We start from the raw sequence: 288,358 nt of genomic DNA, 5'->3' as shown, positions 1-288,358 counted from the left end.
ATATATATATATATATATATATATATATATATTGGTGGGTGCTAGGGTATATACCCTAGCACCCACCAATAAAATAAATACACTTTCAACAGAGAATGTGGCTGATTATGCTTAATAATACTTCAGTCAAAGCAATCTGAATACAAAAATGTTTGCAACAGTGCTCTCATAAAGATTGGCTGTTTCACCGTATACTCAAATACGTTATTGAGAACAGTTCGCGCAATACTATTCTCTTAATGAAAAGTCTCGGGGCAAAATTAAGAAATTTCCATAAATAGTCCGTCAATATCCCTGCAATCAACTTTTTATTATATGCTGTATCAATACTCTCAGCTGGACTCTAACCAATCAAACAGTCTGTATCTATCAAACAAAATCAATTAGCCGTTCCATTGAACATACAGTTGTTTTAATGTTGTCCAATCCTTGAACAAAAAGCCAAAGATTTTCTTTTAATTTCTTCATGAAAATGTTTTCAAGCATTTTTGAATTTTCTGTCAATAATGTATAATTATGATCAGGATTGTTGTTTTCCTATATGAAACATTTATGGAGGATGTCAGTAAAATAATATTGTGTTTTTATCTAGTCTTCACAAAGATCATTTGGCTCACCTGTACATCCAACTCTCAGAATCGGCATACTAGTAGTAAATATCTAAGGGAAGTGAGACAGTATAAGTTGTTATCCATACAAATTTTACTTGGAAATATTCCTTCACGTTACGTGTCTGTCTATTTATAGACCAACAGGCGTTATTGTAACAATGGCAAAATTGTTATCGTGTTTTCTCAATACACTGCCAGTAACTCTTGACTTAAATGTTATTGTAACGAGGGCATAGCTGGGTGTCTGTAACCTTGACCTTGTCACTTCGAGCAGTTTTACGCACGTGTTGTGCTTGTGTTGATTAATTAAGTTTGCAAACAATATCGTATTGCAAACAAACTATTTACTTTTTATTTCACCGCAAAATTAAATTATATTACAAAAATGCTGTTTAACTCCCTATAGATGTCAATTTCTATTGTTATTTTTAGCATTAACTTGGAACTATAGACACCGTCTGAGGAGGAATGCATGTTACATTATCAGATCTGTTTACATTTGTACATTGAATAGGCTTAAAACTACTCAAATTTTATTCATGTTCATATTCTCCAACCTTGGCATAGAATGTATATACGAAACTGAAAAATGATTAAGTGAATGGATGCTTTAGATATTGGTAAAACAAGCAAGAGAAAATGTTGAGTTTTTTTAGTATTTCAAAAGCGCTGTAACGGTTTCCCTCTTCTGCACAATATGTTGGGTATTTATAACGATTGCATGCAAAATTCATTACGTCTATAAATTTGTACCATTGGTCGCACTTACATTGACTTTAAGAGATTTTTCCCCGGAACTGTGTGAACGACTGTGTACCTCAGGATATGGACAATCTCCTGTGAGATGGAATTATTAGTGACGGAATATTATTCTTCCATTACAGACAATACAATGTGGTAAATGGTCATTCTCTTTATACCATTTTTTTCTGAAGATACAGTATCAGTTGGGCTATAAAGTTATTAATTCGTAAAAGTATATTACCCACGAGGAGCATAACCAGCACGTATTATTGAAATAATATGTGTTTAAAACAGCCGGGAAATAAGGAATAATTATATTTGCTAAAAATGATTCTAAAATTATTCTAAAATGCCAGCAGCAGGATTTATACTGTCCTTCCTATCGAGTCTAATGTTTTAATAAGCCTTAGTAATGAGGTTTTCTCCATTTGCTGTTTTCCCTTCTCATACACTGAGCTGCTTGGAGATTTACGTATGTATAAACTGATAGCAACAACTGAATGATAGGCAACGTTACAGTTTGTTGCAATTCTATTAGGTCCTTTCTAATACATAACTTTTACATGGTTTATGATCGACATTTTTTTCAGTATACCTTATGACAGGAAGTACTGTCGTTGAGGTACACGAATAAAAGTTTTCGCGATAAATGACATAAGAGGCATTAAGATAAACAGCGATATTAAGCAAACCTAACTTAAAAAAGGGGGCCGTAATACCTTTGTTTGTTACATAGTTGTCACATTTTTGTTGAGGACATCAAATATATTAATGCCAAAGTTACTATATAGTAACGACGAAAACGAAGCTGTTTTGGCGACAGTACGAGCCACGTGGAGCGATGATGATTTTAAGGTGATGATGACGTTTTAAGGTGACGTTATGTAAGGAAAAACTTAAAATGACCACCATGTTGAATATCATTAGTAGTGATTTTGCGTTGCTGTCAGCCATTTGCTAAGAAATATATCACTCATTAACAGTAAAACAGTTTCCTACCTTAATTCTATCCCTCTGTCATGCCCATCTCATGATGACGTAGTTTATATGACGACACTTATTTACATAATTGTTACATGATAAAATCGATTTGATAAAATTCATGCCTTATGGCCATTATAAACTTCTTGGGCAATTATTTCGTAATCGCACCAGGCAATCAAGTATTAACCTTCAATTAATTTCTTTAGATTATTGTTTAACATACTATTAGGAGAAAGTATTATCTGTTCAATTGTTTTTCAATACCTCCTTTAATGACTTTAAGTTCAGGCGCGATATTAAAAGCAATTTTGCATACCATCTATTAGAACAGCTGCTTTATCTCTTTAAACACAAACTTAAAAGCCGTGTGAAATTTTAGGTATGATGCATGTAACAGAACAGTATTGTGTCGTGATAATTCTTCATCATTAACAACTCGAAACTACATAATTAACGATAAAGGCGAAACAACAAGCTCAAACACGCACTCTGGATCAACAAAAGTTTATTTATTCTCTATTTGCAACTCACTAGGAGTTCATTCTTGTGTATATTTGCGTTGAAAATCTCATTTTCTTTGTATTTCTATCTATTTGCACCAATTTATGTGGTAACAGTTTAAAGTCATTTCATTCAACAGTATTTCTGACTACCATTTTTCTTGGATTTGATATCAGTACCTACTTAATAGTTTTCTGTAACTGAAATCTTCTTCACATAAACCAAAGGTGGAGACATCATATGATTTCAGATGCCTGACAAATCATAACTGAGAAACGTTATTCAACCTGAGGATCAAACTTGAATCCTTTACATTGGTAGGTTTGATAGCTCTCTCTCTCTCTCTCTCTCTCTCTCTCTCTCTCTCTCTCTCTCTCATTTAAGATATAAAGATAGTGTTCACTTTCCTCACCGGACAAAGCTTCTAGCACATTGAGGCAAAGTTCACAGTTATATTACTAGTTCCAAATTATTGCGATAATGGTGCCGTATCTAAGATATTATGGTACGTCGGCGTTTGGTTACTTAATAAGCATTGATATCTACTTTCATCATTATCGTTTCCATGGAAACTTCACGTCATTTTGTACAGAAACATCAAACATTTGATGGACGCAAGTTTTGCGTAACTGATGGTAATGATGAGCCAAACAAGGTGATATTATGAATACAATCTGTAAGAAGATTAAATCTGCGTTCATGTGCTGATACGTAATAAAAACTGTTCCATTTCTTCTCTTTCATATTTTATAAATAGAAAGTAAGACTGAATAATTTCCTTCATTATATTTTGTTCTGCTACTAAAGCCTAGAGCAGTAGAAAATCATGTGATTAGCTAATGAATCAAACATCTATTACTAGATGTATTTTAGTAGATAATGGTAGTTTTCTGTGCTTGCTAATTGCCTCAAATCTACTTTGCAATATATCAAATACTTCAGATTTCACCGAACCCATTTACGTACATTTGTAATTAACCGATATTTAACCAGTAGGTACACAAAAAGGGAGACAATACAGGAACAAAGTCCTATGCACTTTACAGAAATAGACAATTACCTAGGCAAAGCTACTGACTTAAATATTATTGAAGTTTAGATCAAATGTTAAACTCCATAGCTGAAAATTGACACAAAATTACTACATGTGGATTAACACTATTTACTACATGATCTTTTAACTTATTGCTTTATCTAATTATACAGGTGGAGTTCTACCCGTTTGATAACTTGTTAAAAGCTATTACAGAGGCTGTGATCAAAGGTTATAATCTTTATTCCAAAATATAAAATTTGTTTATTACAGAAGATTCAACTTCACGACAAATTATTTCCCTGGAAGTGATAAATTTTGGGGATCGTGGTCGACTGTACTTTTCCATGTAATTGTGAAGATTGATTGCTGTTTCTTGCTCTTTTTTATCCTTTCAATTTTAAAGCTTTTAAATTGCCAATATCTCAAAACCCCTAACGATAAAAAAGCGAAATGAAAGGCACTACATACACTGAAAGTAAACTCCTGAATTCTTCATTTTGACTTATGTTACTTTTTGGTAAGAAAAACAAATTCTCGCTCACAGCTCGAAACAGACGATCTTGAGTGGTTTTATCACACATCTTTCATGTAAAAACATTTTACAAAATATGATTAGAACTATCAATCAAAACTAGATTTCAATTTATTATCAAAATGACACGATTTATAATGGTACTTTACAAACAATTAATTGAAACAAGACTATTGCCGTGCAATCAAAGCACCCACGATGTAACGAAAAGGGATATTCTCAATTTTGTCCTTTTTAACAATAGACCTGCATATTCTCCAATCTGCCCACCTTCTTTGAATTAGATTGCATGACTTTTAATGTTGCAGCAGTAACGTAAACAGAGACAGATAGACAGATGGTCGAAAGGCTGTCATATGGACAACATGATATGAGGTATCATTTTTTATTTTATATACCAGCCTTCATAAAAAGATCTTGTCTACTTCAAAACTTATCTAAAATGCATCTTTTGTGACTGAACGGGAGAATAAAAAAGCAGTAAAATTGACAAAATGAAACGACATGCATAAATTCTATATTACTTCAAAGTACAATGTGCATGAAATAATCTTCTGTATTTTTGAGGTATCAAAGAATCCATTTTTTTTGTAAAGATTTTAGTTGTTTGTTGCTGAAACAACCGGAATACGAGTAAATAGAAATACAATAAAAGAACGTGCACCACTTCTTTATTACGCTTTATCAGCATGCCAATTTTGCGGACGGACGGACTGACGGGCGAGGGGCAAACCTATAATACCCCTGTTTTCCACCGGTAGTTGACGGCTAATAACATAACAACAGCAAAGAAAATGCAAGACTTTGGTGTTGTTTGTAGTTCTGGTAGTTCTGACATGAACAGAGAAAGAAATATCCTTCAGTATTCAGTATTCAGTACCTGTAACAACTTCACCCGGAATACTGCAGTTAGAACTATAACTAAGATGAAGACGTAAATTTCACTAAGGAGAGAGACATATGAGCCGTGCCATGAGAAAACCAACATAGTGGCTTTGCGACCAGCATGGATCCAGACCAGCCTGCGCATCCGCGCAGTCTGGTCAGGATCCATGCTGTTCGCTAACAGTTTCTCCAATTCCAATAGGCTTTAAAAGCGAACAGCATGGAGCCTGACCAGACTGCGTGGATGCGCAGGCTGGTCTGGATCCATGCTGGTCGCAAACCCACTATGTTGGTTTTCTCATGGCACGGCTCATATATAACATATATTCCTTTTTAAAATATCTTATTGTGAAAATGTTAACAAGAATACAATGTCTTCTGCTACCTTAACTGTGTAAAAGATTCAGCGGCAGAAATTAAATCCTAAAACTTTAGAACATGGTTGGGACTATGTGTGAGGTTTAAACTACCCAATGGTGTTCATCCCGGTGCCATATGGTGTATTCCTTATTTGTTTGTTGTATCTTTATTGTATATGAGATATACTTCACCTATGCATTTTTGTGCACATTTTTGTGCCGTACAGATCCGTACAATATATACACAGCTTTAACTGGAACGTGACTGTTTCTGTTGGTTCTTTGTTGAGTATACAAACAGTGAGTGTAATGATAATGCATCTTTGGAAACCTGACTTTCCCAGGTCACACACAAAATATAAACAGTTAATTACTTTCTATTTCCGTGCATAATAGATTTAACTGAACAGAAACAAGACATCTCACTAATTATCAATTAGTTTACTTCCTTCTAACCATTTCGTACTTCATGTTACAGTCTTTAATGGAATGACTGTTTTAAATTGTTCTTTCAGGAAAGAATCTTCAGTATTCCAAATCAAATCGCACACTTTCCACGGCTTTAGAATTTTGTAAGAGAAGTTTTAGAAACCTGAAAAAAGTCTTATTGGTACAGTGACGATTAGTTCAGATTAGTCAAAATATGTTAACAATTATATTAAGAGTTAGGTCCATGTAACGGAGAAAAAAGTTTGAACATCACCAAATCAAAGAAAGAAAGCACTGTTTTACATGAAAATTTATTAGCATATAAAACATGTATATTTTCTACATAACCATTGTCAATTTACGAGTCATATATGTAGTGAATTACGGAAAGGGACTGCATGAAGGGGCCACACTTCTGGACAGTTCAGCGCCTTTAAAAGCTCATCATTTTTTAAAAGCTGTTACATATCTTCGTTTAAACGCATTTGCAACAATGTACCAGTGTTTAAACTTAACATTACTAGGTAAAACATCGTTTTTGACAATTGCTTACATTTTACAAATGGCATTCTTTTTTAAAGGGGGACAACTCCTTTAGAATATGGGACAGTATAACATGTATTGGACAGATAAGTTGTTTGTCAAGATGTTGTTCGTTTACTAATAGTTTCTGTTGTTTTGTGATATACTGCTAAACCTTATTTGACGTTTTAGTGCTGACATAGGTGTTGCTATGAAAATATAGTTGCCTACCAATTACATGAACACGTTTTCATGAACTGTTACCATTTATTTACTCAGATTAAAAGAGTGCGGTATTTAATTTTGAAGCTGTGATTTACCTCCTGTGTTTATAGTTCATAAGAAACAGTTTAAATGTGTTCCGGCTACTTATTCTGTTTCTGTACTATTGGATACCACAAATATCTAGTTTATCTGGTTGTGTGTGTTCTATTTAACAACAAAGCAAATTTGCTCAATATTGAGGTTACTCATCATATCCAAAACAGGGAGTTGACTATGGTCTCCTGTAAGCTTCGTGCAACAAATCAACCACAAAACGCGCTTCCTTAGGCTTGAGATAAATAACCGTGATTAGACCGTGATGGCATAAATGAATATCGGCACCAAACAATGAATCAGTAATAAAAATAAAACAAATCTGAAAATTTAGCAAAGCTGTGGCAATTTTGCTTGTTATATTTGCTACAGTTGTTGCTATTTCTTTAAGTGTTACATTCGAAACTTTTGTCATAGTCATCCTTTCTTTCTATTACGCACTTTGAAATATGACTTATTTCTGCTAGTGGCACTAGAAATGCAGTTGTCACCACACAAGAGACGATTTCAAGGAAGTAGGATAGGATAAAAAGATGATGATACTCTTCGTCTATCGAATTGTGAAGACGATAAATAATGAATAATCCGTAATTAGAACTCATAATTTGTAGCAAAATGTAACGTCAGGCGTTGTATTACAAACTTAAAATAGGAAAATTCATAAATCTTAACGTGAAGGTGTAAATCATACAAAATATTTCAATTAAGACCGCTAAGAATATATTTTCGTAAGATCTCTGAAGAATTCAGTTTCTGAGAATAGCGCAACGTGTTAACTTGCTCAATGTAAAATATCAATCTGAGACAATCCTTGTTGTTTAATTGTTTAAACAAATACCCAAGTTGTTTTCTAGTTTCTGCTCAATGATTTTAAAATCTGTGACAAATTCGTCAAAATGTGCACCTTGCGTTTTGCTTTTTTTTATTCAGAGTCATTACATTCGGAATCAATTTTTGGTTGCGGGTTTATCCCACAAACAAAGTTAAGTGTATTTCTGACAGTCATGTATCATTTTTATTTGATTCCAAATCACAACTAAAGGAATTTGTTCATGTGCTACACAAAGTAGTCCCATTCATGAACAGTGCGGATGAATTATCAATGATCAAGCATTTCTTATTCATCCTCTATCCATTCACATTGGCCATTTAGATTATATAAGATTTGTCAATGATTAGGTATTCCAGCCTATGGTTACATCACTGACTTCCAGCTGTTCATGTAAGGTCAGGCAGAGTTTGTCTTAGATCAAGGCATATTAATATTTGTTTCTTATACATGCATATTTATAGATTGGCATTTAAAATGAAAATAAACCTAGCAAAACCCGCAACCACCAGACATCTCAAGCTTTGATTCCTGTAGGCACGGCAAGAATATAAAAACAACAAAATTTGATACCAGTAAGACCAATATAGTCTTTTAACTATAAACTATTTACTACTATTTCGGAAAATTATCCAATCTTTTCAATGTTTTAGACTGACAAAAAAGAAATATGGCATTTGAAATCCAAACAGTCAATAAAATCTGAAAGAATATCCTTTGGAACCATAGAATGCAACCAAGCAAAATAATGGCAGACTCGGTTTAATTGAATCTGTTCATGCGAGGTAGTGGAAAGTGCAACACCCGTCACGCACCCCCCCCCCCCCTCCTCGCACCCCCTAGCGCCGGCTTAAGCGCTATTATCCATGAACATTGAGTGGACTCCATGACCCCAAAGGACCAGAAAATATAACAACACTGGTAAATTTTTGAGACGCTATTCTCTTCTTCAGTTCCATGTACACTTATAATATTTGTTCCAGTTCCAACGTCAGTTTTACTGAGACTTTTACTTCAGACTCTTACTCGCAGCGCTGCTGATTACATCATATTAACATATATCTTATATTTTGTAGATGATGTTTTCCACAAGTTAAGATACTTGTCTTTTTCCTTTCAATCTCCTTCAATTTGTTGCTTTATAATTTCTTCAGTAAAGAAATATTCTTCCGCGTCGGACTCTAGGTTCATACTTAATCACTGAGATGGAAATGTGTATATTTTCTTCTAGCAATAGAAGAAAAACATTAAAGAAAGTAAATATTGTGAATCAAAGTAGATAGCTTTAACATTGCATATGAAAATATTATCACCAGAAAATACAGAATTCTTTTCCGAAGCACAAAATCAAACATTGGAGATATTACAACTGGTATCTTAAGATGGCAATATTTTTGAATGCAAAATTTGTTGATGACGTCTGCAATCTATCCTCAAGCTCCAGAACTGCTTGACTCTTGTAACCACTTCCTGTATAAAGAAAAATGTAACAAATACAAATATTTTTTAAAAATTCATACCAGAGCTCCTAAGATAAACTTAACACGAGACAAGATCAAATTGAAATATTGTAACTCCTGTTCGAGACCTACAGAGAAGAGATTACGCGAAGAATGCTCAATAGGACCACTAGAACAGATTCAAAGGGGTTTATTGTAATTCGTATAAGAGAATAAAGTGCATTCTTGTTATTCATTCCTTGATGAGGAAGATTCCCATCGAGTTACAGATAACTGAATAATTCATGTCATTAAACCATTAAAGGTTTTGCCAGATTAGCAACCTTGCTGATCATACTCCTGCAAAAGTATTTGTTCAATTTAAGTTTAAACTATCACGGGAACATCCTTGTATCACAGAACTCTGAGGTCCTACAGTTCTTCTGGCAGTTCTCTTGCATCTGAGACAGAGCAATTCTCTAAAACACCAGCATTCAGTCTTGGAGGAATGACATTAAATCTGTAATTGGAATTAGTCTCTCCTTTTTAATTTACCTTTTTTTTGGAGAGGGTGGGGTTGGGCGTGCGACAATAAAGCTAAAAAGATATTCGAAACAGCTTCTTCTCAAGGACCCCTCGATGGATCTTCATAAAGCTTTGTTTGTAGCATCAATATAAAGTCTTTGCCCAATTTACTTTTTCAAATGAGGGAGCTTGGCAATTTAAGGGTTCGCTAGAGCTGAAAAAAGAAATATCTTCATACGACTTCTTCTCATGAGCCGCTTGATGGATCTCATCAAACTAAGTATGTATCATTTTTGTACGTTCCTCCCACAATTTTGTTTAAATGGGGGCGATTGGCCCCTTTTTACGACCACAAAGAGCTAAAAATAGAAATATCTTTAAACGACTTCTTCAAGTGAATCTTCATCAAACCCAATCTACAGCATCATTATACATTCTCCAGATTATGTAAAAATAGGGCGCTTAGCCCCTTTTTAGGACCACTTCAGCTTTAAATAGAAATGTTTTCTCATGAACCGTTTGATATATCTTAATCAAACTTGGTCTGTAGCACCATTGTCAGGCCTTCTCCCAAATTCATTCAGATGGAGGCGTTTGTTTCCTTTTAGGGGCCGCTATAAGGTCTTTTCTTAACCTAATTCAAATGGGGGCGAATGGCTACTTTTCGGGGTCGTTCGAGCTAAAACTAAAAAACATAAATGACGTCTACTCAAGAACTACCTGGTGAATTTTCATGAAACTTGATCTGTAGCATCAATGTTAGAGATTTTCTCCCAAATTTGTTCAAGGGCTACTAATTTATACTAAACAAAGTTGTTACCATTTATGATTCAATGTGTCATACCTGTATTCAATGTAAAACAGTCAAGGGCAGGTCAGCGACTTAGGGTCACTACGGCCTTCTTGTAACTCATTCTACTTCCGAATATAAATATCTGATCGAGCGTTACTCAAGCCATTATCACAATAATGTCGAATGAAGATTATCCTGCCAGAATGTCCTGTCGCATTTGGATATGAATTGTGTCTGAAATCAACGAGTTACGACGTTTATGTACAATACATGGTCAGTCCCATATTCGACTCTTCTATTTCCAGCTAGCTATTTGTTTGTACTTTGACATGGAGTGATTGTTGCTGCATGCTTATTGTATCCTTTAATCTTGCCTTTTAATAGCTTTTAAATGCAAATTATATGTTCAAAAAGGAAATATTTTTCAGATATCGTTTTTAAAGAAATACATTGAACGAAAACATTCGTAAGAATCCAGTCAATACCTTCAGGTTTAATGAAGCTAACAGGTAATCAGATAAAATCAGTTTTAATTTAACGATCCTCTGTTTCAAGAACTTGATTGCGTTGATTGCATATGTATAATCCATTACAAATTTTCGAACACGTAATTAAGCACCTCATCTGGAACTATAAATGATCAGAAATATTTTGAAGAATGCGTGTGTCTGTTTCAACGCAGCATAAGTACTTATAACTTTGCTTAAACTTCATGTATTCCAAGTTATTTGTTTGTTTTGGGTTTCGCACCACTTTTAAACAGTATTCCAGTTATGTAACGGCGGGTAATTTACAGAATGTGTTATACAATTCTGTACCAGTACTAACCTGTTGCTGCCAACTTAAGTTAGAGATTGAGGAGGACGAATGACTTCATAATGTCTTCCATCAAATCATCACGGGGAACGTTCTCACTTAAATATCGAACTCACGACGCCGTGATCTATAAATCTACGTTCTTACGACTGAGCCAACTGAGCGGGCTTAAGTTGATAGAGTTAAATTATGGCCTAACACTCAACCAAAGGCATTTAAAATAATTGTATTCCTATCAAATTTTATCTATATTGCACAAATGGTATGTTACTATTGGTGCTTAAACAAAAGTTGAAGGCTTATAAAATTTCTCATCTGGAAGATTCTTTACACCATTACATGCTGCTTATTTGATTCCAAAATCCCCAGGGCCCGTAACTTTGCCTAAAACAATTAAAGTTGAAAAGGTCTAAAATTATCATTCACATAAAAAGCCTATTTAGGAACTAAGCTGGAGTTCTTCGTACTATGTACAAACCCGCCTTCCGTAATGTTGATGAAATAACAGCCACGTCCCCCATCTGTATAGTTAAATCGTTACCAAACCTGCAATAGAAAGAGGCATTCACAAACTCCAATTTACACTCACCTAACATCCACTCTCGTGCTGTAAATGACGTATAACGAACTACTGCTATATAGTATATTCGTGCACTAATTATTGTTTTATACGTAATGCGGGATAAAAAGGAATTCTTTGATAGTTTCTCTTTGTTCTTTATAATATACATAACGTTGTCGGACTCAACAAATGTTATTTTACGTCAGGAACTACCATTTCACTGCAGATGACAAAACAAAACTGGAACTAGACTTTTTTTGTGATTTTTTATCTTTGGTTCATCATTCAGTATTCGTGATTAAGTATTCGTGATTAAGGACATAAATTCCTCGCGCTCTGTTTAATATGCTACGGTAAGAATAAAGTGCTATAATAAAGTTTTTCGTTTGATTTTCTGTTTAATATTGTGTCACGACCTGTAGATCTGTGTTCTCCCTATTACTGAGCCGAGCTGAAAGAATGCCTATATTTCTTAAGGTAAATGGTAATACTAAAACACTTTCTTGTACACCAGACTGGCCTTTCTGATGATTTGCCCATGCCAGCAAAACTCATTTAATAACCCCATCTCATGCTGTTAATCATGCATTGATTATATTTTGTTTATATAAAAATATCGGGGGGAAACGAATAGATGGAGTGTTGCGCCTTTCTCCTTACAGTGTATTTGCAGTTTTAAAGAAAGTTTTTTTTCTCAAAACAAGAGGACCATGATGGTCCTGAATCGCTCACCTCTTCCCACATGACCCAGTTTTGAGTATGACGTCGTTTTTTCTATCATTTGACATAGTGACCTAGTTTTGAACTTGACCTAGGTATTATCAAGATAAAAATTCTGACCAATTTTCATGAAGATCCATTGAAAAATATGGTCTCTAGAGAGGTCACAAGGTTTTTCTATTATTTGACCTATTGACCTAGTTTTCGAAGGTACGTGACCCTGTTTTGAACTTTACCTAGATATCATCAAGGTGAACATTCTCACTAATTTTCATGAAGATCTCATGAAAAATATGGCCTCTAGAGAGGTCACAAGGTTTTTCTATTTTTATACCTACTGGCCTAGTTTTTGACCGCACGTGACCCAGTTTCAAAATTGACCTAGATATCATCAAGGTAGACATTCAGATCAATTTTCATGAAGATCCATTGAAAAATATGGCCTCTAGAGAGGTCAAAAGATTTTAATAATTTTAGACCTACTGACCTAGTTTTTGACTGCAGTTGACCCAGTTTCAAACTTGACCTAGATATCATCAAGATGAACTATCAGACCAACTTTCATACAGATCCCATGAAAAGTATGGCCTCTAGAGAGGTCACTAGGTTTTTTTTATTATTTGACCTACTGACCTAGTTTTTTAAGGCACGTAACCCAGTTTCAAATCTGACTTAGATATCATCAAGGTGAACATTCTGACCAACTTTTATGGAGATCCATTCACAAATATGGCCTCTAGATAGGTCACAAGGTTTTTCTATTTTTAGACCTACTGACCTAGTTTTTGACCGCAAATGATCCTGTTTCAAACTTGACCTAGATATTATCAAGATGAACATTCAGACCAATTTTCATATAGATCCCATGAAAAATATGGCCTTTAGAGAGGTCACAAGGTTTTTCTATTATTTGACCTACTGACCTAGTTTTTGAGGGCACGTGACCCACTTTCAAATTTGATCTAGATATCATCAAGATGAACATTCAGACCAACTTTCATACAGATCCCATGAAAAATATGGCCTCTAGAGAGGTCACAAGGTTTTTCTATTATTTGACCTACTGACCTAGTTTTTGATGGCATATAACCCAGTTTCGAACTTGACCTAGATATCATCAAGATAAACATTCTGACCAATTTTCATGAAGATCTCATGAAATATTTGGCCTCTAGAGAGGTCACAAGGTTTTTCTATTTTTAGACCTGCTGACCTAGTTTTTGACCGCACGTGACCCAGTTTCGAATTTAATCTAGATATCATCAAGATAAACACTCAGACTAACTTTCATACAGATCCCATGAAAAATATGGCCTTTAGAGAGGTCACAAGGTTTTTCTATTATTTGATCTACTGACCTAGTTTTTGATGGCACGTGACCCAGTTTTTAACTTGACCTAGATATCATCAAGGTGAACGTTCTGACCAATTTTCATGAAGATCTTGTGAAATATATGGCCTCTAAAGAGGTCACAAGGTTTATCTATTTTTAGACCTAATGACCTTGTTTTTGACGCCACGTAAACCAGTTTCGAACTTGACCTAGATATCATCAAGGTCAACATTCTGACCAATTTTCATGAAGATCTTGTGAAATATATGGCCTCTAGAGAGGTCACAAGGTTTTTCTATTTTTAGACCTACTGACCTAGTTTTAGAAAGGCACGTGACTCAGTTTCGAACTTGACCTAGATATCATCAAGATGAACATTCTGACCAACTTTCATAAAGATCCCATGAAAAATGTGACCTCTAGAGTGGTCACAAGCAAAAGTTTACGGACGCATGCACGCACGCACGCACGGACGACGGACGACGGACACCGCGTGATCACAAAAGCTCACCTTGTCACTTTGTGACAGGTGAGCTAAAAAAAAACGTAACGTTACGCTACAAATGATGATTTTAATTTTCCTATTGTGCGTCTTTGAAACGTCATAATGTTTTCGGGCGTTGGTTCGTCGCGCTTTGTTTTAATAAGCAACAATCCAAAGGATTGCTACAAAGAAAGAATTTTGTTTTGCTTTGTTTATTCTATAATATTTAGAATACGGTATGTAAGAACAATAATCCTTCGAAACTGATATTCTCATCTGCATCTGAAGTCCAGTGACAGCTTACTAGTAAAATAATCTGAAATCACCAGAAAAATATAAATTATATCTCAATTATTTGGTTTAAACATATTTTATTTTGCAATATTTTTACAACATGATTACAAATATACAATAAAGGATTGGACAGGAAGCTTTATAAGATTAAGGTTGTCCTCTGCCTTTTACAACAATGTGCATATATAGTTCATGGCAATAGAAACCTTCAAATGCATGGAAAAAATTACAAACGTTTACTAAAGAATATAAGACATGTGTAAAGTAACTATTTATAAAGTTATCCGTAGTAGGAGATACTGGTATAAAAAAGAAAGAAAAAGGAACAGAAATAGTAAGAAATTGACAACAAAACTAGTGGCAATTACATGGTGGAGTTACTATCACTTAACACAGTTAAAAGGGTTTGATATGCTATTTTCCATGTAAGCTATTTCTGATATGTTTACTTCTTGTAGATCAAAATCGTTTGGATTTAACAATGTAACACTGAACAGCAGTAAATATTTCTACGTTGGAATCATCTGATAGGGCAGGACTACCTTGTAAGATAACATTTAATGTTGGAGTACAAAACTGGGATATGATATTGAACAATTGTATTCTTAAGTGAGAATACCTCGGGCATATGAGAAAATAGTGATAAGGCGTTTCTACATCCCCGCAGTCACAATTTGGAGACTCAATAATGTTTTTAGCATAGAGCTCAGAAGATAGAGAGCTGCATTGCGTACGTAGTCTTGTATGAAGTATTTGAGATTTTCTTACTCCTGTCAGAAAGTACTTTGGAACAGTAGGAATGTCATTATTTAACATACGCTTAAAGGATGCTAGAGAACAAGCATTACGGATTTCGTCTGGAAGAGCGTTGAAGTCCCGTATGTCTGATGGAAGGAAGGAATTGTAGTAAAATGCAGTATGTGTGAATATAGTCTGAATATTTTCAGCATTTCTAAGAGGGTATCTGTGGTCTCTTCCTAGATTAGATGGAACAAGGTCTGAAAGATAGGACGGTGTGAGGTTATTGTTCATTTTATAAAACAGCACTAACTTATGTTTTTTCCTTCTGTTTGCAAGGGTTTCCCAGCCAACTTCAGATAAAAGTTTGTCAATAGAAACGAGTTTCGTTGTTCCAGTTACTATTCCTGCTGCTTCATGCTGAATTTTTTCAAGTTCCTGTTTTTCATTTTGAGTGCAATTGTCAAAAAGTACGTCACCATATTCAAGAATAGGTCTAATGAATGATTTGTAGATTACCTCAAGAGAATTTCTGTCTAGCTGAAATTTTAACTTTTTCATGACAATTATCCGCAGCCAGGCTTTCTTTGTTATGTACTCAATTTGTGTAGTCCACCTAAGATCATTTGATAGAAAAATACCTAAATGTTTATGGACTTTGTTTATTTGCTGACCCTGCATTAATAGTGGAGGATGATAGACGCTATTTTGTTTGCGGGATATCAATAACGACTCAGGTTTAGAAGGGTTAAAGTTCACTAGCCACCTTGATGCCCAGTTTGAAATTTTATCAGCATTGGCCAACATCTCCATAATCGTTTACCAAGGCGTGAGTACTGATCAGACATGATCGAGTGTAGTTTCATGCAATGCAAGAACTTTCATAACAACCAATTAAAAATGAATTAAAATCAAAATAAATTTGTGGACATTGTTGGAGAAGACATTTTTAAATTACATTTGTATATAAAATTATATAAAATCATACCTACAAGTAGGGAGAAAAAAATCCGGAGAAAAAATATAAATATAAAACACTGACAAAAATAGTTGATGAGGGTGAAACTATATTATTGTAATAAATTGTCTCGGCCGTGCATACTATTTAGTTTTTCATTTGTAATGGAAAAAAAATGCTTAACCTTTAGCCTGCTGGCGGCAAGTGGTTTTGCCTTTGCGACCACTGAAGACCAAGATCCGTGCAGGCTGATCATGGTCTGCACTGTTCGCTATTCAGTCAGTAAATTTTCAGTGAACACCCCTTCAAATAATAAATGGTATTGTCCAAATTGAATGATGGACGAGTCCATTCTTTAAATTTAGCAAGAACTTTACTAAATATTTTTAATGAAGCGTCTGATTCAGTTTAGAAATGTGCACGAATGATCAAGCCCCTTAAATGTATGTCTGTATTCCTTATTTAAATATTCTGTACATCATAATATTATACTATACACATAACTCTTCATCGTATAAACGATTATGGATTGTCATAATTAAACAACTTTAATTAGGGCAGGGTATGAGAATGCCAATGAAAACGAAATCAGTTACTGACATTATAAAACATCCACGGAATTGTTTACATGGAGATCGAAGTATAAATATAATAATGGATCATATAAATATTGATATAATTGTTTGATTTGAAATAAATCTTGTCGTGACGTACTATATATTTTCTCGTTTCTCCCAGATGGAAAAGTAAGGTAACGAATATTGCATATACACGGTCAGTGCTTTTCGACTGAGTAAACTGATTCTTTTCCACATCTCTTTCAATATCACATAATTCAGCTGGGATTTGTGGTCCCATATACCATAAGTAAATCCTTCAAACTACAATATATGTGCATAAATCTTTATTCTGTCCACACGAGGACACAGCGTTCCGGAAATAGTGCTTTAATGCGTTTTTGTAGCAAAACAATTTTAGAAAGAACGACAATACCGGTATTTATATTCAATTACCAACGTAATTAACACTTTACGGCACGATATATCATGCAGACGATATCCCGGCGGAAATGACGTTAATGATTATACAAAATAACATATATCAATAGTTTGTGAAAACTACTTCTGAGAAATATAAAATGCTAAACCAAACATTCGGTATGATCCTAAAATGAGTAGATTCCGGGTCACATAAGTGGGGGTCTGTTTTCTTTTATACACTGGTTTGTCCACAGAAGCAGCCCTCCGGAAGTCTACAAGTTAAATCTTACTTAATTAATCTGTAATAAAATCTATAAGAAGATTCTATAGAATGCAACCAAGCAAAATAAAAGCACACTCAGTTTGAGTCTGTTCATGCAATGTTATGATAAGTGCGACACCCCTGACACCCCCTAGCACCGGCTGCTACATAGATGTTGAATGGACTTCATGATCCTAAAGGACCAGAAAATATTATAACATCATTTAATCCAAGTACGGAAAAAAAATCACAGGCTGCCACACGGTACTTAAAATTGTTGTTGTGATAGTTAATACAATCTGTAAGAAGATCCTTTGAAAGGATATAATGCAACCAAGCAAAACAAGAGATTGTTTTCCACGAAAACCTTATGTCTCCCACCACTTACCATGCAGAAATTGTAAAATGCCACAAATTAAGGGCCATAACACTAGGGAAAATCAGTGAACCATAACTTTCCAACTATTATTACAACAAGATTTTGCAGTGGTAACTCCTGTGAAGATTGGCGGAAATATGGCTAATGGTGTGATAGATACCTGAATAAAACTCAACCGGAATATACCGCCAATATGCATGATAAGACAAGCAATGATAAATAAGAAATCCGCCCTATTATGTGAGAAGTGACTAAAACATTATAAAATTTGACGAATAGAAGGCCATAGCTGAAGAAAAACACTGAACCGGAACATGCCCATGATATGCACAACTAAGCTTGGCAATGATCACTTTTGTGAAGTTTGGTGTCATTCCTCCTGATGGTTTCAGAGCAGTTGCCCGGACAAGGTAAAATAAAACAAATCAAGGGTCATAACTTAACTAAAAATCACTGAAGCGAACCATACCGACAATATGCACAATGAGGATTGGCTCCAATAATACAAGAGAAGTGGAAAAACGTCATAAAATTTATTTGATGTATCAAGGGCAATTACTCTGCTGAAAATCAACAAACCGGAAAATGCCGATAAAATGCACAATGAGGCTTTGATGTTTTTAATTTTAGTATTGTAAATTTGCCGCATTTGGATGGAGATGTACCTCAGGCTACATCTTATGAGGTATATATTTCTCAATTAATTCGGTTTGCCAGAGCCTGTAGTCATGTTGAGGATTTCAATGAATGTAATCAATATATCACAAGTAAACTTCTTCAGCAAGGCTACCGTTATTATAAATTGCGTAAATATTTTGCTTAATTTTACTATCCTAATTCTGAATTGGTTTTAAAATTCAATAGTAATTTAAAGACACTTCTGCGAGAAGGTATTTCAAAACCCGTTTTTCATGGGGATGTGGTTTACAAACTTCGCAAGGCCTTGGGTCATGGTAATTTTTCTAACTGTATTTGGTAAAATTATAAAACGTTTTATTAAAAGAGGTTACGACCCAACTGTTTTGAGACATACCGCATGCTTAGTATTCAACCCGTTTACAGTGGGACACTACACTTCCCTCTTTGATTGTGTCTGACGGAAGAGGGGGAGGACTCTATGATGAGCAGTTTTTAAATACCACCAGGACTGAACTGTTTTGATTTCTGTCTTCTGGCCTGTTCCATCGAGTACTTAAGGGTGTTTCTCTTGATGCTCTGTCTTCTGCAAAGGCATTGAGTACATACGTTTTTGGTTCTTAAGGTTTGCTTTTAATATAATTATACAGGAGCATTTTTGTGTTTTACATGCCATGCATTTTTGTTTCCATTGCGTGTGTTAGAGATTCACCTGGCGGGGATTGCTTTTATTTACACAGTCCCGTGTCTTTGGGACATGGTGGGGGTAAGAGTGAGGTTGGGTGCGCACCATAAACCGGTTTAAGCTCCCCAGTGGTGTTTTTGCCAATGACCGTTCCAAGGCAGTGCCCCACTGTGTTCCTTTATTTGTTCGTTTTGTCCTCGTGTGTTTGCTTTATATGCGAGTGTGTGTGTGTGTGTTGGTAGTGTGCACATCTGTGTGCTGTGAGTTTTGTTTTGGGGAGGCTGCGTTTTTTTGGAACGTGCCATTCCCTGTTTGACATTTATCCTTGATTTTTGGCAATAATCACGCCTGTAACATTTGATGGAAACATGCCCAAAATATTAGAAAACATTAGATCAAGGGCCATAACTCCGCTGAAAATTTTGAAAATACCGATGATATGCACAACTAGGCTTGTTAATGATCACTCTTAAGATGTTTAGTGTAAATCCGTCCAGTGGTGTCGGCGTTACGTGGACAAACTTTTTGACAAACAGACGGACGTTCTTACGGTTCAGTAATTATGTGGCTAGAATCCTTGAGGCTTATACTGAGACGATTTTAGTGTTTGGTGTCACAATCCAAAGCATTCAGATTTTTTAATAAATGTAGATGAACTGGTTCACAAAAACTAGTACATTGTATTTTTCTGTGCAAGATTTGTCAGTATTGCGAGAACATTCTCACAATAATATCATAGTAGATCTATTGTCAGAGTATTGTCAAAAAATTGTAATAATATTACCAGAGTATTGTCAGAGCGTTTGCATATTAATGCTGTCAGAGAGTTGCCTTATTAATGCTAAACTCATTTTTTCTTTGACTATAGCCAATATTGCATTGTAGCCAACCTTATTCTAAAAGGTCAAACATAATTTCTATGTAAACACAATTAATAAAGCCAATGACCTAAGTGACATTGCTTCAGCTTGATTGTCAGTCAGTCACATATTTCACAGAATTTTCCATTTGGTCTAGGAGAAACTGTGGATTTACACGGACAATTCAATGCTCAATACTAAATCAAATCAACCTTGTGAAATAAGTCTACATCATCTCTTACATTTGATTACGTTTTTCCCTTGCAACACATGTTTTCTAGAATACGATCATTGATTACGTGAAAGATCAATCAACATTCATCACAGATTCGCATTATCTCACAGATAGGGGCAACATCACTGGGGGAAATTTTCTCTTTTAGATGGAAAAATATGACGTAAAATAAACATTGCGCTATTTAACACAGAGTGGCGCAATTTCACTATCTGCAAATAGTTAAATCTGACGAAAGTTGTCGTAACTTCATCCCTCCGAATATTATTTTGTTTTGTTCGGTTTAACGTCGCACCGATTGAGGTCATATGGCGACTTTCCAGCTTTAATGGTGGAGGAAGACCCCAGGTGCCCCTCCATGCATTATTTCATCACGGGCGGGCACCTGGGTAGAACCATCGACCTTCAGTAAAATAGAAAAAGTGGAAACTCCACAGATCGTTCAACACGACAAAAATGAAAATGTTGCAGGCTCGGTTTGATTGAGCCTGTTCATGGACGATAGTGGAAATGCATGCTACCGTCCACGCCCTCTAGCCCCGGGTTGAGCAGAACTCAACATTTACACATGCTAAAAGTACAAAAAGCAATTTAGAGACATCCGCAGATGTATTCATACGGCGGTGCACATGGAACCTTCAATGATACACGTGTTGTTGCGTGCAATTCCATGAAAAGCGGCGTATGGTCCCCAGATAAAATAATGGGTTTGCCCCAAACGAGAAAATAATGGGCAGAACTAAACAAACTGGAATTTAGAAGGGGGATCTGATGTTATAGCCAACTGAATGGCTTCCTCGCATGAAGAATTCAACGCCCCGAGTGAGGTTCGACTCCACATCGGTGAGGAGAAAGTTACCATTTGGCCACGGAGTCACCCCCCCCCCCCCCCCCCTCCGAATGTTAAATCATAAACAAAGGGATAATTCAATACATACCGTCTACTGTATACTGTATGTCATTAATATAAACAAACTATGTAAATCTCTACTGAGCAACTATTGTCAATTTGCTTTTTTCAAGAATTTACCATAATCTTTTGTCTGCACAATGCCAGACCAATAATGGCCAATTAATAAGATGATAAACAAGTTTTATAGAGGCCAAACTGTATACATTAAGTGCATTCAAAATGCGGTTTGGTTGCTTAATGTCTGACAATTTATTTGCTATTTTCAGACTCTCCTACTTATAAACCGAATGAAGAATGTTGCTGATACGCTTTCCTTATACCGAAGCAGACTTTTATTGCATAATCACTATGAAGAATCACATAATCAAAATAATCTCAAACCAAAATAAATTTATGAATAAAATAGGATAATATTCAAGCAAGTTTTGCTGTAAATCTTAAATAAAACCTATCTTATGGCAACATAGATGAATTCTAAAACTACATAGATTTCAATTACAATTACATTCTGATTATCTGGAACACTTCTTCTTATTTTCCAGAGTGTTTGTAATTACGGGAAATCTGTCATCATTGTTAACTACATAATTATCTACAACTTTCATTAGTCATATGATAGGCTATGTTTAAATGTCAAATCTTATCATAGTGGGAATGTTATTCATGTTCTTCAAAATATAATTTTGGTTTAGAGATTATTTTGATCATGTGGTTCCCCACACTGATAAAATTCATGACAATACTTACAGTATAATTTAAAAGAAAAACAGTTGTCGTTTATATTGGCTATAAAAGCATGTCTCTAGTATACTGATTCCCGTAGCAATGGTGGTTACGGAGAAAAGTATCGTCTATAACAAGACTAGATCAACTTAGTACAAGTTGTACTAGTTTCAGTTTTAATATTTTTCAGACATGTCAATCTAACCAAACAACTTGATTACGAAGAAAATGCTGAATTATTATTTTGTCCAAATATCATAAGGTCGTTGGTTTGAAAGTGTGACAAAAAGTAAATCAAGAAAGAAGTTTTAAGTGCCGTGTGGCGGCTGTAAAAAGTCTCCCCGTACTTGGATTCAGTGTTGTTATATTTTCTGGTCCTTTGGGATCATGGAGCCCATTCAACATATGTGTAATAGAGTTTCGCTTAAACCGGTGCTAGGGGGCGTGAGAGGTGTTGCACATTTCATTACCTCTCATGAACAGACTCAATCAAACCGAGTCTGCTATTATTCTTTTTGGTTGTATTCTTTGCTTCCAAAGGATCTTTTTACAGATTTTATTTATAAAACCTCTGCTGTCTTCATATCATTACAGTGGGCTGGTCATCTGGAGCTGTCGCTGAAATACTTGTTTGAAGCAGCTTTTGCTTTTATTGTAAGTACTGCTTAAAATTATCTTCCATGTAGTAAAAGGTATTGTTTTTAAGTCGTTCACCTCACCTTAACGTCAATGTTTCGTGAATATCCAGCTATGGTCTATGATACTGCACTCAAGTTTGGTGAAGATCCTTCATGCGTTTCATGACAATAAATCGTTAAAAATTTATTTCCACTGGACTTCAGTGCATTAAAGCAGAACCATTTAAATAACGTCAGAAAGGTCAATTCAGGGATGTTACTGACCAGTTATAGTGAAGATCCATCGAGCAGTTTATGATAGGAAGTAATTAATGATTGTTTCTATTTCAGTTCCGGTGACTCCAAGTGCAGTCAAATAGAACTAATTAAAAGTGTTTATCCATTGATATTATCAGCCGTGTTTTGTGAAGATCCATCTAGCAATTCATGTGGAGAAGTTGTTTCTGTTTTAAGCTCATGTGGCCCATAAATGTAGTCAATTTTTAACCATTCAAACACTATTAAGATGGTTACATACAAAGATACGTCAGACCATGATGTAATTGATGAGGGGTTGTCTATAAGTTTTCATATTGAGTATACATATACACAGTAACAAAACCAGACTTTATGTTTAAAGACAATAAGTGATAATTATACTGTACACTGTCAACTTATTAAGAGAGGGCATTGTCAATCGTGTGTTACTAATAGCGCTCGTAACGCATACTCCTTTTGTAGGATTTTTACCACTTCCGGGTCTCTAAAAACAATATTAGAAAAATAATTTATAATAAGTAATAAAATCTATAAGAAGATGAATAAAGCCAAAAATGTAATAGCCAAAGTAACAGCAGACTCCGTTTGATTGAGAGGTAATGAAATGTGCAACACCCCTCACGCCCCCTTTTACCGGCTTATGCAGAATACTTTTAAATGGGTATTGAATGGACTCCAGAATCCCTAATGACCAGAAAATATAACAATATGTAATCCATGAATTATCTGTCACTGAGGTTTAAACTAATCCATTTTGGTTTGGATAGTTATGAAAAGACATCTGCAATATTATGTTATCTTACCTGATCCCAAGATAGGATGTAATTTTCTTATGTTTTATGAATATATTCATCCAACTATGACTGCAATTTTATATGTATCTTCAAATTGTAACAAGACTTCAAATCAGTTTATTTGTGAGTTCATCACTGTTTAATGCATGACAATGATAAAATGCATGGCGGAGCATATCTTTACTGTTGTTTCAGTTACACTTATTGGTCAGTTATCCAGTAAAAATATAAGAATGTTTAGGTTTTGGAAGATACGTTGCCCTGGTGCTTTTATATGTTAAGCACCCATACGAGGTACTCTTATCAGGAAGATTGTACATACTATGTCATATCTGAAACAAAGAGTCCTTCCAAACGAGGACTGCAATGTGAAATATCATTCCTGTTACCTGACAACCTGAAGTTAAATGTACGTAGCATGGCAACAGCCTATTGTCTCTTGTGAGCAGACTGATTGAATATTATTCTCGCAGGTTTACTAACAACGTACAGCGATGAATTACTACACTGTTTATGGCAATCCAATGTATCTGTTGGGCTAAAACATTTTATTGTAGAATTCACGTATACATTGCCCACCAACAATAATAATGTGACAATTTAACTACATTTTATTTTGTTTTAAAACCATATATTATTGTATTTTGTTCTGGAAACAGCTCAGAAGCTATTAACAATTATACTTTAATGGAACATTTCTTTGCTAAAATCCATTCTAAAATGCTAGAGAAAGGATTGGACTCTTCACATTTAGTCTGGTTACAGTCAACAACGTCAATGCAGATGTTATTGATAATGTAATAAAACTGATTAGATTGGTAATAACTCCACCTGAAATCGTGTGTCAAATGGCAACTCCCACTTCACTCTTAGCATTCCCTTTGAGAGTATTAAGGTATCGCAACCTGTTACTTTGCACTAGGGAAATATCGTGACAATAAACTTTCCGAATTATAATTGAAGAACATAAAGACCGCCAATTAGCATGGTAGGCTAAAACAATAATTTAAGCAATTAAGCATAATGTACCACATAACAAGATTATACCATTAGAATACTCCATCGTTAATTGTACGAAACGATGCAACAACATGTCGATCTCAAACACGATTTCTACGTCATCAAAGAATTATTTATTGTCTATTTCAGCTATCCAGGGTGTACAGATCCTTCTCAAACTTTTGATATATAGGTAAATATCCCTATGTTGGCTAAACTATGATAACAGCGACGGTGACTTATTATTCTTTTATTTGCATTAGAGTATACAGTAGTAAATAAATTTGTTGAATGTTCTATACAAAATTAACAATCTTCTGAGAGCTGTAACAGTTAGCCCAGCCCATTTCAAAAAAGGATTACTAGCCATATGTTTTTAAATGACCCATAAACCACAAAATGATATATAAACAACAAATAAACACCATAAAAAGCGGTGGTCATGTATCTTCTAAGAGAGATTTTTTTTGTCTTGAAAGTCAAGGCTTTAGAATATCTTCCAAACTGACATCTAAAATGTGAATATGAACACATGTGTAATATATAATAAGGTTTGTTTACCTTTCTATAAACGCAAACAATCTCATTGAAAATACTATCAGAATGCCATATATACGTCCACAATTGATGAATTAAAAACAGGAACTTGCTTACAAAAAAACAACATGAAAATGCCACTTTAACTCGGAAAAACAGGAGGATTTTTCTTTCTGCCATTATCCGACTAGCCCGGGATTGCTGCACGATTACCTATTTCGTACTATTATACCTTTAGAGAGAAGTTTTAAAATAGCCAGTATTTAATTTGAGTTATCGGTCCTTACTTTTAAATCAGAAACATAAGAATTTAGATAGCAGAAAGCGTCATTTTGCTTATGACTGATATAAATCTGATGGAAACCAAGTATATTTATTAGTGAATCCTATAAAAAATGATTGAACAATCAATTTTCCTCCTATATCAAAATATGAGTGTTGCAAAGGTAAAATCGTTTTGCTTCTCAACAAAGGAAAAATCGTCCCCAAGTGCTAAGTACATGCAATAATCCGCTCAACACTTCGCTGGAATTTCTCAAAGTTTTCTCAAAGGATTTTTTATAACTTTTTTTGCACTGGTATCAGCGCAGACTTGTGGATTTTTCAAATTTACTGTCCCTTGGCCCCATAAGTGAAATCGGCCAAAATGAAATTTCGAAAGAACTCTTAATTTTGTGCGGTTTTACATAATTTAAGACCTCTTGTTTGATATTTAAAACTTTCTGGGGACTTAAAACGCTAATCTTTTTATAACTTTTTTTGCACTGGTATCAGCGCAGACTTGTGGATTTTTCAAATTTACTGTCCCTTGGCCCCATAAGTGAAATCGGCCAAAATGAAATTTCGAAAGAACTTTTAATTTTGTGCGGTTTTACATAATTTAAGACCTCTTGTTTGATATTTAAAACTTTCTGGGGACTTAAAACGCTAATTGACGTCACAGCAGCTCAAAAATGTTACGGTGAGGACACATCAAAGGCATGAAAGTCAATAAACACTAGGGATGGGAACGAATACTGAAATCAATATTCGAATATTCGGTTTGCCATATCGAATATATTCGAATATTCGGTTTGTTTTAATGGAAGCTTTAAATTCTTATTAAGTGATTGGCACAACGTATTCATTTGTTTAAAGCGTGGATCATCGTACGTAATAAGGCTAAAAAATGTTTGTTTCGGGTAACCCGATCCTACCTAGCAAAACCCGCCGATCCCAGCGTTTGTCAGTATAATCATGAACAGATTTAACTAATTCAGTGTTTAAGCTTCAAAATGATACAAAAAATTAAAACGATTATAACTAAGACCGTCGCAATTTTATCTAAAAATAGCAGGTCGTCCCATTTAAACATGTGACGCACTGTTGTATTACCGCCGCCATTTTGAAAATTTTCAATCGGCGTGTAAAAATCGTCGTGTAAAAAGCAAGTAAGGCAGACTTAAACCTCCTTCAACATGAACTTATGCATCAATCATATGTTATATCTTGATTTTATTATAAAGTACTTCAAAATTTAATTCAAATACGGCCGATGGCGGATGAAAACCGATTCTGTGGATGGTCTGAAACGTCGTACAAAATATTGTGAAAAGATCGACAATATCTACATGTTTGGTATTGTTTTCTAAAAAAAAAATTCTACAACTTTTTACATAAAACAGGCGCCAATAAAAATGAACAAAAGATAAAAAGATATCACATTTACGCCTAATACAAACTGTTAATCCGTAGCGATGACCTCAGGTAATTACATTGCCTACCTTAAGAAGTTAATCCAGTTGTTGACATTCTCAGCACTACTTTTACCTGTTTTAACTCTACAGTCTAAATATAGCAACGTAAAAATCACTTTTTCTGTTTTTTGCGTGCATATGTAAATGTGTCCTCATTCACAGACCTAATTACATTTGTCATTCGTCTACTCCGCGCAAGAAATAGTTACCCATATTATAGTAAAATAACTTTGCTTATTAGTGCATTGTATACATGTGTTTATAATTAAATATGTGTGTTAATGAACCAGAAATGATCAGATATAATCTTGAATAGAAAGATTACAAGTAATTTGCACTTATGTAAATGAGTTATGAGATACAATTCTATGAGTTCCCCCTTGACACTTATGTATACTGCTAATTTAATAGGTCATATTTTATATTCTGTTGACTGCTACCGGAACAAACAATACGTTGTTAAAAAAACAAAAACAAACATATTGCATATCCTCATGTTGTATATCATATACCTTGGGTGAATAAAGTATCTGTCTGTCTGTCTGTCTGTCTGTCTAACTATGCATTGCAATTTTCTTGTTAACTGGACATCTTTTGACATGCATCTGACACATTGACGCCTGTTGCAAACTGTTAATCCGTAACGATGGCCCCTGCCAATTGTGCATTGCTATTTTCTTGTTAATTGGACATCTTTTGATACGCGATAAACAAACGTGACTTGGTTTTATTCTGTAGAATTAGCATGCTCTTGTTGCCCAAAATCAATGATACTTATTTTGAAAAAAAATAATACAATAATTTACGAATATTCGAATTTGATTTTCATATTCGAATATTCGACCGATTTTCGAATATTCGAATATTCGTTCCCATCCCTAATAAACACACATACGATATTTTTAAATTCTACCACCGTTAACAGTGTTTTAGTACCGTAAACGCATCTTTTTCATTATTTTTAACCCACGTGGCGCATATTTAGCCCAACAGCTATGAATTTCGTCAATGTTTGGTGGGTGATGACCCCATGAAATAGGCAAAAAGGGGGTAGGGGTATTTTATTTTTGCAAAATGATGCAAAATTGCCCTTATACCATTCCTAATAACGGAATGTTTTAAATTACGCAAGAAAATGATAAAAATGATATTTTTGTCTCGTAGCGACAAAATGTAAATTTTGATTCATTTTGTGCGTGAGGGAGTGGGCAAGTTTAGACGCTCACATACAGACTTCTTTTCATGCTATTGAAACCATTTTATCTGATTTAATTTGCGAAAGATATATAAAAGTTCAGAATCAGTAAAACCCGCTTTTGTTCAAAAATTGAAAAATCTTAAAGTGGCAGGGGCCAGTTTCGTATTGTGGCCCTGATACGTTTTTTCAATAAAATAGGTAGACGACTTTAAAGACATTTATATTCAACTGATTATTTGTGAAGTTTATAAAACTAAGAATTCCTGCAAGTGTAAAATGAATATATGCCTGAATCGATTTTCCTAGCTCCGGTCTAAAATCTTACCTGAGGTAACGAAAGTCAGATGAAATGGAGACGGTCATCCATCCATCCAGATTCAGCTTAAATTTGCGGTGTGCGGCCCATTTATGACTCAAAATTTAATGTCCTGAAACCGGAGTTTTACTCATTTTTATCATTAAAACAACGGAATCGGCATGCTGAAAACATCACATGATGAAGTGCTATGTATATGCAATACATCTGTTCAGTACTGCCCCGGAAGTTATACAAATTGGATTTTTTATGATTTTTTTTCGCACTGATATCAGCGCAGATTTGTGGAATTTTCAAATTTACTGTTCCTTGCCCCCATTAGAAGAATAATTTTATTTAAAGAAGATAACATATTTGGCTATAGCCAGTCTAACATATGGTTCTCTAACACTCTTCCTAAGTATGTAACATAGACAGTGAAGTGAAAGACATGAATCAAAATAACGTATTATGAACAAATTATTTCTTAGTGGCATAAACAGTATGTAGTTCAAAGAACAGAGATTAAAATGTTTGACGTTGTTCAATGCTCGTGACGTTGGAAGGTAAACACGGTATAATTACATAAATCCCATATATAAGACATGGAATGAAAGAAGTCATGTTTGTTTCAGTGAAGATCGAAATTTCTCACTTATCGGACAGAAAAATCTCTACTTTTAGAAGTGCTGGAAAATCTTATCTGACATGGGTCATCCCACACTCCTGTGACGGACTACTTCATGCGCTGAATATACATATTATTTATGTAAAATAATTAAAAATCAGGTACCTTCATCTTTTCTCTCCGTTCCTTATAGTGTATTTCTCGATCCAAAATTCATTACTTTATGATAAGAACGTACCGTTACGTTACAAACGATAAAACTAAAGCGGAACTTTGTTATTGTGCGTCACTGAAATATCACGACGTCACTTCTGCTTACGGACGCCAATTTCCCGCGTTTTAAGTAGTTTCATATTTTTATGCTTGTTTTTATTGTTTCTGTTGTGGTAAGTGAGAAATAGAATCCATCATTGGTGTTCCGTGAAGATCGGAAATCCCAACCCTCGGGCGCACCGCTCAAGTCTTAAACTCGGCTCAGCCTCGTTTAAGACTTGAGCGGTGCGCCCTCGGGTTGGGATTTTCTGATCTTAACCAAAGACCAATGATGGATTCTCTATATCTTTCACTCGTGAACACCAGATTTTAATTTTTCGCTTGTGGCTGCGCCTCACATTTAGTATTGCATCTGATGTTTTTGGGGTTTTTTAATGTTTGGTTTAACGTCACACCAACAGAATTATGGGTCATATGGCGACTTTCCAGCATTTGTTGGCGGCGGAAGACCCTGGTTACCCTAAGTGCATTATTTAATCACAGGCGAGCATCTTTGTAGAACCACCGACATGGTGCATTTGATGTTCACCCGATGAATATATATGATACAAAATATTGACATCAGTCTAACTAAGACCTACCTTTCGTCACAGTAGAATTTATCTACGCTAACTTTCCGCGAATTCCCCATTACAGTTTTAATTTACCGAACTCATGTCAGTGAAGGCATAATTAGAATATACATAATAAAACCACCTTAGAAAAAGCCCCCTGGAAGACTGTCATTAGATGTATCTAATATTAATTCTATATGGCACTGATATGTCGTGAATGCATTTACAACTTGAAATGGTAAAGCTGTTTTGGAGTTCTGGATTAACGCCAGAATCGGCAAGAAAATAGTAATCTAACCTCTTATAAATGCTTCTGAATTTATTCTTAGAAAGAAATTGAAAAATATCGGAACGAATTTCTACATAGAGAGACTGCGTAAATCTTGTCCTTTCATTTCTATATGCATCACTCAGCATATAATATATGTCTGTTTATATCGACACCCGGAATAAGTTCTTACAAAGTGCTCATTAAACCGTATAAAAACAGCACTTAAAGTAAGGATAACTTCACTGTTGGTATTTGAGAAATGGTGTGACCGATTCATGCATTGCTATAAATCACCCTGTTTCTTCAGTTCTTGTTTATTTTAATTGCCTTTTCAATTTTTGTTTTAAGTTTGTTTTCCATGTGTATTTGTCTGGAAACTTGCATCTCGCACGTAGTTGATAATAAAACGAAACATTTCATGTTTCATTATTATTATTTTACCTCACATAAATGCCCAGTGCAAATTTCCCATTAGTTTAACTTGATTTAATATCTCATGCACAAAATCGTTATTTTGGTTTTCTGCGCATGTGATGATATCAGTAATTTAATATCACATGCGCAACAATGCTTTTTTTTTTGCGCATGTGATATTACTTTTCGTATCTCCCGTTGAGTGAGATTGAGTCAAAGACTGCAACGATCAAAGTACATGAATGTGTAAACCCTGTAGAATTGCCTTATTTAATGATTTGTTCTCAGTGTTAAAAATTTCGAAAACAATTCTTTAAATCAAATTTTGAATCGAAACCTAATCATTGGATAGGAGGTGATCTAACGAAGAAAATGAGTGCTCACACTGTAATTGCTATTGGTTTCGGCTTTGACGCTATGCTGAAATACACGCATTAACAAAACATGACAAACAAGGTGTTAATCGAAATGTTAACGTCTCGGCTAAACCAGTCAAATTGCTACAGCAAACTCGCCACAATTTTCAAGTGTTCTCTAGTTAAGACTCCCATTGCCTTTATTTTGTCATGTATTGATAACCTATTTCTAATGATTATTTCAATAAATCATTTCATTCATTATGTTGATTTTGTAGGAAATTGTTTCACCTATATATGCTTTCGGTATAATAAAATAAATGTTGGCGCCGAGGTCTATATCCATATTTCGAAGGGTGAACAGTTTTCATATCACTCTCAGGAATGCAATATTTATATAGTATTTTGCATACTTCAGGAACGAAGACGTGCTGAGTTTTGTAGACTTTCATAGCAAACACGTTTAGCCTTAAGTTAAAAATTCAAATGAAGGTACCGCGGTCTGCTAGGTGTACGCCAAGTGATTGGCTGAATATTCATTGTTTACTATAGAGGACTAACATGTGCCAGTTTACCTTATCATCTTTCCACTGAGCTTTCCAAGCCTCTACTGTGTTCCATTATTCTATGCGCTATATTTCGGCTACATGGTTTTTATTATATTTCTTTGTACACATACATATATAAGGTACTGACTGCTGTAGTGTTTCGGTTAGTGGATTTGTGTCTTTGTTATTTTTAAATTTTCATTACTCACACATAGAAGTTTCTATGAACGAGGGAAATATTCGTATCTAAACACCGTTGAAAAAGAAACGACCGCTAGTAATTGTGCAATATGCATCATAGTCGCATTCTTACATACCAAAATGCGTCCAACAGATAGGATAGGATGAAAAAGAGCAAGAATACATTTTACGTTTTACATCGCCTTAATAAGCATTGCGTTCAAATGATGCGAAATCATATTTTTATCATTTTCGTTTCTATGGAGACATCACGTCAATTAGGTACACTAAATGCTTGATGGACGCACGTTTTACGTAATAGTCAGTAATGATGATTTAAGCGATGTGACATATTGAACATTAAATCTGCGCAAATGTATTGATTCTTACTAAAGAAGTTAATAGACAATAAGAATAACAAATTTCCTTCACGTTAAACTTCGCTTAAATTAAAAAAAAGTTCTGTGAGAGTTTCAGTCTATTGCTAGGTAATATGCAAACAGTAAACGTTATGAATGCAAACATTATCATTCCATCAGCTGTGTGAAATGGTATCCAAATATACAGCGATATCAGTAGAAAGTTACATAGGAAAGATGTTATAATAAAAGTAAAAGCAGAAATTTGATTTTTAGTCACATATTTTACTGTAAAATACCTTAAGGGGAGCGGTGGTCTAGTTGTTTAGGTGTCGGCCGCTCAGCCCGGAGGTCTTGGGTTCGAGCCCCACTAGTACTTGGGTCACGGCCACGTCTTCTTATATGACACCAGTACTGGCATTTCCAGGAAGCGGACTCCAGAGTGGTTCAAACAAGCTTTCATGAAGCTTTCATTACAATCGAACTAAAATAACATGCTAAAAACTAAAATTTCTTACTGTCGCGTATTTTGAATGGCCCTCGTACAAATACGTCAAATGAGAAAATTTTTAACTAATCACGATGTTATCTATCGTATCTGCATCCCTCCAAATGTTAAATATTCATAAACAAAAGGATAATTCAATACATACCGTCTACTGTTTGTCATTAATATAAACAATCTATGAAAATCTCTACTGAGCAACTATTGTCAATTTGCCTTTTTTCGGAATTTCCCATACTCTTTTGTCTGCGCAATGCTAGACCAATAATGGCCAATTAATAAGATGATAAACCAGTCTTATAGTGGCCAATCTGTATACAATAAGTGCATTCAAAATATAAATGTCTGATAATATGTTTGCTATTTTCAGACTCTCCTACTTATAAACCGAATGAAGAATGTTTCTGATATTCTCTCCTTATTATTACATAATACACCATAGAAAAATTCATGACAATACTTACAGTGTAATATGAAAGAAATAAAAGTTGTAGTTTAGATTGGCTATCAAAGCATGTCCCTAATATACTGATTCCCATAACAATGGTGGTTCGAGAAAATTATTGTCTGTAACAAGACTAGATCAACTTAATACAATTTGTACTAGTTTCAGTTTAATCATTTTTCAGACATGTCATGATAATCTAAGCAAACAACTTAATTATTAAGAAAATGATGAATTATTATTTTGTCCAAATATCATAAGATCATTGGTTTGAAAGTGTGATAAAAAGTAGTTTTTATTTTTATAAAACCTCTGCTGTCTTCATACCATTACATTGGACTGGACATCTGGAGCTGTCGCTGAAATGCTTGTTCGAAACAGCTTTTGCCTTTATTGTAAGTACTGCTTAAAATTATCTTCCATGTAGTCAAGGGTATTGTAAGAGGATACGAAGCTTTCAGTCGTTCACCTGACCTTAACCTTCTTGCTTTTTGCCAATGTTTCGTGACTATCCAGCCAGGGTCTAACAAGTCATATATATATCTGTTTTAGCTCTCCTAAGTTCAGTCTCTAGACTAGCAGAAACTTTTGAGAACACTTGTGAAAGCTCCATTCAGTGATACTACACTCAAGTTTGGTGAAGATCGTTAAAACTTTATTTCTATTGGACTTCAGTGCATTCAAGCAGAACCATTTCAATAACGTCAGAAAAGGTCAATTCAGGGATGTTACTGACCAATTACAGTGAAGATCCATCGAGCAGTTTATGATGGGAAGTAATTAATGATTGTTTCTATTTCAGTTCCGGTGACTCCAAGTGCAGTCAAATATAGCTAGTTAAAAGTGTTTATCCATTGACGTTATCAACCGTGTTTTGTGAAGATCCATCTATCAGTTTATGTGGAGAAGTTGTTTCTGTTTTAAGCTCATGTGGCCCATAAATGTAGTCAATTTTTAACCATTTAAACACTATTAAGATGCTATAGTTCTCACTCAGTTTTATTAACGTTTCGGCCATAAGGCCTTTATCAAAATGACAAATTCCGAGAATTACTCTACATCATGGCGTCTCATAATATAACAACATTTGAAATACAAAACCGGAACTGACGTAACGTTATTAAACGTCAACGTCAAATCCCGCTAAAAATCGATACACATTTATGATGCACAAGGACTGTCTCCTGGCCTAACGAAGTTATGATTAAAAAATAAAAGACTTAATGTGCAGAAACTTAGATGCTTACATAGAAGAAGTAAAAAATGCAATTGTCAATGGCATTCATGACAAATGCACATCGAACCTATCCAAGTCAGAAAGGAAAGCGATGAAAGCACCCCTAAATGACAACAATATAATTATAAGACCGGCGGACAAGGGGTCAGGTATTGTAATAGTGGATGCAGAAGATTATATAAAAAATTTAGAAAAGGAAGTGAAGGACAATGCTTCTTATATGAAAACTGATGGCGGAGCACAATATAGAGCGGAAAAAGAAGTAAAGAAGATTACCAACAAGATGTGTAGAGATGGTCTTATTTCCAAGAAGTTGAAAGATTATTTAATACAGAAACATCCAGTTACCGGCAAATTGAAGGGAAATCCCAAAATTCACAAGCGTGAGAATCCATACAGAACGATTGTTAGTGGAATGGAACTGCAACAGAGCGCATGGCAGAAGTAGCGGAGAAGGAACTTAATGAATATGTTGAAAATAGTCCCAGCTACTTAAAAGATACCACAGATTTCTTAAACAAACTGAAACTGATTCCCCTACCTATCCCAGAAGGAGTGATTTTGTTTTGTTTTGACGTAGTCAAGTTGTACCCATCTATACCCAGACGAGAAGGTTTAACAGCTTGTGAAGAAGCTCTCCAATGCAGAACTAACCCAAATGTCACAACAGAAGCCGTTATGAAAATGATAAATACAGTACTAACGAACAATGTTTTTTCATTCAATAATAGCGAGTATGTCCAGAAGGAAGGAGTGGCGATAGGGTCAAAGCTAGGTCGTAATTTTGCTTGTTGCTACATGCGCAAATGGGACGAGAAGTTGTTGGAGAATGAAAAAGTACCAATGTTTTACAAGCGTTACATTGATGACGGATTTGGGCTGTGGCAACATGGACTAGACGATCTGTTAAAATTCAGAGATTTTGCGAATCAGATACACCCGAACATAAAAGTGGAATTAAGGTGGCATACAACAAGAATAAAATTTCTGGACACGACAGTCAGAATTGAAAAAAATAATGAAATTACAACAGTCTTATATTCGAAACCGACGGACAAACACTTATATTTAAACTGGAAATCAGACCACCCTCAAAACGTAAAAAAGGCAATTCCGTATGGATTAGGAGTAAGATTAAAAAAGGATTTGCTCGACGGAAGCAGACTACGCCAAACACAGACAGGAACTAAGAGGCCAGCTAAGGAGGAGGGGTTACAGCGGAAAGTTTATTGAAAATCAGCTGGATAGAGTAGACAAGATAGATAGGGCTAAACTATTAACACCGCAGAAACTGAAAAAAGAGAAAATGAAGAGGGTACCTGTAGTAGTGACTTACTCCAGACATCTCCCGAATTTACATAATATTGTACGTAAACATATGAACACTTTACACAAATCAGAACGAATGAAACATATATTCAGTGACACCCCAATTGTAGCTTACCGCAGGGACACGAATATTTCTGACCTTTTGGTACATGGAAAGACAAACAAGGTTATGAAGCAATACCAAACGGGCGATTTGAAACCAAGATGTAACGGAAAGTGCGTGGTATGTGAAATGATTGACAAAGGGAGGCACAATAATGACAAGGCTATAGCGGCACGGATAGAGCGAACTCAAACCTGCCAGGCATGGAACCTCGTATATGGGATAAACTGTATCCAGTGTGATAAAATTGTGTATATTGGTGAAACGTCAAGATCGCTGAAGGAGAGATTGCGAGAACATGAAGCGGACATACGGCTGAAACGTACGAAACCAGTGGCAGAACATTTCAATACGCCTGGTCATAGCATAGGTGATGTCGGGGTGTCGGTGTTAGAACACATGAAGGAAAACAGTAGATACTACCGACAGATCAAGGAGCTTGAGTGGATCCACGAGTTGCAGACAGAGGCGCCAAATGGACTTTACACTAAAGCGAAACTTGGGGTTCTTTGGAGAGAATATAAATAAACTCAATCAAATTGATACTTAAGTAACATTTAATATCCGGAGGTATTTTGGTTTTAAGTAAGCGTTTTTGTATTAATTTTGGTTGTTTGTCGTTGCGACCCATTAATATATTCTCAATATGTATTTCTTTCATGTATTATGTCCTTTTATCTGCCTTTAACGCACATTTGTGTGAGTTTCGGATACATACTTGTCATATTTTACTGGTTCCAATACTTATATAGATTTTTTTTTATAATTACTTCCCTTTATACGTAAAATTTGCCTATTTTTTATAGTTTTTATTTTGTCTGATGATAAACTATTCGTTTTTAAATTTATTTTTGTTCATTTTAGTAATGATCTCATGGTTAAGTGCAAAGTTTTATGAGTATCTTTGTTTGTTTTAGCTTTTTGTTTGTCATATATCCATGGTATATAAACTTTCATTGTCCTACCAACGCATTGACTAGTATATAATTTTATCTCCCATGATAGCAATGGGAGTTCACTAGGTTGTAGTGTTTCTGCACATTAAGTCTTTTATTTTTTAATCATAACTTCGGTAGTCCAGGAGACAGTCCTTGTGCATCATAAATGTGTATCGATTTTTAGCGGGATTTGACGTTGACGTTTAATAACGTTACGTCAGTTCCGGTTTTGTATTTCAAATGTTGTTATATTATGAGACGCCATGATGTAGAGTAATTCTCGGAATTTGTCATTTTGATAAAGGCCTTATGGCCGAAACGTTAATAAAACTGAGTGAGAACTATAGAGTCTTTAAACATTTGGTACCCCTTAGGGTAAATACTATTAAGATGGTTCCATACAAAGATACGTCAGACCATCATGTAGTTGATGAGAGGCTGTCTATAATTTTAGCTCTGGGGATGCCCAAATTCAGTTAAACGGAACCATTTGCAAAAGCCCCGAGACAACTATATCTGTTTCAGCGATAAAGCCGTATTAATCAATGTTAATATTTGTACTATTTTCTTGCATTATATATGTGTTTTGTATTTGTGTCAAATATCACGTGATTTATATTATGTTTTTCATGTATTGCCAAAGGAAATGATTTATCATAAACTTGCAATAAAACTTGAACCTACTAATAGATTTTTTATGGACTAACCTGTGCCATAATGACAAACTGTGATAATGTGTTTCCATTACACTGCCATTAACACTTGACTGGAACGGTTCTTGTGTCAAGAGAATTTTTGGTATCCCTGGAGACATGTAATATGGAATTTAAATGTTAACTATAGTCGTACAAACGATAGCTTAATACTACTAATACTACTTGTAGCCTATTATATCCATGCATTTCCGGGCTTATAACGATATACAGTTGACCAACCACTTCCATACCTTTTTATCAGTCCTATATCTGATTCTTTGCAAATATCATGTAATTTCTCATATTGTTTCAAACCAGTTTTAAACAAGAAGGGGCCTTAAAGCAAATATATGGGGAAAAAAACATTTTCTTTCCAAATACTCTGGCTATGACCTTTTTATTTCATGCTAAGTACGCCACATTATTTTATATTGAGTATACCATATACACAGTAGCAAAACCAGACTTTATGTTTAAAGACAATCAATGACAATTTAAAAAATTAAATGAGACTTACCTTGGTTAAGTCCAAGTTTGATTTCAATTCTTTGAGTAAGAATTGAGTGAGGGCTTAACGGAGATTCGGTTGCGCATGCGCAAGTCACTCTTAAAAACGTGCTTTTTCCCATTAGTTAATAAAGCACTGGCAGCAATTAATTTCTGATCCACAACACTCTGTCGGGTGGGAGGGCGGCAGTTAAGCCTTCACTCAATTCTTACTCAATGAATTGAAATCAAACTTCTACTTAACCAAGGTAGGTCTAGTTTACTTTTTTAAAATTCTTTTTCGTCTAAGAATTTCTTTCAGGATTACCTGAGACTTTGAAGCCTAATGTGAAACAACACCTAGTGCCGCAACACACCTTCCTGAAAGTGATCTCTTCCTGTAATAATTTTCCTATCGTAAAAACGTGCAAATGTACTTTCTGCAGACCAACCAGCTTTCTCTAATATTGTCCCAATAGGTACCCCCGAAGCCTTTGCTTTTGATGTTGATGCTGCTCTCACACTATGACAGCCATATACTTTAATGTCTATCCCAGATCTACACATAACAGTGTTGATCCATCTGGGAATGGTGTCTCTTGTAACATTATATGTAACATATATGGTTTAACATAACTGAGTAACAGTCTTTTAGAATTACTGCCATTCCTAATGACATGCGTGCGTGCTAAATATTCCTTTAACACAGTATAAATACAAAGCCTCCTATCTGGAGGATATGACGTAAAAGAAATAAAAACTATATTACATCCTGACCTGTTCTGTTTCACCATATCATCAAACTTGAACACAAACACTGTTTTTAACTTTTGTAACTGTTATAACTAATCAATTGTAACGTCTGTACGCGTACAGCCTGAGTCAGGGCCATGAGCATCACCAGCTTAAGTGTAAGGTGTTTTAATGAAAGATGTTTTACCGGTGAAACTTTCTTTAAATAAATCAATACTTTATTCACATCCCAAACTACAGCATAACGTGGTTGCCATGTCTTGCTGCAAATACACCTTTCATGTATCTAGTGACCAATGGGTGGTTACAACCCGAAAACCTTCAAAATTAATTCCCAAGGCAGAAAGTGCTCCTCGTGCTGTATTAAGACTTTCATAGCCAAGACCTTAATTATACTGTTCTGTGAGGAATTCAATTACCGTTTCCAAAGCTGGCGAAATTGGAGAAATTTTCCTTTAAGTACAGTAGCAAAACCACTTGCTAATGTGTATGTTACACTGTTTTTTTGTTCCTGATTTTCAGGACAGCATGAAAATTTTGGTAGAGTTTTCTGAAAATCCACGATGTCTGAAACTGTTCCTGACATTTTGCAAACAATCAGTCTCAATTTTCCTTCCAGTAAATGTGGTGCATCTTGATGCGGCAGTTTTAGTAGACCTTTTTTTCTTTCGAATAATAACTGGTGTCTCCACCAATATTTCCATATGTCTCGGAAACCAAAGCTGAGTCGGCCACAGTTGAGCTATGAGGATGCCCTTGACGATGTCTCTTCGTTTTCTGCACGCATCTCCCTAATAAACTGAAAGGAGGTAAACATACACATTATCCACAATTTTCCAATCAATGATAAATGCATCTAGGTAACTGCAATCTGAGTCAGGTTTCCAAGAACAATAATTTGTTAACTGTGCATTCAGCCTAGAAGCAAAACCATCTAAACCTGGGACACCCAACATATCACATATTTTACTAAAAATATTTTCATACAGTTTCCATTTAAGGTTGTCCTTAAACTTTCTTGAGGCTTCATCAGTCTCTAAATTATGCTATCCTGCAATGTGTGCACCAGTTAACCAGATGTCATGAGTTATGCACCATGTCAAAATGTCAACAGCAATCTTATTACACTGCAGAGAAATAGTTCCACCCATATTATTAATATAACTGACAGCAGTTGTATTATCTGACATTATTTTCACATGTGTGGAAACAAACTTCTGAAATGACGGTAATGCATAAAAAATTGTCCGTAATTCTAAAACATTTATGTTTGAGTGACTTTCTTCAAAAGTCCACCTACCTCCTATTTGTTTGGTTTTGATAGTTTGCCCCCAGCCGAGCAAGGACGCGTCTCTTTCAATAACGTTACTTGGATTTGACCTGTCAATTACTCTTGACTTTTGCCTAAAATTATAAATCCACCAAGTTAACTCAATTTTCATTATGTCTGTAACTGGCATAACTGCATCATAATTCCCAACATTTTGCTTCAGAGAAATAGTTTTTGCTAGTTCTATATCTCTATAATTGTAAGTGTTCTGTCCAGCATGATAAGCGTTAAATAGGTATTGAATGGACTCCAGAATCCCTAATGACCAGAAAATATAACAACATTGAATCCAAGAATTATCTGTCACTGAGGTTTAAAACTAATCCCTTTTGGTTTGGATATTTATAAAAAGGCATTTGCAATATTATGTTATCTTATCTGATCCCAATTTAGGATGTAATTTTCTTATTTTTATAAATATATTCATCCAATTTGAAATATGACTGCAGTTATATATATATCTTCAAATTTTAAAGGTTTCCAAATCAGAAAAAACAAAATTCTAAATTTTGTAAAGCCATAACAAGATTTCAGATCAGTTTATTTGTGAGTTCATCCCTGTCTAATGTATGACAATTATAAAACGCATGGCTGTGTATACCTTTATTGTTGTTTCAGTTACACTTATTGGTCAGTTATCCAGAAAAAAATACAAGAATGTTTAGGTTTGGAATGTACGATGCCCTGGTTCTTTCATATGTTAAGCACCCATACGAGGTACTCTTTTCAGGAAGATTGTACATACTATGTCCCCAGATTCTCTCCTAACGAGGACTGCAAGGTGATTTATCATTCCTTTTACCTGACAACAGAAGTTAAATGTGTACACGTACCATGGAAACAGCCTATTGTCTCTTGTGAGCAGACTAATTGAATATTATTCTCGCATGTTTATTAACAATGCACAATGATGAATTACTACTCTGTTTATAGCAATCTAATGTATCTGTTGGGCTAAAACATTTTATTGTAGAACTTACGTATATATTGCCAACCAATAATAATAATAATAGGATAAATAATGTATTTTGTTTATACACTATATATCATAGTATTCTGTTCCGAAAACAGCCAGAATGTTATTAACAATTATAAATCAATCAAAAATTTCTTTGCTAAAAATTCGTTCCCAAATGCTTGTGAAAGGATTGGATTCTTCCCATTTAGTCTGACTAACATTTGGAGAAAACATCAATGTAGACGTTACTGATGAAATAATAAAACTGATTAAATTGGTAATAACTCCACCTGAAATCATGCGTCAAATGGCAACTCCTACTTCACTCTTAGCATTCCCCTTGAGAGAATTAAGGTATCGCAGCTAGGCCAATATCGTGACAATGAACTTTCCGAATTGTAATTGAAGAACATAAAGACCGCCAATTAACATGATGGGCTAAAACATTAATTTAAGCAATTAAGCATAATGTGTGACAGAACAAGATCAAAAGAGCATACGACAAAGCAAAAAAATCAAATAACCCACAACACTGGCAAACATACAACCAAATCAGAAATAAAACAACAACTCTACTAAGAAACGCCAAACATAACTTAACTGTGAAACTCGCAGACAAGCTAAAAACAGAGGGTTTAACTCCAACAGACTTCTGGAAAACACTCAAACAGTTTACATCAAAATCAACAAAAAACACTGGCATACAAATACTTAATGACAACGGGACATATGTAACTTCAGACACAGACAAAGCAAATTTATTGAACAACTTCTTTCACTCGCAGACAGAACTTAATGATAACAATAAACCCCTTCCAAACGCAAATAGAAATATAGACACACCACAGCTAAACAACATTGAAATAACACCACAAGAAGTAGCATCAGTACTAAAATCACTATCTACTGGTAAGGCATCGGGTCCAGACTCAATAAACAACAGAATATTAAAAGAACTTTCGCAAGAACTAGCACATCCTCTCAGTCATCTCTTCAACAAATCATTACAAACTGGAAAAGTACCTTCCCAGTGGAAACTAGCACACGTCTGTGCAGTCTTCAAGAAAAACGACCCTACCATAGTTTCAAACTACAGACCAATTTCTCTTCTAAGCACTATCAGTAAAACTCTTGAACGAATTATACACAAACATGTTTTCAACTTCTATATTGCTAACAACACTATTACATCTCTTCAATCTGGCTTTGTTCCCAATGATTCCACTACAAATCAGCTCATCTCCATCTATAATACATTCTGTCAGGCTCTAGATGAAGGAAAGGAGGTACGCGCAGTCTTCTGTGACATCTCTAAAGCCTTTGACCGCGTCTGGCATCGCGGTCTCCTTCATAAATTGGAAGCCACAGGTATATCTGGCCCCTTATTGAATTGGTTCTTAGACTATCTCTCTGGGAGAAAGCAAAGAGTGGTCCTCTCTGGTGTCTTTTCTGATATTCTACCTGTAAACGCTGGTGTCCCTCAAGGCTCGATTCTTGGTCCTCTACTCTTCCTTGTATATATCAATGACATTGTCCATGATATTAACTCTACTATCCGCCTCTTTGCAGACGATACCAGTCTTTACATCATCGTTGACAACCCATATAACTCTGCAGTCACACTAAACTCTGATCTTGACAAAATTTCCAACTGGGCGAGTACCTGGCTTGTAGATTTCAACCCGTCTAAAACAGAATCTCTATTACTATCTCGTAAAGCTAACAAACCTTTTCATCCACCACTTACCATGAATGACGTTCCAATTCAAGAGGTACAATCTCATAAACACCTTGGTGTCACTTTTGCGAACGATGGATCCTGGCATGAGCATATAGAAAACATCAAGATAAAGGCATGGCAAAGGGTAAACATCATGAGAAGCTTTAAATTTGTTCTGGATAGAAAATCACTGGAAACAATCTATACTGCTTTCATTAGACCCCTTCTCGAGTACTCAAATGTTGTCTGGGACAACATAACTACATAAGATGAATTCGAGCTAGAAAAGATACAACTGGAAGCCCTTCGAATCATATCAGGGACCACCAAATTAGTCTCCATCCACAATCTGTACAAAGAGACTTGCTTCCAACCTTTAAAAGAACGAAGAAGGAAACAAAGGCTGACTCTTTTCTATAAAATGATAAACAATCTCACTCCATCTTATCTATCGTTATTAGTACCTAATCTCGTTGGGAACACGACTGCTTACAACCTTAGAAATGCTCAGGACCTTAGACCTATACATTGTAACACACAACTCTATTCTAATTCATTTTTGCCTCAAACAATATCTGACTGGAACCAATTATCCAATGAACATACAGAAGCTTCCAGTCTCAATAGCTTTAAAGGTAAACTTAATACGGATGTCAAAAAGGTACCATGTCATTACTTCTTGGGTGATCGAAAATCCCAAATTCTCAATACCAGATTAAGGACACACTGTAGCTCATTAAATGAGCACCTCTTTTCAAAAAACATTATTGACAGCTCTCTTTGCCTATGCGGGGAGGTTGAAACGATGCACCATTACTTTCTCAAATGCCCTCGATACCACAGGCAGCGAACACAGTTACAAGATAAAATTAGTCCTATCACAAACTTTACATTACCACTCCTCCTATTTGGTGATGCAAATAGTCCCCAAATCAATACATCTGTCTTCACTCACGTTCAAGAATACATACATCAAACCAGGAGATTCATTTAAGACCTACATACACCAAGCCTAGAAATCCCACAAGTAACCCAATCCCAAAAGCAACCAAACATCCTCTCTCTCTCTCTCTCTCTCTCTCTCTCTCTCTCTCTGTTCATATAGTTTTAACATTCATCGGCTATTTCCCAATAGTCCTAACGCATTACATTTAGAAGTACCACTTTTTCTATTTCATGTCGACAATCGACTAGTATATAGTTAACTTTAAATTTAGAACTATTAAAATATTTAAAACTTGAAAAGAATTGTCTGCAAGCATGCATGAATTTTACATTGAATTGTTGTCACTGTAACTTAATATATACATGTTTTCGGGAAAGAGTTTCTAAAAAAGCTTATCAGCTTTCTACTCGATCCCTAGTTTTTGTAAATATGTATTGTAATTATATGCTATTTGATTAATAAATATTGTTTAAACCAATAAGATCTTACAGTAGTGGTCATGTATCTTCTAAGAGAGATTTTTTTTGTCTTGAAAGTCAGGGCTTTAGAATATCTTCCAAACTGACATCTAAAATGTGAATATGAACACATGTGTAATAAGGTTTGTTTACCTATCTATAAACGCAAAAAATCTCATTGAAAATACTACCAGAATGTCATATATACGTCCACAATTGATGAATTAAAAACAGGAACTTGCTTACAAAAACATGAAAATGCCACTTTAACTCGGAAAAAACATGAGGATTTTTTCCTTTCTGCCATTATCCGACTAGCCCGGGAGTGCTGCTCGATTACCTATTTCGTACTATTATACCTTCAGAGAGAATGTTTTAAAATGGCAAGTATTTATTTCGAGTTATCGGTCCTTATTTTTAAATCAGAAACATAAGAATTTAGATAGCAGAGAACATGATTTGTTTATGACTGATACAAATCTGATATAAACCAAGTATATTTATCAGTGAATCATGTCATAAAAGATTGAACAAACAATTTTCCTGCTACCTCAATATATGAGTGTACCGTAAAACCGTTTTGCTTCTCAACAACGTTTAAAGTTATGATTTGACATAACTGTGATGTCTGGTTGAACATAGTACAAAACATTTCAAACTGAAGAATTTTCTTTTATCAAACTATCTCGAAACTTGTTTTCTGTTCTTTGCAAAATTGAATTTCCTAATCATGATTGGAATATTTATGGAAAACGTGAATTATTTTCTTGTCGATCAAAACAAAATCTACATCATAGATCTACTTCACATTTTTCCAAATATGAACATTGTGACGTAATGTTATTGCGTATGACGTTGCTCAATAATTGTGACAACTCCATTTATGAGACTTAAAAAAAAAAACATGTTTGTTTCGGTGAAGATCGAAATATTCTTCACTCGTGAACACCTGACTTTTTAATTTTTTGCTTCAGGCTCCGCCTCACAGTCAGTATTGCATATGATTTTTTTTGTTTTGTTGCTTTTATTGTTGTTGTTGTTGGTGGTGGTGGTTTTAACGTCACACCAAGAAGTATAGGTCATACGGCGACTTCCCAGCATTTGGTTTAAACAATATTTTATTCATGTACTAGTATATACATTTACGACATGAAACGCTACATATAATTAAAGCAGCTATAAGCTTATTTGAAACTCTTTCCTTCCCAGCATTTGATGGTGGAGGAAGTCCCCTTGTTTTTCTAAGTGCATTATTCAGTCTCAGGCGGCGAGCATATGTGTAGAACCACCAACTTGGTGCATTTGATATTCTCTCGGGGAATTAGACCTACCTTTCGACACATCTATGCTAGCTTTCCGCGTATTCCCCATTATAGTTTTAATTTACCGAATTCCTGTCAGTGAATGCATAATTAGGATATACATAATAAAACTGCATGTATTCTAGTCATCTTAGAAAAAGTCCCCAAGGAGGCTGGCATTGGATGTATCTAAGATTATTTCTATATTGCATTGATATGTCGTGAATACTTTTACAACATAAAATGGTGAATCTCTTTTGGAGTTCTGGATTAACGCCAGAATCGGCGAACAAATAGTAATCTAACCTCTTATAAATGCTTCTGAATTTATTCTTAGAAAGAAATTATAAATATTGGAATCAGTTTCTACATAGTCTTGGTCTTACATATCTATATGCATCATTCAGCATATTTATGTCTGTTTATATCGACACTTGTTACATGAATAGGTTCTCACAAAGTGCTGATTTAACAGTATTTTCACAGATAATTTCACTGTTGGTATTTGAGAAATAGCGAAGTTTTTATCCCTGTTGGTTCAGTTTTTTGTTTATTTTTATCATTTTCCCATTTATTCTTTCTTTTCGTCTGTATTGTTCTATGCGCTATATTTTGTCTACATGTTTCTTTTTTATTTATTCACATAAAATGCTGATTTCTGTAGTGTTTCGTTCAGAGGGGTGCCTATTTACGGTGGTATGTTTAGGACATTATTTATTTTTTTAAGATTAAATCATCTCGAGCGCACGACATCTCTCGAGCGCTCGACACCCTATCTCTTGCGCACGACATCTTATTTCGAGCGCCCGAAATCTTATTTCGTGCGCAGGACACATGCATGACGCTCAAGGTAAGACGTCGTGCGCTCGAGATAAGATGTCGTGCACATGAGATAAGATGTCGTGCCCAGGAGATAAGATGTCGAGAGATCGAGATAAGATGTCGTGTACACGAGAGAAGATGTTGAGTGCACGAGATAAGATGTCGTGCGCACGAGATAATTTAATCTGCATGTCTTAAACATATCACCGTACCTATTGGATTTATGTCCTTGTTTTGTTTAAAGTTTTCATTACTCACATATAAAAGTTTCTACAAACGAGGGAAAACTCGTATCTTAACACCGTGTAGAAAGGAACGACCGATAATTGTGCAATATCCATCATCATAATCGCATTCTAAGCTACCAGAGCGCGTCAGACAGATGAAAAAGTGCAAGAATACATTTTACGTTTTACACCGCCTTAATAAGCATTGCGTTCAAATGATGCGAAATCATATTTTTATCATTTTCGTTTCTATGGAGACATCGCGTCAATTAGGTACACTAAATGCTTGATGGACGCACGTTTTACGTGATAGTCAGTAACGATAATTTAAGCGATGTGACATATTGAAGAATACATCTGCGCAAAATTAATGTATTGATTCTTACTATGGAAGTTAATAGACAAATAAGAATAACAAATTTCCTTCACGTTAACTTCGCTTAAATTCAAACAAAGTTCTTTGAGAGTATAGTCTATTGCTAGGAAATATGCAAGAAGTGAACTTTATGATTGTGAAATGATATCCAAACATAAAGCATTATCAGTAGAATTTACATAGAAAAGATGTCATAATAAAATCAAAAGCAGGGTTTGCACAAATGCAGAAATTTGATTCTGTGTCACATATTTTGCTGTAAAATACCTTAATGGGAGCGGTGGTCTACTGGTTTAGGTGTCGGCCGTTTAACCCGGAGGTCATGGGTTCGAGCCCCACTTGGGTCACGATCACGCCTTCTCAAATGACACAAGAACTGGCTTTTCCGGGAAGCGCGACTTCAAAGCTTTTTCATCCACGAATTTTGGGCCCCACTAACGAAAAATAACTATCGATTTATTTCACATTCACTCAAAATAATCTTCAATAAACATGGGAAAGGGTTTCTAAAAAAATTTTAATGTTCTTGACAACCAAGCATTATTAATGTATCTCAAAGCATATGTATTGGTTGATTATTACATCTCAAAACTATGTTTTTGTGTCATGTACATCTCTCAAATACAGATGTTGTGTGCCATGTATAGAAAGCATATGTTCTGTTCTGTACAGTCTCAAAATGAATCTTCGTTTCATATGACAGTCGTCAAGATGATTCTTGTGTAATGTACATCTTCAAAGCATGAAGTTGTTGTGTTGTCATATACAGTCGCTCAAAGAATGATGTTGTTGTGTTGTCATGAACAATCTTTCAAAGCATAAAGTTGTTGTGTTGTCATATACAGTCTCTCAAATCATGATGTTGTTGTGTTGCCATGTACAATCTTTCAAAGCATGAAGTTGTTGTGTTGTCATATACAGTCGTTCAGAGCATAATGTTGCTGTGTTGTCATGTACAGTCTCTCAAAGCATGAAGTTGTGTTGTCATATACAGTCTCTCAAAGCATGATGTTGTTGTGTTGCCATGTGCAATCTTTCAAAGCATGAAGTTGTTGTGTTGTCATATACAGTCTCTCAAAGCATGATGTTGCTGTGTTGTCATGTACAATCTTTCAAAGCATGAAGTTGTTGTGTTGTCATATACAGTCTCTCAAAGCACGATGTTGTTTTGCTGTCATGTACAATCTTTCAAAGCATGGTGTTGTTGTGTTGTCATGTACAGACTTTCAAAGCATGAAGTTGTTGTGTTGTCATATACAGTCTCTCAAAGCATGATGTTGTTGTGTTGCATGTACAATCTCTTCAAAGCATGAGTTGATGTGTTGTCATTACAGTCATTCAAAGCATGTAGTTGTTGTGTTGTCATATACAATCTTCCAAAGCATGATGTTGTTGTGTTGTCTATTACAGTCTCTCAAAGCACGATGTTGTTTTGTGTCATGAAATATCTCAGCAAAGGAAACATTGGGTGTTGTTGTGTTTGTCATGTACAACTTTCAAAGCATGAAGTTGTTGTGTTGTCATATACAGTCTCTCAAAGCATGATGTTGTTGTGTTGCTATGTACAGTCTCTCTCAAAGCATGATGTTGTTGTGTTGTCATGTACAGTCTTTCAAAGCATGAAGTTGTTGTGTTGTCATATACAGTCTCTAAAAGCATGATGTTGTTGTGTTGTCATGTACAGTCTCTCAAAGCATGATGTTGCTTGTGTTGTCATGTAAAATCTCTCAAAGATTAATTTGTCGTTGTCATATACAGTTTCTCAAAGCAGATGTTGTTTTGTCATGTACAATCTTCAAAGCTTTGGTTGTTGTGTTGCATGTACAGTCTTCAAAGCATGAAGTTTTTGTGTTGTCATATACAGTCTCTCAAAGCATGATGTTGTTGTGTTGTCATGTACAGTCTTCAAAGCATGATGTTTTGTGTTGTCTTTAAGTCTTTCAAAGCATGAAGTTGTTGTGTTGTCATGTACAGTCTCTCAAAGCATGAATGTTTGTGTTGCATGTACAGTCTTCAAAGCATGATGTTGTTGTGTTGTCATGTACAGTCTCTCAAAGCATGAATTTGTTCGTTTGTCATATACAGTCTCTCAAAGCATGATGTTGTTTGTGTGTCATGTACAATCTTTCAAAGCATTAGTTGTTGTGTTGTCATATACAGTCTCTCAAAGCATGAGTTGTTGTTTGCTATACAGTCTCTAAAGCATGATGTTTTGTGTTGTCATGTACAGTCTTCAAAGCATGAAGTTTTTGTGTTGTCATATACAGTCTCTGAAAGCATGATGTTGTTGTTGTCATTACAGTCTCTCAAAACGTAATTTGTGTTGTCATATACAGTCGTTCAAAGCATGATGTTGTTGTGTTGTCATGTACATCTTCAAAGCATTAAGTTGTTGTGTTGTCATATACAGTCTCTCAAAGCATGATGTTTGTGTTGCTAGTACAGTCGTCTCAAAGAATGATGTTGTGTGTTGTCATGTACAGTCTTTCAGAGCATTAAATTGTTGTGTTGTCATATACAGTCTCTCAAAGCATGATGTTGTTGTGTTGCTATGTACAGTCTCTCAAAGCATGATGTTGTTGTGTTGTCATGTACAGTCTTTCAAAGCATGAAGTTGTTGTGTTGTCATGTACAGTCATTCAAAGCATGAAGTTGTTGTGTTGTCATATACAGTCTCCAAAGCATGATGTTGTTGTGTTGCTATGTACAGTCTCTCAAAGCATGATGTTGTTGTTTGTTTAAGTTGTATTTGCATAATCTTTCAAAGCATGAAGTTGTTGTGTTGTCATATACAGTCTCTCAAAGCATGATGTTGTTGTGTTGCTATGTACAGTCTCTCAAAGCATGATGTTGTTGTGTTGTCATGTACAGTCTTTCAAAGCATGAAGTTGTTGTGTTGTCATATACAGTCTCTCAAAGCATGATGTTGTTGTGTTGTCATGTACAGTCTCTCAAAACATGAATTTGTCGTTGTCATATACAGTCGTTCAAAGCATGATGTTGCTGTGTTGTCATGTACAATCTTTCATAGCATTAAGTTGTTGTGTTTTCATATACAATCTCTCAAAGCACGATGTTGTTTTGCTGTCATGTACATTCTTCAAACATGATGTTTTGTGTTGTCGTATACAGACTGTTCAAAGCATGATGTTTGTTTTGTTGTAAAATATTTCAAAGCATTAATGGTTGTGTTTGCATATACAGTCTCTCAAAGCATGATGTTGTTGTGGTGTCATGTACAGTCTTGAAAGCATGAAGTTGTTGTGTTGTCATTACAGTCTTCAAAGCATGATGTTGTTGTGTTGTCCATGTGCAGTCGTTCACCCATGATCTTTGTTTGTGACATTCATCTCCAAAGGCTTGAATTTTAGTTGCCTAATAATGTTTCGCGCAGTTCTTTTCGTCAAGACAAACTTAAACTGCCGTAAGTTGTCGTATTAGATTTCCATATAGCGTCTTCATCCATGCAGTTTGTTTGTTGTTAATCAAATACATAGTATATATTAGTTCTCTCAAAACATGAATTTGTCGTTGTCATATACAGTCGTTCAAAGCATGATGTTGCTGTGTTGTCATGTACAATCTTTCAAAGCATTAAGTTGTTGTGTTGTCATATACAGTCTCTCAAAGCATGATGTTGTTGTGTTGTCATGTACAGTCTCTCAAAACATGAATTTGTCGTTGTCATATACAGTCGTTCAAAGCATGATGTTGCTGTTTTGTCATGTACAATCGTTCAAAGCATTAAGTTGTTGTGTTGTCATATACAGTCTCTCAAAGCATGATGTTGTTGTGTTGTCATGTACTGTCTCTGAAAGCATGATGTTGTTGTGTTGTCATGTACAGTCTCTCAAAGCATGATGTTGATTTGTTGTCATGTGCAGTCGTTTCAGCCATGATACCATTAACATTTTAGACATTTTTTCCTATCCTGGCTTTGACATCTAATATTGCCCTTGCAATAAATGTTTTGTCGCCCAGTTTTTTCCGATCAAGACAAACTTACCAGCCGTAGTGTTGTCGTAATTAAGGACCTTTCCAAGTTAGGCGTCTTTGTCATTCCATGCAGTCTTTTTACGCATAATGTTATAATCAAATACATAGTATGATAGATATAGTTCTGCTGCATGATGTTATATTGCAAATACATATTTTCTTCTTTCTTCTTTAGGGAACTACTTTAATACATCGCTGACAGCAATAGAAACCCACGCGATTAGCTAACGAATCAGACATCGTTTTAAGAGATGTCTTACAATAGATAATAACTGATTTTTTGTGTTTTCTGATTGTATCAAATCTTCTTTGGAAAACATCAATCACTTAAAATTTCAACGAATCCACATTTTAACCAAATTAAAGAGTTCATGATTTTTTTTTTGCATAAAGCAAGACAATATAGGGGCTATTTGAAAATGTAGAAAACATGACTGCCTTGAATATCTTTCATAGACATCATAAACAACTTTACAGCATTTATCACGTGATCTTTTAGAGATCAAGTTGTCTTTACTGTATTTATCACGTGATCATTTAGAGATCAAGTTGTCTTTACAGTATTTATCACGTGATCATTTAAAGATCAAGTTGTTTTTACGCATTTATCACGTGATCATTTAGAGATCAAGTTGTCTTTACCGCATTTATCACGTGATCATTTAGAGATCAAGTCGTCTTAATGCAATCCCTAATTATATTGATCATTTGTTATCTGTTATTATAGAAGCCAAGACCAAAGCTTGAATGTTATATTCCCGACGACAAGATAATAAATTCTGTGAAAAATCAAAATTCTCTGCTACACAAGCATTCCAATTTAAAACATAATTTCACTGAGAGTGATGAACGGTTGAGTGTTTTTTTGTATAATCAGCAGTATTTTTCCAGCACTCGGGGAATCACGTAAATATCTCATTAGTCCAAGAGCTGTAACAGCCACGAGTGACTGTACTTTTTCTGGTAATTGGGAAGATTGGCCGCTGTTTCTTGTTCTTTTTTGTCTTTCAATGAGAGGGTTATTTCTCTCACAAATTTGAAAGCTTTCAACACTCGCCAACTTCCCAAAACCTTAACAATAAAAAACAGAAGATCTAAATAACTGCAACTCAGCACGCTTAAAGTACTTCCGGACTTTTTTATTTTTGAAGTTACATTACTTTTTGCGTATCTGTACAGGTTATGCTTTGAATATGCCATAAATTAGATGTTATGACTTGGCAATATTCGTTGCATCATGATGTGTCTAAGATCACTGTTCATTACGACTACGTATAATTATATAAATTGGCTTCTTAACTGGTATACTGTCGGTAAAACACGCATGTCCCCAGTCACGGTCTGTAAGAGAAAAAAAGTGGGACAATTAACTACAGATCCAACCATTCTCTGACTATTTCAGGGAAAGTTTTAGTATCCATCTCAGCTTGACCTTGATCTATGACCTTCAGACATTACTATCAAGCGGGGTCATATACTCTGTTGAATTTTAAAAACAAGCGTCTGTCTGTCTGTCTGTCTGTCTGTCAATGATCAGAACAGTTTTCAAACCAGCTGTCATGGTGACTGATCATTGCCCCCTACAGAGAGAACGAAATACACCATCTACTGCCAACAGGAAAAGTGTCCGAGATATAAAAAAAAAACAACATCTTATGCATTATGTTGCTGATCTTGAAGGTTAGAGTTAAAAGATAATATATTGTAACGGGGGACTATTGCAGTAATAGGAAACTACTTTTGCTCAAACACATTATTCATTTTAAAATATGCACTTTTCATAATATTCTATCATAAAGTATTTTAACAGGAGAGAAAACGTGTGTTAAGGGGACGCAGACTTTGAAATTAGAAAAAAAATGGGTGGGGTATGATAAAATTTATCTGCAAAACAGTACAAGGTTTCGGTACATGAAACGGATACTGTTTCAACAGTTATTAGTACACAAAGGAATGTTCACTAAAATAAAGATAAAATACGACTCATTGTAAACATTCAAAGTCAACAATTAATAATTTTTTTGTGTGAAAATAATAGCACTTTACCTTGTCCAAACATTTATCAATATCCTCCAGATTCTAATTTATAGAAAAAAATGAAATAATTTCACTATCTTTATTTTCATTTTGTATACCGTAAGCGAAAACACAGTATTTAGTTTGTTTACAAAGTAGTGCATATGAAAAGATATGGTGGTCAAGGAAGGCCACATTCCAAAAACTAAAAGAGTATATTCCCCTTAATACATTAAACGATTATGGTTACAGAAGTCGAGTTGCTTACAATAAGGGTCTAGAAATGATTCAATTATTAATTTTCAACTTGGTCTTAACGAAATACAATGCACTTAAATATCAAAACACATTCAACACACTTCTGAAAATGTATTTTCTTAAAAATCTTTAGAATATGGTATTGAAATTTGGTTGAGAGGTCGAATCAATGTGAATACGTGCAAAACAACTTTTAAATCTCATTCACAAAAAAACTTACTAATACACAACAGGAATGTCAATGATCAAAACTCGACAAAAAAAAAATTATCTTCACTTTCATGTCATTTAAAATGTGTCCTCAAGTTCTCAACCATACATTTCATTACTCTGTTTCCACGTGTTGCACGAGACTGCTGTCATTAACGTAAAAATTCGGGGTCAGACAAGTTGTAAATGCAAATTAATTGATAATGCAGTTCAAGGAAAACTTTATCTCATAATGTAATGAACAAGTAGAATGTTGTATTAACAGCTACACTTACACTGATCTGAGTAGCAGTCGGTTTATATGTGACTTTATTAATTCAATTTGTATTTGTTATTGTTGTCAAAAAGTATAACGGAAGTGCCTCACAACTGAAAGCGGAAATGACTTCGATTCGGAAAATAGTCCATCGTAAGTAATATTTTTTGATAAAGGTCCTTAGAAATTAATGATTTCCAGATATAGAAGACACAATTTCGGAATATGATTCAATATTTGATAAAAATATAAACATCGACAGTTTTTTTTAATTATACACGTGCTGACACCTATGTTACAAGCGTCCGAAACAGTTTTCATTATTGCGAATTTCTTCTATTCTAATTCTGCTTTGTTCTGTTCGCATCTCTGAACTATGGTGTTGTGTTATTTTTTTTAAAGATAATGTATTTCTCACCGCTTTGCATGTGCATGTGATGTATTCATCTAAACAATCGTTTTATATATTTTTGTTTGTTTGTTGTTAAAAGATGCGAAACGTAAAGTTCACAGAGTTGTGACATATATTCGTACGGTTTTGTGAACTATTCTCATGAATTCCTCACACCTGTGAAGAATAAGTTCCTTTGAAAATATACGTAACTTTAAAATTAAATATATAGGCTCAGATGATAGATACAATACAAAACAATAACTTTAACGTTACCGAAGGTGTCTTTTTGAGTTTAAACATATATTTAGATAAATGTTGTTTTAATATATAACATATAAAAATTTCGGAGATTTAAACTTTTAAAAAGTCACAGATTGTGTTTTTTTAGAAAACGAATGAATATCATTTATGAGAAAACTATGGTGTAGATTTTGATTTTTCCGGCGAAAGGTTTAATATCGCACTGATGTCATGTGCTCCTTTTCAGTAGGCCACGATAAAGACTTCATACATAACTTTTATCGTTGAAGTTCATGTATGCGATAGAATAGTTTTTGTTGAAATTTTCACACATTAACGTCCTTTTGTTCTGAGTATATGCTAGATTTCAAAATATTATTTCATTTTTTAAATATGTGCAATTAGCTGTTTGTCCTCACTGATAGTTCAACACATTATTGCAATGAGAGATTTCACATTATGTAAGCGGATTAAGTCATAAATAAGCTGTTTTAGTGTTCTAACCAATGTCATTGAGGTATTGCGAATCAGTAACCATGAGGTATTGCGAATCAGTAATCATTAGTAACCATGTGGCATTGCCAACCAGTAACCATGTGGTATTGCGAACCAGTAACCATGAGTAACCATGAGGTATTGCGAATCAGTAATCATCAGTAACCATGTGGCATTGCGAACCAGTAACCATGTGGTATTGCGAACCAGTAACCATGAGGTATTGCGAATCAGTAACCACGAGAACTAGTAACCATGAGGCATTGCGAATCAGTAACCATGTGGTATTGCGAACCAGTAAGCATGAGGCATTGCTAACCAGTAACCATGTGGTATTGCAAACCAGTAACCACGAGGCACTGCCAACCAGTAACCATGTAGCTTTGAGAACCAGTAACCTAGAGGCATTGCAAACCAGTGACCATGAGATATTGCGAACCAGAAGCTTTGAAGGAAAAGACTGTGGTATTGCCAACCAGTAACCATGTGGTATTGCCAACCAATAACCATTGCGAACCAGTAACAATGAGGCATTGCGACCATGTGGTATTGCAAACCAATAACCATGAGGCATTGCCAACCAGTAACCATGTGGTATTGCCAACCAGTAACCATGTGGCTTTGCGAATCAGTAACTTAGAGGCATTGCAAACCAGTGACCATGAGATATTGTGAACCAGAAGCTTTGAAGGAAAAGATTTCCTTAAATTTAGTTTTATCACATGCATATATATTCGGTTATTTCTCAAGACTTAAGATTTCAATACTGATAGGTTTTGTGCTTATTGGCGTCAATTATGAGTGTATTGAGTGATTATATTGTCATTTGCATTACAATTAACTTTACAAACTTCTCATCCTATCGCACCTGTCGGAACTTCTTGATTCGCACAAGAAGAAAACACATAATTATTTAGTTTTATATAGCTTTACTATCCTGCAAAAAATAACTAAAACAAGCAGGTCAACGGATGTTTAGTCATTTGGATCTATTACACATCTGCCAAGTATTACGACATACAAAAAGAATTAATTCAGCTTCTATCATTTTTATTAATTTCCACCTGCGCCCTATTGTGAAAACACATTTATCACAAATCTAATTTTTTACAAAAAAAAAATGTGATTTCATAACCATTTATGACATAGAACAATAGTCTAAAGAAAGTGCCTCGAAACTGAATAAATGCGCATACTTGTAGAGCAATGTAAATAGTGTCACATTAGTCCATAAGACATTTTTGTTTATTCTGGTAAATATCCAGTTTGAAAACAAACAGATCTACAAACAGAAAGAAATCGCCAGTAAATATGTCATTTTCACAATTATTTTGACGAAAATGGCGGACTGTGATGAAAATATGTTCAGACATAAAATATAATGAACTTCTGACTGGAATTTTCTACCCCGTCATTTCATAGTTGATTTGTCTGTTGCCATTTAACAGCATAGACATGCATTACTTGTTGTTTAAAGATCACGAAATTGTACTCACTAAAATATTCAAAGGTCTGTATCTTTTTTACTATAAAGTATAAAAGCCTAGACATCTCTGTATTATTTTCCTTGTGACTACGGATCTTACATGCCTGCCTGTGTATACCAGAGAAATAGTGTGGAATGAAAAACTGAGGTTAGGCCATACCATATTGATTCATAGTTCTTCGGAAAATTTTCAAAAAAAATGGCCGCGAGCGAGCGAATATTCTTTCTTTTTTCTCTCGATTTTGATTTTTTCAGAGGCGGGTAGCTTTTACATGGAGCGAGCGGGTATTTTCTTTTTTTTTTGCAGTTATGATTATACATGAAATTAACATTTCTTTAAGAATAACACAGAACTTAACATTTACAGTGTGACTAACACAGTAGATAGCTTTTCTATATGTTTTAAAGACTATATGAATGGTTTTGCAAATAAATTCTTGCTAAAACTCACTGAATCACTTTGTTTTTATTTTGTATTTATAATTACTAACGGATGAGTGTCTTATTTTTATTTTTGATTGTTCTACATTAATCTGAAGGCGTGCCCATTTAAAGGCAGAGGATGAGGAATATTTAAGACAAAACGGGCACCCAAGTGGAAAAACATATCTTCTGAAACCCAGTTAGATGGCTTCGACACATGAGCAACTTTGTGCCCCTAGTGAAACTCCAAGCAGTAGAGGTGAGGGGAAAGTAATAAATCACTTGACCAATGAGACCAAACGGAGTTGGGCACACAATTAAATGCTTCGACATTGCTCGAATCCCATTGGAATAATTTCTTAACAGATCAGACTAGCTTAAGTTTTTTTGGTAGAGGTTCATTTCAGTCAAAAATGATCCCAATATGGCCACTCTTAAAAGGGTTATTTGTTGTGCTTTGACTGACCAAGAAATTTTGAGTTGGGAAGGTCTGTTTTTTTTCAGATTTTTTCTTTCAATCAATTCACAGCAAATTAAGGTGACGCATATTGCTATGTTCACAGTTCATACAGAAATGAGGAAGGGGTGCATATTCAAGAAATCGATGGTGGGAAGATAAAAAACATATTCCTAAACTGATATAATACTGATGGACACCTGTAATATTCAGTACTTTGTGGATAAGGATGTGGTACTATGAATGTAATAGGAAAACAGAGGTCTTGGTGAAAGTACATTCAACAAAAAATATTAAGCTTTTGTATAACGAAAAAACAGCTTTTTTACAATACCAGTGCTTCAAATAATGTTAAAGGGATGAAATTTTCTTTCTAACACACAAGGTTTGCTTAAACATGTAAAAATTTAACGCCACGTCATTTCAGCTCGGGATGGACGCCATATTTTTCATTGATAAAAAATGTAAACAAAAAAATCAGAGTGGGATTAGCATTGCAAGGGCATAACATGACATTCTACGAATACCTTAGAACAGATATCTAAGATGCTACACAGGTCAGGTGGGTTAAATGCATAACGTCGATCAATTGGAATTGATCTTGAAAAAAGTGGTTAATTTTAGTTTATTTACATGGTTTTTAATTTTCCCACGACTTCTCGGCGATTCACTGCAAAAAGTATTACTGCGCCGGACGAAAGGTAACTCTAATAAACAACGGGAGAAAACTTAGGTGTCAGCACGTGTATGATTTTTAAAAAAAACATGTCAATGATTATAATTTCTTATCAAATAACGAATCCTATTCAGAGATTCGTCTTTAATATCAGAAAATAATTAATTTCTATGGACATTAATCAAAAATATTACTTACAATGGACTACTTTGCGCATCAAACTGGTTTCCGCTTCAGTTGTGAGGCACTTCCGTTATACTTTTTGACAACAATAACAAAACAATAAAGTCACTTATAAACCGACTGCTACTTAGATCAGTTTAAGTATAGTTGTTACAACATTATACTTGTTCATTACGTTATGAGATAAAGTTTTTCTTGAACTGCATAATCGATTAATTACGTTTAGACGATATTGCATTTACAACTTATCTGACCCCGTTTTTTACGTGAATGACAGCATTTTCGTGCATTTCGTGCAAACAGAGTTATGAAAAGTATGGTGGAGTATCAGAACAAATTATAAATGACATTAAAGTGAGGATAACTGTATATTCGTTCAGTTTTGATCATTGACATTCCTGCTGTGTATTAGTAAGTTTTGTGAACAAGATTAGAATGTTAAAGTTTGCACATATACACATTGATTGGACCTCTCAACCAAATTTCATACCTTATTTTAGGGTTTTTTAAGACAATACATTTTCAAAAGTTTGTTCAATGTGTTTTGATATTTAAGTGCATTGTAGTTCATGAATAACAAGTTGAAAATTAATAATGGAAACATTTCTAAGCCCTTATTGTAAGTCACTCGACTTCTGTAACGATAAATGTTTAATGTAGTAAGGGGAATATACTCTTTTAGTTTTGGAATGTGGCATTCCTTGACCACCATATCTTTTCTTATGCACTACTTTGTAAACAAACTAAATAATGTGTTTTAGCTTACATATGCAAAAGGAAAAGCAAGACAGTGAACTTATTTCACTTTTTTTCTTTAAATTAGAATCTGTAGGAGATTGATAAATGTTTGGACAAGGTAAAGCACTATAATTTTCGCACAAAAAAAAAAATTAAATGTTGACTTTAATAGCTTTCTTGTTTCAGTTTTTCTCATTTTTATTTTAGTGAGCAATCCTTTGTGTACTTAACAGTTGAAACAGTATTCATTTCATGTACCAAAACTTTGTACTTTTTTGCAGGTAAATTTTATCATACCCCACGCACATTTTTCTAATTTCAAAGTATGCGTCCCCTTAATATACAAACAGAGAAAATTGGGGTTACAATACGACAGAAATTATTTTTTATATCTAACTACTTATTTGAAAACTAAACATTTTTTAATTGTATATATGATTTGTATAGATATCTGACGCAGTACTAGAGTTCGTTCAAATGATTTTGTGACTGTGAACAAACTTTTTTTAAGAAGCACTGCTTTGCTCTAGATCTGAAATACTTGAACTAAACAACTGATAACATGGTTTGAAAACTTAATCTCAACACATTCTATGTAATCAATTTTTAACTAATCCGTGACTTTACAGGCCGCCTTGTTCTTTCACGTATTGACAATCGAGAACTGCCTACTTCATCCTACGCACATCGAGGCATGTTTAGGCACTAGCACAGACACTCCTTTAAAACAATATGACAACATCATAATTTTGACTTTTGAGTTTGAGTCATAAAATAATACTTTTACAGTCGGTTCAAAAGCTCACATGAAACTTATTTGTACTTGTTCATGTTTGCCGACTTTAAATAAACTTATCTATCTTAGAACGCATGATTCCGATCAATGCACATTGACGCATTAAAATAGCGTTAAACCTTTGCCTACATTCCCGACCGGCTAGCAGATTTTTTTCGTTATTTTTATGTACTGCGGCGTGATTTTTTCTTTCTCGGGAATAAATCATTGATCGGTATATTCCACGAAAGAACAAATCATTGAGCCTTATGAGGTTTTATCACTTCCCAGTTTGAAAACAATTGTCTTACAATCAACATTAAAATTTTTCTTGCCTAGATCTACAGATATCAAATAGATCGGAGACAAAATTAATAGATAATAAAATATTATTATATAGTTTATGACGTCATAATAGTGCCAGTAAGTTTCTATGTGATGTCACGGAAGTGCCCTAGGAAAAGACAGGGCTCGTGCTCGGACAAATGTATATTTTCCTCGCTGGGTAGGCAAGAAATGTCAGTAAAGGGAATATTATCGATTCTGTAATCATGTGTAAGATATTACAAGTGTCTTTTCATACTGAATTTATTAATCAAGTTGAATAAATTCAATGTGGAAAGACACAAATATAGATCTTATACATTTTTGTAGTTCTTTCGTTCTTTTTATCACATGTAGGCCCTAAGCTTTTTCCTGCTGAAACATCAAAATTTCTTCTTTCTTTCCCTTTTAAAACCAAGCGAATTCGACCAAAGTCTGCCATACTAAAACGACGTCAACGTCAAAGCTTTATTACAATCATGTAGATTATAATGGCTTTATTTCACTCCCGCAACATCAAACATATAATAAATAGATCTAGCTTATAAATAGACAAAAAAGATACAAATTACACGACCGTATGTCAATCCTAAATGATTACAGTTTAGATAATTCAGCAGTTTCCACTCAGTTATTCATTTCGGGGGCACTGTCCTTTTCGCAACAAAAATAGAGCTAGCACACCTGCATAAGTTAGAAATCTGAAACATTGCTTTAATTTATTTAATTTGTTTTGTTTCTTGTTGGGTTTAGAATCACACCAACACTATTTAGGTCATACGGCATTATTTCCAGCTTTCGATGATCGAGGTGGATCTCAAGTGGTACTCAACGTATTATTTCTCTGGTAAAGGCAAGAACCAACGTAGAACCAGCTGGATGCTTCCTCAATGAATTACTCGACCTGTTTAACCAAAATTGGTGAGGGGCAACTTATTCGTATCTAACCATAACCGCACAGTCAAGGAGTAAGTTTTTACTTCATGAAACTGGAAAATGATGGTTCCCACATCTACTATTTCATTAGTCTTTAACTTCGAAAATCAGACTGAACTAGACATGCAAATGACGCACGTGCTCATACATTTAACAAATAATCAAGGCCTTTGAGTGGTTTAATGTCTAAATTACCACGTCCCAGAGTTCAGATGCATAGGAAATGAACCACGAGGGCGTTAGGCCGAGTGGTTAAATACTGAAGCATCTGAACGATGAACCGTGGTAAGTTAGACGATAAATCACAAGAAGGCATTGATTGTTTTCATTCTGACATGCTCATGACATATTTTAATATTATGCTGGACCTCATTTACCCCAGGAGTAATTTATCGGGCGTCATGCTGCAATTTTACGTCATACTGCTTTCTTACCGGTCCGTGCGTCAACCGTTGTTTATCGCAGAATATACAGAGCTTGATTTCCTTCTTTGTTTAACTGGAAATCAAATCGAGCCATGTTAGAATTTATAATCGCTGGAAAATGGAATCAAACATGCGAGTGTCTGAGGAAAACGTTTACTGATAAAAAATGTTGACCTTAACGTTGAAATATTGCCGTCTTAGTGTAGCTGCATGTGTACCCCTGTATCCCCGTAAGTTTGTCGACTTATTACCTGCAGGTATATTGGAATACAACAAGTAGTGTAGCACATTTTGACTGGGTGATTTCACGCGACTTTTTACCGATATGAGATTGGCTTAATCGCATTTATGGAATGCCGTTTTTGCAATATAGCTTGCACTCTATACGATATATAGAGAAATGTTTGTGACCTGAATTCCTCATTTATTAGTTCATATAATTTATTCAAACTTTCAGCAATGATCAATATTTGTAACCTAGGTATGCGTAAGGGTTTTTGTCTTAATCACATTTGTGAAAGCTCTAGTAAAGTATTTCAATATAGTCAAGGAATGTGACCAGTTGAGCTAAAAGTTATGTTATACATGAAAGGGAAATATAGTGTTTTTTTTTTTTGCTCAAAACAATAACTTTCAGAATTAAGAAATACATATTTCATAGATCTACTTACAACATCAAAGACGTCTGATCTGGTGGTGTACAAGTGCACAACTTTACAAGCCTTATAACAATCCTTTGATGCTACACGACTCTAGCTTTTACAGATATACACAACACAAACGGACAGATATCCGTATGGATGAAAGGATGGTCAAACGGACAGACATAAAGAGAGCGGCAAATCTATGTGGCCCATAAACATTGTGTGCAATTACTAACAATGAAACTTAGACTGTTATAGACAACACAACCATTGACTAAATAACATTTTTACGAGTTATATGTTCACATTTACTTGAGGAGTAATTAAAGAATTAATATGCAATGTACAAAACAAACACAAATATGCTTTAAATTTTATTATACAACACAGGAAGCATGGAAATAATTTCTCATTCTAACAGTTATGTTACACATAAATCTTTCATTCAGTATAATACTTACTTCACTAATGGTTTTATTGTGGAAAATAAGACAAAACAGAAAGTCCTATAGGGAAAACGAAACATGCAGTTTTCTTGGAGGACTTCAATCCTGATTGCTGGGACTATATAGTATGCTAGATAACTTGTATCTCTTAAACTTATGTGATGACAACTTGTCTCCAGATCAGTTATTTCTAACAATGCCATAGCAGCGGAGAAGTTGGTCACCATCTATAGATATACCATAAACGGCATGTTTTACCTCACAACTGTTCGGAAATTTTTAAGAACCAGTTGCAGGTTAAAACTAACATCTTTCAGCTTCTGTAATTTCTCTATTACCAAGCAAAAGCATTATTAAATCATATCTATTTTGCTTCTTTCAGTGTTGTGCTGAGGTGACTTCTCGCATTAAAGCAGACATATTCTTTCACTTGAACCCATTGAATACATATAAATGTTACGAATTGAAAAACATAATGTACTGTATACTGAAAAATGTTTGATAAACCCATATACATAATTTCTACTCTTTACACAAAAATATATTTCCATTACATAAAGGAATGATCAATACTGCTCAATGATGTCTGCAAAAGATAAAATGTCATCTGATTCAATGTTTTTGCATTAAAGGCGATAAAGAAGAGATTTTGCTGTATTTCAATACGCTTGGTTAGTAAATTCTCATATAGCTGTCAAGAGCAGTGGCATGAATATTTAAAATCATTCCTTTATCTTGGCAATTTCATTTCAAAATGAAGCAATGTCAAATCTTTAATCAAGTTTTTGGGACATACAAGAACTTAAAATCAATACAAGCGATGCAAAAAAACCCACTAAGAATAATGGGTTAGTAGATTTCTTTTGATCATTTCTCTAGTTATTAGTAAGGAAGTGTTTTTCATTTCAACAGTATAAGATATACTTCAGTTCCCCATGTTATACACATTTAGTAACTTAATGGCCAAAAATAGTAGCATCCTCCAGTCAGTAAATGGCAATAGTTTCTATGAACTTGTCTACTGAACAGACAGCCAAGAAATCAAGTGGTATTCAAGTCCTCTCACTTTACAAGATCAAAGATGTTGTAAACAAGGATATCTGCCAATCAACACCTGTAGGACAGGTGGGTGATAAAGGATCCAGACAATGATATTGCTACACAGGATTTTGTAATGATGAAACCCACTCCTACTGAAGGCTACATCTAAAGAACCTACACCAAAAGCAGCTACATGTATATGTTAATCCTGAAATGTTAGAGCAAAACTGGTCTATCTGCTTCTATTTCTATATAAAGATAGACCAGTTTCGCTCTAAGCCCTAACATGATTGAAGTGTTCATGATGTAAATTACTTTATAAAACTGCCGGCTACAATTTCTTTAATAATTTCGTGGAAATACCGCACCTGCAATATGCAATTACACTTGTTTTGCCTATAATTAAAGATCACTATTACATTCTGAATATGTGATGTTTTTGCGTTTTGCACTTCTATAACTGTCTGAAAGCAGAGTTGAATTGTCCCTCAAACCAGACATGAGATGTATCAATCCTGGTGATATACATAAATCCTGACATCTAGCGCTGGCAGAACTTCTTCTTGTATTTAAGATCTATGAACGATGTCTGCACTCTTTTCTCAAGCTTTGCTAGCTCCATCACTGCCGGGGCAAGAGAATCAACATGTCCCTTGTAGCCACTTCCTGTATGAAGAAAAAACAAGAAAGCCAATGATAACACTCTGTTGAGATTTTAGTGTAATTATTCTTCAAACCTTTGGGCCAGGTCTAAGCTAAGTTATACAAGCAAAGAACATTATTTAGATCTTTCAACAGTAGATACAATTCCTTACCACCAAGTCTCCTCTTCTGACCATAGGTGACTTTACCATCAAACTCATTGACTGGAACTTTCATATCTGGTTCAACCTGGTCTATGGTGATATCCAAATGCTCTTCTACATCAGCTAACAACTGAAAACAGTATTCAACTGTATACATTTTGCTAACCTATGTCTTACATAACAGCACTGGAATAACAGCAACTGAGAAACATAACATCTACACAGAGAGAGCACATATACAGTATATGAGCAGCACCATGAGAAAACCAACATTTGCGACCAGCATGAATCCAGACTGGCCTGCGCATCTGCACATTCTGGCCAGGATCCATACTGTTCGCTAACGGTTTCTCTAATTGCAATAGGCTTTGAAAGCGAACAGCATGGATCCTGACCAGACTGCACAGATGCACAGGCTGGTCTGGATCCATGATGGTCGCAAACGCACTATGTTGGTTTTCTCATGGTGCGGCTCATATACACATTTCATGTGAGTTAAGCCATATTTCTTCCTCTACTGGTTGGGAACCAGTTTCCAGACACATGTAATATCCACTTTATTCCGTTGTTATTCACGTAATTGTTTCTTATCCTGTCACTTGCAGTATTTTCGACCCGATATCAGGGTGCCGTATATCTTTCTTGATATACCGTCAGTTGACACGTGACCAGTGATATACGGTCAGTTGATCATGTGACCTTATGATCGATATTGTTGTCATAAGAAATTTTGCATGGAAACCATCACCATTGTGTTGGAAATGTCCGAACTAAGAAAATGAGTGGTCAAATAATGAGTTTTTATTCAAAAATGAAGAAGTTATTGCGATTTTTAATTGTAACCATATTACTGTGTCGGTGATTACGTCATTATATAAGTGACGTCATTAAAACGGTTGTCGCACACTTATTTTTGTAAAAATAAATTGCCAAATATCGGAAAATGAAGTAATAACAAGATAAATAGAATAATAGGTTATTGCCTAAGATAAAGAAAGTTTATCTGGCTCGGCTCCGGACGTTATCAGGTTCGCCTTCGGCTCACCCGATAACCTCCTCCACCTCGCCAGATAATCTTTCTCATCTACGGCACTAACCTATTATTCTCTATATCTAGATCATTTAGATGTTTGTTCTTTATGTGTACAACAAGCCACTATATTACAAGGCTGTATAATGTTAGGTTTTATTATGATACCTCGCATGTGTTTACAAAACAACTTTCTGTCTTAACGGGGCATGAAGATAGCATTGCGCATGCGCAGTAATTTACACTTGCCGAGGTATCAAGTGGGGAAGAAATAATTAAACTACATATTGATTGTCTGCTGATAACATGTGCTACTTTTGTTATGGTATAGTTACATAAAATGCAGGGCTGTCGATTTTTGCACTAATTTTATTCTATATCTATTGGAATTATCAAGAATTCGTGTTAGACGTAATTCGAGCTTTTATCTTCAACTTCGGTTTGCTTTCGTAGCTGCTATTGAATGTCGGATTATGTTTCATGTGCACTTTTTGAAGAGATTAAAGGTAAAGAAATGTGTAAAAATAGTTTAATTACATATTTCGATATCAAAATAACAGCAAAACATGGTCAAAATATTTTTGGCCAGCTACTGGTTTACCTCACGGGGGAAATTACTTCTTTTCGTGACCCCATTTGAGGCCTCATGGAACCCATATTTTACGTCACAACGCAATGTTGATTACATCTGATGCAGAAGGAGCTGAAGTTTGTGCAGTGTAGGCTTCATTTATGTCAAATATTTTTTTAGGGACTAATGGAGCCGAAATATGACAATGTGTCCGGAAAATGGTTCCCAACCAGTATACTCATTTACTTTTACTTGATCATGAAGAAAGCTTAAACAATTTATGATCATTGGTTGTATTTTATTTAAACTGTCTATACTAAGAGCTTTTTTCTAGGCAAAGCTCATTATGTAAAATAGCAAAAAATGATGTACCAGACAAAATGTCACATTGATAAAATTCTACAAAACACATGCAAGGCTACTGGGGCAAATTACTTGAAACTGGAAGCCTTAACCACAGAGGTAACTAGAAAATGCTTTTGTAAAAAAGCGCATGTCTCCCCCAATGCAAAGTCCTATAGGCAAGAAGTCAATAGGGGTCAGGAGCAAAAGTCAAAGAGACACTGATGGTTGGCTGCAGTAGGGATCATCTACTTGGCATGTCCAATCATCCCGCTAAATTTCAACACTCTTGGCCTAGTAGTTCTCAAGTCACTGTTCAGGCTTCTGTGACCTTGACCTTTGATCAAGTGACCTCAAAATAAATAGGGGTCATCTACTCTGCAAGTCCTATCATCCTATTAAGTTTCAACATTGTAGGTCAAGTGGTTCTCAAGTTATTTCCAAAAAATGATTTTACATGAACAGGCCACTGTGGCCTTGACCTTTAATAGACTGACCCCAAAATCAATAGGGGTCATCTACTCTGCATGTTCAATCATCCTATGAAGTTTCAACATTCTGGGTCAAGTGGTTCTCAAGTTATTGATCGGAACTGGTTATCAATGTTCAGGCCCCTGTGACCTTGACCTTTAACCGAGTGACCCCAAAAACAATAGGGGTCATTTACTGTGCATGAACAATCATCATATGAAGTTTCAACATTCTGGGTTGAGAGGTTCTCAAGTTATTGATTGGAAATGGTTTTGCATGTTCAGGCCCCTGTGGCCTTGACCTTTAACAGAGTGACCCTAAAATCATTAGGGGTCATCTACTCTGTATGACCAATCATCCTATGAAATTTCATCATTCTGGGTCAAGTGGTTCTCAAGTTACTGACCGGAAATGGTTTTCAATGTTCAGGCCCCTGTGACCTTGACCTTTCACAGAGTGACCCCAAAATCATTAGGGGTCATCTACTCTGCATGACTAATCATCCTATTAAGTTTCAACATTCTGGGTCAAGTGGTTCTCAAGTTATTGATCGGAAATGGTTTTCAATGTTCAGGCCTCTGTGACCTTGACCTTTAATGGAGTGACCCCAAAATCGATAGGGGTCATCTACTTTGCATGTACAATCATCCTATGAAGTTTCAACATTCTGGGTCAAGTGGTTCTCTAGTTATTGATCGGAAATGGTTTTCCATGTTCAGGCCCCTGTGACCTTGACCTTTCACAGAGTGACCCCAAAATCAATAGGGGTCATCTACTCTTCAAGACCAATCATCCTATGAAGTTTCAACAGTCTGGGTCAAGTGGTTCTCAAGTTACTGACTGGAAATGGTTTTCAATGTTCAGGCCCCTGTGACCTTGACCTTTAATGGAGTGACCCCAAAATCGATAGGGGTCATCTACTCTGCATGTACAATCATCCTATGAAGTTTCAACATTCTGGGTCAAGTGGTTCTCTAGTTATTGATCGGAAATGGTTTTCCATGTTCAGGCCCCTGTGACCTTGACCTTTGACAGAGTGACCCCAAAATCAATAGGGGTCATCTACTCTTCATGACCAATCATCCTATGAAGTTTCAACATTCTGGGTCAAGTGGTTCTCAAGTTACTGACTGGAAATGGTTTTCAATGTTCGGGCCCCTGTGACTTTGACCTTTAATGGAGTGACCCCAAAATCAATAGGTGTCATCTACTTTGCATGTACAATCATCCTATGAAGTTTCAACATTTTGGATCAAGTGCTTCTCTAGTTATTGATCGGAAATTGTTTTCCATGTTCAGGCCCCTGTGACCTTGACCTTTGACAGAGTGACCCTAAAATCAAAAGGGGTCATCTACTCTTCATGACCAATCATCCTATGAAGTTTCAACATTCTGGGTCAAGTGGTTCTCAAGTTACTGACCGGAAATGGTTTTCAATGTTCGGGCCCCTGTGACCTTGACCTTTAATGGAGTGACCCCAAAATCGATAGGGGTCATCTACTTTGCATGTACAATCATTCTATGAAGTTTCAACATTCTGGATCAAGTGCTTCTCTAGTTATTGATCGGAAATGGTTTTCCATGTTCAGGCCCCTGTGACCTTGACCTTTGACAGAATGACCCCAAAATCAATAGGGGTCATCTACTCTTCATGACCAATCATCCTATGAAGTTTCAACACTCTGGGTCAAGTGGTTCTCAAGTTACTGACCGGAAATGGTTTTCAATGTTCGGGCCCCTGTGACCTTGACCTTTAATGGAGTGACCCCAAAAACGATAGGGGTCATCTACTTTGCATGTACAATCATCCTATGAAGTTTCAACATTCTGGGTCAAGTGGTTCTCTAGTTATTGATCGGAAATGGTTTTCAATGTTCAGGCCCCTGTGACCTTGACCTTTGACGGAGTGACCCCAAAAACAATAGGGGTCGTCTACTCCAGCAGCCCTATAACCCTATGAAGTTTGAAGGTTCTAGGTCAAATGGTTCTCCAGTTATTGCTCGGAAATGAAGTGTGACATACGGACGGACGGACAGGGCAAAAACAATATGTCTCCTGGGGGAGACATAATTACTTCAGTGTAGACAGTTGACTTGTAATACTTTGGCTGTGATATGTGATCTACGGGCGGTCTTCTTAAACCTATATTAGTTTTATCTCATGATTTTGTTTCATATTTTTATTAAACAATAAATTACAATACAACAGAAAGAAAATTTTGATGACCATTTACAATTCTGATATACTGATCGTCTTTCACATGGGACAAGGAGGTAACCAACATCAAGACTTGCTCAGGAAAAGTCTTTAACCTTTAGCCTGCTAAATTTCTGAAATGGACTGGTCCATCATTCAATTTGGGCAATACCATTTATTATTCGAAGGCTGATCATGGTCTGCACTGGTCACAAAGGCCGACAGCAGGCTAAAGGCTTAACAAACATTGCACAGTGGTCATACACTAGCTTCTTATCAACTAAAATACTAAATATCTTATTTTCTTGATCTCTAAATATGGTGGTGTACTATCAACATGCACCAGATTAAAACATCTTCAAATCAAGGTTCCATATCACTATCTTTAATTAGGCTTAATGAGGCCAAAACAGGTAGTCTGGCCTAATCAATACTTCTCCTATACACTAATGATCAGATCTTTTGTGAAGATTAGCTTGATTTTAGGTTTAGATTTTATTACGCATGTTCAAACATAAAATCAAGCAGACAGACTGGAACCATATATAATCAGGAGGAACAGGTAGACAGCAATACAGGAATCTTATTTATCTAAATACTATCTAAGTGGGGACACTTCTCATCTCCAAGCTATGTAACATGCAGACTCAACTACCTATGCTGTAAAGGTCAAGGATATATGTGTATGGGCTATTACTCAGCCTAAGTTATACAAAAGGATATTGACACCATTTACTTATTGTTCCTACCAAAACAGATTAAAAATTAATCACTAGTATTTCAGTATTGTTGTTAAACTTCTATCTGTTATTACAAAACTTGAAGGTTTTCCTCAAATCTTTCAGATGTAAAATAACTATCATTGCCAATTGTATAGAAAAGCCCAGTTATGTACATGTATTTATTTCCAGACCTTGAAAGCCCTTAACTCCGCATAAACCCACAGATCTCAACTAACATGAAGAGTGCCAAAACCATGCTAAAATACACCAGTCACAGCAATTTATTTCTGCTGTTGAAAGTACTTTACCTAATGAGCAGACCACTGGTCAATTTTCTCAGACTAATTTAAGGGTAAATACTCCAGAGCGACAAAGACTATTTGTCTGGTTACTGGACTTTGCCAAAATAAGATGCCCAAACATTATCTGTTCAGTGAACACTGAGTGAGACCTGCTTAAGTTATTAAGTGAATACTGTCAATTGTAGCAGTTAAATAATGCAAAGGCCACAACTTCAGAGTGCCTAGAACTATCCAGCTGGTTATCATGACTGAGACATTATGCCTATAAATATTGTGAACAAGTTTGGTGGAAATTGGATAAGAACTACTCAAGTTAGAGAGAGGACAATGGTGAGAAAGGAGTTGGTGAGCACGAGATACAAACTATTCAGATAACAATGTCAATTCTTGCGTAGTTCAACCCATAAACATTGTGACAAGTTTAGTGAAAACTGGATAGGAACTGCTCATGTTAGAGAGTTGACAACTATTGTGAACCCTGCCTGCCTGCTGCCGGAGAGGTTCAAACAGTATGTTCAAGTTTACTGGCATATAAAAAGCCTTGAACTATCATTTACAAACCTGTGGTTCATTGTACCATATACAGCATCCCCCTCTGTCAGTGAGATTAGTATTGTAACAGCCACGCCCTCTATTTGCACAATTAGAATGGTACCAAACCTGTAACAGAGAAAAGCATTCAGGTTTTGTTTCATACAATGCAACCATCCAGGTGTCTGGCAAGATTCTGAATAAAAGCACTGTTCTGATACTCAGTATAAACACATAAATGTCTATTGAGGACTATGGCCATATCTAACAATCTGCTTAACAAGAGGACCATGATGGTCCTGAATCGCTCACCAGTCCCCACATGACCCAGTTTTGGACTGAGTATGACATCGTTTTTTCTATTATTTGACATAGTGACCTAGTTTTAGAGCTCATGTGACCCAGTTTTGAACTTGACCTAGACATCATCGAGATAAAAATTCTGACCAATTTTCATGATGATCATTTGAAAAATATGGCCTCTAGTGAGGTCACAAGGTTTTTCTATTATTTGACCTAATGACCTAGGTTTTGAAGGCACGTGACCCAGTTTCGAAATTGACCTAGATATCATCAAGGTGAACATTCTCACCAATTTTCATGAAGATCTCATGAAAAGTTTGGCCTCTAGAGAGGTCACAAGGTTTTTCTATTATTTGACCTAATGACCTAGTTTTTGACCGCACGTGACCCAGTTTTGAACTTGACCTAGATATCATTAAGGTGAACATTCTCACCAATTTTCATGAAGATCTCCAGAACAGTATGGCCTCTAGAGAGGTCACAAGGTTTTCTATTTTTAGACCTACTGACCTAGTTTTTGATCGCACGTGACCCACTTTCGAACTTGACCTAGATATCATCAAGGTGAACATTCAGACCAACTTTCATGAAGATCCATTGAAAAATATGGTCTCCAGAGAGGTAACAAGGTTATCTATTTTTAGACCTACTGACCTAGTTTTTGACCGCACGTGACCCATTTTCGAACCTGACCTAGATATCATCAAGGTGAACACATTGACCAATTTCCATGAAGATCCATTGAAAAATATGGCCTCTAGGGAGGTCACAAGGATTTTCTATTTTTAGACCTACTGACCTAGTTGTGGACTGCACGTGATCAAGTTTCAAACTTGACCTAGATATCATCAGTATGAACATTCTGACAAATTTTCATGAAGATCCATTGAAAAATATGGCCTTTAGGGAGGTCACAAGGCTTTTCTATTTTTAGACCTAATGACCTAGTTTTTGACCGCACGTGACCCACTTTCAAACTTGATCTAGATTTTATCAAAGTGAACATTCTGACCAATTTTCATGAAGATCCATTGAAAAATATGGCCTCCAGAGGTCACTAGGTTTTTCTATATTTAGACCTTATGACCTAGTTTTTGACAGCACATGACCCACTTTCAAACCTGACCTAGATATCATCAGTATGAACATTCAGACCAACTTTCATGAAGATCCATTGAAAAATAAGGCCTCTAGAGAGGTCACAAGGTTTTTTTACTTTTAGACCTAATGACCTAGTTTTTAATTGCATGTGACCCAGTTCTGAACCTGACCTAGATATCATCAAGGTGAACATTCTGACCAATTTTCATGAAGATCCATTGGAAAAATATGGCCTCTAGGGAGGTCACAACTATGTCTATTTTTAGACCTACTGACCTAGTTTTTGATGGCACGTGACCCAGTTTCGAACTTGACCTAGATATCATCAAGATGAACATTCTGACCAATTTTCATGAAGATCCATTGAAAAATATGGTCTCTAGGGAGGTCACAAGGTTTTTATATTTTTATACCTACTGGCCTAGTTTTTGACCACACGTGACCCAGTTTCGAAACTGACCTAGATATCATCAAGGTGAACATTCTCACCAATTTTCATGAAGATCCATTGAAAAATATGGCCTCTAGAGAGGTCAAAAGATTTTTCTAATTTTAGACCTACTGACCTAGTTTTTGACCGCAGTTGATCCAGTTTCAAACTTGACCTAGATACCAACTTTCATACAGATCCCGTGAAAAGTATGGCCTCTAGAGAGGTCACAAAGTTTTTTATTATTTGACCTACTGACCTAGTTTTTTAAGGCACATGACCCAGTTTCTAACTTGACCTAGATATCATCAAGGTGAACATTCTGACTAATTTTCATGAAGATCCATTCAAGGGTATGGCCTCTAGAGAGGTCACAAGGTTTTTCTATTTCAAGACCTACTGACCTAGTTTTTGATCGCAGTTGACCCAGTTTCAAACTTGACCTATATATCATCAAGATAAACATTCAGACCAACTTTCATACAGATCCCATGAAAAATATGGCCTCTAGAGAGGTCACAAGGTTTTTCTATTATCTGACCTATTGACCTAGTTTTTGATGGCACGTGACCCAGTTTCGAACTCGACCTAGATATCATCAAGTTGAAGGTTCTGACGAATTTTCATGAAGATCTTGTGAAAAATATGGCCTCTAGAGTGGTCACAAGGTTTTTCTATTTTTAGACCTACTGACCTAGTTTTTGAAGGACGTGACCCAGTTTCGAAACTTGACCTAGATATCATCAAGGTGAACATTCTGACCAATTTCATGAAGATCTTGTAAATATATGGCCTCTAGAGAGGTCACAATGTTTCTCTATTTTTAGACCTACTGACCTAGTTTTTCATGGCACGTGACCCAGTTTCGAACTTGACCTAGATATCATCAAGATGAACATTCTGACCAACTTTCATAAATCCATTCAAGGGTATGGCCTCTAGAGAGGTCACAAGGTTTTTCTATTTTCAAGACCTACTGACCTAGTTTTTGATCGCAGTTGACCCAGTTTCAAACTTGACCTATATATCATCAAGATAACATTCAGACCAACTTTCATACAGATCCCATGAAAAATATGGCCTCTAGGGAGGTCACGGTTTTTTTATTATTTGACCTACTGACCTATTTTTGATGCAACGTGACCCATTTTGAACTGACCTAGATATCATCAGGTGAACATCTACCAATTTTATGAAGATCCATTAAATTGGCCTCTAGAGAGGTCAAAAGTTTTTCTATTTTAGACCTACTGACTAGTTTTTGACGCAGTTGATCAGTTTCAACTTGACCTAGATACAACTTTCATACAGATCCCGTGAAAAGTATGGCCTCTAGAGAGGTCACAAAGTTTTTTATTATTTGACCTACTGACCTAGTTTTTTAAGGCACATGACCCAGTTTCTAACTTGACCTAGATATCATCAAGGTGAACATTCTGACTAATTTTCATGAAGATCCATTCAAGGGTATGGCCTCTAGAGAGGTCACAAGGTTTTTCTATTTCAAGACCTACTGACCTAGTTTTTGATCGCAGTTGACCCAGTTTCAAACTTGACCTATATATCATCAAGATAAACATTCAGACCAACTTTCATACAGATCCCATGAAAAATATGGCCTCTAGAGAGGTCACAAGGTTTTTCTATTATCTGACCTATTGACCTAGTTTTTGATGGCACGTGACCCAGTTTCGAACTCGACCTAGATATCATCAAGTTGAAGGTTCTGACGAATTTTCATGAAGATCTTGTGAAATATATGGCCTCTAGAGTGGTCACAAGGTTTTTCTATTTTTAGACCTACTGACCTAGTTTTTGAAGGAACGTGACCCAGTTTCGAACTTGACCTAGATATCATCAAGGTGAACATTCTGACCAATTTCCATGAAGATCTTGTGAAATATATGGCCTCTAGAGAGGTCACAATGTTTCTCTATTTTTAGACCTACTGACCTAGTTTTTCATGGCACGTGACCCAGTTTCGAACTTGACCTAGATATCATCAAGATGAACATTCTGACCAACTTTCATAAAGATCCATTCAAGGGTATGGCCTCTAGAGAGGTCACAAGGTTTTTCTATTTCAAGACCTACTGACCTAGTTTTTGATCGCAGTTGACCCAGTTTCAAACTTGACCTATATATCATCAAGATAAACATTCAGACCAACTTTCATACAGATCCCATGAAAAATATGGCCTCTAGAGAGGTCACGTTTTTTTATTATTTGACCTACTGACCTACTTTTTGATGGCACGTGACCCACTTTTGAACTTGACCTAGATATCATCAAGATGAACATCCTGACCAGATTTTATGGAGATCCATTCACAAGTCTGTCCTCTAGAAAGGTCACAAGGTTTTTCTATTTTTCAACCTACTGACCTAGTTTTTGACCGTACATGACCCTGTTTCGAACTTGACCGCACATGAACCTGTTTCGACACCGCGCGATCACTAAAGCTCACCTTGTCACTTTGTGACAGGTGAGCTAATAAAAACACTTTCATGACAGAATATGTCATTCACTCTTGACCGCAGACCAATACGTACTGTTATCAATAATGAGTTTTGCAAAATGACACTTTTTAATCAAGTAATAAAATGGCAGCAAACATAAATCCTAAAATAAACACCACAATCTTTCCAACGTAATTATTATACTGACATTTTACATCAATGATAAAGAAGAAGTATGAAAATATTGTTAATACTACAATGAATCCTATAAACTTTATCATTATTACTTTCTTCATAAAATGATAATAAAAGGTATGGCTCTAAACCAAAAGCAACAATCTCCCTATTTTCTGTAGTAGGTAATTTCTGGAAGAAGTATAGACATTAATTGTTTATATAAATTTCATCAGCAAGTTATCATTCTTTTACAGCATCTATCAACCACAGTCAGTCAATTTGTTTCCTTATCTACAGTAATGTTGTAGTTTTTCTGTAAGGTTATTCACATATTTCATTTATTAATAAATAGAAAGTAATTTAAACTAGATATTATTTTACAGAAAATATATTTCCCCATGACAACAATTTATCGAAAAACAAGAGGCTGATGAGTGGTCAAAAAATATATACATTTATAACATAGGTTACTGATAAATCAGGTTGTTTTATTTTAGGTATAGTGATCTTTTAACAGTACTTCAGTTATGTAGCAGATGGCCTGGATTCGTACCAGTACTAACCTAAATCCTCCACAGGTAACTGTCAACTTCTCCCAAATAAATCAGAAGTGGACGACTGATTTTAGACATCATGTCTTTTATCAATAGTCATGGAGAACATGCACCATGCATGATGATCAAACTCGTGACCCCACAATCTGTAGATTTGTGTCCTCCCTATTCAGCTAAGCAGACAGACAATACTCCATATACAGTGAATAAACAGCAGTGCAACAGTTGAGTTCACTTCATGGAAAAAATTTAATACGGGAGATGAGCCACTGACACCTTATCAACTATTTCACATTATCTTGAAATGTGAGCTGATGAGCTAACAAGAGATCACAGAGTGATCTTGGCGCCCACCAATGTGCCATTTTTGAGAATTCCAAATTTAAAGACTTATTGACTAGCTCAAGGTCAAATTTCATTTCCATACAAAACACTGTGCATTGGTCAAAATTTGAAACCTGTAGCTTGAGAAATGTGAAAGTAGGTCACTATATCAATTTCAAGGACAAAGTGGTCCAAATTTGAAGGCTGTAGCTTGAAAAATGTGAAAGTAGGTCACTAGGTCAAAATCAAGGTCAAATTTTATTTCGGAACACAGAACTATGCATGTGGTCCAAATTTGAGGCCTGTACCTTCAATAATGTGAAAGTAGGTCACTAGGTCAATGTAAAGGTCAAAGTTTGTTTCGGTACACAAAATTATGCATGTGGTCCAAATTTGAAGGCTGTAGCTTGAGAAATGTGAAAGTAGGTCACTAGGTCAAAATGAAGATCAAATTTCATTTCGGAACACAAAACTATGCATGTGGTCCAAATTTGAAGGCTGTAGCTTGAGAAATGTGAAAGTAGGTCACTAGGTCAAAATCAAGGTCAAATTTTATTTCGGAACACAGAACTATGCATGTGGTCCAAATTTGAAGCCTGTACCTTCAAAAATGTGAAAGTAGGTCACTAGGTCAATATCAAGGTCAAAGTTTTTTTCAGTGCACAAAACTATGCATGTGGTTCAAATTTGAAGGCTGTAGCTACAGAAATGTGAAAGTAGGTCACTAGGTCAAAATCAAGGTCAACTCATGTCAAGGTTCATCTTGCCACTCAAAACCATACAGGTGGTCCAAACTTGAATGTTGTAGGTTATTGACAAGAAGATTTTAAAAGCTTTTCCCTATATAAGTCTATATGAACCATGTGACCCCCAGGGCGGGGCCATAATTGACCCTAGGGGATGATTTGAACAAACTTGGTAGAGAACCACTAGATGATGCTACATTACAAATGCCAAAGCCCTAGGCTTTGTGGTTTGGACAAGAAGATTTTCAAAGTTTTTCCCTATATAAGTGTATGTAAACAATGTGACCCCCGGGGCGGGGCCATATTTGACCCTAGGGGAATAATTTGAACAATCTTAGTAGAAGACCACTAGAAAATGTCGCATACAAAATATCAAAGCCCTAGGCCCTGTGTTTTTGAATAAGAGGTTTTTCAAAGTTTTTCCCTATATAAGTCTATATAAACCATGTGACCCCCGGGGCGGGGCCATATTAGACCCCAGGGAAATAATTTGAATCATTTTGGTAGAGGACCACTAGATGATGCTTCATACCAAATATCAAAGCTCTAGGCTCTGTGGTTTTGGACAAGAAGATTTTCAAGTTTTCCCTATATAAATCTATGTAAATTATAGAAATAAACAAAGGGCCATAACTCACTAAAGAATTGTTGAACCAGTCTGATTTTCAGGGGGACACAACTAGGGTACCAATACATCATTCTGACAAAGTTTGGTCAAAATCCCCCTGGTAGTTTCTGAGGAGATACGATAACGAGAAATTGTTAACGGAAGGACGGACGTCGGACCACGGACGCAGAGTGATTTGAATAGCCCACCATCTGATGATGGTGGGCTAAAAACAGGTATAACCTTATTTTTCTGTACTTAGAACTGTTGAGTATAGACAAAAGTATTGTCAGTGGACTACTACAGAAATGGTATAATACCTCCAGAGCATTGTCAGAGAACCACTACAATATTGTTATAATACTGTCAGTGCATTGTCAGTGTTGCCAGAATACTGTCAAAGAATTGCTACAGGAATACTATAATACTGCCAGTCAGCATTGTCAGATTGTTGCCAGAGTACTGTCAGAGTGTTGCCAGAGTACTGCTACAGAATAGTTATAATAATACTACCAGAGCATTGTCAGATTGTTGCCAGAGTATAGTCAGTGTTACCAGAGTACTGTCAGAGAACTGCTACAACAGTGTTATAATAATGTCAGTGTTGCCAGACTATTGTCAGATAACTACTACGGCACTGTTACATCATTGTCAGAGAAGCATCAGTGTTGCCGGAGTATTGTCAGAAAACTTCTAATACTGCCAGGGTAGTGTCCAGAGTGTTGTCAGAGAACTGCTACAGCACTTTCATATTATTGTCAGAGTATTGTTAGAGTGTTGCCGGAGTACTGGCAATCTTACCTTTTCTTTGACTGTAGCCACTAGAGATACAGCCAACCCCATTCTGAAAACATAAATAGAATTCTATGAACAGGAGAGCCAAGATGGCCCTAAGTAGCTCACCTGAGTAACATACAATAACAGTGTACACATGTTTTACCTACTGATTTCATGGAGACAAATATTCTGACCAATTTTTATTAAGATTGGACCAAAAACCGTGGCCTCTTGAGTAAACAAGCTTATTCTTTGATCTGACTTGGTGACCTAGTTTTTGACCCTACATGACCCGGATAAAAATTCATTCGATATTTCATGCACACAAACATTCTGACCAAGTTTCATGCACATCAAAATGAACAAGTGTTAACAAGCTTTTCCTTTGATTTGACCGGGTAACCTAGTTTTTGACCCCATACGACCCAGTTTTGATCTTACCTAGGAATCATCAAGATAAACATTCTGACCAAGCTTCATGAAGATAGGGCCATAAATGTGGCCTCAAGAGTGTTAACAAGCTTTTCCTTTGATTTGACTGGGTGACCTAGTTTTTGACCCCATATGACCCAGTTTCGAACTTGGCCTAGAAATCACCAAGATAAACATTCTGACCAAGTTTCATGAAGATAAGGTCATAAATGTGGCCTCTACAAGCTTTTCCTTTGATTTGACCTGATGACCTAGTTTTTGACCTGACATGACTCAGTTTCGATCCAGGCCTAGAGATCATAAAGATAATCATTTTGTGCAAGTTTGTATCAAATCAAAGCATAAATGAAACCTCTATATGGCTGAAAGGGCCAAAATAAAAGATTTTGCCCCTTTCAAGGGTAGTAACTCTAGAACCCATAATGCAATCTAGCCAGTTTTTGAAAGGAATTGAGATGTTATTGTGACAAGTTGTATGTAAGTGTGGTTAAAATCAAATATAAAATGTCACTTCTATCGTGTTCACAAGGTAAAAATTAACAAATTTTGGCTCTTTCTGGGGTCAATTAGGTGCCTGGAACCTATGATTGGATCTGACAGATTCATCATGGAATCCAAGATTTATTGTTGCTGAAGATATTTTGCAAGTTTGTATCAAATCAAACCATAAATAAATGAAGTCTCTATATGGCTGCAAAAGCCAAAATAGCTAATTTTGGCCCTTAAAGGGCCGTAACTCTGGAACCTATGATGGGATCTGGCCACTTTTGGAAAGGAACTGAGATATTATGCCAATACAAGTTGTGTGCAAGTTTGATTAAAGTTGATTTCAAAATGTGGTCCCTATCATGTTCACAAGCTAAAAATAGCAAATTTTGGCCCTATAAGGGGCCATAACTCTGGAACCCACGATGGGATCTGGCCAGTTATTGAAATGAACCAAGATATTATGCCAATACAAGTTTTGTGCAAGTCTGATTTAAATTGCTTGCAAAATGTGGTCTCTATCGTGTTCAGTGTTCACAAGAAACTGTGAATGGATGACGGACAAAATGCGATCACAAAACCTCACTCTGTCACTACGTGACAGGTGAGCTAACAAAAACATAAATAAGCTTTTGCCATTGTAAAGTCTTACACTATTCTTGGTAAGTACTAACTGAAGCTATCATAGTTTGTATACCAGGCTCAGTATAAAAATACCAGAGACAAATATATTATGGGTCACAGCATCAAAACAAATGACCAATACTTCAATCACATAGCATCAGTTTGATATACATTCATTCAAATATTTTGCAGAAGTTTCCATTTGATATGGGAGCAAGCTATGAATTAACAAGGACAATTCTAAGCTTCTCACTTAATGAACTAAATCAACTAAACTTTGTGAAATTATTCTGCTGCTGGTCCTCCTTTTCTCTTAAAGGTATACTAGACTCAAATTTTGTGTTTGAAAATCAGAACTAATTTCTGCATATAAAGTTAATGTACACATAAAAATAACATCTTTAAGTGTTTTAACAGAACTATATGCAAAAGGCTGAAAATAGTACAAACTGAAAACATGTATTATAAGTTAAACACAAATGTGTATTACCACTAAAAAGACTTGAAGTTATTTTAAACAATCAACTTTTACAGCAGGGTATCATATTATGAATGTAAATCTATATACACACTATGAGCACTGGATATCTTTAACAGTATATGTATTCTAGATCTGTATCTTTGATTAAGTGGAAGATCAATCAACATTTATCCAGACACTGACTCATTGTCTTACAGATAGCGGCAAGACCACGAGGGAAAACTTTCTTTAAGTTACTGTACCTAAAACTTGGGGAATAATATCAAATATTCATAATTCTAACAAGAAAAAAACATGCACATTCTCGTAAAAACAAGACAATACTGAAGTCACATCAACATATTATTTGGCAGACATATAACCTCTACACATTGTTTAGATATGTTAAAAACGGTTCTCCTAGATATCATGTCTTGAATAAAGACAAAGTTAAACTGTCAAGGTATATCATGTAGGTCATTAATAACGAACTATGAAAGCTTTATTAAGCAACAAAAGTCATTTTGACTTTACCATAATCTTTCTGACCAATAATGACCAATACAATACAAGCATAAAGTAATGTAATAGAAAGCTTGAATTGTAAGCACTATGAAGACACAGTGTCTGGTTACCTGGGGAACCTGTTAGTGCAAACAAGAGAGTAGTAAAGGCATTTGTAGAAAATTTAAGGAGAGATTCTTCCAAACCTGTTTCTTACTAACGTTAAAGACCATAATATATCAAGCGGATGAAAAAGGTTGTTTAAATTTTTTTCCCTTCATTTTAATTTCTGTGGCCCCAAGATGGTCGTTCCAAAGAATCTGTATCAAAATTGAAAATAGTTAATACAAAGATTCTTCTGACAAAGTTTGGTGAAGATTCATCAGGCAGTTCATAAGAGGTGTTTTACGATTTTTGTTTGTAGTCTTCAGGGAAACCTAAATGAAGTCAAGTGGCACCACCTGAATAACTTGACAGAAAATGTTAATCAAAATTTGGTGACCATCCATCAAGCATTTCTGCATGAAAAGACGTGTATATCTTTTTCTCTCTCTATTTTTAGCTATGGTGGTACTTCTGTGCATGTTGAAAAGCAGACTTGAGAGGTATATATCAGAATGCTACATACCCCTGGTCAAAGTAATTATGACAGCTAGTTGTAGAGAAGATGTTTAAAGTAATATTGTGGTTAAAGATTGTTTAACCATCAACATATATTAAGCTTTCTCACTGAATCTTTGCTCCAGGTGGGCTAAAAATTTGGTTTGTTTAACTACAGCAGCAGCTGTACATGCAGAATCTATTAATGTATTGTGTCTAAGCCTGTTCTAAAAATATCCATTTAGAAATGCTGGAAAATCTTTAAACAAAAATAGTACTTAAGTACATCCTATTTTGTCATTCAAAACAAGCATTGATATCAACTGTTTTAGTTTGCATCAATACTCTTTCTGCAGTTCTAACAACCATACCAAGACACACTATGTTCCAAATTGAAAATATAATGATAAATTGTAACCCATGTAATTCCTTTCATCTATTTTAAACATTTGCATCAATACACTACCACTTGAGACCTATTTTCTTAAAATATAAGTATGTTCTTTCCATACAATACTCATTATCTAAAATAAGAAATAGACGTTACAGACAAGAACTAAATTTCCCTAATGAAAGCACAGCTACAAAGTAATTAGTTTGTCCTATAACTTTGAGTTTTTGCTCAGAATCTACTTGAAAAATAGACATTATAGACAAGACCTAAATTTCCCTGGTGAAAGCAGAGCTAGACATGCAAATCGTCCAGAGTGGGCAACAGCCTTAAGAATAAAACAAAGAAATGCTTGTGCAAAAAGTAAGACATAGCAGTCATTTATTTTGAGGAATTATGTGGTCTTCAATTATCTTTACAGGCAATCTAGTGATTATTACTGTCTATTCTATATTCCTATAGATTTGTGATTTTTAAAGACTTTTGTTTGTTTTGGGTTTAACACTGTTTTCCAACAGTATTACAGTTATGTATCGGCGGGTAGTTAACCTAACCAGTGATCCTGGATTCTGTACCAGTACAAAACTGTTCTCTGCAAGTAACTGCCAACTTCCCCACATGAATCAGAGGTGGAGGATGAATAATTTCAGACACAATGTCTTTTATCAAATTGTTACGGGGAACATACGTCTTGCCTGAGGATCAGACTCATGACCCCGCATAGATCTGCGCTCTAACTACTGAGGTGTGTGGGAGGGCTGGTTTATAAAGTCCCTTCAGCTGATTTTCAGTAACTGGAAGTCAATGATGCATCAGTGGATAGCCGTAAGGTTAGATAACCTTAGTAACGGGAAGTCAATGATGCATCAGTGGATAACCCTTAGATAAACTTGGTAACTGGAAGTAAATGATGTGTCAGAAGAAAGCCATCAGATAACCTTGGTAACTGGAAGTCAATGATGCATCAGTGGATAGCCGTTAGATAAACTTGGTAACTGGAAGTCAATGATGTGTCAGTGGAAAGCCATCAGATAACCTTGGTAACTGGAAGTCAATGATGCATCAGTGGATAGCTGTTAGATAACCTGGGTAACTGGAAGTCAATGATGCATCAGCGGATAGCTGTTAGATAACCTTGGTAACTGGAAGTCAATGATGCATCAGTGGATAGCTGTTAGATAACCTTGGTAACTGGAAGTCAATGATGATAACCTTGGTAATTGGAAGTCAGTGATGCCTCAGTGGAAAACTGTTAGATAACCTTGGTAACTGGAAGTCAATGATGATAGCCTTGGTAACTGGAAGTCAATGATGCATCAGTGGATAGCTGTTAGATAACCTTGGTAACTGGAAGTCAATGATGCCTCAGTGGAAAGCCATCAGATAACCTTGGTAACTGGAAGTCAATGATGCCTCAGTGGATAGCTATTAGATAACCTTGGTAACTGGAAGTCAATGATGCCTCAGTGGATCGCTATTAGATAACCTTGGTAACTGGAAGTCAATGATGCCTCAGTGGATAGCTATTAGATAACCTTGGTAACTCGAAGTCAATGATGCGTCAGTGGAAAGCCATCAGATAACCTTGGTAACTCGAAGTCAATGATGTGTCAGTGGAAAGCCATCAGATAACCTTGGTAACTGGAAGTCAATGATGCCTCAGTGGATAGCTGTTAGATAACCTTGGTAACTCGAAGTCAATGATGCCTCAGTGGATAGCTATTAGATAACCTTGGTAACTGGAAGTCAATGATGCCTCAGTGGATAGCTGTTAGATAACCTTGGTAACTGGAAGTCAATGATGCCTCAGTGGATAGCTGTTAGATAACCTTGGTAACTGGAAGTCAATGATGCCTCAGTGGATAGCTATTAGATAACCTTGGTAACTGGAAGTCAATGATGCCTCAGTGGATAGCTATTAGATAACCTTGGTAACTGGAAGTCAATTATGCCTCAGTGGATAGCTGTTAGATAACCTTGGTAACTGGAAGTCAATGATGCCTCAGTGGATAGCTGTTAGATAACCTTGGTAACTGGAAGTCAATGATGCCTCAGTGGATAGCTGTTAGATAACCTTGGTAACTGGAAGTCAATGATGTGTCAGTGGAAAGCCGTTAGATAAACTTGGTAACTGGAAGTCAATGATGTGTCAGTGGATAGCCGTTAGATAAACTTGGTAACTGGAAGTCAATGATGTGTCAGTGGATAGCCGTTAGATAAACTTGGTAACTGGAAGTCAATGATGTGTCAGTGGAAAGCAATCAGATAACCTTGGTAACTGGAAGTCAATGATGCCTCAGTGGATAGCTATTAGATAACCTTGGTAACTGGAAATCAATGAGCCTCAGTGGAAAACTGTTAGATAACCTTGGTAACTGGAAAACAATGATGCATCAGTGGATAGCTGTTAGATAACCTTGGTAACTGGAAGTCAATGATGCCTCAGTGGAAAGCCATCAGATAACCTTGGTAACTGGAAGTCAATGATGATAACCTTGGTAACTGAAGTCAATGATGCCTCAGTGGAAAGCTGTTAGATAACCTTGGTAACTGGAAGTCAATGATGCCTCAGTGGATAGCTGATAGATAACGGTGGTAACTGGAAGTCAATGATGATAACCTTGGTAACTGGAAGTCAATGATGCCTCAGTGGAAAGCTGTTAGATAACCTTGGTAACTGGAAGTCAATGATGCCTCAGTGGATAGCTGTTAGATAACCTTGGTAACTGGAAGTCAATGATGTGTCAGTGGAAAGCCATTAGATAAACTTGGTAACTGGAAGTCAATGATGTGTCAGTGGATAGCCGTTAGATAAACTTGGTAACTGGAAGTCAATGATGTGTCAGTGGAAAGCCATCAGATAACCTTGGTTACTGGAAGTCAATGATGCCTCAGTGGATAGCTGTTAGATAACCTTGGTAACCGGAAGTCAATGATGCATTAGTGAATAGCTGTTAGATAACCTTGGTAACTTGAAGTCAATGATGCCTCAGTGGAAAGCTGTTAGATAACCTTGGTAACTGGAAGTCAATGATGATAACCTTGGTAACTGGAAGTCAATGATGCCTCAGTGGAAAGCTGTTAGATAACCTTGGTAACTGGAAGTCAATGATGATAACCTTGGTAACTGGAGGTCAATGATGCATCATGGGATAGCTGTTAGATAACCTTGTTTACTGGAAGTCAATGATGCCTCAGTGGAAAGCTGTTAGATAACCTGGGTAACTGGAAGTCGGTGATGATAACTTTGGTAACTGGAAGTCAATGATGCGTCAGATAACCTTGGTAACTGGAAGTCAATGCTGTGTCAGTGGAAAGCCGTTAGATAACCTGGGTAACTGGAAGTCAATGATGCGTCAGTGGAAAGTCTTTAGATAACCTTGGTAACTGGAAGTCAATGATGCGTCAGTGGAAAGCCATTAGATAACCTTGGTAACTGGAAGTCAATGATGATAACCTTGGTAACTGGAAGTCAGTGTTGTGTCAGTGGAAAGCCGTTAGATAACCTGGGTAACTGGAAGTCAATGATGCGTCAGTGGAAAGCCGTTAGATAACCTGGGTAACTGGAAGTCAATGATGTGTCAGTGGAAAGCTGTTAGATAACCTTGGTAACTGGAAGTCAATGATGTCTTTAGATAACCTTGGTAACTGGAAGTCAACGAGAATAGAATCTAGCTGTAAAAACTGGAATATCACCCTTAGACAAGTGACATAATACCCCACCCAGTCACATTATACTGACGCTGGGCTGACCAGTCCTAGAACTTTCCTATTAATGCTGAGTGCCAAGCCAAGAAGCAATTAGTACCAATTTCTATGTCATCGGTAAGCAAGACCTTCCACAGCTATAATCATCTTAATTTCAAATTTGCTGACTGACAGTTTTACAAAACATTTCAATATGAGGCAGCACAAGATTAATCTATAATGATTTAATAGGGCTAAAGCTTTTAAAAACTTTGGTTTATATAGAATATTTATTCCCATCTTACCTTTCTGCACGTCCTACTCTGCCAATACGATGAATGTAGTTCTGTTTTTCATCCGGTAATGTCACATTTATCACTGGAAAGTTAATTAAGTGTGCACATGATATATAGTTTAATCTTAATCAAATAAAAACAACACCTATTTCAATACAAATTAAATACAAACCACAATTAAACGAAGCTCAAATCTTATTTGCATGCGACAATCGAGACAAAATGATAGTTTCTATTTCTATTGCCCAGCAAAAACATCTCCTACAGAAAGTTGTTTTAAAGGTGTATGCTAGAATTCCTGTATATGAGATGGACAAAATTTTTCCCAATAATAGAATTTCTTCAAACTTTGGAGAAAATGCTGTTTTCAAGAGCAGAAAACTCTTTCTCAACACTGGTGACCTATGACTTTTATTGCATATTTTTGTTTCTTACTAGATGATTGTCCTTCAATATCCAAAGTTTGAAGAAATTCTATTATTCGGAAAAATTTGCCCATCTCATATACAGGAATTCTAGTGTACGCCTTTAAATTTATATTCATAGAATAAAATGCCCTGCATATTCTCCATAAATTATTGCCCTGGATGTTACTTATTTCGTAATTATAAATATAGAATTCAACTTTGAAACTTTCTGACAGAAGATAATTTTGGTTTGTTTTTCACATATTAAGGATAACATGGTGTAATAGCCATGTTTCATATTTTGTAACTGGATGGTAATACTTAAATGAAATTTTGTCACTTTAAAGACATTCAAAATTAAAAACGTTTTACCGAGAGATTTTTTGGATCTTATCATTTTTTTGGGGAGATAATCGGTATTGTAGTTAACATTGATGCCAATGGGAAATATATAATTTCTTTGATTATGAGAATCTGAGCTTGAGTTTCAAGAAAACTTTGTGGTAGAAAGCTGCATTATATGATTCTGATACAAATATCAAAAAGAAATCTAAAATTCTCCATAGGGAAAAGGAGAAGAAGAAAATTTTCTAGTTTAAGGGGAGATAACTCCTGAATAACCAAAATTATCAGGGGAGGTAATCTAAAGAAAATTTTTGAGAACTTCTGTCACTATATGACTTGTCAATATGCACCTTATTTTTGACATTTTCAAAGCTTACATTATTAAGTTGGTACGCTTCTGGCGAAATTGAGGCATATTACGGGTAGTCATCCTTAAAGGTGTTATATAGCTATTTTTCAACTAAAGAGAGTTAAACCTTGTTAACTAGTTTTGCCAATATTGTAATTACCACTGGTCTTTGTTTAGCCTGCTGGCGGCAAGTGATTCTGCCTTTGCAACCAGTGCAGTCTAAGATCAGCCTGCACATCCGTGCAGTCTGATCATGGTCTGCACTGTTCATATTATTCAGTCAGTGAACTTTTCAGTGAACACCCCTTCAGATAATAAAAGGTAATGTCCAAATTGAATGATGGACTAGTCCATTGTAAAAATATAGCAGGGTGAAGGTTAAGATCAAATTGACAAGAAACAGCCAGCCAAACTAATGAAAGTAAAACTACAAATAGTAATGTTATCTTAAACTGACTGAAAACTCACCAAATGGAAGACCAGACACATCAATACCACGGGCAGCCACATCAGTACAGATCATATACTTCACCTTTCCATCCTGTAAAACAGAAAACAATCAACTAAAACTACCAATGACGCTAATTAATACCTTCAGGGGCTGCTTCGAAGTGTGACCTTGAACTGTACACTCTGCATGTTGTCCTGAGGATACTAACAACTGATGCTGGTTTTAGACTATGTGTGTTTAAAACTTACTAGACCACAAAAATAAGGCACACAGGCTGGCATTTTGTTTCTTTTTTATGGGGGGTAGTTTTTGTATCTTTTTTTTCAAGAAGAATACGTCATATTAATTGACCATTTATATACATGTACAGTAAACAACAGTGTTTTCCCTTGGCTTTTGAAAATAAGGGTCATTGTGACCCCCAGTGTTTCACATGTGGGGGTCATTTTCAAATTTTGGGGGTCATACAGAGATACTAAAATTAGTATTTTGAATAAAACTTTGTTTTTCTTAAAATCTTATACTAGTGATTATACAGATTGAAGTCTTTCCTCGTATTTGTCACTGAATAAAATGATAAAAACAGCTGATGTTTGACTTTTATTTATATATGTGCTAAAATAGGTTTTAGTACTTTTTACCAGGCAGTATTATAGTAGAAACAGGCGATCTGAACCACTGGGTCCTACTTGCTGCCGACGATATCATAAACATCGTCAGCTTGCTTTGATTTTGACCATCTTTTTTTAGTACACAGCAGACTGGTACTACTGGTAGTAGTAGCGAGCAGCGATAACAACTGTTACAAAGTGTTAATCAGTCAAAGTATCAGACTGGGTATTAAATTTTTGAAATGTGAATCGATGCAAATATAGAAAATTGGTGACACAGTCTGCATATAATTACGAAACTGAAAGTACATTTTCAGAAAATCGCTCATTATAAACAAACTTGGCCTGATTTTGATTTTCAAGAAATTGCGTCCACTGTGACGCACAGAATTTATTTTTACGGGTCATTTGTCAGAAAAGTGCGACTATGACGCAGGATTTGTGCGTCAGGGAAAACCCTGAAACAAGATAGTAATAATGTTATATCTAACTCTTTTATTCATTTTAAATTGAATTAGGAGTAATTGTCATATAATTCCTGCATGTCAGAGTAAAATCTGACATCAAATTTAAAATCTGAAATCAAAAGTACAAACTGTTGCTCAACTAAGTAAACAAATTCCAAAGTAAAGGACATTTACATGAAGATACTGGATTTATATAATTATAAAATATTTACTCCTGATTAAAGCTGAATGTTTATCTTCCAACCATTACTACCAAATCATCTTTAAGACTGGGCAAATTGACACTTTATGCTGTACAAGCAATTTGTTTTCAATATAGCCCACTTTCTGCTCTCCCCAAACAGCCTCCCCCACTCACCAAAAAAATATTTCTTTAGGGGTATAATAAGCGCTTATATCTAGCCACCGATTACATTACATCACCACGAAAGAAATTCACATTTAAAATAAAATCTGCAGGAAACATAAAGAACAGGGTCTGAGGTTACAGGTCTGAGTTTTGAGGCCAGTCTCAGAATGCAAGCTTATCATTGTTTATAATTTGAACTTTGGGCTCAGAATCAACGAATCAGCAGCTGGAGTTTTGAAAATAGTTTGTTAAATTATTTCTACACGGCTTTGATCAAATAGTGGTTGATCTAATATTAAACATTCTAAGACAGACAGAAAATTATCAATAACAGAGGACTTTCAAAGTCATCCTTCAATTTAATATCCACACAGAAGATTAAAAAGCATTATTTTGATGTGGCTACAGGGAGAGATACAGACATGGTATGAAGTGATTTATTTTATGAGATGATGATACATTAATGTTGAGTCCTAAAGTAATAATCATTTTTGTCTGTACTAGGAGACCTATCAGACATTAACAGAGTGAAAAAACTGATTCGGCACCCAACTCAATTATAAGTATTAACTTCTCCATTGCCGCCTTCAACAATATGTAGGTTTGTCACGCAATTCAATTTATGCTGTGCTAACAGTTTAGTAACATATTCATTGTCACTGGTTTTGGTCGGTACTAGAAATGTATAAATAAGACACAAATACCAATGCCCCTGCTGTGTTAAATGTTATACATATACTTGTGTTTTCTACATGATGTTATAATACTTCAGTGTCACATCATAAAGTTTAATATCACTCAATTACTATCATGAGATCTATTAGACATAGGACAGTGCAAAAAGTGACTTTGCACCAAGAATGCAATAGAGAGTCCCCTACTGGAAGGTGACTTTGCACCAAGGATGTAATAGAGATTCCCCTACTTGAAAGTGACTCTGCACCAAGGATGTAACAGAGTCCCCTATTCGAAAGTGACTTTGCACCATGGATGCAATAGAGTCCCCTTCTGGAAAGTGACTATGCACGTAGGATGCAACAGAGTCCCCTACTTGAAAGTGACTATGCAAGAAGGATGCAATAGAGTGTCCCCTACTGGAAAGTGACTAGGCACCAAGGATGCAATAGAAAGACACCTACTGGACAGTGACTCTGCACCAAGGATGCCATACTTTGCACTAAGAATGCAATAGAGAGTCCCCTACGGGAAAGTGACTTTGCACCAAGGATGCAATAGAGTCCCCTACTGGAAAGTGACTTTGCACCAAGGATGCAATAGAGTCCCCAACTGGAAAGTGACTTTGCACCAAGAATGTGACAGAGAGTCACCTACTGGAAGGTGACTTTGCACCAAGGATGCGACAGAGAGTCCCCTACTGGAAGGTGATTTTGCACCAAGAATGCAAGTCCCCTACTGGAAGTTGACTTTGCACCAAGGATGCGACAGACAGTCCTCTACTGGAAGGTGACTTTGCACTAAGGATGCAACAGAGTCCCCTACTGGAAGGTGACTTTGCACCAAGGATGCAACAGAGAGTCCCTTATTGGAAGGTTACTTTGCACCAAGGATGCAACAGAGAGTCCCCTACTGGAAGGTGACTTTGCACCAAGGATGCAACAGAGAGTCCCCTACTGGAAGGTTACTTTGCACCAAGGATGCAACAGAGAGTCCCCTACTGGAAAGTGACTTTGCACCAAGGAGGCAACAGAGTCCCCTACTGGAAGGTGACTTTGCACCAAGGAGGCAATAGAGAGTCCCCTACTGGAAAGTGACTTTGCACCAAGGATGCAATAGAGACTCCCTTACTGGAAGGTGACTTATTATGCGGTATAACCTAATCATCTTATCTGTCAAAGATGTATATATAATATTGTGCTATAAAATATGTTGTAACGCAAAAGGTTTGGATTTAAATTTGCACATCTGAAAATGCACAGTTCTCTTACTACTTTTTATTATCGATTAATTATATATATATAAATCAAGAGCCATCAGTGGACAGCGCGCTCGACTATTCTCAGTGCTTGATAGTATAATATAAGCTATGAGTAAAACTTTAACATTACAATAAGCATATTCTAAGTCGAAAAGGGGCCATAATTCAGTAAAAATGCTTGATAGAGTTGCCTCCTCCTTTTTACAGACTGGGGTCATGATGGTAAACAAGTATGCAAAATATCAAAGCAATATCTCAATGGACTTTGAAAATACTTGGGGTGATACGCAAACTTTAACATTTGTGTGACGCTCACGCTCACACCGACTCGAGTAGGATAGCTCCCCTATTCTTCGAATAGCCGAGCTAAAGAGTAAATTGCTTGGAAAACAAGGAAACAACTTTTTTTAGATAAGGTCCATATGATACATAAGCTTGTTATGTTTAATGTTTATGCTAAATAATTTAAATATCCATGAATGGATGAAAAAATTACTGACTGGAGATGAAAAACATTCTAAAATATTTGACCTCACATGTGACATTGACATTTCAAATAGGGGTCTCGTGTTGCACACGACATATCAACTTATTATGAGGAACATTTGTGCCAGGTGATCAATATTAAAATCTCTTAATGGATGGCAGTTATGGAGCAGACAAAAAACAGACAATATTAACCTTTAACTCCAAGGGTGACCTTGACCTCTGCAGTAGGGGTCATGGGATGGAATGACGGACAGATCTATGACAGATGGACAAGCCGAGTACTATAGTTCATGAATCTCGTTTTCAGCCAGTAGTGTACTAATAATTCATTAGAAGATGCTTTTGTAAAATAGCGCATGTCTCCCCCATTGCACAGTAATAGGCAAGCAGTCAATAGGGAACAGAAGCAAAGGTCCAAGGGACACTGATGGTTGGCTGCAATAGAGATTATCCACTAGGCATGTCCAATCATCCCAAGAAGTTTCAACATTCTGGGCCTAGTGGTTCTCAAGTTATTGATTGGAAATGGTTTTACATGTTCTGGCTATATGACCTTGACCTTTAACAGAGTTACCCCAAAATCAATCGGGGTCATCTACTCTGCATGTCGAATCATCCTATGAAGTTTCAACATTCTAGGTCAAGTGGTTCTCAAGTTATTGATCCGGAATGGTTTTCCATGTTCAGGCCCCTGTGACCTTGATCTTTGATGGACTGACCCCAAAAACAATTGGGGTCGTCTACTCCATAAGCACTACCATTCTATTAAGTTTGAAGGTTCTAGGTCAAATGGTTCTCCAGTTATTGATCGGAAATGAAGTGTGATGGACGGACTGTCGGAAGGACGGACGGACAGGGCAAAAACAATAGTGGGGTGGGAGACATAATTTCCCAACTGTTATTCAGTTTTACTGTGTTAATAGTCCAGTAACATAACTATTGCTGCAGACAAATTTTTAACTTCTACAGGTTATACAGAATAATTTTATTATATGCTCCTAGGGATAGCAAACTAATTTCACCAACCTATCAATTAATGTAGTTTAAATACTCATTGATCTGTTTTCAGGTTTGGAACACTGACCGGTAAGCTTGCCCCCAGGTTTTGCACTGGACTTTTTTTTCCCCAAGGTATGAAATAATGACTTGGACAGATTAATGTCAGAATTTCAAACTCTTCACAGTTAATATCAATTATTTACATTTTCCCCTGCTATATTCTTCCTATAATTATCTGTATTTACCATTAAAACAGTAGGGGTCATTGACCAAAGGCAATTATCCTCTAAATTTTGACAGCTAATACTGCAATGCCACATCATAAAGTAATAATCAATTTCAACTACTACCAAATTGCCAGAGACCTATTAGATGCTAAGAGAGTGAAAAGTGTCTGGATGCCAAGGCCAATTGTAGGTATTAATGTTTCCATTGTCATCAACATTTCTATGTATGTTCGTCACAAAATTCAATATTGGCACACTGATAGTACAGTAACATATAGCTGTCACTTGCTTCAGAAAATAGCTTCGAGTTTAACTGGTTATTAAGTATGAAAGACCTGATGTGGTAACAACAGCTCACACCAAGCACTTTGTGCTAAGGTGAGCTAAAAGTACACTCAGCCTAGCATTTCCAATAGACAATTTGGATTTTCTTTTTTAAAGGATGACACAACAGTTTTGACAGATAAATGCAAGGACTTCAAACACTTGATAGAAAACATTGTTTTATTCAGATCTTTCCATGTGATACTCATATTTACCAACTACTAAAACAGTAGAGTCATTTGACTGCAATCATCCTCTGATACTGAAAGCCTAAGTTTTGTTCAGTCAGTTAATGACTCATCTACAGATAAAATAACCAGACATACAGATCAAAACATATACAAACAATAGGGAGTGGGTTTTATTTATTTGTTGGGTTTAAAGTCGCACTGACACAATTATAGGTCATATGGTACATTCCAGCTTTGATGGTGAAGGAAGAACCCATGTGCCCCTCCGTGCATGATTTCATCATAAGTGGGCACCTGGGTAGTATCACCAACCTTCTGTAAGCCAGTTGGATGTCTTCCTCACATGAAGAATTCAAACCCCAAGTTGGGCTGGAACCCACAGGGAGTTAAGGATGGCATAAAATACTATAAATCATAGTTTTGATTGGTTAAGTTTAAAGTGAGAGTGGAGATACCAACCTCATGTATTTCACAACCATATGAAAACTACAAAACCATGATGCCTTTCAAGACAACCACAATACATAAAACAAGACCTGTCTGTAAGACAGCATGCTCGACTTTTCTCCGTGCCTGACTCTGAATTTGAGGTTTGCCAGTAAAAGGGGCATAAATTTGTCAAAATTCTAATCAAAGTTATGGGGATTGTTTCTTATGGTGTAGCCTTTGATAGTAAATAACTACTCTAAGTTTCAAGTGAACAGCTTTGATAGTAACAGAGATATTGGATGTTATATATAACTTTAACAAAAAAATTCTAAGTTGAAAAGAGGCATAACTCTGTCAAAATTCAGATCAGAGTTATGGGGATTGTTTCTCCTTGTGTAGACTTTGTTTTAGAATTTTAAGTTTCAAGTCAAATGTTTTGATAGTAACAGAGATATTTGACTTTATCAAAAACTTTAACCACAAAATTCTAAGTTAAAAAGGGGCATAAATCTATTAAACTTCTAACCAGAGTTATGGGGATTGTTTCTCCTGGTGAAGACTGATAGTAAATAACTACTTCAAGTTTCAAGTCAAAAGCTTCGATAGTAACAGAGATATTTGACTTTATCAAAAACTTTAACCAAAAAGGTTAAAAAGGGGCATAAATCTGTTAAAATTCAAACCAGAATTATGGGGATTATTTCTCCTGGTGTAGACTGTGATAGTTAATAACTCTTTTAAGTTTGAAGTCAATAGCTCTGATAGTAACAGAGATATTTGACATTTTCAAAAACTTTAACCAACGGCGACGCCAAAGCCGACGCTGCGGCGAGTGCAATAGCTCTATATTTTCTTCGAAACTTCAAGCTTATAACAAAAACTGACCTTGAACTTCTGCAAGTTTGCTTTTCTCTCTGGGGGTTTCCTATCACCATGCAGACAAACACAAGAGTATTTTCCTGAAAATATAACATGATATGTAGGTATGCTTTAAAAGTTCCCATCGACAAGGCAGCCAACAGTATCAAAACTGGAAGCCTACATCATATATACATGTACATGTATATATTTATGTTACAAACTTAACAGTTATAAAATCTACACTTCAAGTCCTTCTGCTAAAAAGGATTTGGTCACTTACCACATCACTCAAGGTTTAAATTTCTAAGTTCATATAGGATAAACTTTCAACCATGTATTTGATTTCTAAACTTGAAAAACAATTAACAAAGTTTGTTTCATCATTAATTCAAGCTCATGTACCATGTCAAGTTTATGTATTATCTTCTTATCAAAGACAGGGTATGGGAAGTCTGAGCAAAACCATTTTTGGCAAGTGAAAAATTCTGGGTTAGAATTTCAATAACTTTGTTTTCAATCATCATATTATTTAAGTTAACACAGCAGTAGTTATACTGAAGACTTTATTGAACATTATCGCTATATAACCATTTACAACAAGAGCTGTCTGTTGACAGCAAGCTTGACTATTTGAAGGATTGATGGAAGTATGGGGTCAAAATATTACCAGAGATTTTCTGACAAAAGAAAAAGAATAGATAAGACAAACAATGTACCTGCATTTGTGGATTTGGATAAGTCTTGCACTATATGGCAATGTGTGACCATGATGGTAAGCAAGTGTTCAAAGTTTCAAAGCCATATATCAAACAGTTTAGACAAAATATGGAATGGTATGCGAAACTTAACTAATTTCTATGTCAAAAAAGGGCCATAACTGAGCTAAAGTCCTTGTCCTAGTTATGTAGTCTTGCCTACATATATAGACTATGATGGTAAACAAGTAGTCAAAGTTTCAAAGCCATATGACAGACAGGTTAGGCAAAATATGGACTGGTATGAAAACCTGAACTGATTTCCACGTCCAAAAAGGGCCATAATACAACCAAAATAGTTGACAGAGTTTAATGATGATGTACTCTTGCCTACAGATGGAAAACATTATGATAAACAAATGATCAAAGTTTCAAAGCCACATAATATAGTTTTGACAAAACATGGACTTGTACAAAAACTGTAGCAATTTCCAAGTCCAAAAAGGGCCATAATTCAGCAAAAATAGTTAGTAGAGTTATGTACTCTTGCCTACAAATAGAGACTGTTACAATAAACAAGTGATAAAAGTTTCAAAGCCATATGTCAAACACTTTACACAAAATGTGAACTGGTATGAAAAACTCAACCAAGATTTGTAAGTTAAAGGGGCCATAATTCATCCAAAATCCTTGATGGAGTTATGTACTCTTGCCTAAAACTGGACATGGTGATGGTACACAAGTGTTGAAAGTTTCAAAGCTTTATCTCAAAATACTTTGTCAAAATGTGGACTGGTAGGAAAAACTTAACCAAGGTGTGATGTCGACACATGAGTGGTGAGTAGGATAGCTCTACTAATTCTTCGAGTAGTTGAGCTAAAAATTCCTTCAGCAGGCCTAGGGCTGCTGTTACAGTAACCATTATAAACTTCTAAATTTTACAATCATAATTAAGACTTGGTTTTTGAAATTTAATAGAAATAGGAAGAAACTAGAAAATGCTTTTGTAAAAAAGCGCATGTCTCCCCCAATGCAAAGTCCTATAGGCAAGAAGTCAATAGGGGTCAGGAGCGAAAGTCAAACAGACACTGATGGTTGGCTGCAATAGGGATCATCTACTTGGCATGTCCAGTCATCCCGCTAAATTTCAACACTCTTGGCCTAGTGGTTCTCAAGTCACTGTTCAGGCTCCTGTGACCTTGACCTTTGATCAAGTGACCTCAAAATAAATAGGGGTCATCTACTCTGCATGTCCAATCATTCTATTAAGTTTCAACATTGTAGGTCAAGTGGTTCTCAAGTTATTTCCAAAAAATAATTTTACATGAACAGGCCACTGTGACCTTGACCTTTAATAGACTGACCCCAAAATCAATAGGGGTCATCTACTCTGCATGTTCAATCATCCTATGAAGTTTCAACATTCTGGGTCAAGTGGTTCTCAAGTTATTGATCTGAACTGGTTATCAATGTTCAGGCCCCTGTGACCTTGACCTTTAATGGAGTGACCCCAAAAGAATAGGGGTCATTTACTCTGCATGAACAATCATCCTATGAAGTTTAAACATTCTGGGTCGAGAGGTTCTCAAGTTATTGATTGGAAATGGTTTTCCATGTTCAGGCCCCTGTGGCCTTGACCTTTAACAGAGTGACCCTAAAATCGTTAGGGGTCATCTACTCTGCATGACCAATCATCCTATTAAGTTTCAACAGTCTGGGTCAAGTGGTTCTCAAGTTACTGATCAGAAATGGTTTTCAATGTTCAGGCCCCTGTGACCTTGACCTTTAAGAGAGTGACCCCAAAATCGATAGGGGTCATCTACTCTTCATGACCAATCATCCTATGAAGTTTCAACATTCTGGGTCAAGTGGTTCTCTAGTTATTGATCGAAAATGGTTTTCAATGTTCAGGCCCCTGTGACCTTGACCTTTGATGGAGTGACCCCAAAATCAATAGGGGTCATCTACTCTTCATGGCCAATCATCCTATGAAGTTTCAACATTCTGGGTCAAGTGGTTCTCTAGTTATTGATCGGAAATGGTTTTCAATGTTCAGGCCCCTGTGACCTTGACCTTTGATGGAGTGACCCCAAAATCAATAGGGGTCATCTACTCTTCATGGCCAATCATCCTATGAAGTTTCAACATTCTGGGTCAAGTGGTTCTCTAGTTATTGATCGGAAATGGTTTTCAATGTTCAGGCCCCTGTGACCTTGACCTTTGACGGAGTGACCCCAAAATCAATAGGGGTCATCTACTCTTCATGGCCAATCATCCTATGAAGTTTCAACATTTTGGGTCAAGTGGTTCTCTAGTTATTGATCTGAAATGGTTTTCAATGTTCAGGCCCCTGTGACCTTGACCTTTGACGGAGTGACCCCAAAAACAATAGGGGTCATCAACTACAGCAGCCCTACAACCCTATGAAGTTTGAAGGTTCTAGGTCAAATGGTTCTCCAGTTATTGCTCGGAAATGAAGTGTGACGTACGGACGGACGTACGGACAGGTCAAAAACAATATGTCTCCTGGGGGAGATATTATTATATGGACAAGGTAAAACAATTATGGAGAAATTGTTTACAAACTTCATAAAAAATCTGGGTCATGACAATTTTGCAACTGTATGGTTTTTTTTTGTTGGGTTTAACATCACGTTACATCACACCAGCACAATTTAAGTCAAATGGCAGTATTAAATGGTGGTAGAATACCACAGGTGACACTCAAGGAGTATTACTGATGGGCAGACCAACAGACATGTGTGACTCCAATACAGCCCTTGTATAATTTGTGTCTTGTGATATTATTGCAATACAACGCCAGTGTAAAGTTGTAATCAGGTGTCACTAAGTCTTGATTCGATTATCAAATATAGAACACAACTCACTGGTGGGGAATTATTTGTATATTCTATTTTTAAAATCTGACACTAAGTTTTAATAACAATATGTAACACTGTCCAACAGTTATAAAGTAACAACTTATTTTATATAATTTTATCCAACTTGTAAGAATATTATTTTTAAAGAGAATACTTCACAAAGGTTGTTCACTAAGTCCAGTCTTTTTACAAAGTTCCTTAGACTTCTTTTATCCTCTTAGAAATATGTCATGTTTTGAGTGACAGCTTTCAGACACTTTTAGCTACTTACAAGAGTAGATAAACAAACAAAGTATGAAAATTTGCAAATGGTAAAATCATAAGATGTAGGATTATCACATACAGACAAAAAGTGCTGAAAGCCATAATATATAAATTCTGTTTGAAAGCAATTCTTTTTACATACTCGACAAATATTTAAGTAACAAATGACACATTTTGAGAAGGAAATAATGATTAATGGTAATTACAAATAAGAAATTTTTTTTTCAGAGAGTTAAATTAATGTTTGTTTAATAAATTAAGGGAAAAATATAGGATTTAAACAACAATATCAGAAAAACACAAATTTAATGTTCATAATTTACAGCATAATAATATAATGAGAGCAGTTTTCTTCATGCAGAAAATGATAAAATGGCAAATGATTGTAAACATATGTTTTATACTGTTTTAACTTGTGTCTAATACACATTCCTTATTTGGGGATGGTCTTATTATATAAATGTGTGTTATACACAGAAATCTAAAGTACAGTGCTAGATTAGTTGATTACACAAAGGATATCTTTTTATCATTTCAAGACAAGAGAAACTAGAAAATGCTTTTGTAAAAAAGCGCATGTCTCCCCCAATGCAAAGTCCTATAGGCAAGAAGTAAATAGGGGTCAGGAGCGAAAGTCAAAGAGACACTGATGGTTGGCTGCAATAGGGATTATCTACTTGGCATGTCAAGTCATCCCGCTAAATTTCAACACTCTTGGCCTAGTGGTTCTCAAGTCACTGTTCAGGCTCCTGTGACCTTGACCTTTGATCAAGTGACCTCAAAATATATAGGGGTCATCTACTCTGCATGTCCAATCACCCTATCAAGTTTCAAGATTGTAGGTCAAGTGGTTCTCAAGTTATTTCAAAAAAATGATTTTACATGAACAGGCCACTGTGACCTTGACCTTGAATAGACTGACCCCAAAATCAATAGGGGTCATCTACTCTGCATGTTCAATAATCCTATGAAGTTTCAACATTCTGGGTCAAGTGGTTCTCAAGTTATTGATCTGAACTGGTTATAAATGTTCAGGCCCCTGTGACCTTGACCTTTAACGGAGTGACCCCAAAAACAATAGGTGTCATTTACTCTGCATGAACAATCATCCTATGAAGTTTCAACATTCTGGGTCGAGAGGTTTTCAAGTTACTGATTGGAAATGGTTTTCCATGTTCAGGCCTCTGTGGCCTTGACCTTTAACAGAGCGACCCTAAAATCGTTAGGGGTCATCTACTCTGCATGACCAATCATCCTATGAAGTTTCATCATTCTGGGTCAAGTGGTTCTCAAGTTACTGACCAGAAATGGTTTTCAATGTTCAGGCCCCTGTGACCTTGACCTTTCATAGAGTGACCCCAAAATCATTAGGGATCATCTACTCTGCATGACCAATCATCCTATTAAGTTTCAACATTCTGGGTCAAGTGGTTCTCAAGTTACTGACCAAAAATGGTTTTCAATGGTCAGGCCCCTGTGACCTTGACCTTTAATGGAGTGACCCCAAAATCGATAGGGGTCATCTATTTTGCATGTACAATCATCCTATGAAGTTTCAACATTCTGGGTCAAGTGGTTCTCTAGTTATTGATCGGAAATGGTTTTCCATGTTCAGGCCCCTGTGACCTTGACCTTTGATGGAGTGACTCCAAAATCAATAGGGGTCATCTACTCTTTATGACCAATCATCCTATGAAGTTTCAACATTCTGGGTCAAATGGTTCTCTAGCTATTAATTGGAAATGGTTTTCAATGTTCAGGCCCCTGTGACCTTGACCTTTGATGGAGTGACCCCAAAATCAATAGGGGTCATCTACTCTTCATGGCCAATCATCCTATGAAGTTTCAACATTCTGGGTCAAGTGGTTCTCTGGTTATTGATCGGAAATGGTTTTCAATGATTAGGCCCCTGTGACCTTGACCTTTGACGGAGCGACCCCAAAAACAATAGGGGTCGTCTACTCCAGCAGCCCTACAACCCTATGAAGTTTGAAGGTTCTAGATCAAATGGTTCTCCAGTTATTCCTTGGAAATGAAGTGTGACGTACGGACGGACTGACGGACAGGGCAAAAACAGTATGTCTCCTGGGGGAGACATAAATATAGGTTGTCCTTTAATTCTGTCTATATGTGGACCAATTTGTGTCAAAACAGTGATTGTGTTTCCCCATTACACTATCATTTACACTGGACCAGACTGGTTTTATGACAAGTTAATTCTTGGCCTGTTGCCCCCAGAGATGTCCAACTTGGAAATTAAAGGCTTTATATGGAACAGTCATGTCACTCTTATTTTTTCTGTAGAAATTTAACTACAGTATGAAAGAAATGAAATACTCCTGAATAAGTACAAGGCATTCTTTTCTTGATATTTTTAAACAGTTCACTGTGTAAAAAAAAACTTCCCTGATTTCTGGTTAGTTCTGTATCAGATCTTGTACTTTCTCATATTGGTTTATGAAAAATGTTTTGTTGTAAAAACTCTGGCTTTGGCCTCTTTATTTAATGTTGTCTGCACTCACACAGTTAAACATCCTGATTTCAGAGAATCAATCATATACTATACCTTGTCCCCTTATTTGGAGATATTTTTCTAGGTTGTCACAATCAAGTTTTGTACGACAAAAAATGAGGGCTTTGTCCATCTTGTGTTCCTCAAGAGCTCGAACCACATACTCCCCTTTTAGAATTTTGACTGCTTCTGAGTATGTCTCTGAAATTAGAAAAAGTAACTTTTATATCAATAAGGACTACATTGTTAACTCCGATTTTAACCATCAGTTCTGTAATATTATTTCATCAAAGCTGTGTACTCATTTTCAAATTTTTGTATAATCATCCCAATTTCACTGTGATATGCCATAAACATTAATTTTGTAGGTTTCATTTTATGCTTCAAAAGCCATAAATACTCTTTTGTCAGTTTCATAAAGCTCTAACAAGATTTCAAATCCATTAATTTGTGCTCAAATTTCTGCTTAATGCATAATGAAATGATGGAGACGTTTCAAAAGAGTTTGCTTAATCTTATTTTCCAAGTCAGAATTTTATTGTTTGTCTGTGTAATGCATGGTACTCTAATTCTGGAATAATGTTAGCAGTTTTAGTTGTAGGAACAGGGGACTGAGTGTATCTATTCTGGAATAATGATAGCAATTTTTGTTGTAGGAACAGAGGACGGCGTGTATCTAATCTGGAATGATGTTAGCAAATTTAGTTGTAGGAACAGGGGACTCAGTGTATCTATTCTGGAATAATGATAGCAAATTTTGTTGTAGGAACTGGGGACTGAGTGTATCTAATCTGGAATAATGTTAGCAAATTTAGTTGTAAAAACAGGTGACTGAGTGTATCTAATCTAGAATAATGATAGCAATTTTAGTTGTAGGAACAATGGACTGAGTGTATCTAATCTGGAATAATGTTATAAATTTTAGTTGTAGGAACAATGGACTGGGTGTATCTAATCTGGAATAATGTTATAAATTTTAGTTGTAGAAACAGAGGACTGACTGTATGGTCCCTGATTGGTATCTAACATATGCATCACTAACCTCCTCCTAACTGTTAACTACTTTTTATTACTTATATTACAGGAGAACAACAGTGACATTTATACACCATAGAAGCAGGATAATTGACAGCCTTTTCAGTAAAAAGAATATTAATGATTTAATGTGTGTAAAATACTTATGTAACAAGAGGGCTACAATGGCCCTATATTGCTCATCTGACCTAAATGGATACATGGTGCTAACAGTTCAATTGGTGGTTATAACATTATGATACATGCAGGAAAAATTGATTTTCTTATGAAATTTGATGTTGAACAAATGACCCTATGGACGGGTCTATCTTTGATCCGAGGAGCCTGATTTGAACGAAAGTTTGTGACAATGGTGCAAATCTAAAATATTAATATAAACCTATGATTTTTTTTTTTTAATAAATAAGTTTCAAGTTCAACGGATGCAAAATCATTCTTTTCTGCAGCATCTCAGTGACAGGTATAACCTTTATAGAAATATTTAAAGAACACATTTTACACATAGTTTGCTAAATACATTATCCTTAACGGATTCCACAGACTCAGTACTGTCAACATTTAATTTGTATTTGATATCCCACTTAATCTTTGTTAACATTCTATACAATCTTTGTGAACTTGGTCTAACTGACATCCTTAACAATCTGTCCGAGCATTGCCTTCCATACAATTGTTCTAAACATGGTTTTTGATTTCCAATACAACTTTTAAGATCATGGTATTATTCACATTCTATAAAAAAAGTTTCATTCTTTACAGTTTTCTTAACTTTGTATTTCTGAAATCCTATACAATCTGTCCAGGCACAGTACTGTTGACATCCTGTACAATCTGTCCAGGCACAGTACTGTTGACATCCTGTACAATCTGTCCAGGCACAGTACTGTTGACATCCTGTACAATCTGTCCAGGCATAGCACTGTTGACATCCTATACATTGTCCAGGCATAGTACTGTTGACATCCTATACAATCTGCCCAGGCATAGTCCTGTGAAAATCATTTTGGACATAGTTTACAATCTGTCCAAGTAAAGCCTTGTTGTCATCCTATACAATTTTTCTTTTTACAATCTGTCCTGGCATCCTATGTACACTTTCTGGACATGATAAACGTTTTGTTTCCACACTACACAAACTTTCTGGGCAGGTTCCTGTCATTCATAAATCTGTCCAAGATTTGTCATAAACAACTTGCCATGCATGGCTGTCATCCTACATCATCATACACAAGGCATGGTATTTTACCAAAGTATGGTGTTGTCATTCTTACACAACATATAAGCAGTGTGTTTTCATACTACTTAACAATTACCCTGCTAGATTTCTATAATGAACTTGTCAATCTTTCAATTTGGACAGTACCATTAACTGTTAAAATGGGTGCTTACCAATAATGTACTGACAGAATGGCAAACACTACAGGTATTGATCAGACTGCACAGATGTGCAGAATGATCATAATCGGCACTGGTCGCAAAGGCAGAATCAATCATGTCCAGCATGATAAGGGTTAAGGGGCATATAAAGATGTTGTCATCTAATTAACATTTGCAGGCATGCTGGTCATCCCAAACATGGTATTCTATTCAAAGACACTGATAATATAGAACAGAGATCAATGTACCACATGTTCTAATTTTAGTCTTTGAAAAGAATGTATAACTTTAATTCATCAATCATACAATCTAGTGTAGTAAGACATCATGCAATTAGGCAATGACTAGTGACAGGACATTGGTTGGAGAACTCCAATCGATTATCGGTTGAATTGATTAGCAAACTGATGCGATGTATCGGAAAAATAATCGGTTGAATGTTATTTATTTTCATACTTGTTTATTTAGATATTTATAAATTTATGTCTTTAAAATGACTGTTTTACTTAAAATTCTTAGGCTCTTTTGAAAAATAAAGAACTACCATTATTCAGATGTTGTAAAGCTGGTTCCTGGTAAACAGAAACTTGTTTTAGTAATCACTAATTAGTTGCAGACAGGGAAACCACAATGAATTGCAATCCGGTGTACATGTACCACAGACTCATAGCTGTCATTTGTGACAGTTGACTGGTATACCTGTACCTGTAACATATCTAGCATACAGCAAGGAAGTACAAATACTAACGCTCACCTCCGATCAGCGGTCACCTCGGTTCAGCGGTCATTTTGTGACGCCCCAGACAGTTTTTCCTCTATTTCGTCCCTTTATTCAGCGGCCACCTCCCTTCCACGGCCAGCAGCCACTGAAATTGCCTCCCGACTGCCGTATTTGACCCCTTTCAGCGGCCATGTTTCTTCCAAAACCAATTATTTTTAGGCGATAATAGCCAAAGATACCAGACTTTTGAGAAACACGTGATTGCTAAGTTTCGCATGACTTCACCACAAGAATGACAAAATGACATGAGCTTCTCAATTAAAACTGATAACCAAAGGTTTGATCCCCTTTTTATTACGATCAAATGGCCAATAATTATCGGCAATTAGCGTGTCACCTCGTGTCAATTTTGTTGTTCACAGTTTGATCTCGGTTAAAGATAATACTCGATATCTAATTAGTAACATAATATTTGTGATTCTTTATATTCCTTTCCAAAGTTCATTGTAGAAATTTAGCAGGGTTAAGGGTTAATGGAAAAACAATGCAAACTGTCAGCTAAGTATGAATACTATAGTATGATTACCAGTATAAGGACTTACATGATTTCAAAGTATTGATATGATCTGTCTGAGCTCAACTTATATAACATGATAAACTGTATTGAATGCTATCCCTGATTATAAAGGTGGGGTTCAATCTATTTGATCATTTATATGCCCAATTACATAGACTGTGAATTACGTTTAGCTGCATCTCTACAATAATGAGAAAATTCTGTGGACAACTTTCCATTAAAGAAGAACTCCAGTGATGAAATAGTTTCACAGCAAGTGATGAATGGCTGACTTTCTTATATCAAGTTTTCTTTTTCCTACTCTTGGCGAGTCATGCAAATATCTCATCAGACCTCTCTTTTGAGATCACAGAACTAAAACGGCAAATCTAAGCAGCTTACATATTCCTGGTAATTGGGAAAATAGATGGGTGATTCTTGTTCTCGTTTTTTTTGTCTTTAAATTGATCTCAAAATTTTGTTCCCCAACAATAATTATAAAACATCTCCATTTAATGAGTTTTTCTCACTACTTTACAAAAACAAAATCCACACTTTTTTCCAGAATTTTACAACTCAAAAAATGACATTTTTTTCCTAATTGGCTTAATTTCGTTCTTCTTTTTCAAAGACAAATTATTTTTCTTCAGGTATCTGCACTTGTCAGCATTTGCAATATTAGTTGTTTTACTTAAGAAATAAATTCTAAATTTACAAGGAAAACACAAATTTTAATGGAAGTTATAAGATAATCCTTTTAAGACACAAGCAAACTTGATGAACTGGTTTCCCTCGCCGAATGGGTTTGTGTTGAGGAATGGCAAAGAAATATATCTGGTAAAAAGTTTAGGATGTTACTAAGAAGCAAATAATTTCATTACATTTGAACTTAAAAGAACATAAGTGCTTAAAATCAAGTAAGAAATCTGGAAGGTGGATGGTGACAGGGGTGGGTGTTTACAATTTCACATGTTGATAAATATTCATGGAACATTTGAAAAATTAAAAAAAATAAATAAATAAATAAATTGGGTGGGTGGGGTAAGGTGACTGGGTGAGGGTACAAAACTTCACATGTTGATAATAAATATTGATAAAAAAAAAAAAAAATGTTGCAGGGGAGGGGGTTGCATGATTGGGGTGGTGGGGGTTACTGGGTGGAGGAGCGAGGTGGGGGAAAATACTTTGCATGTTGACCAGGGTAGTGGGGGTGACCGGGTGTGGGTACATTGACCAGGGTAGTGGGGGTGACCGGGTGTGGGTACACAACATGTTGATAATAAATGTTCATGGAAACAAATGGAAGAAATTTAATGAAATTCTACCAATTAGTTAGTTTGTTATGTACAAATATGTGGATTTTTAAACAATTAAAGGACAATAACTGTGGAGCTACTAAAGAGATCCTGATGAAATTGAGTTTGCACTACCACATTATGGTGATCTAAATTCAATTTAAGTTGCATAGTTCTAGGTCAAATATGTCACAAGTTATGAAGCAGAAATTGCCATATCTGTACCCTATATAGTTAACACTAGAAACTTCAAAGGGCCATGACTCTGGTGTTAATTAGGCAATCTGACTGAAACTTGACAGGCTGCATTTCCCTATAGTGGTGAACATGTATATGAAGTTTTATTGAAATACTCCAAACCACTTCCTAGATATGGCTCTGGACAGACTGAAGGATGGACGCCGCCAAAACTATACCCCTCCGCCTTCGGCACAGGATAATAAAGCATAATCAATAGCAAATAACAGTAAACTCAGTTCGCTTCTCAGAAAAAAAAAAAGAATTCTATTACGTTTAATGAAAGTGAAAGCATTTGCATCATCTAAAAGAACTGTAAATAAAACATATCCAAAAAATTACATGCTATGCTCAAAAACAGTAAAAATGCACCATCAATTATATTGTGACATCCAATGCACAACACTTGTCACATGTGCATGTAGAGGATATAACTACTACCATATGTGAACCTCCTATTCAGACAAACTATATTTGGATATAAATGAATCTGATCATCCGTAAGGAACAAATCATGAAATTATTAAATTATAAATGTATTCTTTAGTTTTCAACCTAGCAACTGAATACTGAACTGCAGGCATTAAAAATCTCCAAGATTTAAACTTATTAAATATTTGTCTTTCATAAGAACACTACAGGAAACGTTTGAAGCTGAACATAGTCTTATTGTCTCATATTCCTAAGTGACCCTCATATAATTTTAGTGATGTTAACTGCTTGTAAACCAGTGAGAGACATTGCAATGTATTGCACAGTTACCTCACACTGATGACTTCTTCTTCATTTTCCAGCAATAACCTTAACACTTTCCTGACTTAAATAGCTTTTTACAATGCAGAAACAAGAATTTTGAATCAAGAAACAAAAAGATGGAAGACCAATCACTTCTACTGAAGCATGCCTATGACCAAATAAATTCATTATGTGTCTTCATCACATAGATTACTTACGAGATTTCATTGAATGAACAGGAAAGGAATTAAATGTGCGATTCCAAAGCTCTGATTATATCACTCTTGGCGACATTTATATTGCCCTATGGGACATTTCTTGTATGGACCAGGAAATAAGTTTCTTTTCAGCAGGATATCAGGGCTTGACAGAAATAATCAAAGTAGAAAAATATCTTAACCCGACTTTTCATCACAATATACAAATATGGACATTCTGTCCCTGTAAGCACAAACATTTTAGGTGATTTTTACACCAAGTAAGCTGGGATGATCTTATTTCATTTCCACAGACTTGGTGTGATCTTGATAATTCTACATTCTTTCCAAGCACGATGCTTTTGCTATCCTGTATAACCTTACTTATATGTTGTCATCATATGATAATCTTTCCATGCTTCAGCCATCCTACACAGTCTTTCTAATCATGGTGCTTAAATTATTCTAATCACCAGATGTTGTTATTTTAATCATGGTGTTGTTACTAGTATTCTAATCATGGTGCTAATAATCATGGTGTTGTTATTCTAATCATGGTGCTAATAATCATGGTGCTATTATTCTAATCAAGGTGTTGTCTTTCTAATCATGATGCTGTCTTTCTAATTGTGATGTTGTCTTTCTAAACATGATGTTGTCTTTCTAATTGTGATGTTGTCTTTCTAATCATGATGTTGTCTTTCTAATTGTGATGTTGTCTGTCTTTCTAACTGTGATGTTGTCTTCCTAATCATGATGTTGTCTTTCTAACTGTGATGTTGTCTTTCTAATTGTGATGTTGTCTTTCTAATCGTGATGTTGTCTTTCTAACTGTGATGTTGTCTTTCTAATTGTGATGTTGTCTTTCTAACTGTGATGTTGTCTTTCTAATCATGGTGTTGTCTTTCTAACTGTGATGTTGTCTTTCTAATTGTGATGTTGTCTTTCTAACTGTGATGTTGTCTTTCTAATTGTGATGTTGTCTTTCTAATTGTGATGTTGTCTTTCTAACTGTGATGTTGTCTTTCTAATCATGATGTTGTCTTTCTAACTGTGATGTTGTCTGTCTTTCTAACTGTGATGTTGTCTTCCTAATCATGATGTTGTCTTTCTAACTGTGATGTTGTCTTTCTAATCGTGATGTTGTCTTTCTAATGGTGATGTTGTCTTTCTAATTGTGATGTTGTCTTTCTAACTGTTATGTTGTCTTTCTAATCATGATGTTGTCTTTCTAACTGTGATGTTGTCTGTCTTTCTAATTGTGATGTTGTCTTTCTAATTGTGATGTTGTCTTTCTAACTGTGATGTTGTCTTTCTAATTGTGATGTTGTCTTTCAAATCATGATGTTGTCTTTCTAATCATGATGTTGTCTTTCTAACTGTGATGTTGTCGTCTTTCTAATTGTGATGTTGTCTTTCTAATTGTGATGTTGTCTTTCTAACTGTGATGTTGTCTTTCTAATCATGATGTTGTCTTTCTAACTGTGATGTTGTCTGTCTTTCTAACTGTGATGTTGTCTTCCTAATCATGATGTTGCCTTTCTAACTGTGATGTTTTCTTTCTAATCATGATGTTGTCTTTCTAATTGTGATGTTCTCTTTCTAACTGTGATGTTGTCTTTCTAACTGTGATGTTGTCTTTCTAATCATGATGTTGTCTTTCTAACTGTGATGTTGTCGTCTTTCTAATTGTGATGTTGTCTTTCTAATTGTGATGTTGTCTTTCTAACTGTGATGTTGTCTTTCTAATCATGATGTTGTCTTTCTAACTGTGATGTTGTCTGTCTTTCTAACTGTGATGTTGTCTTCCTAATCATGATGTTGTCTTTCTAACTGTGATGTTTTCTTTCTAATCATGATGTTGTCTTTCTAATTGTGATGTTCTCTTTCTAACTGTGATGTTGTCTTTCTAACTGTGATGTTGTCTTTCTAATTGTGATGTTGTCTTTCTAATCATGATGTTGTCTTTCTAACTGTGATGTTGTCTTTCTAACTGTGATGTTGTCTTTCTAATTGTGATGTTGTCTTTATAATCATGATGTTGTCTTTCTAATTGTGATGTTGTCTTTCAAATCATGTACAATGTACTTCACATGCTGGCACAGTAGTCAGTGTCAATGTGGTAGGGGAGTTAGTTGTGCAGTAGTTAGCAGGTTGGACTTTAACAAAATCAATCCGGGTTCAACTGCAGGTAATGTGAGACATCCTGACAGGAGTCTAGGGCTGGGTGATTTACTTACACTGTTTCCAGGCAGTGTCATCCTAGACTACATGCTGTGAAGGTAAATATGGCACCTTTCTTGAGCTCGACTTGAAACAAGAGCACCGCCTATGAGTGCCAACACTTGTCCGAAAGTGCTGGACTGGACAATATGTTAAAAAAAAAAGAGTTATGTTCATGGCCTTCTTACTCATCTTAATTGATGACAAAAAAATGTATGAGGTTTCAAAGCTATATAGAAAGTATTCAAGAAAAGTTAACTTATACAAAAATAACCAAGAAATACTGATTTTCTAAGTTAAAAAGGCCCATAAATCTGACAAAATACAAGAGAGAGTTATGGTTCTTGACCTACATTATTACTTACCTAATGATAATAAACAAGTCTGCAAAGTTTCAAAGCTATAGCTCTTATAGAAAGCAAGAAAAGTGACCTAAATAAATAGAAATTAAAATACTAAGTACATAAAGGGCCATAATTCAGACAAAATGCATAACAGACTTTCAGCTCTCGGCCTACTTACTCATCAAACGATGATAAACAAGTCTGCAAAGTTTCAAATCTAATGTTCTTTTAGTATTCATTTATTGAAATTGACCTATACAAATATTTTAACCAAGAAATTCAAATTTTTTAAGTACAAAAAAAGCGTAATTCTTACAAAGTGCAGGTTAGAGTTATGGTTCTTTGTCCACTTACTCCTTAATGATGATAAACAAGTGTGCAAAGTTTCAAAGCTGTAGCTCTTATAGTTTTTGTGAAAAAGTGGACCTAAACAAAAATTCTCACCAAAAAAAAAAAAAAATTTTTTTCTAAGTACAAAAAGGGCCATAACTCTAACAAAATGCTTATCAGAGTTATGGTTCTTGGCCTACATAGTCCTCTAATGATGATAAACAAGTGTGCAAGGTTTCAAAGCTGTAGCACTTACAGTTTTTGAGAAAAGGTGGACCTAAACAAAGATTTTAACCAATGCCGATGCCAACGATCAAGTGACATTTACAATCCAAAACCAAATACAAGCATGCGGCAAGCTAGTGAGAAGTTTGCCATCAGCTTGCGCAAGCTTACTGCAATCTTAAAAAGACTGAAGTCATGTAATATAATGCTTGCAGATGCTCACATAGAAATTAAGTTTGCGGATAAGTCTTGCTTCGCCATTAAAAAAAGCCCTGTTGAGGCAAATCTCCCTTATTGACAATCTGAAAATATGGCATGTATGTAATCATACAGCCAAGAGAAGTCAGAAATGAGAAGATAAGCTAATGAATTAAACATCTATTATGAGGAGTGTTTTAGCAGATAATGGTAGTTTTTTGTTTCCGAATTGCCGCAAATCTACTTTGCAATATATCAATCATGTATGATTTAAAACCTTTCAACAAACCCATTTACCTGTGACCAATAAATAGTGCTCTTCTTTTTTACATGTGAGAGGGTCTTTTTAAAGAACTACTTCTTTTTTACACGTGAGAGGGTCAAAAGAAGTACTTCTTTTTTTTAATGTGACAGGGTCAAAAGAACTACTTCTTTTTCATATATGAGAGGGTCAAAAGAACAATTTCAAGAGGTTGAAGCTCAAGTTAATTAATCCAAATGACATTGGAGTGTTTAAACACTGGTGCAAAACTGTCCATCACAGCAAACTGCTTTAAATTTGTCTTTTAAACTATTCTGCTTACTGAGCAGAACAGATGTCAGTATTTTCAATTTAACTAATTAAAGGGCAACAACTCTAGAGCAACAAAGACTATAAAAATTGTTATTCAACTAAGCCAAGATATAATGTCCATGAACATTCTAAGTTTAATAACCACTGAACAAGATATGCTTAAATTATTCAGCTAACACTGTCTATTTTCACAGTTTAAGTTATTCAAGGGTCATAAGTTTAGAGTGACTGGGACTGTCCTGCTTTTTTTTTTTAACATGTCTGAGATATTATGCCCGGTGCAAGTTCGATGAAACTGGATAAGAACTACTGATGTTCGTAAAATAGGCATTGTCAATTTTCGCAATTTTTATCAATTCAAAGGCCTTAACTTCAGAGGCACTGGGGCAATCCAGATGGTTATCAAACTTGGCTGACACAGTTATAACAATAAACACTATGACCCAATTTAGTAAGCACTGGATAAGAACTGCTCAAGTCGGAGTGTGGACATGGTCTACAATATTTTCCCAACTTAAAATAATTCAAGGGCCATAACTTCAGACAGACTTGGAGAATTTAGCTTTTTAGCTCACCTGTCACATAGTGACAAGGTGAGCTTTTGTGATCACCCTTCGTCCGTCGTCAGTCCATCCGTGCGTCAACAATTTCTTGTCTGCATGATAGTGGTTTCATTTATGATTTTATTTTAACCAAACTTGCACACAACTTGTATCACCAAAAGATCTTGGTTCCTTTCTTGAACTGGCCTGAGATTCCATTATGGGTTCCAGAGTTATGGCCCCTGAAAGAACCAGAATTAGCTATTTTGACCTTGTCTGCACAACAGCAGCTTTATTTATGATTTGATTTTAACCAAACTTGCACACAACTTGTATCACCATAAGATCTTGGTTCCTTTCTTTTCTTGAACTGGCCAGATCCCATTATGGGTTCCAGAGTGATGGCCCCTGAAAGGGCCAGAATTAGCTATTTTTACCTTGTCTGCACAATAGCAGCTTCATTTATGATTTGAATTTAATCAATCTTGCATAAAACTTGTGTCACCATAAGATCTCGGTTCCTTTCTTGAAACGGCCAGATCCCATAATGGTTCCAGAGTTATGGACCCTGAAAGGGCCAAAATTAGCTACTTTGACCTTGTCTGCATAATAGCAGCTTCATTTATGATTTGATTTTAACCAAACTTGCATACAGCTTGTATCACCACAAGATCTTGGTTCCTTTCTTAAACTGGCCAGATTCGGTCATGGGTTCAAGAGTTACGGCCCCTTAAAGATCCAAAATTTGCTATTTTGGCTTTTGCAGCGATATAGAGACTTCATTTATGGTTTGATTAGATACGAACTTCCAAAATATCTTTATCAACAATAAATCTTGGATTCCATGACGAATCAGTCAGATCCAATAGTAGGTTCCAGAGTTATTCTATATCTGATTACCTCCCCTGATTGTAATCAAAATGGATTTATATCAGTAAGTACTTATAGGACTTACTTGAAAATTCATTATTGTCATTAGTTGGACTGAGACAATCAGGGTAGATAACTATGGACTGATTTTATGTCAAATTACCTCCCTTTATTTCAAATTAAAATGGGTATATCTCCGTAACTAATGAAGATACTGATCTGAAATTTCATTTATGTCAACAGACTTGGACAATCAGTGAAGAAACATATTGACTGAATTTATGACAAATTACCTCCCTTTATTTTTATCTAAATGAATACACCTTAGCAGCTTCTAATGATATTGGTTTGAAACGTTATGTCTTCCATGGTAAGAAATAGTCATATTAGATAACTCTTGATTGAAAATTTATCGATATGAATACTTTACTTATATATTGTTGTATAGGCTTGTACTCAGTATCTTCTACATGCATATACCAATGCATGATTTCCTCCTCCGATTTAAAAAAAAATGGATTTATCTCGGTAAATATTTATAGAACTCATTTGAAATTTCATTATTGTCTTTAGTTGGACTGATGCAATCAGCGTAGATAGCTATGGACTGATTTTATGTCAAATTACCTCCCTTAGTTTCAAATTAAAATGGGTGTATCTCATTAACCAGTGAAGATACTGATTTGAAATGTCAGTTGTGCCATCAGATGGACTCGGACAATCAGGGTAGATAACTTTTGACTGAATTTATGACAAATTACCTCCCTTTATTTTATGTAAACGAATATATATCAGCAGCATCTAATGAGATTTGTTTTAAATGTTATTTAAGTCTTCCAGGGTAAGGAATAGTCATGTTAGTACAAAAATGCAGCATTTGAGCCTCGGACCCTCAAACTTGGAAAATGGCCCTGACTAGGTCAAAAGGGACTGTTACAAGAAAATGTTTATCCTGATATTTAATGTGTATGCCTACATGCTCTATATCAAAACTTGATCATATCATTTTGAGCAATGGTACTCAGGTGAGCGATACAGGGCCATCATCGCCTCTTGTTATTGAATTTGGTCACAATATTATGCCAATAATCATTTCAACCTGGTTTGGTTAACATCTGATATGAAGTACTATTGAGTTAGAGATTGGACAACTTTAGTATATGCTACCAGAGCAACTTCACAGGTGATCCTATATGTGCCTAAAATTTACTTCCTACCTATAGGAATTGAGAATCAATGTAATTCTGACAAGTAAAGCTCAATCCCAGTGATGGAAACTGTGAACATTATAACACAGAAGCACTCCAACCTAAGAATTTATTCCTTTAAAAGTGATAAATGGTTGATTTCTTTTTCATAGTAGTCTTTCTCCTACTCTCGGGGAGTCATGCAAGAATATCAGTCTGGCTTCTAACACCACCACAACCAGCAAATCTAAGCCGACTTTATTTTTCCAGGTAATTGTGAAGATTGACTGCTGTTCCTTCTTCTTGTTTTTTGTCTTTAAATGAGAACATTATTTCTCTCTCCTAAATATGTATGTTTTCAATACTCAACATCTCCATATCTCATTCCCCAGCAATAAAGCATTTGTTTTTAATTGGTTTTCCTCACTATACTAGAAAATAAATTCTCACTTTTCCACATTTGGAGAGAGTACAAATTATTTTTGGCACTGCATAAGCTACAAATTCCCTGTTATTGTTCTCAACTATACTTTGAAAATGCAATATAAATGTTTTATGATTTAGCAGAATTCTATAGATCATCAGCTGCCAAAGATCTGTTTATAAAAGTAAAACCACTTCAGTCTGTGTATTAATTTCTGTGTACAAATCATCTCTGATATCAAAGGCTATTTGTAAAATATGTAATTATGCCCCTAAATCTCCCGCCCATGACAGCTTGTCTGAAGTTTTACTTTGTTGGCTGTTCTATCAATAAACACAAGAAAGGTTAAAGCTTTGGTGCTTTTAAGAACTTGCCATTGTTAGGTTATTAAGTTTACCTCATGCTTCAGAGTACCACATACTTTAGGGAGCCTAGACTTGGAACTTTACTTTAACCAAATTCTTCACAGCATTTACATGGGATGGGATTTTGTCAGTTTAAAAAGAGTGAAGAATAGAGCCACTTGCAAACAAATGCCTGCATTCTAATACGAAGGATTTCAGCAGGAAAAAGTAACATCATTTTGCATGAATAACTTAATAACAGCAATACACTGCTTTTATCTATGCTTTTAAGATAAAGTTTTCTTGAGTAACAATTTCTTTGCCAAAGATTTCTTAAGACAACAAAAACCAACACCACTCCAATTACAAAAAGCCAAACATTTTCAGTAAAAAAACAAGAGGACCATGCTGGTCCTGAATCACTCACCTGTCCCCACATGACCCAGTTTGAACTGAGTATGACGTGGTTTTTTTCTATTATTTGACACACTGACCTAGTTTTTGAGCTCATGTGACCCAGTTTTGAACCTGAACTAGATATCATCAAGATAAAAATTCTGACCAATTTTCATGAAGATCCATTGAAAAGTATGGCCTCTAGAGAGGTCACAAGGTTTTTCTATTTTTAGACCTACTGACCTAGTTTTTGACCGCAGTTGACCCAGTTTCGAACTTGACCTAGATATCATCAAGGTGAACATTCAGATCAATTTTCATGAAGATCCATGAAAAACATTGCCTCTAGAGAGGTCAAAAGATTTTTCTAATTTTAGACCTACTGACCTAGTTTTTGATCGCAGTTGACCCAGTTTCAAACATGACCTAGATATCATCAAGATAAACATTCAGACCAACTTTCATACAGATCCCATGAAAAGTATGGCCTCTAGCGAGGTCACAAGGTTTTTTTATTATTTGACCTACTGACCTAGTTTTTGATGGCACGTGACCCAGTTTCAAACTTGACCTAGATATCATCAAGGTGAACATTCTGACCAATTTACATGAAGATCCATTCAAGGGTATGGCCTCTAGAGAGGTCACAAGGTTTTTCTATTTTTAGACCTACTGACCTAGTTTTTGATCGCAGTTGACCCGGTTTCAGAACTGATCTATATATCATCAAGATAAACATTCAGACCAACTTTCATACAGATCCCATGAAAAATATGGCCTCTAGAGAGGTCACAACGTTTTTTCATTATTTGACCTACTGACCTACTTTTTGATGGCACGTGACCCACTTTCGAACTTGACCTAGACATCATCAAGATGAACATTCTGACCAATTTTTATGAAGATCCATTGAAAAGTTTGGCCTCTAGAGAGGTCACAAGGTTTTTCTATTTTTAGACCTACTGACCTAGTTTTTGACCGCACTTGACCCAGTTTCGAACTTGACCTAGATATCATCAAAGTGAACATTCAGACCAATTTTCATGAAGATCCATTGAAAATATGCCTCTAGAGAGGTCAAAAGATTTTTCTAATTTTAGACCTACTGATCTAGTTTTTGACCGCAGTTGACCCAGTTTCAAACATGACCTAGATATCATCAACATAAACATTCAGACCAACTTTCATACAGATCCCATGAAAAGTATGACCTCTAGAGAGGTCACAAGGTTTTTTTTATTTTTAGACCTACTGACCTAGTTTTTGACTGCACATGACCCAGTTTCAAACTTGATCTAGATATCAACAAGATGAACATTCAGACCAACTTTCATACAGATCACATGAAAATTATGGCCTTTAGAGAGGTCACAAGGTTTTTCTATTATTTGACCTACTGACCTAGTTTTTGAGGGCACGAGACCCACTTTCAAACTTGACCTAGATATCATCAAGATGAACATTCTGACCAATTTTCATGAAGATCGTTTGATATATATGGCCTCTAGAGAGGTCACAAGGTTTTTCTATTTTTAGACCTACTGACCTAGTTTTTGACCGCATGTGACCCAGTTTCGAACTTGACCTAGATATCATCAATGTAAACATTCTGACCAATTTTCATAAAGACCCCATGAAAAATGTGATCTCTAGAGTGGTCACAAGCAAAAGTTTACGCACGGATAGACGGACGACGGACGCTGCGCGATCACAAAAGCTCAGCTAAAAAACGCAGAAGAATTACGTTTTCGTAGAATTTTTTCTTCTCGAGAATGATTATACTATTTCCCATTAAGATATGATAGGGTTTTAATAATAGTAGCTTGATCTGGGATGCTGTATTTGGCTCAAGTCAATTTAGCCAGATTAGATCTCACATAATTTTGTCAATGTTAAAATTGAAATGAGTGAAGTTTTAATGTATGTGTTTTTGTGTGCGCTATATCCTTAGGACGGCCAGCACATATTTATGCAATCTCGCCAGGCATATGTATGTTTTTGACAACACAGAAAATGACCTCACTCGACCTTCAGCTATTTCCGGAAGTAAATAAAATGAAAGTAGAAATGCTAAACTTGAAAACGAAAGCCGCATTTTGATTCGTAGATAGTCAGGGGTCAGGCGCAGGGGTCACCCCGTCTAAATGTATGCGCTATTGGGGAGCCAATTTTCAGCACTTTATTACGAATCGAAATTACCTGGGCTTTAGTACAGCATGTCAGCTTTTGATCTATGAAAAAATATTTGAGCTCTGGATAAACAGAAATCCCACAGGGGTCCGTAACGGACCAAGGGTACATTGATAATTTTGGAACTTCATCAAATCGCTCAAAATGTCATTTTTGATGTTGTCTGAGAGTGTCAGTATATGCCTCAGATGTAAGATATAACCGTATCTGAGAGCTGTAGACCTAGACATTTCAGAAATATTTTCAAAATAAGTTTCGTGTAATAAATGCTGTTTCTACGGAAGCGTGAAAGGGCCATCAGACGCTAATACGTTTTAGTACGTAAAGGATATAAAGAAACTGTGTCAGGTCATGAATATTAAGGTAGTTCTGCACGTTCGGATCAATTTTCTTTCTACAATGTAGATTTGATTAAACTCTTGATTTTTCAAAACTTCAGAATATACTTAGAAAATTTAGCAAATAAAAAAAATAGGGCCGTGTGCTTGATTTTTTGCGAGACAGATTTGAAAAATTTGGACTTCAAGCAATTTTTCATAATGAGAGTTTATGGGGAAATCATAACTTTCATAACATTTTCGTGAATAGAAATTTTTCTACAATGCAGATTTTAATGAAACTTCTCACAACTGTAAATAAACATATGCCCTTTAATGTGGTGAAATAAAATGTACAGGTCTGTGTGCTTATTTTTGAGATAATAATTGAGCCGCACCACGAGAAAACCAACATAGTGGTTTTGCGACCAGCATGGATCCAGACCAGCCTGCGCATTCGCGCAGTCTGGTCAGGATCCATGCTGTTCGCTGACAGTTTCTCTCATTCCAATAGGCTTTGAAAGCGAACAGCATGGAGCCTGACCAGACTGCGCGGATGTGCAGGCTGGTCTGGATCCAATTGCTGGTCGCAAACACACAATGTTGGTTTTCTCATGGTGCGGCTCATATAACCATGACATTCAAATGTACATGTACAAAAAAATCTTCATGAAGTTTCTTCCCTGGCTCAAATCTTTTCTTAGAATATTATTATCATAATTATGCCTTTCTAAATGCAACAAGAAGCAAGGTTCATATAACATTACATTATACAATTTTTCAGAAGATTTCATTATCTTGTTACTGCGGATACAAATATTCCATCAATACATTAAAGAAAATGCATTGATGAAATGGTTCTGCACCAAGTAATTACTGGAAGCTACAAATTGTCTTTCAAATTTACATAATGACAGTTTCACGTTTTTGCACATATTTGTTTGTGAATTTGTAAACAGCCTCTCACCAGGGGCAACTGAAGTAAAATGGAATTTAAAGGAGAGAAAAAAAAACATTACATTTTCTCATTGTATCAAGACACAAAAGCTCAGAAGAACTCAATAAGGTATCAAGTCAAAATAAAAATTCAGAACGGAAATTATCCAGTAGTCTACCGATTACAGACAATTTTCACAAGTTTATTACAGAATAATCAGATCTTATATTACTATGTCTTCCATTAATCTCATTCAAATGCATGCTGAAGAAAATTCCCTTACCAATTCTATAGACATTTTGTGTTTAATTTTGTCACATCCATTGGCTGTCAAATTAGAGCTATGGTGCTCTAAAGCACTTACTGCATGAATTTCCTTTGAAGCGATTATCATGCGTTTCAGTTTGAATTTCGTAACAATTACTTAATTTGCAATGTTACAAAATTGTAACTTAAGTTCTATGAAGAGCTTAGTAGACAAATATTCTCATGCACAAAACTTTCTGCCCAAAATACGAGAGCTGTTAAAAAACAATGTAGACTTTGTCTCTAGATTTTATATACTTTAATGAAACAAAACAAAAAATATATCATCATGATTCACAATTTTTCTACTAACTGCACTGCAAGCAAATTTGATGTGATTTTGATCATACAGTAAGGAGCTACGCCTCCTCAGAAACACTCACATGAACCTGGCGCAGGGTGATCATAATTCAACGATGTTAACTACGTTATGCCTTCACTGAGGTGCTTTCATTAATTCATATTTGTAAATTTCTTTTATTAATTTTGATGAACAATACCTAAATCATAATTAGTTGTTTGGTTAGAACACTGAAAAAAGTATCAGCTTAATATGCCAAGCATCTCGGATAGGGTGCGCATCATGAGTACTTGGTCTTTAATCCAATTTATTTATTTATTTATTTGGGTTTTACGGTGCACCAATACAGTATAGGTTATACGGCGCCAAACATGACTAAAAATTTTGGTTCCACATCTCATTTACATCGAAATAAAAACATGAGGTATGGAATCAAAATTTGCATACCTGCTGGAATCACAGAGTTACAGCAAAACCCAAGTGTTAAGACCTTATTAGTCGCCTCTTACGATCATGCAAGGGTAAGGCAGTGGTTCCATTTCTTTTCATACACAGATCTTCCCAGAACCACAAGGCGTCATACATTGACATACGCGTCAAATTACCTTTTTTGTTTTCTCTCTCCACCTTTGCTGTCTTTAAGCAATTCTGGGCCATTTGCAAATCGTTGAAGATCAATACACAGACGACCGAACGTTGTTGTGGCGTCTGCTTCTTTAGTGTATAAATTTCAGTTTATCAATACGAGTCAATGACCACATTACATGCCTTACAAACATTTATACACACTTAGTTTAAAAGTTGTTTACTTCCGCCTCCCACATCCCAATAATGCCATACTCTCGGTGCATGTCGCCCTGACTTAGTGCTGCATTTTCATATATTTTCAGGCAAACAAGTGTACTATTAGTGCGAACATTAGCGATGAAATTCAAATCATGACAGATAAAAAAGCGACTGAACTGGTTATGCATAGCTATGTTCTCTGCATGTATAAAGATGTATGACCAAATTACAGAAATATTGCGAATTACAATGAGATATTCCACATTTCTCTTTAAACAATATGCGGCTTTTTTCAGCGGAAGTCTCTGTTATTTTTAACAGCTCCAATATTTGATCATTCCATTTGCCAAAAAACATCATTCTTTAGTATTAGTGTCGCATTTTTTCACAAAAAGGTCATATTCACCAATAATGTGTTACAAACAACAGCAATGACTGAATGTAAAACCCAGTACCTACGTAAACATCTAAAATGTTTTGAGTGTAAAAAGGTACATGCATTTTTAGAATAACCACTGACATCCTAGACTGGCATCAGTTGTTAGAGTCATTAAATGTAAAGCACTTGGCCATAAAATCAATCCACTTTGATAGAACTTTCTAAAAAAAATTACAATATCTCTAACCTCTGACTCTAACGTTGAGAGCCTAGAGAGAGAATGTTTTTCTTGGAAAATATTAGTGTCAGTATGATGAAAGAATAAACTTTATTACAGATAACTTGATCTCAACAGACTTTGTAAGAATAAACTTTATTACAGATAACTTGATCTCAACAGACTTTGTAAGTCTACTGACATCCATGTTTGTCACCATTTAGTACATAATATTTTGTATGCTTGCTGAAGTTCCCATTCAATTTGGTTTAGTGAAACAGGTGTTAGCTGTTTATTTCAAACTATTTAATGCTATTACATGTGTCCCAATTTAAAGAGAAGCAAAAACACATACCAACACACAATTACTGCATGCACACTAACCAAATCAACAATGTGTATTTCTGATTTGCATACTATTTTGTTTGTTTTGTTTGTTTTAGATTTAACGCTGTTTTTCAACAGTATGTCAGTTATGTATCGGTGAGTAATTAACCTAACCAGTATTCCTGGATTCTGTACCAGTACAAGCCTGTTCTCTGCAAGTAACTGCCAACTTCCCCACATGAATCAGAGGCGGAGAACGGATAATTTCAGACACAATGTCTTTTGTCAAATTGTCAAGGCTCGCCCAGGGATCGAACTCACGACCCTGCCATCTGTAGATCAGCTAAGCGGGTAGGCTGATTTGCATAACTGCATAATATGTGTTTTGATATGTCTGATCATTATTTAAACTGTTTTTTTTTTTTTTTTACAAAATAAATTGTGCCTTTACACAAATATTCAGGTTGTCTGTAGCTCTGATGACTGAAAGTTCCCAATTTTACCTTTTTGAAAATATATTACACATTGCCTATGATGTGACACCTCCTTGTCTTTGCCATTATGTATCTGCATTCATGATGAGATTTACTTACCTGAAAATAGAATAGAAAATGTTTATTCTATTGTTAATACATCATAATAAGAAGACAGTATTGAATGACTGGAGGAGCTTGTCAGTTTTAATCCACTGAATCACAACGGTCTGGTTGTTCAAAACTAACAGCCTGTTAAATTTTGATTCATAATATTAATCGTGATGGGAAACACTAGTATGATGTTTTCATTTGTTTAACAAAGTCTTCTAATATGTCGAAATATAACCCTAAAATTAAAAAGACCATTAGCTTAATCCCCTGTTAATATTTCGAACAGCTGGATCCAGCACAGATTCATCCCCGATATGTGATTTTGGCATCTCTTGGCCACAACAGAAAATTATTTTGCATAACAACCTGAGAATGCCAAAATCACATTACAGAAAATACATAAAACAACAGAAATTGTCATTACTGGTCTCTACCTTAAATTCTGTTTTCTATAAAACAAACTGCCAACAAACATTTTTCCAAGTTTTGGGAGAAAATCAAGCAGTGTTTTTATCTCTGAAATTCAAGCATTTTCTCACATTGTTTAAGGCTGTAGTCATCAGTGTGGGGAATCATAACTATGATCAAAATAATCTCTAAATCAAAGTGATATTTTGAAGAACATGAATAAATTTTCCACAATGATAAGATAAGAAATTCAAATAATGAAAGTTGTTAAATAATTAATATGTATATTTTACAATGATGATAGATTTATTGTATTTACAAACAGTTCGAAAATAAGAAGGCACAGTTCCTTGAATTGTTCCAAATAACCAGAAGGTGACTGTGCTGGAAGTCTAGGTAGTTTTAGAAGCCATAACATAGGCTATATATCAGATTCAGAGCAAAACTTGCTTCAATATTATCCAATATCATTGTGAATTTACTTCAGTTTAGCAGTGATTCCCTACATTTTCAAAGAGTTTTCAAGGACTACCATCTCTGGATTCCTACAGATTCACAATTTTATCTTGAGAGGTTTTTAACTTCTATTAATATCTTTGATGTGAAATTTGATGGTAGTATGCCGAAGCATCCTTCAACAGTTTTACTGTTGATTAAAGAACTTCTTTACAAAATGGAGATAATGATCTTTACAATCTTTTATAATCTATTTGACTGTGTATTCACTGTATTGTCTATAAACAAGAGCTGTAGAGAACCAGGGACTGCATGAGTAAGTACTGAAGATACAGTGAGCTTGAGAGCTCTGCTTTATAAATGTAACAAACATTTTATGAACCAACCAATGTCTACCAAGATACCAAGACCAACCCTTAGAGGTGTGATATGGGACAGTAATGAAAATCACTTAGTTATAAGGCCTCACAAACCAAAATTAACAAGTCGTTCATCAGAATTGCTGCAATAATTGTTTTTCAATAACACAAACATTGTTTTGTTTTGCTTGTTCAAAATTGGAGCAGTGAAAAACAAACTTGTCAAAATTTGTTGGTGTACTACTTTTTATGGACATAACTACGGAATCCTGTTTCTGCCATCGACTTTTTGCCCAGATAAATACGCGACAACTTGAAATTAAGCATTTATTTCAACTTGTCGCACTATAAGTTTTCAGAAAAAAGTCGAAAAATTGAAGTTTTTAACATGATAATTGTCTCAAAAATTTCAACTTCTCCACCAAAAAATTACCACGAAAAGTAGAAATAAGGAGAGCTAATTTGAACTTCTCGTGCTAAGATATTTCCTCGAAAAGTTGAAAAGTCGAAGTTTGTAATGCGACAATTGTCATGCAAATGCCAACTTGTCGACTTAATTTATAGGACGAAAAGTAGAAATTTAAGTCTTAACTTCTACTTTTTGTGTCAGTTCTTGTTTCGTGACAAAGCGATACTAGAACTCTTAACTTCAAGTTGTCGCAGGAGGATAAAATTTCGGCAGCACCATTTATCCGGGGTGTATCTTATTACCTCACTGAAAAAAATGGTGGGCAAAGGAGACAATGCAGGTACGAAAGACTTTCGAAATGCCCCCCTTGATGCATTTGGTCCGTTTGGTCTACGGACCGACTGACACACCGACATCAGCAAAACAATTTACCCCCTTCATCAACCTCCCTAGAAAGTTTCCTGATCCTAGGCCCAAGCCTTCTTAAGATATCATACGGAAACAGTTTAACTGTTCCAGGTCACTGTGACCTTGACCTTTGACCTACTGATCTTAAAATCAATAGGGGTCATCTGCTGGCCATGGTAAGCTTCGTGATCCTAGGCCCAAGCGTTCTCAAGTTATCGTCTGGAAACGTTTTAACTGTTCCGGGTCACTGTGACCCTGACCTTTGAACTTCTGATCTCAAAATCAATACGGGTCATCTGCTGGTCTGACAATCATGATCATTCTCCCTATTAAGTTTCGTGATTCTAGGCCCAAACGTTCTCAAGTTGTCATCCGGAAATGGTTTATTTGCTGTGGGTCACTGTGACCTTGACCTTTGACATACTGACCTCAATATCATTAGGGGTCATCTGCTGGTCATGATCAACTGCCCTATCAACTTTCATGATCATAGGCCCAAGTGTTCTTGAGTTATTATCTGGAAACCAACTGGTTTGTGGACTGACATACCCCTCCTTCTTCGAAGGGGGCATAAAAATATATTTCTTCTCTCTTCATTTCCCCTATGTGCCTTTATTTAGCCCACTTGTGGAAAAAAATAAGAATCCTTATGTTAAATGCCTGGGATGTTAAAATTCACCATGGTTACACTGATAATTGAGGCACAAGCTTAATTAGCATGTCGAATTCACTGGGAGTAATTACTTTTATCATGCAATCAACAACAAAACAAAATTTATTATGAAACCAATTTCATCATGTTGTGATATATAGCTTTAACAGACAGGAAATGTTCAATTTTTGCATGCAGAGGATAAACTAAAGCAGTTCCTCATTTTCATTAAAGTTCTTAAAAACTTCATTTTAGGAGTAAAATATTGCGTCTGGTTTCTCACTGGATTTCAGTGAAGGAGCTAACTTTTAAACTTGCATTATTATTAAATTTATGATTCAGTTTTTTTTCAAATTCATCATATATACTAAAGCAATATCATCTTACTGGATATATGACATTTGGTACAGAAGCTGTCAACTTTAAAACATTTAGTATTGTGATGTACAGACAATCCTGTATTAAACAGCCAGCCAAGGAAGTGACACAATATGGCAGCTTAAGGCAGGTAGCTGCTTAAGTCAGGTGGCAAATAGAACAATATGTCAATTATGGAAGTTAGCTGACTTCCTGTTTAAGGCAAGTGTCAGCTTAATACATTTGGAGGTATGCCCCTTGAACAAAAGAAACTGCACTTTTGTTTATTTAACTCTACCATGAGCTCAAAGGCCAAGCATCCCTTCAAAAAAAAGCTTCAATCATCATTCTTATCAGTTTGTTACAAGTGAGATCCTATTGGTTCTAACACTTCTATAAAATACACATGGCAAACACATTCGAGAAGCAACAACTGCACTGGTTTTCTGAAATAAATCACCACCCACATTGAAACAGTGAAAGATGCTCTTTGTTTTTTTTGGAATAACTGCTGAACCTGTGTGCTAAGTTGATAAGTGCCAGCAGTTTCAAAGTATAACACTTACGAATTTTACTTTACTTTAACATAACCTACCATTTTAAGAGGATGATGTCAAAATAATTTAAGTAGAAATTCTCTGAAAGTATTTATACCACCTCCTTGTTAATACAGCTAGCGGCAGTAAACAGTACTGTGAAGTAAAAAAACTGGTGGAATTATTGATCCTGTTATAAGGTTTGTTTTGATCATTTGATTAAATTACTGATCCTGTAATGAGGTATATGTTATATTACTATTTGATTTAATTACTGATTCTGTTATGACTATGACATTACCTTTTTATGAAATTACTGATCCTGTAGAGGTATATGTTATATTACTATTTGATGAAATTACTGATTCTGAAATGAATACGGCATTACCTTTTTATGAAATTACTGATCCTGTAATGAGGTATATGTTATATTACTATTTGATGAAATTACTGATTCCATAATGACTACGATAATTTCTTTTTTTTATGAAATTACTGATCCTGTAAGGAGGTATATGTTATATTACTACTTGATGAAATTACTGAATCTGTAATGACTATGACATTACCTTTTACGAAATTACTGATCCTGTAATGAGGTTACATACGATATTACCATTTGATCAAATTACTGATCTTATTTAAATCTAAAGTTTTCCAAATTTCTATGGATTAAAGCAGCATATGAAACTTATTTCCTGACTTTATTATTCCCTTCCATTTATATCTTAACTTTATCATAAACTTCCAGTTATATCCTAACTGTATAATACCCTTCCAGTTATATCCTACCTGTATCATACCCTTCTAGTTATATCTTAACTTTATCATATACTTCCAGTTATATCCTAACTGTATCATACCCTTCAAGTTATATTCTAACTTTATCATAAACTTCCAGTTATATCCTAACTGTATAATACACTTCCAGTTATATCTTAACTTTATCATACCCTTCCATTTATATCTTAACTTTATCATAAACTTCCAGTTATATCCTAACTGTATAATACCCTTCCAGTTATATCCTACCTGTATCATGCCCTTCCAGTTATATCTTAACTTTATCATAAACTCCCAGTTATATTCTAACTGTATCATACACTTCCAGTTATATCTTACCTGTATCATACCCTTCCAGTTATATCCTAACTGTATCATACCCTTCCAGCTTTATCCTACCTGTATCATGAAGGGTCCTTCCAGTTATATCCTAACTGTATCATAACCTTCCAGTTATATCCTACCTGTATCATACCCTTCCAGTTATATCCTAAATTTATCATAAACTTCCAGTTATATCCTACCTGTATCATACACTTCCAGCTATATCCTACCTGTATCATACCCTTCCAGTTATATCCTAACTTTATCATAACCTTCCAGTTATATCCTGACTGTATCATACACGTCCAGTTATATCTTAACTTTATCATACCCTTCCATTTATATCTTAACTTTATCATACATTTCCAGTTATATCCTACCTGTATCATACACTTCCAGTTATATCCTACCTGTATCATACCCTTCCAGTTATATCCTAACTTTATCATAAACTTCCAGTTTTATCCTAACTGTATCATATACTTCCAGTTATATCTTAACTTTATCATACCCTTCCATTTATATCCTAACTTTATCATAAACTTCCAGTTATATCCTAACTGTATCATACCCTTCAAGTTATATTCTAACTTTATCATAAACTTCCAGTTATATCCTAACTGTATCATACATTTCCAGTTATACCCTACCTGTATCATACACTTCCAGTTATATCCTAACTGTATCATACCCTTCCAGTTATATCCTAACTGTACCATACCCTTCCAGTTATATCTTAACTGTATCATACCCTCGCAGTTATATCCTAACTTTATCATAAACTTCCAGTTATATCCTAACTGTATCATAAACTTCTAGTTAAATCCTAACTGTATCATACACTTCCAGTTATATCCTAACTGTATCATACACTTTCAGTTATATCCTAACTGTATCATAACCTTCCAGTTATATCCTAACTTTATCATACCTTCCAGTTATATCTTAACTTTATTCCAGTTATATCCTAACTGTATCATAACCTTCAAGTTATATTCTAACTGTATCATATACTTTAAGTTATATCCTAACTGTATCATACCCTTTCAGTTATATCCTAACTTTATCATACCTTCCAGTTATCCTAACTGTATCATAACCTTCCAGTTATATCCAAACTGTATCATACACTTACAGTAATATCCTAACTGTATCATACACTTTCAGTTATATCCTAACTGTATAATACCCTTCCAGTTATATCCTACCTGTATCATGCCCTTCCAGTTATATCTTAACTTTATCATAAACTCCCAGTTATATTCTAACTGTATCATACACTTCCAGTTGTATCTTACCTGTATCATACTCTTCCAGTTATATCCTAACTGTATCATACCCTTCCAGCTTTATCCTACCTGTATCATGAAGGGTCCTTCCAGTTATATCCTAACTGTATCATAACCTTCCAGTTATATCCTAACTGTATAATACCCTTCCAGTTATATCCTACCTGTATCATGCCCTTCCAGTTATATCTTAACTTTATCATAAACTCCCAGTTATATTCTAACTGTATCATACACTTCCAGTTATATGTTACCTGTATCATACCCTTCCAGTTATATCCTAACTGTATCACACCCTTCCAGCTTTATCCTACCTGTATCATGAAGGGTCCTTACAGTTATATCCTAACTGTATCATAACCTTCCAGTTATATCCTACCTGTATCATACCCTTCCAGTTATATCCTAAATTTATCATAAACTTCCAGTTATATCCTACCTGTATCATACCCTTCCAGCTATATCCTACCTGTATCATACCCTTCCAGTTATATCCTAACTTTATCATAACCTTCCAGTTATATCCTGACTGTATCATACACTTCCAGTTATATCTTAACTTTATCATACCCTTCCATTTATATCTTAACTTTATCATAAACTTCCAGTTATATCCTAACTGTATAATACCCTTCCAGTTATATCCTACCTGTATCATGCCCTTCCAGTTATATCTTAACTTTATCATAAACTCCCAGTTATATTCTAACTGTATCATACACTTCCAGTTATATCTTACCTGTATCATACCCTTCCAGTTATATCCTAACTGTATCATACCCTTCCAGCTTTATCCTACCTGTATCATGAAGGGTCCTTCCAGTTATATCCTAACTGTATCATAACCTTCCAGTTATATCCTACCTGTATCATACCCTTCCAGTTATATCTAAATTTATCATAAACTTCCAGTTATATCCTACCTGTATCATACACTTCCAGCTATATCCTACCTGTATCATACCCTTCCAGTTATATCCTAACTTTATCATAACCTTCCAGTTATATCCTGACTGTATCATACACTTCCAGTTATATCTTAACTTTATCATACCCTTCCATTTATATCTTAACTTTATCATACATTTCCAGTTATATCCTAACTGTATCATACACTTCCAGTTATATCCTACCTGTATCATACCCTTCCAGTTATATCCTAACTTTATCATAAACTTCCAGTTATATCCTAACTGTATCATATACTTCCAGTTATATCTTAACTTTATCATACCCTTCCATTTATATCCTAACTTTATCATAAACTTCCAGTTATATCCTAACTGTATCATACCCTTCAAGTTATATTCTAACTTTATCATAAACTTCCAGTTATATCCTAACTGTACCATACATTTCCAGTTATACCCTACCTGTATCATACACTTCCAGTTATATCCTAACTGTATCATACTCTTCCAGTTATATCCTAACTGTATCATACCCTTCCAGTTATATCCTAACTGTACCATACCCTTCCAGTTATATCTTAACTGTATCATACCCTCGCAGTTATATCCTAACTTTATCATAAACTTCCAGTTATATCCTAACTGTATCATAAACTTCTAGTTAAATCCTAACTGTATCATACACTTCCAGTTATATCCTAACTGTATCATACACTTTCAGTTATATCCTAACTGTATCATAACCTTCCAGTTATATCCTAACTTTATCATACCTTCCAGTTATATCCTAACTTTATTCCAGTTATATCCTAACTGTATCATAACCTTCAAGTTATATTCTAACTGTATCATATACTTTAAGTTATATCCTAACTGTATCATACCCTTTCAGTTATATATCCTAACTTTATCATACCTTCCAGTTATCCTAACTGTATCATAACCTTCCAGTTATATCCTAACTGTATCATACACTTACAGTAATATCCTAACTGTATCATACACTTTCAGTTATATCCTAACTGTATCATAACCTTCCAGTTATATCCTAACTTTATCATACCTTCCAGTTATATCCTAACTTTATTCCAGTTATATCCTAACTGTATTATAACCTTCCAGTTATATTCTAACTGTATCATATACTTTAAGTTATATCCTAACTGTATCAAACACAATTCAGTCAAATGTGCCAGAATCATAACATGGGTCTCCATGGCTGGGTGGTTAAGGTCACTAATTTCAGATCACTTGCCCCTCACTGATGTGGGTTCCAGCCTTGCTCGGGTCATTGAATTCTTCATGTGAGGAAGTTATGAAATGGTAAGCCTGATCTTTCACACTCTATAAAAGATTTTCTGAAACATTGCAAGTATTTAAATTTGTTAATGAGCATCAAACATTGTGAGCAAAGAGCATCAAACATTGTGAGCAGGTATAAGGCAGTTTAGGTTGTTTAATGTAAGTATTGGAGAAAGACTGGGGGTAATTTGTCTTATAAGCTCAACTATTCAATATTCATATAGTCCAGTGTTGTTGTCCTCCACATTTGACCTTGAGTTGTGACCTTGACCTTGAGCAGACATGGCTGACTCATGTGTTCTGCACATCGTCTTCATGATGAGGTGATTATTTGAACCAAGTTTCATGAAAATCCTACAAGGTGTTTAAGAGATACAGAGCGGACAAAAAATGGAAGGCTCAAACCTTTGACCTTGCATTGTTACCTTGACCTTGAGCCGACATGGCTGACTCATGTGTTCTGCACATCGTCTTCATGATGAGGTGATTATTTGACCCAAGTTTCATGAAAATCCTTCAAGGGGTTTAGGAGATACAGAGCAGACTCAAAATGTTACTGACAGACAGAAGGACGAACGGAGACCATTCCTATAACTCACCCCACCACTTGTGGCAGGGGATTAAAATAGAGAAAGTGAACATTTAAACATTCTCATTCTCTTATAACAACATTGCCAGAAATTTGTTTTACTTTTTTCCTCATGTGATATTTTTGTCAAGAACTGTGGTCTTAAATGGGTTAAGGTCTTCAGAACAATTCTTAAGGACCACTGATTCTAGACTCTACAAACTTCAGCATTTGATGTATAACATTGATAATAACCATTATCACAGGGCCTGGTGTAATAGCTTATTTTCTTTGACTTGAGAGGACTTTAAATCAATATCTAGCACCAGACATTCTCCTCTCTCTAATCCTATAATGAAATTTTTAAGCCACTTGATTCCATTCTTTGATGAATCAAGAGCTGTATTTAATAGCTGTCTTCCAGTCAAACATTGGTCAAAAATAACACAGAATAGAACATGGAAAGCTGTGATTCTCAGTGATAACAATAATGTAGAAAATAGGCTTTACATGTATTAAAAGCTTTTTTATTGCTAAATTAATTAGTAGTTTTTCCTGGTCAGTTTGTCAACAAGATTCATTCACTACAGCAATTAAATTCAATTGATAAAAGCAGACTCATGATAATGGGTTCTCCAAAATACTCAGATTTACAAGAAGACAAAGGTAGGGACTATATCTCTCATAGCAAGATGCATTATTTATCAGGTATTGTTTTAAAAGAGAACTTATCCGGCACAGTCATATATTAAGAAATAATAAGTTCCCAAACGTGGTATATCATAGAATAACCCGTGTTTTGAGTTCTTATGTGTAAGAATAAATCACGAAGGCCATAGGCCTGAGTGATATATTGTTTCGCATAAGAACGAAAATTTTTTTAGTCGGGTTATTCTAAGATAAATCACATTTTGGTACTTTTTACTTCGGTTCTAACACAACATCCTAGTATCAACAGTGTTAGAAAAAATGGTAACTACTTTTTACGGCCGTGCTACACACCTGAATTGGATGACATTACTGTGCACACAAGTGGGTTATTGCAGAATAACTTGAGATAGATTTTGCTCTACATGTATGTAGGTTATTTGCTGGTCGTGTTAGAATAAATTATAACAACTCTAAAACTATAAAGAAGAGGACAACTTTAACCTCTCACTCAAGGGTAACTTTAACCTTCTTCTCCTATCAGATGTGGACAACTTTCACCTCTCACTCAAGGGTAACTTTAACCTCCTTCTCCTATCAGATGTGGACAACTTTCACCTCTCACTCAAGGGTAACTTTAACCTCCTTCTCCTATCAGATGTGGACAACTTTCACCTCTCACTCAAGGACAACTTTCTCCTATCAGCCGAGGACAACTTTCACCTCTCACTCAAGGGTAACTTTCACCTCATACTCAAGGACAACATTCTCCTATCAGCCGAGGACAACTTTCACCTCTCACTCAAGGGCAACTTTCACCTCCTACTCAAGGACAACTTCCTCCTATCAGCCGAGGACAACTTTCACCTCTCACTCAAGGGTAACTTTCACCTCCCACCCAAGGACAACTTTCACGTCTCTGTCAATGACATGTAAGAACAGTTCATTTGACAAGATTATTTCAAGAAATAAATTTATGAATTGCTTCTGAACTGCTGTAAAATGTTCATGAACATTTAAAGCACACTTTAAGAAATGTTAAACCAGACATTCATATTATTCATTAAATGTTCTTGATTTTGGTTCTTGAACAGTTCAAGAACTACTCTTCTTCAGCATTTTGTTTATGAACTGTTCTTGCACTGTTTATGAACTGAATGTTCTTGAATTTGTCGGATTCAAAATTTCTTAACTTGTGCTTAGAAAGTTCTTGATCGTTTTCGAGTATTTTAGGAGCAATTCTTCTTAAACTGTTTATGAACATTCTTGAACATTTTGTTCATACACCATTCCTTAACTATTCAAAAATATTCTTGTATTAGTTTCAATTAACATTTCTTAAAGTGTGCTTAAAATGTTCTTGAGAATGTGTTTGAACAGTTCAAGAGCAATTTTTCTTGAACTGTCTTTGAACACAAATTCTTGCACATTTTGTTCTAGAACTGGTCTAATGCACCGTGTACATCATGAATTTTTCTTGAACAGTGTTATTTGATGTTCATAAAAAGTTCTTGTGTAGTTCATGTAAAAACAATTTTCAAGAAAGTAGCACCACCATTTACTTATATTTACAGGTTATTAGCTTTGTATCAGGAAATATGCACAAGTTCTGCAGCGGAAATACTGCACGACTTTAGGAGCGCAATATTCTTCCACTAAAGAACTTGTGCATTTTTCGCAATGCAAAGATAATAACACTTTTATTACATATAAAAGTAATGTAAATATTATGAATTTGTTCAATAGCTTGAATAGACAATAACTGTACTAAATAAAAGAATTAATGCAACAACACACATTAAATTACGTTATGCACCCAATATGAAATTCATGCGTCAGTGTATGGAAAAATATTGACTTATCTGGTACCATTGAAACTTAACAGGGAATAAATACGAGTATATAATAAATATCAATATTCTCACAGTCACTCAAATGACCACTTTCACAATCTTACTGAAATTAAGTCATAATCAAATGCACAAAAATCTGATTTTTCACTGAATAACTAAACACAAAAGCTCATTTGCACAGGGTTTTTTTTTTCACGCAAATCATCAGATTTCATGAAGCAGGAATAAATTTATTTCTAGAAATCAATGTGTTATTCATATTCTTGATGTCAATCCTTTTAACCCCATTGAAAAATAAGTGGTACCGCCCAAATTTAACGATGGACCAGTCCATTTTAGAAATTTAGCAGGGTAAAGGTTAAAGTACAAATTTTCATCAACAACTATCAAGCACAGTTCATAAACTGTTCATGGTGTCACACCGGTATTGAAGTACTTCCGGGTCGCTGTATCGTAGGAAGTAGTTCTTTGAAATTTTGAAGTTCCCAATCTGAAGCCATCTCTACTTTGACTTGTTAAATTCCAAAATGTATTTATTGACATTTTGTACATTTTGTGTCATTTCTGATGTCCTGAGTGCCTGTTTTACTATACAGCAAAGAAGGAGAAATTGTACCAGTGGCTGACACTTCATAAACATAAGAACTGATTCTCCCAGGGGCAGTATAGAGTGTAGTTTTACATATTCTACATATATAGTACAAACAAATTATTTTTGTTAATATCAAATCTCACAAATATCAATGGATTTGAAATTATATTTAATCAGGTTAATGCAAAATTAATTACTATAAACCAAGAGCTTTTAAAGACGAAGAATCAATTGAGTACCAGTTGGACCAGCTTATACAAGTTAAGGTGATATAGAATGCTTTGTGTTCTGAAATCCTAATTTAATTGCGATTCTCCTACAAAAATAAAGTTGCATTATTTAAAATGTTTTACTGTCTCTTTTGTAGAATAAGCTTAAATTAGTAAAATGTGGATATTAAATGCTGCTGATAAAGTCATTAATTTACAGATATCAAAGACATTTTTACCATTTTAATCCCACATCCTGCAAGGGAGATGAATGCCTTCAAGAGACATTATGTCTGAATTAAGCCCATAATTACCAGTATATGAAATATCTTTGTTGAACAAGTTAACTATGGCACAAGACCACAGTTATTTGCCCTTGGTTGACCACAATACGGAAGTGGTTACGCGGAAAACAGTTCCTCTGTTTGATGGTGAATATTGGTGAATTTTTGAGTGAAAGACCTGGAATAAATGGCATGATTTAATAGAAGAGATATGAAATAGTAGGTACATGTACAATTTGACAGAATGAGAATGTCTGAATATGCATAACATGACTTTTTGATAGGGCCTGTTTTGCCTGTTTGCGGCCATCTAGAGAGTATTCTTCATACGCATGTGATTTGGTTCAAAATGGGGGAAAAAAAGAGCCGGAAAACCCCAATGTTTAAATGTGGCTGAATTTTTTCTCTTGGATAGTTTCTGTTGAGTTCAGGTATTTTTATAGGGGTTGGAATGCATCAAAATTGTATAGTGCCCCGTGCCTATAAAAGAACATATAGTAACAAGCAAATTCGATTAATTGGTATCCCCCGCCGAAAGGGTTTGTGGTCAGGAATGGCAAAAAAATATATCTGGCAAAAGGTTAAGGATGTTACTAAGAAGCAAATAATTTCATTTGTCATAATCAATTTAACATAAAATGAATGCTATTTTTTGGTTGGGGGAGGGGGGGGGCAGTGGGGTGACTGGGTGAGGGTACAAAACATCGATTATTGTCATTGACCCATCGATCTTGATTATAAATATTAAAAATATTGATGGAAAATTAAAATAAAAAAAAAAAATTTGGGGGGGGGGGGGGGGGGGGGGAGATGACTTGGTTGAGGAGTGAGGTGGGGGAACAGTACAACTTTGCATGTTGATAAATATTCATGGAAGGTTTGAAAATAATAATAATAAAAAGGAAAGATTTTTTTTTTTTTTTTTTTTATTGGGGGGGGGGGGGGGGAGGGTGAAGGGGGTGGGGTGACGAAGGCAAGGTGTTGACCAGGTGTGGGTACACAACTTCACAAGTTTATAATAAAATGTTAATGGAAAGAATGAAAGAAATTTTATGAAATTCTACCAGTTGGGTTTGGGTTTTTATGTACAAATCTGTAGATTTCAAACAATTTAAAAGGGGAAAACTCAAAAAGGAAAAAATTGACCAATTGAAAAAAAAATGACAGACATCATCGAAGTATTTGGTTCATATTTATTTTCAGTTTCATGAAATTCCACCACTTTTACTGAAATGGCTGCAGGGCGGGATTTTTCATTAAATCAAGGGCAATAACTCTAAGGGAAATTGACCAATCCAAAACAAAACTTGATGGGCATCATTGCAGTATCTTGGTTCATGTTTATTTCAAGTTTCATGAAATTCTACCTGCTAGTTACGGAGAAATGGCTGTGCGGATGGACATTTTTGGGCATTTTTCATTAAATCAAGGGCAATAACTCTAAGGAAAATTGACCAATCAAAAAAAAAACTTGACGGGCATCATCGCAGTATGTTGGTTCCTGTTTATTTCAAGTTTCATGAAATTCTACCTGCTAGTTACTGAGAAATGGCTGCGGACGTACGCACGGACGGACGCACGCACACACGGACGCATGGACGTGACGGACGGACAACGCCATTTCAATACCCCCTCCCGATTTCATCAGCGGGGGATAAAAATAACTGTGGTCTTAGGTCTGATATGATATATACAGGTGAAACTGACAGAATCACAAGTTCCAAGGAATCAAGGGTTTTACATAGAGCATCCTTACAGAATAGGAATACCCTTCTTGATGTTTTCTTTTCATTGAGTTTAGAATCACACCAACATAATTTAGATCATGTGGCGACTTTTTTTAGCTTGATTGTGAAAGAGATTCAGAATGAGCTGGAAAGAACCTCTACAAACTGATAGACAGTCCGTCATAAACTGTTGTAATTAAACTGCCTCCTAGTAAAACATCACCATCAGTAAACTAATTTGTCTATAGCTCCAAGATTTCCATTCTAACAAGCAAATTCAATGAATTGGTATCCCCCGCCGAAAGGGTTTGTGGTGAGGAATGGCAAAAAGATATATCCGGCAAAAAGTTAAGGATGTTAATAAGAAGCAAATAATTTCATTAGTCAAAATCAATTTAACAGAAAACAAATGTTTAATTAAAGAGTACATAATAAATGTATGAAACTTTGATCCTGACTAAAGAATTTATTTTGAATGGGATATGCTTACTGTAATAAGCTTAGCTTTTAAAATTAAATGCAGTTAATTGAAATGTGAGCTTGAAGTATAACTGGAACGAAATATTGTCTTTGAGTGGTTTGGCACCGTGTGTACGTTGCTGTTTAACATGTACATTTGAACTTAAAAGAACAGATGTCCTTAAGAGAACACAGGTAAGATATCTTGAACATGGCTGAGGGCAAGGTTTGTGCAGTCACAACTTAACATGTTGAAGGTTTGAACATTAAAAAAAAAAAAAAAAAAAAAAAAATGGAAATATATATATGTATATATATATAGATATATGTATATATTTATTCTTTTAGGGGGTGTTGGTGCAGGGAAATGGGAGAGGAAACAAAATTTCACATGTTGATTATAAATATTGATTATAAATATTGATTGAAAATTAAAAATGAAAAAAAAAAAAAGGGTAAAAGGGTGAAGTTGGAGGGGGGGGGGGGGGGGGCAGAGGATGCATGATCAGTGGTGGGCATGACTGGGTGGAGAAGTGAGGTGGGGGAATGGTACAACTTGGAAGGTTTGAAAAAAATCTAAAATAAGAAATTAAAAAAAAAATATTTTTTTGGGCGGGGAGGGGGGGGGGGTGCGGGGGTTGCGGGGAGGGGGTGTGGTGTGACCAAGGCAAGTGGGTGACCAGGTGTGGAAGCGCAACTTCACATGTTTATAATAAATGTTCATAGAAAAGAATGGAAGAAATTTAATGAAATTCTGCCAAATGGTAAGTTTGTTATGTACAAATATGTGGATTTTTAGACAATTAAAGGGCAATAACTCTAAAGTTACAAAAGAAATCTGTATAAAATTGTCTGTGCACAACCACATTATAGTGCTCTAAATTCTGTTAAAATTTCATAGTTCTAGGTCAAATGTATCAAAAGTTATGATGCAGAAATTGCCATATTTATAGTACCCTATATAGTTAACACTATAAACTTCTAAAGGCCATAACTTGGTGTGACTTGGGCAATCTGTCTGAAACTGATGGGCCCCATAACCTCATAGTGGTGAACATTTATATGAAGTTTGTTTGAAAAAAATCTAAAATAAGGAATGATTTATCCTTTTTTTTTTTTGGGGGGGGGGGGGGGGGGGGGGGGAGGTGTGTGATCAAGGTAAGGGGGTGACCAGGTGTGGGTACACAACTTCACATGTTTACAATAAATGTTCATGGAAAAGAATGAAAGAAATTTAATGAAATTCTACCAAAGTCTACCAAATGGTAAGTTTGTTATGTACAAATATGTGGATTTTTCTACAATTAAAGGGCAATAACTCTTAATTTACATATAAATCCGAATGAAATTGTGTGTACAGAACCACATTATGGTGATATAGTTAACACTAGAGATTTCTAAGGGCCATAACTCTGGTGTTACTTAGGCAATCTGACTGAAACTTGACGGGCTGCAAGAACTCATAGTGGTAAACATGTATATGAAGTTTTAAATAAATATTCCCAAACATTTCCTAGATATGGCTCCGGACGGACGGACGGAAAGATGGACGGACAACGCCAAAACTATATCCCTCCGACTTTCGTCGGGGGATAATAACAAAATATTGGAGCTTTTGTGAAAAGAATTAAACTGCATAATCTAGGGGTATGTTAGTAACGTGCTGGTCTCTTGGTTTTTCACTGTGGTTGTAATAACTTCATTGTTTTATACTTGTGTGATTAACACTTCAAAAGGCAACAATTACTGAACATAGAATCATCATGAAGGTTTCCTGAGTTATTCAGTTTTACACCTTTCACCTTTCCTAAGTTTCGTTAAAATGGCTACTGTCTGGTAAAATGGCAGTTTCAACAAAGTCTTAAGAAAAAGTGGCTTTCGGTTATAGTGCCAGTTTTATTTATATAGTAACAGTAGCTAATTTGCATGAAAAGTACCAAGTTTCAGCTTGATTAAAAACATTTTTCAAGGTTTAATGGCATTTTAAGTATTTTTCTGAAAAAATACACCCAAAACAGTGAAAATGTGATTTTTCTTTAATTTTTTACAATTTTTGCAGCAAAATACAATGAAAGAATCATTTTCTTTCAAAATCTGACCAAAATAGCCTATTTATACCCATATCTGAACAATTCTCAATTTTTGCTAATGTTGATGTTATAGGCTATACAGTAGTAAATAAATTTGCTATATGTTCTATATAAAACTAGAGCTGAATTATACCCACACAATATGGCCTTGTCACAGAAGTAAGCCAATATCAAAGTCAAACTTGTCCTATATTTGATGAATGTTACACCTGTGTATCAAAAATTATTTAAATCTGTCAACTCTGCAGAAAAAGTTCTATGTTCTGGGTCAATGTGACCTTGACCTTTGACCTACTGACCTCAAAATCAATAGGGGTCATCTGCTGGTCATGATCAACCTCCGTATTAAGTTTCGTGATCCTAGGCCCAAGCGTTCTAAAGTTATCTTTCGGAAATCATACATGTGATCTCCCACGCGGGAGGGTCAAAATCCCGTTTTTTTTTCACCTTGCCTCCCGTCTCCCGACCAAAACCATAATTCTCCCGCTTTTTAAAAAAAAGAAAAAAAAGGAAAAAAAATCTTGGTTGATAATTACCGAGGAGTGCCAAACAGGTTTACACAGTAAATCAAAGTGTCACCGACTGTTGTGTATTATACATGTTTGACATGTAGCTGGAGGAAAGAGTTGTTTTTCACAGGTGAATTCTGATAACATGATTAATTGTTTTGATAAGGGATTAGACAAGCAGGGCCTTTTCCACCTGTCTCATGGGGCCGAATATCGATCCATTCTCAATGCCAATTAGGCTCCATTTTTTACCAATGTAAAGCAAAAAAACCTCCAAGTCACAAGAAATAATTCCCAGCTGAGATGAATTTTTGAATATTCAAAGAAAATAAAATCACATAAATAATTGTTGGAAAAACCAACCCAGTACTATTTTTAGAACATGAATGTTATTTCCCCTTATGCAGTTACGCCATTTTCTTCCCATGTTTACCAAATTAATTTGTTACTACAGTAAATCGGACTTATTTCATTGAAAATTGGATGAAAACACACACTCATTTATATGATAACTTCAATCTACATTATTTTGGTAAAGGTAAATACATGTTGATGCATTTCTGTTTCCTGTTTTTCATGTCAAAATCATTATCAGTATTTTCATACGAAAGTGGGTGGGGTAAGGAATTTACATAATTTATGGGTTGTGTTCAGACCAATTTAGGGCTTTGTTTTTTTCTTCAGTCCTCGAGTAGAATAATGTTAATGCATGTTCACCACCATTCCAGACCTAAATTGAGACTTTGTTTCAACAAATTTAATCTGTTTAACTTCTGTAAAACAGCATGCTCGACTTTTCTCAGTGATTGACTCTGAATTAAAGATTTGCCAGTAAAAGGGGCATAATAGTCAATAGCTTTAAATGTAACAGATATATTGGACATTATATAAAACTTTAACCAAAAAATGTAAGTTAAAAAGTGGCATAAATCTGTCAAAATTCAAATCAAGAGTTATGAGGATCAGTTGTTTCTTCTGGTGTAGACTTATGCGTTATTTTGTGGCCTAAAATGTTGGATTTTGTCTCCCCAAGTTTTATGTCCGCGTGCTTAATTTATGTCGATAAAAAACCTCCAGTTTTGAGACCCCAACTCCAGCTGAAAAATGGCAAACCTCCAGTTTTGGGAGTCTGAACTTATCACATGTATGGGAAATGGTTTAACTTTCAGTTCACTGTGACCTTGAACTTTGAGCTATTGACCTCAAAATCAATAGCAGACACCTGCTGGTCATGACCAAACTCCCTATCAACTTAGGCCAAAGTATTATCAAGTTATCGTCCGGAAACCATTTAACATGTTTTTGAGATTCCTTTTTTTCTGCAACCAATACATGGGTAAAAGCATTTTTCCAGAAATGTTCACTGCGTCTTATACACGAATGCAACCTATACTCATATGATGATGGTAGTTTTGTTGTAGTCCTTCCTTGCAAAGCTGTATCTCTCGTTTAAACATTACAGCAATGCTAACGGAAATGCCCCAGTCCAAGAAAGACAAGACTTATGGCTCTTTGTACTTATATATCAGTATAATATATTGTCTACATTCACTGTCTCAGTCTATCATCAGCCATATGTGATACATGATTTATAGAATTTTGCTATCAGAAAATGTGGCCAAGAGGGTTTCAGTCTGATTGCTTGAAAAACAAATCAAAGGCCTGAAGGGCCTGAGAGTCGGCTAATGATTGATGTACTGGTAGTATAGTCTACCAGTTTCAGTTTGGTTTTAGTTTTTTTCCCCAACTGAACAGAGATTTTGTTACAATAGATGAAATTGATATTCAATCGATGCCTAGTAAAACTTTGATTGACATTATACAAGTATTTAAACCAAATATATTTCTCTAAAATTGAAGAGTGGTTCGCAAAAATAAAAATGTTGAAAGTACAAACTACAATTTGACAGGTGACACTAAGATACTGCCCATGACTATAAATATTTTTCCAGTAAACATTTGCCTCCGGCATTACCAAAACAGGCAATTATCGGCTGGTATATATTTGCACATGATAAAATTTGAATATGAAAATTTATATATTGAAATTTTATAGCCCGGATTGCCACATACAATTTGTAACGGATGGACGAAAGAACTGTTCAGATATTTTACAGATAAGGGGCCTGGCAATAACCTTGTCACACGCTAGGTATTGTTCAATCATATTATAAGGGATGTGAATTTAAAGTATACTTACTTTTGCGTTTAAAGATATGTAAATGTTGCTGAGTGTCAATATATAGTGTCATGAATGTTTACACTGACAGGAAAATTGCGCATTCGAAACTAAGAGAAATTACTCAGACTAGCTACCAATTTCGGAAAAGATAACCAATATTAATAAATGCAGTTCTTTTTTAGTTAAACCATCATTTATTCTATTTCAGACCTGTTATCCCTTCAAACCAGTCAGTAGTCCCAAGTTATGTACTTTCAAATATCCGTTTTGATCATGTAGACAGACAGGCCCAGACTGGGCTGAAAAAATATTTGAGCCATTTTTACGTGGTCGGTAGCACGGGTGGGTTTGGGGAGGGGTGTTCCTTCCCACTTTGAACTGTAGTCAGATTTTGAAATGGGCATTGTGGCAGGTGGTAAAAAGGCAAATGTATCAAACTGTAAAGTGGCAATATGGGGGAAGGGTGTGGGAGGATACCCCCTCCTGCAATTAGGGTTTGGGGTATCACCACAAGGAAATTTTGAAAATGCAGACCCTTGATACAGCCTTTGGTGTGATTTCTAACTGAAAATTTTATGTTTCAATTTCTAAATATTACCTCTAGATTCTTTTTAGTATTACAATATTCAAAGTATGAATGACTGTCACTTCATATTTTTATTTTCAGGTCATGACTCAGCACTAGAATATAAGTCTGATATTGATTCTATGTATGTATTATAAAAATAAATTCTAGAATCATTTCTGTTACAATAATATCTATCATGTCTCAGACTGTTACTTTAATGTTTAAATTTCATAACACAGCTCAATATTTACCCAAAATATTATATCCGGATATGATTACACTTTCTTTTATACTGCCAAAATCTCCAGTTTCAACAATATGTTTTACAAATTGTGATGATATGAAGACAGTTTAGCAGCAATTGGCAGTATCTGACATTGAAGTTTACGGTGAAATTATTTAAATCTTTTCATAAAAAAATTGTTTCGTTTCGTCAAAGCACTCTAACATAGACGATCTACTTTCGATTCAAAAACTACAAGAAAATACAATTTAATGTTTCGCCGATTTGTTTTATTTCTCGGAAAAAAAGAATAAAATCATTTTTAAAATCAGTAGTAATTAAACAAATCAGTAAGAGCTCTTTCTCGGGATAATTTATCCGCTTACTGACTGCAAAAATCAAGTCATGTGTCATCATGAAAAGCAGAATGGGTGATGGTTTCATTTTTTTGCGAACCAGAATCGTAAGCAAATTATCCAAACCAGTCAAAATTCCAGAATGGTTACGATCTAGATTCTTTCTAGTATTACAATATCCAAAGTATGACTTCACTTCATCTTTTTACTTTAGATCATGCCTCAGGACTAGAATACCAGTCTGACATAGATTATATGTAGGTGTAATAAAAATAAATTCTAGAATCATTTCTGTTACAATAATATCTATCATGTATGTTACATGAATGTTAAAATTTCATAACACGGCTAGATATTTACCCAAAATATTATATCCGGATACGATTACACTTTTCTCCATTTTCAACAATATATTTTACAAACTGTGATGATACGAAGACATTTAGCAGCAATTGGCAGTATCTGACATTGAAGTTTACAGTTAAATTACCTCTTATTTAAATCTTTTCATAAAAAAGTTGTTTCGTTTCATGAAAGCAGCCAAACATAGACGATCTACTTTTGATTTCAAAAACTACAAGAAAATACAATTTAATGTTTCGCCGATTTGTTTATTTCTCGAAAAATAAGAATTAAAATCATTTTTAATATCTGTAGTAACTAAACAAACCAGTAAGAGCTTCTTCTTCCAATAATTTATCCGTTTACTGACTGCAAAATTCATGTGTGTGTGTAGAAACCCACGCAAAGTTTATAGAAATCATACGATGCGTGTATACGTTCAATGTGGAAGAATTAAGGCTGATCTGGATCGGCTATGTTACCTAACGCATCCAGACGATTCAGATTTTGTTTTTAAACAAGAGCTGTCGGAGGACAGCAACGCTCGACTATTTAACAGCCTTGTCGCTTGAATGAATAAGAAAGTCGAAAAAGGGGCATAATTTAGTAAAAAAGTAAAATAGGGTTATGGAACCTGCATAGTGCTTATCAGCTCATGACAGTGGACAAGTGTATGAAGTTTCAATCCATTCCCATTAGTGGGTACTGAGATACCAGCTTACATATAAGAATTTAACCCAAAAACTCCTAAGTTCAAAAAGGGGCATAATTTTGTAAAATGCAAAGTTGAGTTATTGACCCTTTGCACTGCATGTCATATCATGACAGTGAACTAGTGTGTGAAGTTTCAATCCTTTCCCATTAGTGGATACTGAGATACCAGCTTACATACAAAAACTTAACCAAAAATTTCTATTGCTGAAAAAGGGGCATGATTTTGTAAAAAAGCAAATAAGTTATGGGACCTGCTTTGTGCATGTCAGATCATGACAGTGAACAGTGTTGTGAAGTTTCAATCCATTCCATTAGTGAGTGTACTGAGATACCAGCTTACATACAAAACCTTAACCAAAAAATTCTAAGTCGAAAAAGGGGCATAATTTTGTAAAAAAGCAAAATAGAGTTATGGAACCTGTGCAATGTAAGTCAGTTTTTCACAGTAAATAAGTGTGTGAAGTTTCAATCCATTCCCACAAGTGGTTACTGAGATACCAGCTTACATACAAAACCTTAACCAAAAATTTTTAAGTCAAAAAAGGGGCATAATTTTGTAAAAAAGCAAAACAGAGTTATGGAACCTGTGCAGTGTAAGTCAGTTTATCACAGTGAATAAGTGTGTGAAGTTTCAATCCATTCCCACAAGTGGTTGCTGAGATACCAGCTTACATACAAAAACTTAACCAAATCAGGACGCAGACGCCGACGTGGACGCGGATGCGGACGCCGACGCATGGGCGAGTCCAATAGCTCTACTATTCTATTAATAGTCGAGCTAAAAAGCATTGTGTGCATTTCTGTAATTTTATATACGTTTTTATACGCTTAGAAATTATTAGACATGCGTATTTGCATTATTTCTATACGTAATTTACGCTAATACGCATCTTATCTGGAGCCCTGTGGAACTATTTTTTGTCTTTCGCTAGATGTTACGCAAGCTTTGTAAGCCTAGTTACATTCGAGTATTGCACAATTACAAGTCATAAATATGACAGATTACATCGTATATTGGTCATAGCAAAGGGAATTCACACAACTTAACTTCATTCATGCAGTGAACTGTTTGAAGTTTGAGAAATCTAATGGAACTACATCCCTTCACTGTGTTATTTGGTCCATTTAGACTTAGAGAATCGCTGGATAGTAAGGACTCGTCAAAACGATTTCATCGTTTAGCCGACTAAAAAAAAAACAACAGATTTATAGCTCTCTGTAAATATATTATACAGCTAGTACATATAAATTATAGTGTTTTGTTTCTTTTTCTGTATGTCAGAAGCTACATCTCAGACATGGTATCCAGGATTTCAATAAAGCATGGAGAAATGTTAACTGCTGCAGGGAAATGTAACTCACACACAATTATAAATTTCTATGAGGGATGTCTTTTTGGCTCCGATTGCATAATAAATTTTTGTTAAAAGCATTTAATTTTGCAAGTTATATTTCAATTGTATTAGTGCCTGCTGACAGCTCTAATCGTCTGGCAAAAATAGAAGAAAACTTTCTCTGAATTAAGTGAAAAACTTTTGAAGTTTGAAGGATAAAAAAACAAGAATAACATCTTATATTGAGACAAGTTGGTTAAATTCTGCCACTAATTTGATGGTTGAATGACATTACTGTCTGCTTGTGGCTTTCTTTAAAACAGGCAACATTTTTAAATATCCATTATTTCAAGAAATTATTAAAGCCGAAAGTTTTCTTCACCATGTTTTATAAATTCTCTGATATTTTATTCATTTGTACAATTACTATAGAAAATAATTATACTATATAGTCAATTCAGACCAATCAGCGACTTAACATAAATAACCATGTAAGTTCCCTAGACAAAATTGATTTTTGTAGAATCATTTATAGGTCTGTATTTATTATTAACTGTTACCTTCAACCACAGATATATATAATTAAAGCTATGGCAAAAACTTCATATTTTGATAATAAAAGCAATTTTTGACAAATGCTGAATATTATTTAGTAGGCATTGCTCTTAGGTATATTAGTAACGATTATATCTATAGTAGAAAGCAATTTAGTTTCCCCACCTGAGGGAGACAATGTGTCCATTATAATAACTAATTAATATAATTATATTTCTGTCTGTTGAGTTCAAAACGAGTACAGCGGAACACTGTCTGGACAACCACTGATGCCTCGAGAGCACTTGCTCACTCCTGAAATTCATGAGGTCCTGGCTGGTTTATATTTTGTATGAAATTACCCTGGCTTGATACAGCATCATCGATCAAAAACATAAATTTTTAAAATGATTTGTTTGTTGATGAATTTTACAACAGAATTCCCTTGGGCATTCTTGATTTAATGACATTACATACTTTTCTTTTCAACTGACTGACCACAGACCAATTAAAGCCTTTTTTCAAATCTATCTGTAGTAATTATGCATGCTTTTGTCGTGCCCAGAGATAAACAAGAGCACCGCCTACGAGATGCCATTGCTTGTCTGTTAGTGCTGGACAGTATATATGTAAGAAAAGTTACAGTTCAGAATTTCTAAGTACAAAAAGGGCCGTAATTCTGACAAAATGCAGGTTAGAGTTATGTTCTTGGCCTACATAGTCCTCTAATGATGATAAACAGGTGTGCAAAGTTTCAAAGCTGTAGCTCTTAATAGTTTGTGAGAAAAGGTGGACCTAAACAAAAAGGGTCATAATTTTGACAAAATGCATATCAGAGTTATGGTTCTGTTTCTTCTGTATAGTTTGTGAGAAAAGGTGGACCTAAACAAAAAGGGTCATAATTTTGACAAAATGCATATCAGAGTTATGGTTCTGTTTCTTCTGTATAGTTTGTGAGAAAAGGTGGACCTAAACAAAAAGGGTCATAATTTTGACAAAATGCATATCAGAGTTATGGTTCTGTTTCTTCTGTATAGTTTGTGAGAAAAGGTGGACCTAAACAAAAATTTTAACCAACGCTGAAGCCGACGATCAAGTGACGATAATACCTTGAAGATTTTTTTTTTTAAAATCAGAAGAGCTTAAAATGCATAGTTTACAGTAGATATGTACTTAGTAGTCACTTAAGCCTACAGTAAAGTTTTAGCAAAGTTGCATGCCTAAAAGTTTTTTCAATATTTTACCCATGATATTTTTTTTCAGCTTTTTTTCAGAAATGGTCGCACACTGGGAACTTTCATGCAGGTAACTACATAATAATTATTATATATTTAAGATTAGTGTATAGTGCTTCTTGAAGTTTTTACTTTTAGTTTGATTGTGTACTCAAATCATTTAAGGACAACAATAGTTTGACGTTTGAACAAGCAGCGTAAAACAGAGACATCTAATTTAAAGAAGACACACAATTTGCCACGGAAACCTTAGAAAATTCTTGCAGAACTTAATATCATTATGCAAGCAGACAGAGACCTTAGAAAAACAGTAATGTTGTTCTAAACGGCATGTACCCTCAAGGCAAACTATTATTTTTGCCTAACCTAACAGAAGTCATTAATAGCTAAACAGTCAAAAGTGTCAATAAACTCTAGGAAAACTGACTTTCTTTCAAATCAGCAGAGCAGAGTAGCTGTATTACAGAAATGTAACAAGCCCTAGGACAGAAAACTAGGTCCATATTAACCCTTAGCCTGCTGCAGGCGAATTTAACAGCCTTTGCAAACAGCTTGGAACCAGATCAGACGCCGATTAAATCGGCGTCTGATCAGGTTCCAAGCTGTTTGCTACTCTGACAATATTTCTTCCAATTTTGGAGCAAATTGAATGAACTTTAAAATTTTAGCAGACGACATTTCCAGCAGACAACAATTTATCTAGCATGCTAAAGGTTAAAACACTTTATCTTAACCTTATATCACCTTCTGCTAAATCTCCACTGAAACTTTTATCAACTTAATTCTTTTCTTGGATATAAACAAGATGCTGCAACTGCATTGAAACTTTTTGGTAAAGTTCTAGTAACTTTAATCCGTGTCTTGGAAGATTAAAGGACACTGCAACACTGAAACATGTACCTGATCCTACCTAAACAGGATGTTGTATTTACTATATAAAACTTTAGGATGAAACTGTTGAAACAAGAGGGTCATGATGACCCTGGATCGCTCACCTGAGTAATATGAGCTTCATGTTTCAAATGTCAAACTGATGATAAAATATTAAGAATCAGTAGGTCATATTCACATATCAGGCCCTGTGGTTTTGGACAAGAAGATTTTTAAAGTTTTTCCTTTCAGCTGCCATGGCATCCAGAGTTCTGCATGGAATTCAATTCTTTGAACAATTTTGAAAGGGGGCCATCCGAGGATCATTCCTGTGAAGTTTGGTGTAATTCTGCCCAGTGGTTTTCAAGAAGATTTTTTTAGAAAATGTTGACAGACACACAACGCACGATGGACATTGAGCGGTCACAAAAGCTCACCCTGAGCCTTTGGCTCAGGTGAGCTAAAAGTATATGCTATCCTTTGATTTGAACAGGATGCTGTTTTATTATGAAATATTGGATTATATCCTACCGTTTAACCTTTAGCCTGCTGGCAGCAAGTGATTCTGCCTTTGCGACCAGTGCAGACCAAGATCAGCCTGCACATGCCTACCTAAATATTTCAATGACAAACCTACAGATTTGTACCATAAAGGGTGACTTGTACAGTCTCATCATGCTAGTATTAGCTACCGCCTTCTGGTGTACATGTGCTGCATTATCTTTCAACACCCTCTATACTGCAACTGGACTTACCTGCAATTGAAAAATAACTTACATTACTAATGTTTAAGCTGCTAATTATTTTCAGAGCTTAAGACTGTTGACTGATTTGAGGTAATCTCTGGTTTAATGCTGGTCTGAAAGCAGTGGTAAGGTAGGTGAGGCCTCCATTAATGACACTGTCTTTTCTTTACTGGAATATGTATCATTCTGGAGTGATCTTGACAGGCACAACACAAATTTGAATAGATGGACAAGAGCCCCACCCCTTAAATTTTTTTTGGGCATAAAAACATTATAATATAACACTGGCTCAATAGCCACAGAAGTTTACTGCATCCGGAGAGGGAGATACAAAGATATTATAGCTTATCACTGGCTCAATAGTCTCTAATGTCCACCTTGGCCTTGGACGTTATGGCTTGATTGTATGCCCTGCTCACCATCTTGATGAAGTTAAAAACTGATGCTACTTCCCAGTGGTTCAGAAGATATTCAGTGAACATGATTAATAGAATTATGAAGACACAGACTGACTTTCATAACTCCAAAATAACCCCCATATACTTTATTTCTTGGGGTACATGAAGCCGAGTACAAAAGACATGTGAGGAGGGAAGGACAGACAGACGGACAGTTCAAACACTCAGGCCTTTTAACACCAAAAGATAAAAGGTAAGGGTAGATTTCCTGGAAGCACAGAGCACCCCAAACACAGTCAAGTCGTAGGGGAGGGGGTAGGGGTATAGTAACGAGCTGGCCGTTGACAGCGTGCTCAACTATTTGAAGAATTGATTAAGGATGGGGCCAAAATATTACTAGAGATTTTCAGTTTTCTATGTCAAAAAAGGGCCATAGCTGAGACAAAGTCCAGGTCCTAGTTATAAAGTCTTGCCTATATATGGAAACTGTGATATGGTAAACAAGTGGTCAAAGTTTCAAAGCCATAATGTCAAACAGTTTAGACAAAATATGGACTGGTACAAAAAACTCAACTGATTTCCAAGTCCAAAAAGGGCCAGAACTCAGCCAAATATCTTTGAAATAGTTACATACCCTTGACTACAGATGGAGATCATGACAATAAACAAGTGTTCAAAATTTCAAAGCCACAATCATGTGAAATAGTTTTGACAAAACGTGGACTCCAAGTCCTAAAAGGGCCATAATTCAGCTAAATACTTGACAGAGTTATGTACTCTTGCCTACAGATAGAGACTGTTGTAATAAAGAAGTGATAAAAGTTTCAAAGCAATATGCCGAACAGTTTACACAAAACATGAACTGGTATAACCCAAGACTTGTAAGTTAAAAGGGGCCATAATTCAGAAAATATCCTTGATGGAGTTATGTACTCTTGCCTAAAACTGGACATGGTGATGGTACACAAGTGCTGAAAGTTTCAAAGTTATATGTCAAAAGGTTTTGTCAAAATGTGGACTGGTACGAAAAACTTAACCAAGGTCTGACGCCAATACCGATGTTGACACCAACGTCGATGACATAGTGAGTAGGATAGCTCTCCTTATTTTCCGAATAGTCAAGCTAAAAACAACTTATTCATAGCTTTTGCTATGGAAACATTTATAATTCATTATAATCCTTTTCTCCACAGCAAGCCCTTTTGTGAAATTACAGAACTCTTGAGACTGCAATTACAAGACTTAACCTTTAGCCTGCTTAATTTCTAAAATGGACGGGTCCATCATTCAATTAATTTATAAAGCCCAAAATTAATGAGCACTTAGTCTTTTTTTTTTCAATTTTCTTCCAAACAGCAACTGACAACATTGCTTTAAGTAATCAAGAGTTAGCAACAGTGGAGCTAGTAACACAAAACATCATTATAATACACATTTAATTTACTGGTAAATTATTGGACAATTGGTTAGCAATTAGAAAAATACAGGTGGTTAATCAGAAAGTGTTCAAGTAATGGATTTGTTCAAAGTTTTAACATCTGATCATTTACACTGACTTGTGCATTATTATATTATATATTTAAGCTTGACCAAAGTTAGATTTTTGCTGCTGGTATTAAAATTGGATTTTCCGATTCTGGCAGCCTCATTTAAGATAGTACTTATTTTGGCATATACATGAATTTGATAAACACCCTGCCTAAGGAATGATACAATTATAAAACCTACTGTATAATATCTGTTTAAGATTTTCAATAAAAATATAGATATTTAGCTGAAATTAATTAGAAATTTTGTAAATTTGCAAAAAAATCTTTTTTTAAATTATTATCTCCCTTTGCTTACTTTGGTTGCGCAATCAAGATAAATAGGAAGTAAATGAATTCTGAAGCTACATACAATTTCAAACTCACTCAGGATTTTATCTGGGTACACATTCTAACCAAGCGGCATGACACTTGGGCCACAACTGAGACCCCTATGAGTGTTAACTGTAGTAAAACATACTGACACACGATAACACAGGGGTATCACAACAGCTCACCTTCAGCTGAAAACAGGCAGACACAAAGGGATGACTATCAATCATGAGCATGCAACTATGGTCACTACAAAAATAGCTTATCATTGTTGAGATCATGGCTAAAGAACAGTTGCCAATGGCCCATTATGTGCCACATACTGGCCATAAAATGACAAAAATGGCAGTCTTTGTCCTTAGTGGAAAACAAGAATTCCAAAAAGCCAGGCAATATATGCCCAAATGGGAGGAGGGAGGAAGTAACATGAAAAGAATTTTGGTGTGTGTGTGGGTGGGTTTTGTGCAGTGGTCACGTGATCGAAACAAAGACACCAAAAATTACAAACAATTACTTTTGTAGGCCGACTTGGTGGTGAGGAGTAATGTGGATTGTTACACACTTCACATTTTCTCACCCCCACATACCTGTATGCCAAGTTTAAAGTCAATATATATTAAAATGGTTACTTTAAAAATTAAAACAAGGCAATCACTTTGGCCATTAAGTGCAAAGCATAGCAATCAATTTGGCCACAAAGTAAAAACATGGTTATCACTGGAAAAACATGGTAATCATAGGGAAAACATGGCAACCATTTGAAAAACATGGCAACCACAGGAGAAACATGGCAACCACTGGAAAAACATGGCAATCACTGGAAAAACATGGCAACGAACAATTGGGAAAAAATGGCAATCACTGGAAAAACATGGTAATCACAGAAAAAACATGGCAATCACCGGAAAATCCTGGCAACCATTGGAAAAACATGGCAATCAAGTGAAAAACATGCTGACCATTGCAATTGTTTTGAAGCATATTTTTAATGTATTAAAGGACTATCATATAAAATAAACATGTTCACTTATTTGCATGCTTGTTTCAGAACATGTCATCACTGGAACATTTTGTTAGTCTACATCCTTTGTTGCTCTTATAATTACAAACGGCTTCAAAGCTATAAACTTGTCGAACAAATTTGCTTTATATTTCAGCCTTCATGTAATGGCAACAGTAACTAGCAATATGTCCAAACTGTCCTTGCCCATTCAATGGTTATATTATTAAAAGCATTTTATTTTCTATACTGGATTATGTGCACTGGGAGAAATATTGGTCTTCCCAGTTCTGCTGATGGCAAGAATTATTATAGAGGAGGATTTCTCCAATACAAACTGCGAGAAAAGCAGAACTACCAGCATTCTAACGAGTTAATGCCAAGCCATAGGTAGCAATAAGCGTTATTCTTCATATGGTAATAATTTCTATGTTTGGAACTCTGTAGTTTTTAACTGGAACAACAGATTAATGAATACTTTCACTTTTTATTGATGTGTAAAAATCTGATTGCAGCACTTTGATCTGTGCCAAATTAATAAAAACTCTGGATTTATAATAACATAACAATTTTGAAAATGATGCATTTATTACATTTCAGGTAAGTTTAATTCTAACAATAGACTGGAATTGAAAAAATAAAGCTATTTTCAGAGAAGAAAAAAAATATTTTTTTGCTGTACAAAATATCCTTAAACATTCTGTACACTTTGTTTTTTTGAAAAGGATTTTTTACACAGGATTTTTCCTTACAAGTTTTATAATCAAGTTGTTATAATAATGTTATACAAATCCGCTTATCATCTTGCAGAAAACACAACCAACATTGTTTCGGTTTTCTTCTTTTATTTTTTAACTAGTTTCGACCTTAAATGATTTTCATCAGGAATACTATGTAGTGCAATATATGACAATAGAATATTATATCAACCAAATATGACCTTTTTGTGTCGATTTGCCGTAAAATCCAACTCACTTAACATAATATTATGTTCAAAAGGCAAACAATGAAATAGTTTTGATCAATTCATCATTATTAAACAGAATTTTAGTCCAGTGAAAACACCTGTTCAATTAAACTATTACAGTGAGTAGCAGACTGTCTTGGATATAGAATGGTCACATTTTGTTAAAATTAAAAACAAATTAAAAAATTTGAAAGATGAGCTGTACCAAATGGTCTGTTTGTTTCTTCACAAGCTTGCACCTCTAACTGTGATATAATGAGCATGTAATTTTCATGCTGCATTTTCTATGTCTAATAAAACTCCTGTTGATTAGAAGGGCAGGAAATTAACACTCTTTGAACCATGTGATAGGCACATAACAACATTAAAGTTCTGGTTTAATTTTATCATCTATAGGGTAGTGGTAAAATATGTCATTTTCACACAGAAACTTTTTATGAATCCAAACTGTTTTTTGCAGATACCAAGAACAAAACACTGAGGTATACAAAAATGTATTTGATTTTATACAGATTTACACAATAAACAATTAATATAGGAATACACTTAGCATAATTATAAAATTAATGCTAATAGATATTAGTCTATCAAGGGGAAATAACTGTCTCCTCTCTAGGTACAGGTTATATAGCAGTAATTCGGTCAAAAATGTGCTTCCATGGAGTAGTTGAAAAAAGTCCCTAATAAATAGATCCTAATTTTTCCATTTTTAGCATATTTGTGCTTAAACTGCGGACCAAATGGGCATTATTTCATCCGCAGAATGTATTTTACAAATTAACATAAGTCACTTTCCATGCTGATATCCGCATGTTATGTTTTTGAGTTGTTTACTTGAAAACGAAAGTAGGGTGTTTATTCTGTGGACCACTTTCTGACATGTGGCAATATGAGGGTATCTGACTTCAGATGACTTGCATTTCACTGCATACTATTCAACACACCTTTTTCCTTGTTTTGTGGAAAATAGGTCTACGATGGAGTGAAAATCTAGAAACTGTATCAAAATTGATCTAAAGTAGCTGAATTTTATATGAAACAAAGAACAATTTCTTTTATTGGTATATTATAGCCTACAAAAAAATATACCGTACATTCCCTAACTAACACCCTCATTTTAAATGATGTACACTAATTTAAATAAACAAATAAACAAAATTAATATATAATTATGTTCACTAAGTGTTTCATTCATGTTAGATTTTCACTGGAGTTATTTTTAAAACTCAGGGTTGACCAGCCAAAATAGAGTAGGCATATTAGTATATTTTTGACAAGCATACTTTCTAAGTCAAAACAGGGAACAATTTTGCCAAAGTTAAAGGCAGAGTAATAGAACTTTATGTGTATACTTGATGTATCTCAAATGTTTGTGTGTAATTTCAATACATGTATAGGTTTCAGAAATGTTGAAAGAAATATCAAATTTGGGAAGTTTTCCAAGTGAAAAGGGGAGATAATTTTGTCAAAACAAAAGTCAGAGTTATTATAAGGACTGAGTACATAAACTTGTCTTATGACCCTAGTACAAACTTATAGTTAGTAGGGGCACAATTAATATTTTTTGCATTAGGAATGATATGAAGTATTATTTTAGTAATAGATATGCATTGACAATTTGTAAAACTGTTAAACACACTGAAATGACTGCTTCCATGATCAGCCATTTTCTTAAATTTCAAACAGCCATATAATTTTTTATGTTTTTCAATAGTGGTCCAATTTTAAAAATTCTTTCAGCGTTCTGAATGGCTTGAGGATTGCTTTCATTTATTATAAATGTAACTTATTTTATGGCATGTCCTGCCCTTTAAATCTGTAAGGTAGAAAATTTCATTTGCTTATCCAAGTCAGGCACACTAGTCATAAAATAGGCATTGTGGGCCTTTTATACATAAAGTCTTTTACAATGAATCTTGAAATGAAGGCAGTGAATAAATAATTTTATTTAACAAATCTGAACAGCTCTTAACTATATGCTAATGTAAATTTTTTAGTCTCACTATAATGGGAAAAATAAATACCCCCATTTTTCCTAAAGTAACATTTTTGACAGAGTTATTATAAAATGTCTGGAAAATAATGCAATCTCATTGTGATAAAACTAAAATTACAGAGTACCCTGAAAGATATAATAGTCTGTCTAATAGTGGAGCAGCTTAGTGTGAAAATCTAAGGAAATACTTCACTTGATGATACAAGTATGAAATTTACACTAAATGTTCATCATATGGCCCAGATTCAAAAATGATCGAGGGCCATCTAAAAATCATCTATTTTCAAGATGGCCTCCAAATTTAAAAAATGGCTGCCAGAATTGAGGCATTTTTCATATAATCAGGATCTGTAAGTTTCTAAAATATCATATTTGTTGGGATGTAACATATTTTGCCCTATCAGTTTGTTCCCATAAGCTGATAGTTTTTTTTAAATATAGCCTTTTCCAAATATCGACCCATTTAAGAAGGTCGCCATCTTTAAAATGACCGCCAGACTTTTAGATAAAGTGCTTATCACGGCCAAGTAAGAGTCTTCTACTTTCAGTGCTATAACCATCGACCATTGATTAGATCCTGGTCCCAGATAAACCTGAAAGCATATTATTATGATATTGGCCTGAAACAAACTAATATGGTTTCTACTTTTCTCTATTTTATATGGACGTCTCTTCTTTTCAATCTCTTCTCTGTTCTAACCTTCATTTCTTGCTTTGTTTCACTGAGAAACAGTCTCGAAATCATGACAATACTGAACTATTGCTTATCGGCTGAAACAAAATCTTTAATTAAATGATGTGTGTAATGATTCTTTAGAATGAACTACAAACACTACAAGGGCACACTGATATAGTTCATAATGTCATCTTACTCAGTATGGGCTTCAGTAACAACTTCAATGCGTATATGTAAGTTTATTGATCTGTGCTTTTGTTTATGTTCTATTTCAAACTCTTGATGATGTCGAAAATAGTTTAAAAGAAGACCTCCTAAACTATGGAATAGCTTTCTTAGATGCGTTGAAAATAAAACTAAACTATTTAGTTTCCGTGCGGATAAAACAAGATGTATCACTAATGGTGATGAATACCCCTAGATATCAGCTTATTGTCTGAGGAACAGGGTTATTGAAAATATGATACATTGCTTTGTATATTGTACAGGGAGAAAATGTACAAAGGTGCACAAAATATGGTGTGCAAAACTGTACAAGATCTCCATACTTCACTGCTGTACCTTCAAAAGAAGAAAGTAGGTCATGATCAAGGTCACTGAATATCAGTTTTGAAATGTTTATTCAAAACTGTACAAGTGGTTCAAATTTTATGGCAATATCTTAAAAAAAGAAATTAAGTCAGTAGGTCAAGGTCATGGACAAGGGACCATGTAATCTGCTTTTTATCTTGTTTTTTGGCAGTTTCTGTGATATGAAGGCTCCATAACCACAAATCAAATCAAGCCTGTAACATTTTCGTTTATGTCGTGTTTGGAGACCTGTGGGTTTCCACTACTTTATTTTATTATATTACCAAGGGTCATCAACTAGTTATACTTAACAAATAAAATATGTTAAAAAATCCAATGTAACTCGTATTTGAAACAAATAAAGGGCAACAACTTTGTCAAAAATCATTCAAATGGAACGTGTTTTGCACATGCATAACTACACTTGGTACCAATGATTACTACAAGGTGCGATAAAAGTCTGGCATTCAATGACTGATAAGTAGCACGGACATGTTTTCCATATACATATAGAGAAAAATAATAAAGGGCTATAACTATGTGAAAAATAATTCAAATGGAACATGCTTTGCACATGTACAACTTGACTTGGTACGAATGATAAGTTTTCCATTTACATATAAAGGAAGAAAAATAAAGGGCCATATCTAAGTGAAAAATCATTCAAATAGAACCCAATTCCCACATGCGCAACTTGGCTTTGTACTGATAATAATTACAAGGTTTGAATAAAAACTGGCAAATAATTGCTGAGAAATAGCGCAGGCAAATTTCGTATACAGACGGACAGACTGGAATCCAGAATAGCCCCAATATATCTCGGGGTATAATGATAACTGTGCAAACCAATAAAATGATCATAGCAACAAAAGGTGCCGATATTGTTTGCAATTTATATATAAACAGAAATGCGAAATACGAAGAAGCCGATAATAGTATATTTGATCACGCTAAGCATGCGTCATTGACAGGAAACCGAACAATTACAATTATTAGTTTGTTCTTGCTATGGCAGTGTGTTGATGTTTTGTGGCTTGCTTCCTTGGTCCTCACTCAGAGGCACTGCCATTGTTTCTTGCTTTTACCCGTTGCGACACTGTTTCTGCATTTGTCGACAAGGGCAAGAAAACTGCATGGCAGGAATGGAATGTTTGTGAAACAGCTATAGTTCAAAGTATTTCATAGTCTCAGTGTTGCCAAATACATAATAACTGAGTAGGAAATGGATACATTAGAAAAAAATAGTTATATTGTATGCTCGATCAAGCACGACATGCAAGATGGATGAAGCTGACTTGATTTGTTTGCCCGGAAACAAAGAGCGTATAATGCGATTCCACCAACAAAAGATGCTCTGAAACAATTCATCAAGCGAGCAATTTTTCAGGCAGGCCATGTCTGGGGTAAAGCAGCTGTTACCATGTAGCAACTGCCGCCTCCGTCAAACTGGGGATGGCTTAAGCAGAACAATGTGTGGATCCCTTATTGGATGGAATTATCGGTTATGTCTGAATGCTTTGAGGTTCTTCAAAGGTGTGGCTGCAGAAGAACTTCCTGTACTGGAAATTGCAAGCGCCACCACTTAGGTCTGTTATGCACAGCAATTTGATGTTGCAACTCTTAAGAAAATGACTAAATGCAGTATATACGCATTTTTTTCTTTCGGTTAGAACACGATTTCCGATGTGTATAGTTATAAGAAAATGTTGCTCTTGACTGTGCAAGTGCTCACGCTGTCCTATTTCTTTTTCCCCTTGTGGTTTATATGACGCATTTTCTAACGATGTTATTTTATTGCATTGAATGTAATCTGTGCGTAATATATATAAAACTTATATTTGCTGGTGTGCTCCAGATTTTACCATTGTTCGAAAACAAAACTGCAAGTTATAAAAACTAAGTTAAGTGTTGAGATGTCTAAGCCATGAGCTTAGTCATACAAAATTGATTACAAATTAAAAGAAAATGAATACTACAGATTGATATTCTGTTCTAAACTGAAACTAAAGTGTAAATAAAACCAAGAAGCTGCGTTCAATAAACGCTTGATGCCCCAGTGGCATCCTTGTCGGTAGATTTTGCACCTAAGTCCAAAACGAGGTCAAGGTTAAACTGAGGTCAGGTGATGTTTGAAGATGAGGAATGGTCACAGTTTACATCTGTATTTGTATCAATTCATTCTTGTAAGGGGTATTGATGCTAGACGAAACGAAACGGTCCCATTTGGTTAACCAAGAGATGGCCCATATAAAGCAACCTAAGTATAAAATGAGGTCAAGGTCAAGGTCAAACTGAGGTCGGGTGATGTCTGAAGATGAAGAATGGTCACAGTTTACATCTGCATTAGTATCAAATCATTCTAGTAAGGGGTATTGATGCAAGACGAAACGGTCCCATTTGAGTAACCTGTGGACGAACGGACGGACGAACGAACGAACGAACGGACGGACGGACGGACAGGAAAATTACTATATGTATCCGGCTTCAGTAGGTGCTGGGGGCATAAAAATGCTATCGTTTTAATGTATTAAATGCTTACCTCAAATAAAGTACTGAAAAGTAAATACAAAATGGCGGCCATTTTGTTTTCGCGGCGGCCATCTTGAAAACGACATTATTTCAAGTGGCCCTTGATCTTATGTTAAAGCACATGCCAGGTAGTTACCGTCCTGTAAATTTGATGCTTGTATCATCAACTGAAGTATTTTTGCAATATCCTGCTCCACTATAACCAATGTAGACATATTTTATTTAATAACCAATTCAGAGATTATTTTCATCTATTGTGAAGATTACAGCTCTTTAATGCATTTTAGAACTACTAGAGAAATATGAAAAACTCCAGTGATAATAAAATGTTGCCACAAAACAACATTATCTCACAGTAATATAAGCACAAAAATTTAATAAAATTTAGTATGAATATATCTTTGAAATACCAGACGAATTCAAATGAATCTGGAATTCCACTGAAATTTCAGAGGAAAACAAAGTGAAAATTCTAGTGCCAGTGGAATAACAGGCAAAAAAGTGACAAAAATTCTATTGACAGTACTGGAACTGATGTAAATTCGAATGACAATGGAGTTCTGTTGGAAAAAATAAAAAAAATTCCAAAAGCAGTGAAAATAAATACAAGTTTTTGTAAAAGGAAAATGAACCAATGAAAATTTCATGATCCATGAATAGTTTATGACCAGTTCATGAACATATTCATTAATTAATTAATTCATGAGCAGTCTATGAATACCTCATAATACTTTTGACAGGGTTGAACTAATTCTGGAAAAAATGTAAATTAGTTTAATTATTTATTTTACACTTCTCCCTTACCATGACCCTCCGAGGAGTTTTGTTTAAAAACAACGAAAAAGACTGAAGCTTTCAAATCTCATGGAGGCATTTTTTTTTTTACTTTGCTTTCTGTGTGAGATATTGCAAATGTGCCTTTAACTAGCTTTTAAGAAAAGCTAACCTTGTACAACTAACTGATCTTGGGCATAATATTATACAAGGAGAATTAGCTGCTGTATCCTGGCTTATAAAACACTTATTTTTACAACAGAATAACCCTGTCCTCTTTAATTCATACCTTATATATTTTTTGAACTCATTCATTAAAGGTTATTCTGGTTTTAGCTTTGTCTGCCCCAAAGACAGGCTTCTGGGAAACACCTTTAACACACTTGAAAAGGACCATACAAGAGAATGCTACAGACTTTGTTAGTTTGGTGTTTTTCAGAAAAAAAAGTGGTGTCAATTTTTGTTTTCTATATATCAAACTTTCAGGTGGCCTTTAACATGGGTCCAGCAAAACAATCTGAAACAAGGCAGTCTGAAAGACAGCTAAATCCCCCGCCACTGCTATGGATAGTGAAAGGGTAAAAGCTTTGATTTTAGCTGTGACCTTGACCTTGAACTGACATGGCTGACTCATGAATTCTGCACAACGTCTTGATGAGGTGATCATTAGACCAAAGTTTCATGAAAATCCTTCAAGGGGTTTAGGAGATACAGAGCTGAAACCTTTGACCTTCAGTTGTGACCTTGACCTGGAGTTGACATGGCTGACTCATGAGTTCTTGATGAGGCGATCATATGACCCTAGTTTGATGAAAATCCTTCAAGGGGTTTAGGAGATACAGAGCTGAAACCTTTGACCTTCAGTTGTGACCTTGACCATGAACTGACATGGCTGACTCATGAATTCTGCACAATGTCTTGATGAGGTGATCATTTGACCAAAGTTTCATGAAAATCCTTCAAGGGGTTTAGGAGATACAGAGCTGAAACCTTTGACCTTCAGTTGTGACCTTGAGTTGACATGGCTGACTCATGAGTTCTTGATGAGGTGATCATTTGACCCAAGTTTGATGAAAATCCTTCAAGGGGTTAAGGAGATACAGAGTGGACACCAAATGGAAGGCTCAAACCTTCGACCCTTAGTTGTGACCTTGACCTTGAGCTGGCATGGTTGACTCATAATTTCTGCACATCGTTCTGATGAGGTAATCATTTGACCCAAGTTTTATAAAATTCCTTCAAGGGGTTTAGGAGATACAGAGCGGACACGAAATGGAAGGCTCAAACCTTTGACCTTCAGTTGTGACCTTGACCTTGAGCCAACAAGGCTGACTTATAAGTTCTGCACATCGCCTTGATGAGGTGATCGTTTGACCCAAGTTTGATGAAAATCCTTCAAGGGGTTTAGGAGATATAGAGCGGACACAAAATGGAAGGTTCAAACCTTTGACCCTAAGTTGTGACCTTGACCTTGAGCCGGCATGACTGATTCATGGGTTCTGCACATCATCTTGATGAGGTGATCATTTGACCTAAGTTTTATAAAATTCCTTCAAGGGATTTAAGAGATATAGAGCGGACACAAAATGGAAGGCTCAAAACATTTGACCTTGAGTTGTGACCTTGACCTTGAGCCGGCATGGCTGACTCATGGGTTCTGCACATCGTCTTGATGAGGTGATCATTTGACCCAAGTTTTATAAAATTCCTTCAAGGGGTTTAGGAGATACAGAGCGGACACAAAATGGCAGGCTCAAACCTTTGACCTTGAGTTGTGACCTTGACCTTGAACCGACAAGGCTGACTCATGGGTTCTGCACATCGTCTTGATGAGGTGATCATTTGACCCAAGTTTCATGAAAATCCTTCAAGGGGTTTAGGAGAAATGGACCGGACACGATTTTGTTACGGATGGAAGGACGGAAGGACGGACGGAAGGACGGACGGACGGAAGGACGGACGCAGACCATTCCTATAATCCCTCCGCCACGGCGGGGGATTAATAAACTTTTGAGAGCACATTACATGGATGGGAGGAGGATAGAGGGTAGGTGTGTTAGAAGTGGGGGTATATAACAGCACTAAGAAATATCATAATTTTAAAGAAAAACTGAACAGTGTATCATAAAACTTTAATCAACACTATTACAATATCTGACACCAGGGTTTTTTTTTTTTTTTTACTTTTAGACAATTAAGTTGCCAAAATGCAACCAAAGTTATATTTCTTTCCTCCTTTTCAGATGAAAACAAAGTCTTGTTAGCCTCAGGCATCCAGAATTTGAGACATTTTGCCAGGATAATTAGAAATCTTTGCACAGTACAATACAAGACAGGTCTATCATCTACATCAATATATCTTTGGTTAGACATCTACCTACAGGGTAAAAAAAATGTCATGAATTTCCCTGCACTGACAATAACCAAATTGAGATGTAGAAGGATATAAAAAAACTAACGTAATCATGCTGATACTAATTTGTTAAACTTCCATTTACCATTTAAGGTATAATTAAGGCTAGAGACTACTTTAAAACATCATTGACTTTAAAAACATAGAGTCTATAAAACTGTTCTTAAAAGTCTGAAGGAATGTTTGTGATAAAATAAATGTATCTTATATGTTTTCAATATAACTGTGCACTGAAAGTCTGTTGTAAGAATCAAATCTTATGTTTTATTTCAAATAAATGACTTTGATAAGCAGTTTTAAGGAATGCTATTAACAGCACTTGGAAAATATCTCACAGAAAAACAATAAAAACCTCCAAGTCTATTCCCTCAATTTTGCTTGTCTCCCATTTTTGTACAGAGATATGCAGAAGAATTATGGATACAAAATTTAACAAAAAAATCTTTAAAACAACAATAAAGGTCCGGAATAAGATTTATATTTCCCCAAAACACACCAATTAATGTCATCAAATATATATCTCGAAAATGACCTTTCCCACAAAGGTCATTTATCTGTAAGTATAAGCAGTTTCTATTAAGAAAACTGAGAGGTGCATGATGTTTCTATATGTGTATCAATATAACCACTAATGGTGTTTTAACAACTACCTTTAAACACGGCAATTGCCACTTTAACAACTGAATCTTTTCGTTCCATTTTCTTTGAGGTAATGTAAAAAACGTATCACTGGGAAGCAACCGGGAGGAACAAGACAACACACATATATATTTCTACAACAACTCTTCTTCTTTTGACAAACTAATTTAAAAAGAAAACAACTTTATTTTACATTTAGCCTGGTATTATTTCTAATTCAAATATTTGATATATTTGAATAACAAACAACATTATACTTACTAAATGCCTTGACAGTCAAAGGTCAAAACTATTGCCCTACGTTCAAAGGTCCTAAGGCTAATTTGTTTGTTTGTTTGTTTTGGGTTTAACGCCGTTTTTCAACAGTATTTCAGTCATGTAACGGCGGGCAGTTAACCTAACCAGTGTTCCTGGATTCTGTACCAGTACAAACCTGTTCTCCGCAAGTAACTGCCAACTTCCCCACATGAATCAGAGGTGGAGGACTAATGATTTCAGACACAATGTCGTTTATCAAATAGTCACGGAGAACATACGCCCCGCCCGAGGATCGAACTCACGACCCCGCGATCCGTAGACCAACGCTCTTACCTACTGAGCTAAGCGGGCGGGCCCTAAGGCTAATAGTTTCACTATTGACCAGCAATCTATTAAACATACATTATACGAAATCAGAAATTAATTTTAAGCTTTATTCTTAAATGTTTGACTCATTTGTCCAGTTAACATGACATTGTGTAGAATACAGAACTGTCATATAGCACAATCTATCAACCAGGACTGACACAAGAAGTCATGTAATAGTTACATTATAACAACTTATACAAATCAACAGCCCATAGTTTGTACTACTGATCAGTTCAACACTAAACTTTGCTGAGCTAACGACAAAGTTGGAGAAAAAGAATATGACAATTTATTCCAAAATGTCTTGTAATAAAAAACTTAATGAATGACTTAAGGGTCAACAGTCAATACACTTTTGGACCTGAGTTAATAATAGTAATATAGCAATAACAAAAGCTGTTCAATAAGTGTATATGTTATATAGCCCAAGGTTGAATGCTTAGATGAACAGTATGCAAGACAAGGCGTCCCCCACAGCATGCATAACAAGGTTACACCCACACAGAACTTATGAAGTTAACTGATATCATGCACTTATTTAATTATAGCAATTACACAGATATAAAGGCATACAGTCTGTTTCTTGGACATTTATCTAGAGAAGTCATCATTTCATCTGTCAAACAAGTCTCCAAACAGGGCTTACCATGGAATTATCCCAGAAACACCAGTCATATCTCCCAATAATTTCTGTCACATGAAATGACAGAATTTGTCCTGATTCCTTGAGGCAGTCACATGAGGAGGTACTGATCCTATTTCAGTGTCAACCTAAATCAGCTATATTACAAATTGACAAAAATTATTTCCTGGAAACTGATCAGGCTTCTGAGCACATCTTGCTAGATTAAATAGTATATTCTAACATGACCTGATTTATTTCCTTTTAAATGAGATGCTATTATGCAACACACACAGAGTTTGGAGGTCACAGTTATTACGTCATAGCGTCAGACTTCATAGCCCCATGCTGTAAAAGAAAACCGTACAGAACAGGCAATACTTGAATATCTTCAAAGATTTAAATAATAATCCTTAATACTGTAAAATCATTTAATTTCATGGGCATGAAATTTTGTGGTTTTGGTCAAAACGGCAATTTCCTGGGGATAATGAATTCATGGATTTCAACTTATTTAAGAGTTTCTTCAAATGTACCATTATTGGTTTATATTTCAAGGTTTAATTAGCAGTATATCACAAAACCTAAATGCACAATTTTACATCTTTACCAACAATCTACCTGTCCAATACATCTTGTATAGTACTGTCCTGTGAGTGTATACTTAAAATATTCTCCAAAAGTTGTCCCTCTTTAAAAAAAGAATGCCATATGTAAAGAAAAAAAAATTGATGAGAATTACTTTAAACTTGAAGTAACCTGAAATTTCAGCACTTTGACATTATTGCAAATGCATCAAAATGAAGACATGTAACAGTTCTTTGAAAATGTTGAATTTCTAACGGCAATGATCTGTTTAAAAATGTGGCCTCTATATGCAGTCCTTTTCTGGAATTCATTGCATCTGTCAGTAAATTTAAAATTGTTTTATTATAAGAGTAATATACATGTTTCATATGCTGTTCAAGTTTCATGAAAAACAACACTTTCTTTCTATGATTTGGCATTATTTGATTTTCTTTTTTAAAATGTGGACCTAAATGTTAAATAAAATCTTGTAAACAATAATTAATAAATCTGATTAAATCTTTTAGTCAGATTTTCATAACTTTTTACACAGATTTGTTCATTTCTCTAATCCTAACAACTTACTCTTATATTTCAGGGAAACACTAAAATTTAATGTGATATTTCATGTTTTACAACTGGAAGTCTTGTAAACTAAGGTTAATTTTCTATTTCAGGCAATGGTTTCCTCTACAGGATGAATAAAAACAAGGCTAGTTTCTAACATTGTAATGGAAGAAGAAACTGAAACCCAAACCAGTTTCACTCCTGCCCTTGTCAACTTTAACTCATCATTTTCGCCATCTTACTTCAACAGAAGCAATATGACTCAGCTTATACCTCACTTCGGGTTTCATGAAGATGAAATTACTTTTGAAAAGGTGTTTGAAATCTATGTTGTGCCTGTATTAGTGGTGATTGGTACTATTGGAAACATCCTCATCTTGATTACCGTGCGTCAGAAGAATATGTGCAACTGGTCCATATGTTTCTATCTTGGCGCATATGCAGTTGTGAATATCATCATCCTTGTGCCTATGTCTGGGTTCGAGTGGCTGTGCAAAGTGACTGGAACAAAGTATGTTACAGAACTGAGCGACTGGACATGCAAATTGTGGCAATTTGTCATGGGGGTTTCAATCTATTCTGGGATTTGGTTTATGTACGCGATGCTGGTTGACCAGTATATAGTTATCTGGTTACCGCACAAGGCACAGTCACTGTGCACTATATTCATGGCAAAGTTTGCAACCGTGATCATTGTCATTGGCCTTGTTGTGGTCAGTATCCATGCTATATGGACGTATGAACTATTCACCAATGGGTGTTTTGTGTCACCGGAACAAGGCGACATTCTCACGGTGGTATGGCCGTGGGTATCTTTGAGCTGTTATTGTATTATACCTCTTGTTCTCATCATAATCTTTATAATTCTCGTCATATATGGATCTTTCACAAAAAACACTTGGAAGAAATCGTCCAGTAATTATCAAGTACCCATTGACATCACCTTTATGACGGTTGCTCTCTCGATATTTTATGTCATTTTTGTAGCGCCAGCCACTGTTCTCAACATTATGGAGATAAATTTACCCACATCATGGCTGCACGATCCAGAATTCTATAAAGCCATAATGGTTGCTGTCACAGTTGGTGACTTACTTACTTTTCTCAATCCAACATTTGCTTTTGTAATATGCGTGTCTTTCTCGTCCACATTTCGATTAGAGTTACAAGAAAGGATAAGAAGTTTGTGCTGCGAGAATGTGATTCGTGTATATGAAATGCAAGTGAATGCAGCCAGTGGTATAGGAAATGATCCTGAAGACTGCTCCGAGACCACACCTTTGTAAACACAATTGTGTAACATTCAGAGAAAGGATTCATAATACTTTTACATGCAGGAGGAAATTCACAGCTTAATTACCATACCCATAAAACAATGCATTCCTGTATAAAACAAAGACTTGTCTGACAGCAAATTAACCTGATTTTAGAATTAAATGACAATGTAAAAGGTTTACAAGGGTATTGAAGTATTATTTAATGGACAACCTAATTTGAAAAGGGGCCATAAATCTGTGAAAACTTGATGCATTGTAACTGAAATTGAATTTAACCCAACAGTATAATATGATTCTATGTCAGCGTATCAAACCGAATTCAATCCATTCATCCTTTGAAGAGTTAGAAACCAAAAGGGGCCATAACTAAGCCGAAAAATTAGTGGATTATACCAGAAATCAAACTCTGGCTTTGTTTTATAATCATGTACAAAAATGAATTCAATCCATTTATCCTTTCTGAAATGCTAAATTTCTGAAATGGACTGGTCTATCATTCAATTTGGACAACACCATTTATTATTTAAAGGGGTGTTCACTGAAAAGTTACACTGTCTGAATAGCGAACAGTGCAGACCATATCAGCCTGCACGGCTGATCTTGGTCTGCACTGGTCGCAAAGGCAGAATCATTTGCCTCCAGCAGGCTAAAGGTTAAATAGCTTCATAGACATTTGATTTAACAGTTTTGGACAAAACAGCTATTTTCTGGGTATATGAATGTGTGGGTTTAAAATGTTGAACATAAAATCTTGTTCATTGGGATTTTATTTCGAGAAATGACTCAACCATGAACTCCAGGAAAATTAGTTCTCATAAATATCTATGATTTCACAGTATAATTTTAGATACATGTCTGGTCGATTTATTTTTTAAACTGTTTTAACAATTTCATATTCTTTTCTCAATTGTTATACCAAATCTCCGTACATCCAAAGAGAACAAATCCTAAATTAGAAGCCCTTGAGTGGTAGTCAACCTTTTTGAAAAAATACCATTCATTATGCATACTTCACAAATGTGCACATTATGAAAATCATCATTGATCGAAATTTTCAAATGTTTAAAAAGGGCATTTTTAAAGTCCTTAAGAGTAATTTCATTTTTACATATTGTGTACATAAACCATATCTGTAACCCTTATGCCTCTTATTAATGTACATTGAAAGTGCATTTGATGCAATTGTTTTTCTTATTTCTCTGTTCTCTCAAGGTTGTACATTGTATATACAAATGCTGCATATTATATAATTTATTAAAACAATTTCTCAAAAGCTAGCCAGTGAATTATACCAGAACAATGTATGATTGGTTTCTCAAAAGCTAGCCAGTGAATTATACCAGAATAATTTATGATTGGAAAATTGTCCTTTTTTTCAATTAACAATTTTTACTATTTATAACAGATTTTTTTTTATGAACTGAAAAAGCCTTTTTTCAATAACATTTTTTAACATTATCTCAGAGAACAAGCACTGACTTGTCTTGACATTCAAATGTCACTTTCTATTCCTTGCTGTGATATCTATAATCTCTATATAGATTTGATAATTATGTTAGAGCTTATTTCATTGTTGAAGAAATTCTCCTTGTAAATTGACATTTTACTCATCTAACAATAAAAAACATTTTGTTATAAATTATTTGATGAAGTACTTTTCATTGTCAATATGTCTGTGTAAAGGAATAAATTTGACAAATTTATTTTGTTTATACAAGTGGTATTTCCAACTAAGCAAGGTGCTATAGACAAAATGAAGCTGTTGCATGAGGTAATTTAATGACATCCTTTCTTCAAACAACAATTGGCCAATGACTGGAAATAGTATTCATCCTTTCAAATATTTTCATGAAAATTACATCAAATTCCTTGGGTTTGTAACAGAGATTTCAAAACCAATTAAATTTGTCCTACTCCTCACCTTTTCAATAGAATGCCATACAGTGTAATTTCTAGGAAGCTAAAATATGAAAACAAGAATAAATGCAGGTTCTGCAAACTGCAAACCATTTTGAACACTAAGCACTTTTTGTGCACCCACTATGCGTGGTGGGGGCATATAAATTTGGTCTTGTCCCAAGAAGGTTTGTGACATGCCTAGCTCAAAATGTATTTGATACAAATTGATGAAACCTTGCATGAGTCTTAATCCCATGATATTAACTTGCACACATCCTATTTTTCCGTCTGGCACTAACCCCTATTTCCAGAGTTATGGCCCCTGAAATAGCCAGAAATGCACATTTTCACCTTGTGACACGCCTAGCTAAAAAAGTATTTTATATAAATTCATGTAACCTTGCACAAGTCTTTATCATGATGTGACCTTGCATCCTTGGCATTCTTCTTGAGATTTTAGCGCTAATGACAGAGTTACAGCCCTTGAAATAGCCAAAGTAGCGGAATTTTTGTTTGTGATGCTCATAGCTAAAAAAGTATAAGGTCTAGAATAATGAATCCTTTATATAAAATGTTAGTTGAGGCTAAACCCCCTTCAGAGTGCAAACATTTGAATTATTTGCCCCTTATTTGTGACAAATGTACCAGTGGGGGCACACCCTGTGTCCTACAGACACATTCTAGTTCTATTTTTAGACATAGTGGCCTTTCCCATTATGGCCTTTAATGCTCCTAATGAGCTACATAATTACGTTTTATGACATGTCTGACATCGCTGGAGTGAAATAAAGCCATTTACATAAAATTGATAATATACTAGTGTAACAAAGCTTTGACGTGGACGTCATTTATAGTGTAGGAAATGCTGGTCAAATTGACTTGTTTATATAGTAAAAGAAAGTATAATTTTTTATGTTTCAACAGGAAAAGCTAACATGTGATCAAAAGAATATTACATTTGTGACTTTCCACATTGAATTTATTGAACTCGTTAAATTTAATAAACATATTTTGCCTTCGGAATAATATGAATATATTATTAAGCACTACTGCATTAAAGTTGTGACATGTGTATATTTTGCCAAAACACATTAGAAATGCAAATTTATAAAATAATTATTACCTCAATTTGCCTTAGAATCTCAATTGCGCAACCAAGATTGATTTAAAAAAAAATGAAAGCTGAAGCTACACGCTGTTTAAAAACTTGCCTTTTGTTTCAGGTAGTTGAAATATCCCAATATTTATCAAAAGCAAATATAAAACTAGAATTTCTTTAGAAATAGTCCATTTTTTTTAAATTTATACTTTTATATTAAAAGATGGTAATAACACAATTTCATGAGAAGTAGTAAAACATACATTTTCAGTAGGGATCTAACTGTATGTAAGGGTCATTTTGTTCATTAAATAAATCTCTCTAACAGAATATATGAAAACTGAAGTGTCATAAAATGTTGCTTTAATGTGACTGCATGACCACTTGTCTTTTTTGACCTGGCCTTCACCCTACTGTCCACATACATCCCAACCATGGTAGTGATAAACTTTCCAAAGTTTAATTGAATTTTAATAACAGTGACCTTGACCTTGTCTCACAGGCCACCTCATATCCAGTCCCAATTTTGGTGTCTCTAAAAGCTATCTATAGGGCAAGTTTCATATCATTTCCTTGATCTAAACTATTGTAGTATTCAGACTGGCTTGAAAATGTCGGCAAACCTGTAGAACAAAGAGATCTGTACTACGATAAATTTCCTTATTAAAGCAGACAAGACTCTGGATGGTAAGTCAATACAATTACTTCAGGGCATTCGAGCTCTTATCCATACTGTGCTTTAAATAGGAAGCCTGAAGTGCTTTGATAAATCTAATTATCTATATTAAATTTCCCCTTATAGGAACTTTTAAATGGTTATTATGTTACTTGGACCATTGTTTCCTAACAAAAGAATTTGCAAGGAGTCTGGGATGAATCAAGTCTATTATCATGTAATTTCTTGCCGACACGATGAAGGAAACAAGGGGGCCATGAAGGCCCTGTATCGCTCACCTGACCTGTTGACCTAAAGATCATCAAGATCAACATTCTGACCAAGTTTCATTAAGATATGGTCATAAATGTAGCCTCTAAAGTGTTAACTAGCTTTTCTTTGATTTGACCCGGTGACCTAGTTTTTGACCCCACATGACCCAGATTCAAACTTGACCTAAAGATCATCAAGATTAACATTCTGATTAAGTTTCATGAAGATACAGTCATAAATGTGGCCTCTAGAGTGTTAACAAGCTTTTCCTTTGATTTGACCTAGTGACCTAGTTTCTGACCCCCACCTGACCCAGATTTAAACTTGACCTATAGATCATCAAGATCAACATTCTGACCAAGTTTCATTAAGATATGGTCATAAATGTGGCCACTACAGTGTTAACAAGCTTTTCCTTTGATTTGACCTGGTGACCTAGTTTTTGACCCCAGATGACCCAATATCAACTCGTACAAGATTTTATTGAGGGTAACATTCTGATTAAGTTTCATGAAGATATAGTCATAAATGTGGCCTCTAGAGTGTTAACAAGCTTTTCTTTTGATTTAACCTGGTGACCTAGTTTTTGATCCCACCTGACCCAGATTTCAACTTGACCTATAGATCATCAAGATTAACATTCTGACCAAGTTTCATTTAGATATGGTCATTAATGTGGCCTCTAGAGTGTTAACTAGCTTTTCCTTTGATTTGACCCAGTAACCTAGTTTTTGACCCTACATGATCCAGATTCAAAATGGACCTTGAAATCATCAAGATTAACATTCTGACCATGTTTCATGAAGATATAGTCATAAATGTGACCTCTACAGTGTTAACAAGCTTTTCCTTTGATTTGAACTGGTGACCTAGTTTTTAACCCAGATGACCCAATATCGAATTCTTCCAGATTTTATTGAGGGTAACATTCTGACTAAGTTTCATTAAGATTGGGCCAAAATTGTGACCTCTAGAATGTTAACAAGCTTTTCCTTTGATTTGACCTGGTGACCTAGAGTTTCCCCTGTAAAAAATGTTCTAGAACTAGTATTAAGTTCTTGAACATTCAAGAACTTCTGAAGAACTTCTAGAACTGTTCTTGAACCAGCAAAACAGTTCTTAGACTGTGGTTCTAGAACAATGATGGTTCTTGAACATTGGTTCAAAAACTGCAAAAGTTTTAGAACTTTACCAGAGTTCTTGAACAGTTACTGTTACTGCTGGTCTAGAACCAAAATTGTTCTTGAACACACGTTCATTAAAAGTACTAAAATTCAAATTTCTAGTTCAGTACCAGTTCTTGAACCCAATTGTGAGTTTCTGAACTGTAAGTAAGTAAGTAAGTAAGTAAGTTTATTTAGGTAACAAGTGACATAGCATGGCAATAACAAAATGCATAAATATCAGCAAAAGTAATAGCATATTACTGTTCATTCATTATACAAAAAACTTAGGTTTATTACCTTTTACAATAATGAATAAGTTCTTGAACTGTTCTTGAGCATTAAATTCATAATGTCACATGATCAGTTTCCATTATTTTGTTGCATGCTGGGAAATTTTTTGCACATGTGATTCAGCAATTTTTGAGACGTTTGTGCAGCAAATAAGCAGGAAATATTTATCAACTACAGTAAGTAATGGTTTAAAAGGAGCACGAGTATAATGAATATCAGATAAGTAATTATGGTGTTGTCATTAATTGTTCATTTTAAAAAATATAAAATCCTTTTAAAATGTCACAAGTTTTCACGACCCTGAAGGATCTGAATTTCAATCTTGAGATTAAAGTAAATTATACATTGTTTAACTTAATGTTTTGTATTTTATGCAGCTATTGTTTACTTCTTTTTATGCCCCCAATCCCACTCTAGTTTACTGTTTTACTCATGTCATTTGTTGAGGGTGTAAAATGTCATTTCACAGTGACTGAGACTAAAAACAGACCACAGTCTCTGGCCACTAACTGAACATCACTTTGACCTATAGTTGACAGATTTCATAGGATGGTCAGTCTGCTAAATAACAGTAATGTAGTTTCAAAAAAATGTTGTTTGTAGCCCCTGCCAAGATCAGTTCATGAAATTTTCGACAGGGTTCTTAAATTAGTTCTTGAATTTGTTCTTGAATTTATTCTTGAATAGTCAAAGGAAGGGACTCAATTATATCGAACTTCTGTAATCATATCTAGAAGTTCTTGAACTGTTCATTGCAGAATTAATACTTGAACTAGTTCTTGGATAGTTCAAGAACATTAAATTATCATTCTAGAACTAGGAGTTCACGAATTTGTTCTAGGTTTAGTTCTAGAACTTGGAAGTTCTAGAACTGCCATTTAATGTTCATGAACTATTCTAGAACTAGATTCAAGAACTGTTCAAGAACTATTTCTTGAATTCCTCGCAGGGGTTGACACCAGATGACCCAATATCAAATTCGTCCAAGATTTTATTGAGGGTAACATTCTGACCAAGTTTCATTCAGATTAGGTCAAAATTGTGACCTCTAGAGTGTTAACAGTCAAATTGTTAACGACAGATGAACGGACGGACGACGGACACAGGGCGATCACAAAAGCTCACCTTGAGCACTTCGTGCTCAGGTGAGCTAAAAACTCAGTCTGCATAAAATGTCAATGGATATGTCTGTGTTCAGGTTTACTTTTCAGTCATACGAATGGCAGTGTGTACTTGTACTGTCTCTCTTTGTTTATCTAGCGATACACAACAGAGACATATATAACTTACTACCTATTGATATATAAATGGCAAACAATAACCTGTTGCAATTCTGCCCTGAGGCCAATGTTTTAAAGAAACATAAGTACATAAACCCTCGAATATATTAGGCTAGCCTGTAAAATAGATAAGACAAACAATTTTCCTGTATTTGTGGATTTGGATAACTCTTGCACTATAAATATGTGACCATGATGGTAAGCAAGTGTTCAAGGTTTCAAAGCCATATATCGAACAGTTTAGACAAAATATGCAATGGGATGTGAAACTTAACTAATCTCTATGTTAAACAAGAGCACCGCCTTGCGGGTGCTGACGCTCATCTGATTTTTTTTGTGTAATAGAAATATTGTCCTACCCATGATTTTCTAAGTCTAAAAAGGGCCATCATTCTTGCAAAAAGCAGGATAGAGTTATGTTTCTTGATGTACAGTGTCCACTTATGATGGTGAAAAACTGTTGCAAGTTTTAAAGCAATAGCTTTAATAGTTTATGAGAAAAGTTGACTTAAACATAATACTCAACCAAGAAAATGATTTTCTAAGTCCAAAAGGGGCAATAATTATTGCAAAAAGCAGGATGGAGTTATGTTGCTTGCTGTACAGGGTCAGCTTATGATGGTGAACAAGCGTTGCAAGTTTCAAAGCAATAGCTTTGATAGTTTAAGAGAAAAAGTTGACCTAAACATAAAACTTAACCAAGAAATCTGATATTTTCTAAGTCAGAAAGGGGCCATAAATCTTGCAAAAAGCAGGACAGGGTCAACTTATGATGGTAAACAAGTGTTGCAAGTTTTAAAGCAATAGCTTTGATAGTTTAGGATAAAAGCTGACCTAAACATAAAACTTAACCAAGAAAACTGATTTTCTAAGTCCAAAAGGGGCAATAAATCTTGCAAAAAGCAAGATGGAGTTATGATTCTTGACGTACAGGGTCTGCTTATGATGGTGAACAAGTATTCCAAGTTTCAAAGCAATAGCTTTGATAGTTTAGGAGAAAAGTTGACCTAAACATAAAACTTAACCAAGAAATCTGATATTTTCTAAGTACAAAAGGGGCCATAAATCTTGCAAAAAGCAAGATGGAGTTATGTTTCTTGCTATACAGGGTCAGCTTATGATGGTGAACAAGTATTCCAAGTTTCAAAGCAATAGCTTTGATAGTTTAGGAGAAAAGCTGACCTAAACATAAAACTTAACCAGGCAACGCCGACGCAGACGCCGACGCCGACGCCGACGCCGACAACCGCTCAAGTGATGACAATAACTCATCATTTTTTTTCAAAAAATCAGATGAGCTAAAAAGGGCCGTAACTGAGCTAAAGTCCTTGTACTAGTTATGAAGTCTTGCCTACATATGCAGACTATGATGGTAAACAACTGGTCAAAGTTTAACAGCCATATGACAAACAGGTTTGGAAAAATATGGACTGGTACGAAAATTTTAACTGATTTCCAAGTCCAACAAGAGTGCCAGAATGTCACAATATATGCCCGTCACAGCAAATTTCTTTACACTAGCACCTGTATTTGCAAATGGAATTTTAATTTTGCGGTAGTAATTATTGTAATTCTTTTGTTTTTCTAAATCCACATAAAAACTGGGAAGTTAATCTTTAAAAAAAAATAAAACAAGAGGACCATGATGGTCCTAAATCGCTCACCTCTTCCCACATGACCCAGTTTTGAGTATGACGCGTTTTTTCTATTATTTGACATAGTGACCTAGTTTTTGAGCTCATGTGACCCAGTTTTGAACTTGACCTAGATATTATCAAGATCAAAATTCTGACCAATTTTCATGAAGATCCATTGGAAAATATGGTCTCTAGAGAGGTCACAAGGTTTTTCTATTATTTGACCTATTGACCTAGTTTTCGAAGGTACGTGACCCTGTTTTGAATTTTACATAGATATCATCAAGGTGAACATTCTCACTAATTTTCATGAAGATCTCAAGAAAAATATGGCTCTAGAGAGGTCACAAGGTTTTTTCTATTTTTACACCTACTGGCCTAGATTTTGACCGCACGTGACCCAGTTTCGAAACTGACCTAGATATCATCAAGATGAATATTCAGATCAATTTTCATGAAGATCCATTGAAAAATATGGCCTCTAGAGAGGTCAAAAGATTTTAATAATTTTAGACCTATTGACTTAGTTTTTGATAGCAGTTGACCCAGTTTCAAACTTGACCTAGATATCATCAAGGTGAACATTCTGACCAATTTTCATGAAGATGTCACGAAACATATGGCCTCTAGAGAGGTCACAAGGTTTTTTTATTATTTGATCTACTGACCTAGTTTTTGAAGGCACATGACCCAGTTTCAAACTTGACCTAGATATCATCAAGGTGAACATTCTGACCAATTTTTATGGAGATCCATTCACAAGTATGGCCTCTAGAGAGGTCACAAGGTTTTTCTATTTTTAGATCTACTGACCTAGTTTTTGACTGCACATGACCCTGTTTCGAACTTGACCTAGATATCATCAAGATGAACATTCAGACCAATTTTCATACAGATCCATGAAAAATATGGCCTTAGGAGGTCACAAGGTTTTCTATATTTAACCTACTGACCTAGTATTTTGATGCACTGACCCACTTTCGAACTGACCTAGATATCATCAAGATGAACATTCTGACCAACTTTCATACAGATCCCATGAAAAATTTGGCCTCTAGAGAGGTCACAAGGTTTTTCTATTATTTGACCTACTAACCTAGTTTTTGATGGCACATGACCCACTTTCGAACTTGACCTAGAATCATCAAGATGAACATTCTGACCAATTTTCATGAAGATCTCATGAAATATATGGCCTCTAGAGAGGTCACAAGGTTTTTCTATTTATAGACCTACTGACCTATGTTTTTGACCGCACGTGACCCAGTTTCGAACTTGACCTAGATATCATCAAGATGAACATTCAGACCAATTTCATGAAGATCTCATGAAATATATGGCCTCTAGAGAGGTCACAAGGTTTTTCTATTTTAGACCTACTGACCTAGTTTTTGATGGCACGTGACCCAGTTTTCGAACTTGACCTAGATATCATCAAGGTGAACATTCTGACCAACTTTCATGAAGATCTTGTGAAATATATGGCCTCTAAAGGGGGCAAAAGGTTTTTCTACTTTTAGACCTACTGACCTAGTTTTTGATGGAACGTGACCCAGTTTCGAACTTGACCTAGATATCATCAAGGTGAACATTCTGACCAATTTTCATGAAGATCTTGTGAAATATATGGCCTCTAGAGAGGTCACAAGGTTTTTCTATTTTTTGATCTACTGACCTAGTTTTTGATGGCACGTGACCCAGTTTCAAACTTGGCCTAGATATCATCAAGATGAACATTCTGACCAACTTTCATAAAGATCCCATGAAAAATGTGACCTCTAGAGCGGTCACAAGCAAAAGTTTACGGACGGACGCACTGACGGACGGACGACGGACACCGTACGATCACCAAAGCTCACCTTGTCACTTTGTGACAGGTGAGCTAAAAATAAAAAACCCCTAAAAATTGTAAGTCCACACAAAAATCCTTACCAGGTAGAGATAGGTCAAAATACAGAGTTGGATGTAACATGCATGTTGTACTACAGAAAAGTGGTCTCGACTTTTCCCTACGACTAGTAATGAAAAAGTTACAATACAAGCTATTTATAGTAACAACAAAGGAAAGTAATTCTAAAAAAAGGGACCTACACAACTGTGGCCTGTAGAGTGTTCACAAGCTTTAACTTTGATCTGACCAGGTGACATAGTTTTTAATCCAACATGACCCAGTTTCGAACTTGACATACAGACCATCAAGACTAACATTCTTTCCATTGATCTGACCTACTGACCTAGTTTTTGACCCAACATGACCCAGATTCAAACTTGACCTAGAGATCATCAAGATTAACATTCCGATCAAGTTTCATAAAGATTGGGGCATATATGTGGTCTCTAGAGTGTTCACAAGCTTTTCCATTGAACTGACCTACTGACCTAGTTTTTGACCCCACATGACCCAGATTCAAACCTGACCTAGAGATCATCAGGACTAACACTCTGATCAAGTTTCATAAAGATTGGGGCATAAATGTGGTCTCTAGAGTGTTCACAAGCTATTCCTTTGATCTGATTTACTGACCTAGTTTTTGACCCCACCTGACCCAGTTTCAAACTTGACCTAGAGATCATCAAGACTAACATTCTGACCAAGATTCATAAAGATTGGGTTACAAATGTGGTCTCTAGAGTGTTCACAAGCTTTTCCTTTGATCTGACCTACTGACCTAGTTTTTGACTCAACATGACCCATTTTGAACTTGGCCTAGAGATCATCAAGACCAACATTCTGACCAAGTTTCATAAAGATTGGGTCACAAATGTGGTCTCTAGAGTGTTCACAAGCTTTTCCTTTGATCTGACCTACTGACCTAGTTTTTTAACCCACATGACCCAGTTTTGAACTTGACCTAGAGATCATCAAGACTTACATGCTTACTAAGTTTCATAAAGATTGGGTCAAAAATGTGGCCTCTAGTGTTCACAAGCTTTTCCTTTGATCTGACTTACCGTATTTTCCCTATTAACGCCCTCGGGGGCGTTACATTTTCCAAAGAGGGGGCGTTTATTTGAGGTAAAAATATAAACAAGAGGACCATGATGGTCCTGAACTGCTCACCTATCCCCACATGACCCAGTGTTGAACTGAGTATGACTTCATTATTTCTATCATTTGACATAGTGACCTAGTTTTTGAGCATATGTGACCTAGATATCATCAAGATAAAAAATTCTGACCAATTTTCATGAAGATCCATTGAAAAATATGACCTCTAGAGAGGTCACAAGGTTTTTCTATTTTTGACCTAATGACCTAGTTTTTGAAGGCACATGACCCACTTTTAAACTTGACCTAGATATCATCAAGGTGAACATTATCACCAATTTTCATGAAGATCTCGTGAAAAATATGGCCTCTAGAGAGGTCACAAGGTTTTTCTATTTTGCAACCTACTGACCTAGTTTTTGATCGCACATGACCCAGTTTCAAACTTGACCTAGATATCATCAAGGTGAACATTCTGACCAATTTTCATAAAGATCTCATGAAAATTATGGCCTCTAGAGAGGTCACAATGTTTTTCTACTTTCAGACCTACTGACCTAGTTTTTGACCGCACGTGACCCAGTATCAAACCTGATCTAGATATCATCAAGGTGAACATTCTGACCAATTTTCATGAAGATCCATTGAGAAATATGGCCTCTAGAGAGGTAACAAGGTTTTTCTATTTTTAGACCTACTGACCTAGTTTTTGACCCCATGTGACCCAGTTTCGAACATGACCTAGATATCATCAAGGAGAACATTCTGACCAATATTCATGAAGATCTCGTGAAAAATATGGCCTCTAGAGAGGTCACAAGGTTTTTCTATTTTTAGATCTACTGACCTAGTTTTTGACCCAAGGTGACCCAGTTTCGAACTTGACCTAGATATCATCAAGGTGAACATTCTGACCAATTTTCATGAAGATCTCTTGAAAAATATGGCCTCTACAGAGGTCACAAGGTTTTTCTATTTTTAGATCTACTGACCTAGATATTAACTGCACGTGACCCAGTTTCGAACCTGACATAGATATCATCAAGGTGAACATTCTGACCAATTTTCATAAAGATCCCATGAAAAATATGGCCTCTAGAGAGGTCATTTTCAGACCTACTGACCTAGTTTTTGACCGCACGTGACCCAGTTTCGAACTTGACCTAGATATCATCAAGGTGAACATTCTGACCAATTTTCATGAAGATCCATTGAGAAATATGGCCTCTAGAGAGGTCACAAGGTTTTTCTATTTTTAGACCTACTGACCTAGTTTTTGAACCCACGTGACCCAGTTTCAAACTTGACCTAGATATCATCAAGGTGAACATTCTGACCAATATTCATGAAGATGTCATGAAAAATATGGCCTCTAGAGAGGTCACAAGGTTTTTCTATTTTTAGATCTACTGACCTAGTTTTTGACCCCAGGTGACCCAGTTTCAAACTTGACCTAGATATCATCAAGGTGAACATTCTGACCAATTTTCATGAAGATCCATTGAGAAATATGGCCTCTAGAGAGGTCACAAGGTTTTTCTATTTTTTTTGATCTACTGACCTAGTTTTTGACCGCACGTGACCCAGTTTCGAACTTGACCTAGATATCATCAATATAAACATTCTGACCAACTTTCTTAAGGATCCCATGAAAAATATGACCTCTAGAGTGGTCACAAGCAAAGTTTACGCACGGACGACGGACGCCACTCGATCACAAAAGCTCACCTTGTCACTTTGTGACAGGTGAGCTAAAAATGAAATTTTTTACAAACTTAAAAACATCGTTCAAACTAGCTGTAAAGTGTTTCTGTGTTGTTTAATCCCCCCAAAAAGTAATTATTTGACACCAAATTTAAAGCAGTGCGTTTATGCATTTAAATAGGGTATCGATATCTCGTGTATTTTGACATGCTCGCAACACTACACATTACGTCATGACCCAAACAGCTGTGTATTCCAATTACATTTTCGTTAGTACATGCGGGTAGCTAATAGCGCAATACACAATGTCAATGGTTTGACACGCTGCTTGTATTACCGTTTAATTTTCTGTTTGATGATTGGATATGTACCGTACTTAGTACAAATGTTTTGGACTTACCGTATATAGACTGGTTAAAAGTGTGTTTAATTTTTAATACATTGGACTTTAGTACTGTAAATTACTTATTACATGGACTTATAAAAATGAGGTAGGTGATTTTTTTCCTGTTCTTGTTGACTTTTTTCCCCTCCAAAATGGGTGGGGGGCGTTAATTAGAGGGGGGGGGGGCTTAATTCGGGAAAATACTGTATTGACCTAGTTTTTGATCCTACATGACCCAGTTTCGAACTAGACCTACAGATCATCAAGATTAACGTTCTGACCAAGTTTCATAAAGATGGGTCACAAATGTGGTCTCTAGAGTGTTCACAAGCTTTTCCTTTGATCTGACCTACTGACCCAGTTTTTGACCAACATGACCCAGTTTCAAACTTGACCCAGAGATCATTAAGACTAACATTCTGACCAAGTTTCATAAAGATTGGGTCACAAATGTGGTCTCCAGAGTATTCACAAGCTTTTCCTTTGATCTGAGCTACTGACCTAGTTTTTGAACCCACATGACCCAGTTTCGAACTTAACCTAGAGATCATCAAGACTAACATTCTGACCAAGTTTCATACAGATTGGTTCACAAATGTGGCCTCTAGAGTGTTCACAAGGCAAATGTTGATGGACGCAAGACGCCGGACAATGACTGGTCACAATAGTTCTCCTTGAGCACTTTGTGCTCTGGTGAGCTAAAAACTTAACCAAGATTTTTAAGTTAAAAGGGACCATTATTCAGACAAAATCTTTGATGGAGTTATGTAATCTTGCCTAAAACTGGACATGGTGATGGTACACAAGTGTTGAAAGTTTCAAAGCTTTATCTCAAAAGGTTTTGTCAAAATGTGGACTGGTATGAAAAACTAAACCAAGGTGTGATGCCGACGCCATGGTGAGTAGGATAGCTCTACTTATTCTTCAAATCATAGTCAAGCTAAAAATATATTTGTGTGAAATTTGGTGAAGGGTCACTTCAGTAGAATTATTTGTAATCTGGCAATTTGGTTTTCAAGAAGAAGCTTTAAGCTGTCCATACAGAGAAAACTAGCTCTGTCTGATTGTTTAATAAATCAAAATAATTTCAAGGAATTCTATACAGGGTCATCCCAGGAAAACTGCTGTAGAATTACTTACAAATCAGGTTAGCAGTTTCAGAGAATTTTTTTTTACATTTTTCTATACTGTGCCTCCTCCCCTAAGGCCCATGTTTATTTAAACTAGAATGTGTCTGGTACATTTGTCACAAATAAGGGGAAATCATTCAAATGTTTGCAGTCTTAATGGGGTATAGCCTTAAAAAAAAAAATTATGAAATGGATTCATTATTCTATATCATAATTATACTTTTTAGCTATGAGCATCACAAACAAAAAATTCACTATTTTGGCTATTTCAAGGGCCATAACTCTTTAATAAACGCTAAAATTCTCAAGAAGAATGCCAAGTGTGCAAGGTCACATTATGATAAAGACTCAAGCAAGATTTCATGAATTTACATTAAATAATTTTTGAGTGAGGCACATAATTAGGTGAAAATGTGCATTTTTTTTACTATTTCAGGGGCCATAACTCTAGAAATAGGGGGCATCCCAGATGAAAAATAGGAGGTGCGCAAGTTCATATCATGATAAAGATTCATGCAAGGTTTCATCAATTTATGTCAAATACTTTTTGAGCTAGCCATGTCACAAGGTGAAAATGTGCATTTTTGACTATTTCAGGGGCCATAACTCTAAAATTAGGGGGCGGAGCCAGACGAAAAATAAAAGGTGCGCAAGTTCATATAATGATAAAGAATCATGCAAGGCTTCATTAATTTATATCAAATACTTTTTGAGCTAGGCGTGTCACGAACTTCGGACAGACGGAAGGACGGACGGATGCATGGACAAGAACAAATCTATATGCCCCCACCATTCATGAGGGGGCACAAAAATCTACATGGCTTAAAGGACTTTTTTCACAAAGCAACATTGCTTGAAATAAATTGGCATCAGATCATCTAAGGGAAATTATTTTGAAATCAGTGATTTCAATGGAGAAATGTTCCCTTACAGCTATATTTAGAAAACTAAGCACCATCGCCAAGCAGCCGTGCCTCTTTAATAAATCAGCATGGTTTGAAGGAATCTGGTATAGGGTCACCCAAGAAACATTTCTGTGGTAATTTTGAAATCAGGCATGTGCTTCCAATTGTTTTCAAGATTTCCCGTTTGGTTGCCATGCCAAACAGAATTTTACATGGCAAACATAGATTTGGAAAGAATTTGAAAGAGGACCAGCCAAGGAGCATTTGCTTGACACTGGCTCTGTGGTTTATGACAAGATGCTCTTTAAATAAACAGGGGATAGTGGTCTGAGCAGACATTCTATCATCCTAAAGCTCACCATGAGCACCTCATGCACAGCTGTAGGGGAGCTAAAATACTTAACTGCAAAGTTCTTGAAAAGGTTTGCCTGCAGAAAAAGGATGCAAATTTCTATAATAGTCCATAATTTTATGTTACAGGATATACTGCTGATTATCGGAATGCGGCTTGATTAAAAACAACAGCTAATACACAGCGTGCATGCACTTCAGCTATAAAGATAATTATCAATCTACACCAGCCAATATGCATTATCTCTCAATTAGCAAATTACTTGCAAATCTCATGTGCAATTTATTGAAAAACCATCTCCTGTTGCATACAACTAAAGATGGTTAATTCTGATAAAGACAACACTTTTTATAGATATGAAGATGCACAACTGAGCAATAGCCAAGAATATATTCCTAGGCTACTGATTGTCATAAACTTTAATTAGGGATGTGCAATAATTACCAATATAGTTGTATATTATGATTTAAATGTAAAAGCACTCATACTACGGATGAATATGCATGGCATTAAATTGAGAAAACAGATTATCTTGAACATTAAAATATCATCTTTAACCTTTAGCCTGCTGGTGGCAAGTGATTCTGCCTTGGCGACCAGTGCAGACCAAGATCAGCCTGCACATCCGTGCAGTCTAATCATGGTCTGCACTGTTTGCTGTTCAGTCAGTAAATTTTCAGTAAACCCCTCTTCAAATGATAAATGGTAAGGCCAAATTGAAAGATGGATCAGTCCATTTTAGAAATTCAGCAAGGTAAGGGTTAAGTTTGATTCAGGACATCCAGCTATTTTCCACAATTTGGTTCAATTTATTGGCAGTTCTTAACAAATTATACAAATGCTTTGCCAATTAACCAATCTTGCTGAAATAAGGTTCTACTGTAAATGTGTACAGTCGGCAGTATTTTTGTGAATTAAGTAAAAACTTGGTATTGTGGAGAAAGTTAAACACTTAAAAGTGGTGTTTATGTCATACGACTTGTGTTGTCTGCAAAATGGTGGTCGTAAAAAATTACTTACTGACCCCAAAAAGAACAGGGGTCATCCATTGACCACAGGCATCTTCCTATTAAGTATGATGACTGAAGGACAAAGCATTCTTTAGTTATTGAGCAGCAGCTGTTTTTAGTCTAGAGATCACTGTTGACTTTGACCTCTGACCCCCATCCCAACAAACAATAGGGATCATCTACTTACCATAGGTTATTAATTCCTACAAGGTTTCCTGACTGTAGACCATTTTTTAGTTATTACATGGGAAGGACTTTACCTTTGACTAAAGACCTCCCAAAACAATAGGGGTCATCTACCTAGCAGAGACAATAATCTATGAAGTTTTACAACTGTAGGCCAAAGGTTTCTTCAGTTCATGTGCTAAAACAGCTTACTCTCAAGGTCATTGTGACCTTGACCTTTGACATACCAATCTTGAAAACTCTAAGGTTTTCTACTGACCACAGGCAAACATCCTATGAAGTTTGAGGACTGTTGGCCAGTGTTTTTCAGTTGAGTTGACACTGTTTTCATAGCAGTGGTGCACTAGAAGATGCTTTTGTAAAAAAGCACATGTCTCCCCCAGTGCATAGTTGTATAGGCAAGAGGTCAATAGGGGACAGGAGCGAAAGTCAAAGAGACACTGATGATTGATTGCAATAGGGATCATCTACTTGGCATGTGCAATCATTCCACTAAGTTTCAACATTTTGGGCCTGGTGGTTCTCAAGTTAAGGATTCCATGTTCAGGCCCCTGTGACCTTGACCTTTGATTGAGTGACCCCAAAATCAGTAGTGGTCATCTACCCTGCATGTCCAATCATCCTAATAAGTTTCAACATTCGGGTCAAGTGGTTCTCAAGTTATTGATTGGAAAGAGTTTTCTACGTTCAGCCTCTGTGGCTTTGACCTTTGATGGAGTGACCCCAAAGACATTGAGGGTCATCTACTCTGTACGTCCTATCACCCTATGAAGTTTGAAGGTTCAAGCTCAAATAGTTCTCAAGCTATTGGCTGAAAATAGATTTCTATGTTCTGTCCGCTGTGATCTTGACCTTTATCAAAGTGACCCCAAAATCAATAGGGGTCATCTACTCTGCCTGTCCAATTATCATGCTATGGAGTTTCAACATTCTGGGTCAAGTGGTTCTCAAGTTATTGAGCCGAAAATGGTTTTCCATGTTCAAGCCCCTGTGACCTTGTACTTTAACAGAGAGACCCAAAAAACAATAGGGGTCACCTACTCTGCATGTCCAATCATCCTATTAAGTTTCAACATTCTAGGTCAATTTGTTCTCAAGTTATTCATCAGAAATGACTTTCCATGTTAAAGTCCCTGTGACCTTGACCTTTAACAGAGTCACCATAAAATCAATAGGGGTCATCTACCCTGCATGTCCAATCATCCTATTAAGTTTCAACATTCTGGGTCAAGTTGTTCTCATCTGATTGATTGGAAAGAGTTTGTTCAGCCCCCTGTGACCTTGACCTTTGTTGGAGTGACCCCAAAAACATTAAGGGTCATCTACTCTGTAAGTCCTATCACCCTATGAAGACTGAAGGTTCTATGTCAAATAGTTCCCAAATTATTGACCGAAAATGGATTTCCATGTTCTGTCCACTGCAACCTTGACCTTTGATAGAGTGACGACAAAATCAACAGGGGTCTATGCATGTCCAATCATCCTATGAAGTTTCAACATTCTGGGTCAAGTGGTTCTCATGTTATTGAATGGAAATGGTTTTCCATGTTCTGGCCCTTGTGACCTTGACCTTTACCAAAGTGACCCCAAAAACTATAGGGGTCATCTACTCTGCATGACCAATCATCCTATGAAGTTTCAACATTCTGAGTCAAGTGGTTCTCAAGTTATTGATCGGAAATGGTTTTCCATGTTCAGGCTCCTGTGACCTTGACCTTTGATGGAGTGACCCCAAAAACAATAGCGACCGTCTACTCCATAAGCCCTACCATCCTATGAAGTTTGAAGGTTCTAGGTCAAATGGTTCTCCAGTTATTGACCAGAAATGAAGTGTGACGTACGGACGGGGCAAAAACAATGTCTACCCTAGTGGTGGTGGTGGTGGTGGGTGGGGGGGGACATAATGATGGTTGTTATCCTAGCCATGGTTCCCTTTTTCCAAATTGTTAACCTAGCTGTGATTCCCTGCATCCATACCTAAGTGGTCATATGATGGTTGTTAACCTAGCCATGGCTCCCTGCTTCCACACCAGTGTCACTTGCTCTCTGCAAGTACCTGACAACTACCCCGCAAGAACCAATGGTCGGGGCAAATGGCTTCATGGAAAACATTTCCCTCAAGCAAAACTCCAATGTGCATCCTGTGCTACACATACAGACCCTTAAATAAGGTACATCATACAGTCAACCTATTCATCAAAAGGACATTTTCAGAGAAAATACAAGCAATGCAAAACATAGATGATCATATGCTTCTTATAACCAGTCCTTAACTCGTTAACCTATATTATCTTTCTTCAAAAAGAGAAAGTATGTATAATTTAAATGTCTTAATCTAACACAACATGCACAACTCACATCAAATCACTTATATTTTGCACAGACATGATCTAATGAGAATGTTCCAAGATGGTTAACATGACATCTAACTGACTTGAGAAATGTCAGGTTTGGGATTAACAATGCTGTTGAATTAATTTTTTTCATGCTGAAAGCAAACAACAAATAAATTATCCAACAACAACAGGATAAAGTGCATGTGATTGTCACTGTTCTTCATTCTCCCTTCAATATTGTATCATGAAATTTCATGCATGCACGCAAGTGTGCACATGCAGTATACATCTGAACAGAAGGAACCTTATGGTTGACCTTTCACACTTGTCTGAGCAGGTAATGGATACAAGGGTACTGTCAAAGGAATCCGATCACCAGTACAGCGCCGCCATCTTGATTTTGTGCATATTCATTAAAAACAGCCTCTATACCAATGTGTGTTCGTCAGTCTATAGTGAAATGCAAGTTATAAACAGCAGGCTGACAAGAAACAACAAGAGCACCACCTGCAGGTGCCATCAATCATCTGTGTGCTGGACAATATGTAAGAAAAGAGTTATAGTTCAGATTTTTTAAGAACAAAAAGGGCCATAATTCTGCTAAAATGAATGGTTCATGGCTTACATAGTCCCTTAATGATGATAAACAAGTGTGCAAAATTTCAAAGCTGTAGCTCTTATAGTTTTTGAGAAAAGGTGACCCAAACAAAAAATTTAAGCAAGAAACTCAAATTTTCTAAGTATAAAAAGGGCCGTAATTCTGACAAAATGCAGAGTTAGAGTTATGGTTCTTGGCCTACATAGTCATCTTATGATGACAAACAAGTGTGCAAAATTTCAAAGCTCACATGTAGCTCTTATTGGTTTTAAGAAAAGGTGGACCTAAACAAAAAATTTAACAGACGCTGCCGATCAAATGATGACAATACCTCGTAGATTTTTATAAAAATTCAGATAAGCTAAAAATTTGTATAGAGTATTAACCCGTTCATTGAATATCTGATAATGTAGAATAGAGATTAATATAATGAATATGCAATAGCCTCCTGCCAAATAATCACGTAATGAAATTAGTCGCTTGTCACGTGATGTTTTTTAGCTTCAATATATCTGTATAACTGTTTTGTCCGTGTCGTTTCGAGTATAAAATATATGAAAGGAAGCATTTTCTTTTTACCCGTCAAGATTATTCTTGTGTTTTGTAAATGCATATGTGTAAATTGTGTGAGTGTGTGTGTGTATATAAATATATTCATTTTCCAGAGAAAAACAGCAGTAGACTTCTGAGTTTTTTTTTCAATATTAAATTTTATTTTTTCACTGCAAGCGCTTTCAACTGTACATATCTTCAGGCAGTTACATTTTGAAGAATATATATATATGCAGGTGCTCACATGTGTTAATGTGTGACGTGAAGAAAACATCCAGGGAGGGCTACTTCTGCACATAATTCAGAGAGATTTTGATATTGCGGTCTACAGCGGCTGTCATATTATACATCTGAAGCATGATGATAAAAAACAAAACAATTTTCTTAAAAGACAGAATATTGCTTATATGCTAGAAGGAACTTTTGCTAAGCTAACAACTTAATGTTAAAATGCACAAAAACCATTTAATTTACACTGACATGCATACACTGAGGGATTTTAAGCACAGCTAAATTTTGAAGTTAGAAGCAAGGATACTGAGTAACTGTAGCAAAAGATAATCTATGCAGAAACAAGAATATCAAGTTTGAAATTGTAGAGAAATGGACATTTGTTGCAGATTATACCAGACATATAATACTGTAACACTGACACCTCCACATAGTTTACTCCTCTGCAAAGGCAGATTTTTTCTGTTAAATCTATTTTAAGTGAATAAATTTTACACAGCATGAAACCTGTGTACAGTAATTTATCAATATGTTGTTCCCTGATCAGACCAAGACTTTTGAACAAATGCAATATTTAAATCTGACTAACCATCTTTAACCCTTACCCTGCTATATTTCTAAAATGGACTGGTCCATCATTCAATTTGGGCAATACCATCTATTATTCAAAGGGATGTTCACTGAAAATATACTGACTGAATAGCAAACAGTGCAGACCATGATCAGACTGCATGGATGTGCAGACCATGATCTTGGTCTGCACTGGTCACAAAGGCAAAATCACTTGCTGCCAGCAGGCTGAAGGTTAAAGACTCACAATGACTTTGTTTATAATGTGGCAGCCATATATTTTGTTTCGAAGAAAATTATATAATATTTAGTTTAGATAAATCTTCTTTTATAAAATTGTTTTCTCATATATTTGTCAAAGATTTGGATATTTCATGTGTAGGAAGTATTATTGGAGTTATACTGTTTTTTGACTACATTTCTTTATGATGCTGAGGCCATACCAAATTGATTAATAGTTCTTCGGAAAATTTTCAAAAAAAATAGGAGCGGGCAAGCGAAATTTTTATTTTATTTTTTTTTCTCAATTTTGATTTTTTCAGAGGCGGGTAGATTTTACATGGAGCGAGCGGGCTTTTTTTTTTTTTTTCCCCAGCTTGGACCTTTGAGGAGGCGGTTATGATTAAACATAAAGTTAACATTTCTTTAGAAATAACACAGAAATCAAACATTTACAGTGTGGGTATCACAGTATATAGCTTTTCTATATGTTTTAAAGACTACATGAATGATTTTGCAAATAAATTCTTGCCAAAACTCACTGAATCACTTTTTTTTTTATTTTGTAATTATAATTACTAAGGGATGAGTGTCTTATTTTTAATTTTGATTTTTCTACATTGATCTGAAGGTGTGTCTATTTAACGGCACATGATGAGGAATATTTAAGACAAAACAAGAACATGTGTGGAATAACATTTCTTCTGAAACACAGTTAGAAGGCTTTGACACATGAACAAATTTGTGCCCCTAGTGGAACTCCAACCCATAGAGGTGAGGGGAAGTAATAAACCACTTGACCAGTGAGACCAAAGGGAGTTGGGCAGACAGATGCTTTGACACTGCTCAAATCCCTTTGGAATAATTTCTTAACAGATCAGGCTAGCTTAAGTTTTTGTGGTAGAGATTCATTTCAGGCAAACATGATAACAGACGGTCAAAGAATGATCCCAATATGGCCACCCTTAAAAGCGGTTTGTTGTGCTTTGACTGAACTAGAAATTTAGAGTTGGGGAGGTCTGTTTTTTTTTCAGTTTCTTTCGTTCAATCAATTTACAGCCAATTAATATATCCTGGCGTCATGTGTACAAACAGGCAAAAATTGGGGTTACAAAAGGACAGATTTTGTTAGAAATTATTTTCATATCAACACTACTTATTTGAAAAGCTAAACAATTTTTAAATTGACAAAATGCGTTTTGATAGAATATCTGACTGCTGTACTAAAAAAGTTACGTTCAAAAAGATTTGGGCCGAGACAATGTGATAGGTCGGTCAGGATCTGTGAACAAATATTTTTTTAAGATAGTAGTTGGCCTCAGCTTTGGGCTCTAGATATAACATGCTGAACTAAACAACTCATAACAAATGGTTTGAAAACTTTATATCTGAACAATATTTCCAAATACTTTTAACTGCATCCCCGTGCACGTCTTACAAGTCGGGCTTCGTTCTTTTCACTGTATTGAACAAAAGTAGAATTTTTTTTTTATTATGTGCCTACTTCATTACCTACCGGCACATCGAAGGCCATGTGTGGCACTAGCACAGGCACTCCAGATTTAAAACAAATGATGAACAACACCATAATTCCTGACTTTTTGAGTTTGGGACATCAGCTACATGTATTACGGACATATGAAATCCGATCAATATCACTTTGACGCATTAAAACGGCGATAAAACCTGTTTTGCCGTTATTATTCCGGACCGCGTAATCGGAAAAAAAAATTTTCGGAGATTTTTATGTACGTGCGGGCGGGTGATTTTTATTTTTTTTTCTCGGGAATGAAATTATTGATGCGGTAGTTCCGACGAACGACATATCAATTTGGTATGGCCTGACTGCAAAAGGTGCAATAAAGCTTTTCTAGCCATGTCATTATGCAATCTCTTTATTTGAACAGCTGTTTTATCTGTTTCTAACATAAATAAAAAGCCTTATGGGACTTTAAGTCAGCTTCAACAATTTTATGTGAATAAAATGGCCAGTTAATTCAGAAAATAACAGGCTAGTTAGGCAAAAGACTCATTTATTTTGCTTATAGATTTTTCATCCCTATTTGGCTCCTGGCAGTGTGTGCCTGGCATATAAATGAGAAATCTCTACCATAATAATCTACCTGTTGAGAGCAGTGTCAGGAACAGTGACATTCTAATCTTCCCTCTCAGCGCTTCAGCTACTTCATAGAATTCTAATTATTGGGAAACCTTTTAACAAGTCTCCAGTCTTTTCTTCGCATTTTTTAACATTGTTTACTTTGTTAAATACATGCGTGCAATAGATCATAATTTTATTAAAATACTGTAACCAGACGGGGATTAGGTCCCTTTTTTTCATATTATTATATTACTAATCTTTATTTTATCAAATACATGTATGTACATTCAAATATCAATACTTAAAGATATCATTAAATAATTTCCACTTAATAATAACTCTGTGACAATATTACTATACACAATGCTGGTAGACTATTCTGCACAGTAAAGACAAGACCAATATTAAAAAAGACTCGAGGGTTGATCCAAAAGAAATCTGTGCACTAAGGAGTGTCTGTTTGACATTTTGCATTCATATTCTTTTTAAGTGGCAAGACATGAAAGGGGCTGTACCTTAGTTTGTTTCTCAGTCTGATTCCTGCATAAAATAACATTTATTTATTGTTTATCAGGTTTTGAAACTGATCCTACTTAAATTTAAAAGATCTATAACAAAAATTCATTAAAAACATCACTAAGAAAATTTATCAGCCAATCCCTAATTAACTGAAAAAATTGAAATCCTGAGTTCTCGAACAGTCAATACTTAGTCTAAATGGTGGTAGCTATGTTGAATTCTGCCGGGAAGTGCATGAATGATTTCCAGATAAACTTTGATGAAACTTACCAATCCTAAATCAAGCATTAATATCAAACAATTATCTTGTACTTTTTCAAATTCAACAGTAACATCAATATCTATTAATTCATCTGCCCTTTTGATTTGATATAAAATTTGGAGAGGCTTTGTAACAGACTGCACTTTAAATCTCTTGTGTATGTCTGTTGTATAATCAGTCAATCTAAATGACTTCAATAAATTGTTTCATTTACAAAGTTACTTTCAGAATATAATCAAAGTCATGCAATAGTCAAGAGATCAATTTAGAATTTGAACATGCAGTAGCACACTATATATAATCATAAACAGAATCAGCTCTCGATATTGTTTTGTTGTGTTGCAGGCAATCCTTACAGTCACGCGATGACAACATTTCCTCCTGTGAACACATGGTTCTCCAACAATCTCAGATGACAAAAACATTGATCTATGAACTTTTGATATACATAAAATCATTTTACGGTCTGTTTTATTACTTACACTTCTCTGAATATAAATATACTGAACCAAAACAGCTAACCCGCCATTAGTTCTTTGGCCAGTAATTTTACAAGAGCTGTCTGTTGACAGCGCGCTCGTCTATTCGAAGAATTGATGGAAGTAATGGGTCAAAATATTACCAGAGATTTTCAGACAAAAGAAGAAAAATAGATAAGACAAACAATATAATTTACCTGTATTTGTGGATTTGGATGTCTTGCACTATATGGCAATGTGTGACCATGATGGGTAAGCAAGTGTTCAAAGTTTCAAAGCCATGATATATTAAACAGTTTAGACAAAATATGGAATGGTATGCGAAACTTAACTAATGTCTATGTCAAAAAAGGGCCATAACTGAGCTACAGTCCTTGTCCTAGTTATTTAGTCTTGCCTTCAAAGTACATGGCAATTTGTGGGGATATGGGCTGCCGTGAGAAAAATATTAAGAAATATAGAGACCTATACCACATTGTAGATTGAAGTGAGTTATCGTAATTTCCCATGTATCTCTTTCCGGGCACTGGAAAAAGTTATGACGTCATAAATATGGCGGCTAAAGAGAAAATAAGGATGGCAGATAATGTATGACTGCTGAATAATTACAGGTGACAGCGTCCTTGAAAACTATGTTATATCTGTATAAACGATATATCTAAGTAATGTTTATTCTAGCAGATAAAACACATTTATGAACAAGAGGGCCATGATGGCCCTATATCGCTCACCTGAGTATCATTGCTCTTAATGATAAGATCAAGTTTTGATACAGATCACATAGGCATACACATTAAATAGCATCAGGATAAATATTTTCTTGTAACAGTCCCTTTTGACCTATGGGTCACGTACTAGTCAGGGCCAATCTCCATACCAAGTTTGAGGGTCCTAGGCTCAAATGCTGCATTTTTGTACTTGCATGACTATTCCTTACCCTGGAAGACTTAAATAACATTTAAAACCAATCTCATTAGAAGCTGCTAATGTATATTCATTTACATAGAAAATAAAGGGAGGTAATTTGTCATAAATTCTGTCAATATGTATCTAAACTATATAAATCTGGTATAATAATAATAAATGCATTTTTATTAAAATCAGGGGAGGTAATCATGCATTGGTATATGCATGTAGAAGATACAGAGTACAAGCCTTTACAACAATATATTAGAAAAGTAAGTAACATAGATAACATTTCAAATCAATCTCATTAGAAGCTGCTAGGTATATTCATTCAAATAAAAAATAAAGGGAGGTAATTTGTCATAAATTCAGTCAATATGTATCTTCACTGATTGTCCAAGTCCATCTGATGGCATAAATGAAATTTCAGATCAGTATCTTCATTAGTTACGGAGATATACCCATTTTAATTTGAAATAAAGGGACTCGGCACTGTGGTCAGAACGCAAAATCAATAGAAAAGGAATCTGTTACGTGGTGCAATCTTGAGAATGCTGTTTCTAATGCATAAACAGCTGAAAAACGTAAACTTTTTTTTTTTTTTGGTTGGGTTTAACGTCGCACCGACACATTTTAGGACATATGGCGACTTTCCAGCTTTGATGGTGGAGGAAGACCCCAGGTGCCCCTCCGTGCATTATTTCATCATGAGCGGGCACCTGGGTAGAACCACCGACCTTCCGTAAGCCAGCTGGATGGCTTCCTCACATGAAGAATTCAATGCCCCGAGTGAGGCTCGAACCCACATCAATGAGGGGCAAGTGATTTGAAGTCAGCGACCTTAACCACTCGGCCACGGAGGCCCCCGAAAAACGTAAACTATTTTATTGTGTCGATTCTCCTATTAAAACTGATAAATTAATACATACTTCCCCGTAAACCTGAGTTAAAGACATCTCCGAAAGGAATCATCAGACTTTTTCTCTATAATTAATGTATATTTTAGACCAGCATACTAGGCGGTCTATTATGTCATCAATGTTTAATGACTACAGTATATTTACGTTTTACACATGGAAATTTTTAGAACTAAAACCCACACCTTGAGTCCTTCCATGAACAGGATTTGGTCACTAATTATATCCCTGAAGTTTGTATTTTCAAAGTTTACATAGATGATGAGCAAGATTATTTTGGATTCCTTAAATGCATTTACAATCACATTAAGCTCTTTTCATAGATAATTTAACCTCTTATACATGTACCAATACTAATTTATCAAATTGTATAACTTCATGTCGAACTGCTATTTTACCCCACGTGAAAAGATATTGCGACAAAGTATATTATGCAAACTCTGGTAAAAGCATTTGTAGTCAGTATAAAATCTTGCAAAATCCTAGAAAAGTTAAAATCCAACAATTACAAAATTTGCTGTTCAGTCATTTCATATGATTTCTTTACTCTTTATACCTATTTACCAAATAATCTAATAAAAGACAAAAGAACTGCTTTAATTAAACGCACTTTTTGTGCATTTAATTTCAGATAAGCCTTTTCTGTTTTTAACATTGCTAATCACTTTGTTCCTTGTGAACCTGTGTGCCAGTTTGTAAAACACACTCCTTCTTATTGAACAGCATTGATGTCCGGTTCGGGAATGCAGTTTTAAAAAAGGTAATTAGTATTCCGTGAGAACTACTTCTGCCTAGCTTGTCGCAGTTTTTTTTTCGTATGGTTTAGAAAACGTTATACACAGTCAGGTATGGTTACTGTATCAACAATAATTCATGCATTCTTGATGATGTTTTCAAATACGGACAATCACTTGTTGCTCGAATAGTTGATATTTTTTTAATGCCGGGGAGGTGCAGTTATTAACTGAAACTAACAATTCAAAGAGTACAATACTGCATCGCTTGTGACTGACATATCTCCATATTTAAAATTGATTTAAGTACACAGATTTACTCAAGTTTTTTCCTATTTAGATGTGGAGTGGTGATGTTCCCCATACAATCTTTTGAAATATATCAGCCCAGGTAAGTATCTGTCACTAGATATATTTTGTACCTGGTTTGTCCCACACTAACTTTGTAGGTCATATTGTCTGTCAGTTATATGCGAAGTTAAATATTAAATACTTTCTCCTCTACCTTTATGTAATCTTCAATACATCTTTGCAAGAGCGACTTTCAAGTATTCAATGAACGTTATCAATAATATTCTTTTGCAGAACTACCGTTATTATCAACTGCGAGAATATTCTACTAAATGTCACTATGGTAATTCAGACTTGTGTGTGTGTGTTTTTTTAAGTTTATTATAATAGCAATTTAAAAATATTTCTGTGACAAAGTGTATCAAAACAGAAGTTATTTATCAAATTCAATGGAAATTTTCCCAAATGTATTTGCTAAATTGATAAAATGTTTTATTACATGCGGTTCTGACCCGCTAATTTTGAGAAATATTGCATATTTGGTGTTCTGTCCTTTGTCAGCTGGATGCTACACTATGATCCTTTATCATGTCTAACGAAAGAGATGGACGACGCCATGATAGATAGTTCTTAAAGCCCACTGGTACTGAGCTGCTTTGATATATTTCTGATTTGTAGGATCTTTAATAATGTTCTGCTGTTGTTCTGCTTTCTGCAATGGCATTGTGAACATAAATGGTTTGTTAAAAGCTTTAAGAAGATCCACTGAAAGTATAGAACTCAACTAATCAAGATAACAGAAGACTTGGTTTGACTGAGTTTGTTCATGAGAGGTTACGCCTCACACCCTCTAGCACCAGCATAAGTGGAATTCTATTATGATAATATTAATGAACTCCATAATTACTAAAGGACCAGAGGGTTTTCATATAATTATTTACCTCATAATTTTTGTGTTTCACATAACATGCTTTTAGTTTCCCTCTCGTGAATAAGACATTCAGCTGATGGGGTCTTAATTTTATGTATACTGTTCTATCACAATGGAATCATGGTGGGGATGTAGAGTGCACACGTTGCATTTTTGCTAAACTACTGTTTGAAACATGTCTTAACTTATTCTGAAACATATCTGAACGGAAAGTTGTTGACTGAATAATGACTGAGCATGAAGTATGCATTTTTAAGACTGGTTGAATACTTTCTGGTTATTTCTAAATTATATCTGAACATTTCAGTTTTCTGAAAAGTGTAAAAAGTGTATGAATACATTCCGATATTTCTGAATAATATCTTAATATCTCAAAAAAAGAGTTCAGAATAATTCAGTCATTTAACTGGGATGGATGATCCTCCAGAATGATTCAAACTTGATGTCAATAAAATCCACTGTTCTGATTTTGAAATTAGAAGTCTCCTGAAAGTCTTCACCTTGTCAGATGATTAAAAACAATAAAAGATCACAGCCTTTTAAACATACATTAAGCATACAAAAGGAAACAATAATCCTGCTTTGCATGTTGCTTATGTATGTTTCAGTGTGGTTTTATTTCCCAATTTCTTTAAACACCTATAAAATCTACATTAAGATGTGTTAAACCCAGACATTAAGTCTGGCAACAAACTCCATAAAACTAAGTCTGTTAATGGAAACAAACAAGTACTTACAAGATGATGAAAATAGGAGATACTTTCATTACTCAAAACATAGGGCTGCTGTGGGTCGCTGAGTCAGAATCAGATGATGTGTCATGAACAACGCACAGTACAAGTCCATGTTTTGTCAAAACTATTTGACATGTGGCTTTGAAACTTTGAACACTTGTTTATCATAACAGTCTCTACCTGTAGGCAAGAGTTCATAACTCTGTCAAATATTTTGGCTGTATTATGGCCCTTTTTGGTCTTGGAAATTGGTTCAGATTTCGTACAAGTCCATGTTTTGTCAGAACTATTTGACATGTGGCTTTGAAACTTTGAACACTTGTTTATCATTACAGTCTCTACCTGTAGGCAAGAGTTCATAACTCTGTCAAATATTTTGGCTGTATTATGGCCCTTTTTGGTCTTGCAAATTGGTTCAGATTTCGTACAAGTCCATGTTTTGTAAAAACTATTTGACGTGGCTTTGAAACTTTGAACACCTGTTTATTTGTCCCCCGCCACGTATAGGAATGGTCTCCATCCATCTGTCCGTCCATCCATCCGTAACAATTGTGTCCGCTCCATATAACTTAAACCCCTTGAAGGATTTTCATGAAACTTGGGTCAAATGATCACCTCATCAAGACGATGTGCAGAACTCATGAGTCAGCCATCTTGGCTCAAGGTCAAGGTAACAACTCGAGGTCAAAAGTTTGAGCCTTTCATTTTGTGTCTGCTCTGTATCTCCTAAACCCCTTGAAGAATTTTAATATGACTTGGCTGTAATTCCCTTTATCAAGACGATGTGCAGAACTCAAAATTCACCCATGCCAGCTCATGGTCAAGGTCACAGCTCAAATGTTTGAGCCTTCAATTGCCTGTCCCCTCCTTTTCTGCTAAACCACTTGAAGGATTTCTTGAAACTTTGGTCAAGTGTTCACCTTATTGAGATGGTTTGCAAAAACCATGAGTCAGCCATGCAGGCTCAAGGTCAAGGTCATTATAAAACAATTAACAATGTCAATGCTTCCACCCAATATCATCAACCCTTTCACTATCCATAACAGCCGCGGTGGATATAGCTGTCTTTCAGACTGCCTTATTATATTAGTCTCTACCTGTAGGCAAGAGTACATAACTCTGTCAAGTATTCTGGTTGAATTATTGCCCTTTTTGGACTTGGAATTTGGTTTAGTTTTCGTACAAGTACATGTTTTGTCAAAACTATTTGACATGTGGCTTCGAAACTTTGAACACTTGCTTATCCTTTAGGCAAGAGTACATAACTCCGACAACTATTTTGGCTGAATTATGGTCCTTTTTGGACTTGGAAATCAGTTAAATTTTTTATACCAGTCCATATTTTGCCAAACCTGTTTGTCATATGGCTTTTAAACTTTGACCACTTGTTTAACATCATATTTTACATATGATAGTCCACTGCCTTTTGTAATCCCACTCAGAAGTAGTTGGGATATATACCCACATATACCAAATTATTCCTCGGCCTAAGATAAAAACAATATGTATGTATCTCTTCTGGGCACCGTGACTGGATCCGGAAATGACGTCATCAATATGGCGACCGACTACGAAAATAATAGTGCTGAATAATGTCTGAAAAGTCAGTAAAACTGCTTATGATATTCAGGCTCCCCAGCCGATTCTAGTTTTCCTCTTTTTAGCTCACCAGAGCACGAAGTGCTCAAGGTGAGCTATTGTGACCAGTCATTGTCCGGCATGCGTCGGCGTGCATCATGCGTCAACATTTGCCTTGTGAACACTCTAGAGGCTCTTTGAACCAATCTTTATGAAACTTGGTCAGAATGTTAGTCTTGATGACCTCTAGGTCAGGTTCAAAACTGGGTCATGTGGGGTCAAAAACTAGGTCAGTAGGCCAGTTCAAAGGAAAAGCTTGTGAACAATCTAGAGGCCACATTTGTGATCCAATATTTATGAAACTTGGTCAGAATGTTAGTCTTGATTATCTCTAGGTAAAGTTCGAAACTGGGTCATGTGGGGTCAAAAACTAGGTCAGTAGGCCAGATCAGAGGTAAAACTTGTGAACACTCTAGAGGCCACATTGTAGCCCAATATTTATGAAACTTGGTCATAATGTTTGTCTTGATGATTTTTAGGTCAAGTTCGAATTTGGGTCATGTGGGGTCGAAAACTAGGTCACCCAGTCAAATCAAAGGAAAAGCTTGTGAACATTTTAGAGGCCACAGTTGTGACTCAATCTTTATGAAACTCAGTCAGAATGTCTGTCTTAATGATTTCTAGGTCAGGTTAGAAACTGGGTCATGTGGGGCCAAAAACTAGGTCACTAGGCCAGATCAAAGAAAAATCTTGTCAACACTCTAGAGACCACAATTTAAGTTTGAAACTCATGAGAATCAATCAGTTTTGTTGTCTTAATAATCTATAAGTCAACTTTTAATCGGGGTCATGTGGGGTCAAAAACTAGGTCAAGAGGTCAAATTAAAGAAAAAGCTTGTGAACACCCTAGAGGTCACAGTTGTGATTCAATCTTTATGAAATTTGCTCAGAATGTTTGTCTTGATGATCTCTAGATCAAGTTTGAATCTGGGTCGTGTGGTGTCAAAAACTAAGTCCGTAGACCAGATCAAAGGAAAAGCTTTTGAACACTCTAGAGGCCACAATTGTGACTCAATCTTTATGAAATTTGGTCAGAATGTTTGTCTTGGTGATCTCTAGGTCAGGATTGAATCTGGGTCATGTGAGGTCAAAAACTATGTCAGTAGGCCAGTTCAAAGGAAAAGCTTGTGAACACTCTAGAGGGCGTGGAGGGTAGCATGCATTTCCACTACCGTCCATGAACAGGCTCAATCAAACCGAGCCTGCAACATTTTCATTTTTGGCGTGTTGAGCGACCTGTGAAGTTTTTACTTTTCTCTATTTTAAAACCTAGGTCAGTAGGCCAGATCAAAGGAAAAGCTTGTGGACAATCTGTAGGCTACAGTTGTGACTCATCTTTATGAAACTTGGTCAGAATGTTTGTCTTGATGATCTCTAGGTCAAGTTTTAATCTTGGTCATTTAGGGTCAAAAACAAGGTCACATGGTCAAGTCAAAGGAAAAGTTTGTGAACACTCTTAAGGCAACAGTTGTAATTCAATCTTTATGAAACTTGGTCAGAATGTTTGTTGAAGAATGCCAAGTGTGCAAGGTCACATCATGATAAAGACTTATGCAAGGTTTCATGAATTTACATCAAATGAGCTAGGCATGTCATTAGGTAAAAATGTGCATTTTTGACTATTTCAGGGGCTATAGCTTTGGAATTTGGAGGTGGAGCCAGACGAAAAATAGGAGGTGCACAAGTTCATAATTATCATGATAAAGACTCATGCAAGGTTTCATCAATTTATATCAAATACTTTTTGAGCTAGCTGCATCCCAAGGTGAAAATATGCATTTTTGACTATTTCAGGGGCCGTAACTCTGGAAATTGGGAGCGGAGCCAGACAAAACATAGGAGGTGTGCAAGTTGGTATCATGATTAAGACTCATGCAAGGTTTCATAAATTTATATCAAATACTTTTTGAGCTAGGCATATCACAAGGTGAAAATATGCATTTTTGACTATTTCAGGGGCCATAACTCTGGACATAGGGGGAAAAATATCAAACAGGAGGGGCGCAAGTTCATATCATGACAAAGACTCATGCAAGGTTTATCAATTTATATCAAATTTTTTTCTGAACTAGGCTCGTCACAAACTTTTTTCGGACGTACGGACGCACAGACGCAAGTCCAGACGGACACATGGACAAGACCAAATCTATATGCCCCCACCTCTCATAGTGGGGGCACAAAAATCTAAATAAATGAAGTATATTATTCAATTATTACAGTATTATAGCAGGCTATAGGACAATGAGGCACTGCATGAAAATAAGCTTGTATCTGCTTTTTTTTATCAATTTACATATCTATTCTTTATCAGTCAATATGCATTATATCTAAATTTGCAAATTACTTGTAAATAGCAGGTGCAGTTTCCTGAAAGCACTACCATTAAACTTTATCAAATCAAATCTGTGATGGAAAGTGGTGAGTGGGGGTTCCTGGCAAAAAGCATTAGTGAACTTTGAAAATTAATAATAATCATGGGTTTACTTTTTAAAAGGAAATGAATGATGCAATAAAAGACAAGTGAGGGACAAAACCCTTTTAGGAAAAAACCCCTCCCAACAATTTCTTAATAAAGAGGAAAATGAATGTTAAAAATAGTTTTTGATGCTGAAATATATGGGAGTGGTTTTGTCTGTTTCATGAATTCTTATGTTAAATGTATGGGAGTGGTTTTGTCTGTTTCATGAATTCTTATGTTAAATGTATGGAAGTGTTTTTGCCTGCTTCATGAATTCTTATGTTTAATGTATGGGAGTGGTTTTGTCTGTTTCATGAATTCTTATGTTAAATGTATGGAAGTGGTTTTGTCTGTTTCATGAATTCTTATGTTAAATGTATGGTTTTGCCTGCTTCATGAATTCTTATGTTAAATGTATGGGAGTGGTTTTGTCTGTTTCATGAATTCTTATGTTAAATGTATGGGAGTGGTTTTGCCTGCTTCATGAAATATCAGGTGGATTTTTTTTTTTCAGGGAGGGGTTTTGTATGGGAGGAATTGTCCAGGAAGCTCTCCTTAAAGACATCTACCCCAGTCTTTTCAAATTATACTTCAACTTGTTATAAATACTTTTCTTATGATAATTAAATGAAAATACTGGTTGAGTAAATGCAGTTTAAGGTCTTGCATGGCAGTTATATACTGCCAACATACTTTTTAAAAATTTCAACTGGGAAAGAATTAGCCATAGTCAAAGCTATGTAATGGATCTTAATTTATGTTATTAAAACAGTTACTTCAATTCTATACTTATTTTCATTGAAAATGATACAAAAAAGGCTGAGTTTCAATTGTATTTTTTATTTCCGTATTCCTGAAAATGTAGAAGACTCTCCTGTAATCCAGAAAATTAAAACTAGACACCCATGGGCAACAAGTCGAGCCCGCCATTTGACCACTTACTGTGACCTTGACCTTTGAGATAGGAACCTGGGGTTTGTGCATGGCACTCTGTCTCACTGAGGTTAACATTCAAGCCAAATATAAACAAGATTGCTCCATGCATGTCAAAGGTATGGTCCTGACAAAAAAATCCAGACGCATGCATGCACACACGCACGGACAAACACACAACTATTGTGACAATTATGTCGAGCTCACCCCAGCGGGCTCGACAAATAAAACTAGATGCCCACGGGCAACATGCCGAGCCCCCCAGCTGTCAAAAGGAGTTGGACTTGCACACAACACTAAAGTCCACACAAAAATCCTTACCAGACTGAGTAGAGATAACTCATAATACACCTCAAAATTGGATGTAACATGCATGATGTTCTACAGAAAAGTGGTCATGATTTTCCCCTACGACCAGTAATAAAAAATTTACAATGTAAGATATTTATAGTAACAACAAAGGGAAGCAATTTTAGGTTCTTGCACATGACACTTCATCTCATGATGGTGAACAATTGTGCCAAGTTACAACAAAATCCCTCTATGCATGAAAAAGAAATTCTCCGGATAAAGTCATTCTTGTATCTGACCTTTGACCTCTAAGTGTGACCTTGATCTTAAACCTAGAGCCTGGTTCTTGCGCAGGACACTCCGTCTCATAACGGTGAACATTCATGCCAAGTTATATCAAATCCCATCATGCATTAAAAAGAAATTTAATGCTCCAAAACAAACTTCAATTCGCTTTTGACCTCCAACTGTGACCTTGACCTTTGAGATAGGAACATGGGGTTTGTGCATGACACTCCTTCTCAGTGAGGTTAACATCAAAAAAAAGACATGCCAAATATAAACAAGAATGGTCCATGCATGTCAAAGTTATGGTCGGGACAAAATCGGACAGACAGATGGACGGATGCACAAACACCAAACTGCCAAGAGTGATGACCAAGTCGAGCTCACCACAAGCAGGCTCGATAAAAATGGTGGCCTTACTGCTTCCTGAATTTTATACCAATTTCCTACAGATTTTATAGTAATGCCGAGCTTGTCACAATCACTGGACTAGCAGTTTTTAAGAGATCTGGCATAAACTCACAGATATATCATTGTCAAGTGAACTTGCCAAGTACTTCCATAACATACATGTACCATGCCCTGTGCAAGATTTGAGGCTTCTTGAAATTTAACAAAACGTACAATATTTAAGTCCATGCAAACTAACAGAAATGCATCACAATTAACTGAACTTACAGTGAAAGAAGAAACAACTCTTTCTTGATCAATTTATGTACACCTTTATAGTGATTTTTACCAATATCTGAACACTTTCTGTGTTCACTATACAATCTATATACTCTTTGTTTTTCCATACATTCTCACTGTGCTTTCATACTTAAAGTGATTACCTGCTAACATGTTATCCTAGCTAATCATACTCACTTCAGAGATAGTACCTATAATCTAAATATCTTAATCTAAGACAACATGCACAACTCACATTATACTACTTGTATGTTGTAGAAACATTAATGTAATGAGAATGTACAAAAACAGTTAACATGATATCCAAATAATGCAAGGTAATGACTTACTTCTTGAAATAATTAAACAAGAGGGCCATGATGGCCCTAGGTCACTCACCAGAGTAACACACCATAACAAACATGTTTGACCTAGTGACCCAGTTTTTGGAACCACATGACCCAGTTTCAAACTTGTCAGAGTTTTCAAGGAGATAAACATTCTGACCAAGTTTCATGAAGATTGGAGCAAAAATGTGGCCTCTAGTATTATTTTCTTCGGTTCAGTCTAGTAACCTAGTTGTTGACCTAGTGACCTAGTTTTTGATCCCACATGACCCAGATTTAAATTTGTCCATGATTTGATGAAAACAAACATTCTGACAAAGTTTTGTGAAGATTGGAGCAAAAAGGTGGCCTCTAGAGTATAAACAAGCTTTTCCTTTGATTTTACAAAGTGACCTAGTTTTTGACCCTACATGACCTCCCAGAGTCGAAATTATACAAGACTTCATGATACCAAACATTCTGACCAAGTTTTATGAAGATTAATGCATTTATGCAGTATGGCATTGGCTGTGGTATACCTCACAACTGTGTGGTAGTGAGTGTAATTCTTGCTACAGTATGACATTGGCTATGGTATACCTCACAACTGTGCTGTAGTGAGTGTAATTCTTCCTACAGTATGACAATGGCTGTGGTATACCTCACAACTGTGGGGTAGTGAGTGTAATTCTTCCTACAGTATGACACTGGCTATGGTATACCTCACAAATGTATGGTAGTGAGTGTAAGTCCATTGACTGTGGTATACCTCACAAATGTATGGTAGTGAGTGTAAGTCCATTGGCTGTGGTATACCTCACAAATGTATGGTAGTGAGTGTAAGTTTATTGGCTGTGGTATACCTCACAAATGTATGGTAGTGAGTGTAAGTCCATTGGCTGTGGTATACCTCACAACTGTGCGGTAGTGAGTGTAATTCTTCCTACAGTATGACAATGGCTGTGGTATACCTCACAACTGTGCGGTAGTGAGTGTAATTCTTCCTACAGTATGACACTGGCTATGGTATACCTCACAAATGTATGGTAGTGAGTGTAAGTCCATTGGCTGTGATATACCTCACAACTGTGTGGTAGTGAGTGTAAGTCCATTGGCTGTGATATACCTCACAAATGTGTGGTCACAAGTGTGTGTAAGTCTTATTACATCAATAACAAACTGGTTTCATAAGACATACCAGCCTGTAAGTATGAAACAAGTGGTATTAAATACAGATATATTTGATGTTACAAGGAGCAATCAAAGAAAGGAAGCATGCTAGAAGTGCAGACATTTGGTTGGAGCAACTGAAACATGTCACATAAAGTGCTAACCTGGATAATATAATACCAGAACAAGCAGTTTTTTCCAACAAACCGCTATATTTCTTAAATGGACTGGTCCATCATTCAATATGAGCTGTACCACTTATTATTCAAGTGTGTGTTCACTGAAAATTTACTGAGTAGTGAATAGTGCAGACCATGATCAGCTTGCATGTTCGTCGCAATGGCAAAATCGCATGCAGTCAGCAGGCTAAAGGTTAAGGTGAGTAGCACTCAGAAATATATATGAGCTGTGCCATGGGAAAACCAACATAGTGGGTGTGCGACCAGCATGGATCCAGACCAGCCTGCGCATCCGCGCAGTCTGATCAGGCTCCATGCTGTTCGCTTTTAAAGCCTATTGGAATTGGAGAAACTGTTAGCGAACAGCATGGAGCCTGACCAGACTGCGCGGATGTGCAGGCTGGTCTGGATCCATGCTGGTCGCACACCCACTATGTTGGTTTTCCCATGGCACGGCTCATATTAATTTAAGTAGATACATTTGGGACTTGATTTCAAACATTACAATTTGTTTGCTTGCATTTAATTTCATGAATTACTGATGAAAATCAGTCCCCCAGAAAATACAAATGAGACGACAGTAAAAATTCATCGTGTGAATATAACTGGCATCCTTAAATACACTGTCCTGTACAAAGTGTACTACATCCACTGATGGAAGGGCAGTTAGTGTGAACTTCATTATTTTTCTTATGGATTTTTCATCCCTATTTGGCTCCTGGCAGTTTGTGCCTGGCATATAAATGAGAAATCTCAACCATAATAATCTACCTGTTGAGAGCAGTGTCAGGAACAGTGACATTCTAATCTTCCCTCTCAGCGCTTCAGGTACTTCATAGAATTCTAATTATTGGGAAACCTTTCAACAAGCCTCCAATCTTCTATATTTGTCAAGAATAATTAACTATACAGTTTTCATATCATGTTCAAACAATACCAGGAAAATATAGAAACCCTTTATTGAAGTACAAATTCTAAGAAAACTGTATAAACACAACAGTTACATGTCCTAACAAGTGCTTTGTAGTGTATTTTGCATTGACAGAACTGAAAGATTCCACAATGTCTTTTACCTAATAGGGGCTTCAAAACAATTTATACAATGTCTCCTCTGTATTCTGGTCAATTTGTTTCAGTAGCAACCATACAGTGCTGTAAGGAAAACATTAAAATATCTATAAACTAGCTAAGCTAAAAAGCTGTTTTATATGCTATTGTTCTGGTATAACACAACCCATTTTGATCTAATATTGTTTTCTTGCAGCTTTTTTATAATATGCAAAATAAAAATCAATTTATTTGTGACAGAAACTGCGTGGTACTCTATACCATTATTATAATAATGTCATGCAACATTAAATAAATTTTAATAGCAATCAAATGTTAATAGATCAATTAATTGTACATTCAGTGTTATTTTTAACAAACTCTTTGAACTACATTCAGAATTCTACTACAGAAGTCAAAAAGTCACTCAACTAATATCATAGCATTCAGGTTAGGCACATGTGCTACAAAAAATAATCCTGTTCATGCAAACATTCAATCTAAAATAATGTTCATATTTCTTAGCTTGTGAAACAAGCCTTTGGTATAAAATCAACAGAAGCATGCTTTGCAAAGTGTTCATGCATAGTACGGAGCACAAAATGTTTGCTATGTTTTAAGAGAATTCCTATAGTTTTTTTCCTTTCATAGAAATTTTTTAAATTCACATATATGATAGGAAAATTTGTACTGAAAACAATGAACAAATAAGAACAATAGGTCGCCAGGCTTGTTTTTGTGAAAAATTGTTTTGAACACACCCACTGTTGCTGAAACTGCTAGCGATTTTTCAACATTTTCATAATTTTCTGCTTTTTTATAAATACCAACCAAAATATGCATCAAGACAGCACAATAAGGTTTTTTTCTTTTTACACATTTTATTATATACTTATTTGATATAGTCATATTTGTAATACTCTATCCTTACAATAATGGGTACAAATGGAAAAAAAATGTTGTTTCATATTTACTTTTGTGAACTTTTTTCAGTGAAAAATACCCATAGTGAAGAATATTTTTTTAAATTTTGAAAAAATTCTTTCATAGAATTTTTTCCTGTTTTTCTTGTGTATAGATAATCGTATTGTGAGCATAAAAATGGCTAAAAATGTATGGGTCACCAGGCTAAATTTTATGTTAAGACCGCAAGAATACAACACCTGTTCGGACGGAAAATGGCGCGAACCGGGCCAAATTGATTACATGTATGTGTGCTAGAAGTTAAAAAAAAGTTTTAAAAATTCTTAATTCTTTCTATAACTGAATACTAAATAATCTGAAAGGTGATATTGTCTTATCAGTACTAAGTCAATTATCTTACATTATATGAACAACACTGTCTTTGTACCAAAATGCGATGTGAAAACACAACCACAAAAATAGCAAGATACCTGTCAGGCATGATACTTGTCAGTACAACATAAACCAGTATCAACATTTGATTACTGATAAAACTTATCAAAAATGTTATTTCATTCAAGATTCCTCATATTTAAGATTGTCTGTAACATGTTTCAACAAAATGTTGACTTCATTTCAGTTTTCCATAGAAAGTGTCGGCTGCGCAGAAAGATGCGCATAAAAAACTATCGGAAATCCCTTTAAAGTGTTTGGTATGTGTACAAAGAGTTTCACATGCTTTTGAAATGATCAAGAAACATTTTCATACAAAATAAGACAGACACATATTTTTATATAATTTATGAGGAACTATTTATTTGTTAAAACCAATCCTTAAAGTGAACATGTAGCTTTAATACAAGTGTCAAGATTGAAAAGCATTTCTTCAGGGCATAGAGATAAATATATACCACAGATACATTAATGATTATCTCTCTATTTCTAAAATATAATAATGAAATATCTCTGGAAGACATTTATAGAGAATATTAGGTTACTGTCTGATTAATTTAAATTTATTAGGCGAGTTGAAGAAAATATATTTGGCGAGGCTCTGCCGAGCCTTATATTTTTTCGTAGACGAGCCTAATAAATTTAAATTTATTCAGACAGTAATCTAATATTCTATTTATCCTACCTGTTCAGAAAATTAGGAAAAAGTCGTTGGAAAGAGCAACAGCGTGCAGACTTGACGTCATATAATATGACGTTTGCTAGTGTAATTCAGTTTGTGGAAAATTGAAAAAATGCAATAACTTTTTTGTTTCTGGATAAAAACTTTTGATTTTACCACTTATTTTCTTAGTTAGAACATTTCCAATAAAATGATAACAGTTTCAATGAAAAATTCAGAAAAAAATTGTTTTCAAAATTTCCGGCTGAAGTGCTGTAAAAGTGAAAAATAGCAATAACTTTTTTGTTTCAGGATAAAAACCTTTGATTTGACCACTCATTTTCCAAGTTCAGACATTTCCAATACAATGGTGATGATTTAAATGCAAAATTTTGATAAAAGAAGTGATTTCAAAAGTTCCTGCAAAAGCGATAACTTGACACTGACTAGATAAAGCAAAGTTTATTAGGCAGGCCGATATTGCGCTATATCTTATATGAAGGTAGGATAAAGTATCATACATGACTATGTGAAGCACATACATATTGAATTTAAACTGAATTTAAAGCTTTTACAGAGATCAATAGTCAGGAAAATTACGAAATGAAATAGAAAAGAAGGTGCATATATTTGCGATATACTGGTTATCAAAGGAAAACAATGTACAATTATAGGAATTAATTTGATATAGAAGTCTGAATCATTCCTATTAACAGTGACTATGAAATATTTTAAAAACTTAAAATATTTTGAAACTTTCAACATGTTCAAGAAAAAAATTGGAAAAAAATTGCATTTTTTCTAATTAGTAAAAAAAAATATGCTGAAATTTCCACACCATTTCAAAACTGTTTTCTTTTTTTACGATAACTTCTGAACTAATTGTGATTTCTTAAAAACAGAATATTCTGTTTTTGGCTTTCTAACGACAAAAGGAAAATTATAGAAAAAGCTTGTTATTGAAAATGTGATTCCAGCAGTAGAAATTCTCAACAACTGAATCAACATACATCAACTTCCCGGCAGCACACCCACTGCCACTCAGTACATTAGGCAAATCTACAATATTCAATATCATATAGAACAAGAGCTGTCTCCATAGGATGACACATGCCCCCGATGGCACTTTGAATGAATAGTTATGGCCGATGTTAGAGTTTAGGACCTTTGACCTACGGAGCTGGGTCTTGCGCGCGACACGTCGTCTTACTGTGTCACACATTCATGCATAGTTATTTTAAAATCCATGCATGAATGACAAAGATATGGACCGGACATGCCCATCAATGCACTATCATGAAAAATTACCTTTAACATCTAAGTGTGACTTTGACCTTTGAGCTACAGACCTGGGTCTTGCGTGTGACATGTCGTCTTACTGTGGCACACATTCATGCATAGTTATTTGAAAATCCATCCATCAATGACAAAGATATGGACCGGACACGCCCATCAATGCACTATCCTTTAACGCCTAAGTGTGACCTTGACCTTTGAGCTACGAACCTGGGTCTTGCGCACGACACATCGTCTTACTGTGGTACACACTCATGCCAAGTTATTTGAAAATCCATCCATCGATGACAAAGATATGGGCCAGACACGCCCATCAATGCACTATCCTTTAACGTCTAAGTGTGACCTTGACCTTTGAGCTACGGACCTGGGTCTTGCGCGCGACACGTCGTCTTACTGTGGTACAAATTCATGCCAAGTTATTTGAAAATCTATCCATCGATGACAAAGATATAGACCGGACACGAAAATTGCGGACAGACCGACAGACACAGACCGACAGACAGTTCAAAAACTATATGCCTCCCTTCGGGGGCATAAAAAGTACTTCTAGAATTTGCTTCATTACGGTTAAATATAACAATGTATATTATTCGCCTCGAGTTGTCATAATAGGCTTTTATTCTTTCACAATGATGGTAAGGATCAATTGTAAGCAAACAATAAAAATTGCAAGTTAAACCAGGATTTACAGGAGAATCAAAACAAAAATGTGATTTTATAAAACTTTATAGAACCTTGTTCTTCCATCACAAGTACACATTATGTTTTTCTTGGAATGACAGCAATTTTGGTAATGTAAAATACCAGACAAAATACATTTAAAAGCATTCAACTTTACAGCCTTTTTGAACTTTCATTAATATATTTTAGATTAAAACATTATAATGTTATCTTAACAACTCAAATGAAAATGAGAGCAATTTAGATAATATCAAATATCAGACAGAAACATCTGAAAATCATTTAATTTGATTCTAAGACCAAAAAAAAACAACCCCTCATAGGACCAAGTCGACTCAGCTTCATTCCATTTGTCAGACTTGTTCTGTAACATTGATAATGTTAATACTGGGGTTTCTCAGTCAAACAAACAAACAAACAAACAAATCGATGACAGTTTGGGTTTCTTAGCCTAGCTTATTTTTCAGTGACGGTTACAGAACCGGTAGGTCAAATAATCGTCTCTAGTTAATATGCATAGATGGTAACTGTAAAGATTATATTACATTTGCTGATATTTCCCTCAACTATCTATGTCTGTGATTGTCTTTATAATATCAACATATCTTTCACTGGTACAAAAACTATAAAATGATCATACTTAGCCAAAGTATGAAAAAAAAAAAGATATCTTTCACTCATGAACACAATACCTTACAGTTTCACTTGTGGCTATGCCACTCATGAAAATATTGCATCTGGTGTTCACTTGTGAAAAATATTCAATCTTACACTGAAACAAACAAATATCCTCTATGTTACAGATAGGGTTTATGAAGTGAATTCTTCATGAAAAAGAAACCGACAGGGAGTGACCGACCGAGGTTTCTTTTTCTCGAAGAATTCTCTTCATGTACTCTATCTGACATAGTGTGAAATCTACGTCTGACCAATCAGAATTGCAGAGTCAGTCGTGTTGGATTCCCCACCCCCCCACCTTTGACTAACAAAAATGTGTTGGCTTCCTTTGAAATACGAAGAAGGGGCAGTCATTGGAATGCATGCGCATTCAGTTGAAGCTCTTCAGCGTGTAGAGCTGTTCTTCCAAAAGCCACATTTTTTTTAAAAATAACTCACTCTGATTGCTCAAAAATGTAGGTTGCACACTATGTATTATTGAAATTTCATTTTTCTCAAATCCCAAAAGTAAAAACCAATATGACATTAATTTACCAATCTTCTGTTCTTCAATTTGATGTGCTTACACCTGATGGTATGGTAACTATTTGTCAATTAGACCAAAAGGCTGGGGACTGACAGAACATTCACAACCATCGATGACAAAGATATGGGCCAGACACGCCCATCAATGCACTATCCTTTAACGTCTAAGTGTGACCTTGACCTTTGAGCTACGGACCTGGGTCTTGCGCGCGACACGTCGTCTTACTGTGGTACAAATTCATGCCAAGTTATTTGAAAATCTATCCATCGATGACAAAGATATAGACCGGACACGAAAATTGCGGACAGACCGACAGACTGACAGACCGACAGACAGTTCAAAAACTATATGCCTCCCTTCGGGGGCATAAAAAGTACTTCTAGAATTTGCTTCATTACGGTTAAATATAACAATGTATATTATTCGCCTCGAGTTGTCATAATAGGCTTTTATTCTTTCACAATGATGGTAAGGATCAATTGTAAGCAAACAATAAAAATTGCAAGTTAAACCAGGATTTACAGGAGAATCAAAACAAAAATGTGATTTTATAAAACTTTATAGAACCTTGTTCTTCCATCACAAGTACACATTATGTTTTTCTTGGAATGACAGCAATTTTGGTAATGTAAAATACCAGACAAATACATTTAAAAAGCATTCAACTTTACAGCCTTTTTGAACTTTCATTAATATATTTTAGATTAAAACATTATAATGTTATCTTAACAACTCAAATGAAAATGAGAGCATTTAGATAATATCAAATATCAGACAGAAACATCTGAAAATCATTTAATTTGATTCTAAGACCAAAAAAAAACAACCCCTCATAGGACCAAGTCGACTCAGCTTCATTCCATTTGTCAGACTTGTTCTGTAACATTGATAATGTTAATACTGGGGTTTCTCAGTCAAACAAACAAACAAACAAACAAATCGATGACAGTTTGGGTTTCTTAGCCTAGCTTATTTTTCAGTGACGGTTACAGAACCGGTAGGTCAAATAATCGTCTCTAGTTAATATGCATAGATGGTAACTGTAAAGATTATTTACATTTGCTGATATTTCCCTCAACTATCTATGTCTGTGATTGTCTTTATAATATCAACATATCTTTCACTGGTACAAAAACTATAAAATGATCATACTTAGCCAAAGTATGAAAAAAAAAAAGATATCTTTCACTCATGAACACAATACCTTACAGTTTCACTTGTGGCTATGCCACTCATGAAAATATTGCATCTGGTGTTCACTTGTGAAAAATATTCAATCTTACACTGAAACAAACAAATATCCTCTATGTTACAGATAGGGTTTATGAAGTGAATTCTTCATGAAAAAGAAACCGACAGGGAGTGACCGACCGAGGTTTCTTTTTCTCGAAGAATTCTCTTCATGTACTCTATCTGACATAGTGTGAAATCTACGTCTGACCAATCAGAATTGCAGAGTCAGTCGTGTTGGATTCCCCACCCCCCACCTTTGACTAACAAAAATGTGTTGGCTTCCTTTGAAATACGAAGAAGGGGCAGTCATTGGAATGCATGCGCATTCAGTTGAAGCTCTTCAGCGTGTAGAGCTGTTCTTCCAAAAGCCACATTTTTTTTAAAAATAACTCACTCTGATTGGTCAAAAATGTAGGTTGCACACTATGTATTATTGAAATTTCATTTTTCTCAAATCCCAAAAGTAAAAACCAATATGACATTAATTTACCAATCTTCTGTTCTTCAATTTGATGTGCTTACACCTGATGGTATGGTAACTATTTGTCAATTAGACCAAAAGGCTGGGGACTGACAGAACATTCACAAGCATGGTATATCATATAATAAAATAATTTCAAAATAGTCTAGGTTATATCTCTATACATCTTAGTGCACCAAAACTATTCTGCAATTTAAACTTTTTCCAAGGGAGTATCTTACCCCCCAGACCCCTCCAGATATAGTATGCATATATATGTGACTGTGCTTCAATTAAGGATAAGATAGACCTCAGTTTTTTTACAGTTTTTTCATCGACAAGCGGAAATGTGATTTCACTTGAGACAGATAAAGTCTTGTTACTAGTCTACATTTTTCAATTTAATGTAAAAACAGAGGACAGGTTTTACCCTATTTTCAAAACAATAGGGCCAAGATGCCCCTAGGTCACTCACCTGAGAAACACACCAATTTTCATTAGGATTGGACCAAAAATGTGGTCTCTTGAGTTTAAACAAGTATTTTCTTTGATATGACACAGTGACCTAATTTTTAACTCCAGATGACCCATATTCAAACTTGACCTAGATTTCATGAAGGCAATGATACTGAGCAAATTTCATGAAGATCAATTGAAAAATACAGCCTCTTTCACATACACAATGTTTTTCTTTGATTTGACCTAGTGACCTACTTTTGACCCAAGATGACCCATATTCAAACTCAACCTAGATTTCATCAAGGCAATCATTCTGACAAAATCTCATGAAGATCAATTGAAAAATACAGCCTCTATCATGTACACAAGGTTTTTCTTTGATTTGACCTAGTGACCTAGTTTCTGATCCTAGATGACCCATTTTCGAACTTAGCCTAGATTTCATCAAGGCAATCATTATGACAAAATTTCATGAAGAACAGTTGAAAAATACAGCCTCTATTGCAGACACATGGTTTTTCTTTGATTTGATCTAGTGACCTACTTTTTGACCCCAGATGACCCATATTCAAACTTGACCTAGATTTCACCAAGGCAATCATTCTGACAAAATGTCATGAAGATCAACTGAAAAATACAGTTTGTATTGCATACACAAGGATTTTCTTTGATTTGAACGAGTGACCTAGTTTTTAGCCCAAGGTGACCCATATTCAAACTTGACCTTGATTTCATCAAGGCAATCATTCTGACAAAATTTCATGAAGATCAATTGAAAAATACAGCCTCTATTGCATACACTAGGTCTTTCTTTGATTTGACCTAGTGACCTAGTTTTTGAACCCAGATGACCCATTTTCGAACATGGCTTAGATTATATCAAGGTAATCATTCTGACAAAGTTTCATGAAGATCAATTGAAAAATACAGCCTCTATCGCATACATAAGGTTTTTCTTTGATTTGACCTAGTGACCAATTTTTTGACCCCAGATGACCCATTTTTGTACTCCACCTAGCTTCATCAAGGTAATCATTCTGACTAAAATTCATGAAAATCAATTGAAAAATACAGTCTCCATCGCATACACAAGGTTTTTCTTTGATTTGACCTAGTGACCTAGTTTTTGGCCCCAGATGACCCATTTTCGAAACTGACCTAGATTTCACCAATGCAACCATTCTTACTAAATTTCATGAAGATCAATTGAAAAATACAGCCTCTATCGCATACACAAGGCTTTTCTTTGACTTGAACTAGTGACCTAGTTTTTGAACCCAGATGACCTGTTTTCGAACTTGGCCTAGATTTCATCAAGGTTATCATTCTGACCAAATTCCATGAAGATCAGTTGAAAAATACAGCCTCTATCGCATACACAAGCTAAATGTTGACAGACGACAGACAGACGCCGGACATCAAGCTATCACGAAAACTCACCTGGGCATTGCTCAGGTGAGCTAAAAATCAACAAAAAAAGATTTTTGAAGGCCTTCATTAATTATGTTTGATGATTATAGAGGTATAAAGATAAATGATCAAGGTATGGATACACGAACACTGTTTTAACTATGGCACTGCTCTATACATGGAATCAGGCTGAAATATAACACCTGTCACATGCATTAAAATAGGGCCATTTCAAACCTTTTATTGTATCATACAGGGAAAAAATTATGTTCAGCACCTGTGCCTCGATCTACGTAGCTCAACAGGTTTCTAGGTTATAAAACAAGCTTTTGCTGAGCAGCCTCAGAAAACAACCTTGCACATGTCAACTTCAGAACTATGTTCATAACTGACCAATCAAATGTGCCAGTTTTAGACTTCACGGCAAGCCTTGCACATTGATTAATTCAGTGAATTCTTCTCTCTTTTAATATAGGAATTTTGTTGAATTCTCCAAGAAATTATCTACTAATAAGAACTCCATGAAGATCATGTTACCTGATTGTTGCATACATCTGCAATACTTCGAAAATCTATTGTATAGATCCCAACACCATCGTGTCCATCATATATTAACAAAATCAACAGGAAATGCCTGTAATGGGACGTACAATAAACCGTGTATTTAGCATACTTGCCGTAAATGCAACATATACAATGGACACGGTGAACACTGACAATTCAAACAATGGACCTCTTTACACATTAACAGAAACTGTCAACTGTAATATGGTACAATTACAAACCTTGACTGGTTCCATAAGACTGTATCCTATCTTTCTGTCAACTGTAACATGGTACAATCATAAACCTTGACTGGTTCCATGAGGCTGTATCCTATAGATCTTTCTGTCAACTGTAATATGGTATCCCCACACAACCTATTTTCGACCACAATCTATTTTCGACCGACTAGGACTTTGTATGATAAAAATCTTTAAAAGCCAAATTTATCAGTTGTGATTGTTTCACTGTTTACAGCAGAGACAGAACATGTCAGGAACCTATTCTCCTTCAGTTTTGGTACTTGGAAGTTTATATAAATTCCATTTATGTAGCAGTACCATGTTTTCACGAGGTTTTTCTTATTACTAAAAAACCTGCATGTTTCCTTGTCTACTACATATTCTTACTTAAACCAGTATCAGTATTTATATATCTTTTGTTCTAAATGTATATTGCTTAACACATGTTTACTGCCAGAATTGTGAAGCATACTGTAATTAAATTATTTTGACAATGCAATCATGATGCCTGTCCTTGCAACAGTTTTCTTCATTTTCTAAGCAATTTGAAATATTCGGAGTGTCAAAAGCTTGGCAATAATATGATACATTGTCATCTGTGACAGCTATCAATGTAGCAGATGTGACACCCTGGTTCTCTGGAGTAATTGAGCACATGATATAGTTCTTTAGATAATGCACTAACTTTTGTCTGCCATTTACTTTACCCTACCCCCTGTAATCTAGGTGCCAATTTAGGCAAGTGTACCTACAGTATATTGATCTGCCATGTTGGTTTTGGTGTTTGTTGCCAGACTTGATTTGTGAGTGTTCTATCTTTGCCATGTTGTAATTAAACTACAGTAAAAGTTTAGTGCTGTTTCTTTTTGCTGAAATGAAAATACCACCTGTGGTCGGATTTAGGTTGTAAATTTTCAGCATGACTTCATTCTGATGGCTTTCAAAATCATCATGCCAGGGATTCGATCAGTAAGAAACTTGAAACTTAAATGGTATGCTTTTATAGCACTTATGCTGATAGAAAGTGTGAGACAATAAACCAAACATTTGGACTTGCATTTGTACAAAACTGGACAGAAAACCTGTTAAGCGGTCAAAAACTGGTTGTGCCGGTATACAATAACAAACCTTGACTGGTTCCATGAGGCTGTATCCTATCTTTCTGTCAACTGTAATATGGTACTATTACAAACCTTGTCTGGTTCCATAAGGCTGTATCCTATCTTTCTGTCAACTGTAATATGGTACAAACACAAACCTTGACTGGTTCCACGAGGCTGTATCCTATCTTTCTGTCAACTGTAATATGGTACAAACACAATCCTTGACTGGTTCCACGAGGCTGTATCCTACTTTTCTGTCAACTGTAATATAGTACAAACACAAACCTTGACTGGTTCCACGAGGCTGTATCCTACTTTTCTGTCAACTGTAATATAGTACAAACACAAACCTTGACTGGTTCCATGAGGCTGTATCCTATCTTTCTGTCAACTGTAACATGGTACAATCATAAACCTTGACTGGTTCCATAAGGCTGTATCCTATCTTTCTGTCAACTGTAATATGGTACAAACACAAACCTTGACTGGTTCCATGAGGCTGTATCCTATCTTTCTGTCAACTGTAATATGGTACAAACACAAACCTTGACTGGTTCCATGAGGCTGTATCCTATCTTTCTGTCAACTGTAATATGGTACTATTACAAACCTTGTCTGGTTCCATAAGGCTGTATCCTATCTTTCTGTCAACTGTAATATGGTACAAACACAAACCTTGACTGGTTCCACGAGGCTGTACATCCTACTCATTGTATCTGTCAACTGTAATATGTACAAACACAACCTTGACTGGTTCCACGAGGCTGTATCCTACTTTTCTGTCAACTGTAATATAGTACAAACACAAACCTTGACTGGTTCCATGAGGCTGTATCCTATCTTTCTGTCAACTGTAACATGGTACAATCATAAACCTTGACTGGTTCCATAAGGCTGTATCCTATCTTTCTGTCAACTGTAACATGGTACAAACACAAACCTTGACTGGTTCCATGAGGCTGTATCCTATCTTTCTGTCAACTGTAATATGGTACAAACACAAACCTTGACTGGTTCCATGAGGCTGTATCCTATCTTCATGATGTACACCATCTGTTTCTATATGCTGCTTGAAGTTCTTCCAGCGGGTATCCCTCGTTGGGTCAACCATACACACCTACAATAACAGCAGACAGTAAATATTATAGCATCACTTTGATTAGTTCTTTAAAGTTTGATTGCACTTAGTATTTTCTACACACAAAAAAAATCTTAAATTGCACTAAGCATTTTCTACACACAACAAAAATCTTAAATTGCACTAAGTATTTTCTACATACAAAAAATATCTTAAATTGCACTAAGTATTTTCTACACACACAAAAATTCTTAAATTGCACTAAGTATTTTCTACACACAAAAAAAATCTTACAAAAAAAATCTTAAATTGCACTAAGTATTTTCTACACACAAAAAATATCTTAAATTGCACTAAGTATTTTCTACACACAAAACAAATCTTAAATTGCACTATTTTCTGCACAAAAAAAATCTTAATAATATCAGGGTTACTTTATTAAAGTAACAAGTCCTACCCATCATTATCAGCCTCAAGTTAATAAAATTTTAATTCAGTGCTGCTTTTATGATCTGAACCAAAATCTGACCAAAGTATATTGAAATCATCTACAGTGGTTACAGCGACTACAAAGTTTCAGTTCTGGTAGGTTTACCGACCAACATATAACAACTGTACAAAAGTATAACTAGAGACAGCTTTAAGAAAAGCACAGGTCTCCCAATACTGCTTCATTTCAGCAGATTTTGTGATACAATTTTATTTTTTTGAAAAAGAAAAATGGGTACTGGCATAAATTGTGTAAAAAATTGTAAGCAACCATAATTGATTAACAAGAACTAAAACTAAAACACATATGCCCAACATGATGGTCCCTGAAAGATGACAAGATATTAAGTATGCTGTCAGCTTGACTTCTACATGGAAATGCTGACACATGCAAGAGTAGCTTTGTGCTACACCTTCCTCGGAAGACTGGTTGTTTATGGGACAGACCAGACACATAGCAATTACCTAATCCAAAATGACATAAAATAATTGAAAACTGTCCTTTTAAAATCAGTAATGTATGTTCCGTTTGAAATATATCTAGACTATCAAACTTTTAATGAAGGATTCATACAAAAATACTCTCATTATTTTACAGATTTGCTACAGTTTCTTATTTTCTTATTATTCTTACCTCATATTACCATATGATTCACAATTCACTTACCAAGATATCGTTAACCAACAATAATTTGTAATTATATTACCTCCCTTTATTAATTTTTAGAGAGCCTATACATATATCAAGCTATCAATCTAAATGTTGAAATGACTACAAATCTACAATCGATTGCTAGTGGCAAAACTGAACTTTAAGGGGCTATGAATTCACTATAACAACCCAAAAACTGCCAACAATATACAATACTACCCATGGTACTAAATATCCATACAAAGTTAAGTTGCAATCCCACCAGTAGTTTCATACAAGTACACCTGACAAAATTTTGTGACAGACAGAATGGAGAGACTCCACATATACTGGGAGACAGAACAAGAACTTCAATGTTTTATCTATCAATCATCTCTTCACACAACTTTTGGAAAGAAAATTCTTGGGAAACCAATTATAGGTCTTACTATAAGGAAACTATAGGCCAAGTTTCATTTCAATATCTCAACCTAAACTAGAACTGTCACAGGAGTGACTCATACCCCCACCATACAGTCTTGTCACAGAAGAATGGCAACCAAAAGGAATCTTAAAAATACTTTGGAGTACTTCATCCTGGGCTTCCACATATAAGTAATACTAGTATAATAGTAGTATAGTAATACTAGTAAATATATTAAATCTCTAATATTAGAGATACACTAAAAGTGAATACAAAAAAGTGTCTTACCGACCCATGTTACCACGGAAAAATGTTTTTACTTTTTACATAGGACTTATAATAAAAAAGTTAGAAAAATACCTAAAATATTGAAAATCTAAAAATAGGATTTCTAAAAATAGACTAATTCCTGGAATTTAAGGGGAAGAAACTCAGTACAAAGGTTAAAAAAGTTTACTTCCCTTTGGCTCTAAGCCAATCAGAATGAGATATAGTGAAAATACATCAAAATTAACCTTAAATTCTAGGTAAAAGGGGACACAATTCAAGAAAAATAGTGTCAGAGTTATGCACCTTATGTCACATGATGTGGGTGATGAGGTGGAACATCTATTTTAAGTCTGAATCAAATCAATTCAGTAGTAATTGAGATATAGTGAAAATACATCAAAATTAACCTTAAATTCTAAGTAAAAAGGGGCATAATTCATGAAAAATTGGTGCCAGAGTTATGCACCTTGTGTCACATGATGTGGGTGATGAGGTGGAACATCTATTTTAAGTTTGAATCAAATCCATTTTGTAATAATTGAGATATAGTGAAAATACATCAAAATCAACATTAAATTTAAAGTAAAAGGGGACATAATTCATAAAAAATTTATGTCAGAGTTAAGCACCTTATGTCACATCATCTGGGTGATGAGGTGGAACAATATTTTAAGTTTGAATCAAATCCATGTGGGTGGTTTTCAAAATAATGAAGCTTTTTCTTCTCTCTCACCTTACTTCAATTCAGTTCAGTTTTAGAATGTGTTTTGGAGCAAAATATATCCAAATCAATGTACTCAATAAATGTGTGCAATTTTATCTTGATGGCTCAAGCAGTTTTAAAGTTATATTAAATTATATAGCTAATTTTGTCCCCTGTGCACCCAAAAAAGTGTGACATTTTACATGAAGTATAGTTTTCAACTGAGGTTTACTTTTTAAAACCATGATTTATTGTTACAGCTTTGGCTTTTTAATGTAACTTAAACTCTGCACATTTAAATAAAATACTTCTTTTCATTACCTACATCTTATTGTTACTAATATTTCACATCTTGTGATGGAACCCTTTTCACGAAAAATAGTGAAAAAAATACTAAATTTAAATGTTGAACACTACAATTTCATAACCCTATTACTTTTCAAAAGTCTTAATGTTTTTCTAAGATCTTTATCCTTTCAGCTGTGAAGACACAGTATGATTTTTTTCTTTAATAAATCGACTTTCTCAGAAACTTGATGAATGTCTATACACCTAAAAATGTCCCCTGTGCACCTTTTCAGTTGTTAAGTGTCAGATTTCTTTTATTCTTTAAATAAAATGGGATTTTACTTTATTTTCCTTGAAAGGGAGTTACAACAGATACAAAAGCAGCCTTCAACTTCACATATTACTGACTGTTAAACATTCACAAAGCCAAAAGTGATGTCCCCTGTGCACCCTTTTTTTGACATATATCAATTATCATAGCATTACTGTAATTTGTGGTGGCATTTCTATATTCTTAGCAGTGTGTATGCAAAATTTAGGCATTACTTGATAATTTAGCATTATATAAGAAACCCTGGACAATTAAAAATTCATTGTTTGCATTTTTTTCCGAAGTTGCCAATTTTCAAGTTTAAAAGTGGAAACATCAGTTTTATTGCTTCTTAAGCTCTTAAGTTTACCTAAATATGTAAAGGTTCACTAGTAAATATTATGTAGTTAAAAGAATTTTACTACCATGAACATATTCTATGAATAAATATTTTGATACAATTTGTCCCCTGTGCACCCTTTTTAGTAACATTATAAAGTATGTATGAATTTTACTATTCCTTTTTATCATGCATGGTATTTTGTTATTTTTCTAATATGAATAAGCAGTTCATGTAAATTAAATGATTTCAGTGTGTTAGTTATGTATAAAGTCACTTATTTTTCATTTAAAAGCATTACATTTTGTTGAATTTTCATGTTTTTGTAGTGAAAATTTTCAATTTTGTAGTTATTTTGTGGAATAAACTATTTTTTGATAGTATTTGTCTAAAGTTTATTACCAGTAGTCTTTTTATGAATAGAAAACTAATAATGGATGAATATTACACTGATCTTCAGTATGTGTCCCCTGTGCATCTTTAAAATAACTCAATTTTGAGTAGACAATTCTAGAAATTAGAATTATTGGACATTCTTGAAATTTGGCATGTGGTTTATAAACATGCAACATGTCAGAAAAAAGTTGGTTTTATAATTATATGATAGTTATTTTGCATTCAGCAACAACTTTTCTAGGTAAAGTTTTATTTTCATGTCAAATTTGTGCAGAAAGGGTGATTTTAAAAACCAATGTCCACAAACATATGATTAAATAAGTTTCAAACCATACACATACACCCATTACTTATCATTTATGTTGAAAAAATTACTGTAATACATATTTCCTTGTCATAAAACCATGCAACATTTATCACCCACCTTACTGGAAATTCACTGAACTTTTGAATTAAAGGCTGAAATATTTTCTGATTGGCATTTCTCAACACTTCCCCAAAGTTATTTCCTTCAAATATGAAGTATTTGCTATAATAAAAAATAGGTGACCACCATAAGAAATAAGTTTGAATTTTCAACCCCTATGTCACACTTTTGCTTCATTATTTTGAAAACCACCCATTTAGTAATAACTGAGATCTAGCGAAAATACAACAAAATTAACCTTAAATTCTAAGTAAAAGGGGACATAATTCATGAAAACTTGGTGTCAGAGTTATGCACCTTGTGTCACATGATGTGGGCACATGATGTGGGTGATGAGGTGGAACATCTATTTTAAGTTTGAATCAAATCCATTCAGTAGTAACTGAGATAAAGTGAAAATACATCAAAATCAACCTTAAATTCTAAGTAAAAAGGGGCATAATTCATAAAAAAATGGTGTCAGAGTTATGCACCTTAAGTCACATGATGTGGGTGATGAGGTGGAACATCTATTTTAAGTTTGAATCAAATCCATTTAGTAATAACTGAGATATAGTGAAAATACAACAAAATTAACCTTAAATTCTAGGTAAAAGGGGACATAATTCATGAAAACTTGGTGTCAAGAGTTATGCACCTTGTGTCACATGATGTGGGTGATAAGGTGGAACATGTATTTTAAGTTTGAATCAAATCCATTTGGTAATAACTGAGATAATAGATTTCGGGACGCGACGCGATGTGACAAAACTGACTCCTATATACCCCCCTCAAACATGTTTGGTGGGGGTATAACTACAGCACAGTCTACTCGGGTTTTCTGAATCAGTCTAAATGTGGGCCACTTTAAACGTTGCACAGCTGATGAAAACAATTATCTCAGGAAAATTAAGAAAATTGTTATGTTTGTATACTTTAAGTATCTGCGCATATTAAAAACCTGTAGGTTACATTATTTACCTATTTTTCAAACGATAAACACAGTTTAAGTATGTTGTATATTGAGTCGAGATGCTAATTTTTGCCGAGAAAATATAGCCCTGCTCTCTTCAAGATACTCTTACTTTATTGTCAGGTGATGTACACAGATAAATAATACATGGACATGGTGTAAAATATATACCTATCACACTATAGATATATAAATATTTTAACATCACATATAAAAAAGTTGTTTATATTAAACAAAAATCATAAAATATGGGGTATTACAAATCATTGTACTCTTGTCAGTTCTATTCTATATCAACTAGTTGTTTATTTATAACATATAAACCTCACTTCTCTTTCATCACCGTTAAATATTTACTAGTGTTACCATTTAAATATGCCTTGAACTCATGTCAATAGTAAGTCTGCTACTATGTGTTACACTGAATGGCGGTTTGTCTCCATGTTGAAACTGTCACTATAAATATATGCAGCTTTTATTACGGTCTTATTTTTTAATCAAAAATAATTATTTTGTGTGATGTACCGATCATAAAGTTTTTCTAACATTCCGAAGAGCATTTCATTTTAAAACTAGTATCCACCAGTAAACATCTAAAGGTAGAAATGAGTAACAGCAATAGTGATTCAGAATACCCGGAAATGACTCGAAATAGCCAAGGTCACGGAGTTTGGGAAAATTTAAATATTACACAAAGTAAGAGATATTTTAGAAATCAGATAATAGCTTTTAACTGGCTATTAAATTATCTATTCATGAATATGTATAAACAATATTGTACATGCTGAAGGCTTAGTCCAATTTTAATTTTTATGAAAACTGGTTCAGAATACCCTAGTAGACTGTAATTGAATAAACAGATGTTTTTTTGAAAACCTGGTTAATAATAAGCTTTATGATGAACTGGGTAGACAATTTCTTTGTTTTCTTTTTTTATAAGTAAATATTGTCTTCAATCCCTGCATCTCACTGTTTTCAATTTCTATTTTTGACTGCTGACAAAAATATCTCTGACCTCCTGCAAAACCAGCTGGATAATGCTTCTTCCAACAAACACAGAGATAAGGGACAAGTACATGATAACTGTGTTGCTTCAGTATGCATGTCGAGACATAATAACTGTGCTGCTTCAGTATGCATGTCCAGATATGATAACTGTGCTGATTCAGTATACATGTCGCGACATGATAACTACATGTCGAGACATGATAACTGTGCTGCTTCAGTATGCATGTCGAGACATGATAACTGTGCTGCTTCAGTATGCATGTCGAGACATGATAACTGTGCTGCTTCAGTATGCATGTCCAGACATGATAACTGTGCTGCTTCAGTATACATGTCAGACATGATAACTGTGCTGCTTCAGTATATATGTCAAGACATGATAACTGTGCTGCTTCAGTATGCATGTCGAGACATGATAACTGTGCTGCTTCAGTATGCATGTCCAGACATGATAACTGTGCTGATTCAGTATACATGCCGCGACATGATAACTACATGTCGAGACATGATAACTGTGCTGCTTCAGTATGCATGTCGAGACATGATAACTGTGCTGCTTCAGTATGCATGTCCAGACACGGTAACTGTGCTGCTTCAGTATACATGTCGAGACATGATAACTGTGCTGCTTCAGTATGCATGTCGAGACATGATAACTGTGCTGCTTCAGTAAACATGTCCAGACATGATAACTGTGCTGCTTCACTATACATGTCCAGACACGGTAACTGTGTTGCTTCAGTATGCATGTCCAGACACGATAACTGTGCTGCTTCAGTATGCATGTCCAGACATGATAACTGTGCTGCTTCAGTATACATGGCTATTGCTGTAGATAGGTGTGTTACTTACACAATGATGTACGGTCTCCGGTACTGAATCTTGGCCTTTTAGATCTATCCATGTCGGGAAATACATCAATCGTTCCTGAAAGCAAAATATGAAAGAAGGGATCTTTTACTGATTTTATGCTTAAAGTAAAGAGCTATATATATATATATATATATATATTATAGTTATATTATGTCTGGATTCTTCCTTTAACATTGCCGAACCAGGCTACTTCATTTCCTAGAAATATGATCTGTTTTCCCTAAAAGACCCTGTATGGGTTTAGGAGAGTCTTAAATAAATACTAACTGAACAAAAATATGGTAAGCAACATAGCAATAACTGGAGAATAATTTTACGTAAGTGGCTACTTCTACAAAATACTACTTCCAACAACTTTTAAGAGAACAATTTTTTACTGAAACAAATAGGTATCACTAGAGATTACAGATCATGAGCATCCAACAAATGAGCAAAAACTTGTGTTGGACACATCTTTTCTATATATGGGGTGTGTGGAAGTAAACACATCTGTTATATATATATGGGGGGGGGGGGTGTGGAAGTAAACATCTTTTCTATATGTAGGGTGTGTGGAAGTAAACTATCTTTTTTATATATGGGGTGTGTGGAAGTAAACAATCTTTTTTATATGTGGGGTGTGTGGAAGTAAACACATCTTTTCTATATGTGGGGTGTGTGGAAGTAAACAATCTTTTTTTATATGTGGGGTGTGTGGAAGTAACACATCTTTTCTATGTGTGGGGTGTGCAAATTAAACATGTCTTTTCTATATGTGGGGTGTATGAAAGTAAACACATCATTTCTATACGTGGGGTGTGCGGAAGTAAACACATCTGTTATATATATGGGGTGTGTGGAAGTCAAGTACCTTTTCTATTATGTGGGTTGTAAGGAAGTTGTGAGTAGGTATGCATGTAAATGCCAGGTCAAAATTAAAATGTCAACATACAGCCATTTTCTTCACATCAAATGAGTGTAATGTAGCTGAGCAGACGACCATCTGCAGACGTTTGCCATCATTCGTAACCTTTGGAATCTGAGCATGAAGACGATTGATCAGGTCTGTATAACCCTGACTTAACAAACCATCCTGAAATTCACAATAAACAATGCTCAACAAATTACAGAATAAATAGAGAATATTTGTTTGTTTTGAGTGAATATGGAATATATCTCACTGAGAAGTGAGAAAATTTTAAATATTTTCATGAGCACGTAGCGCGAGTGAAAATGTGAACATTTTCTCACTTCTCAGTGAGATATATTCCATATTCACTCAAAACAAACAGATTTTCTTTTTATTTTATACTCAATTACGTTGAGATGTGCATTTTGCAACAATTTTTAATCTCAGCGCGGGAAACAGACGCGCGTAAACAGACATGACGTCAGACGTGTTGTGACGTTAGAAAGACGCACACAACATAATGTTCCATTTTATTTTATTTTTTGCTGCATAACATTATGAAATTCTCAGTAAGTAAAATAATTTGAATCGAGAAATATACTATAAAGAACAAAGTGCGACTACAATTTTCATCCTGTTTTAAGCAAATAATTTAAAATTCATACACAATGTATGAGGGGGCGGAGCTATATCTCTCACAGTGTGAAAATATAGAGTTCATATTTTCACAGTGTGAGTGATGAGATATAAAAATATTTATTGATGGAATACAGTATTTCATTAGTTAGCATAAAATAAATGGATATATTTCAGGACTTCTTCCAGACATCCATTCTTGCAATGACTTACTATTCTATGCTATTATTCTCTTTTCTAAGGTAATACATTGCATAAATTTGTGCCTATTTTGTAAATAGTTCCGTACCGGCTTTCACTCACAAACAAAGCTGTTCAGTAATACAGGCCTAAGTTGTTAATGCTGTTTCAGTGTAAAATATAGTTTTAAACAAGAGCTGTCTCCATAGGATGACATATACCCCCGATGGCACTTTGAATGAGTAGTTATGGCCGATGTTAGTGTTTAGGACCTTTGACCTACGGAGCTGGGTCTTGCGCGCGACACGTCGTCTTACTGTGTCACACATCCATGCATAGTTATTTTAAAATCCATGCATGAATGACAAAGATATGGACCGGACACGCCCATCAATGCACTATCATGAAAAATGACCTTTAACGTCTAAGTGTGACCTTGACCTTTGAGCTACGGACCTGGGTCTTGCGCGCGACACGTCGTCTTACTGTGGTACACATTCATGCCAAGTTATTTGAAAATCCATCCATGGCTGACAAAGATATGGACCGGACACGCCCATCAATGCACTATCCTTTAAAGTCTAAGTGTGACCTTGACCTTTGAGCTACGGACCTGGGTCTTGCGCGCGACACGTTGTCTTACTGTGGTACACATTCATGCCAAGTTATTTGAAAATCCATCCATCGATGACAAAGATATGGACCGGACACGCCCATCAATGCACTATCCTTTAATGTCTTAGTGTGACCTTGACCTTTGAGCTACGGACCTGGGTCTTGCGCGCGACACGTCGTGTTTCTGTGGTACACATTCATGCCAAGTTATTTGAAAATCCATCCATCGATGACAAAGATATGGACCGGACACGAAAATTGCGGACAGACGGTTCAAAAACTATATGCCTCCCTTCGGGGGCATAAAAATCTCTTGTTTTCTTTTACATATTCTCTTGCAGCAGTGCTGCAAGGTATGCAGCTTATATGTGAAAGCATGAAAAGTTCTATAGATGGATTGAGACAAAAATGCAAAAGATCTATCTTATATATACCTATATCAATGCACTTTAAAAAAGTACTTTTACACTTGCTTACTTTTCAAACATCAGTATTATGTCTTAGAATAAGCCGTTTTTTTTTTTATATTGATGAAAATATAAGTCTTCCTTCCTATCAAAGTAATTACAGTCCCTTCCAGACATTTATTTTCAGACAAAAAATCCTAAACATCCTCAAAGACAAAAGACAAGATAATTATGCAGTTATGCACTTTATGAACAAAAGTTCAGCAAATACTGTGTCTTCTATTAGAAATAAAATTATCCCTCTTTACTGAAAAAATCTGTTCTCAAATTTTATTTTCAAGCAAAATTATAAGTAATTTCACAAAGAAACCACTTCCCTATATACTCTTAAATATGTAACACATCAGAAAAATGTCACCAAATTATTTTTTGTTAAAATTATTATCCTGATGAAGGTCATTATATGACCAAAACTAGTAGATATTAATTAAGTTGTTAAACCAGTACCCAGTGTTTGATGTGTCATCTTGAATCCAGTTTCTTAAAGGGAAAGGCAACGTTGTTCTAATTTTAATTTTGTCAGCTGGGATTTCTTAAATCATTTAAAGAAGTGAAAGAATTTTCAAAATCGGACTAAAACTGAGAAAGTTATGAGCATTTAAATATTTGATCAAATTGGCGGCCATTTTGTTTCCATGGCAACAAAAAACAAAATGTCAGATTTATTAAATTTTTAGATACACATTTGAACTGCATTTACTTATTACTGTAAAATAATTCATCTGCTTTTTCCAGCTATAATGAAAGAAATTATCATGTTTTACACCTTATACTCAAGAAACATTTGAAAATTAATCTGTTTAAAAGGTTATTTGCTAAATAAAGTATTCAGCAGTGTGTAAATGATGTCATAAACACACTAAAATGGCTGCCTCCATTATCAGCCATTTTCTTAAATTTCAAACTGCCATATCTTTTTCAATAATTGTCCGATTTTAAAAATTATTTCAGCGTTATGAAAGGCTTGATGATGGCTTTCATTTAAAATTAACTTATTTTCAGGCTTTCCTTACCCTTTAAATATGAAATGAGTTTCTTACAAAAAATAATTTTATCTGTCAGATTTCATATAACAGGAGGGTCATGATGACCCTGAAACGCTCACCTGAGTAATAGGAGCCACATGTTTCAAATGGCAAACTGATGCTAAAATATTAGAAAGTAGGTCAGTAGGTCACATTCATGGTCACTGAAAGACAGTTTTAAGATTGGTGTGCAAAACTGTACATGTCATCCAAATTTCAAGGCTGTATCTTAAAAAAACAAGAAAGTAGGTCAGTAGGTCAAGGTCACAGTCAAGTGATCCCTAATCACTTGGGTCATCAGGTAATTATAATTAAACTGTCTAGGAAATATGATCTGATAATTTTTGAAGTATTTTTTCCTATATAACTCATAATTATAACAAGTGACCCCCAGGGCGGGGCCTCTTTTCACCCTAGGGGCATAATTTGAACAAACTTGTTAGAGATCCACCAGATAATGTTACATATCAAATATCAAATGCCTAGGCCTTTAATTTTTTTCTTATATAAGTCTATGTTAAACTTGGTACCCTCAGGGCAGGGCCTCTTTTTACCCTAGTGACATAATTTGAACAATTTTGATAGAGAAACACTAGTAAAGGCAACATACTTAATATCAAAAGCCTAGGCCTTGCAGTTTCAGACAAGAAGATTTTTAAAGTTTTTTTCCTATATAAGTCTATGTAAAACATGAGACCCCCCGGGGCAGGGCCTCTTTTCACCCCAACGGCAAAAAAATTGAACAATTTTGGTAGAGAACCACAAGGCAATGCTATATACCAAATATCAAAGGCCTAGGTCATGTGGTTTTAGACAAGAAGATTTTTAAAGTTTTTTACTATACAAGTCTATGTAAAACTTGTGAGCCCCGGGGCGGGGCCTCTTTTAACCCAAGGGGCACAATTTGAACAATCTTGATAGAGGACCATAAGATGATGTCACACGACAAATCAAGGATCTACGCCTTGCAGTTTTTGACAAGAAGATTTTTAAAGTTTTTCCTTTCGGTTGCCATGGCAACCACAGTTCTAAATGGAATTAATTTCTTTGAACAATTTTGAAAGGGGACCATCCAAGAATCATTCCTGTGAAGTTTGGTGTAACTCTGCCAAGTGGTTTTCAAGAAGAAGATTTTTTTAGAAAATGTTGACGGACGAACGACGGACGACTGACGACGGACATTGAGTGGTCACAAAAGCTCACCATGAGCCTTTGGCTCAGGTGAGCTAAAAATCATCAACAAAAGGCAGTCTAAGCACCAATTGTTTCACCAAGTGGGTTATAACCTACCTAGCAGTTTGAACAGTAATTCTGAACCAACTGTTGTTGACTTGACATGCAGACGAATTGAATAACCAAATCAAAGCCTCCAGTGCTTAGTGAGTGATATTTCAGGGTTAAGATTAGGGTTAGGGTTAACTTTAACTTTCCTAGAATATGGCGCCACTTTATGCTGTTAACCGATCAAAATGCCGTCTCTCCATGCTGTTTACCATTTAAAGTGCATAGAATTTTATTTATGCATGTTGCATTATGAGTAGAATTTTAGGTATGCGCGAGAGTGGGTTCATATAGAAAAACTGATACAAAAGACAGAGTGAGCAGAGTGATTCCGAATATTTCGAATGTGAATATAAAGTTCATAATAATAATTCTAGAATACGTTGCTGCTTGTTTTTGTTGTTTAAAACAGTAATCCTCAGTTGCTCACACAATACCAAGATTATAAACAAGAGGGCCATGATGGCCCTATATATCGCTCAGCAGAGTTGATCTGGCCTACTGACCTAGTTTTTGACCCTACAAGACCAAGAGTTGAACTTGACCATCAAGACAAACATTCTGATTAAATTTCATAAAGATTTGGTTACAACTGTGGCCTCTAGAGTGTTCACTAGCTTTTCCTTTGATCTGACCGGGTGACCTAGTTTTTGACCCCACATGACCCAGATTCGAACTTGACCTACAGATAATCAAAACAAACATTCTGACTAATTCTCATAAGTTTCAAACTTAAATTGTGGTCTCTAGTGTTGAAAAGATATTTCTTTGATCTGGCCTAGTGACCTAGGTTTTGACCCCACATGACCCAGTTTCGAACTTGATCTAGAGATCATCAAGACTAACATTCATAAAGATTTGATCACAAATGTGGCCTCTAGAGTGTTCACAAGGCAAATGTTGACGCACGACGGACGCTGGACAATGACTGGTCACAATAGCTCACCTTGAGCACTTTGTGCTCTGGTGAGCTAAAAATAAATATGGGACTATTTTTTTTACACGTCCAGAATATTTGTGTGATGTGGTCACATAGAAATAGAAGGAAACCTCAAACGACATGAGGTTAAAACTTGGTAGTTGATTTAGAGCTACAGCCAGTTGCTAAAGCACTAGCTAAAAATCACTATAATTATATTACATAAAAGGAGTAAAGTAAAAATTCTTACAGCTTCATCCAACACAAAGAATCTGACACCAGACAGAGCAAGCTTTCCAGTAGAGATCAGGTCCTCTAATCTACCAGGTGTTCCTACCACAATGTCAACCTAAAATATAAAGAAATGTGTCTGCAAAGAACATGTAATACTATATCCTGATAGTTTGTACAAGTCCATCTCATAGTTATACAGTCCAGTAAGTCTGGGCCAGTCCCTTTAGAAATGAACCAAACAAAGCTGTTATATGTTTTGTAGTTTGACAAAATAAAAGCCAGATTCATGTAACTTAAATTGTCCTTTGAAATCATCTTATAATTATACCCAAAATGTGTGTACAGTTTGAAAGCATTTGGCCTGGTAATTTCTGAGAAACCTGCTTATAATACATAAAATTTTAACCAAAACTACTACATTAAATAGGGGCAAAATTTTGTCAAAAACGAAAGTTTTGAGTTTTGTGTTGTGACGTTTTAAAGTATTTGGCCATGCAGCTTCTGAGAAACCTGCTTCCATGCAACACTTTTAACATAAATAAAGGATGGTACCAAAAGCTTTACTATTTGAAAAATTTAAAACAATTGAGGTAAAAAATGATTAGTAATAATAAACTATTCATGATGAAATCTTTCCGTTAGAAATGTCTCTCCTGTTTCCACTGAATCAATATTAGATGAAATAATTATTCTTCCCATATTCTAAACCTGTCATTGATTTGTCAACAGTGGGCTTATAATCTTGATAATTCTTGCTGATAGAGAAAATCCATGTTAACATTAGTGGCTTTAATTAAGAAATGTTTTATGGAAGACATTCTGTATCTTAAAACTATAACAGGAATCTGCTATTTACACTAAAATGTAACTAAGATCAAAATAAAGAATTTGCTAATAAAATTGCTAAACTGCTGTATGCAAACAAAAACTGCTGTATGAGAATAATAACTGTTGTATGCTAACAAAAACTGCTGTATGAGAATAATAACTGTTGTATGCGAACAAAAGCTCCTGTATGAGAACAATAACTATTGTATGCGAACAAAAACTGCTGTATGAGAATAATAACTATTGTATGTGAACACAAACTGCTGTATGAGAATAAAAACTGTTGTATGAGAACCAAAACTGTTGTATGAGAACCAAAACTGCTGTTTGAGAATAAAAGCTGGTGTATGAGAATAATGACTACTGTATGTGAACAAAAACTGGTGTATGAGAATAATGACTATTGTATGCGAACAAAAACTGCTGTATGAGAATAATAACTATTGTATGCGAACAAAAACTGCTGTATTAGTATAAAAACTGATTATGAGAACAAAAACTGTTGTATGAGAATAATAACTACTGTATGAGAATAATACCTGTTGTATGAGACATAAAACTGTTGTATGAGAACAAAAACTGTTGTATGAGAACAAAAACTGCTGCATGAGAATAAAAACTGCTGCGTGAGAACCAAAACTGCTGTATGAGAATAAAAAACTGTTGTATGAGAATAAAAACGGCTGCATGAGAATAAAACTGCTGCGTGAGAACCAAAACTGCTGTATGAGAATAAAAACTGCTGTATGAGAATAAAAACTGCTGCGTGAGAACCAAAACTGTTGTATGAGAATAAAAACTGTTGTATGAGAATAAAAATGCTGCATGAGAACCAAAACTGCTGTATGAGAATAATAACTGTTGTATGAGAACAAAAACTGTTGTATGAAAATAAAAACTGTTGTATGTGAATAAAAACCGCTGCATGAGAACCAAAACTGCTGTATGAGAATAAAAACTGCTGCATGAGAACCAAAACCACTGTATGAGAACCAAAACTGCTGTATGAGAATAATAACGGTTGTATGAGAACAAAAACTGTTGTATGAAAATAAAAACTGTTGTATGTGAATAAAAACTGCTGCATGAGAACAAAAACTGCTGTATGAGAATAAAAACTGCTGCATGAGAACCAAAACCACTGTATGAGAATAAAAACTGCTGTATGAGAACCAAAACTGCTGTATGAGAATAATAACGGTTGTATGAGAACAAAAACTGTTGTATGAGAATAAAAACTATTGTATGAGAACCAAAACTGCTGCAGTGCAACTTACAAACAAGTAGCTGCGTTCAATAAACACTTGATGCCCTCAGTGGCATCCTTGTCGATACAAAGCAAGCCAAGTCCAAAACGAGGTCAAGTTCAAGGTCAAACTGAGGTCAGGCGATGTCTGAAGATGAGGAATGGTCACAGGATACATCTGCATTAGTATCAAGTCATTCTAGTTAGGGGTATTGATGCTAGACGAAACGGTCCCATTTAGTTAACCTCGTACGGACGGATGAATGGACAGACGAACGAATGGACAGGACAATCACTATATGCCTCCTGCATCAGTAGATGCCAGGGGCATAAAAATGGCACACCCTCGGGACCAGAAGTTTTTTTTCTGAAGTTTCGGGCATTTGGAAATACGGAGTAATTTGGACAAGTACAACTGCATACCATAATTTGTTCTCTGTGATTTAGAGCAACTTCAGACTCGCAAATTATCTTAATTTTGTCCTGTAGGAACAGTTCAGTTTTATAATGTTTCTAAGTTGTCTTAGTCATTTTAATATTGAAAATGCTGAAGATTTCGTAAAATGCCATAATTTTAAAAGGTTTACTCATTTTTTTTTTACATTCATTCAGCTATGAAGTTGCGACAGTTTGAGAAACTGACCAATTACGAAATCAAACCATTGTCCGAAATTAAATCTTCACGCTGGCTAATTAATTTCTTAACTAAATGCTCGCTTTTAATGATACTGCAATTAGAATTAAAAGTCCATGAAGATGTTTGAAGTAAACATCAAAATTTAAACCGTTAATCATTTCTTAATGAAAGATCATTATCTAATTATCACGATCTTTGGAAGTATTTGATCCTTTGATTGACAGGTTGTGATTGTAATGCGTGTCAAAATAATCGGTCACTGCTAATTTGTGAACAATGGAATCACAGATGACTTTTTCCCTAAGACACAGGTTTGCATACTTGTTTGTGTTGAGCCGTTTCTGGAAGTAAAATTGTATTGAAGTAATTCAAATTTTTCGAAAATATCGTCCGGTGTTCAGAATTTTGAAGTTTCAGTATTTAGAAGTATAGTCTATATATAGAAAATAGAAGGAGAAAAATTGAGACAGAGAAAATTGTTTGGAAGGTCCAGAATTCAGAAGTTCCACTGTATATGAGAAAAAATTGCTGTACAAGAATAAAAACTGCTGTGTGAGAAAAAACTGCTGTATGCTTGTTGCTTATTACAGCAGAATGCTTGTTGCTTATTACAGCAGAATGCTTTTTGCTTATTACAGCAGAACGCTTGTTGCTTATAACAGCAGAATGCTTGTTGCTTATTACAGCAGAATGCTTGTTGCTTATTACAGCAGAACACTTGTGGCTTATTACAGCAGGAGGCTTGTGACTTATTACAGTAGAATGCTTGTGGCTTATTACAGCAGGAGGCTTGTTGCTTATTACAGCAGAATGCTTGTGACTTATTACAGCAGGAGGCTTGTGACTTATTACAGCAGAATGCTTGTGGCTTATTACAGCAGGAGGCTTGTTGCTTATTACTGAAGAATGCTAGTGACGTATTACAGCAGAATGCTTGTGACTTATTACAGCAGAATGCTTGTGGCTTATTACAGCAGGAGGCTTGTTGCTTATTACAGCAGAATGCTTGTGACTTATTACAGTAGAAGGCTTGTGGCTTATTACAGCAGAATGATTGTGGCTTATTACAGCAGAACACTTGTTGCTTATTACAGCAGAAGGCTTGTGGCTTATTACAGCAGAATGCTTGTGATTTATTACAGCAGAATGCTTGTGGCTTATTACAGCAGAATGCTTGTTGCTTATTACAGCAGAATGCTTGTGACTTATTACAGCAGGAGGCTTGTTGCTTATTACAGCAGAAGGCTTGTGACTTATTACAGCAGAAGGCTTGTGGCTTATTACAGCAGAATGCTTGTGACTTATTACAGCAGAATGCTTGTGGATTATTACAGCAGAATGCTTGTGACTTATTATATCAGAATGCTTGTTGCTTATTACATCAGAATGCTTGTTGCTTACTTCAGCAGAATGTTTGTTGCTTACTTCAGTAGAATGACTGTGCTTATTACTGCAGAATACTTGTTGCTTACTACATCAGAATGCTTGTTGCTTATTACAGCAGAAGGCTTGTGGCTTATTACAGCAGAAGGCTTGTGACTTATTACAGCAGAATGCTTGTGACTTAATACAGAAGAAAGCTTGTTACTTATTTCAGATGAAAGCTTGTGTCTTATTACAGACGAATGCTCGTGACTTATTACAGAAGAAAGCTTGTTACTTATTTCAGAAGAAAGCTTGTGTCTTATTACAGAAGAAAGCTTGTGTCTTATTACAGAAGAATGCTTGTGACATATTTCAGAAGAAAGCTTGTGTCTTTTTACAGAAGAATGCTTGTTGCTTATTTCAGCAGAAGGCTTGTGGCTTATTACAGCAGAATGCTTGTTGCTTATTACAGCTGAATGCTTGTTGCTTACTTCAGCAGAATATTTGTGGCTTATAACAGCAGACTACTTGTGGATTATCACAGCAGAATGATTGTGGCTTATTACAGCAGAATGCTTGTTGCTGATTACATCAGAATGCTTGTTGCTTACTTCAGCAGAATGTTTGTTGCTTACTTCAGCAGAATGCTTGCTGCTTATTACTGCAGAATACTTGTTGCTTATTACTGCAGAATGCTTGTTGCTTATTACATCAGAATGCTTGTTGCTTATTACAGCAGAATGCTTGTTGCTTATTACAGCAGGAGGCTTGTTGCTTATTACAGCAAAATGCTTTTTGCTTATCATAGCAGAATGCTTGTAGCTTACTTCAGCAGAATGCTTGTTGCTTATTACTGCAGAATGCTTGTTGCTTATTACTGCAGCATACTTGTTGCTTATTACAGCAGAATGCTTGTTGCTTATTACAGCAGAATGCTTGTTGCTTATTACAGCGGAAGGCTTGTGGCTTATAACAGCAGAATACTTGTTGCTTATTACAGCAGAATGCTTTTTGCTTATTATAGCAGAATGCTTGTTGCTTATTACAGCAGAATGGTTGTTATTATGTGGCTTATTACAGCAGAACGCTTGTTGCTTATTACAGCAGAATGGTTGTTATTATGTGGCTTATTACAGCAGAACGCTTGTTGCTTATTACAGCAGAACGCTTGTTATTATGTGGCTTATTACAGCAGAACGCTTGTTGCTTATTACAGTAGAACGCTTGTTATTATGTAGCTTATTACAGCAGAACGCTTGTGGCTTATTACAGCAGAATGGTTGTGGCTTATTACAGCAGAACGCTTGTTATTATGTGGCTTATTACAGCAGAATGCTTGTTGCTTATTACAACAGAACGCTTGTGGCTTATTACAGCAGAATGCTTGTTGCTTATTACAGCAGAAGGCTTGTGGCTTATTAAAGCAGAATGCTTGTTGCTTATTACAGCAGAAAGCTTGTGGCTTATTACAGCAGAATGCTTGTTGCTTATTACAGCAGAATGATTGTGGCTTATAACAGCAGACTACTTGTGGATTATTACAGCAGAATGATTGTGGCTTATTACAGCAGAATGCTTGTTGCTTATTACAGCAGAATGCTTATGGATTATTACAGGAGAATGATTGTGGCTTATTACAGCAGAATGCTTGTGGCTTATTACAGCAGAACGCTTGTTGCTTATTACAGTAGAATGATTGTGGCTTATTACAGCAGAATGCTTGTTGCTTATTACAACAGAATATTTGTGGCTTATAACAGCAGACTACTTGTGGATTATTACAGCAGAATGATTGTGGCTTATTACAGCAGAATGCTTGTTGCTTATTACAGCAGAATGCTTGTGGATTATTACAGCAGAATGCTTGTTGCTTATTACAGCAGAATGCTTGTGGCTTATTACAGCAGAACGCTTGTTGCTTATTACAGCAGAATGATTGTGGCTTATTACAGCAGAATGATTGTTGCTTATTACAGCAGAATGATTGTGGCTTATTACAACACAATGCTTGTTGCTTATTACAGCAGAATGCTTGTTGCTTATTACAGCTGTATGTTCGTTGCTTATTACAGCAAAGCGCTTGTTGCTTATTACAGCAGAATGCTTGTTACATATTACAGCAGAATGTTTTTACTTCTTACAGCAAAATGCTAGATGCTTATTTCAGTAGAATGTTTGTTGTTTATTTCAGCAAAATGCTCATTGCTTATTTCAGCAAAATGCTCATTGCTTATTTCAGCAAAATGGTTGTTTCATATTTTCTCTTTCAAGATGTTATTGCAGATGTATACAGCATTTTGAAACAAAGACTTGAAAAAGCCTATAGTTTACAGAAGATGTGTCCCAATATTTCCAACTTTCTAACTAGTTTATGTCAATATCATCTCAAGTAATGACTGGAAAATAACTTCAAAATTGAATGACGGCTAGGGAGTTCACCATACTCAGAGCAGATATTCTGGGAATTAGTGTAAATGAAAGGTTATTGTGCCATTACGCTATGTTTTGTTAAAGAAGAGAATTTTTTGTACTTGCGTTTTTCTGTATAGAGGACAGACATGTGTGTTATAACTACAAATGCACAGTATAAACAAGAGCGCCGCCAAGCGGGGCAATATACGCCCAAAGGCTTACATCATAGGATGGGAGCAAAATTTTAAGAACTTGACTGTTCTAGCCCCAAAGGACTGGAACAACAAAAGGAAAACTTCCAAAAACAAATCTAAGTCCACAAAAAAAATATTCAAAGTCTACAAAAAATCATTATCAGGTACAGGTATGTAAAAATACACCTTAAAATTGGAGGTACCATCCCTGTTGTACCACAGAAAAGTGGTCTCGGTTTTTCCCTATGGCCAATAATAAAAAAGTTTAAAAATAAAGCTATTTATAGTAACATAAAAGGGAAGTAACTAAAAAAAAAATTATTGTAAGTACAAACAAGAGCACCGCCTTGCGGGTGCTGACGCTCATCTGATTTTTTTTGTGTAATAGAAATATTGTCCTACCCATGATTTTCTAAGTCTAAAAAGGGCTATCATTCTTGCAAAAAGCAGGATAGAGTTATGTTTCTTGATGTACAGTGTCCACTTATGATGGTGAAAAACTGTTGCAAGTTTTAAAGCAATAGCTTTGATAGTTTATGAGAAAAGTTGACTTAAACATAATACTCAACCAAGAAATGATTTTCTAAGTCCAAAAGGGGCAATAATTAAATTTCAAAAAGCAGGATGGAGTTATGTTGCTTGCTGTACAGGGTCAGCTTATGATGGTGAACACAGTGTTGCAAGTTTCAAAGCAATAGCTTTGATAGTTTAAGAGAAAAGTTGACCTAAACATAAAACTTAACCAAGAAATCTGATATTTCTAAGTCCAAAAGGGCCATAAATCTTGCAAAAGCAGACGGAGTTATGTTTCTTGCTATACAGGTCAACTTATGATGGTGAACAAGTGTTGCAAGTTTTAAAGCAATAGCTTTGATAGTTTAGGATAAAAGCTGACCTAAACATAAAACTTAACCAAGAAAACTGATTTTCTAAGTCCAAAAGGGGCAATAAATCTTGCAAAAAGCAAGATGGAGTTATGTTTCTTGATGTACAGGGTCTGCTTATGATGGTGAACAAGTATTCCAAGTTTCAAAGCAATAGCTTTGATAGTTTAGGAGAAAAGTTGACCTAAACATAAAACTTAACCAAGAAATCTGATATTTTCTAAGTACAAAAGGGCCATAAATCTTGCAAAAAGCAAGATGGAGTTATGTTTCTTGCTATACAGGGTCAGCTATGATGGTGAACAAGTATTCCAAGTTTCAAAGCAATAGCTTGATAGTTTAGGAGAAAAGCTGACCTAAACATAAAACTTAACCAGGCAACGCCGACGCAGACGCCGACGCCGACGCCGACACCGACGCCGACGCCGACAACCGCTCAAGTGATGACAATAACTCATCATTTTTTTTCAAAAAATCAGATGAGCTAAAAAGAGATCTGCCAAATAAAAACAAGAGCACTGCAATGCAGAGCAATATACACAAAGCAAAGTCATATATGACCTTTGACCCTTAAGTGTGACCTTGACCTTGAAGCGAGTCATCCGGAACATGCGCTCTGCACATCGTTACAATGTGGTGAACATTTCTGCCAAGTTTCTTTGAAATCCTTCCAGCAGTTCAAGAGTAACAGAACGGACACGAAACAAACTGATATGACTTTTGACCCCTAAGTGTGACCTTGACTTTGAAGCAAGTCATCCGGAACATGCGCTCTGCACGTTGTCTTGCTGTGGTGAACATTTGTGTCAAGTTTCTTTGAAATCCTTCAAGGGGTTCAACAGTTACAGAGCGGACACGAAACAAACTGATATGACCTTTGACTCCTAAGTGTGACCTTGATCTTGAAGCGAGACATCCAAAACATGCGCTCTGCACATCGTCTCGGTGTGGTGAACATTTGTGTAAAGATTCCTTGAAATCCTTCAAGGGGTTCAAGAGTTACAGAGCGGACACGAAATTGCTAACGGATAGACGGACGGACGTTCTAACGAAACGGTCTTTATGTGACACCCCCATTGTTCTCTCTATTGTTCTAACAGTCACATAAAAAGAAAAAAGTCACATAAACAGAACGGAATGAATGACATCAAAGAGAAAGTACCGTTATGCCGTCACTTAACCATCATTTCGCGGGCACGTACGGACAGACGGACGGACACCAGTGTCATAACATAATACGTCCATTCGGGCGTATAATAATGCTGTAGAAAGTTAATCTGCTTAAACAAATATTACTGTGATAATTCATTGATATTCGTGGGAGACTCATTTTCATGAATAACTACATGTAGGATATGTCAATCCATAAAATCCAATGTCAATCCATGAAATTATTTCCAACGTCAGTTCATGAAATTAAATCCAATGTCAATCCATGAAATTATTTCCAATGTCAGTTCATGAAATTAAATCCAATGTCAATCCATGAAATTATTTCCAACGTCAGTTCATGAAATTAAATCCAATGTCAGTCCTTGAAATTATTTCCAATGTCAATCCATGAAATTTTTTTCAAGGTCAGTTCATGAAATTATTTCCAACGTCAGTTCATGAAATTATATCCAATATCAATTCATGAAATTAAATCCGTCAATTCAATTCCAAACATAAAGATATACAGATTTTTTTCTTCTACAGGAGTGGACCATTTATCAGTCTCTTACCCTCACAAAATTTCTTTTTTATTATGCAGTTTTCCCTTAAAACTGATTATATATTAGAATTTTTATTCTCCTTTACTCAAATACTGAACTCTGTTTTCTTGATTACAGGACCAGGTCCTTTCCCCTCTTAGTAAAACAACCTGCCGTATATAATCATACTTGGTTATATAAATCTACAAGTAATTTGGCCATATAAATGTACAAATGATTACTTCATATTGTTATAACATCAGAATATTACATAACCAGCCACCTTTTTAAATCATTGTCACCATGCTCTTTCAGTTTCAGTTTGTTTATTCTGAAGATTTCACTTCAAAACCTCTATCCTATACACAGTCAGTAAAATATATGGCTGTTGGTTCAACCAATTGTATTCCTTCTGAATGAATGAATAATAACTTCTGATTAACAACATAGATATATCAACATACCCCTTTTGACAGGACATCCACCTGATCTTTAACATTAACTCCACCTACGATCAGTAGCTCTCTGGGAGTTGGGTTGGACAGATGAGTTTTAAACTTCTGGATCTGAACTAGAGTCTGAAATGAAGAAAATGACAAAATGAAAATGGTTGTAGTTCCAAAAGATCTCCAACTTTGTAATTACACGCTGTCTTCAGGTCATTATGATCTTAAACCACCAACCCTAAGCTAAAAGGGCTAACTGTGAGTGTGTGACCTTCACCTTTTAGCCACTGACACCTAAGTCAACAAATGTAACATAATCATCACAGGCAATGTTTGTAGCAAATCTGACAGCATTAAACACTAATTCTAACACTTTTAAGATTTTCTTTTATATAAACAAAGACGGATTTTACTGTGTATTGTCTTGTCGATTAGAACACATTTCGAAAAATGACCTACTTTTGGCTATTCCGGTTTATTCCCTCGTACATTTGTATTTAAAACCGCATTTTAATCCAGATTAGTATCCCTTCCTGGTGTAATTCGAATGTGTTAGAATGGAAAAAGGTTTTAGTTTTGTGTGCTTTGTTTGCAAATAAAACACATTTTTTCATTCAGATGCGTCATAATAGATTACTACGCATCTGAACTAAAAACCATGTTTTATTTGCCAACAAAGCACGCAAAACTAAAATCTGTTTCCCAGTTATACAGTGTTAGATCTCTATTACAAATGTATGCTTTGCTGATTTTTATAAAATTTTGTAATTACACCACTTTAACATGAAACTATTTAAAAAGTTGAGTATTTCTTTTCATTTCAAAATTTCTAGTTTTACATTTGCATTTAACAGAGATCAGGAAAACCAAATTGCAAGTTTTCAAACTATGTCTAACTTTTCCAACCTACCTTGGTTGTGTATCCATCATAAGCATTCTTATTTGTAAAGAATTTCTGCTACTGGGTAAATATATAGTTGTTTGTGCAAATTTTTGACAAATGTAACACAACAGACCTAATATCTATATCACTCCTTAGGCAAAGTATGCTGACTTATACTAAATGCTAAAATAACTCTTATCTTGGTCAGGCAACCAAATAACAACAGTGAAAGTATAACTCTTATAAAACACTGATTGAACACAAGTATGTGTAAATGATCAGATGCTAAAGTTTCAAACAAAACTGTACCTTGTTTCTATGTTCTGCCGAAAATACATAAAAGCCCAGACATCAATTTACCAATGCATTACCCTGACAGACCTATCATCTCAGCATGAAATTCGCCAACTTAGAATATTTCAAAGAATAACAACTAGGTGCTTAATTTGCTATCACATATGAAATATTGGGAACATTTTTAAAGCTATCAGAAAACAAACGCTTAATTTTGTGCATAGTCAGTAAAAACATCCCAAGAATTAGCAAGACTACTGGATCAGCTCAGAGTTTATGACAAACAGCACAAACATTTGCATAGCTGTAAAAGAAACTGCTGTTCACATTTATGGCACGCCAACTGTCCAATAATTATGTGAACCCAGGTTCACGGTCGGAAAACTAAGATTAACGATCGATAAACCAGGTTTCTCGAACGTATAATCAGGTTTTTCGAATACTAACCTATATTTTTGAGCGAAAACATAGGATAACGCTGTAAACCATAGTTAACGCTTGTAAACATAGGTTCACGCTTGTAAACCCAAGTTCCAGTCATAAACATAGGTTCAAGTTCATAAACTATGGTTTACAAGCGTAAACATAGGATAACGACCGAAATTTGTTGTTCAATCAAGAAACCTAGTTTATCGAACGTAAACCATGGTTTACGGTTGATACATTAGGATAATAAAATCAACTATGAATTTTTGGCGTGAACATGGGTTTACGGCCGTGAACCTATGTTTATGGACGTGAACCTATGTTTACGACCATGAACTATAGTTTATGGACGTGAACCTATGTTTACAAACACGAACCTATATTTACGACCATGAACTTGGGTATACAAGTGTGAACCTAGGTTTACGTTCAATAAACTAGGCTTCTCGAACAAAACTATGATTTTTGGTTGTAAACATAAGTTCACGTTCGTAAACTATGGTTCACACTCGTGAACCTAGGTTCACACCCATAAATTTAGGTTCTTGCTCAATCGAAAAACCTAGTTTATCGAAAGTAAACATGGGTTCAAGAGCGTAAACTAAGTTTTACCTCCGTTATCCTATTTTTTTGCTCGAAAATGTAGGTTAGTATTCGATAATCCTAGTTTTTTTACCACGAACATAATTATTTGATAATTGGCTTGCCGTGAACCATAGTTTATGGACATGAACCTATGTTTATAAACGAGAACCTATGTTTACGACCGTGAACTTGGGTTTATGACCGTGAACCATAGTTTACAAACGTGAACCTATGTTTATGTTTGATAAACTAGGTTTTTCGAACAAAACTATGATTTTCGGTCGTTATCCTATATTCCTTGGTCTACAGATCACGGGGTCATGAGTTCGATCCCCAGGCAGGGCGTATGTTCTCTGTGACGATTTGATAAAAGACATTGTGTCTGAAATCATTCGTCCTCCACCTTTGATAATTCATGTGGGGAAGTTGGCAGTTACTTGCGGAGAAAAGGTTTGTACTGGTACAGAATCCAGGAACACTGGTAAGGTTGACTGCCCGCCGTTACATGACTGAAATACTGTCGAAAAACGGCATTAAACCCAAAACAAACAAAACCATTTTTCTATTTTTAGTTACAGTGACCTTGACCCTGACTTGCCTTATATCGGCCTTCCAAGAAATTTAATTGATCATTTGTAGCACCAACGTGTTACATGAATGTATCAGTGACATCACGGAATTGGTAATACTGTATGTTTATCACAGAACGTACTGGAAATAACGCTTTTTCTGAGTCATGGCATTGTTTACATGCTATTTTGGCATGGTTTTCCAAAGTAATTGAGAAAAGTGCTTAGATTTGCTGGAAAATGAACAGCAATGAGTATTCCATAATGTTCAGAGCACATCTTGCACTGTATGCTGTCTCTGACAATAATTTTTAAATAATTGAAAAAGACAACTTTCTTACCAAAACCGCTCCATTTGATCCAAAATCATATGTTACTGATCCGGTTTTTCAAAGTAATGATAGGATACGGTGAGTAAGTAAATCCAAACTAAAATAATTACTGGTATCTTTACACATCAACTCCATCATCAACTCTGAATATTTATATCGGTTCTGCAATAAACTGACAAGCAACACTTTTGGGATTTATGCACAATGAACAGGGTGACCTCTATAATACCCCTACTGCAGATAAAAATTCATTACCTGCTCAGCGAGTTCTCTAGAAGGTTCTATAACAATGGCCTGTGGAGCGTTGGAGGCTGGTTTCGAACTTGTAGCACCACCTCCTGCAATCTTTGACTCTGATATACAATCTTTGGGGGCTTTTGCCAATGCTGTGAAATCCTTGGATGGTGGGAACTTGAATGGTGTTGTTCCAAAGTTAAAACTCATTTCTGCATTCTGTTAGAAAATAAATGTGATGTTTAAAATGTCTACTGTGAGTTTTTCTTTAGTGTTTCTAAGTGTAACTGAAAATATAAAACCCTGAAGAACTTATAACTTTCCAAAATATAGGTATACATTCAATATCATTCAACTTCAAAATGCAAAACTATTTACCTGGAAGAATAGGTCATCAACAGAATGAAATTTTGTTTGATTATTTTTTAACAAGGAAGTGAAGTTACTTTTTTCTTAAAGGTATACTAGATCCGTATTTCATATTTGAAAATATGAGCATTTACTACAAATTGTTTACTAAAAGTTTGTGAGTGCATTTACAGTAAACTGCATTAGGCTTAAAATAATACACACATGTACAGCTAAACTTAGTATAAATGTGTACTACCACTGGAATCTTTTTATAAGAATAACTGTACTGCATAACATTTAATTATGAATGCAACTCTACATAAACAAATAATTTATATATATATATATAGTAATTTAAATACATTTGATGAGGATTTCATGCATTTAAAGTTAATATATAAAGAAGGTGAGCACAGAATATCTTTAAAACAAAACATTACTGAGTCTAAAATTTTCTGATATAGATTTCATCTTAAACAGTAAAGTATCTAATTTAAACAAACAAATAAAAATTAAATCACCTTTAAAACAACTGCAGCAAAGAACCTCTCCTTCCTGAGATGACCGGGAATATCATAAGCCTTGCCCAGATCTATACCATTTTTGGACCAGCGGATCTCACCTTTCTGTAGGTCAAGGTAACACCCAACAGTATCATTCATTCCAAATGCCTGAAACAAAAAAATCAGGTTATAAGCATATGTATCATAAGTTCTAAATGCCTAAAACAAAATGACCAGGTATTAACAAAAGTATCATTATTTCTTAAAGCCTGCAAAGAAATATCCAGGTAATAAACAAAGGTATCATTGGCACCAAATGCCTGAACCAAATGACTAAGTAATAAACAAGGAATGACTTCTTTCTAAATTGCCTGGAACAATAGTACCAAGTAACAATCAACAGCATTATTCAATCCAAACATGTGAAACAAATGTCTTCACATTTCTTTGTCTATTTAGGAAACAGTCTGTATAATACAAACTGATGCCTGTCCATAGGACACTGGTGCCCCCTCCTTCCTTTGTGTCACTGTACCTGGTTTCATGACTCTAGGTGAAATGTTTTTTAAGATATATGCAAAATAAACTTTTCAGCACTTTATGTGTATTTTTAAGTTAAGGGCCATACATCTAGTCTGGCTGAGGGAAATCACAAACAGAGCACCAGGTGCACAACTTCGCATGCCATATACACACATGTATAACAATCTTCTTGGTGAATGCCAAGAAGAAGAAGAAGAAGACAATCTTCTTATCTTTTATGAATCTAGGTCACATACTGCTTTGAGATACATCTGACCCTTAAGATAGTTCTGCACGTTTGGATCGAAATTTTTGTCTACAATGTAAAATTTGATTAAACTCTGATTTTTCAAAACTTCAGAATATACCTAGAAAATTCAGCAAATAAAAAAGATAGGGTCGTGTGCTTGATTTTTTGCTAGAAAGATTTGAAAAATTTGGACCTCACGCAATATTTCATAATGGGAGTCTATGGGAAAATCATAACTTTCATAACATTTTCGTGAATAGAAATTTTTCTACGATGTAGATTTTGATGAAACTTCTCACAGTTGTAAATAAACACATGTCCTATAATTTGGTGAAATAAAATGTATAGGTCCGTGTGCTTATTTTTGAGATATTTGACCAAGATTAAAGTGAACCAGACATTTCATGCTAATTTTAAGACATTTTTGGTTTTTTTAACGTGTCATATGTTTTAATATCATATTTTGACTTTAGAAATATCGAAACAGTGCCATTGTAATAAATTTACTCACAGGTTTTGATTAAATCATAAATTTTTTTTCATTTCCGTAAGCGAATCCAGGCTTTATTCTACGTTTTCCGGATAAATGACGTTACGCCATCACTTCCGGTTTATCAAACGTGCAGAACTACCTTAATGCACATTTTTGACTAAGTCAAGGGCCATAACTCTGGTCTTGCAGAGTGAAATCCAAAACAAAACTCAGGCGCACACTTCACATGCTCAATAATATTCCTACATAGTTTCATCTTTTTAAGATATATATACAACACAAATTTTAAGCACTTAATGTGTCAAAAATAACTCTGATCTGGCTGAGTGTAATCCCAAACAGAACACCATGTGCACAACGTCACATGCTATATAACAATCCTTTAATGTTTTATGAGTTTTAACTTTTTGAGACGAATGCCCTTTTAAACATATTTATGACAGAGTAAAATGCTGTAACTCTGGTCTGGTTGAGTGAAATCTCAAACAAAACCCAAGGCGCACAACATCACATGCTTAATAATAGTCCTGAAATGTTTCATAATCCTAGGTTAAATATTTTTTAACTGAAACAAATGCAACACAAACTGTTTTTATGCATATTTTTGACTAAGTCAAGTGCTATAACTCTGGTCTGGCAGCATGAAATTCTAGTTAAAACACCAGGTGCACAACTTCACATGCTGAATGACAACCCTATGAGGTTTGATGACTCTTGGCCAAATAGTTTTCACAACACTAATAGAAGGACAAGGGCAACTCTAAGTGCCACAACAAATATTACTCACCTCACCGTAGGAATCAAACTGTTTGCCCCAGGATTTCTTCCCAGTACCTCCAAAACCATAGCCAAACTTGTCAGTACCAAGATCAAGGGTAGCCTTGTCAGTAGACCAACCAACACGGCACAGCCCTTCATCTGTCACTGTTGCTTCATAGTAGAATCTTCCTACATACATATGAAATAGTTCTCTAGTTCATGAAATGATAAATATCAATTTGCACAGTATCTCCATCTAAAGGAAATTTTAGCAGCAACTTATTTGCTAGTACTTCTATGTTGAGAGCTTTTAAAATCTAGTGTAAAAATACATTTCTCGGTAGACTAGTGATGTGCTGATTAATCATAGTATCACATATCAAGACATGATTAAATGGCTTGATTCTCAACCAACTTTTCATTGCTGACAAAATCTCATGTAGCAGCAATGCCGTAAAATAACTTAAATGTATTGTTATACCACCATTTTGTAGACAGAATTGCCATTTTATATACTCATGTGCATGTATATTACAGTAATCTGACTAAAGTACTTGATCTTCTAAATGAAGATCTGAGAATGACCCATTCACATTCGTCTTCTGTATATTTTGGATTTCCGATATTGCTATTGTTTCAACAAGCATTTGGCTGAACCATCAAAATAGCGTCGAATGTCAAAGGGTGAGAAAAATGTGCAGTCAGTCCGGGGCTCGAACCCGAGACCTCTCGCTTACAGGGTGAGTGCCCTACCGACTGAGCTAACCGGCTGTCCGACACCTTATGTGACCAAGTCCGTACCGTGACATATGATTTCTCTCAAAACACGAGGGCATAGTCGCGATGTGGTCGTCATAAGAATTGTAAATATGAAAAACCCAGGCTAAATATAGATTTTTTAAACTTCTTCTTTCACATACAAAACGTTGTAAGTAAGGCTCTGATTGGCTAGCGGAAGGGTCGTCAGAACTAGGCTATCAATAGCACGTCTTCAGATCCAATGTGCGTACCGTTAATTGGAGATGTACTTTCGTCAGACTGAGTAACTACCAGCTTTGATCCTCATTTCAGTAGACGAAGGGAGACTAACCGTACTAAGCTAATCCATCTACAACAGGACTCACTTATCTCCCATTTCAGTAGTTAATTTGGATTAGTAAACTTCACTATCATTTTCACAAGCATTTTAGTTAAGTTCTATTTATATTTTAGACACATCCAAGAGCCCATTCCAAACAAAAATTGTGGGATGAATTGTAACATTATTTGAAATTATAAGTTGTAACCTGTGAAAAGGGTTTTGTGAAATTAATTATTATGTTCTGAAATTACATTTTTCAAGGCAGATATATTAAACATTAAGATAATTTGATGATACAACATCTGTAACCCCATATTTTAAATACAAAGTGCAGATGTACTTTTAAATGTAATTCTATAATAAACATGATGGTAGAATGTAACAGCTACAAACCTTGTCCACTGACTGACTTGTTAGACCTTGTACCGTGCCATTTCTGCATATCTCTACTCTGACACAGTAAACCGTCTGGATCAATTGCTGAAATTTATAAAATTTCTTAATTTATATAAATATAAATCACATATTTCAGTGACATCCAAGATACAGAGTATTTCCTAAAGCAAAGAAAAAAATCCCAACCTTTTAAGGCATACATGAACATGTGTTATTTTTCCTTCATAAGTCTTTCTAAAAGAAGTTACACTGTAGAAAAGTAAAAGAAATGTGTAACATTTAACAGATATAGTTTCAATTTCTTACCCATTGCATCACCTCTGTCATAAACATTCATCTGCCAGTGTGTATGACCTGAAAAATATGAGACAACAAATAAACACATGAACTACCTTTGGGATCTTTGATGTCCCCTTAAAATGTACAAAGTAACACTTCCAAACCAAAACCCCTCAAAACTGGAACCCCATTTCATCATTAGAGTTATTATTGTTGAAAGGGTCTTATGACAAGAGCTGTCTACTAAAAGCACACTCAACTATTTTAAGCCATTCCACCAATATTACCAATATTAGCTTACATACAAAAGCTTTTAATTAGTAATTTCTTAAGTTGAAAAGGGGGCTTAATTTTGTAAAAATGTAAACCGAAATTAAGCAACTTGCTAAATGAGGTGTTCCCATGACACCAGTGGAGAATCTGAAAACATTTGGTCAGGCAATCCATAGAAACATGTTTACATGCAAAACTGTCATTAAAAAGGCACATAATTTTAAAAAAATAAAAGCTGGAGTTATGAAACTTGCAACATGAGGTCCACACATAAAGTCATATATTAAGTTTAAAAGCATTTGGTCAGTAAGCTTGAGTAACCTGCTTACAATGTAATGCAAAACATTAACCCAAATTTCTAAGTTAAAAGGAGGCATAATTTGAAAAATGAAAGCTAGAGTTATGTAACTTACCCTATGAGGTCATTTCATGATGCTCAAGACCTGTGTGAAGTTTGAAAGTGTTTGGAGGGCTTCCTCACATGAAAATTTCTATGCCACAAGTGAGGCTCATACCCACATCGGTTTAGGGGCAAGTAATTTGAAGTCAGCAACCTTAACCACTTAGCCATGAGGGCCTTAAGATAGGTGGATGGGGTGTTAATTAAAGAGAAAGAGATAATAAGAGTGTTAATAAGGCAGTAATCATTGCCGCTGAAAACTGAGACAACCTTAGAATACAGAACATGGTACATATGAAGTTTGAAACACGACACAAAAATTATTATTCTTTTTAAATCATTTTCGCACGAAACTTTTACCTTTGGATTTTACTGCAGCCTTACTTCCTTTCCCTTCTTCAAGATCCTTCAAAGTTTCATATACAATCTGCAGAATTGGTAGACAGAATGCCTGAAACACATATTTAAACCTGTATCACACTCCTTAAGTTTTTTATTGATTTTGTTTACTGTAAGTCAGTAAAATCTGAATTATGTTTAGAGACTTGTTTAATATCTAGGAAACATACACTGACCATGCAGCATTTCCCACAGGAAAGAAACTCTTTTTCTCCAGTTCTGATAAAAACCAGACCCCGGCAAATTTAAAATGTTAAATTGTCATAATTGTCACAATTATACAGAAATTACCAAATTTATTTTATTTCCTAGGGTTTTTTTTTCTCATTAATTTTGTGAAAAATATGATTTTAAATCACAACCAACTCAAAAGGGTATGAGTGATCATATTTGGACAAAACTTTTTACTGCAATAAACATCACAAGCTGGTTGAATTTATCATTCAAACACTTTTTTCTGCAAATCAGATCTGGGAAACTACAAAATTTTAACATTTGTTTCTGTACACCTAAGTACAGCAGTCTTTTGTTAGTTTATTTACTAGACTTTGAATTAAACCAGGTGATATGGCTCAAACTAACTTAGATGACGGGCAAGTTATTCAGGGTGTCTTTGTAACACAGAGACCTAAGATGGACCGCGTGCTGTACAAACTGGTGAGTAAACATCTGATTCAAACTATTTTTTTACACAACCTTATAAATATTATGGAAATTTACTATCATTGCTGTTAGTTTTTCTGTCATTACGTAACATAATATATGTAATATTTACCCCTGTTTTTCCACTTCCTGTCTCAGCAGCCTGAAGTAAATAAAACAAGGAAGGTAAATGAATAATATACCAGTTAATGGCATGATAAATGATTTCTGTTTACAAAACTTCCAACTTTACCAAGTCATTTTTTTTATTTCAGTATGGCATAAATTTGACAATACATTCACTGATTCAATTTGTGTTATGTTTGCTTATAGAGTATTTAAACTCGAAAGAAAAGCATGATTTATGTAATCTGAGCCAAATATTTCTTTCCGCAAAAGTTATCATTAAAGTTACTGGCAATTTCCCCACAAGTAATAATGTTAGGTGTGTATGAATCAAAACAGACAGCTGAGGGTCTGTTAGTGATTCCACTTTCTGCTTGAAATCTTAGTCATATGAAATACCTGTGGGTATTTATTAACTAAGCATTGATTTAACAGTGTTTACACATACATTAAAGCATTTTATTACCGGTAGTGTAAAACAAAAGCAATTTTACCATGAGAACATCTCCTCCACCGAGAATCATGGGTATGGCTTCCGCTTGCACATCAGTTGGCAAACTAAAGAGTAAAACTATGTTTATTCACATACAAATATATATGGTTTACATTTTAAAAGAAAATGAGTAAATGTATATAAAACCAAGTCCGATATCTTCGTAAATTAAAAAAGATACTACAATATTTTAATCTAGCAATATGTTATGCATGGAATAATTATGCAAATACTGTTGTTGGGACTGTAATTTATTATTAAATTATTTATTTATCTGTTTATTTTGTTTGGTTTTGAGTTACACCAACATAATTTAGATCATTCGCAACTTTTCCAGCTTTTGATGGTGCAGGAAGACCCCCATATGCTCCTCCATGTATTGTATCCGGCATGCACAGAGTAACTTGAACTAAACTACTGACCTTTGGATAGCTTCCTCACATAAAGATTTCTACACTCTAAGCAAGGTTTCAAACCAACAGTGATGAGGGGAAAATGACTCGAAGTCAGTGACCTTAAACTCTCTGCCTATAATGCCCCTTGTTGGAACTGTTAAATTTATGTTCTGATATAATCAAATTTACTGACCTCCAGTCCATTTCTTCTACGGCCCTCCCAATCTCAGGCATAACTCCCATTTCTGAAATTGAGTATACAGTTGTTAACTTTCCAAACCTAAGAAGAAAGAAACTATTATTTTTTGGAGAAAAGAAAGCTACATTCTTCTTAGTAAATATCTGCTTTCACTTACCTAAAAGCAATTAAAGAATGGTTGTCTGAAACTGAAACCATTTGTCAAAAATATGCAGTATATTCTCATACTAAGCAGAAAACCTAACCAGGCCAAGACTGTAAGAATCACAAATTCTTGCATACCAGACAATGATTTCCCTGTGTTTTTGCCAGTGCTAGAAAAACCAGTCTAAGTACAACCTGGGGTGTAAGATAACTCACATGCTGTAATTTATGAATGAATGCATAAATTCATACACTACTATAATAAAATAGTGCAAAAACAGAAAAATATTCGTTTTACTTTATTTCATCTATTAACTGAAGAATATGGTATGCAAGAAAAAGAATCACTGACAGAATATCCGAATCTTGGGTAACTCTTTTTGCCTTAACTACTGCCTAAACATTTACCATTGAGCCAGATTTTTCCATCCGCTCCTTCAACCTGTGAAAGGTTCTTTTATTACGCATATATTACAGCTAGACCATTCAGTAATTATAGCAGAGCTTCCAGCTATACGGTAATGGGTCAAATTAAGTTTAGACATATGAAAAAACACAACAGATTATTTTTATTCTATTGTATACTGACAAATTGAAAATTCATGGCCTTTGAATCAGTGATGTTCAGGTTTCTTCACATAGGACTGCTAATAGTACTTTATGGTAGACATGTACGACTGACAGATGATTCACGCATCCCACCTTTTGTTTTAAATGTTGAAAAACATTGATAAAAATGTTTGATAAAAAAATAAGCACCAAATATATCTTTTTTGTAGAAAAAACTGTAATTACCCAATTTTCAATGTGAAAACAAATCACACTGGCTGTAACTGAATTCATTTACAAATACCAGTACATTTAAATCTGATCAGGATATTAATAAAAAAAGTGACTTAATGTAATTAATTCATATACTAGTGAAAACATCTGGGAGGGATTTTAAATGGTCCTTTTATAGGAAAGTCGCTCCGTACAGGTTGTCGGATGTACGATTTTGACTGTAAATATGCTACAAAACTGATCAATGAGCATTTCTGTTTTATCCTTTGCCATTTCGGCAATTCGTCCAATACCTTTCAAAGATCCGATGGTGACACTATATCCTGTTTTGGGGATTTTATATATTTCCAAAAGTTTTGGATGCTTTGTCACTAGCTCGATCTAGCATATTACTAATATTGTAAAGGCAGTATGGAGCTGGTTTCTAACTTCTTTATGATATTTGAGAAATGCATCATGATTCCGAGTGATATTTGTTTTCTTTGCCTTATTTAAAGAAGGTGTTTTTTCTTCTTGATCATTTTTTTTATTTTCCGTTATTCTACGGAATATCTGGTTTCCCTTTGCTAAGCTTTTTGGAAATATGTATTGAATAATGATTCCTTAAACACTGTCCAATTTGTATCAACCGATTTTGAATGTGGGTTCCTATTTTGATAATGCTTACTGAAGCTTGCCATATCTTGTCTAATATTTCTACAATCTGCATTTTTGTAATTATACACGTCTTGGGATTTTTTGTTAACTATAGGTTTTATGAGTGTTGTGACTGAGAGGATATCATGGTCACTGAGTCAGACAGGAGGGCAGACTGTATGCCTCTGCGCTAGTGATGAGTGACTGGTAAATAACAAGTCAAGTATCCTTACAATTTCGCATTGGAAGCATGTTGATGTGTTCTAGACTGAAGTGACTTTTACATGGCAGTCATGCAAATAATATCTTAGGGACATGGTCGCGATGTTTATAAAATCAAAGGGACACAGCAGTCTTTGCTGGTTGTTCCTAATCACTGCACCGTACACTCGTATTCTGGAAACATCAGTTGTATACGGAGAATGACGGAAAACTACAGATTTCGCAGTCCAGTTTTAAATAAATTTTTGTTCAACTGTCGAGAATCTTGTTATTGTAACAAAAATTATAAATCAGGGTGTAAGTTTTTTATTCAATAATATTGCGTTAATATCAAGCACATTTGACTTGCAGTGAGAACACCTCAGAGCGCACAATGTCGAAAGTGGTTGAACAGGAAGAGCATTAAAACGAGAAGGTTTTGATAGAAGAAATCGTAGTACTGGGGGTAGCACTTTCAAATAGGTTTCGAATCATGTGCATGATAATAACACAATATATTGAATAAAACACTTACGCCCTGATTTATAATTTTTGTTTACCTAATTCCACTTTCACTTTTGAGCTTGTAGCAGGAACAAAATGACGTAGCGCGATCATGTGATTGGGCACACTGATTTTGAAAATCAGTGTGCTAAAACGCACAAAATTGTGCGTAAAGGAAAACCCTGCAAACAATATTAATGTTCTAACACGATTTTTAAGGACATTGTAACATTTTTAGTCTAAATTTGCAAGTAGATTTTCAGATTTAGCAAGTAAGAAAAAAAAGCTACTTGCTAAAATCTGCAAGTTAAATTTGAGCCCTGTTTACATAATTTAATTCTGGGCCTTAAAATACATCAAATAATGGAATTCAAATGTATCTAAAAATAGACCGCGAAATCCATACTATCATAATCAGCAGGTAGGTCTCTCCAGTGGTATCTTATTATGGCTGACATGCAAATATTTTCTAAGGGACACCGGTGCCGTCTGAATAATAAAGGAGGAACATGGCTGCCGTGTCCGTAATATATATTATTCACACAGCAGCCATGTATATAGCCTTGGCCGTTCTAGACAGTAATTCTATCTATCCATCTATCTTCCGTTACTGTCTAGCCATAATGAGTTACTAATGGGGCTAAATCCAAATAAAGCCTCTGGTCCTGATGAAATTTCCCCAAATTTACTAAAAGAGCTTCACCAAGAGATAGCCCCAATCATTACAAAGATATTTCAACTATCTCTTGAAACAGGTCCCAAATGACTGGAAGAAAGCAATCATTGCACCAGTTTACAAGAAAGGTCCAAAACCCAAGGCCAGTAACTATAGACCCATATATCCCTAACATGTATTGCCTCTAAATTAATGGAACATATTCTTGTCTCAAATATCATGTCCCACTTTGACAGAAATGATCTCCTTAGCAGGTACCAACATGGCTTCAGGTCAAAGCATAGCTGTGAAACACAACTTATAAGTTTCACACAGGAGATATTTGACAATCTTGAGAATGGCCAACAGACTGTCGTCATCATCATGAACTTCAGTAAAACCTTTGACAAGGTTGACCACCATAAACTGATCCATAAGCTTGATACCCTGGGAGTCCACCCATTAGCATCCCAGTGGATCAAGTCATTTCTCAAGGACCGATCCCAACGAGTAGTTGATGATGGCTTCACCTCAGATGAACTTCCTGTTCTTTTTGGGGTTCCACAAGGATCAGTCATTGGCCCATGTCTCTTCCTAGCCTCCATAAATGACCTCCCAGAGTTTATCAAAAGTAAGTCATGACTTTTCACAGATGACACTATTGTCTATCTGATGGTTAAATCCTCCCTTGACTCCCAATCCCTACAAAATGATCTCCATTCCCTAGAAGCCTGGGAAAAGGACTGGTCAATGGAGTTGACTCCGGATAAGTGTGAGGTATTGAGGATTCCTCGAAAGAAAAAACCTATCATCTATAACTATATACTATAGCATTCAAAACTACAGAAGCTGCTAAATATCTGTCACACTAAGTAAAGATCTAAGTTGGTCAAAACACATTGATAACATCACATCGAAAGCAAATAACTGACTTAGATTCATCAAAAGAAATGTCAAAACAAACAACAGAAAAGTAAAAGAAGCAGCATACAACACCTATGTCCGCCCACAGCTTGAATACTGTTCCTCTATATGGCACCCTTGGCAAAAATCCCTCACATACAAAATTGAACGAGTACAATGATCTGCAGCTTGATACGTATTTAACAACTATGGTCAAACAAGCAGTGTCACCCAAAATGCTTCAAGATCTCAACTGGCAATCCCTTGAACAACGCCGCATAAAAAATTCCCTAAATATATTTTTTAAAATTAAGTACAGTCTTATTGCAGTTGATGATAACCACCTCACACCTACAAGGAATCTGAACTACTTGATCCCACAATTTCATAAGCAATACCATTCTAACTCCTTTTTTCCAAGAACAATACGTTCATGGAATGGTCTTCCCCTACACAAACAGTCCTGCCCCAGTTTGATTCTATTCACTGAGAGACTGGCAACTGTAACCTTCTAATCTATATCTATGTTTTTAATATTAGTAATTATAGTTCTTTTTTAACTTTGCACCTAATGAGCTTGCTCATCTTTTAACAGTCTGATCCAGACAAAGCGCCTCCCACTTATAATCAGAACTGATTTTTGGGCAGTACACAGTAGATGTAGATGTCTAACCCTTTACAGGGATGCAGACACCCCAGTTCATAAATGATGTTGAATAATGTGACCATATCCTTGTGCTGACAAATATCTGATGCCGAGAAAGGTCATGCCATGACACAAGCATGGTACTGGTTTCGTGCTACACCCTACATCTACAGTCAGTCTCAAGTTCAGCTTCTTCCCAAGCACTACACCGCTATATATATGCAGTGTCCGACAAATTTATAATTTTACTGGTAGCCCACTGGGCTACCAGATTTTTTTTCTGGTAGCCCAGCATTTTCTTATAGTTGCCCAGAAAATTAACCATGAATGTACTAACTTGCTCTATCCGTACCCGACTTACTGAGATGTGAGAATAAGATGGGTCTTTAACAATATTTTGTTAATAACAGAAATCTAAAAACACAAAGATAAACATTTCATTCTCTTTAATCATAATATAGAAGTACAAGTTGAAGTTAATACAACATCTTATTAAAGAAACATTTTTACACAAGTATCTCTTAGTTTACAACTTAAATGTCTTAAAATATTAAAATTGTAAATTTCTGTCAGTATTGAGATCAACTTGAGTACTTATATTTTCTATACCGGTAATCACAAATAATTTGTGTTAGATGTTCACAAAATGTATTTAAATTGCAAGTCACTGTCAATCTTCGCAGGTGGCAGTATCATTGATTGGTCACCCCTTCCCCACCCTAAGACCCCTGATACCACCCTGAAAAAAAATCTGACATTCTCAGGTGTTACTTAATATCCCCACCCTACAAGACCCCTGATACAATCCTGAAAAAAAAAATCAACTATCAAAACAGTAGTTTGATAGTTGAAAACAAATTCAGGGTTGTATCAGGGGTCTTGTAGGGTGGGGATATTAAGGAACACCTGAGAATGTCAGAATTTTTTTCAGGGTGGTATCAGGGGTCTTAGGGTGGGGAAGGGGTGACCAGTCTGATTGGTGCTTGGCAATCAATCATTGATTCAATGATACTGCCACCTGTGTCAATATTGAGATCAACTTGAGTACTTGTACATTCTATAAACATTCTATAATCTCTAAAAAAAAAAAAAAAAAAGTTAAATGTTCACATAATCATGAAATGGTATTAACCAAAGAAATCGGCATTATACAAAAAAACTCGTGTAGTAAATTGACAGTTTTTATGTTTTACGTGTTTTTCGCACATGCTGACAGATATGTTACTAATGACTCATTTTACGCTGGTTCCCAGCCTTTGAACTGTCGAAGCAGTGAAAGCGTGGTACCTATCATAATCAGTTGTCGGTAATGTACGAGAGGATCCGATTGAATTTAGAGATTTTGACTGGTACATCGGTCATAATTAACGATCGTTAAATCCGTCTACTTTGATTAGTTGAGCGGAGACCAGTCCACGATAGTTTGCATATTTGATATTCGTAGGCGGAGACTGCTTCTGCGGCCACCGTTGAAATTATCGATAAATGGGCGGGGTTAAACTAATAGCACGGTTTACGACCCGTTAATCAGTACACATGGAAAGTTGTTTATTGCAATCGAGTAAACGACCGGATGTTGATGATTTTGTTGGGAAGTTTTGTAAAATATACAATAACCGGGCTACTGATGCTTCAAATTTATGGTTGCGCGGCGGGCTTCCGCCGGTATTTTTTTGGTAGCCCGACGAAAATTTCTGGTAGCCCGCGGGCTCCGGGCAATTGATTTGTCGGACACTGTATATGGAACGATCTACCAGCAGCTGTTGCTGAGGCCCCCTCTTTGGCATGAGCTAGATCTCCCACCTGACCTTCTAAGGGGACACCCTTCCCCGTTACGAATTAAGCGTTCGCATGACGGACTTGAGCTATGTCGGCAGGACCTTGTGTCCTGGTACCGCCACGGAAGCCGAATTGGTCTTGTCCTGATGGACATGAAAGTAACTGGGTACAATTCTTCGCAGTTCTAACTTTCGTCTATCTGCAACCAATCTTGACCGGGACTTAAACTTCTAGCTTTAACTATTTGCAGTTTTCTTTCACTTTCTCTTTTCTTGCGCACCGTCAAAGAAATGTCAAGTCTGACAGTTTGGCGTTACGATGTACAGTCAACTCGCCAATAGAGAATCACTGCCAATAACGGGTCACTTGGAAATAAAATGTGGATCTCTCTTAAACATATAAGAGTATACAATGTTTAAGTATCCAGTTATATAAACTTATCATTTAGCAATTATTAAACAAAAGAAAATGGATCTAATCTAATGAGTTTGAGTTCCATGAGTAGATAACTCTTGCAACCATGTTTCCTGACTTGGATTTTAGCACTCTTGAATTCTTCAAAGTAGAATATTTTTTAGCATACCTCACAATTTCTTAGATAAAACCACACAAATTTGGTACCATTTTGAAGAGTGGAACACACACTTTCATAGGAATAATATGATTATGAATTTTAGATTGACTTCAATCAAAAAAAGTGCCATCAAACAGAGGCGGCCATTCAGCCAATAGAGAATCACCCATTTCAGGGATAATCAAAAGGTTGTTTATTTTGCTTAAAAATACAAATCAAAGGTTGATTTGATGTTGTACTGGTTTGAACTGGCAAATGTAGATAAATGAATAAGGTTCTGTGAATCAATATTTTGATTTTAGTTTTAGATATAGGTGGTGCTAATTATGCATAGAAATACAACTGTGAAAACTAGTGCTATATTCTTTGACTTAATATCTCCTGTTTGAAATGTAAACATACTGTCTCTCATTATATTCTGTCTTGAAATGTTTATTTCTAATACCATAGTCATGTTTTGTCAGAAAAAGACTATTTTAAATGGATAGAAAATATGATAAACTAGGTGACCCCCTATTGGCAAAAGTGACCCCCTATTGGTAAATCAGACAGGTATAAATATTTCATCCTAACTTCAGACATGAAAGAATAATTCAAATAAATCAAACATTTAAATGAATGCAAGCAATAGTTTTAAGTGTTAGTAGGTTTAGATATCATGGAAGTCTAAACATTTTTCACTATATGCTAAAAGTTTAGATAGTGACCCGCTATTGGCGAGTTATCTGTAGTCGATGTTGAATGTCTTTAACTAAACAAAACCTTAATTACGACGTCACCATTGCTTTTTTGAATTTTTGCAATATACAGTTTGAATTCTGAGGCATTATAAACAGTTGTCATCCAAAATTTATAAAACTGAGTAAAACTGACATTTGGTTCTCATGGGCGCCGCCATCTTGAATAAATGCCGGCAGTCGAAACAAACTCCGATTACATTTTAGTTACAGTTTAACAGCATTAATCTTTTAGCTTGTTCCTTAAGTTTAGTATAAGTGGTTTTTGGAATCGCATTTCTAATCATTTAGACCATCAATATCAGTAATAAACGTTGAACAATATCGCATTACCTTCGAAGGCTGTCATTTTGCTGACAAAACTGTAGTGTAGACCGCAAATTCGAATAGTCAAGAAATGAGCAAATTATGACTTTTAGCAGAAAAGACATAAAGTTTCTTCAGTTAACATATTTACGCTGTTATATAAACATATTTTTTTTAAGATTCAAAACGAATGGCATCAAACTATATGAAAGATTTTAATCCGAATTTAATTTTTGAGTAGCTTTTTATAAAAATGGTGTAAGGTGAAGGCCGCAAAGCGAGGACGAATTGTTAGTTGCGTAATTTGTAATTTGACAGACAGAAAAACGAGAGACCAGTGTTGTCATTAGAATACAGATACGAAAATGAGTGGAGCTGCGACAGCCTCGTTGTTTAGGGTAATTCAGAATTTTAGAAAATTCAGTCATACTTAAGGATTCGTCTTGAAATTTGAACATCATCAAACCATAGTCTAGAAAGAGAGTTGTTTTACATGTTTTACACAGCTTATAATATATAAATATTTTTCTAAAAACCAATTCAGAGCTCCAGATAAGATGCGTATTTGCGTAAATACGATTTGAAATTTACAAATAACGCATTTAAATTAAACCTACGCGTACTGATACGCATTGAAAAAACGGGATACGTATTTTACTCGATTTAAGTGCGTAATCCAATTTTATCGTAAATCAAGCACATCCTTTTTGTAATCGAGTACAACAAAAGCAAATGCAAACGATATCGTAAGATAATGCCATTTTCTTCTTCAAGTATATTAGTGTGTGACAAGAGATGACTCAAACAAATCCTATTGCTAAGCACGTGATCTATGTTATATAATAGGTAACTGTTGAAAAAGCCGAAGCACATACATGTTGGTGTTTCTGAAAAAAACATTGACAGTCAAAGTATCACTGGCTGTTGATATTGTCACGTAATAAACTCTGGTGACAAAGGAATAGTAAACAACACTTTGAAAATCAACAGTTTTTATTTAATGTTCAACCCAGGTTCTTAAGGAAAAGTGAGACGCACTGACAATGATAGCTAACCCATAACTAATAGTCTATTCAGTTCGGTTCCCCATGCCGTCCTAACGGTTCTCCTTTCTCTCTCGTTAATCAGAGTTATATAGGAAATATACCCAAGAGCATTGTTGGTAATTAGCTATCATGTCCGAGCGTTATTACAAATATGGTGATACAACATTCTGCAGACTGCTGAATCTGCATGAAACTGCAATGTATAATGGGAATATGCCAGCGTCCAGTTGGCTACCTGTATGCCTGGTACAGAGACGAACTGTACTTTGTTAACCTTAGGATAGCAATATACAATTATACATGTATAATATTTCGGAGAAGCAATATTTTAGAATACTGAACTGTTTCTATATTACTTTATAACTATGTCCTGAATGGCCATTACATTACAATTTCCTTTCTTTCTTCTCTTGAAAATAAAATAATAATTTAAGTATGAATATGTCATAATAATAAAGTAAAGCTTAACTGGCCATTACATTACAATTTCCTTTCTTTCTTCTCTTTAAAATAAAATAATAATTTAAGTATGAACATGTCATAATAATAAAGTAAAGCTTAACTGGCCATTACATTACAATTTCCTTTCTTTCTTCTCTTTAAAATAAAATAATAATTTAAGTATGAACATGTCATAATAATAAAGTAACAGGCCCACAATAATAAAATAATAGGCCATTACATTACAATTTCCTTTCTTTCTTCCGAAGAAAAAAAAAATCAAAAAAATCCTTTAACGATTGTAATTTAGACTGCGTACTTATGATGTATAAAAAATACTTATAGAGAATATGATCTGGTTTACCAAAAAAAAATCACTTATAAAACACTACTTATAAAATACTTCTTTTTTATATCCTAATTTCTTAATCTATTCTCTTATCTTGACTCCTTTCTTTCTTCTACATTTAACAGAGCAGAAAAAGATGGTATCAGCAATATTATGTTTGAAATATCACACCATGATCGTATAGGAATTGTGATTACGCATATTTGTAAGCATCATGAAGAAAATACATAGATAATAACACTTCTAAAGATAATATCCGGATGAACGGCTGTGAATTAATGCGAAATGCATACCTGGTAATTGCAGTTAATGAATGACAGAATACGTTATGATAACATGAGAAAATAATGTTTCTATTCATTCGGTATCTTTGATGTTGTTAGTTTTTTTTATACACAACATCTCCGGTATGGAGAAATCAAAGTCACTAGTTCACGAAAAAAAAATATATATGTAGGTGTTTGTCACAATTAAAACGCACTTTTTTAAGAAAGTAAATGTAAGTTCGTCTACACAACGACTGCATGTTTGTATGAAAAGTAAAACGCACTTCTAAAAAAAAATAAAGGTTAATTCCGTGATGATTCCAGGACTGTAAGGCAACGCATTTCTAAAAAGTAAATGTAATTTCGTTTACACAATGACTGCATGTTTGTATGAAAACTAAAACGCACTTGTAAAAAGTAAATGATAATTCCGTGATGATTCCAGGATTGTAAGGCAACGCACTTCTAAAAAAAATAACTGTAATTTCGTTTACACAACGACTGCATGTTTATATGGAAAAAAAAAACAAAAAGAAACATGTCACTATGCCTGGAGAATAAATATATATGACATCAAACGCACTTCTAAAAGTAAATGTTAATCCCGCGTTCATGCTGATCCTAGTATTGTACAATTGACTTGTTATAATTAAATGTAAATTTTGTTTACGTAACATCTCCCGTGTTGTAGGTAATGAATGTACGATAATGTCGATTCAATAAAAAAAACAGTGTAACATGTATAAGCCAATAAAACGGCATGTAGATTTATTTAATCCAATGCGTTTAAATCCAGACTTGGACTACCACGAGCTTGAGGTTCACGTGCGTAGCTCCAAGGATGAACAGTACAGTCATGTAGTTCCCTCACGCCCCCTTGGCGAGTTATCCAGGGGTGTAGTTCACATGTACTGGATGTATGCGTGTTACTGGCTTCAGCTGCCAGCTGTTTAAAAAAACTTTCTTCTGTGTTAGGGTTGTTCAATATTACGTGTTTATCGTCGAGGTTGGTTGTAGCATACAGACTGCGTAGGTCTACGCCCCTGTCTTCTCCATATCACATATTTGTACTCTTTGTATGAAGTGGTAAACACACTATGTATCATAACACAAAGAGTCAACTGCCTCCAGATAGAAGTCATAAAAGTTCTGCATGATTAATGTATGTAATTTATGTAATATGATTTCACAAAAGTTCTGTAGGATTTATGTATGAAAAGTTCTATATATGCACGCTTCTTCTACCGTTTTTGCTTTTAACTGTGCGATTTCCATGGTATCAAAGTATACATTTTGCTTGGGACTGTCTGATTTTCACAGTATCAAAGTATATGTACTGGCAGGATTTGTATCAATATCATCGGAGAAATAAAACGTTTGATGTCCATACTATTCAAGTTTGGATGCAATAAGTTAAAAAAAGTTCCAAGATGTCACTTTCATTAAAACAGTTTTTAAAAGAGGTTATTGTCACTGAGGAACAGATTTCTCATCACATTCGTTTTCGAACTTACGAAGTTATCATTCTGTAAAAACTGTATCACTGGAGCTAAAAATTTATAAAATGTCCAAAACATCGTATTTAGCAAGTTATTTCTTCTTCACTGTGTCTCACCAGAATATTACAATATATGTAATCTTATGTTGTGTCATTAGGGTAATTTATGACTGTCACAATATATATTTCTTGCGAGTTTACATGTTATATCTCCTTTGGCAACATTCTGACTACAGTTTATAATACACACTATCTCAGTTCTTAAAGTGTACTGCTTATGTTACCTAGCCTAAATCTTCATGTATTTTGCAAGCATATCTTACTTAAATTTTCAACTTTTCCAAAAAGAAATGATGGAAAGGATGTACCTAGCATAAATATGTGTACTGTATTATATCAAAATACAAGACTGGAGCCAATTAACATTTAGATAGGAAAACAATCTTACATCCGATACTTACAAATGATGGTTAACCAAAAGTAATTGAAAAATGACAAGCCTGGATGAGTTGACAAGGTGCCTATGGCGTAACTTGAGAAACAAAAACAGATCTATTTTGCTCAAATACAATATATACTAGTCTAAGAGTACACCTCTATGCCTTTATATACACAACGCTATCTGCGTCTATTTCTCAGATTGAGTGCCGACGTAAACACTGTCGGATGCGTCATTCGCGCACACCAAATACCTTGGTCACTATACATGGCCGATTTGCCATTCTTCTACACTGGAGTCCCCTATTCCAGAATTCATAAGTCATAAAAAAATAAAAAAAATATACTGATGGAGTAAACAGTTTACTCCACACCCCTGTATGGGTGTCCTCATATTTTCAGCAAAATAGACCGTCCTGCCTCAGGAAGCCTTCAGACTGGATACTAATGTAACCCTTTATCCACTGATGATCAAAATCAACAAGCTGTCATTTTTTCACATTAACCAACCAAGAGAATGCACAAAATGATATGCATAATTCCTAAACCCAATGCACCAAAAACACAACATTTCTATGCAGATAACCAGCTGTCCTAAAAATAGACTATAAACTTTGTTTTCCAGTTTGCAATTCAAATATTGTACCAAGTATCCTTATTTTCATTACAACAGACAACCGTATGTACATTTGACCTCTGACGAAATGAAACTTTGTTCACGAATGACCAAAAAAAAATAAATGAAATGTCATGCGGTAAAACCGGTACATATATTAGTAACAAATACATTTCTATGTAACGCATTTTGCACTGAATCCGATAAAAACATATCAAGTTTACCAATGCCCAAACCAAGATTTCTTCATAAATAAGAGATAACCCTAATCATTCTAAATCAGTGCTACAGACAGGAGATAACCCTAATAATTCCAATACTATAGCCATACAGAACATACAGTACACAATTCCATTTATTTCTGTTCTTTTAGTTTTACTATTTTCTAACTTTTTCATTTTTTAGCTCATCTGATTTTTTGAAAAAAAATGATGAGTTATTGTCATCACTTGAGCGGTTGTCGGCGTCGGCGTCTGCGTCGGCGTTGCCTGGTTAAGTTTTATGTTTAGGTCAGCTTTTCTCCTAAACTATCAAAGCTATTGCTTTGAAACTTGGAATACTTGTTCACCATCATAAGCTGACCCTGTATAGCAAGAAACATAACTCCATCTTGCTTTTTGCAAGATTTATGGCCCCTTTTGTACTTAGAAAATATCAGATTTCTTGGTTAAGTTTTATGTTTAGGTCAACTTTTCTCCTAAACTGTCAAAGCTTTTGCTTTGAAACTTGGAATACTTGTTCACCATCATAAGCAGACCCTGTACATCAAGAAACATAACTCCATCTTGCTTTTTTGCAAGAATTATTGCCCCTTTTGGACTTAGAAAATCAGTTTTCTTGGTTAAGTTTTATGTTTAGGTCAGCTTTTATCCTAAACTATCAAAGCTATTCCTTTAAAACTTGCAACACTTGTTCACCATCATAAGCTGACCCTGTACAGCAAGAAACATAACTCCATCCTGCTTTTTGCAAGATGTATGGCCCCTTTTGGACTTAGAAAATATCAGATTTCTTGGTTAAGTTTTATGTTTAGGTCAACTTTTTCTCTTAAACTATCAAAGCTCTTGCTTTAAAACTTGCAACTCTTGTTCACCATCAAAAGCTGACCCTGTACAGCAAGCAACATAACTCCATCCTGCTTTTTGCAATAATTATTGCCCCTTTTGGACTTAGAAAAATCATTTTCTTGGTTGAATATTATGTTTAAGTCAACTTTTCTCATAAACTATCAAAGCTATTGCTTTAAAACTTGCAACAGTTTTTCACCATCATAAGTGGACACTGTATATCAAGAAACATAACTCTATCCTGCTTTTTGCAAGAGTGATGGCCCTTTTTAGACTTAGAAAATCATGGGTAGGACAATATTTCTATTATACAAAAAAAATCAGATGAGCGTCAGCACCCGCAAGGCGGTGCTCTTGTTTTTTATTTCTTTTCTCTTTTTTTTTTTACTATCTAACTATTTTCTGGCCATAGATATAAAAAGACTGTTTGAAAATATATTTTTATGTTTTGCCGATGAAAAATATCCAAAAAGTAATTTTGTTCTTGTTAATCTGTACAAAATAGAAATAGGAAAACATTTCCAGCTTGCAAAATTGTCTGAGAAGATTGAGGAAAAGTAACTTACAGTTTCTGGCATGTTGTTTTCTTCATAGTCCGTGTGATCGAAGTGGCAGTATTCACAGATCGTTACAGCGACAATCCATTTTAAAAAGTTCATTTTGGTCCCACTTATCCTGGTCACGGCACCAAACAATTGTCACGTAATAAACTCCGGTGACAAGGAATAGTAAACAACACTTTGTAAGTCAACAGTTTTTATTTAATGTTCAACCCAGGTTCTTAACGGAAAAGTGGGACGCACTGACAATGATAGCTAACCCATAACTCATAGAGTCTATTCAGTTCTGTTCCCCGTGCTGTCCTCAACGGTTCCCGCTAATCAGAGTTATATAGGAAATATAGCCAAGAGCATTGTTGGTAATTAGCTATCATGTCCGAGCGTTATTACAAATATGGTGATACGACATTCTGCGGACTGCTGAATCTGCATGAATCTGCAATGTATAATGGAAACATGCCAGCGTCCAGTTGGCTACCTGTATGCCTGGTACAGAGAAGAACTGTACTTTGTTAACCTTAGGATAGCAATATACAATTATACATGTATAATATTTCGGAGAAGCAATATTTTAGAATACTGAACTGTTTCTATATTACTTTATAACTATGTCCTGAATGGCCATTACATTACAATTTCCTTTCTTTCTTCTCTCGAAAATAGAATAATAATTTAAGTATGAATATGTCATAATAATAAAGTAAAGCTTAACTGGCCATTACATTACAATTTCCTTTCTTTCTTCTCTTTAAAATAAAATAATAATTTAAGTATGAACATGTCATAATAATAAAGTAAAGCTTAACTGGCCATTACATTACAATTTCCTTTCTTTCTTCTCTTTAAAATAAAATAATAATTTAAGTATGAACATGTCATAATAATAAAGTAACAGGCCCACAATAATAAAATAATAGGCCATTACATTACAATATATCGCAGTGGTCAGTAACTGAAATTAAGATGTAGTGTAAGATGTAATGTATGCAGTAAAATAAATGTTAAAACTATTTGAATGAAGGCTCAAAAATATTCAGGAAAACAGCATTGGTCGACAAAGGCACTTCAGCGGAGCACATGAATATCAGAAAATTATACAAACAGTTATTATTATTACCCTTTTAAATGATTTCGAATTCTGAAAAACCATATAGAATTCTAAAATACCCTTTTGAAAAAACATCTAGGAGTAAAATACCATTTGAAAAAAAAAACTAGGGGGTAAAATACCATTAAACCTAAAATCTTATCTGGAGCTCTGCCGATTGTCAGTTTAGTGTTGGATGCTTGAATGCCCAAAAAAAAAGGACCACATTAAGGGGCCACACTTCTGGACAGTTCGATCAGTACCATTTTCAAAGAGATGTTATACGTATCTTTGTTTTGATTACCTACATGGAGTCCAACTTGAATCGGTCAGCTCAGCTAAATACCTAGGCGTGGATATTTCAAATGACCTATCATGGGACAATCACATAAATAGGTCAACCAAAAAAGCTAACCAAACCCTAGGGGTCTTAAGAAGAAACATTAAGGTCAAATCCCAACCCATTAAGACCATTGCTTACCAGACTCTAGTCTGACCCCAGCTTGAATATGCCTCCAAGGTATGGTCGCCCCACACCCAAACCCAGATAGACCAAATTGAAAGCGTCCAAAGGAGAGCCGCCCGTTGGGTCAAGACTGACTACGGCCGTACTTCCAGTGTAACGGATATGCTACACTCCCTAAACCTTCGTCGACTGGATTTAAGGCATATAGATTCTAGGTTATCACTCTTCTATAAGATTCATCATGATCTGGTTGCTATCCCAATCGTAGATTACCTTACCCCAATTACCCGATGTTTCCGCTATGGCCATTCCCTAAGTTATAGGTTAATTACTGCAACCACTGACTATTACAAGTTCTTATTTTCCGAGAACTGTGTACCATTGGAACCAACTACCCCCCAGTGTCGCCCACCTCCCTACCCTAGAGCAGTTCAGTGCCGCAGTTTGCAGCCTTGAACATGCCTCGCCCTAGTTATCCTGCTAACTCAAGTTTTAACCTTTTTATTTCACCAAAGTTATTTTTTTAGTTTCCTCCACTCTAAATTTTTAGCTCGACTATTCGAAGAATAAGTAGAGCTATCCTACTCACCACGGCGTCGGCATCGGTGTCACACCCTGGTTAAGTTTTTCGTACCAGTCCACATTTTGACAAAGTCTTTTGAGATAAAGCTTTGAAACTTTCAACACTTCAGCAGGGTCCGATCTTAACGCAGTCCCGCGATCCCGAGGACAACTTTTTTAGCGGAGGGCCTCCTGAACTTGGAAGCTGGCTGTCCCGTCTGGACAGTAAGTTTTCAGTTCAGTATAGCTAAAAAACTTACCAAAAATACCAAAATGACAGAAAAACCTTGCTTTGAAACGATTTTCGAAGTAGACATCTGTTCTAACCACAGTCCGGATGTTTACTCTCGAATACATACATGTACGTAGACTGGTTCTGCATCCTATAAAATATATAGTGTGAAATCACAGAAGAGACAGCGGGTACCAGTCTAACATGTACGGTACGGTCCGGGTACGGGGTTTTACCATGTAGCCTCACTTTCGGTTGTCCTGTATTTTCGCGATTATTTGTTTACCTGTCAAAAAGTCATGTGGAAATTTATCGATGGCGTTACGGAACCAGCCATTAAAAAGCCAGTGATTTTATCGATTGTTCACTGAAAAGGGAGGGATTCCTGAAATCAGGGAGGGACAGCTGAATTTGTAAGGAGGAATCCCGCCAGGATTGTTAGAAAAAAAGTAAGCATCTAACCCTGACTTCTTTACCATCACCATGTCCAGTTATAGGCAAGAGTACATAACTCTGTCAAGCATTTTGACTGAATTATGGCCCCTTTTGACTTAGAAATCTTGGTTAAGTTTTTCGTACCAGTTCATATTTTGGCAAAGTCTTTTGAGATAAAGCTTTGAAACTTTCAACACTTGTTTACCATCACCATGTCCAGTTGTAGGCAAGAGTACATAACTCCATCAAGCATTTTGGTTGAATTATTGCCCCTTTTTTACTTAGAAATCTTGGTTAAGATTTTCGTACCAGTCAACATTTTGACAAAGTCTTTTGAGATAAAGCTTTGAAACTTTCAACACTTGTTTACCATCACCATATCCAGTTGTAAGCAAGAGTACATAACTCCATCAAGCATTTTGGCTGAATTATGGCCCCTTTTGACTTAGAAATCTTGGTTAAGTTTTTCGTACCAGTTTATATTTTGTGTAAAGTGTTTGACATATGGCTTTGAAACTTTTATATCTTGTTCAGTATTATAGTCTCTATCAATAGGCAAGAGTACATAACTCTGTCATTTTTTTTTAGCTGAATTACGGCCCTTTTTGAACTTGGAAATTGGTTCTGTTTTCGTATATGTCCATGTTTTGTCAAGACTGTTTGACATATGGCTTTTAAACTTTAAACACTTGTTTATCATTATGATTTCCATCTGCAGGCAAGAGTACATAACTCTTGACAACTATTTTGGCTGAATTATGACCCTTTTTGGACTTTGAAATTTTTGTCAGAATATTTGAACTGTGGCTTTGAAACTGTTAACACTAGTGTATCAACATGATTTCCATCTGTAGGCAAGTGTACATAACTCTGTCAACTATTTTGACTGAATTATGACCCTTTTTGGACTTGGAAATTAGTTAAACTTTTCATACAAGTCTATGTTTTGCCTAACATATAACTTGATAACATATTTGCCATCATGGTCACACATTGCCACTTAGTGCAAGACAAATCGAAATCCACAAATACAGGAAAAAATTTTGTTTAATCCATTTTTTTCTTTTGTCTGAAAATCTATGGAAATATTTTGACCCCATTCTTCAATCAATTCTTCGAATAGTCGAGCGCGCTGTCATCCGACAGCTCTTGTTATCACTATATTCTTTCTCTTATGATTTTGATGCGCAAAACGTCTACGTCCTCGCAAGGGGTTCGACGGTTTCGGAAGATAGATAGATTATTGTACTTGGTGGATTTAAGGACTTGCCCACTTAAACTTACCAGGTGGAATCAGTCTCTAAATTATGCTCTTCGGGACAATAGCCAAATAATATGGTCTAGCAACACCAGCAACATGAGCAACGTCTTTCAGTGCTGCCCGCGCCAAGGGAAATCAGTCTTGCTGTGTTCCGGGTTCAGGCTATCACCCTGTAGGCCGTACCAGACTGTACGCGGGCACTACACTCCTCCCCGTCCTATTGAAAGGAGGTAGTCCCTACACCATGGAAGTAGATCATGGTGTCTTAGACCAAGGAACTATACCATGGTCTCTTGCTCATAAATATGAGATGTTCCTGGGTTTAACCAGTACTAGTATTGTGTCACTTCAGCCACAATACCACCGCTACCGGCGACCATGGATCTCCACATCCATAGTGCACCGGGATCAGCCCCTATGGCCTAAACAGACTCAGTTCTTCTAAAGATAATCAATGCTATCATAAGAACTGTCCCTACTCCAAGAATGGTCAGCAGCCCAACATTTACCATAAAACAATCTTCAGTCAAACAGGCGGCTGACCCTTACCTCACACAGTTGCCTCTATCTGAGCTTTGCCTAACAGAGGGAGGCTTCAGAGGTAACCTTACTGCTAGTCCAAGCAGAGCTCAAGTCTCCTCTGTGACAGGGGCTTGCAGTGCCTGCCCTATCCTAGTAAAACTATGTGAGGCCATATTTTCCTCGTCTGGGGTCTCTTAGACGAGGCTAGGTTTCACCGGACTAATCTGTTTCAGAGTCTGATGCCCCAAAGAGGGAAGGCTATGACTGAGATCAATAGCTTCCTCCTTCAGACTTTTCAGGATACCAAGATGAATGCCATCTTGACCTAAGTCACATTAACATAAAACACAATCTAACAGAAGAAATTGTTCCTTGTTTCCCCGATTTGACTCAGCCGCTTGACTGGCACGAAACAGATCGGACCATGCCAGATCTGTCCTACCTCGTTACCAATCCAAAACAAACAGCAATCTCTAATCTTGTTTCCACTCATCACTCAGCTCCATTACCGAGAACTACCAACTATACAGTCCAGTTTTATCCCTCGGAGCTCCTTGATATGGTACCGAGATCAAACTCTGAAGGCTAGATCCCAGACCCTTTGTAGAGTCAGAGGTACCTGTCGCACCCGTAGGCACGGCAAGTGGTTTTAGTTTGTCCTCCGAGGGATAGGACCTTAGACCATGAACTTGGCTGCCCTATAGTAGGCACTGAACCTGACTGTCCAGACGTGACTGTATTACCGAGGCTCTAAACAGCCTCAGTCTCAACCTTCCTTGTGGTCACCATGTCCATGCTTACAACAGCATCTTTAAACATATCTACCACAAAGGAGCTTACTCCCTCAGAGTATACCAGCAACGAAAATTACTTCATCTGGTAGGTTACTTTTCTCAGAAGGGTCATATAAATTAAATACCGGTATTGCAGCCAATAGGTTCGGTTCATTTGTCCTATTGATAACTGTTGTATGGGCCAAAATATTGAATAATTAAAAAACAAAAAAGTACATTTTTGTAACCATCATTTTAGTGTATTTATGCAAGCTGAACTTATTGTTGGTTAGTCCAACTAATTGTACGCGAATCACAATGTGATAATTCTTGCACAGGTCAATATCTCTCTGCCACATACAACCCACTTTCCTTCTATGTGTACAGGGTTCCCACCAGACTTTTGGTGTGGGGGTTTTTATACCTCCTAGGTCATCAAACTGGGGGTGGAACTTAAAAAGTTGGGGTTTTGATATTTCGAACTTTATTTCTACTATAGACTATATTATAAAATTTAAGGGCTTGGTGCTAACTTGGTTTATTTCATAATTTATCCGTAACAGTATTGCACAAAGCTCTAGCATAAATGTTGACTTGTTTTATTAAAATGCAATAAAACTAATATCAGAAATATTTTATTAGAGCTTCTTTTATTTTGTTAACGTGCTATGCAATTACCGTTATTTGTTGCAGACTGATTTATTTAATAATCACGAGGGCAGGTGATGTCAACAACAGCCAAGCCGAAAGGTGTTGTGTCTGAATCCTTAATATCAAAGACTCTCTAAACAATTATGAATACGTTCTCTTACTTTCCTCTGTTGAATTGAAAATATTTGAGCCGCGCCATGAGAAAACCAACATAGTGCACTTGCGACCAGCATGGATCCAGACCAGCCTGCGCATCTGCAGGCCGGTCTGGATCCATGCTAGATGTGCAGGCTGGTCTGGATCCATGCTGGTCGCAAATGCACTATGTTGGTTTTCTCAAAGCGTGGCTCATTTTATCATCAGTGCATGTCTTTTGATGTAGAATTCCTTGTTTTTAGCTCACCTGTCACAAAGTGACAAGGTGAGCTTTTGTGATCGCGCGGTGTCCGTCGTCCGTCCGTCCGTAAACTTTTGCTTGTGACCACTCTAGAGGTCACATTTTTCATGGGATCTTTATGAAAGTTGGTCAGAATGTTCATCTTGATGATATCTAGGTCAAGTTCGAAACTGGGTCACGTGCCGTCAAAAACTAGGTCAGTAGGTCTAAAAATAGAAAAACCTTGTGACCTCTCTAGAGGCCATAATTTTCAATGGATTTTCATGAAAATTGGTCAAAATGTTCATCTTGATGATATCTAGGTCAAGTTCGAAACTGGGTCACGTGCGGTCAAAAACTAGGTCAGTAGGTCTAAAAATAGAAAAACCTTGTGACCTCTCTAGAGGCCATATATTTCACAAGATCTTCATGAAAGTTGGTCAGAACGTTCACCTTGATGATATCTAGGTCAAGTTCGAAACTGGATCACGTGCCTTCAAAAACTAGGTCAGTAGGTCAAATAATAGAAAAACCTTGTGACCTCTTTAAAGGCCATATTTTCATGGTGAGCTGTATGTAGTTGTCGGTCTCTGAGTTTAGGTCCGTCGTACGGTCCGTCCTCAACGTATAGTCTTAATGACCTTGTGACCTTCTAGAGGTCCATTTTTCATGGATCTTTATGAAATTGGTCAGAAGTTCATCTTGATGATATCTAGGTCAAGTTGAAACTGGGTCACGTGCCGATCAAAAACTAGGTCAGTAGGTCTAAATAATAGAAAAACCTTGTGACCTCTCTAAGGCCATATTTTCAATGGATTCTGTTGAAAATTGGTCAAATGTTCATCTTGATGTATCTAGGTCAAGTTCGAAACTGGGTCACGTGCGGTAAAAACTAGGTCAGTAGGTCTAAAAATAGAAAAACCTTGTGACCTCTCTAGAGGCCATATATTTCAAAGATCTTCATGAAAGTTGTCAGAACGTTCACCTTGATGATATCTAGGTCAAGTTCGAAATGGGTCACGTGCCTTCAAAAACTAGGTCAGTAGGTCAAATAATAGAAAACCTTGTGACCTACTTTAAGGCCATATTTTCATGGGATCTGTATGAAAGTTGGTCTGAATGTTCATCTTGATGATATCTAGGTCAAGTTCGAAATGGGTCACGTGCCTCAAAAACTAGGTCAGTAGGTCTAAAAATAGAAAATCCTTGTGACCTTTCTAGAGGCCATATTTTTCAAGATCTTCATGAAAATTGGTCGAATCGTTCACTTGATGATATCTAGGTCAAGTTGAAACTGGGTCACGTGCATCAAAAACTAGGTCAGTAGGTCTAAATAATAGAAAAACCTTGTGACCTCTCTAAAGGCCATATTTTTCATGGGATCTGTGTGAAAGTTGGTCTGAATGGTCATCTTGATGGTATCTAGGTCAAGTTCGAAACTGGGTCACGTGCGGTTAAAAACTAGGTCAGTAGGTCTAAAAATAGAAAAACCTTGTGACCTCTCTAGAGGCCATATATTTCATGAAATCTTCATGAAAATTTGTCAGAATGTTCACCTTGATGATATCTAAGTCAAGTTCGAAAGTGGGGTCACGTGCCATCAAAAACTAGGTCAGTAGGTCAAATAATAGAGAAACCTTGTGACCTAACTAGAGGCCATATTTTCCATGGGATCTGTATGAAAGTTGGTCTGAATGTTCATCTTGATGATATCTAGGTCAAATTTGAAAGTGGGTCACGTGCCGTCAAAAACTAGGTCAGTAGGTCAAATAATAGAAAAACCTTGTGACCTTTCTAAAGGCCATATTTTTCAATGGATCTTCATGAAAGTTGGTCTGAATGTTCATCTTGATGATATCTAGGTCATATTCGAAACAGGGTCATGTGCGGTCAAAAACTAGGTCAGTAGGTCTAAAAATAGAAAAACCTTGTGACCTCTCTAGAGGCCATACTTGTGAATGGATATTCATAAAAATTGGTCAGAATGTTCACCTTGATGATATCTAAGTCAAGTTCGAAAGTGGGTCACGTGCCTTCAAAAAGTAGGTCAGTAGGTCAAATAATGAAAAAACATTGTGACCTCTCTAAAGGCCATATTTTTCATGGGATCTGTATGAAAGTTGGTCTGAATGTTTATCTTGATGATATCTAGGTCAAGTTTGAAACTGGGTCAACTGCGATCAAAAACTAGGTCAGTAGGTCTTGAAATAGAAAAACCTTGTGACCTCTCTAGAGGCCATACCCTTGAATGGATCTTCATGAAAATTGGTCAGAATGTTCACCTTGATGATATCTAGGTCAAGTTTGAAACTGGGTCACGTGCCTTAAAAAACTAGGTCAATAGGTCAAATAATAGAAAAACCTTGTGACCTCTCTAGAGACCATATTTTTCAATGGATCTTCATGAAAATTGGTCAGAATTTTTATCTTTATAATATCTAGGTCAAGTTCAAAACTGGGTCACATGAGCTCAAAAACTAGGTCACTATGTCAAATAATAGAAAAAACGACGTCATACTCAAAACTGGATCATGTGGGAAGAGGTGAGCGATTCAGGACCATCATGGTCCTCTTGTTGAATTTCAGAAGCAGCTAAAAGAGATGGTATTGATATGTGGATCAGGAGCTGCTGTGTTTTTTGGCTTCTCACTCTATGAAGGGAATGAAAAATTTTACCGCCAGGTTATGATGCCCAGCATCCGCTTCCTTGATCCAGAAACAACACACAACTTGGCCTTGTTTATGGCTAAAAATAAGTTGGTACCAGTGCCTAAAAAACCAGATCCTCCCTCTCTGGTATGTAAATAGAATTCTTAATACTGGATTCAGAATGGTTGCTTAGATACATTGACTTATTTAGTACAAAGTAAATAACATTTTAAGTGAATATTTAAAGTCTGCATTATTTAACTTAACAACAAGGAAAAGTTTGAACTTTTATGCTCTCATTTAAAAGAGAAAGTGCATTTTATTTATATAGGGCAGTCTTGGTTGTTTCCAATTAACTACAGATCACTAGTGACTTGGGCCTTTGGCTGTCTAACGTCATAGGATAATTGACTATCGTCAGTAGATGACCTCTGTTGTTTGACCTCAAGAAAGAAAATAGTTACAGAAAAGTAATTGGAGAATACTTAGGCCTGCTGTCAGTTTCCTAATAGAAGTGAAGATAACAAATATTTATTCATAATATCTACAATATGATACAAATTGTCTTCAATTACAGCGTACCAAAGTTTGGGACACTGAGTTTCCTAATCCAGTTGGAGTGGCTGCAGGGTTTGACAAGGATGGTGTGGCGGTTGATGGCATGTTGGCTACAGGGTTTGGATTTGTAGAAGTTGGAAGTGTGACTCCTGAACCACAGCCAGGAAACCCCAAGCCACGTTTGTTCCGACTGTGGGATGATAAAGCTGTAATAAATAGGTGAGCAATTTTCAACAATTTTAAACATATGCCAGATGATGAATGGTTTGCATGTGATTTGAACAAAATAATGTCAACTAGACCAAAGTGGTACACCTGCCTTTTTCAAAAATTGTTCTGCTTGACTGAACTGCAAGAACTGCAGAAGTGTCAACTTGGTTAGAAACATTATTTTATGAACTAATGTGAGTTTGAATAGGTCTTAAGAAAAGATAGTAAATACCTGAATAGCTTTATCTCAAGATTTTCTTTTATGGTGGTTCTTAATGTTGTATATTTGTGGTCATATTATTGGAAGACTGATGTAAACTTTTGACTTGACTTGAGCTTTTGACTGACACAAAGCTGTCCGAAAACTATTATAAAATGTAATAGGTAGGTCAAATTGGTGGCTTGAGAGAAACGTAAGCATGCAAGTTTGGCTTAGTAGAGAGAGCCCAGATCTGCGGAGCACAGGGTTGTGAGTTCAATCCCCAGGTGAGACGTAGGTTCCTTGGGATGATTTGCTTAAAGACATTGAAGTCATTTCATCCTCCACATCTAATTCATGTGGAGAAGTTGGTAGTTTCTTGCAGAGAACAAGTTTGTACTGGTACAGAATCCAGGCACATTGATTGGGTTAACTGGCCACCATTACATATTAACAGAAATACTGTTTAAGATGGCAGTGAATCCAGGACAAACAAACAAATCAGGGAGGAGTATACTAAACTCTGATGTGAAGTGAATTGGAGACAAGTTTATCAAAGGAGGCTTATTTCTTAGAGGCTTCAACTGATGCCACTTTACCTTAAGCAGAAAACAGATTTGTTATTAATTACTGAAGTAGAAGGTGGAAGGCACAAAGTAGATGAGGATCAGTGGGTTCTCCGAGCTTGAACCTCATTAGTACAGGAATCAGACCACTATAGCAGGGGGAAATCCCCTCTCTCCGCCCGCACACAACACTTTCCTTCCTTTGAAAATCTTTTTTATTTATTAATAACACTTTGATTGAGAAGTTACTGGTATATACTTTATCCTATCTACTGAGAAAGTGATTCTATGATTTGATTTTTGTTGCATTGTTTTCATGCTACATGTACTGGTAATTGATACCATTGGTAAGTCTGACAGTTCTGATTTCTTCTCTGGGTCATATCCTTGTGCATTTCAGCATTTATACTTTTCATACTAAACATTTATTACCATCAGTCATGATAGACTGTGTTATCCATTTAGTCAAGGTCAAGTGATCAGGGTCATGTTTGCTGCTTATGGCCATGATGACTGTCTTGTTTTTGAAACCATTATGTCAAAGAAACATGGTACTTTGAGATTAATAGGAGGTACTTGTTTCTACCTTCATTTTAGTTCTGTGTATCTATTTTTTCACAATGTGCAGTTGATACAAAATTACATATAAAAATTACATATTTTTTATGTCAAAACTAGAGTTATAATGACTCATAAAATAAGGAATTTAGCTTTGCTGCCTTACACGATTGATTATGCCTTTGCGACCAGTGTAGATCATGATCAGCCTGCACATCTGTGCAGACTGATCATGATCTGCACTGTTCACCATTACGTCAGTATCTTTTTGGTAAACACCCCTTTTAACAGTTTATGGTACTGTCCAAATTGAAAAAATTGACAAGTTCATTAATTTTATGCCAGAAAATGCTCCTGCACCTGCATTACACAATAATTCCGCCTCATCCAAATCTGGATTATTCCTGCTGTAAAAAGTCAGTTGTGGAAAATTTACAGTTATTTATATCTCTCTTCCAGGTTTGGCTTTAACAGTGAAGGACATGATGTGGTCAGGGAAAGGTTGAAACAAAGGAATTCTATTCAACATTTTAATGGTATTACTGTTTGATAATGATGAAAATATTATTAAAAGTGATGACATTTAAAACATTTTAGCAGCATTAAGTGGTAAATAAATTATCTTTTTTAAGTCCTTATATTTTATTAAAAGAACATTAGAGCAGATAAATTATTTTTAAAGCTTGAATATCAATTTTCACTTTTTCCTAGATGAAGGATACACTCCATATATTTCTGAAGAGAGAAATATGTTAAATATAAATTTGTGGACGGACACATCGTGTTCTGAAATACCAACAATTATAGTCGAACAAAGTAAGGTAACAATATTTGTTACTGCTTAACATTTTAGTGCATTGTTTATTATGTTACAAAGATTTTTTTAGCTCACCTGTCACATAGTGACAAGGTGAGCTTTTGTGATCACGCAGCGTCCGTCGTCTGTGCGTGCGTCCGTCGTAAACTTTTCCTTGTGACATCTCTAGAGGTCACATTTTTTGTGGGATCTTTATGAAAGTTGGTCAGAATGTTCATCTTGATAATATCTAGGTCAAGTTCGAAACTGGGTCACGTGCCATCAAAAACTAGGTCAGTAGGTCTAAAAATAGAAAAACCTTGTGACCTCTCTAGAGGCCATATATTTCACAAGATTTTCATGAAAATTGGTCAGAATGTTCACCTTGATGATATCTAGGTCAAGTTCGAAACTGGGTCACATGCCATCAAAAACTAGGTCAGTAGGTCTAAAAACAGAAAAACCTTGTGTCCTCTCTAGAGGCCATATATTTCACAAGATCTTCATGAAAATTGGTCAGAATGTTCAACTTGATGATATCTAGGTCAGGTTTGAAACTGGGTCACGTGCCATCAAAAACTAGGTCAGTAGGTCAAATAATAGAAAAACCTTGTGACCTCTCTAAAGGCCATATTTTTCATGGGATCTGTATGAAAGTTGGTCTGAATGTCCATCTTGATGATATCTAGGACAAGTTCGAAACTGGGTCACGTGCGGTCAAAAACTAGGTCAGTAGGTCTAAAAATAGAAAAACCTTCTGACCTCTCTAGAGGCCATATATTTCACAAGATCTTCATGAAAATTGGTCAGAATGTTCACCTTGATGATAGCTAGGTAAATTTTGAAACTGGGTCATGTGCCGTCAAAAACTAGGTCAGTAGGTCTAAAAATAGAAAAACCTTGTGACCTCTCTAGAGGCCATATATTTCACAAGATCTTCATGAAAATTGGTCAGAGCGTTCAACTTGATGATATCTAGGTCAGGTTCGAAACTGGGTCACGTGCCATCAAAAACTAGGTCAGTAGGTCAAATAATAGAAAAACCTTGTGACCTCTCTTAAGGCCATATTTTTCATGAGATCTGTATGAAAGTTGGTCTGAATGTTTATCTTGATGATATCTAGATCAGGTTCGAAACTTGGTCATGTGCGGTCAAAAACTAGGTCAGTAGGTCTAAAAATAGAAAAACCTTGTGACCTCTCTAGAGGCCATATATTTCATGAGATCTTCATGAAAATTGGTCAGAATGTTCACCTTGATGATATCTAGGTCAAGTTCGAAAGTGGGTCACGTGCCTTCAAAAACTAGGTCAGTAGGTCAAATAATAGAAAAACCTTGTGACCTCTCTAGAAGCTATATTTTTCATGGGATCTGTATGAAAGTTGGTCTGAATGTTCATCTTGATGATATCTAGGTCAAGTTCGAAAGTGGGTCACATGCTTTCGAAAACTAGGTCAGTAGGTCAAATAATAGAAAAACCTTGTGACCTCTCTAAAGGCCATATTTTTTATGGGATCTGTATGAAAGTTAGTCTGAATGTTCATATTGATGATATCTAGGTCAAGTTAGAAACTTGGTCATGTGCGGTCAAAAACTAGGTCAGTAGGTCTAAAAATAGAAAAACCTTGTGACATCTCTAGAGGCCATATTTTTGAATGGATCTTCATGAAAATTGGTCAGAATGTTCATCTTGATGATATCTAGGCCAAGTTCGAAAGTGGGTCACGTGCCTTCAAAAAGTAGGTCAGTAGGTCAAGTAATGAAAAAACGTTGTGACCTCTCTAGAGGCCATATTTTTCATGGGATCTGTATGAAAGTTGGTCTGAATGTTTATCAGCTGGGTCATGTGGGAAGAGGTGAGTGATTCAGGACCATCATGGTCCTCTTGTTGTTTGTTATATTGAAACAGTAATTGGGAAACTTGGAACACTATAATACTGAAGTCAAGATACAGTGTTTATTAATGTGGGGAAAGGGGGCAGGGGACCAGTGAGAGATTAAGGTTTTTTGCATGGAATCTTCATCACATCTACCTCACTGCTGTATAGAATTCTTTCAATGTGAGGAAGTGGCCAGGCTTATTGAAGGTCTGTGTTCCTACCTTGTTGACCACTTATATGCCTAGAGGGGCTTGTTGGGCTTTCCCAGTGATTTTATTTTTTGCTGTTTTTTAACAGCAGAATATAGGCTATTTTCCAAAAAAAAGCCATTTTTTAGCCCCTAAAATTGTAATATTTTCCCCTGTATATGTATATGATTTCAAAAAGTGTGAAACAAGTTTTCAAAGGCATTTTGGAGCAGTTATAGAATGTTAGTGTGAAAATCAGAAAATTACTCTAAAACAGGACTTTGTAAGGAAGAATACGCTTTAATATTAAAAGTACAAAGAAAACAAAAAGTCTCTGCTTATCTCCGAAAATAGAAATTCACAAATACATATCCCAGTGAAAAAGCAGTTTTGGTCAAAACCAGCAAATGTCCAGTATAGTGATTAGAATTGGGACCATTGTTTTACCCTTGAATGATCGTAAGATTTGAGTAATAAGGTCTGAATGCCTAGTTTTGTTGAATCTCTTGTAAAAGTTTGGATGCTATACCTCTTACTTTTATTTTGATGTAAAAGAAATACGAAACCAAAACTTTCCATACTGCACGTATAACCTACAGGTACTGTGTGGGTATGCCATAAAACACAAATCAACAAAGCCATGAAATTTGGTGTCCACCATTTCACAATGTCCAGTTAAGGTGTATAATATATATATATGCAGTGTTGAAATTTTTGTTTATTATCAAAGAAATGCATTTTGCTTAATTTTCAATTACCTAGCTTGTGGCTTTGCAAGTAGATAGAATTTTTTTACTGTTTTATTATGTTTTAAAGAAGATTATAGTTATGTTAACATTTGGCATACTCGTCTTTAAGCCTTTTAACAAGGTGAAAGAAATGCACTTATTAAAGTACCAATACTGTCATTATTTTGGACAGATATAGTGTGTATTGGAATATTCAAGAGTTCCTGCAGTTAAAAAAGTAACTAGAAATTTAACAAGAAGACTGAAAATGATGTCATGAGAGCCAGAATAAATTGAAAATGTTAAACAATTTGCTTACATGTAGATTACCACAGTTAATATATATCAGCTTTATACATGGATGCTTCTTGCAGTATATGTTTTATATTGATAATCAAACTGTATAATACTCCTGTGTTTAGCTTTAAAGCACAGTTCAAATTGTAAATCAATTATAAAACCATTTTGCAGTTAATAGTTTAAGAAAATCACATAATATAGATTACTTTCAAAGTTTGAAAGAAACATTACATCGAAAGCTGACAAGCACATTAGAAATATTTATTCTTTTTTTATTGTTATCTGATCTTTTGTCTTAATTCACCTTAACAGGTAAAAAGGAAGGAATAATTGGTGTAAACTTGGGTAAAAATAAAACATCTGACAGCCCAGTTGAAGACTATGTGAAGGGTGTAGAGAAATTTGGTCCACTAGCTGACTATCTTGTTATTAATGTATCCAGTCCAAACACTCCCGGTCTGCGGAGCATGCAGGGTAAACAACAACTGGAGAAACTTGTAGCAAAAGTTAGTATATTATTATCTTAAAGACTATATTTAATATAGTGTGAAGTCATTAAATACCCATGGGCGATTTTGTGAGTGCATCAGTCTATGAAATTAAATCTCAGTGGATACATACAATTTCCGTTATTATTTTCTTAAAGTTGAAATTGATGAATTCCTATCACCATGAAATAGCCATTTTGGACAAAATGGCTACAGTTCATGCGTATGAAATTATGTGTAATTAATGGCATTTCCCGCCGCCCCCAAAAAAATACCATTTTCAAGGGCAGATTACTCTTTTTTTTTCGGTACTGGTGACCTATGCCATTTATTGCATATCTTTGTTTCTTAGATGATTGTCCTTCAATATCCAAAGTTTGAAGAAATTCTGTTATTGGGAAAATTTTTGCCCATCTCATATACAGAGACTCTAGCAAACGCCTTTAACTGGTATACACTGTACTTGTTATTGATCTTCATATATAAACTCGGGAAAATATTGAGTAAGCACAGCTTGTTTTCAACATTAGTTAGCTTACCTTAGTGGCATTTGCCTGTTGTCGAGTCAAGGGAACATGTTAAACATTTCCAAATAATGTAAGCCACAAAGGCTTATCAGAAAGTATTTTTGTGTTAAATATGTAATTTGAAGGATTGTACAGATGTATTGCTCACTTTGTATTTGAGTGAGAAAATCAAAATTAATGTACTTTACATTTTCTTTATAGGTATCTGAAGAAAGAAAAAATATAGAATCTGAAAGAAAGCCCCCATTATTAGTGAAAATAGCGCCAGATTTAACTGAACAGGACAAGAAAGATATAACAGATGTTGTTTTAAAAGTACCAGTAAGTTTCATTTATAGAGCAAGTTAGAAATGATCAAGTTTAATATATCATGAAAAAAAAAATTAAATGAAAATGTAGGGATAGAAAGAAACCTTTGCTCTCATAGAACTTGAAAAACACCATACAGTTGTTAGCAGTTATGATCTCGAAACATGTCAACTGGTGATTAAATGATATTGAGTAATTCAGTTTATCTACAATTCTTTGTACTAATTGTTCTTGCAGATAACATACTTTTTCATGAAGTTCTGATTGTTGCTTGTTATTTTATGAAGCTATTTTGAACAACATAGTGACACAATTAAAATGGCATGATTCTGGTATTCAGGGAAATGTAACAATTGTTCTAATGTTCATTCTGCCAGTTAGGTTTTCTTTAATAATTTCAAGCAGTGAAAGAATTTCAAAATTGTTTCAGAAGTGTGACAGTTATGAACCTTTCAATATATTTGATCAAAAATGGTAGCATTTTTATTAATCCCCCGCCACAAGTGGTGGGGGGTTATAGGAATGGTCTCCATCCGTCTGTCCGTCCGTAACATTTTGTGTCTGCTCTGTATCTCCTAAACCCCTTGAAGGATTTTCATGAAACTTGGGTCACCTCATCAAGTCGATGTGCAGAACACATGAGTTAGCCATGTCAGCTCAAAGTCAAGGTCACAACTCTAGGTCAAAAGTTTGAGCTTCAATTTTATGTCTGCACTGTATCTCCTAAACCCCTTGAAGGATAATCGTGAAACTTGGGTCAGATGATCACCTCATCAAGACGATTTGCAGAAGCTATAAGTCAGTCATGTCGGCTCAAGGTCAAGGTCATAACTCAAGGTCAAAGGTTTTAGCCTTCCATTTTGTGTCCACTCTGTATCTCATAAACTCCTTGAAGGATAATCATGAAACTTGGGTCAAATGATTACCTCATCAAGACAATATGCAGAACTTATGAGTCTGCCGTGTTGGCTCAAGGTTAAGGTCACAGCTCTAGGTCAAAGGTTTGAGACTTCAGTTTTGTGTACTCTCTATATCTCCTAAACCCCTTAAAGGAATTTCATGAAACTATGGTCAAATGATCACCTCATCAAGGCAATATGCAGAACTTATGAGTTAGCCATGTTGGCTTAAGTTCAAGTTCACAAGTCAAGGTCAAAGGTTTGAGCCTTCCATTTTGTGTCTGCTCTGTATCTCCTAAACCCCTTGAAGGATTTTCATGAAACTTGGGTCAGTTGATCACCTCATCAAGAGGATGTGCAGAACATGGATTAGCAATGTCGGCTCAAGGTCAGAGGTTTGACCTTCCATTTTATGTCTGCTCTGTATCTTCTAAACGCCATGAAGGATTTTAATGTGACTTGGCTGTAATATTCCCCTTATAGGAATGGTCTCTGTCTTCCATCTGTCCGTCTGTAACATTTCGTTTCCGCTCTGTATCTCCTATACCCCTTGAAGAATTTTCATGAAACTCTGGTCAAATGTTCACCTCATCAAGACGATGTGCAGAACACGAGTTGGCCATGTCGGCTCAAGATGAAGGTTACAACTCGAGATCAAAGCTTTGAGCTTCCATTTTGTGTCCGCTCTGTATCTCCTAAATCCCTTGAAGGATAATCTTGAAACTTTAGTCAAATGATAACCTCATCAAGACAATCTGCAGAAGCTATGAGTCTGCCATGTTGGCTCAATGCCAAGGTCACAGCTCTAGGTCAAAGGTTTGAGCCTTCAATTTTGTGTCCGCTCTATATCTCCTAAACCCCTTAAAGGAATTTCATGAAACTTGGGTCAAATGATCCCCTCATCAAGACAATATGCAGAACTTATGAGTTAGCCATATTGGCTTAAGGTCAAGTTCACAAGTCAAGGTCAAAAGTTTGAGCCTTCCATTTTGTGTCTGCTCTGTATCTCCTAAACCCCTTGAAGGATTTTCATGAAACTTCGGTTAATTGATTACCTCATTAAGACGGTGAGCAGAACATGAGTCAGCTCAAGGTCAAGGTCACAACTCAAGGCCAAAGGTTTGACCTTCCATTTTATGTCTGCTCTGTATCTCCTAAACCCCTTGAAGGATTTTAATATGACTTGGCTGTAATATTCCCCTTATCAAGACAATGTGCAGAACTTAAAATTCACCCCTGCCAGCTTAAGGTCAAGGTCACAACTCGAATGTTTAATGGTTCCACCCAGTACCATCAACCCTTTCACTATCCATAACAGTGGCAGGGGATATAACTGTCTTTCAGACTGCCTTGTTTCAGTGGCAATGGAAAACAGAATGGAAGATTTTAATTACTTTTATACACCCAGTGTTGAAGCCCTGGGAGACATACTGTGTTTGAGCTGTCCATTGTCTGTCTGTTATGACCCTTTTTGGACTTTAAAATATACAAGTCATGGTTTCCAAACAATAACTTGTGAAAGGCTTGACAGATTTAAATAGATTTTCGGTACATAGGTGTAACATCACAAAATGCAGGTCAAATTCCATTTTGGCTACAAACCACCTATTTTTTTGACATAGTTATGGCCCCTTTCCAACTTAAAATTTGCCATACTTCTATGACAAGGCCGTATTGTGGGGAATTATGCATCACTCCTATGACAGTTCTAGTTGAATTGAATTGTCACAGAGTTATTTATTTCAGGGAAGAGTAGATGGTTTAATTGTAACAAACACAACAGTAACACGACCTGAAAGTTTAAAAAGTAAATATAAAGATGAGACTGGAGGTCTAAGTGGGGAACCATTAAAAGATCTGTCAACACAGACTGTAAAAGACATGTATAGATTAACCAAAGGTTAGTGCTTAAAATTCTATATATTTTATTGTTTTGGAGGCTAAGGGAAAAAATGAAACTTGCATGAAAAATACACATTAACATGAGGCATATAATTAGGACTATCCTGAAATAAAAAACAACATGTCATTTAAGGTCCTTGTAATTTTTCGAAAGAAACAATTATTTCTTAATGTATACAGTTAAACACATGCAAGCCCCTGACATGTACAGTGTGTCTATGGCAAAGTTCTTGTTTCCAGCATGTTATCCAAACTCAGTACGTGACATGTACAGTGTGTCTATGGCAAAGTTCTTGTTTCCAGCACATTATCCAAACTCTGTATGTGACACGTACAGTGTGTCTATGTCAAAGTTCTTGTTTCCAGCATGTTATCCAAACTCTGTATGTGACATGTACAGTGTGTCTATGGCAAAGTTCTTGTTTCCAGCATGTTATCCAAACTCTGTATGTGATTATGACCCCTTTAGTATGCCTTCAGTTTTTATGGCCAAGATTGGTCTGGCTGTAAGTCTGTCATTCTTGTGTGCTAAACTCCTCCAACAGTTTATGAAACTTTGTTTATGTCAACAACATGAAGTGGACATGTACACATTTTCGGAACTTTTGTGTCCAATTTTGTTAAGATCTTGAGAACACGAGATGAGCTATTTTGATCAATCTACGTCTGTTAACTAATTTTATATGTTATGGTAGACTGTTACCCAAGGATCATTTGAAAAAATGTTAAATTATTTCAAAATCAGACCAGTACTTGTAAAATAATTCCTCAAAAAACGTGGCTGCCAAGTATCAATATACTATAGTAGAAACTTAAAAAATCTTCTTGTCCTGATTATAAAGATATCCCGGGCATATCTTTCACTTTAATAATAAATACTTGATCATTAGGTCTCATAAAACATATCAAAATGTTACCAGAGGTATAAATTAATTGTGTATATAGAAGTACATCCACAAGTGAATAATGATTTAGTAACAGTGGATTGTAAAATAACCTTCCATTTTAGTGTTAATACACATTTATACTGTGTTTAGCTATACATGTAATAAGTATGTACTACTTTAAAACATAATGCATAGTACTGTAGACACACAGTGTTGGCATGATTTTTGTCGATTGCTGCCTTAGTGTTAAACACACAGTGTGTTGGCATGATTTTTGTCGATTGCTGCCTTAGTGTTAAACACACTTACAGTGTTGGCATGATTTTTGTCGATTGCTGCCTTAGTGTTAAACACACTTACAGTGTTGGGGTGATTTTTGTCGATTGCTGCCTTAGTGTTAAACAATACCTGAAATATTGCCCGAGCGAGGACCTGTAGTGCCACATCATCTAACATATATTGCCTTACTTAAATCCCAGAATGCTTCGTTCGTACTTCTGATAGTAAAGTTAATACCATGTACCAATTAAGTAATAGCAGAATTAGATTTTATGTTGCCTTTACAGGTAAATTACCAATTATCGGGGTAGGAGGTGTGGCCTGTGGTCAGGATGCTTATGATAAGATCCGAGCAGGAGCATCATTAGTTCAGTTATATACAGCTTTAGTGTACCAAGGACCTCCTGTTGTCAAACGTATAAAGAGGGAACTAGAAGAGCTGTTACAGTAAGTTTACATTGTAGCAGTTCGTTAGTTTCTTTTATCTCAAGTGTCGTGGCAGAAGCTTTTCCAGTCATTACAACCCCGATTTTGGTCTGCACTGGTTGCAAAGGCAGAAACACTTGCCGCCAGCAGGCTTTACAGGAAAATATGACTCACTGAAGTATTGCTGTCTCGAGCACCTGGACCTACTCAAACAATTCAGGCCTTCATCATCTTCATGGTATCTTATATTTGAGTGGAATCATACTTAATAAATGTTTTTCAGTGAATCACTAAACTGTTCATTTCACAGTGAAAAATATATTTTGCACAAGGTAAAGTTTGTTAAATCCATTGAAAAGTTTTTAAATAAGAAGGAAACTTTTTTGTTTGTTATTTAATATTACTATGAACTTTTTCTTTTGAACACCAGATCTTATATTTTTACTTGTGGCTATGCTACTGGTGAAAATATTATGTCATATATCACTCCGAGAGCAATATTTCAATCTCGCACTGAAAAAAGTCAAGATCCTGTATATTTCAGCTGTTAGTTTGTAACAGCTGCATAATTGAGTTATATGAGGAAAATATTGCATGAATAGCTTAACCCTTACCATGCTGGACACAATTTATTTTTGCCTTGGTGACCAGTGTAGATCATGATCAGCCTGCACATCTGTGCAGTCTGATCATGATCTGCACTGTTCGCTATTCAGCCAGTATCTTTTTGGTAACTTTTAACAGTTAATTGTACTGTCCAAATTGGAAGATGGACAAATTCATTATAGAAATTTAGCATGATAAGGTTTAAATCTGTTCTCAGTTAGCATAAAGCATAACTTTTAAAAGTTCCAATTTTAGCAACATGTGAATGAGACAGGCAGATTATTTAGTTCAGTACAGGATGTAATTAATTTAGTTTGTTATACAGACATGTTTGACAATGTACATACAACTGTCTGCTTATACTTTTTCTAGAAGATTAAGTTAGTTTTCTTACTTGCGTATCGCTATCTTTTACAGGAAAGATGGATTTTCAAATGTGTCGGAAGCTGTAGGGGCAGATGTAAACCTGGACAGATGATAGTGATGTAACAGAGTGTAACAGAGTGTAACAGAGATAATGTTTGTTAAATACATGACATTGTGTATGGACTATTGGGTGCTCTCTCTGTATGGTACAAGACGACTGTGTCAGTTGTTGATCAGACTAGTCAAACAGTGCTGGTTTTAGTTCACTGAGTGTAGGATCTCTTTGTCAAACAAGTAATAGGTGCATGAAAATAAAAAATACGAGTTTGCCTTAAAGGTTTATATGTGCTGCTGTTCAAGCTGTTGGAACATTTTAAGATGTATTAGACAAACACGCTTCTTTTAATAGATACCGTTATTCTTACGTATTAAAAATAATTGTAAAGTAATTATAATTGTGACTCCAGAAGATATAAAAAAAAAAATTTAAGATCCTTTAGAAGGAATGGCATTTTTATTCCTCTCTTAGTTTAATAAACAAGTAAAATATTGTTTGCTGGCAGATTTTGGCTAGAGTCTAATATTATTAAATGCATAAATTTGACAAATTGCATGATTATAATTTATCAAGATGCTATTCAGTATTTTGTAAACAGTGGCATCATAATAGTTCAAATTTGTGAGAGTCCATGAAATTAAAGGAAAATCTGGAAATTGCAGTCTTTAATCTGGCTAATTTTTTTTTGTAACTGCATGGAAATGCACCACAAGGAAAAGGAAAATTCAAAAAAAGGCAAATTATGTCAAAATTATATATACTGGTACTGATGATAAACCCAAACAGAAAATGAGGTTTTTTACATGTAACTTTTTTATTTCTGCAAATTGTAATCAATGGTCGGTACCTAAGTAAAGCTAAACATTTGCTGAAAACTTTACATAATTCAAATTTATATTTAGTAAGCAAACTCACACGAAATGAGGCCCAGAAAGGGGTTTGTAAAATGGGGACTATATGAATGTTGACTGATCATAAATTCAACCACTTTGTCATTTACAAAATTTTCTTCGTATTATTATATTGAAACTTTCTCAAAAAGCTGCAACAGTCACTCCTGATCAAGTAATGAAAAGTGACCCAATGTCAGGCCTTCATGTTTCGGCAGTGAGCATGCGCAAAAAATACCCTCTTCCCCAGTAATTTTGGATAAATATTTTTTATACAAATAAATGCAAGTCATTCATTTATACAGAATATTTACCAATTTTGTTTTTGTTTACACCAGTTGGTGTTGTAAGTGGAAACTATTAGATGGTGTGTTCAATTTTATAAATAACCGATTGCAATCAAATATTTCCAAGATGGTCGACTTTATCATCTGTCCGGGTTTATCATCAGTACCAGTATATATATACAGGATTGCATCTTAAACTGAAGTCAAAATATTTTAGCCGCACCATGAGAAAACCAACACATGGGGGACTCATTTTCGTGGATTTCGTGGTTTAGTCAATCCATGAAATTTAATCCCAATGAACAAGTAAAATTCCCATTCATTTTATGTTCAAAATTTGAAATCCACGAATTCATATCCCCATGATATTGCTGTTTTGGCCAAAACCACGAAATTTCATGCCCACGAAATTAAATGATTTTACAGTAGTGTATTTGTGACCAGCATAGCATCTGCGCAGTCTGTCAGGATCAATGCAGTTTGTTTTCAAAGCAATAAGAGAAACCATTAGGGAATCCTGACTAGACCGCGTGGGCTGGTCGTAAATATCCCCAATATAGCTATGTCAGCCCAGATGAGATGGAATTAAAAAAAAGACTTGACTTTGAAGTATTTTACCACAAAATTATTTGATGAAATATTTTTTCATGACTGCTAAGAAATCTTTGACTGATGTGTTTGAAAATTGTTAATTTGGGGACTGATTTTGGCCAAAGTTGCGCACAGTATTTTATGCCTACGAAGTAAAATGATTTATTAGTATTACTTATGGAATGTAGCTGTATGTTTCAAATTTTATACCTTGTGATACTTTGATTTCTGAAAAATCTTTATTTTTTAAGGCTTAAAAAGACTTTCTATAACTTATTGTTCTTTGGTAAACATGTAAGCTTTTTTGACACTTTACCCACAAAAGTTTATGCCCAAGAAATGAAATGGTTTCACATGAAATATTGATGCATATTTGAAATGTCAGTGTAAAAAATGTTGGTGAAACATAATAAACATAGAAATTGTTAAAAATTCTTTTCATTTATTTCTAGCATTTAAATCAGTATATCTGGAAGTAACTAGGCATTAATGTTCCCTTTAAAAAGACGACACATCACACATGCAGACCACTAGTTCCAAGGTCAAGGTCACACTTAGTTGTCAAACGTTATAGAGCCTGTTTTGTGTCTGGTCCATATCTCTGCCCTTTGTTAAAGGCACTTAGTATAATGTTCCTCATAATGAGATGCTGTATAGCACACAAGACCAAGACCCTTAGCTCAAATTGATTTTTCTTTAGTTGAGATATTGATGAACTCTCTGATTTTTAGCTCAACTCTTTGAATAATAGTCTGAGCTATTCTATTGCCCTAATGTCGGGGACAGCATCGGCATCTCACCAATGGTTAAAGTTTTGCAAGCAAGTACATATAGCTATCATTTAAAGGCGTATAGCTTTGAAACTTATTTCTTCTTTTCTCTAGGGTAATTACCGGTACCAACCTCACTGGCTCGAGTTCCATAACTCTGACATGTATTTTGGCCAAATTATGCCCCCTTTTGGTTGAAGTTTTGCATACAAATTATTATCTCCAAAACTAATGCAGATATTGATTTGAAACTTCACATGTGTCTTCAGGGTTATAAAACTAGGTATTAATAGCAAGTCCCATAACTCTGACATGTATTTTGCCAAGTTATGTTCCCTTTTGAACTTAAAAACTTCTGGTTAAGTCTTGCATGCAAGTTACTCTCTCCAAAACTAATGCAGATACTGGATTGAAACATTTAGGGGTACCACAATATTCCTGCTTCTGGGACAACAATTTGAATAGACTAGCATTGGCTGTCTTATGGACAACTCTTGTTTAGTTTTGGAAAACAGGTACCTTGCGTTAGTTTATGGGAATTTAACAACATAGCATTTTATGCACACTATGAGTTTACTTGATATAGATCTTCTAAGAGATTTTTGTGTACTAAGTCCAGAAGATGTTTGTGTTGTATCATCAGCTTTGACATGAAGTGGGAGTTTTTAAGAGATTTTTATGTACTACTTGTATGATGAGTTCAGAAGATGTTTGTGTTGTATCATCAGCAAACATATCAGTGAGGGAGGCTTTGACATGAAGTGGGAGTTCATTTATGTATACTGTGAAATCATTATTATTCGTGGGGGATTAATTTTCGTGGGTTTCATGGTTCAGCCCAACCACGAAATTAAGTCCCAACGAACAAACTGTGCCCTGAAGATAATTTGTACTCAATGTCGCCAAAAAGGACACCATTATAACCGTCCGATCTGGTCCGTAATTGTGTGCATGTGGCAGTACTGACCTGCAGCTTTCGTGTAGTTTATTGAGGCTCCATCAATGATAAACACGTGTTGGAACAAAACCGACTATTTCATTCAGACATTTACCCGTGTTTTGTTTACAACATGCACGTCAAAGTAAAAGTAGATACTAACAAGAGGGCCATGATGGTCCTGAATCGCTCACCTCTTCCCACATGACCCAGTTTTGAGTATGACGTAGTTTTTTCTATTATTTAACATAGTGACCTAGTTTTTTCAGCTCATGTGACCCAGTTTTGAACTTGACCTAGATATTATCAAGATAAAAATTCTGACCAATTTTCATGAAGATCCATTGAAAAATATGGTCTCTAGAGAGGTCACAAGGTTTTTCTATTATTTGACCTATTGACCTAGTTTTCGAAGGTACGTGACCCTGTTTTGAATTTTACCTAGATATCATCAAGGTGAACATTCTCACTAATTTTCATGAAGATCTCATGAAAAATATGGCCTCTAGACAGGTCACAAGGTTTTTCTATTTTTATACCTACTGGCCTAGTTTTTGACCGCACGTGACCCAGTTTCGAAACTAACCTAGATGTCATCAAGGTGAACATTCAGATCAGTTTTCATGAAGATCCATTGAAAAATATGGCCTCTAGAGCGGTTAAAAGATTTTAATAATTTTAGACCTACTGACCTAGTTTTTGACCGCAGTTGACCCAGTTTCAAACTTGACCTAGATATCATCAAGATGAACATTCAGACCAACTTTCATACAGATCCCATGAAAAGTATGGCCTCTAGAGAGGGCACAAGGTTTTTTTATTATTTGACCTACTGACCTAGTTTTTTAAGACACGTGACCCAGTTTCAAACTTGACCTAAATATCATCAAGGTGAACATTCTGACCAATTTTTATGGAGATCCATTCACAAGTATGGCCTCTAGAGAGGTCACAAGGTTTTTCTATTTTTAGACCTACTGACCTAGTTTTTGATGGCACGTGACCCTGTTTTGAACTTGACCTAGATATCATCAAGATTAACATTCAGACCAATTTTCATACACATCCCATGAAAAATATGGCCTCTAGAGAGGTCACAAGGTTTTTCTATTATTTGACCTACTGACCTAGTTTTTGATGGCACATGACCCTATTTTCGAACTTGACCTAGATATCATCAAGATGAACATTCTGACCAATTTTCATGAAGATCT

General features: G+C 35.4%; 3 protein-coding genes across 5 annotated transcripts; 2 read left to right on the top strand and 1 right to left on the bottom strand.

Annotated features, from left to right (window-relative positions):
* Positions 1–62,045: 62,045 nt before the first annotated feature.
* Positions 62,046–255,759, bottom strand: LOC123549716 (ATP-dependent RNA helicase DDX1-like). The gene is made up of 23 exons (XM_045338033.2): positions 255,673–255,759; positions 247,772–247,823; positions 247,185–247,248; positions 246,698–246,727; positions 245,884–245,974; positions 244,878–244,925; positions 244,569–244,655; positions 243,123–243,283; positions 241,089–241,238; positions 240,238–240,435; positions 236,912–237,025; positions 227,204–227,302; positions 221,873–222,013; positions 220,921–220,995; positions 213,758–213,869; positions 99,944–100,090; positions 93,561–93,634; positions 86,671–86,743; positions 85,111–85,183; positions 77,646–77,688; positions 70,173–70,271; positions 63,987–64,107; positions 62,046–63,837 (listed from the first exon to the last, which is right to left on the bottom strand). The coding sequence occupies exons 1-23, from the start codon at positions 255,686–255,688 to the stop codon at positions 63,713–63,715; spliced, it is 2,193 nt and encodes a 730-aa protein (XP_045193968.2). The 5' UTR covers positions 255,689–255,759; the 3' UTR covers positions 62,046–63,712.
* On the top strand, positions 149,882–165,467 carry LOC123549718 (probable G-protein coupled receptor 139). 2 transcript variants are annotated; one of them, XM_045338037.2, is made up of 2 exons: positions 149,882–149,957; positions 162,598–165,467. In XM_045338037.2, the coding sequence occupies exon 2, from the start codon at positions 162,652–162,654 to the stop codon at positions 163,771–163,773; it is 1,122 nt and encodes a 373-aa protein (XP_045193972.1). In that variant the 5' UTR covers positions 149,882–149,957; positions 162,598–162,651; the 3' UTR covers positions 163,774–165,467. The 2 variants fall into 2 exon arrangements, with proteins under 2 accessions (XP_045193972.1, XP_045193971.1); XM_045338036.2 differs by having other exon boundaries at positions 149,899–150,140.
* Positions 255,760–255,883: 124 nt separating the features above from the next.
* LOC123549717 (dihydroorotate dehydrogenase (quinone), mitochondrial-like) lies at positions 255,884–284,165 on the top strand. 2 transcript variants are annotated; one of them, XM_045338034.2, is made up of 10 exons: positions 255,884–256,043; positions 270,877–271,086; positions 271,517–271,716; positions 273,490–273,566; positions 273,742–273,846; positions 277,235–277,428; positions 278,139–278,258; positions 280,892–281,045; positions 282,501–282,660; positions 283,663–284,165. In XM_045338034.2, exons 1-10 carry the CDS (start codon positions 256,011–256,013, stop codon positions 283,721–283,723), a joined length of 1,314 nt encoding a protein of 437 aa, XP_045193969.1. In that variant the 5' UTR covers positions 255,884–256,010; the 3' UTR covers positions 283,724–284,165. The 2 variants fall into 2 exon arrangements, with proteins under 2 accessions (XP_045193969.1, XP_045193970.1); XM_045338035.2 differs by lacking the exon at positions 273,742–273,846.
* The last annotated feature ends 4,193 nt before the right edge of the window (positions 284,166–288,358 follow it).

This window comes from Mercenaria mercenaria, chromosome 6 (assembly GCF_021730395.1).
Source record: "Mercenaria mercenaria strain notata chromosome 6, MADL_Memer_1, whole genome shotgun sequence".
In the NCBI taxonomy this organism is placed as follows: Eukaryota; Metazoa; Mollusca; class Bivalvia; order Venerida; family Veneridae; genus Mercenaria; species Mercenaria mercenaria.
The sequence above is the reverse complement of the archived record's forward strand: the minus strand, read 5'-3'. Positions and strand labels throughout refer to the sequence as shown.

Coding starts and splice junctions, on each gene's coding strand:
- LOC123549717 (XM_045338034.2), top strand. CDS start 256,011: ATGAGTGGAGCTGCGACAGCCTCGTTGTTTAGG. Junction 271,087..271,516: donor AACCAGATCCTCCCTCTCTG/GTATGTAAATAG, acceptor CTTCAATTACAG/CGTACCAAAGTTTGGGACAC. Junction 277,429..278,138: donor TGGAGAAACTTGTAGCAAAA/GTTAGTATATTA, acceptor TTTTCTTTATAG/GTATCTGAAGAAAGAAAAAA.
- LOC123549716 (XM_045338033.2), bottom strand. Junction 247,249..247,771: donor GTAGAAGAAATGGACTGGAG/GTCAGTAAATTT, acceptor TTTACTCTTTAG/TTTGCCAACTGATGTGCAAG. Junction 213,870..220,920: donor CGGAGACCGTACATCATTGT/GTAAGTAACACA, acceptor CTGTTATTGTAG/GTGTGTATGGTTGACCCAAC.
- LOC123549718 (XM_045338037.2), top strand. CDS start 162,652: ATGGAAGAAGAAACTGAAACCCAAACCAGTTTCACTCCTGCCCTTGTC.